Genomic DNA, 269,755 nt, shown 5'->3' on the forward strand with positions numbered 1-269,755 from the left:
GCCGCTTCCTGTGTGAGGCAGGGTCGTACTCTGCGGATGTTGTAGAGCATGAACCTACAGGAACGGGCCACCGCCTTGATGTTAGTTGAGAACGACAGGGTGTTGTCCAGGATCACGCCAAGGTTCTTAGCGCTCTGGGAGGAGGACACAATGGAGTTGTCAACCGTGATGGCGAGATCATGGAACGGGCAGTCCTTCCCCGGGAGGAAGAGCAGCTCCGTCTTGCCGAGGTTCAGCTTGAGGTGGTGATCCGTCATCCACACTGATATGTCTGCCAGACATGCAGAGATGCGATTCGCCACCTGGTCATCAGAAGGGGGAAAGGAGAAGATTAATTGTGTGTCGTCTGCATAGCAGTGATAGGAGAGACCATGTGAGGTTATGACAGAGCCAAGTGACTTGGTGTATAGCGAGAATAGGAGAGGGCCTAGAACAGAGCCCTGGGGGACACCAGTGGTGAGAGCGCGTGGTGAGGAGACAGATTCTCGCCACGCCACCTGGTAGGAGCGACCTGTCAGGTAGGACGCAATCCAAGCGTGGGCCGCGCCGGAGATGCCCAACTCGGAGAGGGTGGAGAGGAGGATCTGATGGTTCACAGTATCGAAGGCAGCCGATAGGTCTAGAAGGATGAGAGCAGAGGAGAGAGAGTTAGCTTTAGCAGTGCGGAGCGCCTCCGTGATACAGAGAAGAGCAGTCTCAGTTGAGTGACTAGTCTTGAAACCTGACTGATTTGGATCAAGAAGGTCATTCTGAGAGAGATAGCAGGAGAGCTGGCCAAGGACGGCACGTTCAAGAGTTTTGGAGAGAAAAGAAAGAAGGGATACTGGTCTGTAGTTGTTGACATCGGAGGGATCGAGTGTAGGTTTTTTCAGAAGGGGTGCAACTCTCGCTCTCTTGAAGACGGAAGGGACGTAGCCAGCGGTCAAGGATGAGTTGATGAGCGAGGTGAGGTAAGGGAGAAGGTCTCCGGAAATGGTCTGGAGAAGAGAGGAGGGGATAGGGTCAAGCGGGCAGGTTGTTGGGCGGCCGGCCGTCACAAGACGGGAGATTTCATCTGGAGAGAGAGGGGAGAAAGAGGTCAAAGCACAGGGTAGGGCAGTGTGAGCAGAACCAGCGGTGTCGTTTGACTTAGCAAACGAGGATCGGATGTCGTCGACCTTCTTTTCAAAATGGTTGACGAAGTCGTCTGCAGAGAGGGAGGAGGGGGGGGGAGGGGGAGGAGGATTCAGGAGGGAGGAGAAGGTGGCAAAGAGCTTCCTAGGGTTAGAGGCAGATGCTTGGAATTTAGAGTGGTAGAAAGTGGCTTTAGCAGCAGAGACAGAAGAGGAAAATGTAGAGAGGAGGGAGTGGAAGGATGCCAGGTCCGCAGGGAGGCGAGTTTTCCTTCATTTCCGCTCGGCTGCCCGGAGCCCTGTTCTGTGAGCTCGCAATGAGTCGTCGAGCCACGGAGCGGGAGGGGAGGACCGAGCCGGCCTGGAGGATAGGGGACATAGAGAGTCAAAGGATGCAGAAAGGGAGGAGAGGAGGGTTGAGGAGGCAGAATCAGGAGATAGGTTGGAGAAGGTTTGGGCAGAGGGAAGATATGATAGGATGGAAGAGGAGAGAGTAGCGGGGGAGAGAGAGCGAAGGTTGGGACGGCGCGATACCATCCGAGTAGGGGCAGTGTGGGAAGTGTTGGATGAGAGCGAGAGGGAAAAGGATACAAGGTAGTGGTCGGAGACTTGGAGGGGAGTTGCAATGAGGTTAGTGGAAGAACAGCATCTAGTAAAGATGAGGTCAAGCGTATTGCCTGCCTTGTGAGTAGGGGGGAAGGTGAGAGGGTGAGGTCAAAAGAGGAGAGGAGTGGAAAGAAGGAGGCAGAGAGGAATGAGTCAAAGGTAGACATGGGGAGGTTAAAGTCACCCAGAACTGTGAGAGGTGAGCCGTCCTCAGGAAAGGAGCTTATCAAGGCATCAAGCTCATTGATGAACTCTCCAAGGGAACCTGGAGGGCGATAAATGATAAGGATGTTAAGCTTGAAAGGGCTGGTAACTGTGACAGCATGGAATTCAAAGGAGGCGATAGACAGATGGGTAAGGGGAGAAAGAGAGAATGACCACTTGGGAGAGATGAGGATCCCGGTGCCACCACCCCGCTGACCAGAAGCTCTCGGGGTGTGCGAGAACACGTGGGCAGACGAAGAGAGAGCAGTAGGAGTAGCAGTGTTATCTGTGGTGAGCCATGTTTCCGTCAGTGCCAAGAAGTCGAGGGACTGGAGGGACGCATAGGCTGAGATGAGCTCTGCCTTGTTGGCCGCGGATCGGCAGTTCCAGAGGCTACCGGAGACCTGGAACTCCACGTGGGTCGTGCGGGCTGGGACCACCAGGACAGATGCACTGTCAACTTTAATAAAGACACACCACATATTTCTCTGATATTTGGTCTTTTATAACTCATATTCAGGTGGGTCAATGAGTCAGCCGTCTTCAAGGCCTCAATAAAGGAGCTCTTGAACATATCCAATGTTATGAGCATGTTACATACAAATATGTTAAAAAGCCATACATATTTCTGTTTTGAAAGTATTGTTGTAAAACTACACGCATCTTGGGAGGTAACATCTTATGTCCAGAACTGTCTGGTTCAACTTTTTGGTGTTTCCACTATGTAGTACCGTATCTTATCACTTACAATTCAATTGTCATTCTTAATTGACTATATGCTGCATTAAAATTGATGCCTCATCACAATTGCCATATTGAGGGGCTATATGTAACAAAGCAAGTCAATCAAACATGTATTTCACACAAAGTAAACGGTGAAAACAAAGCATTCAAGCAAATCAATTTCAAATCTGTTAAAGCACTTATTAGGTTGGACTGAACTGTCAATTAAATGAAGAGCTCAATTGGAGCAAAAACCTGCACATCCAGTTGTCCCCTGGGACGAGAACTGACAGATACCTCCTCACAAGTTCGAAAATGACAGATCGGGATAAATGGGCTTGTTCACGTACTATGAAATAGGGTAACACCACAGGCAACCATCAGATAATAGCAGGCCACACAAACAGTGGGTTATAATGTTGCTCAAAGATAATCCTTCTTGATGCCTTTTGATGGTTGAATGTTTGACAACAGGACAGGACCACTTCTCAACCCAGAGTGGTGTATAGATCATGTTGTTAGCAGAGCCATTTGATCTTGTAAAGTGGAACCAGGCCATCTGAGCATCCTGCGTACTCATCTGGTGCTTTGGCTATGCATGTTTCAAGCAATGTCCATCACTAGATATTGTTAAATGAATGAGTGTTTTATCATGTTAAAACACACTCGTTTTGGTTATACTTCAATCCTTTCAAAGGACTCGACATACAGTATAATCACATTCTAGTGCCTAGCTATAACCCATGTTGTGGTATGTCTGGGACTGTAATGTTTGCCAAAGAAAATACAACAGTCAATTAGGATGGCATTACGCAGGTCTCAGGCGAGCCATTCTAGTGCTATGAAATGACCATTTCCAATTCTTTCAGCTCTTTGTAGCAACTCAGTCTCCTGAGGCCACTGGTCTTCAAATTGCAGGGCATTTATATGGTGGTAGGTTGTTACAGTGAGGATAGGGGGAGGGAGGAAGTGTGTGGGGGGGGGGGGTCAATCATCAGACAAGAGAAGAGTTTCTGGACTAATTAAACCCGTTGAGACAGAGAATCACAGTACAGTGATTTACAACTCTCTCTATACCAGTTAACCCAACTCATATTCATCTGTCACATTCACATTACATACACTGTACCGTATGTATTCCTTGAAGAGGAAATTACAATATATTTTATGGAACGTAATTGAAAAATAAGATTGAACACTATTTCTACTCTGTTATCAAACAGAAGCAAAATGCTTTTACAACCACCTCAAGACATAATTCAAATATCAACTTACTTCTGTTGACCGGAGTTGACCTGTTGATGTACTGCTTATGTATGGAATATATGAATGTGTTTTGAGTTTACTGTGAGGTCTAAGGCTGGGGCTAACCCTAGTAGTGGTTTCCAGTCCTGGTCATTGAGAACCACAGGGTATGCAGGCTTTTGTTCCAGCTCAGCTCACCTGATTGAAATAATCAACTAATTATTAGGACCTTGATTTGCAGAATCAATTCTGTTTGTGGTAGGCTGAAAGAAAAGCTGAAACCCTGTAGCTGTCAAAGACTAGGGTTGATGCCCACTGCTCTTCTACATAGAGGATATGCAGAGAAAGAAAACATATTTAGTGTGAAATATGTAGGAATAGTTAAGAAATGTGAATACGGTACGCTTTATGCATTTCGACAAAATGTGAACTAAGCTATTTACTTTTGTGAAAGATATCACTAAATATATCGATGCTCTTACAATGTCAATAATTGAAATAACATTGTAGTGATAGGCATATCAACAACAATACAGAGAAATACCGAAATAATACAAAACTGCTCAAATGATTACAGCCCAGAATGAACAGATAAAAGATCAGAGCATTTAATCTAATCAATCCAATGAAACAAAACATGGAGAATCTATCTGGAAGTTATAGCATAACAAAGTCTACCAGGCATAATTCATTTTGCTGGCTGCTGCAACAGCAGCAGCAGCAGAGGGTATGCTAAGATAGAAAGTATTATTTTCCTAAATGGAAGGTGTCAGATGGTCACGGAAATGTGATCGGCTGTTCAAGATCACTGCTTCCCATCTGCAATTTGTGACGTGTGAAAGATTCAGCCCAAATGTGCTCACAAACCGGAAATCCTCCGCACTTTCTCTTATCATGGAAAAGCAAGATAACCAGCTGTTTACAGATCACAGAACATATCATATTAATATCATGGAGAGGGTGATATCATCTTGTTTGTAAAAATATTTTGTTAACTAAGTGTGATGGTATGGCAACCTTGGATCAGAGGGAAAGTTCTCGATGTAAGTGTTCTTGGTTAAAGACTTTATATTCCTTTCTCCAAAAATCTTTGGAAAATGAATAAAATATGAAGATATTGCGATGCGAAGCACATTTCTAAAATCTCATTATGTGGCAAAATGTATGTACACCAATTTTTTTGTGTTTGATCACCAACGTTATCCATTTTAATGTGCATAAATTATACACATCAAATAGTAATTCCATACAGAATGTCTGTTGTACATAACATGTGTACAATTAATGTTTTATGATCAGTTACTATTGATTTAACAGCTTTCATTGACAATACGATAGCAACTGCAGTCTTTCCCAAGTGTAACCTCAAATGACCTCTGCATCTGATGTCTACTGTAAACTCAAACACTTTCCTCTTTATTTAATCACTGCAGGCTTTCATTGTATTTGATAAGAGTTTCACTACTGTTGAAGGGATATTATTAGTGTGAGTAAAGGAAATTAAAGATAAAGTGGGGGACAAATACAGTTCAGGGTAAGGAAGGCCAAACACATCCCCATTCACATCGACAGGGCTGTAGTGGAGCGGGTCGAGAGTTTCAAGTTCCTTGGTGTCCACATCACCAACAAACTATCATCGTCCAAACACACCAAGACAGTTGTGAAGAGGGCACGACAACGCCTTTTCCCCTCAGGAGACTGAAAAGATTTGGCATGGGTCGCCAGATCCTCAAAAAGTTCTACAGCTGCACCACCGAGAGCATCCTGATGGGTTGCATCACCGCCGGGTATAGCAACTGCTCGGCATCCGACCGTAAGGCGCTACAGAGGGTAGTGCGTACAGCACAGTACATCACTGGGGCCAAGCTTCCTGATGTCCAGGACCTATATACTAGGCAGTGTCAGAGGAAGGCCCCAAAAATTGTCAAAGACTCCAGTCACCCAAGTCATAGACTGTTCTCTCTGTTACCACACGGCAATCGGTACCAGAGTGCCAAGTCTAGGTCCAAAAGGCTCCTTAACAGCTTCTACCCCCAAGCCATAAGACTGCTGAACAATTAATAAAATGGCCACCCGGACTATTTACATTGACACCCCCTCTCCCTTTGTTTTTACACTGCTGCTACTCGCTGTTTATTATCTATGCAAAGTCACTTTACTCCTTACCCCTATGTACAAATGACCTCGACTAACCTGTACCCCCACACATTGACTCGGTACCAGTTACCCCCTGTATATAGCATCATTATTGTTATTTTATTGTGTTACTATTTATTACATTTTTTACTTCAGTTTATTTAGTAAATATGTTCTTAACTCTATTTCTTAAACTGCATTGTTGGTTAAGGGCTTGTAAGTAAGCATTTCACGGTAAGGTGTACACCTGTTGTATTTGGCGCATGTGACAAATACAATTTGATTTGATTTGATTCACTGCTCCAGAACCTTATGCATTGTTAACTGTCTCCGACGCCAGTTTTACCAGTTTAATCATCTCCACTCTGCACAGTCTAGTCACAAAAAGAGCAGATGGAATTTGCTGGAGACAAACTATTCCAGTTATAAAAAAGTAAGTTACTGGCCTGCTCCGTTACTGAAAATGATCCATAACCATAGGAAGGAGGTCCATCATTTACACAGTGAAAGGTGCTGTTGTCTGTACAGCACCAGCTGCTAATACGTCACTGTAAGGAGAAGTAAAGCTGTGATGTATATTAAATGATCAACTCCTCTAATATGTGTACAGCTACAGTACAGGTTTCATGTCAGCGCAAAGCTAGTGTTAGTACTCATCTAAAGTCTACCGTGTATTAATTCTACTGCTGTCGTTGGTAACTCTGGGACCATGGAGAGGGCCTGCTGCTGCTTTTTGAAACCCCCAGATCCTCACACATGGCGGAGTGTAGGCACCACAGACACAGACACGGCTCACAGAATCAGCCAGCAGCCGGGAGGTGAGCAGAGAGAAGAACAGGCGGTGTCCCCTCCAGAGTGAGCACAGGAGCGTACGTGTGTGTGTGTGTGAGGGAGAGAGAGAGAGCGAGGCATTCTCAAATGACAAAAGGAGAGTGGATGAGCGATAGAGGAGGGAAAGACGGAGGGGACCGGGAAGTGACAAGGAGGGAGGAAAGACTCACCTAGGGAGAGGCTACTGGGACAGGAAGAGGTGTGGTTGAGACTGGAGAGGACACCAAGGTGTGGAGGACAAAAGGGGCCAACCAAAGCCACTGTGGTGTAGACTAGAGTGGTGTGTGAGGGCTGGAGGCTGGGGGGAGTAAGGGGGTGCCAATGTGCAGTCTCCCCCGCGTGATGCATCTACCTTCAGGGTGGCAGCAGACGTGGAGTGGGGTGCGGTGGAGCAAGCACGGGCTCAGTGGCGCGGTCACCTAGGGACGCTGGAGCTGCTGTTGCACGACTGATAGTTATTCCTTGGGAGAATTGTAAGATGAGCCCCATTGTATTAGCAAACCCCTCACTACCCCACCCCAAATTGTATCAATGCTGTTGAGCCATGAAAGTATTTTTTTAAGGGATGCAAAGAAAATGTGGTATCTGCAAAACCAATGCTGTATTTCCAGTTTTGGTAAGATGTTTTTTTTAACCAAATTATAGAATCAATCATTTAAATGGAACATACAGTCCAGTCCCTATAGTATTGGTAGAAAAGTACTCAATTGTCATACTTCAGTAAAAGTAAAGATACCTTAATAGAAAATGACTCAAGTAAAAGTGAAAGTCACCCAGTAAAATACTGGTATTTGGTTTTAAATATACTTAAGGATCAAAAGTAAATGGAATTGCTAAAATGTACTTAAGTATCAAAAATAAAAGTAAAAGTATAAACCATTTCAAATTCCTTATATTAAGCAAACCAGACATCACAATTTTATTTTTACATTTTTATTGGCGGATAGCCAGGGGCACACTCAGACATTATTTACAATAATAGGATTTGTGTTTAGTGAGTCAACCAGATCAGAGGCAGTTGGGATGACTAGGGATGTTCTCTTGATAAGTGTGTGAGTTTGACCATTTTCCTGTCAAAATGTAACAAGCACTTTTGGGTGTCAGGGAAAATGTAAGGAGTAAAAAGTACATTATTTTCTTTAGGAATGTATAGTGAAGTAAAAGTAAAAGTTGGAAAAAAGAAATAGTAAAGTAATGTACAGATACCCAAAAAACGACTTAAGTAGTACTTTAAAGTATTTTTACTTAAGTACTTTACGACACTGATTAAAACCATAGTAGTATGAAAGGGGATGTATAGCATCATTTGCTATCATAAAGCAGAGTTTGGCTGTGATACAGGACAGAACTGATATATAATTATATAATATATTACAGACATAGTAAATGTTCTTGGCACCGAGGACCTTACACATGATGTCATATTGATTCGAAAAATTCTCAGACATGCCTTTTCATTTTTTTACTCTCGCAGTTGTATCTTTTAGAATATTCTTTGTGGCTAATATTGTCAGCACTCCCAATTATTCACTCCACTGACAAGTGAAACAAATGGGGACCAACCAGTGCATTCTGTATTATCTACACCCCTTGGATTCCCCAACAATGATTAATACAATGGCAAGCCGCTATGACCAACCCCGGGGACATAAACTAAACATAAGCTCTCCCATTTAGAAGAGCTCTTAATAGAGAGGAAAATACTACTTCCTGCTAAATGAGAGGTTATAGCTAATGATGTAGTCACCACACAGTCCGTGAGGTCATCATAGCTGATGATGTAGTCACCACAGTCCCCAGTATGGACGGACAGACATGCTCAGTCTGGTTTCCGACCTTAGAATGGATATAGGTCCCATTACAAGACCTTAGTAATATCATCAGGTTATTACCAGGTTATTACTCACACCATTACGTTGATAACGCTGTAGCTCTGGTGGATGGCAGGAACAATATGAATACAGCCTGACCGTAAATATACAGTACAGTACATACAGTGCCCTTTCATAGCACAGACTGTCCTGTCCTGTACATCATGGACATGCATCGATGTCCAGCAACTCAGGCAAGGTCACCACTGACCAGCACAGAGGCATGGTACTGTACATACAGGCGCATAGGTAGCACAATCCCACATAAAGAGCACAGCATAGACAGACACAAAACGAACACACATAACATAAATATAACACAGGCTCATGAAGTGATAACACTTCATGCAGATCAAGTTTTTCCTTTATAAAAGGAATACTTGTAATGTGTTGAATTCTTCGATCAACCAAAAAACGCAGTGACTCTCTTACACTGACTCTATGCACACTCACTGAACTCTACCCACACATTCACACATACTTACTCCATACATTTTCCCTAAGACCCAAAAGTACTTGTTACATTTTAAATGCTTAGCAGGACAGGAGAATAGTCCAATTCACACACTTATCAAGAGAACATCTCTGGTCATCCTACTGCCTTTGATCTGGTGTACTCACTAAACACAAATGCCTCGTTTGTGAATTATTTGTTGGAGTGTGCCCCTGGCTAAATAAAAATAACAAGAAAGTTCTGCCGTCTGGTTTTCTTAATTCAAGGAATGTGTAATAGTTTATACGTTTACTTTTGATCTTTTAGCAATTACATATACTTTTTGATACTTAAGTATATTTAAAAACAAATACTCTTAGACTTTTACTCAAGCAGTATTTGTTCCTGGGTAACTTTCACTTTTACTTGAGTCATTTTCTATCAAGGCATCTTTACTTTTACTGAAATATGACAATTAGGTACTTATTCCATCAGTGTCCAACACACACACACACATATCGATGTCACACACAGACACACACACATACACACACTTTCACACTCCACATATGCTGCTGCTACTGTGTTTATTATATATCCTGATTGCCTATTCACTTTTACCCCTACCTACAGTACCAGTCAAAAGTTTTTCTTTATTTTGACTATTTTCTATATTGTAGAATAATAGTGAAGACATCAAAACTATGAAATAACACATATGGAATCATGTAGTAACCAAAAACTTGTTAAACAAATCAAAATATATTTAATATTTTAGATTCTTCAAAGTAGCCACCCTTTGCCTTGATGACAGCTTTGCACACTCTTGGCATTCTCTCAACCAGCTTCATGAGGAATGCTTTTCCAACAGTCTTGAAGGAGTTACCACTTGTGCTGAGCACTTGTTGGCTGCTTTTCCTTCCCTCTGCGGTCCAACTCATCTAAAAACAATCTCAATTGGGTTGAGGTCCGGTGATTGTGAAGGCCAGGTCATCTGATGCAGCACTCCATCACTCTCCTTCTTGATCAAATAGCCCTTACACAGCCTGGAGGTGTGTTTGGGGTTATTGTGTGGTTGAAAAACAAATTATAGTTCCACTAAGCGCAAACCAGAATGGGATGGCGTATTGCTGCAGAATACTGTGGTAGCCATGCTGGTTAAGTGTGGCTTGAATTCTAAATGAATCAGACAGTTTCACCAGCAAAGCACCCACACACAATCACACCTCCTCCTCCATGCTTCACAGTGGGAACCACACATACGGAGATCATCCGTTATCCTACTCTGCGTCTCACAAAGACACAGCGGTTGGAACCATAAATCTCAAATTTGGACCTATCAGACCAAAGGACATATTTCCACCGGTCTAATGTCCATTGCTTGTATTTCTTGGCCCAAGCAAGTCTCTTCATCTTCTTGGTGTCCTTTAGTAGTGGTTTCTTTGCAGCAATTCTACCATGAAGGCCTGATTCACACAGTCTCCTCTAAACAGTTGATGTTGAGATGTGTTTGTAACTTGAACTCTGTGAAGCATTTATTTGGGCTGCAATCTGAGGTGCAGTTAACTCTAATGAACTTATCCTCTGCACCAGAGGTAACTTTGGGTCTTCCTTTCCTGTGGCGGTCCTCATGAGAGCCAGTTTCATCATAGCGCTTGATGGTTTTTGCGTCTGCACTTGAAGAAACGTTCAAAAAGTTCTTGAAATTTTCCAGATTGACTGACCTTCACATCTTGAAGTAATGATGGACTGTCATTTCTCCTTGCTTATTTGAGCTGTTCTTGCCATAATATGGACTTGGTCTTTTACAAAATAGGGCTATCTTCTGTATACCACCTCTACCTTGTCACAACACAACTGATTGGCTCAAACACAATAAGAAGGAAAACATTTTTTAACAAGGCACACCTGTTAATTGAAATGCATTCCAGGTGACTGCCTCATGAAGCTGGTTGAGAGAATGCCAAGAGTGTGCAAAGCTGTCATCAAGGCAAAGGGTAGCTACTTTGAAGAATCTCAAATATAAAATATATTTTAATTTCTTTGACACTTTGTTTTACTACATGATTCCATGTGTTATTTCATAGTTTTGATCTCTTCACTATTATTCTACAATGTAGAAAATAGTAAAAAATAAAGAAAAACCCTTGAATGAGGTGTGTCCAAACTTTTGACTGGTACTGTACATGTACTTATTACCTCAACTACGTCGTACCCCTGCACTTTGACTCTGTACTGGTACTCCTTGGATATAGCCTCATTATTGTTATTTATTGTGTTAGTATTTTCTACTTTAATTTGCAAATGTTTTTACTTTTTACCTCTGCATTTTTGAGAAAGTAAGCATTTCAAGGTAAAGTCTACACCTGTTGTATTCGGCGCATATGACAAATACATTTTGATTTGATGATTTGACAGTATTGGCATGCAGTTTTACCATGGGATATGAAAGGTTTTGAAATGATTGTGGATCACTTTCTCCCTCCCTTCTAACATTCATTAAAATAATGTCACACCATGTTTAAATCCTCACAGCAGGATTTGACATCAACAGAAAGAGGAGTGGATGCCTTTTTCTTTAACAGCTGTAATTTGTTGTTTTCCAATCACCATGTTGATTTCTGCTCATTATACTTTGGTTTCACACCGGTAAGTGAGCAAAGTTTGGATTGATTGACTCTAATTAACAACAACAAAATTGAGAGCCATGGATTTATTATCATGCTAGCTAGCCACAAATGTCACAGACTTTCACAAATGATTATCCTGTTAAGATAAATGTATTGGACATCAAGGGAGTGTGGAAACACAGGGAACATGGAGTATTATTTGCGTGATACATTTTGTTTGGCATGTTTTTTACGTGTTGTTGGTCACACGTTGCAAAAGTAGCCTGGAAACCTTATGTGCAGATTTCTAATTTCTTCTCAAAGTCTGACTGAGAATTAACAACATTAATATATTGGTAGGCATGCAAGATTGGTATTGTTATCAATGAATGGAAAGTTATGTACTATCCAAACTTCAGTTGTCTACTCTAAAAAACAACAAATGACAACTTATAAATGGTCTTCCACTGAGATGTTGGAAAGACAGAAAATAGAGGCGTATTAGTTACTTTATTGTCACACACAGCGGTTAGGTGTAGTTTTAATGGGTCAGCCACAGTAGTACGGCACCCCTGGAGCTAATTAGGGTTAAGTGCCTTGCTCAAGGGCACGTCGACAGATTTTTCACCTTGGGTATTTGAACCAGTGACCTTTCGGTTACTGGCCCTACGTTCCAACCACTAGTCTACATGCCACCCTTTTAGAAAACCTTCTTGGACATAGGGTTGCAGAGGAAAGGTATATTATTGGAAACTTTCGAAGTTTACCAGTAAACTACCAGAATTTTGCTATCTTTCAAGGATTTTATGTAATCTATCTCAAGACATCTAGTGGCCCTTTTGGGTACTTCAAATTGTCACAGGTGTCTGTAATAGTCTCTGGACCTCTGTGTGGCCTTGAACAAGATGATTTTAACATAAGGAATAGAATGACAAAGCTGTAAAATACCATTGGTGTTTAATATGAGGGTTTCAGCAAGAAATATCCTTTATTTATACATTTTTATTTAATTTGACTATGTATGTATGTATTTCTTGTCGATATTTTGCCGTCAAACTGGTTGAAGTAGTGAAAAAAGTCAATAGTTGGTAGAGTTGCAGAGTTAATTGAAAATAGTGGCATTGTTGATTAGCTGATTGTTTCATTAATTAAGCTATTTTCTATCTACTAGAAACTCATGGACAATATGAATAAAAGTATATATTCTTATCGTATTCATTTATTATATCTGTATTCATATTGTCCATGAGTTTCTAGTAGATAGAAAATAGCTTAATTAAGCATAAATTACCAAAGTTACGATAGATTGCCATAGATTTTCTGTTAATTACCAAAATTACCGGTAGCTTCGCAACCCTACTTGTATATCTCCTGAAAGCTTGAGAACTCTGCTTGGCTGCACTGTCTACACAATTAAAAGTCTGAAAAGGTTCATCTAGGAACCTACAGTAGCAAATGGACCTCTCTTTGTTAAGCACAGACCTTATTCCTGTTGTGTCTACTAAAACTTGGCAGCATCTCCCTCATTGATATGTTAGACACAGCTGCATCTCCACTCTATTATTTCCTTGCCTCCATGAGCTCTCTACTGCTCTCAACTCTAGCCATTTTGAAACTGGCTTGGTCTCATAGACTAGACATAACATAGTAAAGTAATTCCGGCACACTCAAATTAGTATGATATGTTACATTTGGTATGGTTACATAAGACAGAAGGTCACTTACAGTAAGTTAAGGCAAAATTGTACGAATTGCAATTCATAATATATCATACGAATTGTAATTCGTAACATATCAAAGGAAAATGGATGATGTACATCGACATATTAATACCATACTAAATGTAACATATTATACTAGTTAGAGTGGCCCGGATTTACATTTACTATGTTACGTCTACCCCTAAGTCCAGGTTGTTGAAAAATATAACCACTTTTTCTTCCTGTAAAACTTAGTAAATAGCCTAATGGCACGCACCGAAACAACTCTTTTTAAGTGCTGGTCTCTCATGAACAACCAGAGAGGAAGGCTTTACAGGGCAAAGGGGCAAACTGACACCCATTTTCCATGATCTCAAACAGGCAGACAGTATTAGACAACCTGTAAATCAGTTCCTCCCACCATATCTTTACAACCTGTCTGTTTGAAATAGTGAAAGACCCTTCACTGACTGTGACACGTCACAAATTATTACAACAATAAAAATGCTTGTGCTGTGTTATGTTATGTTTGCAAGACATGCTCTTAATTTTGTTTGCTCATCATAGACTTCACATAATAATACCAGTGTGTGTATATAACATGTAATAAATGTCAAATATTGTACAGTGGGCCTACATGTGTATATCTCAGTTGTCAAGCATTTTTTACATCAATATCTCCACACACTACAGTAGTGCAAACACATGCACACACAAGTCTACATCAGTACACCCACTAAAATGTAGCAACATTCAGGTGTGTGTACCTTGAGTCTAGCCTTCAGACAAATGTGATGACAGCCGGCGCTGGTTCAGTGTCATTTATTTTGGGGGATTGATTAGATGCGAGGAGAGGAGATGAATGTGTTGGGGCGGTGCCTTCCTTTGATATATTGCCATATAATATTTAAGAGATAGCAGACAGTCAGTGCATTTTTCAAAACACTCCCATGTCCTCAAGGTGCTTTTAGAGAGTGAACCGGTTCCCAGCTTAGTAAGACGCTGATCTGAAACACGGTCTTAGCACCATTAACCTATGTAAGCGTCTTAGACATGTCTGTTGAGGAATCGGATGATACAATACAACAATATAGCAAGGTTCCTCAACTGTCGGCCCCGTGCCGAATTTGTCCCGTGGGTGATTTTCTTTGACCAAAAAAATCTCTATTTTTTTGGGGGGGGGGGGGGGGCACATAAAACACCAAAAATACCAGCAAATCCGCTCCAAGTGATTTACAATTTCGAAATCTGTTCCAAAGTATTCCCATGCATAATAAAGAGATATAAGTGATCGTATACAAATGTAAGCAAGGTTTGAAATATCATTGTGCTCTTGGGTAAATTTTTTATTTTGGGGGCAATTTCAGCAGAAATGTTGAAGATCGGAAGGTTCAAGTCCTTAGTGAGACACCAATGGAGAATGGAGTATGGTGAGAGGAAATGGAAGAATGATGATTTATTGGGGAAGATGGGTTGATCTGTGGCTGTCTGAAGGGTGGAATTGATGTGTGTTGGAATAATTATATACACAAATGCACAGTGTAAGTGTTTGAGGTCCTCCAATCATGTTGAGGGTGGGGATGGGATTATTGTATGTTTTGCTTTTCGTTATTTATGTTTTGTGTTTTGGCTTCATGCTGTGAATGGTGTGTGTGCTGGTCCTGTTAGTTATGGGTGCGCTCGCTTCCTGCCCAGGCGTCGGGCTTGGTTTTTCCCGGCTGTGGAAAATCCCTTTCGGCCATGTGCGGAGCCTTGCCGGCGTCTCAGAAGGGTGGGGCGAGCGCACCCTCTGACCATTACACCCGCTGTGGGAGCGGCCATTTATATTGTCTGTATTTATTGTATTGTTTTTAATTAAAACATTTTTTTTGGGTCAAATACAGTATTATATCTGTTTGGGCTTCATGCGGTCAATTTGCAGTCTACAAATTATTTGTCATTATGTTTCCGGCCCCCTGACTATCCGCTCAAGAAAGAAAAAACGGCCCATGGCTGAATCTAGATGATGATCCCTGATCTATAGTACATTGAATTGTTACCCTTTACATGTGATGAGAATAACACAACTTAGTAGTACTGCACCTAGGGGGCCTCATTCCCCGAACAGGAACATCTTTAAAGGTCCAACACAGCTGTTTATAACTCAATATTAAATCATTTCTGGGTAACAATTCAAAATAAAATAGTATTTGTCACATGCGCTGAATACAACTGAATACCGTGAAATGCTTACTTACAAGCCCTTAACCAACAATGCAGTTTTAAGGGAAAAAAAGAGTTAACAAAATATTAACAAAATGAACCAAAGTAAAAAAAATAAAAGAGCAACAATAAAATAACAATAACGAGGCTATATACAGGGGGTACCGGTACTGAGTCAATGTGCGGGGGTACAGGTTAGTCGAGGTAATATGCACATGTAAGTAGGGGTAAAATGACTATGCATAGATAATAAACAGCGAGTAGCAGCAGTGTAAAAAGAAGCTGTTAAGAAGCCTTTTGGACCTAGACTTGGCGCTCTGGTACCGCTTGCCGTGCGATAGCAAAGAGAACAGTCTATGACTAGGGTGGCTAGAGTCTTTGGCAATTTTTAGGGCCTTCCTCTGACACCGCCTGGTATAGAGGTCCTGGATGGCAGGAAGCTTGGCCCCAGTGATGTACTTGGCCCCAGTGATGTACCGTACGCACTACGGCCCAGTAGAACCAGTCAGGATGCTCTCGATGGTGCAGCTGTAGAACTTTTTGAGGATCTGAGGACCCATGCCAAATCTTTTCAGTCTCCTGAAGGGGAATAGGTGTAATCGTGCCCTCTTCACGATTGTCTTTGTGTGTATGGACCATGTTAGTTTGTTTGTGATGTGGACACCAAGGAACTTGAAGCTCTCAACGTGCTCCACTACAGCCCCATCGATGATGCCCTCTTTTTCCTGTAGTTCACAATCATCTCCTTTCTCTTGATCACGATGAGGGAAAGGTTGTTGTCCTGGCACCAAACTGCCAGGTCTCTGACCTCCTCCCTATAGGCTGTTTCATCGTTGTTGGTGATCAGCCTATCACTGTTGGGTCTGCAAACTTAATGATGGTGCTGGAGTCATGGGTGAACAGGGAGTACAGGATGGGACTAAGCACACACCCCTGAGGGGCCCCCATGTTGACGATCAGTGTGGCAGATGTGTTGTTGCCTACCCTTACCAACTGGGGGTGGACCGTCAGGAAGTCCAGGATCCAATTGCAGAGGGAAATGTTTAGTCCCCGGGTCCTTAGCTTAGTGACAAGCTTTGAGGGCACTATGGTGTTGAACGCTGAGCTGTAGTCAATGAATAGCATAGGTGTTCCTTTTGTCCAGGTGAGAAAGGGCAGTGTGGAGTGCAATAGAGATTGCATCATCCGTGGATCTGTTGGGGCGGTATGCAAATTGGAGTGGGTCTACGGTTTTAGGGATGATGGTGTTGATGTGAATCATCACCAGCCTTTCAAAGCACGTCATGGCTACAGATGTGAGTGCTACTGGTCAGTAGTCATTTAGGCAGGTTTGCCTTGGTGTTCTTGGGCACAGGGACTATGGTGGTCTGCCTGAAACATGTAGGTATTACAGACTCGGTCAGGGACAGGTTGAAAATGTCAGTGAAGATACTTGCCAGTTGGTCAGCGCATGCTCGGAGTACACGTCCTGGTAATCCGTCTGGCCCTGCGGCCTTGGGAATGTTGACCTGTTTGAAGGTCTTTCTCACATTGGCTACGGAGAGCGTGATCACACAGTCGTCCGGAACAGCTGTTGCTCTCATCCATGCTTCAGTGTTCCTTGTCTCGAAGCACACATAGAAGTCATTTAGCTCGTCTGGTAGGCTTGTGTCATTGGGCAGCTCGCAACTGGGCTTCCCTTTGTAGTCCGTAATCGTTTGTAAGCCCTGCCACATCCGATGAGGAGCCAGTGTAGTATGATTCAATCTTTGTCCTGTATTGACACTTTGTCTGTTTAATGGTTCGTCGGTGACCATAGCGAGAGTTCTTAGAAGTGTCTGGGTTAGAATCCTGCTCCTTGAAAGTGGCAGCTCTACCCTTTAGCTCAGTGCGGATGTTGCCTGTAATCCATGGCTTCTGGTTCGGGTATGTACGTACAGTCACTGTGGGACGATGTCATCGATGCACTTATTGATAAAGATGGTGACTGATGTGGTATACTCCTCAATGCCATCAGATTAATCCCGGAACATATTCTAGTCTGTGCTAGCAGAACAGTCCTGTAGCTTAGCATCTGCGTCATCTGACCACTTCCATATTAAGCGAGTCACTGGTACTTCCTGCTTTCATTTTTGTTTGTAAGCATGAATCAGGAGGATAGAATTATGGTCAGATTGGCAAATGGAGGGCGAGGGAGAGCTTTGTACCCATCTCTGTGTGTGGAGTAAAGGTGGTCTAGTTTTTTTCCCTCTGGTTGCACATGTAACATGCTGGTAGAAATGAAGTATAACGGATTTAAGTTTCCCTGCATTAAAGTCCCCGGCCACTAGGAGCGCTGCCTCTGAATTAGCATTTTTGTTTGCTTATGGCCTTATACAGCTCATTGAGTGCGGTCTTAGTGCCAGCAGGAGTTTGTGGTGGTAAATAGACAGCTACGAAAAATATAGATGAAAACTCTCTTGGTAAATATTGTGGTCTACAGCTTATCATGAGATACTCTACCTCAGGCGAGCAAAACCTTGAGACTTCCTTAATATTAGATTTCGCACACCAGGTGTTATTGACAAATAGACACAGACCGCCACCCCTTGTCTTACCGGTGGCAACTGTTCTATCTTGCTGATGCACGGGAAACCCAGCCGGCTGTATATTATCCATGTCGTCGTTCAGCCACGACTCAGGGAAACATAAGATATTGCAGTTTTTAATGTCCCGTTGGATGGTCTTGAACGGAGCTAATCCAGTTTTTTCTCCAATGATTGCACGTTGGCCAATAGGACAGATGGTAGAGGCGGGTTACGCATTTGCCGACTAATTCTCACAAGGCACCCGGACCTGTGTCCCCTGTATCGGCGTCTCTTCTTCATGCGATGTAGGGGATTTGGGCCTGGTCCGGTGTCAGCAGTAAATCCTTTGCGTCCGACTCATTAAAGAAAAAATCTTTGTCCAGTTCGAGGTGAGTAATCGTTGTTCTGATATCCAGAAGCTCTTTTCGGTCATAAGAGACGGTGGCAGAAACAATATGTACAAAATAAGTTACAAACAACGTGAAGAAACACACAAAACAGCATAATTGGTTAGGAGCCCATAAAACTGTAGCCATTTCCTCCGGCGCCATTCTCATTACTTTGATTGTTTTTAATTAAAATTGTCAAAAGAAACAAAGGAGCAAAGAGCAATTTCTTAAGCAAGAATCTTGCCAGAGGTTTCTGGGAGTGGTCTGATTGGGGAGAGGAAACTGAAGACTAGCTGTTATTTGCAGAGCGGTTTGGAACTCCATTTCTTATTGGTCTATTAACTAATTTACCTTCTGGTGATGTCACCAGGCAGGTCAAAACTCCATCCCACCAAGACAGGCTGAAATTTCAGGCAGTCTTTTCAAACACCAAAAGGGCATTTTCACAATTTCACAGTATTATTCCAAATATATATAAAATATATAAATATGGAAATATATAAATCACAGGAAAATCACATTTGCACTGTACTGGGCCTTTAACTTTAACTGTATCTGTCTTTAGATTTAAAAAGACCAAATGATCAAATTGAACACACACTTTAAGATGCTATTCTATGACATAGCATGGCCATGGACATGCTAAGGAGGAAATGGAGCTTGTCTTGCTAAAGTCAATGGTGATGTCAATGTCTCCCTCCCTCTCTTGTTGTTTCATGCTCCCCACCCTCTGTCCTGGCTGGCAGGCAAGGAGGGGAGAGAGGCCTCAGTGCCATCAACAAACAAACAACGTCTCTATCTACCACACAGCGAACCAGAAGACAGCAGACCTGAATGGACCAACAGTATCTATCACCTGGCTGAGTGACCTAATAGGAAATCACACTGTCACTAGTTCAAGTTGAGTTGAGTTGAGTTGAGTTCATGAACATCTTGGTGAGAAAATATCATACATAAATCCAATGGCCATCTCCATAGCCGAATAGCTAATTTCAGCCATAGTTTGAAATTGTGTCATCACAATAATCTAATATAAACAATGTTGTCGTACAATATTTGTATCACAAATTTTTATCAAACAGAAAAATTTAAATGTAATAAATATTAATGTGCCACGTCATTAGTAGGCCTATAAAGCAATGGGAACATGCTTGATGAAATAATACATTTTCTCCTCCAAATAAATACTATGTGGGATTCCTAAATTGAAAGCAGCGTTACCTGGGGGTTCTTCAGTTAGAAAGCCAGTAGGATACTGCACTCGCTACACAACATTATTTTATAATGTGCACACTATTTACCCCTAGATTGCTCCAGGCTAATGTCTCAATAATTTTTACTCCTTTCTCAGGTCCTTCACACAAAGGACTTAACTAATGATCCATGGACAAAATGAAGCATTTAAATTTATTCATTAATCATTCATATCCAGCTCATTGAAAATGTTAAACTTCCACAAAATGAAGATTGAACATTGAAAAGTGATTGAGGGAGACAGCTTTCTAGGAGAGCACAGAGTGAGAGAGAAAAAGTGAGAGAGGGAGAGAAAAAGAGAGAGGGAGAAAAAATGAAACAACAAAAACGGCTTAATGTCTACCGAGAGGAAGTTTTTTTGCTTCGGCATTGGTCAGGGTGGTCGAGGTGATGTACTAAGTGCTAGTTAAGGTCACGGAGGGTTTTAGTAGTCATAATTAGATCTCGAAATCTGGAGAAGCGTAGAGTTTCTGTCAACACTGCCTGTAATTATTCTCTTTTCCAATTAATGGTGACATAGATTAATTATCTGATGAGGCAAAGCCAATTGCAATCATTCACCCAGCTAAAATTAGATCAGTCCTGACAGCAGCATGAAAGTCACCTGTTTCATTGTTATGGATCTGCTGCTGGTAAGAGAGAGAGAGGGAGCATAGTGAATTAGTGAAGCGTACAGGGGTAAGTAAGTTGTCTGGGACCAGGTGAATGTCCAATTACACTGTTATCTGAACTGTAGGCATCTTCTTCTTGTTCAATCCAATGGCATCCGGACCTGCTTGTTTGTTCTCTGCTGCTGTCTCTATTGTCGCAGCATGATCACTGTTACTGTAGTTGAGTCATCTGCCACTGACTGCAGGAAAGCAGAGATGCGCTGGATTGCTTCTGACAACTCCTCCTGTTTGAATGAGGGAGCAAACAGAGTCAATGAATACCAGCTAATTAAGAAAACAGAGTGACGACAGTCGATGGATGACGTTGAGTCGAGGAGGCTAGAGAGGAGAGAAGCAGCCGTTTGGCGACAGACACAGACATACAGATAACTCTAGTGTTGATTTGATACTCTTTCGGTTCTCGGTCTATCTGTTTCACTACTTGCTGTTCGCTCATCAGGGTGTCTAGAGATAGTGAGAGTAGGTTACACACAGCGTCTTGAAGGAGAGAGCAATAATGAGAACAAGAGAGAGAGGTTCCTGGTTGAATCGTGGTAAAGGTTCAGTGCGCCTCTGTTTTAAAAACCTCAGAATCCAGTTTGTCTATTAAACTGCCTGGCACTGTCAACCAGCTTGGGAATCTGAACCGGCCTAGCCATGCAGACATTCTCTGACTAACAATTATATCAGAAACAGGATTTTTGGATTACTGTCTCTGGAGACCGGGGCTAGTGCTCGTCTGCTGCTATCATTACTGGCCATTCAACAAGCACTCTGCACTGTGAGCCTTGCCGCTGTTAACCATTGTCAATTATGCCATCCCTGGTGAAAACTGGCAGAACACAAAAATTCAACTGCCAGTTCTGCCAGCAGTGTTACAGGATGACAGCGCCTCCACCACCCCACCACCACACACAAACGCACCCACACGCCCACCATCCCACACTCCCTGGGTTCCCCAACCCACCGCCCACTGCCTCCTTGTCTGTGAGGCCATCATAATCAGTATTTACAGTATGCAGAATGCAGTTTTCAATAATATTTCTTAAGGCCGGCCTGCGATTAAAATATACAGTATATACAAAATATACAAACATTTTGTGAAAAATAATAATTTTAGGAATATCGCTAGCTGCAACAGAATATCACAGTGGATACCATTATTATGTCTCTGTGCCCAGTATGAAGGAAGTTAGAGGTAGTTTCATGAGCCAATGCTAACAAGCGTTGCTAACAAGCGCAATTACTGGAAGTCTAGAGGAACAGTTCGCATGCTAGCTGTTCGTGTTCATTCAACTCTTGGGAAGTAGATAAATGGCTTCATTACCAAAATCTCGAACTATCCCTTTAATATGGAGGACATTACAGTCATTGGAGGTTTTTTTTCTGGTAACAAAATTCTTAGGCGGGACACCTAAGTGGTAATTTTTGGGATTGAAATACAGTTTAGAATCAAAATAAAATCAAAGTTTATTGGTTGCATACACAGATTTGCAGATGTTATCACAGGTGCAGCGAAATACTTGTGTTTTTATCTCCAACAGTGCACTAATAAAACATAGCAATACTAAACAAAACTCACATAATCCAAAAAGTTCAAATAAAAATTAAGGACTATCAGAACGAGCAATGTCAGAGTCCGGAATATATATATATATATATATATATATATATATATATATATATATATGTGTGTGTGTGTGTGTGTACAATACAAGTCAAAAGTTTGGACACACCTACATCCTTTAAGTCGGAAGTTTACATACACTTAGGATGGAGTCATTAAAACTAGTTTTTCAACCACTTCACAAATTTCTTGTTAACAAACTATAGTTTTGGCAAGTTGGTTAGGACATCTACTTTGTGCATGACACAATAATTTTTCCAACAATTGTTTACAGACAGATTATTTCACTTATAATTCACTGTATCACAAATCCAGTGGGTCAGAAGATTACATACACTAAGTTGACTGTGTCTTTAAACAGCTTGGAAAATTTCAGAAAATGATGTCATGGCTTTAGAAGCTTCTGATAGGCTAATTGACATAATTTTAGTTAATTGGGGGGTGTATCTGTGGATGTATTTCAAGGCCTACCTTCAAACTCAGTTCCTTTTTGCTTGACATCATGGGAAAATCAAAAGAAATTAGCCAAGACCTCAGAAAAAAATTGTAGACCTCCACAAGTCTGGTTCATCATTGGGAGCAATTTTCAAATGCCTGAAGGTACCACGTTCATCTGTACAAACAATAGTACGCAAGTATAAACACCATGGGACCACGCAGCTGTCATACCGCTCAGGAAGGAGACGCATTCTGTCTCCTAGAGATGAATGTACTTTGGTGTGAAAAGTGCAAATCAATCCCAGAACAACAGCAAAGGACCTTGTGAAGATGCTGGAGAAAACAGGTACAAAAGTATCTATATCTACAGTAAAACCAGTCCTATATCGACATAACCTGAAAGGCCGCTCAGCAAGGAAGAAGCCACTGCTCCAAAACCACCATAAAAAAGCCAGACTACGGTTTGCAACTGCATATGGGGACAAAGATCGTACTTTTTGGATGTCCTCTGGTCTGATGAAACACAAATAGAACTGTTTGGCCATAATGACCATCGTTATGTTTGGAGGAAAAAGGGGGATGCTTGCAAGCTGAAGAACACTATCCCAACCGTGAATCACAGGGGTGGCAGTATCATGTTGTGGGGGTGCTTTGCTGCAGGAGGGACTGGTGCACTTCACAAAATAGATGGCATCATGAGGCAGGAAAAATTATGTGGATATATTGAAGCAACATCTCAAGACATCAGTCAGGAAGTTAAAGCTTGGTCGCAAATGGGTCTTCCAAATGGACAATGACCCCAAGCATACTTCCAAAGTTGTGGCAAAATGGCTTAAGGACAACAAAGTCAAGGTATTGGAGTGGCCATCAAAAAGCCCTGACCTCAATCCGATAGTACATTTGTGGGCAGAACTGAAAAAGCGTGTGCGAGCAAGGAGGCCTACAAACCTGACTCAGTTACATCAGCTCTGTCAGGAGGAATGGGCCAAAATTCACCCAACTTATTGTGGGAAGCTTGTGGAAGGCTAACCGAAATGTTTGACCCAAGTTAAACAATTTAAAGGCAATGCTACCAAATACTAATTGAGTGTATGTAAACTTCTGACCCACTGGGAATGTGATGGAAGAAATAAAAGCTGAAATAAATCATTCTCTCTACTATTATTCTGACATTTCACATTCTTAAAATAAAGTGGTGATCATAACTGACCTAAGACAGGGATTTTTTTGTTGTTGAAATGTTTTAAAGGTAAGGTTTATGTAAACTTTCGACTTCAACTGTACCTATTCATTCAGGAGTTTTTCTTTATTTTTACTATTTTCTACATTGTAGAATAATAGTGAAGACATCAAAACTATGAAATTACACAAATGGAATCATGTAGTAACCAAAAAAGTGTTAAACAAATCTAAATATATTTTATATAATACATTCTTCATGGTAGTCACCCTTTGTCTTGTGACAGCTTTGCACACACTTGGCACTCTCTCAACCAGCATCACCTGGAAAGCTTTTCCAACAGTCTTGAAAAAGTTCCCACATATGCTGAGCACTTGTTGGCTTCTTTTCCTTTACTCATCCCAAACCATCTCAATTGGTTTGAGGTCTGGTGATTGTGGGGGCCAGGTCATCAGCACTCCATCACTCTCCTTCTTGGTCAAATAGCCCTTACACACCCTGGAGGTGTGTTTTGGGGCATTGTCCTGTTGAAAAACAAATGATAGTCCCACGAAGCGCAAACCAGATGGGATGGTGTATCGCTGCAGAATGCTGTGGTAGCCATGCTGGTTAAGTGTGCCTTGAATTCTAAATAAATCAAAGACAGTGTCACCAGCCAAGCACCCCCACAGCATCACACCTCCTTCTCCATGCTTCATGGTGGGAACCACACATGCGGACATCATCCCTTCACCTACTCTGCATCTCACAAAGACACGGCGGATGGAATCAAAAATCTCAAATTTGGACTCATCAGACCAAAGGACAGATTTACACCAGTTTAATGTCCATTGCTTGTGTTTCTTGGCCCAAGCAAGTCTTTTCTTCTTATTGGTGTCCTTTAGTAGTGGTTTCTTTGCAGAAATTTGACCTTGAAGGCCTGATTCACGCAGTCTCCTCTGCAGTTGATGTTGAGATGTGTCTGTTACTTGAAGTCTGTGAAGCATTTATTTGGGCTGCAATCTGAGGTGCAGTTAACGCTAATGAACTTATCCTCTGCAGCAGAGGTAACTCTGGGTCTTTCTTTCCTGTGGCGGTCCTCATGAGAGCCAGTTTCATCATAGTGCTTGATGGTTTTTGCGCCTGCAACTTTCCGGATTGACTGACCTTCATGTCTTGAAGTAATGATGGACTGTCGTTTCTCTTTACTTATTTGAACTGTTCTTGCCATAATATGGACTTGGTCTTTTAACCTACCTTGTCACAACACAACTGATTGGCTCAAACGCATTAAGAAGGAAAGAAATTCCACAAATGAACTTTTAACAAGGCACACCTGTTAATTGAAATGCATTCCAGGTGGCTACTGCATGAAGCTAGTTGAGAGAATGCCAAGCATGTGCAAAGCTGTAATCAAGGCAATGGGTTGCTACTTTGAAAAATATATAAAATATAAAATATATTTAGATTTTTTTTTGGTTACTACATGAGTCCATATCTGTTACTTTGTTGAAAAGTGTTGTTCTGATTAAAGAAGCAATAAAACTGGCCTTCTTTAGACTAGTTGAGTATCTGGAGCATCAGCATTTGTGAGTTCGATTACAGGCTCAAAATGGCCAGAAACAAAGAACTTTCTTATGAAACTCGTCAGTCTATTCTTGTTCTGAGAAATGAAGGCTATTCCATGCGAGAAATTGCCAAGAAACTGAAGATCTTGTACAACGCTATGTACTACTCCCTTCACAGAACAGCGCAAACTGTCTCTAACCAGAATAGAAAGAGGAGTGGGAGGCCCCGGTGCACAACTGAGCAAGAAGACAAGTACATTAGAGTGTCTAGTTGTGCTAACATAATTGCAAAAGGGTTTTCTAATGATCAATTAGCCTTTTAAAATGATCAACTTGGATTAGCTAACACAACATGCCATTGGAACACAGGAGTGATGGTTGCTGATAATGGGCCTCTGTACGCCTATGTAGATATTTCATTGAAAATCAGCCATTTCCAGCTATAATAGTCATTTACAACATTAACAATGTCTACACTGTATTTCTGATCAATTTGATGTTATTTTAATGGACAAAAAAATGTGTTTTTCTTTCAAAAACAAGGACATTTCTAAGTGACCCCAAACTTTTGAACGGTAGTGTATATTTAATCCATTTTAGTATACGGCTGTAACGTAACAAAATGTGGAAAAAGTCAAGGGGTGTGAATACTTTCCGAAGACACTGTATATTTTTAAATAATACCATCTTTGAGAACTAACAATCAAATAAAAGCTTGACAGTCAGGGAGAATCGAGAGAGAAAAAAACGGCATACAGGGCACATGCCCATTGACTTTGTTCTAAAGTTTGAGCAGAGGAACACAGCATTAGCGATAGCACAATGCATAGAATTGCAGGAAATTGCCAAACTGTGTAGAATTGCCGGAAATTTGCTTCAAAACGGCTAAATGTTCTCTCAGTTCAATTGAATCATTTGTAGAACAGCAACATTTTCTCTACCACCAAGATACCTTTCTATATTAGTTTACACTCCTCTTCCGATTGACTGTGGGGAGGTCAGAATAATGAAACTGTCTACCAAATCTATTAATTTACTTGCCATTATTATTCACCTGATGATAAGACAAGACATTATTTATTTATTGTTAGCTAACATACGATGTAGGTCCCTGGGTCGCTGATTTGCATGGGCGGGGGTCCCTGTGAAGAAAAGTTTGAAAACTCCTGTGGAAGGGTGCTTGGGTATAAAGCATGTGTTTCTCTGAGGGGATTTGGTTTTAAAGTGTACACTTCTCAGAGGGTCTTTGTGTTACAAGTATGCATTGCTTATGGTCTTTATTTTTAAGTGTACACTACGCATGCACAACTCGGCATGTCTTTTTGTTAAAGTGTGGACTATTCTAAGGGGACTCTGTTAAATTGTGCATTACTCTTAGTAAGGACCCTGAGTCTAAGCTGTGCGTAGTGCGTAGTAAAGTCTGTTCTAGTCTGGAGGAGCCGGGTTGGGGGTTTAAAGTGAGTAGCTGCTCTGCTCTGAGGGACCCTGTGCTGGGCTGTGACGGGTGACGGTGCGCTGCGCTTCAATACACCAGCTCTTTTGTCCTTCACACTCTGCAGCTCCCTGATAGCTCCTCCCTCCTCCCCCTCCTCCTTTTCCTCATCCTCCATGCTCCACTCCTCCCTGCTCTGCTCTCCCCTCTGCTCTGCGTTCAGCTGCCTTGGGCCTCCCCTCTGCTCCTCGGGGCTAGGCCTGGGAGACATGACTGCACCCTTCCTCTCTGAATGACTGACTAGCTGTAATGTCTGGCTGGACAAGACCCATCAAAAAGCATGTTGGCAATAAAAATGGGGAAGGAATGGATGGAGAGGAAAATCATCACTAAACGTGTTATTGCTCACTGTGTAGAGAAGAATAGAAACAGAGGGTCTGAAATTATGTTGAATGAGATCAATTCTATCTGGGAATAAGTCTGATCGAATCAAATCATTGAATTATATTTGAATCGCAATACTTGTATTGTTTAGGTCTGTGGGACTGTGACCTAGGTAATAGTAGTGCTAGATTGGGAATAGCCGATCGACATGGCTGGTTGTCACACCGGGAGAGCAAGGGGAAGGAAACAATGCTAACTGTAAACACCTCTGTATAAAATATATAATGGCTATAAGAAAATGTGAATGGTTCCATGGTTGAATGGCACCTGCCTGCTACAGTATGACGGTCGTTGAGGGTGCTACAGGACAGGACATTTGATAAAGATTCATCACTCTCCTTCTGTCTGCTTTGACCTCCTCGCACGTCCCACCACATATTAGCCACCCATTATCCAGTAATTGAAGATCTCCACTTCTCCATGCAACCCTGCAGATTCAGAATACGTGCCTACTCCTTTTTCAGCGAAACATGAGAAAGGTAGCTTGGGGTATTTCAACCAACGAACACAGGAGGTGTTGTAGTTGTACCATAGATAGGTATCCAGCAGTAACACCCAACAGAGCCAAAGCCTGAATGAGAAATGAGGTAAACTCATAACGTAGCCTATACACAACAAAACAGAAGGTAGCTAGCTACACAGCCAAATGTAATGTAGTGAATAAATAGGTGACCTAACGGTGTGAATGTATAGATTTAGTTATCTGGAGAGAAGACAGAGTTAGCCTCAGACACCGGGTCACCGCATGCCAATGGCGCTCTCGCCGACACATCATCAATCACGTCACTGTGCTGGTGTTGTGACGACTGGGTGTATGGCGGCGGCGTCTTTAACTCTAGTGTGATGACACTACAGAGGGCCATGGTGACTGGTGAATGTTTTACTGTGGGTTAGTGCACTGGTTAGTTCCTTGCAAATGAAGGCATGACGCTCAGCTCGCCGTGTTTTAAATGTGGGATGCCACACATGCTCAGCATTACATTAAGTTTTTATACTGTTATAAATTATTATACTCCCATTCAATTAAAACATCTACTCAACCCATGGATCTTCCCAACCCTTTAAATATACTGTAGGACTAGGCAGGATTGAAGAAAAGAATTGAAGAAAAACCCATTAAACTGAATGGTTATAATGTTGTCTGGGTGTGGATCCACACGGGAAAGTCCTATGAAACACATACATACCTGGATGGTTTTTATTTTCTGGTTATTCTCGTTAGAGAGGTTCTGGAAGCGGGCCAGTTCAGCCAGGCTGTAGAGGCTGCGTTGTCTGAAGTATTTCACCACAGCTCTGTGCATCCTCTTGTGCAACAAAGAAAGCTAGGAGGGTGGGGGAGACAGGGAGAAAGAAGGAAAGAAGGAAGGGAAAGGAAAAGAGAGAAAAAGGAATTGGTAAGGCAGGAGAGGAAATTAATGGCAGTGTTCAAGAAGAATGATGGAGGGGAATAGAGAACGCAGTCAATAGCCCATTCTGCAGTACACGGGCCTGACAGGAATTTCACAGTCTCTTGGTTTCCCTGCTCACTCGTGTGCAGTCATCAGAATCCAGTCACATCTGGCTGCCAGGATGGGGGGTTAATTTTCTCTAAATGCTTCAGCAGTTTTGTTCTAGCCGAGGCAAACTCTGTGACTGCAAAGCTGATGAGTAAAATATTTCTACTTCACCCAGTTTAACTTTATACCAATCCCCTCAAGACATATTTTACACATACACACAGTCATGAACCCCCCACCGAAACTAGAAATTATTCCTAGTCTATTGGAAAGACATGCTGCTCGCTTTATTATTTGAACACAGTTTCAAGCAAAGGGGTTTCTTTCAATTCTGATAGATGCCATTGCTTTTTCTTCCTCCCTCCATTTCTCTTCTCTTCCTACAAAGCTTATCATTGCTTGGCAATGTGTTCCCCAGTGCATAGAGAAACTAAAGCAAATTAGCTCAGCCATCAACTGCTGAAGGAAAGACAATAACAGGAATGCTCTTTATGGCGTACCCTGTTAAAAACCTGTGCAGAGAACTCCATCCACATAAACAAAACAATACTTAAATGCAGTGATAAGAGGACACTTACATGAACCATAAAGTAACTGATCCTATTGGAGGAGAAATAACACAAACCATTTTTAGGTTAACACTTGAGGAAAGTGTTTGGTTGGAGTATTGAAGCATTTAGCTATTTGCAGGTGATTCAAAAATAAACCAAACGCTAACATGAACTTACTATTTATGTCAACTAATTACAAATGCTTACATTCAGAATGTGTAAGGTATCTTAACAATGTGTGAGGTATCTGTGTGAGAACAATGTCTTATTACCATGGTGCTACATATGTTTGTATTATAACAGGCCAAAGCCTGTAAACCATGGTTTGATGAGTCAGATAGACAGTAGAGAGCCTTAGCAGGAGCTTCCATTGGCTCCCTCTGCTGAATATCTAACATTTTACAGGCTCTTCAAACAACTGAGAACTTGTAACATGTTTGGAGGGAGTCATGTCATTCCTGTACACAGTATTGCTATGGGCTGTCAAACAATGTCTGCCATGATATGATCCCACCAGTGTGCTGTGTCCTTGGCAACTAGTCTTTCTTCTCTGTTAGCCAGCTAGCTACTATGGGGAAAAAACGTGTCACATTGTGTATTGAGAATGGCAACTAGATAGAAATGAGATTAGCAGAGGGATATGAAAATCAGCAAATCAATCAAAAACCAACAATTCACTACATTACCTTAATTCTGTTTTTTATTTTTAATGAGAAAATTTATGATTTTGGTTACCTAGGTGAACACATTAATAAGTCTAGATTAGATTTTTTAAAACAACACTGAGAATTCCTTCTATAATGATAGTCAATTTAAGTAAATTACAGGCATATTATCAAGCTTACTTTGGGTGGAGAACGTGATAGCTGGGACGGTGGTGCTATTCTAAATCTGTCTAGAGTTGAAACAAACAGAAATGGTTGAGGGAGGCTGAATCCAGAGTAAAAGAAAATCAGGCTTTGATCATGAGCGTGGAGAATCCTGTCCACAGGATTTTATTTCTGCATGCATTTCTCACTTGATAACATTCATGCAGTCAGATGAGGAATTGCTCAAGTAAAGGTATTAGTCATTTTGGGAAACAAATCATGTCTATTGCTTATTGCCAGTGCAGTGCCGGGCAGTGCATGTTTTATTTCCTGGTTAGGCTATAGAATATGGTTGTCATCTGCAATTCCTCTCAAGATCAAAGTTAAATTGCGTCCCGGACCATAAAGACCAAAACGATTCTGTAGTCTCACAACTATTCAATACCTTTGGGAGTATAAGTTGTTCTGTAGTTTCTCATTTAAGACCTTTGGGAGTATTAGCATTGCAAGTGCATTCTCTTTTTCTATTCTTTACCTGTGCTTGCTATGGTTCTCTCTCCCATTGACCACCTAGTGAACAGAAGCTAATGTGTAACATAAACATAATGAAACATGTCACCTTGGAACACCTTGAAAGATAATTCATGCAAACGCATAAAGACCAAGGATGCATCCGATGGGCCCTGGTGAAAAAGTAGTGCACTATAAAGGGAATAGGGTGCGATTTCGGATGCATCCTTATTCAGAGACCCATTCAAGACTGCATAGTGAACTTAGTCTTTATGCGTTTGCATGAATTCCATCCACCCATCGCCTCTCTCAACTCCCCCTTGGCAGAAATACTACTATATCACATCCATAATCCTCCTACACTAAAGTTATCGCATTGAGATCAGATTACTGCAGTAACCTCCTCATTGGTTGCCCAACTAAAACCATCCGACATTAACTGACCATGCAAAGAAACATTCCAATCAACTGGCAAACTGAATATAATATACACTCAATGGCCAGTTTATTAGGTATACCACCACAATCACAAAAATGGATCGCTCCTACAGACAGTGAGTCACTTGGCTTGCTATATAAAGCAGGCAGACAGGCATCGAGGCATTCAGTTACTGTTAGATTGAACGTTAGAATGGGCAAAACAAGTGACCTAAGCGACTTTGAGCGTGGTATGATCGTCGGTGCCAGGCACGCCGGATCCAGTATCTCATAAACGGCCGTCCTCCTGAGCTTTTCACGCATGACATTGTCTAGGGCTGCGAAAACAGCTCGTTGATGAGAGAGGTCGAAGGAGAATGGCAAGAATCGTGCAAGCTAACAAACAGACAAATGAAAACGCAGTACATCTGTGGTGTGCAATACGGCATCATGGAATGCACAACTCTTCGATCCTTGTCACAGATGGGCTATTGCAGCAGATGACCATACTAGGTTCCACTCCTATCAGCTAAAAACAACACGAAGCGGCTCCAGTGGACATTGAGGAGTGGAAAAACATTGCCTGGTACGACGAATCCCGGTTCCTGTTGCATCATGGACCCATCCTGCTTGGTGTCAAGCTTGGTGTCAACGGTACAGGTTTGCAGTAACTGTGTGATGCCATCGCGTCAGCATGGATAAAACATCCCTGTGGACTGTTTCCGACTTGTAGAATCCATGACCCGAAGAATTCAGGCTGTTCTGAAGGCAAAAGGGGGTCCGACCTTGTACTAGATGAGTGTACCTAATAAACTGGCCGGTGAGTGTAATTTCATATAATATCATATCATGATTTAAATGTCTGATTCAATGGTCATAAAAAAATGCCTCTGCTTGGTTCCTTTCGTCAAACACACATACAGCCTCCCGCTTGGCGATCATGAAGGCATTCTTAAGTTCTCTGTACTCATGGGCCAACTCAACCTTCTCTTTAAGGGCTACCTTTAGGTCAGCCTACAATACACACAGAGAAACTCAAGTTCAGTTATACTTTTTTTAAACCAGGTTTCACATATCTTGATAACAAGGTTTCCTGTCACATCAAGCAGTTGACAGGGCTCATGAGAATGGTCACAGAAATTATTGAGGAGACATGGCAGGTTGCAGTTTTCTAAGTGAGTACAGTATGCCTGAGGAGTTCCATCATGGTGGTTGGTTCCATCAAGCCCTAGTGGAGGAGAGCTGCTACAGTTCTACCAAAGAACAACACATGCTGAAGCAGCAGTTATACTGTACTTAATACTGTACACATAGGATGTCAGATACTATATGAGTGATCAAAGATATGGATCACTGTCCCAGGCTGGGCCTACAGAAAGGAGAGATACGCATTCTTATGATCCCATAGGCCTGGGAGTGAAGTCATAGATTTATGTATTTAGGAAATACTGTATACTCAGCATTATGACGAGCTTACAATTGATTTCCAATAACATATTTTGTCATAGGTTGTTTAGGAGGTGGAACGTGTACATGTCTGTGAGACTGTATCTGTATGTGCTTGTAAGTGTATACTGGTGTACGTGTGAGTATTACAAACTAGGGCACACAGGGACAAACACAGACAATTAAACTGGACACTATCCGGGGGAATCAAGCAAATAAATAACAATCTCTCTCTCTCTTTCCTCTTCTCTCCGCTCCTCCCCCCTGTATCCTGGTGCCTATCTCGACTGCACTGTACTATACTGTACCTGCAGAACGAAGGAACATAATGAAGTGTGTCTCTGCAGTAAAACACAACAGCAGCAGCAGTAAAGTGATGAGTTTAACCCAGCAGAAAGAGAGGGAGAGAGACGGGCCGTAAACATGACAAATGCCTGCTATTGATTTCAGGTTTAATTACAGCAGGCAAGGCATGCAGCACTACTGACAAAGCCCATCTGATGGGTGCTGTTGTCTGAAGTGTAAATTGAACAAATTACACTTCATTGCCCAGAAGAAACTGATGGCGTCTGCGGTTTGTTTGCATTGTTTACTTTATCCACAGTGACTACGTCGAACGTCAGCTAACCGCTTGATTAATTTAACGAAGGAAGACACCGTGTTGATGGGGGAAACGCTTCGGAAATGTTTGGGTTTGGGGACTGGAGATGTCAGCCAGTTTACCTGCAGGACAACAAGACAAGCTGATTCCATTTAATTTCATTTAAACTGACTCGGTGTTACTCTTTATTAATGTGTCTACAGTATATGCAGGCAACAGAGGTGAATTATGTTTGTTGATGCTGTGGAAACCCGATGAGCATGCCATCAAAAACACACACACATATACACATACACACACACACACACACACACACTCCTCCTCTGAGCTGATAGCCATGCTAATTGGCTCTACCTGACAGTTAACATCCCAACAGTCAACATCCATAGTGACCTCCAGGGCATTCCAATGATATGAGGTAAGCATCTTTCTCCTGTGTAATTCCATATCTCAAATGTGTCCAGCCATTACAGTGTGTGCGCCATTCTCTGAGTCACGCACGGCGGTTCCCAAATGCTTAGTGTGCTTATTATGTGATGCTAATGTGGATATTATGTGAGTGCTTTATATTGAACCTAATGATCAAAGTAACCCATTTCCTTATAACGTAACACTCTCTCTAACTCTTGATCTTTTCATTTGGTGAGAGAGGCTATAGGCCTATTGTTGTTTCCATTTTATTTTTTCAAGTGAAAAAGGCTAAAGCTCTTTTTGCATGACTGCCTTTTATCAGGCTAATGGGACTTGTATCTATAAGGAAGACTTCCTAATTCTTAAATTGTCTCACACCAACAACTTCTTTAAAGTTGCTGCGCTCGCGGATGCATGGCGGCCTAAGCTCCATTGCCTTTTCTTGTTTTGAACTAATGCATTCTTGATCACCGTTTAATGAAACTCTATACCACATGGCGATTTCACATTAGATAAGCCATGTGAGACTCCCATCAGCCACGAGGCCCTGGCTGGGCTGATCATCCTATCCTGCATGCTGTAGATGAAATCCTTACAATATATAAGGCTTTAAAACAAAGCATTTAAATATCCAATAATGTACAAGACAGGAAATCTAGTATTTTTTCCCCACTCATATTCTTTTTGAGGTGAATACCAAAAGATATTAGAATGATGAAAAGGTGTTTTATCACTGTGCTGTCAATGGTGTGAGGTTGAAAATAATAACCTTGTGTTGAAATGAATATGATGTTTTATTAACATACAGGTAACTGAATACGGCAAATGTCTAACCAAGAAAGATTCATCAATAGAGGAGAGACCTAAAACCTTTCATCAGTTATTTGTGACTCCTTTAAAAAAAACAAGATTGGCCTTGGCTTGTAATTTTAATTGCTGTTGTTGTCTTCTCACAACGGATTGTGGTGAGTAATTCTACTGACGCTAATCCACAAATAACTACACAATAAGCTGAAGACCCTTTCAGACTTTCTCTTGTGTTTGTTACCAATATACAGTACCACTCTGAAAACAAATGCCAACGGGCATGTTTGAAAAGGAAACATTGTTCGTTTCAAGCACTCAGCCTACCTGACGTTAAAACAAATGGCAAGTCAACATTTCAGGGGAATCGAAATTGTACATGGTCTCAAGAGATAAAATCCACAATTCCAGCTAAATGTTCTGTATTAGGAATAACAGTGATACTAAAGTCAAATACAGTGAGTACAACATAAACCAAACCACCTTGTATTCAACCAAATGACCCAGTGTTTTGTTACCTTGGTTTCCTCCATTTTCTGCTGTCTGGTTGTGAACAGAGTAGTATGAGTTTCCACTGTTGGCTCCATCCGTTGTTAACAGTTGGTGATATCACGTTCCAAGGTGTTCATGATCAACATAGCCGTTTGGTTTTGAAACTCAACGGCATCAAAGGCGAACCTGATAAATGTGAAATACAGGTGAAAGGCAATCAATTGATTTGGAATAATGCCAAGCTGATTCCTGTGGTGATATCAATGATGGAAAAGCAAAGTCTTCAAAGTTAATAGTGACGCTTCACGCTCTGAGCACAGCATGAATCAAACTAATACATTCAAGCTTTCCAGGGTCTCTGGTGCAACAGGCTTACAATGATAATAAATTCCAAATACTCTAGATAGGGTAGAAGGCCTATTATATTATATTGGCAGAACAGAGGGTGGTTGTGAAGAGAGGAGAGATTCTTACTGTAGTTCTTCAATGACATCTGGCATAGCGGCTGCTGTTTTCTCCATGTCAGACCCTGTTCTGTACTCTTTGGACTTAGCACTGAGGTCTGCGATCCTACTCAAGGCATGGTTAAACCCTTCGGTAACAGCTTGGTGTAATTCCTATCAATGATAAATGAGATTGAAATGAATGAACCATGAGCCACAAATAAAATTGGCAGCCTGATTCCAACATCAATAACTTTCAACAAGTCCCACCCACCTTCTGATTCAAAATACATGACCTTATAACTTGAAAATCATGCGTGTCTATTAGATGTAATACATGTTATGGAATGTGTTGTGCTAATATCCATTACATTTCTCACTATTTTGAAAATTAAACACAGTGGTAAGTGACTGTGTGTAAACCCTTGCTTTATCGTACCTTGACTGTATTTAGATGGGCAAGTTTTAGGTTCCGTTCCTTTTACAGACAAACTGAAGTGTTGTTGTGTTCCGTTAGAATATCACTGAGTTGCTCCCTTAAACTTCACATTTTCGGAAACAGAGAAATTAATAAGCAATTGAATGTAAAACACTCAACATATCTTACTAAAATAGAAATACAGTAAACTGAACATAAAACGTTAGATTACCTCAGATTTATCATTGTAAATGTTTCTCAGTTTTTCCGTTTCAATTTCCAGTTGTTTTGTAGCTGATAACGCCTCCTCAAATTCCTTATGAAGTTCCCATCTGGCATTTTCTGTGTTGGTTTGCTCCTGGAGTAATTCTGCTTCAATAGTTGTTCTTTTATCCTGAAATACAGTTTAAAACTGAAGAAACTGTTCTACACAATGAATCATATCAGTCTCTTGTCACACTGTTTTTTTAACACACCTGAGAGTAAAAAGATACTCGACAGAACCAACCGTGAAACTCAAAACTGTAAAGAAAACAGACAGAAGAGATTTACCTTCAGAATGGCTAGGGCTTTCATCTCGCTCGTCTTTCTTAGGATTCTCAGTCACTTTCTGAGGAGATACTGATGTTTTGCATCAGTAACACTAGTAAAGAAGCCCATTCCATCATTGTACATGGATCTACTAGTGCATATCTGAACGTCTATCTTCAAGTGCTCCTTTCCTTTCACAAACCCAACTTGGTAGTGAGTCTCCATGCATGGATGAATCTCTAAAAGTAGAGTGCTTATTTCACTGACAACTAGTGCAGATTATGTGATTGACAATATCTAATGGTCAAAGCGCTGAATCTAAACATTAGACGTGTCAATAAGGATATGCCACCTCTATATTTATGATGAATTTACTACAGGTTAGAGTGCATGGATGTCTAGCTAAGTGCATGGCTCTTTTCACACATACTCTCATCCTCTGCTCCACCATGAAGGTCTTCTGCTCCAGCTCCTCCAAGTTGACCTTGGCATTGGCGTGCAGCGTAGCCATCTGGGACAGCTCGTCCTTAGCCTCTGCTCTCCGGTCCTCGTTCACACTGAACTTCTGCTGCATGTGCTTCCTGTTCTTCTGAAGCTGATTCGCTGATGGACACACACAGAGACACACACTCGTACGCAGGTACACACACATACATACAGGTATGTACACACACACACACACACACACACACACACACACACACACACACACACACACACACACACACACACACACACACACACACACACACACACACACACACACACACACACACACACACACACGTCAGAGGGACCCACCATCAGAGTAACACTGACCAAGTACTTGATACTGCAATGTATAATGGTGTTACGAATTCCTTTCCTTAGTGATTAGTATTAGATAAATAGAAATATTGTGATATGAACGAAGTGATATACCTCTCATAGATCTTTTTGCTGTAGTCCTCAATCTCCAGTTCATACTCTTTGTTTTCCTCATGAAGATTCAAGGTATCCTGATGTTTCTTTTATGGAACACCTCCTCGGTGTGACAGACCGCCGCTTCACCTGCAAGTCTCTAGAATATGCCCGGACACAACATTAGGAGGATATCGTATGCAATAAATTAAATATTGTGAAAAATATGATATGTCAACATAACTATGACATAACTTACAGTTGCATGGACTTCTTTCTGCAGCTCTGAAATCAATTCCTTTAATTGTGAAAATGTTCTACCTTCTACCTCGATTCATATTTTCAACTCTACAACCTGCTGACAGTTCTTAGCAAACTATTGTAAAAAATGGTGTTTGACCAAATACAATGCTAATTCTCTGTAAACAAATTAACAACAGACTTTCAGCATGCTTATAGAGAAGGGCACTCAACATGTCCTGTACTGACACAAATGACTGATGATTGGTTGAAAGAAATTGATAATATGAGGATTGTGGGAGCTGCACTGTTAGATTTCAGTGCAGCCATTGACACTATTGGCTGTTGTTGAGAAAACTTGTGTTATGGCTTTTTGACCTCTGCCATATCATGGATTCAGTGCTATCTATCTAATAGAACTCAGGGTTTTCTTTAATAGAAGCTTTTTCTTTTCGAGAAGCTTTTCTAGGGCTACCGAGTGTCGCAGCGGTCTAAGGCACTACATCTCAGTGCTAGAGGCATCACTACAGATACCTTGGTTCAAATCCAGGCTGTATCACAACTGTTTGTGATTGGGAGTCCCATAGGGCGGTGCACAATTGGCCCAGCATCGTCCGGGTATGAACGGTGTAGGCTGGCACTGTAAATAAGAATTTGTTCTTAACTGACTTGCCTAGTTAAATGTAAAAAAATTAATGTCAATCATGTAAAGTGTGGTGTCTCCTATCCAAAGGTAACTAGAGAGGGAAACACCAAACCTATTGGTAATGCTGATAGTGACAGTTATTTTTCCGATAGAGAGGAACATGAAAATATTACTGAGGAACAAGATGTTTCTGAGCCCGTTCCTGCTCCACGCAGAAGTACCAGTGCAAATGCTTGGGTACAATCAAACCCGTATAACGCTCCTAAATCAGCTTGTAGTAATACAGTTTCACTCAGTCCCGAAGTGTTGTCCCAGGTTATAACCAGTCTGGGTACTGTGTTCTTCAGAGAAGCTGTAAGAGAAGTTAGAAACTTGTGCTAAGTCACCGAGGACTTTGACTTTGTAGCAGGGGAGAATGTAGCCAGGTGGTTAAAGCACATAGCTGTATTCCTTTATATCCACTAGATGGCATCAAATTGTATTTGTCACATCTGCCGAATACAACAGGTGTAGCCCTTACAGTGAAATACTTACTTCCAAGCCCTTAGCAAACAATGCAGTTTTAAGAAAAATACCTAAAAAAAAGAAATAAAATTAACTAATAATTAAAGAACAGCAGTAAAATAACAATAGCGAGGCTATATACCGAGGGTACCAGTACAGAGTCAATGTCCAGGGGAACCGGTTAGTCAAGGTAATTGAGGTAATATGTACATGTAGGTAGAGTTATTAAAGTGACTATGCATAGACAATAAACAGAGTGTAGCAGCAGTGTAAAAGGGGAGGGGGGGGCAATGCAAATAGTCTGGGTAGCCATTTGATTAGATGTTCAGAAGTCTTATGGCTTTGGGGTAGAAGCTGCTTAGAAGCCTCTTGGACCTAGACTTGGCGCTCCGGTAGCGCTTGCTGTGCGTTAGCAGAGAGAACAGCCTATGACTTGGGTGGATGGAGTCTTTGACTATTTTTAGGGCCCTCCTTTGACACTGCCTGTATAGAGGTCCTGGATGGCTTGGCCCCAGTGATGTACTGGCCCGTGCCAAATCTTTTCAGTCCCCTGAGTGACAATAGGTTTTGTCGTGCCCTCTTCTCGACTGTCTTGGTGTGCTTGGACCATGTTAGTTTGTTGGTGATGTGGACACCAAGGAACTTAAACCTCTCCACCTGCTCCACTACAGCCCCGTCGATGAGAATGGGGGCGTGCTTGATCCTCCTTTTCCTGTAGTCCACAATCATCTCCTTTGTCTTGATCACGTTGAGGGAGAGGTTGTTGTCCTGGCACCACACGGCCAGGTCTTTGACCTCCTCCCTATAGGCTGTCTCGTTGTTGTCGGTGATCAGGCCTACCACTGTTGTGTCATCGGCAAACTTAATGATGGTGTTGGAGTCATGCCTGGTCATGCAGTCATTAGTGAACAGGGAGTACAGGAGGGGACTGAGCACGCACCCCTGAGGGGCCCCCGTGTTGAGGATCAGCGTGGCAGATGTGTTGTTACCTACCCTTACCACCCGGGGGCGGCCCGTCAGGAAGTCCAGGATCCAGTTGCAGAGGGAGGTGGTTAATCCCAGGGTCCTTAGCTTAGTGATGAGCTTGAGGGCACTATGGTGTTGAACGCTGAGCTGTAGTCAATGAATAGCATTCTCACATAGGTGTTCCTTTTGTCCAGGTGTGAAAGGGCCGTGTGGAGTGCAATAGAGATTGCGTCATCTGTGGATCTGTTGGGGCGGTAGGCAAATTGGAGTGGGTCTACGGTTTCTGGGATAATGGTGTTGATGTGAGCCAATGACGAGCCTTTCAAAGCACTTCATGGCTACAGACGTGAGTGCTACGGGTAGGTAGTCATTTAGGCAGGTTACTTTAGTATTCTTGGGCACAGGGACTATTGTGGTCTGCTTGAAACATGTTGGTATTACAGACTCAAACAAGGAGAGGTTGAAAATATCAGTGAAGACACTTGCCAGTTGGTCAGCGCATGCTCGGAGTACACATCCTGGTAATCAGTCTGGCCCTGCGGCCTTGTGAATGTTGACCTGTTTAAAGGTCTTACTCACATTGGCTACGGAGAGCGTGATCACACAGTCATCCGGAACAGCTGATGATCATGCATGTTTCAGTGTTACTTGCCTCAAAGCGAGCATAGTAGTAATTTAGCTCGTCTGGTAGGCTCGTGTCACTGGGCAGCTCACGGCTGTGCTTCCCTTCGTACTCTGTAACAGCTTGCATGCCCTGCCACATCTGACGAGCGTTGGAGCCGGTATAGTACGATTCGATCTTAGTCTTGTATTGACGCTTTGCCTGTCTGATGGTTTGTCAGAGGGTATAGCGGGAGTTCTTATAAGCTTCCGGATTAGAGTCCCGCTCCTTGAAAGTGGCAGTTCTACCCTTTAGCTCAGTGTGGATGTTGCTTGTAATCCATGGCTTCTGGTTGGGGTATGTACGTACAGTCACTGTGGGGACGACGTCATCGATGCATTTTTTGATGAAGCCAGTGACTGATGTGGTGTACATACTCCTCAATGCCATCGGAAGAATCCCGGAACATATTCCAGTCTGTGCTAGCAAAACAGTCCTGTAGCTTAGCATCTGCTTCATCTGACCACTTTTTTATTGACCGAGTCACTGGTTCTTCCTGCTTTCATTTTTGCTTGTAACCAGGAATCAGGAGGATAGAATTATGGTCAGATTTTGGGCGAGGGAGAGCTTTGTACGCGTCTCTCTGTGTGGAGTAAAGGTGGTCTTGAGTTTTTTTCCCCTCTGTTCGCACATTTAGTAGGCTGATAGAAATTAGGTAAAACAGATTTAAGTTTGCCTGCATTAAAGTCCCCGGCCACTAAGAGAGCTGCCTCTGGATGAGCGTTTTCCTGTTTGCTTATGGCCATATACAGCTCATTGAGTGCGGTCTTAGTGCCAGCATCGGTTTGTGGTGGTAAATGGACAACTACGAAGAATATAGATGAACACTCTCTTGGTAGATAGTGTGGTCTACAGCTGATCATGAGATACTACACCTCAGGTGAGCAAAACTTTGAGACTTCCTTAGATATCATGCACCAGCTGTTGTTTACAAATATACATAGACCGCTACCCCTCGTCTTACCAGAGGCTGCTGTTCTATCCTGCCGATACATAAATAATGTGTGCAAGCCATTATGGGATTGCGCATACGCAGTGTGTAAGAGTGAACGCAAGCAATTACACTGGAGAGTTGTTGAAATCCATCGTTGGTCCAACCTTGCTTTATTTTTTATCCTACTCTTGTACCGGAATATATCATATTTTGCATCATCTGCAGTGTATAAGAGATTGTTTTGTAATATTTATGCCAGATGGTCATGTTGGCCTGTTAATACTTTCAGATTGAAATGAGGATGTTAGCTTCTTCCTAGCTGAATACCAGTGCTCTCAGAAACACTTTGTGGAGTTGATAACATTATTTGAAGCGTGAGTAATTATCAGAATGACGTTCGATTTCATGTAAAGCTTCAGGGTGTTGTATTTTGTTTCATTTTTAAATGTATATGGTGACATACTTTTGTATACTGTATATAGTGTATATAATTTCCCCCAGTGCTGTATGGGTGAGATGAGGATCTACTGTTCCATGTGGGGTTTGGGTATCAAGTGGACAGTGTGTTTGTAAGTACTCATATTGTTTTATTACTAAATGTATTTTTGTTTTTCATGCAAGATGTCATTGTGTTTCTGGACATCTTGTACTCAGACATTTGAAAAATGTTAGAAAGTCTATTCTAGTCTATTCTAACTGTGAACATTGTGGTCTGTGTATTTTCTTGTATTTTTTATAAAAAAGCAGAGCCATTACCATTTATGCATTTCTCTTTGTACTTATTGTACTCAGATTGTTTTTATGCACTTTACCAACACATTTACTTCACTTGATTGTGATTTAGACTGAACTTTACTTTATGGTGACCACCTTGCAGTGATTTCCGTCCTACATTGTCCTATTTTAAATGTACGCTTCGACAGAATAAACAACCCCAAATGAGTTTGTGCCCTGTGCTAGGTTTACTTTCGCCGGCTACATTTATGCCACTGACTGACCTTTCTGGACGGCTGCTTCCACAGTGAAACAGTATACATTTTTCTCCCAAAAGTTCACCTCCTCTTCTTCTCTGTTTGTAGAGCTTCCTCTGCATCCTGGCGATCAGCTTCTAGATGTTCAATCAGATACACCAACTTTACCAGGACATTCCTTACACAGCGGAGACAAACAGTCCACCTTCTGTATGAATGAAGAAAGATGTTTGTACAGTATACGTATACCAGTAGCCTTATCTATTGAAAAATATTGGTCATTATCAGTTAAACTAAGCTAAACGAAAATACACTACAAGTGGACTCATTGTATAGAAAGCATCTGCAAACAACAGGGGCTGTACTGCATATGGACGATTCAGAATAATGTGCACGTTATAGATGCCATTACACTGGACATTTTTGTTACTAGAAATATTCCATTGTGTTCATGGACATCATGTGACACGAGGCTGTGTACTGTATCCCTCTCATTTGAGAAAAATAATTCACTTCTTTCGGTTCTTGCACTTAGCCCAATGTCTTCAATGTATAACTCTGTAGACATAATTGAAGACTTGGATTCTCTGGAATGAAATCTGAAAAAGATGGAACACATTTCTTCACATACCTGAAGAAATAGGCGCATTAAAGGGATAGTTCACGCGAATTACAAAATTACATATTGGTTTCCTTACCCTGTAAGCAGTATATGGACAAGGTAAGAGGGCTATCCATGCTTTGATTTAGTTTCCCTGGCACTGATTCCGAATGCTAACGTTTAGCATTTGTTGGCAGCATGTTTAAATCATCTATAAATGGGTTAGCTGACAGCGTTATGAAAACGATGCGCACACTTCAATGAGGCAGAAGTCTTTGTGATGTGATTCTGGATGGCCAGGTAGCTAGCAACAATGACAAGAAACTGCCATGTGGGGAATCGTAGGTGGCTCGTTTCAGCTAGTTTTCTCTTGTTCTTCATACCATGTCTTGTTTTCAGGTGTTTTGACTGACGTCACGTCTATGCTAAAATGGCTACAATTCACTAGCTCGCTAATCAACAACTGTAACAATGTATTGGAGACAACAATTGATCATTATGCAAATGTACTTGTTTTCAATAAACATAGGAGACTAAATATAGTTTACATGTTGTCAACATTCTAAGCCAACCACATCTGTTTTGCCGCATAGTTGCGCACACGTAGGTTTTGTTGCTCAACAACTAACCCGTCTATAAGTGACTTTGTTGAGCTTCACAAGACATTTTAGATACTTTCAAATGATTTGAACATGATGTGCAAAAACTGCTAATTTTATTTTATTTTATTTTATTTTATTTCACCTTTATTTAACCAGGTAGGCCAGTTGACAACAAGTTCTCATTTACAACTGTGTCCTGGCCAAGATAAAGCAAAGGAGTGAGACAAAAACAAGAACACAGAGTTACACAAAAACAAAGGTTCAGTCAATAACACAAAAGAAAATAAAAATAGAAAAATCTATGTACAGTGTGTGCAAATGTAGAAGAGTAGGGAGGTAGGCAATAAATAGGCCCTAGAGGCGAAAATAATTACCATTTAGCATTAATACTGGAGTGATACATGTGCAGATGATGATGTGCAAGTAGAGATACTGGGGTGCAAAAGAGCAAGAGGGTAAGCAGTAATATGGGGATGAGGTAGTCGCTTGTGCCATTTACAGATTGGCTGTGTACAGGTACAGTGATCGGTAAGCTTCTCTGACAGCTGATGCTTAAAGTTAGAGAGGGAGATATAAGACTCCAGCTTCAGAGATTTTTGCAATTCGTTCCAGTCATTGGCAGCAGAGAACTGGAAGGAAAAGCTGCCAAAGGAAGTGTTGGCATTGGGGATGACCAGTGCAATATACCTGCTGGAGCGTGTGCTACAGGTGGGTGTTGCTATGGTGACCAGTGAGCTAAAATAAGGCGGGACTTCACCTAGCAAAGACATAGATAACCTGGAGCGAGTGGGTTTGGCGACGGATATGTAGTGAGGGCCAGCCAACGAGAGCATACAGGTCGCAGTGGTGGATAGTATATGGGTCGTTGATGATAAAACGGATGGCACTGTGATAGACTACATCCAGTTTGCTGAGTAGAGTGTTGGGGGCTATTTTGTAAATTACATTGCCGAAGTCAAGGATCGGTAGGATAGTCAATTTTACGAGGGTATGTTTGGCGGCATGAGTGAAGGAGGCTTAAGGAGGCTTTGTTGCGAAATAGGAAGCCGATTCTAGATTTAATTTTGGATTGGAGATGCTTAATGTGAGTCTGGAAGGAGAGTTTACAGTCTAACTAGACACCTAGGTATTTGTAGCTGTCCACATATTCTAGGTCAGAACCGTCCAGAGTAGTGATGTTAGTCGGGCGGGAGGGTGCGGGCAGAAATCGGTTGAAGAGCATGCACTTAGTTTTACTAGTATTTAAAAGCAGTTGGAGGCTATGGAAGGAGTGTTGTTTGGCGTTGAAGCTCGTTTGGAGATTTGTTAGCACAGTGTCCAAAGAAGGGCCAGTATACAGAATGGTGTCTTCTGCATAGAGGTGGATCAGAGAATCACCAGCAGCAAGAGCAATCATTGATATTTACAGAGAAAAGAGTCTGCCTTAAAATGTAACCCTGTGGAACCCCCATAGAGACTGCCAGAGGTCCAGACAACATGCCCTCCGATTTGACACACTGAACTCCATCTGAGAAGTAGTTGGTGAACAAGGCGAGGTAGTCATTTGAGAAGCCAAGGCTATTGAGTCTGCAGATAAGAATGCAGTGATTGACAGAGTCGAAAGCCTTGGCCAGGTCGATGAAGACGGCTGCAAAGTACTGTCTTTTATCGATGGCGGTTATGATATCGTTTAGGACCTTGAGCGTGGCTGAGGTGCACCGATGACCAGCTCGGAAACCAGATTGCATAGTGGAGAAGGTACGGTGGGATTTGAAATGGTCAGTGATCGGTTTATTAACTTGGCTTTCGAAGATTTTAGAAAGGCAGGGCAGGATGGATATAGGTCTATAACAGTTTGGGTCTAGAGTGTCTCCCCCTTTGAAGAGGGGGATGACCGCGGCAGCTTTCCAATCTCTGGGGATCTCAGACGATACAAAAGAGAGGTTGAATAGGCTAGTAATAGGGGTTGCAACAATTTCGGCGGATAATTTTAGAAAGTGAGATTGTCTAGCCCAACTGATTTGTAGGGATCCAGATTTTGCAGTTCTTTCAGAACATCAGCTGTCTAGCTTTGGGTGAAGGAGAAGCGGAGGGGGTTTGGACAAGTTGCTGCAGGGGGTGCTGAGATGTTGGCCGGGGTAGGGGTAGCCAGGTGGAAAGCATGGCCAGCCGTTGAAAAATGCTTATTGAAATGATCGATTATCCTAGATTTATCGGTGGTGACAGTGTTTCCTATCCTCAGTGCATTGGACAGCTGGGAGGAGGTGCTCTTATTCTCCATGGACTTTACAGTGTCCCAAACCTTTTGGAATTAGTTCTACAGGAAGCATATTTATGTTTGAAAAAGCTAGCCTTAGCTTTCCTAATATCAATCCCATGACTTGAATGGGATTTATGCCACAAATGCTAAAATATGAGCATTTGGAAACATTACCAGGGAGCAAAGGACGGATTGGTGTCATATCTTGTACATAGACTGCTAACAGGGTAAGGAAACCAATATGGGTGAACTATCCCTTTAATTGCTGTAAATGTAAAGCTTTGAATGAAGACTAACATTGGATAAACAAGACACTACTTACCTAAAAGTTTTGCTATTTTGCTGTTTTTCATGAGACATCTGATGCTGAACATTTCCTGACTGATAGAGGGGACAGGACAAATTACAGAAATGCATCCAACCTTACAGTATTTCTAGATAGATTGGATATTTTTTTTATATCAGTGATATTTGCCCCATAGTTCTCTCTCTCTTGCATGATCACACTATGAAGTCAGCATCTTACCTGTTGACACCAGTTCTCCAGTTGCCTCTTCAGCTCCTGAATATGGCAAACAGCTTTGTTGGCACACAGTGAGGGGGTGTTAACCAGGGCACAACTGCGACGTCTGCTGGGGCACACTGCTTGAAGATCTGCCTGATCTTAAAAGATATCAGAAATTACCAGCCGTAAATCAAATTGAAGAGTTATGCCCCAAATCATGTTTACTTTTGGTTGGCATGATGAAAAGCCAAAAACACATAACTGATTTCCATAAATACTATACATACAAATAACAGTATGACAGTATAACATAAGCAATGAACATGAACTGTCTATCCCTTAAAATCAGACACAAAGGTACATATGGTATATCGGACATGTAATCCACTATGTATGAAAGAGACTTAGTACTATGAAAACCAGTGATTGACTTGGGCAGGAGGTCACCGTAACTGAGTACTGACACATCAAATGATCTACTTGTTGTGATGCACCGCAGAATATTAGCTCAGAAGTATTGTGGAGTTCCTGCACCTAAATATGAACAATAAGGGCATCCAAAATTAGTACAGGCACCTATTTCAATCCAAGTCAAGCACTTATTATGACAATAACATAATGAGCTTATGTCCTTCCAGTATCACCCATAACTGTTCATAACCAATCGCCGTATTGTAAGCATCAGTAAACAGGCCAGGGAAGCTTAATTTGAGCCTCATGTGGCAATATGGACTTGGTGGTTTAAGGGCGCCATCTGGCTGCAGTATAGTTCCTGGCCTAAATACAGAATATCGAAACAGATATCCTACCCAGTCTAACATGCACTTTAGGCCGGTGATTTCAAGGTACAACATAACTGCAGGTGGAGTGCTCATAGGAAATGTTATTAAGCAAGTGAGTGACTCACCTTTTGTCATGGTCTGTAATTTGATACAGTACATTACACCGGTGGTGTTGTGCCAACCTTTCTCATTGTCTGGGAGCAAGTCAACGTGTGATGACAGAGTATAACCATAGTAGAAAAATGCTACCACCTATCTCTGTTCTGTTTCAACTGCTTTTCAAGTGTTCAGGTATGTGTGCGTAGGGAGGGGTATTTCGTGCAAAATATAATTAAAACCTAATAAATTCGGCCCCCCTTCCCTGGATGGGAATCTAAGTGGTTCAATTTAAGGCAGTAGCAGTATGCAATCGCCACAAACCTGTGCAAAAACAAATTGTTAGTTGGATCATTGTTAGTGAAATGAAATCTATTATTTGGTACCTACTACATCTTGCCACTGTGTAAACTAATGGCAAAATGTAATCTTAGCTGGCTAGGTGTGTGTCGTGTGGCATGAAGGAAGGTAAAAGCGTGATTAATTTAGCCTGGACTGGAGAGAGTTGAGTTGGCTATAAATTTACTTGTTCCCAGAAGGGATATATCCTCTTTTTTTTTTTTTTTTTTTTTTTACATATTAACGTCCTGATTTAGGCGCTGCTGTAGCTACCACAGCTACTTTTACCGTCAACAATATATCCTGCGAAATGTTCAACAAAATAAATTTTCTGACTAGCTAGCTAGCAGCTACATAAAATACAATAATGCCCCATAAGATTCTATTCCGCCTTGAATGGTTGCGTAAACTACCGTGTCACATTGTTGCTAAGCAACACGCCGGTTCTCAACGGGGCTGCATCCAAGAGCAGTAGCAGCGGAGGTTTGTTCACTTTACAAAATGCCAAATGTTGTAGTTCTCGACTGCTCGAGGCCCTTTGCATGGTACATGCATAGCTCATCATCTGACATCAAAATTAGGGAACGTGATGCATTGTATTAATTCAGAGGGTTACACCAAGGTTAGACAAGAGTTTATACATTAAGAGCAAGGGTATCAAACTCAACGCTTTATCGACGTCCACGTCATCGTGGTCCTGGGAACAGATGTTTCGGGTTAATGCTTTGCTCAGGCGCGGAATTGCAGATTTTTCCACCAGCTACCTTTCGGTTATGGGCCCAACGCGCTTAACCGCTAGGCCAACTGGTTGAAGTTGAAGTTGCTGGAAGTTTTAGAGTGAAATTGTTTGGTTGACTAGGAGTCAAAGGGATAACAGATGCATCTGATTATATTAGGGTAATGCTTGTAGAAATATGAGTCACGAAGCAAGTTTTGATAGCATATTAATTAAAGGATAGAGACTCATCCTGATTTTCACGTTTTGTGCTAAAGATGCAATTACACATTAATTCATGTAATAAAGATGATCTGTTATGGATCATTAATTGATTAAATACTAACACCTAAATGTCAGCTATATCAAGGGTTGGGGTTAATTCCACTAATTCAATTCCCTCTGTGAATTCCTTATAATTCAATTCAAATTCCAGGTCAGCCTTTGAATTCAGAAATATTTCAATCCCTCTCAATTCCAAGGTAACTACATTTCAATAATTAGATTCACAATTAAATATTATCCAAAACAATTCCACAAATTAAATTCCCTCAGGCTTTCAGGCTGATCATGTCACTGTTCAGACAGCCGTACTATAATGGAAATATAAATGATTTAAAACAAATCCTTCAGTACATGTTTGATACTAAGTGCATTAATTCCATTAACTGGGAAATTTACAAATATTGACTTGAAATCCAATTCCAAAGATCAAATGTTTTTATAATTCCAATTCCATCAGTGCAAATAGTCTAAATCCAATTCCATAACTTGAAGATTGTTGGAATTCAAATTGAGTTCAATGTAAATTCTCCACTTTATGAGTGAATTCAATAATTAATTTGGAATTTCAAATTCAATTGGTATTGACCCCAACCCTGCTTATGTCCTTATGGCAATCAACTCCACTTGAAAGTCCAATGTGCGCTACAAGTAAAAGAGCAGATATAGGCCTACTATTGGTAGATTTATAACATGTTCTAGGATAGGCCTGGGTCATAAAGACCTCAACTGGATACTGGTATGGAAGCAACACAGGATTATCACAACATTTATAGATTTTATTACAACTTCAATTTGTACAGTTCTACAAAGGCCTGTAAAAAAAACACAGCAAATATTAAGTGTAATTTCAGCAAACTGATTTTCAGTGCAACACAGCAAACAACACAATATTCAATCAATATGAAAGGTCTTAACAGACTAAAGTGTTACGATCATAAAACTGTCCACGCTCTCTTAATAGACAAAATCACAGTATAAAACACAAGGACTCACTTCTGTCATCATGAAGTGCTTTGAGAGGTTAGTTATGGATCATATCACCTCCACCTTCTTCTGCCTTCAACACAATCCAGCCTTACATTCTGGCTCAGAGACTCATTCAGGACTTCTCCTTAGATGGACTTGTGGTTGTTGGACTTCCTGAGCCAGCGATCACAGCGGGTCAAAGTAGGTCCCCACGTGGCAGACATGCGCACCACCAACTCAGGCTCTTCTCAGGGATGTGTTTTGTCCCCACTCCTGTACATCTTTTACACTAATAGTTATACTAGTTCCCATCCTGACAGACACCTCGTTAAGTTTGCTGATGACACTGCCTTGATCAGCGTGTTGCATGATGACGAGGAACACCATGGCCTGGTCCTAAATGACTTTGTAGAGTGGTGTGACGAATCACACTTGGTCCTTAATACCAACAAGACCAAAGAGATAGACTTCAGGAAGCGTACAACACCTACCTCTGCAACATCTATCAGAGATCAGAACATAGAGATTGTAGCGGAATACAAATATCTGGGTGTCCCCTTGGACAAGTTTCAGTGGAGTAAATGTACAGATCTGATCTACGAAAAGAGTCAACAGAGACTGTACTTTCTCAAAAAGCTAGGATCTTTTACTGTTGACTGTACTATACTGACTGTTGTACAAATCTTTCATTTAGAGTTTTATAAAAAAAAAAATATTGTTTGTTGGTTTGGCAATACCACTGTCAACCAGAGAAATATGCTGAGAAGGATTATCACCACAGCAAGCAAGGTACTTGGAGTCAAACAGACAGGCCTGGATGAGATCTTTAAGGTCAGGGCCCTCCGCAAAGCTCATAAAATAATTTTAGACCCAAGCCACCCTCTGTACCCGGACTGTGAACTACTCCCATCTGGGCGCAGGTATAGGGCAACCCTCAGCAGGAAAAACAGAACTAGACAATCATTTGTGCCAGGTGTGATATCCCTCCTAAATAGCTCAGGTTAATGTTCCTACCGACCCAGTAAGACCAGCAGGCTAGTCTCTTTTTATTGGTATGTAACTGTTATGAAAGTTGCATTGTCAATTTGTTTTGTATTTAAACGCCACTTTAAATGTGTACATGACACTGCAACAAAATTTCCCCATGGGGACAATAAAGTCATTAAGTAAGTACCTGACACCCTAGACCCACTACAACTTCGGTAACACTTTACTTGACACCCAGCATCATAACACTTTATGACATGGTCATAACCATTACATAATATGTCATAACAGCTGACATAACTTGTCATAACATGTCATTATATGGTCATAACACATATATTTACACCTGTTGTGATATATATTGTGTTATTTTATGGCTGGTTATGACACCTACATAAGAGTGCCAAAACCCACATTTATTTAAATGTTTTTTCTCTGCCAAGAAGTTTCCTTTTGTTTGAAAGTCTGTTTCTTAAGTCCTTTCTTGTTGTTGTAAGGAATTATTTAAGGTCATCTTTTTTTCCATCATAATTTAAATAACATGTAGAAAATACCCTTTATGACACTGTCAAGAATCATTATGACCATCATAATCATATAAGCCAGATAGGGCTATCACATACAAGCCCTTATGTCAGTCATCAGTCAAAAAGAAGGTGTTCTGACGGGCAGACCCCAGGTGGTGAATGTAGGCAACAGCACTTCTGCCATGCTAATCCTCAACATGGGGGCCCCACAAGGATGCATCCTCAGCTCTCTCCTGAACTAACTTTTCACCCATCTCCAACTCAATCATCAAGTTTGCTGACGACACATCAGTGGTAGGCCTGATTAGCAAAAACGACGAGTCAGCCTACAGGGAGGAGTTGAGGGCCCTGGCGGAGTGGTGCCAGGAAAATAACCTCTCCCTCAACGTCATCAAAACAAAGGAGCTGATAGTGGACTTCAGGGGGTTAGGTCAGCCCAACGCATCACCGGGAGCATACTGCCTGACCTCAGGACATCTACAGCACCCAGTGTCACTGGAAGGCCAAGAAGCTCATCAAGAACCTCAGCCACCTGAGCCACGGCCTGTTCACCCCGCTATCATCTAGAAGGCAGAGACAGTACAGGTGCAGGGGGAGGGTGGCACATACATTTTTTTGTCACCCGGGAACTACATCTGCTGGCTGTCTCCAAGTCCACTCCAAACACCCACCAAGTAGGTTGTACTGAGAATACTTACAATTACTACTTTACAAGCACACAGAAACTGGAAAAGGATTATTCAATGTGACTGAAGGGCTGCATTTACACAGGCAGCCTAATTATTATATATATTTTTTTGCCAATAATTGTTTCTTTGACCAATCAGTGTAGATATTTTGCGAATAATTAGGCAGGCAAAAAAATCAGGGGTGTGTTCAGTTTGATTAATCGCTTTCTACGTTGCATGACGTTTTTGCTGAAAGACACATTTTACAAAAACGTTCTTCAACGTTCTTGAACAGACTTTGAGGTACGTTTGCTCCGTTTTGTGGTTGTGGTGGGGTGTGGCTTGAAGCAATGAGTGATGGTATTTAGAGGGCAGCAGAGCGTTCCCAACCCACCACCCAACCCCTTTCTGTTCTGAACGCAGCCCATAATTGGGCTGCCAGTGAAGGAGTTTGATTAATCTCGCACCGGCGCCCGTGTAGATGTGTTTTGCACTGGCTGAAAGTTAATTGCATTCGATTTGGAACCGGACTGCCTCCTGGGGGTGAGTCAGGTGCCCCACTCTGTCCGACTGCAAAGTCGGTTCAAAACAGAAGTGACGTAATTAAGCACGTGTAGTAATGAGTATGATTCTGTGTTTTCAAAAGTGATTGCTTTTGATGAAAACGCTTTATCTGCCTTCCCAATGGAAACTATTTTGAAAAGTCTAACATTTCGTTTTTGGAAAAGATGATGCCCCATGTTGCCTTGTCGGCAATTTGACCAAGCTGCATAGATTACGTTAGATTTGAGAAGGGCGCTCCTCCCTCCCCGCTTTCTCCCGATGATGTGACAGGCCAGAGCGTGACAAAGTAGCGTAAACTATATTTTTATCTTTATTTAACTAGGCAAGTCAGTTAAGAACAAATTCTTATTCTTATTTACAATGACAGCCTACACCGGGCCAAACCCAGACGACGCTGGGCCAATTGTGCGCCGCCCTATGGGACTCCCAATCACGGCCAGTTGTGATTTAGCCTGGATTCAAACCAGGGTGTCTGTAGTGAGGAAAGTGTTATTTTGTTGTCCTCTGCATCCTCTCTATCTGTGTGAGGTAGCCTGTGCAGCCTAGTGTGGGCTATGGATCTCGACTATTGTCTGGGTTTAATGTGCCCAGCCTAGAACAATCCAGATGTTTCACCGGATGCATAAATCTGAAGCATCCGGTTGGCGTTTCCTCTCTTTACCAAATATGGTGGTTGTAGGAAGCCCAGTGGCCGGCAGTGGGAGAAAATAGAGCGAGATGGATTTTGGACGATCGGTTCGTACGTAAAGCATTTTCTATTCCGGCTGCAAATACATCGGTTTCCTCCTTAACTTGCTTTAATGGTGTGCCGCGTGATTGCTTTTTGAATGTGCGTACTGTATTAATAAAACATACTTTCCCACCACCATTTTCCGATTTTTGGACAACTTCAGAATGTTTCATACCGCGTTCAGCCAATCAGGTTGCAGCAGTCGGTTGTTTACCCTTAGTTGACAAGGTGGCCAACATCATGAAGTAGCATTAGCCACTCTAGCATGGTGGTGGAAAATTGTGTTTTCTTAAGACATTATGCACATTTTTTCAGTTTTTTTCCCAACAGCGGCACGCAATTAAAGCTAGTTAAGGAGGAAACCGATGCCTTTGCATTCTGAATGGAGGATGTTTTCTGTACGAACCGGTCGACGGGGGCCACCAGCGTACTACCTGCTGGTCACATAGCGCAGATGATAGTGAAGATCAATAGCTCCCACTAACGGCTTCCCAGGCTATGCATGAGGAGAATGTTTTGTCTTATTTGTTCATTTCTAAACTGTGCCTATCTGACTCCGATGTGATGCAAATTTCTCTCATCAGTTTCTCACCATTAAAAAAATGTATATATCAGATGGGGATTGTTTCTACAGACCCCACAAGCAGTCAGCACTGACTAGTACAACTCAGAGACAGGGCAGTCCAGTGTAATACACTCCCAGACAGACAACACCAAATTGTTGAGACTTCTTATTTACTGGCCATATAGGTTACTATAAAGACTTTGATGTGATGCAGATTTCTCTCATCAGTTTCTCACCATTTTTTTTATTTTAGATGTGGTTTGGTTTCACAGACTGCACTTATCCTTCCTGTGCATTGTATTCATGGGTTTATACAGTACGTATATGGCTGAATCAATATGTATTTGTATGTTTATTTTGTCAACTTCAACATTTGTAAAGAATACACTGACGCAAGTGAAGAGATTCCGCATTACGTCATCGGCAGAAGCCACACGTACTCGAGGCAAATGCTGGGTTGCGCTACTCGAAAATTTCCATCACATCACCACTGCAAAAGGCGTTCGTAATAACAGGAATAGACCGTTCTAGGGGTAATGTACAATTGACCTAAATTAATCGTAATCACATCTATGGACACGGCTGACACGTCTATCCTGGATGTAAACAATGCAGTTTTATTCCTCGAAATCCTGGTAAGTATAGACAGCACAAGTGCACTGGAACGACCTTATTATCACTCGTGTAAAATCCAAGTTACTGCATAGGAACTAGTGAGATCGAGATTTGTTTTAATCCCGAGGCAAATTGCATGTCAACTGTTAGAATTGAAGGATTGACAATTTGGGGGTTACGGTTATTATGCCTCATTTGTAGTGCCTCTGTCATAACGGGATACAGGTTATCGCAATGGATGTGCATATAAATCTGTCATATACAGCCTGTTGTTGCCTTTCTTCACTCATCATGTGTGTTTGACAAGAAATGTTGACAAATGATGCTCTTGGTATTTCACACTGTCAATCATAGTGTTTCTCAGTTCTTTCTGAAATACACCAGAGCTGAGCAGGATCCATTGTAATTAAAGTAACCAAGTCATTGACATGGCTATCATGGCTCGTTTGTAAAACTGTTATGGCATCATCAACCAACAGTTTGGTACACTACATGACCAGAAATATGTGGACACCTGCTTGTCAAACATCTCATTCCAAAATCATGGACATTAATATGGAGTTGGGTCCCCCCTTTGCCGCTATAACAGCCTCCACTTTTCTGGGAAGGCTTTCCATTGGATGTTCCACAAGATGTTCTACAAGAGCATTGGTGAGGTCGGGCACTGATGTTTGGTGATAAGTTCTGGCTCGCAGTCAGCATTCCAATTCATCCCAAAGGTGTTCGATGGGGTTGAGGCCAGAGCTCTGTGCAGGCCAGTCAAGTTCTTCCACACCGATCTCGACAAACAATTTCTGTATGGCCCTTGCTTTGTGCACAGGGGCATTGTCATGCTGAAACAGGAAAGGGCCTTCCCCAAACTGTTGCCACAAAGTTGGAAGCACAGAATCGTCTAGAATGACATTGTATGCTGTAGCGTTAAGATGTCCCTTCACTGGAACTAAGGGTCCTAGCCCGAACCATGAAAAACAGCCCCAGACCATTATTCCTCCTCTACCAAACTTTACAGTTGGTACTATGCATTCGGGCAGGTAGTGTTATCCTAGCATCCGCTAAACCCAGATTCGTCCGTCGGACTGCCAGATGGTTAAGTGTGATTCATCACTCCAGAGAACGCGCTCCAGAGTCCAATGGCGGCTAGCTTTACACCACTCCTGCCGATGCTTGACATTGCGCATGGTGATCTTAGGCTTGTGTGCAGCTGCTCGGCCATGGAAAACCATTTCATGAAGCTCCAGACGAACAGTTCTTGTGCTGACATTGCTTCCAGAGGAAGTTTGGAACTTGGTAGTGAGTGTTGCAACCGAGGACAGATCATTTTTACGTGCAACACGCTTCAGCACTCGCCGGTCCCATTCTGTGAGCTTTTGTGGCCTACCATTCCTTGGCTGAGCCGTTGTTGTTCCTAGACATTTTTCACTTCACAATAAAAGCACTTACAGCTGACCGGGGCAGCTCTAGCAGGGCAGAAATTTGACGAACTGACTTGTTAGAAAGGTGGCATCCTATGACGGTGCTACGTTGAAAGTCACTGAGCTCTTCACTAAGACCATGTTACTGCCAGTGTTTGTCTATGGAGATTGCATGGCAGTGTGCTCGATTTTATACGCCTGTCAGCAACGGGTGTGGCTGAAATAACCGAATCCACTAATTTGAATGGGTGTCCACATACTTTTGTATATATTGTGTATATATCAGCATATTCCCACCGATCCAGTTTTTCTGTTGTTGCAGCAATTTCCTGAAGCAGTTTCACTAATCACCTTTGTAGTGCAGCCAGTATCAGAGTTTTTTTCCTTCCAGTAAGGAGCTCACATTGGGACACAGGGTCAGTTCAGGAACAACAACCACAAACTTGTTAAAAAACGTATAGAATGCTTTCTGTCTTATGGAGAAAAGAACCATGGTGATCAGAGGCCCCACAGGCAGACAGCACTGACTAGTACAACTCAGAGGGAGGCAGTGGTGAAAAAAGTACCCAATTGTCATACTTGAGTAAAAGATACCTTATTAAAAAATTACTCAAGTAAAAGTCACCCAGTAAAATTCTACTTGAGTAAAAGTCAAAGTATTTGGTTTAAAAAAAAAAAATACTTAAGTATCAAAAGTAAATGTAATTGCTAAAATATACTTAAGTATCAAAAGTACAAATTATTTTAAAAAATCCTTATATTAAGCAAACCAGATGGCACAGTTTTCTTGTTTTTTCAAATGTATGTATAGCCAGGGCCATACTCCAACACTCAGACATCAATTACAAACAAAGCATTTGTGTTTAGTGAGTCCGCCAGATCAGAGGCATTAGCGATGACCAGGGATGTTCGCTTGATAAGTGTGTGAATTGGACCATTTTCTGTCCTGCTAAGCATTTAAAATGTGATGAGTACTTTTGGGTGTAAGGGAAAATGTATGGAGTAAAAAGTACATTATTTTCTTTAGGAATGTAGTGGAGTAAAAGTACAAGTTTAAAAAATATATAAATAGTAAAGTAATGTGCAGATACCCCAAAAAACTACATAAGTAGTACTTTAAAGTATTTTTACTTAAGTACTTTACACCACTGGAGACAGGGCAGCCCAGTGTAATACACTCCCCGACAAACAACACAAGATTGTTGAGACTTCTTATTAACTGGCTATATAGGCTGCTATAAATACATACAGTACCAGTCAAAAGTTTGGACACACCTACTCATTCAAGGGTTTATCTTTATTTTTACTTTTTTCTACATTGTAGAATAATAGTGATGACATCTAAACTATGAAATAGCACATATGGAATCATGTAGTAACCAAAAAAGTGTTAAACAAATCAAAATATATTTTATATTTGAGATTCTTCAAAGTAGCCACCCTTTGCCTTAATGACAGCTTTGCACACTCTTGACATTTGCTCAACCAGTTTAACCTGGAATGCTTTTCCAACACTCTTGAAGGAGTTCCCACATATGCAACTACCTACTGTATTTATTTATTTTGCTCCTTTGCACCCCATTATTTATATCTCTCCTTTGCACATTCTTCCACTGCAAATCAACCATTCCAGTGTTTTACTTGCTATATTGTATTTACTTCGCCACCATGGCCTTTTTTTGCCTAAATACAATATACTAAGTAAAACACTGGAATGGTTGATTTGCAGTGGAAGAATGTGCAAAGTAGAGATATAAATAATGGGGTGCAAAGGAGCAAAATAAATAAATACAGTAGGTAGTTGCATATGTGGGAACTCCTTCAAGAGTGTTGGAAAAGCATTCCAGGTTAAACTGGTTGAGCAAATGCCAAGAGTGTGCAAAGCTGTCATTAAGGCAAAGGGTGGCTACTTTGAAGAATCTCAAATATAAAATATATTTTGATTTGTTTAACACTTTTTTGGTTACTACATGATTCCATATGTGCTATTTCATAGTTTGCTCACATTGTATATAGACTTATTTTTCTACTGTATTATTGACTGTATGTTTGTTTTACTCCATGTGTAACTCTGTGTTGTTGTATGTGTCGAACTGCTTTGCTTTATCTTGGCCAGGTCACAATTGGAAATGAGAACTTGATCTCAACTTGCCTACCTGGTTAAATAAAGGTTAAATAAAAAATAAAATAAAAAAATGGGGAAATACAGGGCCATAACTCAAACAACTGCTCATGTCTCAGAAATACTGTACCCCTTTGCTTTTCTTTCTTTGACTGTGGTAAAAAAAAGAGCCATAATATACACAATAGACTTCTAAGGGAAGGGTTCAGCATGCCTGAAATTAAGTTAAGAGAGCAAGAGAGTTTATCTATCCACTGCAGGAAGAAATGTGATAGTTTTAATATTGCTAAGAGAAACTGACTTTATAGCCTTAGTTTGATTCTGGCAGGGGTGGAGCGTTACAAGTTATCTGCAATGTTTATGGTATACGATGATTTGCTCATTTCAGGGCAGTTATTTTTAATACTGCAAGTGTATGTGACACTAGCACAGAGCAAGAGTAATGCTCGCTGGGTGGGCGCCAAGTGAGAGGTTGGAAGGGGCTGCAACTGGAGAGCCAGTAAAGCTGTACAAGAATGTCGAGCCTGCTCATTTGAAGTTAAAGATAGAGGCAGCAGCACAACCTGTGTCCTGATAGTTTCTAATTTCAGATATCTGACTGTAGCTAAGCTAACCCCCTTCCAACTGGGGCTGGCTGCTTTTTGTTGTCATGTTTGCCTGGTAGAGAGGGCTTTATATACTCTGCACAGTTGTTATTAAGAATGACAAGCCTTTGGAGTAGCACACAGACAGACAAGGAAACAGAGCACCATGGTACATTCTGAAGGGTATGTTCAACATTGACAAGTTTGTTATCTCCTGAGTTGTGTTGCTTGTGGTTGTTTTCAATCTTCAACAGGGGAATAGTAGTTTGTGTCAATCTTAGCTATTTATTTCACAGATTTAGAATAGCATTCGTAAGGTCAAATACTTGGCACAAGAGCTTGGCTCTGTTCCTTTATGATATGAATTGGCAGTTTGAGTATGTTACAATGTTATTATTAGTTAGTTAGTTGCTATGTGTTTGTTGTACTATATGAGACTCAAGTAGATTGTGCTTGGATGATTAATGAATGATGAACTCAAAAGTGTTTAACATTGTTGTAACTTACTTAAACTAAAACTTGACATTACAGACAGATAATGTTTGTTTGCAGTCATCTTTATTGTGTGAATACAGTGTCTAGGAGTGAATGCGCTACTTGCTACCAATTTGATCCAGTGTTACCATAGAGGGCGTTACTCTGCAGAGAAGGGTCTTTGTGCAGAAATTGTTTTAATTTTTGTGTATGTGTACAGTACCTTAAATTAGCATTTGGCATGAAGCATTTGGAAGTTTCTGCATGTAACCTGAGGCCACTGCATAATATTTGCATATTTATCTAATTATTCGATTAACTTCTACTTCATTGGTGAAAAGTGGCCAGTCATAGTAGAAAGAGTATATTGAATCGTTTATAATTTTGTTGTCATTGATGTTTTGCTCCACAAAATCTGGTCCCTTTTAAAGTGAGAGGGGGGGGGGGGGGGGGCATTGCACCATGTTTTTTAGGAATGGAGTGACTGGGTTCTTTGCTACCATGGCAACTTACCACATGACTAGGTGTATTAGATTTCCTTGGACAGTGTGCAGCGAGGCATAGTGTGAGCATTCGCTAGCTCTGCCACTCTGCTGCTGTGAAACGTTCGTCCTTATCTCGCTCAAGTTTTTCAATGCCCTGTAGGGACTGTCCGCAAGCTACAGTTTTTAAATATTCATTATTTAATATGTCCTGACGGTCACCAGGTAAGAAATGATGTGTCATGTTGCCATTTATTCAAGTGAAAATGGGCAGTGTGAGGTGGTCAAAAGTTATTAGCGTTGATGGAAAAAAAGTTGTGTCAGTCATATCACAGATTATTTTTAGTGAAGAACTCTTGGTACGAATGATACAGTATCTTGTGGTGATTCAGGCTATGAAGTGAATTGAGATAATAGAGCGTGGATGGTGACGTCAAGTGGATGGTGATACAGTACGTAGAGGGTATTGGTGGTGATAACCAAGAGGATAGTAGTGTTGCTGTTGTAGAAGGGGTGTCAGATACTTAGTACTGTAGTGTTTGACTGAAGGCTTACTAAATGCATGAGACTGTAGCATGTACACTACCGTTCAAAAATGTGGGGTCACTTAGAAATGTCCTTGTTTTCCATGAAAACATACATGAAATGAGTTGCAAAATGAATAGAAAATATAGTCAAGACGTTGACAAGGTTATAAATAATGATTTTTAATTGAAATAATCGTTGTGACCTTCAAATTTTGCTTTCGTCAAAGAATCCTCCATTTGCAGCAAGTACAGCCTTGCAGACCTTTGGCATTCTAGTTGTCAATTTGTTGAGGTAATCTGAAGAGATTTCACCCCATGCTTCCTGAAGCACCTCCCACAAGTTGGATTGGCTTGATGGGCACTTCTTACGTACCATACGGTCAAGCTGCTCCCACAACAGATCAATAGGGTTGAGATCCGGTGACTGTGCTGGCCACCCCATTATAGACAGAATACCAGCTGACTGCTTCTTCCCTAAATAGTTATTGCATAGTTTGGAGCTGTGCTTTGGATCATTCTCTTGTTGTAGGAGGAAATTGGCTCCAATTAATCGCCGTCCACAGGGTATATAGCATGGCGTTCCAAAATGGAGTGATAGCCTCCCTTCGTCAAGATCCCTTTTATTCTGTACAAATCTCCCACTTTACCATCCCCAAAGCACCCCCAGACCATCACATTGCCTCCACCATGCTTGACAGATGGCGTCAAGCACTCCTCCAGCATCTTTTCATTTTTTCTGCATCTCACAAATGTTCTTCTTTGTGATCCGAACACCTCAAACTTAGATTTGTCTGTCCATAACACTTTTTTCCAATCTTCCTCTGTCCAGTGTCTGTGTTCTTTTGCCCATCTTAATCTTTTATTTTTATTGGTCGGTCTGAGATATGGCTTTTTCTTTGCAACTCTGCATAGAAGGCCAGCATCCCAGAGTCGCCTCTTCACTGTTGACGTTGAGACTAGAGGTTGACCGATTATGATTTTTCAACGCCGATACCGATACCGATTATTGGAGGACCAAAAGGGTCCGATACCGATTAATCGTCCGATTTTTTAAAATGTATTTGTAATAATGACAATTACAACAATACTGAATGAACACTTATTTTAACTTAATATAATACATCAATAAAATCAATTTAGCCTCAAATAAATAATGAAACATGTTCAATTTGGTTTAAATAATGCAAAAACAAAGTGTTGGAGAAGAAAGTAAAAGTGCAATATGTGCCATGTAAGAAAGCTAAATTTTAAGTTCCTTCCTCAGAACATGAGAACATATGAAAGCTGGTGGTTCCTTTTAACATGAGTCTTCAATATTCCCAGGTAAGAAGTTTTAGGTTGTAGTTATTATAAGAATTATAGGACTATTTCTCTCTATACGATTTGTATTTCATATACCTTTGACTATTGGATGTTCTTATAGGCACTTTAGTATTGCCAGTGTAACAGTATAGCTTCCATCCCTCTCCTCGCCGCTACCTGGGCTCGAACCAGGAACACATCGACAACAGCCACCCTCGAAGCAGTGTTACCCATGCAGAGCAAGGGGAACTACTCCAAGTCTCAGAGCGAGTGACGTTTGAAACGCTATTAGTGCACACCCCGCTAACTAGCTAGCCATTTCACATCGGTTACACCAGCCTAATCTCGGGAGTTGATAGGCCTGAATTCATAAACAGCAGAGCTGCTGGCAAAACGCACGAAAGTGCTGTTTGAATGAATGCTTACGAGCCTGCTGGTGCCCACCATCGCTCAGTCAGACTGCTCTATCAAATCATAGACTTAATTATAACATAATAACACACAGAAATACGAGCCTTAGGTCATTAATATGGTCGAATCCGGAAACTATCATCTCGAAAACAAAACATTTATTCTTTCAGTGAAATACGGAACTGTTCCGTATTTTATCTAACGGGTGGCATCCATCAGTCTAAATATTCCTGTTACATTGCACAACCTTCAATGTTATGTCATAATTACGTAGAATTCTGGCAAATTAGTTCGCAATGAGCCAGGTGGCCCAAACTGTTGCATATACCCTGACTCTGCGTGAAATGAACGTAAGAGAAGTGACACAATTTCACCTGGTTAATATTGCCTGCTAACCTGGATTTCTTTTAGCCTAATATGCAGGTTTAAAAATATATACTTCTGTGTATTGATTTTAAGAAAGGCATTGATGTTTATGGTTAGGTACACGTTGGAGCAACGACAGTCCTTTTTCGCGAATGCGCACTGCGTCGATTATATGCAACGCAGGACACGCTAGATAAACTAGTAATATCATTACATTTACATTTAAGTCATTTAGCAGACGCTCTTATCCAGAGCGACTTACAAATTGGTGCATTCACCTTATGATATCCAGTGGAACAACCACTTTACAATAGTGCATCTAACTCTTTTAAGGGGGGGGGGGGTTAGAAGGATTACTTTATCCTATCCTAGGTATTCCTTAAAGAGGTGGGGTTTCAGGTGTCTCCGGAAGGTGGTGATTGACTCCGCTGACCTGGCGTCGTGAGGGAGTTTGTTCCACCATTGGGGTGCCAGAGCAGCGAACAGTTTTGACTGGGCTGAGCGGGAACTGTACTTCCTCAGAGGTAGGGAGGCGAGCAGGCCAGAGGTGGATGAACGCAGTGCCCTTGTTTGGGTGTAGGGCCTGATCAGAGCCTGAAGGTACGGAGGTGCCGTTCCCCTCACAGCTCCGTAGGCAAGCACCATGGTCTTGTAGCGGATGCGAGCTTCAACTGGAAGCCAGTGGAGAGAGCGGAGGAGCGGGGTAACGTGAGAGAACTTGGGAAAGTTGAACACCAGACGGGCTGCGGCGTTCTGGATGAGTTGTAGGGGTTTAATGGCACAGGCAGGGAGCCCAGCCAACAGCGAGTTGCAGTAATCCAGACGGGAGATGACAAGTGCCTGGATTAGGACCTGCGCCGCTTCCTGCGTGAGGCAGGGTCGTACTCTGCGAATGTTGTAGAGCATGAACCTACAGGAACGGGTCACCGCCTTGATGTTAGTTGAGAACGACAGGGTGTTGTCCAGGATCACGCCAAGGTTCTTAGCACTCTGGGAGGAGGACACAATGGAGTTGTCAACCGTGATGGCGAGATCATGGAACGGGCAGTCCTTCCCCGGGAGGAAGAGCAGCTCCGTCTTGCCGAGGTTCAGCTTGAGGTGGTGATCCGTCATCCACACTGATATGTCTGCCAGACATGCAGAGATGCGATTCACCACCTGGTTATCAGAGGGGGGAAAGGAGAAGATTAATTGTGTGTCGTCTGCATAGCAATGATAGGAGAGACCATGTGAGGATATGACAAAGCCAAGTGACTTGGTGTATAGCGAGAATAGGAGAGGGCCTAGAACAGAGCCCTGGGGGACACCAGTGGTGAGAGCACGTGGTGCGGAGACAGATTCTCGCCACGCCACCTGGTAAGAGCGACCTGTCAGGTAGGACGCAATCCAAGCGTGGGCCGCGCCGGAGATGCCCAGCTCGGAGAGGGTGGAGAGGAGGATCTGATGGTTCACAGTATCAAAGGCAGCCGATAGGTCTAGAAGGATGAGAGCAGAGGAGAGAGAGTTAGCTTTAGCAGTGCGGAGCGCCTCCGTGACACAGAGAAGAGCAGTCTCAGTTGAATGACTAGTCTTGAAACCTGACTGATTTGGATCAAGAAGGTCATTCTGAGAGAGATAGCAGGAGAGCTGGCCAAGGACGGCACGTTCAAGAGTTTTGGAGAGAAAAGAAAGAAGGGATACTGGTCTGTAGTTGTTGACATCGGAGGGATCGAGTGTAGGTTTTTTCAGAAGGGGTGCAACTCTCGCTCTCTTGAAGACGGAAGGGACGTAGCCAGCGGTCAAGGATGAGTTGATGAGCGAGGTGAGGTAAGGGAGAAGGTCTCCGGAAATGGTCTGGAGAAGAGAGGAGGGGATAGGGTCAAGCGGGCAGGTTGTTGGGCGGCCGGCCGTCACAAGACGCGAGATTTCATCTGGAGAGAGAGGGGAGAAAGAGGTCAAAGCACAGGGTAGGGCAGTGTGAGCAGAACCAGCGGTGTCGTTTGACTTAGCAAACGAGGATCGGATGTCGTCGACCTTCTTTTCAAAATGGTTGACGAAGTCATCAGCAGAGAGGGAGGAGGGGGGAGGAGGGGGAGGAGGATTCAGGAGGGAGGAGAAGGTGGCAAAGAGCTTCCTAGGGTTAGAGGCAGATGCTTGGAATTTAGAGTGGTAGAAATTGGCTTTAGCAGCAGAGACAGAAGAGGAGAATGTAGAGAGGAGGGAGTGAAAGGATGCCAGGTCCGCAGGGAGGCGAGTTTTCCTCCATTTCCGCTCGGCTGCCCGGAGCCCTGTTCTGTGAGCTCGCAATGAGTCGTCGAGCCACGGAGCAGGAGGGGAGGACCGAGCCGGCCTGGAGGATAGGGGACATAGAGAGTCAAAGGATGCAGAAAGGGAGGAGAGGAGGGTTGAGGAGGCAGAATCAGGAGATAGGTTGGAGAAGGTTTGAGCAGAGGGAAGAGATGATAGGATGGAAGAGGAGAGAGTAGCGGGGGAGAGAGAGCGAAGGTTGGGACGGCGCGATACCATCCGAGTAGGGGCAGTGTGGGAAGTGTTAGATGAGAGCGAGAGGGAAAAGGATACAAGGTAGTGGTCGGAGACTTGGAGGGGAGTTGCAATGAGATTAGTGGAAGAACAGCATCTAGTAAAGATGAGGTCAAGCGTATTGCCTGCCTTGTGAGTAGGGGGGGAAGGTGAGAGGGTGAGGTCAAAAGAGGAGAGGAGTGGAAAGAAGGAGGCAGAGAGGAATGAGTCAAAGGTAGACGTGGGGAGGTTAAAGTCACCCAGAACTGTGAGAGGTGAGCCATCCTCAGGAAAGGAACTTATCAGGGCGTCAAGCTCATTGATGAACTCTCCAAGGGAACCTGGAGGGCGATAAATGATAAGGATGTTAAGCTTCATCAACCATGTGTAGTTATAACTAGTGATTATGATTGATTGATTGATTGTTTTTTATAAGATAAGTTTAATGCTAGCTAGCAACTTACCTTGGCTTCTTACTGCATTTGCGTAACAGGCGGGCTCCTCGTGAGGCAGGTGGTTAGAGCGTTGGACTAGTTAACCGTAAGGTTGCAAGATTGAATCCCTGAGCTGACAAGGTAAAAATCTGTCGTTCTGCCCCTGAACAAGGCAGTTAACCCATCGTTCCTAGGCCGTCATTGAAAATAAGAATGTGTTCTTAACTGACTTGCCTAGTTAAATAAAGGTGTTAAAAAAAATAAAAAAACAGCATCCAAAAATACCGATTTCCGATTGTTATGAAAACTTGAAATCGGCCCTAATTAATCGGCCATTCCGATTAATCGGTCGACCTCTAGTTGAGATTGGTGTTTTGTGGGTACTATTTAATGAAGCTGTCAGTTGAGGACTTGTGAGGCGTCTGTTTCTCAAACTAGACACTCGAATGTACTTGTCCTCTTGTTCAGTTGTGCACCGGGGCCTCCCACTCCTCTTTCTATTCTGGTTAGAGCCGGTTTGCCTTGTTCTGTGAAGGGAGTAGTACACAGCATTGTACGAGATCTTCAGTTTCTTGGCAATTTCTCGCATGGAATGGCCTTCATTTCTCAGAACAAGAATAGACTGATGAGTTTCAGAAGAAAGTTCTTTGTTTCTGGCCATTTTGAGCCTGTAATCAAACCCACAAATGGTGATGCTCCAGATACTCAACTAGTCTAAAGAAGGCCAGTTTTATTGCTTCTTTAATCAACACAACAGTTTTCAGCTGTGCTAACATAATTGCAAAAGGGTTTTCTAACGATCAATTAGCCTTTTAAAATGATAAACTTGGATTAGCTAACACAACGTGCCATTGGAACACAGGAGTGATGGTTACTGATAATGAGCCTCTGTACGCCTATGCAGATATTCCAGCAACAATAGTCATTTACAACATTAACAATGTCTAAACTCTTTTTCTGATCAATTTGATGTTATTTTAATGGACAAAAAATTTGCTTTTCTTTCAAAAACAAGGACATTTCTAAGTGACCCCAAACTTTTGAACGGTAGTGTACATTACATGATAGTAGTTGCGGCTGAACAGTAGCACTACTATGAGTAATACTACAACTACTAAAGCTGTTGAGTTAGTAGTGTTACGTTCATGTATTGTTTTTGTAAAATGACCCCCTGGGAAGCAATATTGTATTGTCTGCACACAACAATGACCTAATCATTGATCCATTACAAAAGTGTCACTATTAGGACTCAAGTACTGAAAGAATAAAAAAAAATGTATTCTTTTCATTCAAACTGTCATGGCCCAGTGAGTGTAATCATGCTAAGTCATTACTCATGAATAGTTTTAAGAAACCAATAACTAGCCTACTGAATTTGCTGCACTCGTTATGTCTAGGGGTATTAGGCCTAGCTACATGGTCTGTTACCTGAATGAATGGCTGCTTGAATGTGAGAAATCAGTGTTTGAGGACCGTGTTGGATGCACATGTGCCCAGGGAGACAGCAACCTTACCTTGGTCCAAGGCTAGCTCTGTCTCTCTTGACCTCTTGGTTGGCCAGTCCAAGCAGATTATTATTTGCTCAGATGATGACAAAACGGAAATATGTACAAAAAGGAAAAACACCAAAGGCATGCCCAAACTAAAGACTCAAAAACAAACGGAAAGCCTGATGGCCACCAAGCAAAAGCAGCAGCTTCGTGGCTTGCAAGCTGGGACATTGACTGACAATCCTAATTGACAGTACCTGATATGCTTATCGAGCTTTGGCTCAGCACTTAGACACTGCCACCTGGGGGATGGAGTGTGGAAGTGTGTCCTGGATAGTGTGTTTGTCTATGTCCTAACACTAACCTTCCCTCATATCATCTGTTTTCCTCTCCTGATCAGAATGATTGAAGATCGTGGGAGGAGTGGTGACATAATGGCGGAGAGACGACAACTTTTCGCAGAGATGCGTAAGTGTACAGGGCGATCTCTGAAAAGTAGTGAACCACACTCAAAGTATTATAACTGTTGTATACATAATAATAACATTCACCAGGTTATTAATGACATTTACCAAGTCATTTACCATGCTACTTCAAAGAAAGATTCCAGTATAGGATCCAATATAGGCCAACACAGCTTATTTTCATTAGCAATAATAGACAGGAATCTATTGTTAATGACCACATGAATGCACTCTGCATGGACAGTGTGTGAAGCAACACTCTTCCCCCAGTAGCTCCACAAAGTCTATCATCACCAGCATTCCTGTGTTACTGTCTGTCATATTACCTTGCATACCTATGTATTTTTTTCCTACAGGGGCACAAGAGTTGGATTCCATAAGATTGTCCACGTATAGAACAGCTTGCAAACTCAGATTCGTTCAGAAGAAATGCAATCGTGAGTATGGTGTGATGTCCTCTGTCTGAGGTTTGATTGGGATTGTCTTGTGTCTCTAAAAACACGTGGCTAAAAGGGAAACGTGTCCGTGCATTTCTATTCTGTCTTTCCACAGTCCATTTGGTGGACATCTGGAATGTGATTGAGGCGTTCAGAGAGAACGGCCTGAACACCATGGACCTCAACACAGAGTTCACTGTGGCTCGCCTGGAAGCAATACTCTCCACCATCTTCTACCAGCTCAACAAGCGCATGCCCACCACCCACCAGATCAATGTGGAACAGTCCATCAGTATGCTGCTCAACTTTCTGCTGGCTGCCTATGACCCGTGAGTATCCACCATGACCCCGCCACTGTGTGACGGTCACTGAGCATGATGATGGAACAATTGTGTTGCATGTGTTTGTGTGTGGTGTGTGCCCCACTTCGTTGTTGATGTGTGATTATTCTGTTCACACACAGTCTTTCATGGGAGAACGAAATCCAGACTGACTGTTGTTTTAACAATGTAATGGTCTCACAATAGTCTTGTGTCAAGTGATACATCTTTAGTTCTGACGAAAGACAAGAGAAAGTAAACAGTGAAAATGACATAGTGATGATGATAAATGCAGAACCATTTTTGCTTGTTTTTACTGCTGTAATTAAAGTGTATAAGAGCAACTTAAAGATGCTACACATAGGATTTTTGGTAATGTTTGCGTTGTAATTTCAGAAAATGTCCATAATATATTTGGCACTAATAGTGGAATAATACTGTTTCACAGTATTACTTACCCGCCAGTGTTGTGATTGGCTGTGATATTCATCTATTTATTTCTCCCGCCAGAGTGTCATCTGTCAAACCGGGAAAGCTGTTCTGACCTTATTTTCTCACATAAACTGAAATTGGGCGAACAGTGTAGAATTGTAGCAACCAGGAAATGACAGAGCGATTTCCACTAGATAACACAGCCACAAAGTCAGAACAGCTTTCCCAGTTTGACAACAGATGCTGCGCCGGTGGGAGAAATCAATAGGCGAGTATCACAACCATTCACAAGACTGTAAGTCATACTGTGAAACACTATCATTCCACTATTAGCGCCAGATATATTAATAGACATTTTCAGAAATTATAATACAAAAATCCAAAAGAATCCTAGGAGTAGCACCTTGAATGTGAAAGTGTTTAGATTATTGCAGGTATTATTCTTGTACTGCATATTCTTGACTTTTTCTGAAAATCTGAAAAAATACTAAATACATTTATTCTTTTAGGGAAAGCCTCGGAAAAATCTCTGTCTTTGTTGTGAAGATGGCCCTGGCAACTATCTGCGGAGGGAAGATTTTGGATAAATTAAGATGTAAGATACTTGGTTAATCTTTTTTAAGATAATAGATTAAGATGAAGATGAATTAATCATTTACAGAGAATGATTTGCCCAACATTACTGTCCAGTGTTTACAGATTTCTATTAAATATTACCTATAATTAATAACAATATTAGTGAAATAGTTTTCCTTCCAAGAAATGCTAATTAAGTATGCTTAAAAGCAGCTTTTCTGTGTTGGAATGATGTGGGCATTAGTGGTGCGTGGGTTAGCTGTTTGTGCACCTGCACCCGCCCGCAAATGCTAATAACACATCTGCAACCGCCGGACTATATGTGATAAAGTGAAAATCTGAGGCCTGCACCCGACCCTAACCTGCTAAGACAGAAAATGCCCTGTAGGCTACAGTCAGAGACAGCGGAGGAATTTTTTGACAGGGGTGTAGGATATTTTTGCCTGATTTAGATATGTTTGTGCATATCATTTCAGACATTTTGGTAGGCTATTTGTTTGTCAAATTGTCTATAATTAGATACATGTAGCTTATCATCTCTTATTATACACTGAGTGTACAAAACATTAAGAACACCTTCCTATTATTGAGTTGCACCCACACCTTTTGGCCTCAGAACAGGCTAAATTCGTCGGTGCATGGACTCTACAAGGTGTCGAAAGCGTTCCACAGGGATGCTGGCCGATGTTGACTCCAATGCTTCCTACGGTTGTGTCAAGTTGGCTGGATGTCCTTTAGGTGGTGGACCATTATTGAAACACCTAGCAGTGTTGCAGTTCTTGACACAAGCCAGTGTGCCTGGTGCCTACTACCATACCCCGTTCAAAGCACTGGTGGCACTTTTTAATTGGATAGGACGGGCTCGTGATAATGGCTGGAGCGGAATCAGTGGAACGGTATCAAACCAACACATGGTTTAATGCCATTCCATTTGCAATGTTCCAGCCATTATTATGAGCCGTCCTCCCTCCTCAGCAGTCTCCACTGGTTCAAAGGCACTTAAATATTTTGTTTTTCCCGCTGAATGGAACACATACACAATCCATGTCTCAATTGTCTCAAGGCTTAAAAAGCCTTCTTTAACCGGTCGCTTTCCCTTCATCTACAGTGATTGAAGTGGATTTAACAAGTGACATCAATAAGGGATCATAGCTTTCACCTGGATTCACCTGGTCGGTCTGTCATGGAAAGATTTCTTAATGTTTTGTATACTCAATGTATGTTGCCCTAGAAGACAAAATAAACCCTTGCTCACCAGAATAATGTAATGGATCGATAGAATGAAAGCTTCAATCTAGTTGAGATTGGTAAAGTTTGCTCTGTTATCTCTGCTTCTTTCATAGAGCAAAGATGTTTAGGGACCAGGGATAAAATGCAATAACCCTAAAGAAACGGGAAATATTTTCTTAGAAACATTTCCAAATGACATCAGCTTGACCGGTTGTAAGGAAATAGAAAGCTGTGAAAACGACCCAACATGTTTCTGATTAGATTTCAGTTCGGCTTGGATGCATATTTTATGTGGTTGAAATATTATCAGCTTTTATGATGCTGATAAAGATAGCACCTCCACAGACAATATCTAACTGCACATTCGCATTCTCTCAAGATGCCAAAATAAATACATTTCTCCACGCCTGTTCCCAAGTTAAAATGTTGCCCACATTTGGTGTATCATTTTACTGCAAGAAATGTTTAATTCTGAGGGAGTTAATATTAAGGCTATGTGAGAGGTTGTAGACCTACAGTCAGTATCTAAATTTCAGTTTCCATTTAACCCATCTGAACAGTAGGCTACAGTTCCTTTGACGTATCATAGGCCTACAGTCCCGTGAAAAAGTATTTGCCCCCTTTCTGATTTTCAAAATTGTAGCATATTTTTGATACTGAATGTCATCAGATCTTCAACCAAAACCTAATATTAGATAAATGGAACCTGAGTTTACAAATAACAAAAAAATATATACTACTTATATTTATTTAATTAACAAAGTTATGCAACACCCAATGCCCCTGTGTGAAAAAGTAATTTCCCCCTTACACTCAAAAACGAGTTGCGTCACCTTTAGCTGCAATGACTGCAACCAAATGCTTCCTATAGTTGTTAATCAATCTCTCACATCGCTGTGAAGGAATTTTGGCCCACTTGCATGCAGAACTGCTTTAACTCAGCGACATTTTGGGGTTTTCAAGCATGAACTGCTCGTTTTATGTCCTTCCACAACATCTCAATTGGTTTGGATTAGGTTTGGACTATATCAACAATGGACAAATAATGAAACAAATACCAAATAACTATTCATGGCTGGGAGAAGTAATTATTTATAATAAAAAGGATAGGGCTTATTACATAATCCACTAATGTATTGCAGCAGAGCAGCCACAGCTACTCATAGGGAAAATAAATGAAGGGTTAGGGCATTTTAGCTTATGTTTTGTGGTAATTACTATGGATTGCTACCCAGCTCTCATTTGTTTTAGTTTTTGTTTCAGTGATTGCACTGCCTATTGCTGCAATTAGCTAACAATGGTGACAGCTGACAATTAATTTGATCAATTAATTATATATTTTGGAGTAATGCCCCCCCCATTTTCTGCCCAGATATTTTTTCACAGATATCAGACCCTGGTGGCATAATGGTGTACTCCCAATTTGACCAGTTTCTGAGGGAGGTTCTCAAATTACCAATGACTGTTTTTGAGGCACCTTCCTTTGGCTATACTGAGCAAGCCACAAGAACTTGCTTTGCACAGCAGGTGAGAGTCCCATCTACACAAAACATGAACATAAATTTTCAAGTAAATTGTTGATTGAATGTACAGTGCATTTGGAAGGTATTCAGACCCCTTGACTTTTTCCACATTTTGTTATGTTACAGCCTTATTCTAAAATTGATTATTTTTGTTTTTTTCCTCATCAGTCTACACACAATACCCCATAATGACAAAGCAAACTGGTTTTTAGACATTTTTGCAAATGTATAAAAAGAATAATGAAATATCACATTTACATAAGTATTCAAACCCTTTACTCAGTACTTTGTTGAAACACCTTTGGAAGCGATTACAGCCTCGAGTTTTTTGGGGTATGACACTACAAGCTTGGTCTGAACTCTGGATCTCTGTCAGAGTGACCATCGGGTTCTTGGTCACCTCCCTGACCAAGGCCCCTTTCCCCCGATCCCTCAGCTCTAGGAAGAGTCTTGGTGGTTCCAAACTTCTTCCATTTAAGAATGATGGAGGCCACTGTGTTATTGGGGACCTTCAAATGCTGCAGACATTTTTTGGTACCCTTCTCCAGATCTGTGCCTCGACACAATCCTGTCTCGGAGCTCTACGGATAATCCCTTCGACCTCATGGCTTGGTTTTTGCTCTGACATGACACTGTCAACTGTGGGACCTTACATAGACAGGTGTGTGCCTTTCCAAATCATGTCCAATCAATTGAATTTACCACAGGTGGACTCCAATCAAGTTGTAGAAACATCTCGAGGAGAATCAATAGAAACAGGATGCACCTGAGTTCAATTTTGAGTCTCATAGCAAAGGGTCTGAATACTTGTAAATAATGTATTTGAGTTTTTTTCTAAAAAACAGTTTTCACTTTGTCGTTATGGGGTATTGTGTGTACATTGATGAATAAGGCTGTAACTTAACAAAATGTTGAAAAAGGGAAGGGGTCTGAATAGTTTCTGAATGCACTGTATACAACACACTATTGGTATAGATACTGTATAGTGGATGGATGTTGTAATTGTGTATAAAACATCCATCATATTACTGTATTTTCTTTCTAGTACTACCCCATATGCCAAACCTGTATGTGATGTGTAACCCCGTTCTCTCCTGTATGTTGACAGAAAAAGGTCTCCCTCAACACATTCCTGGACACGCTGATGTCAGACCCTCCTCCTCAGTGTCTGGTGTGGTTACCACTCATGCATCGCTTGGCTAATGTGGAGAATGGTGAGCCACCACCGCCACCACAGCATATTTAACACATTCATGGGTTGGCGGCGGGTAGGAATGATGGGTCATTTTGTCTCATATCATCGCATTGAGTCACTACACAGTAGATATACAGGACATGCTCAGGAACACACATACCCATGCCCGAGCGCGAGCACACACACACAGCCTTCCACCATCGCCCACCTCCCAACCCCTCATGAATGACAAGGAACTGACAACAGAATTAAAGTCCTACACACACTGATGATCACAGAACACCCTCCCTTATTTGATGTAAATCAAAAGAATGCTGTCTAATAGACCTGCAAAACATCCCAGTGCTATTGTTTTTATAAAGATATTGGTTGCACCAAATATGTATTTGTATCAACAACCTTTGGTGTGTGTGTGTCTGTGTGTGTGGTATATATATGCACGTGTGTGTGTGTTTGTGTGTGTACGTGCATCCCCATGCACATGTTTGTGTGTGTGCCATGCCCCCCCCCTCCAACCCTTTCCCTCCATCCCTGCAGTGTTCCACCCGGTCGAGTGCTCTTACTGCCACAGTGAGAGTATGATGGGCTTCCGCTACCGCTGCCAGCAATGTCATAATTACCAGCTGTGTCAGGACTGCTTCTGGAGGGGTCATGCCAGCGGTTCCCATAGCAACCAGCACCAAATGAAGGAGTACACTTCATGGGTAAGGGAGGTGGGGAGAGGGGGTGGGGGGGCGTGACAGCATCAGGACAGCCAGCCAGTGCAGCAGCCATTCTGCTTTGCTTCACCCAATGCAGTGCTATGAGGATGATGATGAGACTGTGATTTGATTCTCTTACATTTTTGTCAAATTTTTGAAAGTCATTACTCTGTTTTTAAGTGCCTCTCCTTGCCCTCCGAAATCAGACATAGCATCTTTTTGGGTTTCTCCCAGAAATCGCCTGCTAAGAAGTTATCTAATGCTCTCAGCAAGTCTCTGAGCTGTGCATCCAGCAGAGAACCTTTACACCCTATGTTTCCCGACATGCCAGAGAAACCTCTGAACCTAGCCCACATTGTGTAAGTATGGTGCAAGTTGTGTAAGTATTCTATTATATTCCTACAGTAACATAGTAAAACATGTATTCAATACCACAATCATCCTTTTCAATTTCAATACATTTCATATCCATCCCATCATCCCTTACTAGCCACTTATCCCCAAAGTAAATGTTGAAATGTTATGAATTGTACATACTGTATATCTACATGTTTTGTAATTGCCTTATATACATTACACTACATGCTTCTAACACTCAAGTAATAACAATCAGTCAGTTGTCGGATGCACATGATCAATTCATGTTAGCTGTAGGAATAACCACAAATGGTAAAACAGATGTTTTATCTTTGCTCAGTTTTTTTGCTGGAAAATCAACAAAGACAATATGAAGACAAGGTCTTCTAGAACTACAGTATGTCTTTGATACATTCTTATTCAAACCCTTAACAGCTAAGCTGAGCCCAATCTGTAGTGTGGGAAACGAGTGGCAATTCATTCTAATGGCTGACAGACAAATATTGATTTGGTCATCTAGACCCTTTTCATGTGGAAGTGAATTCAGTTGTACCACTCACTGTGGCCTTGTAGTGCATGCATGGGTGATCGTAACAAATGTCTTTGTTCTTTTCTTGCTGCAAAATAGAGACACTTGGTAAGTTTGCTTTGAATATTTGCCTAGAATATGTAGAATATGCCTGTAGTACATTTAATTAGATCAACTCAAGTAATATAGAAGGTAGTGTAATATATTACTAGTAGCTAGTGCAATATTATTTTGCCCTTATACAGTATACTATGCCCTGTAGCTCCTGAAAGGCACTTCAATTTTAGCACAACCTACTTGTGTGCAGTTTACTACTGATTTCTGCATCAGTTATCCCAACTGTCCTTTGTGTCACATGTGAATACCTTTTTAGGTCATGTAAACAATAAGATTATGAGGAGTTAATGACCTTTGGATGAGTGAGGAGGGAATCCACACCCACGCATTGTTTACATAACAATATTGTCACAATCAGAAACTGCCCTGACTCCCCAGACCCATTCAATGCTCCTTCAGCCTTCTGAGACCTAGATCAGAAAGACACAGACACACACACACACACACACACACACACACACACACACACACACACACACACACACACACACACACACACACACACACACACACACACACACACACACACACACACACACACACACACACACACACACACAGACTCTCTGTCATGTTGGCTGTTTGAACATGATAAAGTTTGTCTCCTGCACAGGCCTCCCAGACCAATGAACAGCACCAATGACTTCATGCTCTCCCACTCCATGCCCACGTCAGGGAACCCTTACTCCACTAAGAAGTAAGTATCTGAGATCAGAAAGTCTGCAACGAGGCCCTATGCAGAATCTTCAAAAAGAGAATCAGGTTACCTGACTGTACATATTCGTCATGATTAAAGATTACTACATCCACTTAAGTCCCCTGAAAGTCCACATATACCAGTATGAATTCTACTAACCAGTCCTTATTTTTGTAAACCTATATGGATGTATCTGGCTGGTTGGTAGAGGGTAGAGTGTTGGTGGAGGTGTGTGTGAGTGTTGTGTTTGTGTGTGTCTGGGTCAATTGTTTCGCGGTCTCACTCTTTTGTCTGGTGTAAATAGCTTGCCTTATAATACCAAGAATAATGAAGCTGAGCAGAGAAAACAGTTGGCTAGGGCTGCTCCAGATCTGTTGAAAGGAAGGGGGTAAGTAACCCAGTGACCCAAGGGTGCCTACTGCCTGTGAGAATGGTTTGGTGACTCAAATGCATGCACAAACTAATTTAGATAGATATAGGCTTTAATTGAAATGGAACAATATTCCTTATATAGCGCATTACTTTTGACCATGCTCAGGCCTGTGGGGCTCTATTATAGGGAATATGGTGCCATGTCAGACGTAGATATAGTCATTATAGAGCGTACACTGTAGTGCTCATTGTCCCAGTGGAGCCGTTCACTCTTCTGGTTTCCTACAGTATAGATGGGTTTACACAGTGATACTCAAGGGGCTATTTGAAAGATGCTAGATAGTGCATGCATGATAAAGACCATTGACCATTCATTAGGATAGAGTATCTATTACAGTCATTTTCATACGTGTCCCACGTTACCTGGGAGAGTGAAACTAACTGCTGCAAGTCACTAATATTAGCTTGGAGTCTCTCTCTAAAGTTTATTTTACAATGATTAACATACAACTACACTCCTTTTGACTTACTTTTTATATCCTTTTATTTTCTGTTTCGCTGGCTTGTAATGTCAGCCTTGGACTCAGGAATAATATAAGTGCACGGTAGATACACACACACACACTGAGCGAGGCAGGGAAAGTTACAGGAGAAGTTACATGCATAGTTATCTGGCGTCAGTGAGTCCTCATCTCTATGTATCGGAGCTGCACCTGTACTTGATGCTAGTCTAAGGAAAGAGACAAAGGCTCCGTTGGTTTAAACACTGACCCCTTTCATAGAGCCAGGTTTATAAAGATATGTACCTTCAGTGGATGTGATGATTAGTAGAGGTTGTATGGGGTCATTTGTTGACGATGTGGTTAAGGTGGGGTTTTGGTCTTGTGAGTCAGTAGTAAGCAAACAGTACTTAGCAAAAAATCACTCATTCTTGTCTTGACAATCTTATTGAAATCATTAGCTTTATCAGACAGAGCGGCAGTTAGTGCATGACTACGCTTTGCATCTTGGAGCTATAGGTTATTTAGCACATTTTTCAAAATGTCAAATGAACGACATATCAATGTTTTGACATTCATTTACTTATAGTACTTTCACAGTTGAAAACCTAAACACTGTCTATTCAGATAAAATTCCCATAAAGGGATTAGGATACAGGATTAGAGATATAAATGCATGTTTTTTCTCTCTGTGTACTGTAAATTATTTGAAAATGCAGTACAGGTACAGCATCACATTCCTATCCATAGTATTAGTATCAAAAGAGAATACAACAGGGATAGCATAAAACAGTTTAGTGTTTTCTTCTATTGATCATTCAATGACTGAGAAGACATTCTGTCTCTCTCCAGACCTGTTCTTGTCCGGTACTCCTTTCTCCTTGTTCTCATCATGTGTGTCGTTTGTGTTTGTGTTCTGAAACCCTACACTGTTCCAGGTTAAACTACAGTCTCGATGTGGCCGATAGACTGGCTGATGAACATGTTCTCATTGGGCTGTATGTGAATCTCCTACAACACAACCCTACGTCATGGTTAGTCTGGATTCCTCTGTCTGTAAAGTAACAGTGGAAACTACTAGCTAGAGTGCCTTCAGAAAATATTCTTACCCCTTCACTTATTCCACATTTTGTTGTGTTATAGCCTGAATTCAACATGGATCAAATATTTTTTCTCTCTCGCCCATTTACACACAATATACCATAATGACAAAGTGAGAAAAAAATGTAAGAAATTTTAGCAAATCTATTGAAAATTAACAGAAATATCGAATTTACATAAGTATTCACACCGCTGAGTCAATACATGTTAGAATCACCTTTGGCAGCGATTACAGCTGTGAATCTTTCTGGGTAAGTCTCTAAGAGCTTTGCACAGCTTGATTTTACAATATTTGCACGTTCTTTTTAGAATTCTTCAAGCTCTGTCAAGTTGTTTTTTGATCATTGCTAGATAGCCATTTTCAAGTTTTGCCATAGAATTTCAAGCCAATTTAAGACAAAACTACATTTGAAGTCGGAAGTTTACATACACTTAGGTTGGAGTCATTAAAACTCGTTTTTCAACCACTCCACAAATTTCTTGTTAACAAACTATAGTTTTGGCAAGTCGGTTAGGACATCTACTGTATGCATATCATAAGTAATTTTTCCAACAATTGTTTACAGACAGATTATTTCACTTATAATTCACTATCACAATTGCAGTGGGTCAGAAGTGTACATACACTAAGTTGACTGTGTCTTTAAACAGCTTGGAAAATTCCAGAAAATTATGTCATGGCTTTAGAAGCTTCTGATAGGCTAATTGACATCATTTCAGTCAATTGAAGGTGTACCTGTGGATGTATTTCAAGACCTACCTTCAAATTGGTTCATCCTTGGGAGCAATTTCCAAACGCCTGAAGGTACCAAGTTCATCTGTACAAACAATAGTACGCAAGTATAAACACCATGGGACCACGCAGCTGTCATACTCCTCAGGAAGGAGACGCGTTCTGTCTCCTAGAGAACGTATTTTGGTGCGAAAAGTGCAAATCAATCCCAGAACAACAGCAAAGGACCTTGTGAAGATGCTGGAAGAAACAGGTACAAAGTATCTATATCCACAGTGAAACGAGTCCTATATCGACATAACCTGAAAGGCCGTTCAGCAAGGAAAAAGCCACTGCTCCAAAACCGCCATAAAAAGCCAGACTACGGTTTGCAACTGCACATGGGGACAAAGATTGTACTTTTTGGAGAAATGTTCTCTGGTCTGATGAAACAAAAATAGAACTGTTTGGCCATAATGACCATCGTTATGTTTGGAGGAAAAAGGGGGAGGCTTGCAAGCCGAAGAACATCATCCCAACTGTGAAGCACGGGGGTGGCAGCATCATGTTGGGGGGTGCTTTGCTGCAGGAGGGACTGGTGCACTTCACAAAATAGATGGCATCATGAGGCAGGAAAATTATGTGGATAGATTGAAGTAACATCTCAAGACATCAGTCAGGAAGTTAAAGCTTGGTCGCAAATGGGTCTTCCAAATGGACAGTGACCCCAAGCATACTTCCAAAGTTGTGGCAAAATGGTTTAAGGACAACAAAGTCAAGGTATTGGAGTGGCCATCACAAAGCCCTGACTTCAATCCTAAAGAAAAATTGTGGGCAGAACTGAAAAAGCATGTGCGAGCAAGGAAGCCTACAAGCCTGACTCAGTTACACCAGCTCTGTCAGGAGGAATGGGCCAAAATTCACCCAACTTATTGTGGGAAGCTTGTGGAAGGCTACCTGAAACGTTTGACCCAAGTTAAACTATTTAAAGGCAATGCTACCGAATACTAATTGAGTGTATGTAAACTTCTGACCCACTGGGAATGTGATGTAAGAAATAAAAGCTGAAATAAATCATTCTCTCTACTATTATTATGACATTTCACATTCTTAAAATAAAGTGGTGATCCTAACTGACCTAAGACAGGGAATGTTTACTAGGATTAAATGTAAGGAATTGTGAAAAACTGAGTTTAAATGTATTTGGCTGAGGTGTATGTAAACTTCCGACTTCAACTGTATAACTAGGCCACTCAGGAACATTCAATGTCATCTTGGTAAGAAACTCCAGTGTATATTTGGCCTTGTGTTTTAGGTCATTGTCTTGCTGAAAGGTGAATTTGTCTCCCGGTGTCTATTGGAAAGCAGACTGAACCAGGTTTTCCTTGCACCTCTATTCTGTTTATTTTTATCTTTAAAAAAACTCCCTGGTCCTTGCTGATGACAAGCATACCCATTACATGATGCAGCCACGACCATGCTTGAAAATATGAAGAGTGGTACTAAGTGATGTGTTGTGTTGGATTTGCTCCAAACGTAACAGTTTGTATTATTGCAAACAGAACACATGTTTTGGAATAGTTTTACACAGCCATTTGCACAGCCATTAAACTCTGTAACTGTTTTAAAGTCACCATTAGTCTCATGCTGAAATACTGAAGGGGTTTCCTTCCTCTCCGGCAACTGAGTTAGAAATGACGCCTGTAACTTTGTAGCGTATTGATACACTATTCAAAGTGTAATTAATATTTTCACCTTGCTCAAAGGGATGTATGCAATGCCTGCATTTTTTACCCATATACCAATAGGTGCCTTTGGAAAAATTCCCTCGTCTTTGTGGTTGAATCTGTGTTTGAAATTCACTGCTCAACTGAGGGGGTACAGAGATGAGGTAGTCAATCAAAAATCATGTTAAGGGCCTTCCGTGTGGCGCAACGGTCAACCTGGTTTGATCCCAGGTTGTGTCACCGCCGGCTGTGACCGGGAGACCCATGAGGCGGTGCGCAATTGGCCCAGCATCGTCTGGGTTAGGGGAGGGTTTGGCTGGCTGGGATTTCCTTGTCCCATTGCGGTCTAGTGACTCCTTGTGGCGGGCCGGGCGCCTGCAAGCTGACTCCGGCTGCTAGCGATGGGACAAGACTGTAAATACCAATTGTATATCACGAAAAAGGGGTAAAAGTAAACCCCCCAAAAATATATAGCAATTTGAAACACTATTATTGCACACAAAGTCTATGCAACTTATTATGTGACTTGTTAAGCAAAGTTTTACTCCTGGACTTATTTAGGAATGCTATAATAAAGGGGTTGAATACTTATTGACTGAAAACAGCTTTTCATTTTTAATTAATTCGTAAAAAATTATAAAAACATAATTCCACTTTGACATTATGGGGTATTGTGTATTGGCCAGAGACACAACGTCTAATTGTAATCAATTTTAAATTCAGGCTGCAACGACAAAATGTGGAAAAAGTCAAGGGGTTTGAATACTTTCTGAAGCCACTGTATTCACATTGTATTTACACCACCCCTGGCACGGCTCTCCCTTTATTAATTGGAGCTACAAGCCTTAATACTGCATACACTACTCACGTCAAGCAGAATAAATGAAGAATGTCTATTCACAAACCATTGACTTGTCTTTTAACAGCTGACATACAGTAATGTAGCTAAGCCATTAGAAAATGTAACACTTTTTTCATACACCATAATGCTTTTGCCAGCTGTTGTGCTACTTAGCAATCATTTTTGAAGGCTAAATCAACATTGTCTTGCTCATTAAGATGTTACAGGGCTGTAGAAAGTTGCATTTGTTTTGCTCTTCACATAGTAAAAATCTAGTTTACTGCCCTAGAATTGTCATTTTAATGTGCTTTTGATGACAGCTTAGAATTTGCTGCTTTTCCTTTAATTTGATAAGTGGCAGTAGTCAGTTATTTTCAGAGAACATCTGTGTGTTTATGTTGGTCCTCTATTAGAACAACTTGGACCGTTACATTAAATAGTTTGATTGGATTTCGATTCTTGGACTTTAGTGCGTTCATGAGTTGCAATAAATGCTGTACAATACATCTCAAAGTTTTCTACAGTATTGGAATTGTTCCTTTTCTCTGAAAGGAAACTCAGACCTTAACAAAATTATCCAGTGGAAGCTACTGACCGTTTACTGAAGTATCCATCCAAATGGACTATTTTGTAAGGGTGCTAAGATTGTAGGAATCATCTGCTTTAGTCCTTGCTGTTCCTCTCTCCTGCTGCCTCCGCGTCTCTTGACTCTGTGCAGTAGTATCATCTTAGAGATCTTTCTGCAGATGAAAAATACTTACAGTTTCAACTGCATGTTACCTTCCTTAGCATTTGTATAAGCTTAATGTTGTTCTTTAGTGCGTATAGTGTGTGTGTGTGTGTGTGTGTGTGTGTGTGTGTGTTTGTGTGCGCGCGCGTTGGTATCTAGCTGCTTTAAGGCTTTGGCAAAATGGCTATGATTTGTCCCTAAATAGCATCACCAATTGACAAACAAACTACCAGTGTTTGCATGTAAATACTGTGCATTATACTTAACTAAACAATCATAAAGATACACTGTTCCAATTATCATTTCCATGAGGAAATTCCCATGAAATATTCTTTCCCAATGTATATACAGTAATGTAAGTAAGTACAGAACTACTTTTTATATTTGGCTGCGGTAAATATGTAGGTGGAAGTGTGACTCTGTCTCCTCTCCTCTTTCCACCTGTAAACAGTTTGCTGGAGAGCAGTAACCACCAGGATGAAGAGCACAGTCTCATCGCCCGCTATGCTGCTAGACTGGCCTCTGACTCAGCCGCCGCGGTGAGACACATGCTATCTGAGGGCATAGAGGGAGAAAACACCATGAAAACACCATGAAAACACCTGACATCTTTATGTGCACAACACAAATACACATTTTGTTCCAATTGCCTGTCTCTGAAGATAAAAGTTGAGCGTGGGCCCTGAGTCAGGTCACCCAGTCAGGAAAAACTTGTGCCCCTAAGCATATGTGGTGGTTTATGAGTAGCATTGAATAAGGAAATAACATCAGCAGGATTAACCTCAGTACAGTAGATAATGTCATGTGTCCCTGTGTGTTATGGTAATGTCATGATAATGTCATGTGTCTCTGTGTGTTATGGTAATGTCATGATAATGTCACGTGTCTCTGTGTTTTACAGCAACAAGCCCAGCAGCAGAGGGTCCCCAACGACATCTCTTTCTCTCTGGACGCCAACAAGCAGCAGAGGCAGCTTATTGCCGAGCTGGAGAGCAAAAACAGGTCAGGGATGGATTCCCTCTTAATTCGCTTTTCTCTCTCTGTTCGCCTCTTTTTTCCAACCCTGCCAATCGTGCCAAATTACAAGAATGGTGATAACTTACATAATGTTCTACCCCATGTGCTTCTCACACAAGCTGTGATCGCAAGTTATTCTAATAGGCTGTAGTAGGGCTGTGACGATTACGGAATTTTGGGTAACAGTCAATTGTCATGCAAATAGCCACGGTTATTATCATAATTGTCATCATAATTGTTTTGAACTTGTAATGCATCTTTCAAAATTAGCTACGCCACTAATAAATGCAACAACACAGCTTTGATGAATGGTTTTGACCGCTTGGAACTTTTGGAAATTAAGCTTATCCTCCCGACCGTGCCGTTCTGCTCGTAAAATGAGCAGAATGGCACCAAACTTTACCCACTTGTACAAATTAAACTGCTATTGGGTAAACTATATCTACTTGAATATAAAGTTGAACTCCCCTTCTTTTAAAATGAATGTATTATTACGATTGTGACGTTTTTTCAGTTATTGTCCATAATTGTCGGTTACACGATTATACATGTTCATACCGGTGATGCAACATGGGGTGTTATTTTTTTCTCTCTCAATGTTAAAAAAAACAAACAATGGGCCTCCCGAATGGCGCAGCGGTCTAAGGCACTGCATCACCACAGATCCTGGTTCGATACCGTGCTGTGTTGCAGGCGGCCATGACTGGGAGACCCATGTTGCGACGCACAATTGGCCAAGCGTCGTCCGGGTTAGGGGTGGGTTTGGCCGGCCGGGATCTCCTTGTCCCATCTACTCTAGCGACTCCTGTGGCGGGCCGGGCGCATAGGAAAAAAGCCCCCAAGAATTCAGTTACCAAAAAGCTAACCAGATGCTAACAAATACTAAGTATATAGTGGATGCTAGGTAAATGCTAACGAGCTCATAAAGTTATTCAAGATTCTCGAAAGGCTACTTACTCACAGTTTGCTGCACACACAAAACAAATATAAGATGGCAGGGATGTCAAGCTAGGAGTGGATTGTCTCTACTATTACCAAGATTTAAGAAGCTTGATCTTGCAAGGTAACATTAGCCCCTTGGCTAGCAAGTTAGAAAACCAAATACGCAGCTGGAGAGAATTTATTTGGTACATCTTAAATAGTTATTTGGTAACTTAATAGCGATAAGATATATAGCTGACAAACAGTCAATTTCATACAAGTTTAACTTGATCACCTCACTAACTTGCGCTGCAGAGGAATATGACTCTGTTTTGCTTCTTTGTTAACAACCACACGTGACTGGCTCAACAGCTGTTTTGGTGAACTACCGGTAAGCTTCATGATAAAACATTATCTAACAGGTGAAATGAAAAATGCGATTTGCTTCATCTATTAATGCACAAGTTGACTGCAGGTATTTATTTAAAAAGTACAAATTTCAAAATGTATTCAAAAACAAACCACACATTTTTTCTACGGTATTGAAAATCATACCGTGAGCATTTCAAAATACTGAGGAATACGGTATATATGGTATACTTCCCAACCCTAGTGACAGCCCTTGGCTGTAGCCCTGTTTTCATGGTAGTACCAGAAATATTTGACAGCAAGTCAAATTACTTGATGTGGTTGTGGTAGACTTAATGTAGTCAAGCTAGCTGTTAATAATAATAATAATAATTTGGTGCTTAGGAAATGTCCTATTTCACACATGTACAAGTTTGTATATTATATGCATGTGTGAACTGGAAATCTGTTTTTTGCATATCCCAACTCCCCCTAAGACTGGTTCACGGCCAGGGTCAGCCATTATCAACAGCGACCCTGGAACAATTAGGTTGAAGTCCCTTGCTCAAGGGCACATCAACAGATTTTTCACCTTGTCAGCTAGAGGATTCAAACAAGCAACCTTTTGGTGACTGGCCCAACACTCTAACCGCTAGGTTACCTGCCGTCCCTAGACCCCCCACCTGTAAGCCAAAACACACCATCTGAATTGCACAAAACAAAACCATACTGAACAAAAATATAAATGCAACATTCAACAATTTCAACGATTTTCCTGAGTCACAGTTCATTGAAGGAAATCATTCAATTTAAATATATAAATAATTCTATGGATTTCTATGGATTATTCTATGCACTATTCTATGGATTTCATATGACTTGGCAGGGGCGCAGCTATGGGTGGGCTTGGGAGAGCATAGGCCCATCCACTTAGGAGCCAAGCCCACCCCCTGGGGAGCCAGCCGCAGACTATCAGAATTTTCGCTCACAAAGGGGCTTTATTACAGACAGAAATACTCCTCCTCAGTTTCGGCGGCTTATGGTAAATTATCTGGCAACAGTTCTGGTGGACATTCTTGCAGTCAGCATGCCAATTGCACGCTCCCTCAAAACCTGAGACATCTGTGGCATTGTGTTGTGTGACAAAACTGCACATTTTAGAGTGTCCTTTTATTGTCCCCACCACAAGGTGCACCTGTGTAATGATCATTTTAAACAGCTTCTTGATATGCCACGCCTGTCAGGTGGATGGATTATATTGGCAAACGAGAATTGTTCACTAACAGGGATGTAAACAAATGTGTGCATAACATTTGAGTGAATTAAGCTTTTTGTGCGTATGGAACATTTTGGGATCTTTTATTTCAGCTCATGAAACATGGGACCAACACTTTACATGTTGCGTTTATATTTTTGTTCAGTTATACTTCAGAAAGTTTACATATGTGATATACTAGCTTCAACTGGCATGTGTGTACGTGTGTATCACAGAGAGATCTTGCAAGAGATCCAGCGCCTGCGAGTGCAGCACGAGCAGGCCTCCCAGCCGCCAACGGGCACCGCCCAACAGAACCCCACTCTGCTGGCCGAGCTACGTCTTCTCAGGTAGACCCATATCAAGTTTCTTTAAAAAAAAAAAATCTTACCATGTAAATGGACATTTAAATGTGTGCATATAAACTCAACAAAAAAAGAAATGTCCTCACTGTCAACTGCGTTTATTTTCAGCAAACTTAACATGTGTCCATATTTGTATGAACATAACAAGATTCAACAACTGAGACATAAAGTGAACAAGTTCCACAGACATGTGACGAACAGAAATTGGGTCAAAATCAAAAGTAACAGTCTGTATCTGGTGTGGCCACCAGCTGCATTAAGTACTGCAGTGCATCTCCTCCTCGTGGACTGCACCAGATTTGAGAGTTCTTGCTGTGAGATGTTACCCCAGTCTTCCACAAAGGCACCTGCAAGTTCCCTAACATTTCTGGGGGGAATGGCCCTAGCCCTCACCCTCCGATCCAACAGGCCCCAGACGTGCTCAATGGGATTGAGATCCGGGCTCTTCGCTGGCCATGGCAGAACACTGACATTCCTGTCTTGCAGGAAATCACGCACAGAACGAGCAGTATGGCTGGTGGCATTGTCATGCTGGAGGGTCATGTATGGATGAGCGTGCAGGAAGGGTACCACATGAGGGAGGAGGATGTCTTCCCTGTAACGCACAGTGTTGAGATTGCCTGCAATGACAACAAGCTCAGTCCGATGATGCTGTGACACACCGCCCCAGACCATGACGGACCCTCCACCTCCAAATCGACCCCGCTCCAGAGTACAGGCCTCGGTGTAAAGCTCATTCCTTCGACGATAAACGCAACTTCGACCATCACCCCTGGTGAGACAAAACTGCGAATCTTCAGTGAAGAGCACTTTTTGGTCTTGGGCTCTTTTTCATGGTTCGGGCTAGGCCTCTTAGTTCCAGTGAAGGGAAATCTTAAAGCTAAAGCATACAATGACATTCTAGACGATTCTGTGCTTCCAACTTTGTGCCAATAGTTTGGGGAAGGCCCTTTCCTGTTTCTGCATGACAATGCCCCCGTGCACAAAACGAGGTCCATTTAGAAAGGGTTTGTTGAGATCGGTGTGGAAGAACTTGACTGGCCTGCAGAGAGCCCTGACCTCAACCCCATCGAACAGCTTTCGGATGAATTGGAACACTGACTGCGAGCCAGAACCAATCACCCAACATCAGTGCCAGGCCTCATTAATGAATGGCTGAATGGAAGCAACTCCCCGCAGCAATGTTCCAACATCTAGTGGAAAGCCTTCCCAGAAGAGTGGAGACTGTTATAGCAGCAAAGGGGGGACCAACTCCATATTAATGCCCATGATTTTGGAATGAGATGTTCGATGAGCAGGTGTCAACATATTTTGGTCATGTAGTGGGTACATATATATATTATTGTTGTTTTTCCTCAACCAGGCAACGCAAAGATGAGCTGGAGCAGAGGATGTCTGCTCTGCAGGAGAGTCGCAGGGAACTCATGGTACAGCTGGAGCAGCTGATGCTGCTGCTGAAGGTGCGTAAGAAACGCACTGTGCATGCAATACAGTTTCATTTCTACTATAATGTAGGCCTACTCAGTCCCCTCCAGAAATCGCGATTCTGTGATCGCAACATTTTTGCAAATGTATTTGCGAGGGCTTGAAAATTTGACCAATCACCGCACTATTTCTGCATAAAACTGGCCCTGCAGCGCAGTACAAAAAGAGGGCTCGCAATTTCAACCATTCAGCGCACATTTACCACATTTTTTTATTTTTATTTAACCTTTATTTAACTAGGCAAGTCAGTTAAGAACAAATTCTTATTTACAATGACGGCCTACCCCGGCCAAACCCTAACGACGCTGGGCCAATATGGTTCAATCAAGTCAAACGTCAACAAACGTTCCCTCGTCAGCGCATTTTTTGCGATTAATTGGACAAAATCATTGCATATTACCATGCTAAATATCAGAATAGCCGCTGCAAAATCAAGCATTTCTGCCCACAAATATCCCTCCAGCTAAATCCTGGAGGGACTGGGGAGGAGAGAAAATAGAATGCACGTTTCATTATTTGCCCACTAGAGGGCGCACTTGTTCAACTTTCACTAAGGAACTTCCCTGGTGTTAGTAAATCCTGAGGCGTTACTCTGGTCTTGACAGGTCTTCCCTTCTCATCCTCTGACCATAGCCCATAACTCTGTCTTTATCAAAAATGACTTTGTGTTCCCCAGTTTCTTCCATGTTAAGATATCGAGATATATGATTTAACAGACCTTCTTCTGGTCTGTCTACCCAAGGACAGTGGATTATGACCACTGACAATATACAATCAACATCACTTTCACATAATAAAACAGTATATAGGATAATATTCAGCCGGAGAGTCAGTCACAACAATAATGGATAGAGAAAGGGGTTTAAGAATTCTGACATAAACTGCTTACTCTACTGGCTTAAGTGGTAAGGCTATCAATCGAATTACTCAACTGAAAGGATCAATGCAAATCCAGTTAGCCCTACCTAGCATTAGCATGCTAGCATCAGACTTGCTTTAGGCCTAGGCAGAAAATCCCAATAGGTTTTTACATGTGAAAGAAATTGTCTTCATTGAATGATTATGCTATTGTGTGTTTTTTGGGACGGTAAATGAATAACATTTTTTCTTAACAGGAGGAGGAAAGGAAGCAAGCTGTAAGTCTGTCTGTAAAACCTAAAAATAACTAATGCTTCTTTCAAAGAGATGTGAAGAGACTTGGGGACAAATGAATGTGAATATATTCTGTTTGTTTGTGGTTTTGCTGACAATATGTGATCAGCTCTCATTGGAAATGAAAATGCAGCAGTCAGTTGAACTAACAGCATGTTAAATATTTAGATAATTTTGATTTAATGAAAAGTGCTATTAAATGAACTTACAATTCATTATGGCATGTGTGCAATGTTTGTTGCTCACCAATTATGGATGTATTTTTTTGAATATTTTTTTTATATGCATAACCTAACAGCTTTTTCAGCACAGCTGGTCTGAACTTGAGGATTTTTTGCTCCATTACTGAGTCTTATAACATTGTAATTGACATATGGGAATGATAACATACATTTCTTGGAGGTTTTAAGCAGTGATGATGATTAGGACCTTGAAACTACAATCCCCACTTTACTTTCCCCATACAGACCTATAGAGATTCATAACGGAATCATTCAGTATAAAAATAGCTCCACCAACATTAGATAGATCAATGTTGATCAAGATAATCACTGGTTGTTACTGCACTGGTGTACTACTACTACTACTAATACTACTACTACTACTACTACTACAAATACTACCACTGAAACAGTGACAGGAAGGGACACCTAGAGTCACACTAAAACCCCTACTTCCTGTTTCAGACTCAGGGGCCTGGCTCCCCCCGCTCATCCCCCAGCCACGCAGTCAGCCGGCCCATCCCCATGCCAACCCAGTCAGAGTCTGCTGGCACCACACCCACTCACACCCCTCAGGACTCACTCATGGGTGTGGGAGGAGACGTGCAGGAGGCCTTCGCTCAGGGTAATACACACGTGCATGTATTCACTCACACACACACACACACACACACACACACACACACACACACACACACACACACACACACACACACACACACACACACATACACAACTTTACAGATGAGAGTGGATTGGCCTACTCTGGTTCTGGAGAGCCGCAGTCTTCACAGAGGCTCTGTTCTATCTCCAGGCCCCAGGAGAAACTTGAGAAATGACCTTCTTGTTGCTGCTGACTCCATCACCAACACCATGTCTTCATTGGTTAAAGAGCTCAATTCAGGTGATACTATAGTCTCACTGTTTCTATCTGACTTTTGAAAGTATACTTTGCTCATCCTTGCAACATTTTAACGCTGTGTTGTCTCCCTCAGAGGCTGGAAGTGAGACAGAGAGCAACATGGAACTGGTCTCCTCTCCCACTTCCGATCTTCTAGCACAGATGACCACTAAACCACGGTAAATACAGTATGCCATTGTATAGATGGCGCCAAAGAGGATGGCTGACGTTTTACATGCTCCTAACCAATTGTGCTATTTTGTTAGTTTTTTTTGCATTGTTTACAACTTATTTTTTTACTTATTTTGTACATAATGTTGCTGCTACCATCTCTTATGACCAACAATAACTTCTGGACATCAGAACTGGGATTACTCACCACGAACTGGAAGAAGCTTTTTCCTTTAACGAGTCCGACGCGAAGGATATACTGCTCTCCCGGGAACAGGCCCAGATCCCGGTCATTTGCGTGAAGAAAAGACAGAGTAAAAGAGGACGCAGATCGGGCTGCCTTCTGAGAATCCATAGGCAAGCGAGTAAACTCCCACTGCCATCCATTCTACTTGCTAACATGCTATCATTGGAAAATAAAATTGATGACCTACGATTGTGATTATCCTACCAACGGGACATTAAGAACTGTAATGTCTTATGTTTCACCGAGTCGTGGCAGAACAATGACACAAATAATATAGAGCTGGCGGGATTTTCCATGCACCGGCAGAACAGAGAACCTACGTCTGGTAAGACGAGGGGTGGGGGTGTGTGTCTTTTTGTCTAATATTAAAGAAGACTCGAGGTATTGCTCGCCTGAGGTAGAGTACCTTATGATAAGCTGTAGACCACACTATCTACCTAGAGAGTTCTCATCTATATTATTCATAGCCGTCTATTTACCACCACAGACCGATGCTGGCACTAAGACCACACTCAACCAAATCTATAAGTCCATAAGCAAACAAGAAAATGCTCACCTAGAAGGGGCGCTCCTAGTGACCGGAGACTTTAATGCAGGCAAACTTAAATCCGTTTTACCACATTTTTACCAGCATGTCACATGTGCAACCAGAGGAAAACAAACTCTAGACCACTTTTACTCCACACACAGAGATGCATACAAAGCTCTCCCCTGCCCTCCATTTGGCAAATCTGACCATAATTATATCCTCCTGATTCCTGCTTACAAGCAAAAACTAAAGCAGGAAGTACTAGTGACTCAATACGGAAGTGGTCAGATGACGCTGATGCTACGCTACAGGACTGTTTTGCTAGCACAGACAGGAATATGTTCCGGGATTCATCCAATGGCATTGAGGAGTACACCACCTCAGTCATCGGCTTCATCAATAAGTGCATCGACAACGTCGTCCCCACAGTGACCGTACGTACATATCCCAACCAGAAGCCATGGATTACAGGCAACATCCGCATCCGCAACATTCACAAAGCTGAGGGGCCAGATGGATTACCAGGACGTGTACTCAAAGCATGCGCGGACCAACTGTCAAGTGTCTTCACTGACATTTTCAACCTCTCCCTGACTGAGTCTATAATACCTACATGTTTCAAGCAGACCACCATAGTCTCTGTGCCCAAGGAAGTGAAGGTAACCTGCCCAAATGATTACCGCCCCGTAGTACTCACTTCGGTAGCCATGAAGTGCTTTGAAAGGCTGGTCATGGCTCACATCAACAGCATCCTCCCGCATACCCTAGACCCACTAAAATCTGAATAACGCCCCAACAGATCCACAGATGACGCAATCTCAATCGCACTCCACACTGTCCTTTCCCACCTGGACAAAAGAAACACCTATGTGAGAATGCTGTTCATTGACTACAGCTCAGCATTCAACACCACAGTGCCCACGAAGCTCATCACTAAGCTAAGGACCCTGGGACTAAACACCTCCCTCTGCAACTGGATCCTGGACTTGCTGCCGTGCCGCCCCCAGTTGGTATGGTTAGGCAACGAAAGTGTCTGCCATGCTGACCCTCAACACGGGGGCCCCTAAGGGGTGTGTACTTAGTCCCCTCCTGTACTCCCTGTTCACCCACGACTGCGTGGCCAAACACGACTCCAACACCATCATTAAGTTTTCTGACGACACAACAGTGGTAGGCCTGAACACCAACAATGATGAGACAGCCTATAGGGAGGAGGTCAGAGAGCTGGCAGTGTGGTGCCAGGACAACAATCTCTCCCTCAATGTGAGCAAGACAAAGTAGCTGATCGTGGACTACAGGAAAAGGCAGGCCAAACAGGCCTCCATTAACATCGACGGGGCTGTAGTGGAGTGGGTCGAAAATTCAAGTTCCTTGGTGTCCACATCACCCACAAACTATCATGGTCCAAACACACCAAGACAGTCGTGAAGAGGGCATGACAAAGCCTTTTCCTCCTATGGAGACTGAAAAGATTTGGCATGGGTCCTCAGATCCTCAAAATGTTCTACAGGTGCACCATCGAGAGCATCTTGACCGATTGCATCACCGTCTGGTATGGCAACTGCTCGGCGTCTGACCGTAAGGCGCTTCAGAGCCCAAACTTCCTGCAATCCAGGATCTATATAATAGGCGGTGTCAGAGGAAAGTCCATAAAATTGTCAGAGACTCCAGTCGCTTCTACCCCGAAGCCATAAGACTGCTGAACAATTTCTCAAATGTCCACCGGACTATTACATTGACCCCCACACCCCTCCATTTGTTTTGTACACTGGTGCTACTCGCTGTTTATTATCTATGCATAGTCACTTCACCCCTGCCTACATGTACAAATTACCTAAACTAAACTGTACGTACCCTCGCACACTTACTCAGTACCAGTACCCCCTGTATATAGCCTCGTTATTGTTATGTTATTGTGTTACTTTTTATTATTTTACATTTTTTACTTTAGTTTATTTGGTAAATATTTTCTTAACTCTTCTTGAACTGCAGTGATGGTTAAGGGCTTGTAAGTAAGCATTTCACGGTAAGGTCTACACTTGTTGTATATCAGCGCATGTGACAAATAAAGTATGATTTGATGCAGTATGCAGTATGCAGTATGCAGATCAGTACTTGACTTGGGCAGAAGCTCACCGGAACTGAGTTCTTGCACCTCAAATAGAATATTAGCTCAAAAGTATTGAGGGGTTCCTGCACCTGAATATAAATGGTACCGGCACCCAAAATGAGTACTGGCACCTATTTCAGTCCACGTCAAGCACTGGTGCAGATCTAGGAATCTAGGAATCTATAAAGGCTGCGCAATCATATACAGTAGATTTTAGTATGGTAATGTTGGATGTACCTCCATAGTGTTGGTGGCAGGAACACTGGTGGAGTTGAGGAGGAGTGCTATGAGAACGACCTGGTTCAGGTGCTGGAGGATGAGCTGAAGATGGAGGAACTACTAAAACACAGACAGGAGCAAGAGAAAACCCGTATGGTGAGCTATGGTTAAATATATTTAAAATGAGGGGAAGTAGTGCATTACAAAACATATTTCTTATATTATTCTTTGAAATCTTCTCTCTTTGTCTTGGCTATGTTCCTGGTGTCATACAGGTGACATTGCAGCAATGACCATGTTGAACCAGTTTTGTGGTAAGTAGCCTAATTCATTTCTCTGTCGTCTTCTACCTCTTCTCACAATTTGAAATATATTGTTTCTCACTACACTATATGCCAACTCAGATGGGCAGAGTATTTAACTCCCTATCCTCTGAACAGGTAAACAATATGCAAAGCAACAAAAGTAGAAAAACACTGGAAGATGGATGAGAAGAGAAGGCACAGAGAGGCTTATGAGGAGATGATGGTCCACGCGCATGCATGATCTCCAAGTCAAGCTGAAGAAGAAGTGACAGGAAGGAAGGATCAAAGTTATGACACTGCTAAATCCAACAATAGAATACATAGTTATATTATGTAAAGATCTATTTTTAAAACCAACAGCATATTTAAGTGAATACTGTGAACTGATATGGAGAGATCATATAACAGCAGAGCTGTCTATTATACCACCGGTGCCATAAAATCAAGTAACTTTATTGGGAATTATTTGTTGATTTTGAATCATATTATGTTTAGGTAAGAGCTGTTGAAGAATTGTGCAAGTATATGTTGTAGGTGTATGGTGGACAAACCAGGCCGTTGTGTTTCAGTGAGATTGCTTTTGAATCCAAATATTAACCTGGTTGATGTGTAAACTGAGGCACAACTGTCTATAACCTAGAGGTTAGCTATAGTATGTCTGACCCCTATGACCAGGTTGGCCTACCAGTCCAAGGATTTTTAACTACTGGTGTTGTTTGGCTTTTGTATGTGTTGTTTGACCTTTTATCTTTGCTTTTAACCAATTGAAAGAGTGGCTTGTCAGAGAATGTATTTCTTTTGACATATCTCATATTGTGTGCACTGCCTTAGCTGATTAGCCTAGCTCACCTTTGGATGGGGTACAGACAAACCTTCAATGCAACATATCGCTAACATTGTTTCTGCCACTGTTAAAATGTAAATGTTCATCACTGTCAAAATCACATTGTTTAATTCACCCATAAATATTGCCTAGTAGTTAATAGTACTAGCTATTAGTAAGAACTTTGTGGCAGAAGGACAATGTTATTTATATCTTCTGTATTTTGTGTTTGCCACGTTGCATATTTAATTGAATTCCACCTGGTGTATTGAGCCTGTAGGTGATACTAAGCGAATGAGACCGTATAGGAAGAACAAGCTGAACCTATGATAATTCTGATGCTGGAAAGTGTTATTGTCTACTGAGGGATTTAGTTAACTAATAGCTATATGTTGATGAAGAGTTATAGTTGAGTTTATTTTATTAATACCTGCTTGAGATTTAAAGATGTGATGACAGACATGAAATTGGAGTAGGAAGTACAATACCTTAAAGAAGAATAGAATGGAAAACATTGTTCATAGCACTTCAGATTCAAAGGTTTACACTTGCAAGAACGGAGAACATTGTTTGTTTACCATGTTTCAGAATCAATATCTACTGTCTTACCATAGATTTTGAAGTTGCTTTGTCATTTAAATGTTCTGACCAAATTATTAGCGTTTTTCTGCTCACTCACACACAAATCTCTCTCAAACATACACTCAAAGACGCTCACAGTCACACTCTTGATACCTGAGCTCAGTGTGTGTAAAATGTTACCCAGTCACTTTAAAAGAAGTGGTGCAAGCCAATTTTAAATCATAAATGTGTGAAATATATGTAGTATGATTTTTGAGCTAGTTCATATCAGTGATTTTGCATGTTGGTGATGATGCATAATAAAGAATTGACACAACATGAGAATGTTGTCTCTATGAGCTCTTTCTTGCTTATTTTTTCCATCACTTATGAAAGGCACCTGGCACTGCATAGCCTGGAATGAACTGAAACAATGGTGAAATGGAGCACATCAGTTTGGATTCTGGGCTAGCACTATGAATTCCCATAGGCTTGGTTCACTGCTCCACATTTATTATCTGACACTAGTTTACTGCTGACAGCTCACTAATTCATCACATACCATCCCAGCTAGAACAAAAAAAAGCAGACAACCATTGCTAGATGAGATCATTGCACTCATACTTTTGTAAAACTGCCCACTTACAGTAGGTGTATCTCTTGGCTATTGTCAGTAAGATAGGATCCCTGTCAAATAGGGAATTATGTCAACTTGAATACTAAGAATTAAAAACAGTAGGGGAAAAATGCAGGCATCAGCTGGTATTGAACATCTGAAATTCTGTCAAATAATCCCTTGGGCCAAAGAAAAGGCCTTTGACTAATCACTTCAGCCAAGGTAATCTTAAATGCTAATGTTTTTCATGCTTTCTTGCTCCTGATTTATGAAGCGGAAACCATCGTCTCATTGATTTGCCAGCTCTGTCCTCTGTGTCTGCTCCCCTGCTCTTGCTTGACATGCCACTCCATCATCTGTCTTCCTCCTCTCTACGAAGGACTTGATTGCCTGCCCCCTGCAGAGGAAGAAGTATCTCAGCACCCAGAACCAAATAATGTTTGCAACACGACAATTAGCTGTGTTTCTTTCCTACAAGCGGTGGTCCTACCAGTCGTTGGGTCCAACACAAATTATTACTCGTCATTCACTTTCATTGTTTGTTTTCTTGAGTGCCTGCACAGACATTGCTACACACGCTATGATGATATGTACCTGAGTACCTCAATGGCCCGTTTCCTAGACATATATTAAGCCTAAAGGGTTGAAAAGGACTAAAAGCATTCTTAATGGAGATTACCCATTGAGCTTAATCTGTGTCTGGGAAACAGGCACCAAGAGCAGGGGCGCAACTTCTTTTTTTTATTCCCCCCCTTCTAAAACCAAAGTTGCACCCCTGACCAAGAGTATACACTTTTGCAAATGGCACACTATGATTGACCAATATCTGAGAGATTTTCTGTGACACTTTATATAATTGCTGTGTGCTAAGAGAAATGCCAAGGGAAATATTTTTGGGATGATTAGAAAAGTCTATATGGTATTCCTAGCCTCACAAGATACATTTAAACAAACACATGACATTTGTTTGGATTTAGAGCTTAATTTAGCAAATGTGGAAACTATATATACTTATCATATCCAATTTGGAATAGGAATCTTGAAGGTTAAACCCTTCATTTGAAGTACAAGATGCATAGTTGCGTAATTTAAAATAAATATAAAATATAAAACATGAAGCATTAAGAAATTAAATAACATATTGCATTATCTGTAAACATTGTGTTATTGTATGATAATAAAATAAATGCGCACATGCATTATTTATCATGTACAAAACAAGGAGAGAGGGAGAGGCACTTTAGCGCTTAGGTTACTTCGATGCCCACATACAGCTGTCCTCAATGAGCAACGCATCAAGTTATGACAGGTCGAAATCACTCCAGATCAAGCCCATTAGCTTCTGCAACGCCTGTCGAAGAAAATATGTGTCCGTTGTCGGCGTCATCAGCTTCTACAATCGGTGGATTCGATTATGCTGAGCCGCGTGACACCGGTCTATGGCCCATGACGTATTCGGGCAAAAGCGGTGAGGGAGGAGCACTATTCTCAAATCGAACAGTAATCTGTGAGGCTGTGATGCTGGGTCATGTTGTATACAAGGCAGCTTGGTGCATTGTCCAGAAACATATAGCATCTCTTTTTCATAAAATATAGACCTAGGCTATGTTTGTATTTTCGAACTAGTTTTCATTGAGAAGGCAGATAAAGTATTTTTATCAAAAGCAATCACTTTTGCACGTGAATCCTACTCATTACTCCCAATGCTTAATTAAATTGCTTTGTTTTGAGCCGATTTCACCCTGGCCATTTTTTGTTCAGAACAACTGGAAACGCGGAAATCTAAGACTTCCGACTTCAGTGCGTTCAAGACAACTAGGAACTCGAGAAAAAATTCTGACGGGGAAAATCGTTTTAAAACGGTCATCCAACTTGGAATTTCAAGTCGGAAAATCTAGCATCTTTTTTTTCTAGAGCTCCCACTTTCTGGCCTGAAGATCACTGACATCATGATTTTACCTAATTCCGATTTCCGATCAATTTTCACCCGTTGCAAAACACTCCTGCACGGGAACCCGGGACAGATTAATCGAATCCCTTCAATGAATGGAAAGAGGTGGTGACTCAGAAATATAGCAGTTTTTTTTTAACACGGAGTAACCTGGGATCTGAGTTCACTGGTGAGTCAAAGATCTACGGTTGCAATGTGTGATAAAAAAAAATATTCATAATAATAAACGTGTGGAATATGTTTCAGGACATGTATGGGCCGCACACAGTGTTATGTTTTTGAATTATACTCGATGTAATGTGGTAAATATCTTGGCCACCAGTTTCTGTCAAAGTGGGTTTGTAATTATTGCTAACTGGTTAGCTAGTCCAGTGTACAGTACACTAGCAAAGATGGTGGATAAATGAAGATGTCCCACTCTGGCCGTTTACCGTAGAAAAACGTGGTCAGTTCCGGTCATCTTAACGGGGCACCAATGCATTAAAGCAGCCACGGTCTGGTCTGCTAGTTAATTGACAGTATATGAACCAGAAAGAATTAGGCAGTGTGATGTCTCGCTTCCTCTTCCGTCTCTGGTGCTAACTACCGGAGCCGATGTTGACTAGTTATGCCTTGATTAGCTAGCTAACATGCTAACTGTTTGGTTTGACAGCTGGCCAACTAGCTAGCAAGTTTTAGTCACTACTCCACTTTCACTTTGGTCTGTGTGTCGTTTTCACAATTGACACTTATGCACATTTAAACCACTGTGCGCGGGACAGGGGACTGCACTTTTGTAGCCAAAACTCTCTTGCTAAAGGTGCTAGAATGTCAAACTTGGATATCGAAAACCAAGCAAAAGCTTGTAAAAAATGACTTTCAACTATTAAGTTCATTGCAAGTCTCAGCCACCAGTCATATCCTAATTGTACTGTTGCTCGGGTTTAACACATTCAACAGCATGACACCACAATGGTACAGTGCTAATCAATGCTGCAATTCAGTTGCAGCCAGCAAGGTGGCCCAGACAGCTGATGCCGCAAAGCAGCTGCTAAAAAATGCATGTTGAGATCTGAAATTCTCAGTTCAACTTGGCATTTTTGCCTTATGGCATGATTTCTGCAGTCATTATGTTTGCATGGAGAACACTTATGTGTTAAATCATAATAATTCCATGCAATCTCTTTGGACATTTTTGTTTTAATCATGTGTGCGTGCACTGACTGTGTTGTAGTTTACCCAAAATAAACAGTGTGTGCACTGTCAGAAGATTACAATTTAGGCTGGCTTCTATTTCATTCCAATTGTATATATAAAAACAAAACAAGTTTAAAATCATTGTTCAGAGATGATCAAAAGATCCATTCTATATTCACACACTAAGGTATGTCAATTATGCATAGGGTTGCAAAACGGAGGGTATATTACTGGAAACTTTAGAAGTTTAGCAGTAAACTAAAGTACACTACATGACCAAAAGTATGTGGACACCAGCTCATCGAACATCTCATTCCAAAATCATGGGCATTAATATGGAGTTGGTCCCCTCTTTTCTGCTATAACAGCCCATTGCTGCGGGGACTTGCTTTCATTCAGCCACGAGCATTAGTGAGGTCGGGCACTGATGTTGGGCGATTATGCCTGGCTCGCAGTCGGCGTTCCAATTCATCCCAAAGGCGTTCGATAGGGTTGAGGTCAGGGCTCTGTGCAGGCCAGTCAAGTTCTTCCACACCAATCTCGTCAAACCATTCTGTATGGACCTCGCTTTGTGCATGGGGGCATTGTCATGCTGAAATAGGAAAAGGCCTTTACCAAACTGTTGCCACAAAGTTGGAAGCACAGCATCGTCTAGAATGTCATTGTATGCTGTAGTGTTAAGATGTCCCTTCACTGGAACTAAGGGGCCTAGCCCGAACCATGAAAAACAGCCCCAGACCATTATTCCTCCTCCACCAAACTTTACAGTTTTCACTATGCATTCAGGCAGGTAGTGTTCTACTGGCATCCTCCAAACCCAGATTAGTCCGTCGGAATGCCAGATGTTGAAGCGTGATTCATCACTGTAAAGAACGCTTTTCCACTGCTCCAGAGTTCAATGGTGATGAGCTTTACACCACTCCAGCCGACGCTTGGCATTGCGCATGGTGATCTTAGGCTTGTGTGCGGCTGCTCGGCCATGTAAACTCATTTCATGAAGCTTCCGACAAACATTTATTGTGCTGACGTTGCTTCCAGAGGCAGTTTGGAACTCTGTAGTGAGTGTTGCAACTAGAGGTCGACCGATTATGATTTTTCAACGCCGATACCGATTATTGGAGGACCAAAAAAAGCCGATACCAATGAATCTGCCGATTTTTTAAAATGTATTTGTAATAATGACAATTACAACAATACTGAATGAACACTTATTTTTACTTAATATAATACATCAATAAAATCAATTTAGCCTCAAATAAATAATGAAACATGTTCAATTTGGTTTAAATAATGCAAAAACAAAGTGTTGGAGAAGAAAGTAAAAGTGCAATATGTGCCATGTAAGAAAGCTAAGTTTAAGTTCCTTGCTCAGAACATGAGAACATATGAAAGCTGGTGGTTCCTTTTAACATGAGTCTTCAATATTCCCAGGTAAGAAGTTTTAGGTTGTAGTTATTATAGGAATTATAGGACTATTTCTCTCTATACGATTTGTATTTCATATACCTTTGACTATTGGATGTTCTTATAGGCACTTTAGTATTGCCAGTGTAACAGTATAGCTTCCATCCCTCTCCTCGCTGCTACCTGGGCTCGAACCAGGAACACATTGACAACAGCCACCCTCGAAGCAGCGTTACCCATGCAAAGCAAGGGGAACAACTACTCCAAGTCTCAGAGCGAGTGATGTTTGAGACGCTATTAGCGCGCACCCCGCTAACTAGCTAGCCATTTCACATCGGTTACACCAGCCTAATCTCGGGAGTTGATAGGCTTGAATTCATAAACAGCAGAGCTGCTGGCAAAACGCACGAAAGTGCTGTTTGAATGAATGCTTACGAGCCTGCTGGTGCCCACCATCGCTCAGTCAGACTGCTCTATCAAATCATAGACTTAATTATAACATAATAACACACAGAAATATGAGCCTTAGGTCATTAATATGGTCGAATCCGGAAACTATCATCTCGAAAACAAAACATTTATTCTTTCTGTGAAATACGGAACTGTTCCGTATTTTATCTAACGGGTGGCATCCATCAGTCTAAATATTCCTGTTACATTGCACAACCTTCAATGTTATGTCATAATTACGTAGAATTCTGGCAAATTAGTTCGCAATGAGCCAGGTGGCCCAAACTGTTGCATATACCCTGACTCTGCGTGAAATGAACGTAAGAGAAGTGACACAATTTCACCTGGTTAATATTGCCTGCTAACCTGGATTTCTTTTAGCTAAATATGCAGGTTTAAAAATATATACTTCTGTGTATTGATTTTAAGAAAGGCATTGATGTTTATGGTTAGGTACACGTTGGAGCAACGACAGTCCTTTTTCGCAAATGCGCACTGCATCGATTATATGCAACGCAGGACACGCTAGATAAACTAGTAATATCATCAACCATGTGTAGTTATAACTAGTGATTATGATTGATTGATTGATTGTTTTTTACAAGATAAGTTTAATGCTAGCTAGCAACTTACCTTGGCTTCTTACTGCATTTGCGTAACAGGCGGGCTCCTCGTGAGGCAGGTGGTTAGAGCGTTGGATTAGTTAACCGTAAGGTTGCAAGATTGAATCCCTGAGCTGACAAGGTAAAAATCTGTCATTCTGCCCCTGAACAAGGCAGTTAACCCACCGTTCCTAGGCCGTCATTGAATATAAGAATGTGTTCTTAACTGACTTGCCTAGTTAAATAAAGGTGTAAAAAAATACATTTAATAAAATCGTCCAAAATTACCGATATCCAATTGTTATGAAAACTTGAAATCGGCCCTAATTAATCGGCCATTCCGATTAATCGGTCGACCTCTAGTTAGAACAGACCAAAAATGACTACAATTGCAATAGATTGCCATATATTACCTGTTAATGACCTAAATTACTATAGATTCCGGTAATTTTAGTAAATTGCTGGTAGCTTTGCAACCCTAACTCTATATGACAATAATCGTTGGAATGGTTGGAATGTCTGACCCTGGGAGAATCTGGCAGGATTCACAGGAATCAGTCAACTGGCAACCAGAGGTTACTGGCATCACTTTCTCAGGTGCAACCTACAACTATTGTGTCCTTGAGCAAGGCAGGTCTTTACCCGCCCGGCCTAACCAGGTGCTGCCCTACAGCTGACCCTTTACTGCTCCCAGCAGTGTGGCGTGTCAGTGGGGCCAGTGCGGTCCGCTATGTACAGTGCATTCAGAAACTATTCAGACCCCTTTAAATAGTTTTTTCACCTCATCAATCTACACACAATACCCCATAATGACAAAGCAAAAACAGTTTTTTAGACATTTTTGCTAATTTATTACAAATAAAAGACTGAAATATTACATTTACATAAATATTCAGACACTTTACTCAGTACTTTGCTGAAGCATCTTTGGCAGCGATTACAGCCTCGAGTCATCTTGGGTATGACGTTACAAGCTTGGCACACCTGTATTTGGGGAGTTTCTCCCATTCTTCTCTGCAGATCCTCTCAAGCTCTGTCAGGTTGGATGGTGAGCGTCGCTGCACAGCTATTTTCAGGTCTCACGAGAGATGTTAGATCGGGTTCAAGTTCGGGCTCTGGCTGGGCCACTCAAGGACGTTCAGAGACTTGTCCCGAAGCCACTCCTGCGTTGTCTTGGCTGTGTACTTACGGTTGTTGTCCTGTTAGAAGGTGAATCTTCACCCCAGTCTGAGATCCTGAGTGCTCTGGAGCAGGTTTTCATGAAGGATCTCTCTGTACTTTGCTCCGTTCATATTTGCCTCAATCCTGACTAGTCTCCCAGTCCCTGCAGCTGAAAGAAATCCCCACAGCATGATGCTGCCACCACCATGCTTCACCGTAGGGATGGTGACAGGTTTCCTCCAGAAGTGGCCAAAGAGTTCAATCTTGGTTTCATCAGACCAGAGAATCCTGTTTCTCATGGTCTGAGAGGCCTTAAAGTGCCTTTTGGCAAACTCCAAGTGGGCTGTCATATGCCTTTTAATGAGGAGTGGCTTCTGTCTGGCCACTCTACCACAAAGACCTGATTGGTGGAGTGCTGCAGAGATGGTTGTCCTTCTGGAGGGTTCTCCCATCTCCACAGAGGAACTCTGGCGCTCTGTCAGAGTGACCATCGGGTTCTTGGTCACCTTTAAACTAGGAAAAGAGATTCTTAATCTTAGACTTGGGACCACACAGCCACTCCACTGAATAGCAGGCTAATGATTGCTTTGCAATGCTTGCAGGTAACCACTGAATCCTTCCAAACCACTCATTGTTGAATTTGTGATTTCCTACTTGTTGTGTAATGTTTATGTCCAATAGCCCAGGAGCACCGATACATTTTATCTATAATTTCTCTTCATTATTTCTCTTCATATGACAAGGATTAAAAAGGATTTGCCAGTAGATTGTCGACTTGATTCATGATGATGTCTGCTAGCTAAGATTTTGAAAGTGTGATGTTAACATGATCAGTCCAATCAAAGCTACTGTAGATATAACGTGATTTGATGTAATTCTATCTGTGGCCAATGACCTTGAGCCTTCTTGGATGGGCACTTCTAATGCAACTCTATGGTAGCACTCAAGGGGGTTGAATTTTCGAGCTCTACCCATAGTGTCCCCATTAGTGACAGAACACTGAGCCAATCAAGGCGCAACGCTCCGTATTTTACGCTGGCTTGCCCCACCACCACACAAAGCACTGAGGTAGGCTGAAACACCTGCATTTTGGAGCCTCCTTACGCTTCGAACACACCAACAGCGTCATTGCACAAAATAGTACACAGCATCATCTGAATATGTATGCAACAAAAGTTCAACATTCACCTTCTGCTACCATTTCTGTCAAGCCGTCTACGCATACAGTTTGACACATACATTCGATAAATCCAACGTTTGCACCACTAGGCAAGCGCAGCGTTTCATTGGAAATTAATGTCATTCTGGTGTACCAAAATGCAATGACGCTGTTGGTGTGATCGAAGCGTTACTCAGGAAAACAAAAAAGAGACCATGTTTGTATGCGGCTTTATTAACTTAATGATATATATTTTTTACATTGTTTGCAAACTGATATGTGACATGTATTAATGCCAAAATAACATGCAAAACAGGCAAGCCTAAAAAAAAAAGATTTTGTATTTCTTTTATGTGGGGCTCAAAACAGGTGAATGACGAGTCGCCACTAAGCACAATAGATGCATAATCTTATAATTTAGTCCTGTCATTTAAATGTCTACAAGTAGACCAGCTATTGAAGCAGAGACACAAAATAAAGAAAGCATTTTTAGCGTATGAGTGAGAAAGTGGCCATATGCCCCACGCTCCTCTCAATTTACATCAACAACATAGCTCTGGCAGTAGGAAGCTCTCTCATCCATTTAAATGCAGATGATACAGTATTATACTCAACTGGCCCCTTCCTGGATTTTGTGTTAAACACTACAACAAAGCTTTCTCTGCCCTAAACCTTGTCCTGAACACCACCAAAACAAAGGTCATGTGGTTTGGTAAGAAGAATGCCCCTCACCCCACAGGAGTGATTACTACCTCTGATGGTTTAGAGCTTGAGGTAGTCAAGCTCTAAAGTTTGAGTGTTTGGCGAGATGGTACACTGTCCTTCTCTCAGCACATATCAAAGCTGAAGACGAAATATTTTTTTAAGATGTTTTAAATGTAAGCTTTATTTAACTAGGCAAGTCATTTAAGAACAAATTCTTATTTACAATGACATCCTACTGGGGAACAGTGGATTAACTGCCTTGTTCAGAACAACAGATTACCTTGTCAGCTCGGGGATTCAACCCAGCAACCTTTCGGTTATTGGCCCAGCTCTAACCAATAGGCTACCTGCCACCCCTTAAGTTAAATCTAGAATTGGTTTCCTCTATTTTAATCGCTCCTCTTTCACCCCAGCTGCCAAACTAACCGTGATTCAGAAGACCATCCTACCCATGCTAGATTACGGAGACGTCATTTATAGATCGGCAGGTAAGAGTGCTTTCGAGCGGCTAGATGTTCTTTACCATTCGGACATCAGATTTGCCACCATTGCTCCTCAAAGGACACATCACTGCACTCTACTTCTCTGTAAACTGGTTATCTCTGTATACCCTTCGCAAGACCCACTGGTTGATGCTCATTTATAAAACCCTCTTAGGCCTCACTCCCCCCTATCTGAGATATCTACTTCAGCCCTCATCCTCCACATATAACACCCATTCTGCCAGTCACATTCTGTTAAAAGTCCCCAAAGCACACACATCCCTGGGTCGCTCCTCTTTTCAGTTCACTGCAGCTAGCAACTGGAATGAGCTGCAACAAACACTCAAACACCAAAACACTCAAATTCAAAGACTCATTTAAGGACACTCTTACTGACAGTTGTGGCTGCTTTGCGTGATGTATTGTTGTCTACCTTCTTGCCCTTTGTGCTGCTGTCTGTGCCCAATAATGTTTGTACCATGTTTTGTTCTGCTGCCATATTGTGTTGCTACCATGTTGTTGTCATGTTGTGTTACTACCATGCTGTGTTGTCATGTGTTGCTACCATGCTATGTTGTCATCTTAGGCCTCTCTTTATGTAGTGTTGTGTCTCTTGTGTGATGTATTGTTTTGTCCTATATTTTTATTTAATTTATTTATATATTTAATCCCAGCCCCCTTCCCGCATGAGGCCTTTTGGTAGGCCGTCATTGTAAATAAGAATTTGTTCTTAACTGACTTGCTTAGTTAAATAAAGGTTTATATACACTGCTCAAAAAAATAAAGGGAACACTTAAACAACACAATGTAACTCCAAGTCAATCACACTTCTGTGAAATCAAACTGTCCACTTAGGAAGCAACACTGATTGACAATACATTTCACATGCTGTTGTGCAAATGGAATAGACAAAAGGTGGAAATTATAGGCAATTAGCAAGACACCCCCAATAAAGGAGTGATTCTGCAGGTGGTGACCACAGACCACTTCTCAGTTCCTATGCTTCCTGGCTGATGTTTTGGTCACTTTTGAATGCTGGCGGTGCTCTCACTCTAGTGGTAGCATGAGACGGAGTCTACAACCCACACAAGTGGCTCAGGTAGTGCAGCTCATCCAGGATGGCACATCAATGCGAGCTGTGGCAAGAAGGTTTGCTGTGTCTGTCAGCGTAGTGTCCAGAGCATGGAGGCGCTACCAGGAGACAGGCCAGTACATCAGGAGACGTGGAGGAGGCCGTAGGAGGGCAACAACCCAGCAGCAGGACCGCTACCTCCGCCTTTGTGCAAGGAGGAGCACTGCCAGAGCCCTGCAAAATGACCTCCAGCACTCCTTTATTGAGGGTGTCTTGCTAATTGCCTATAATTTCCACCTTTTGTCTATTCCATTTGCACAACAGCATGTGAAATTTATTGTCAATCAGTGTTGCTTCCTAAGTGGACAGTTTGATTTCACAGAAGTGTGATTGACTTGGAGTTACATTGTGTTGTTTAAGTGTTCCCTTTATTTTTTTGAGCAGTGTATATATGTGTGTATGAATGTATGCTATGTCCCTTCGGTTTCTATTCGTGGAATTCTCCGTCCACTGTCCAAGAAGCGCGCCCCCATCACCAGTCACGTGGTTGGTTAGGGTGCACCTACGTCACCAGAGTCAGATTTGTGAAGAATAAGCAGACAGGAGAACGAGCCCGAGGTGCGGCACTTTATATCGCATCGTCCTTTCATAAAAAGAGAACAGATAATCTGTTCAATATTTTAGAGACCCAATGCCAGGTCCCACCCAAGCACTGTCCCCAAATGGAGAGAATAACAACGACATCATCCCAACGGACGGATCCAACTGCATTCCTTACAGAAAAAATACAGTGCGAGGAGAGCGCGCCTACAGGTAAATCTGTGCAAATGCCGCATTTGCTGTGGCTTCATAGCAAGGCTTTGAGCAATAATAAGGTTGCTGCAAAACTCTGAACATTTGTTTCACGAGCATTGGATTTTTCCACGCCATCGGCTCGCTCCTTTTCAATTCTGTTACAATGTATCAGCTCGTGCATAACGTTGGATGTATTTCCTTCTTGGTGACTGTTTCTTGACCATGGCGTAAATTGTCTTGAGGAGGCCCCTGCAAGTTCACAATAATGCCAAAGCGAAATCGGTGACATTTAAACATAAATAACACACATTGTCTGGCCAGTTGGAAATGGGAACGCTGTGGAAAAAAACTAGCAAGTTAGCTTGCTTCATTGTCAAATACAGTCACTGTCTTGACTGTAATGATAGCAATAGCTGCTAGAATATTCTTGTTGGCCCTACGCTACCTAATCATGTGTTCTGGGAAAAGGGGCACCGTTACTGTTTTAGCTATTCCGTTTATTTTATGACATGGTTTTAAACCCAGGCTGTTCAAATGATAAACTCGTTTGTGTGGGTCAAGTAGAGCCAATGAGCGAACAAAGCTAGCAGTACATCCGCTTTGTTGACACGAGAACGGCTGTCCGATTGTCTGTCTCAGTGCGCAATCAATGAAAGAGGATAGTTGGAAACCGAAATCTTGTCAGTTTTTGCCATTCATGTTTAGGGTTTAGCTGTTAGGATGTTGACTATGCGCTTGATGTAATTGTAGACTAACGTTAGCTGTTACCATATTTCTATCAAATGGGAATGCATTGTCCGTCGCATTATAGCCAGCCCTCCGTATCAGTGACAAACGATTTAAACTCATTAGCTGAATGTTTGCACTTAGAATGGTGGAGCGATAGATAGTGGTAGACATTTGGCTCATGTGTCCTAAGCACCAGGCCCGTTATTTTTTCGGATACCCATTTGAGAATATAATATGTTGCAACAGCAATTCAGGTCTTACATTTTGACATTATATGCTCCAGCCTGCCTCATCATTAGAATGAAAATATTAAAAATACCAAAGCTGTGAAAAACGTATTTTTTTTGCTGCACTTTACAAGGCTTTTGCATAATGTAGGCTACACATAAAGACCATTTTTGCATTTACTGTGAAGGGTGATCAACAGTTTCAAACATTTGTTGGCAGTCATCACTTTCATGTCACTTTGCTCTGTTGATGTTTCTGAAGATAACATCTCAACTCTTCATTATGAAAATGGATGAGAAAAAAACAAAAACTCAATCTGCTCCTCCTCATCCCATATAGATGTTGTGCTACACCCATTCTCAAACTCCTGTTATGAGTGTGTTTACAAGAGTCGATAGTCTGCATACATTTCAGCTAAATTGGGCATCCCGGTCTTATAACCGCATTACTAACATGTTATTACATTACTGAACCTAACATGGGATATGCATGGAGATAAATTGTAATAGATGTTGTTAAGCAATTTGACAGTGGAAATTGGTTGGAATGAAAATCAGCATACACACTGATCTCACATAATTTGATTTGAGACCAGTGTGCTTTTATTTCGTTACTAGTAGCTCTGTTTATAGGCGTAGGTTTACTGGCTTGCTGTCGAGTTTCTCCTTGATGGTTTGTATTGTTGTTATCTGCCTTGCGTCATCTTTGCTACTGCATCACTTTACATTTAATGTTAGTAGTTGAAAATTATATGGTGGCTTTTATCTGTTGGTCAACAATTGTGTGTACAGAACATGTTGGCTAACCATTCTGTAAAAGAGATTACAAAAAAATCCTTATTTTGAGATTGTTTTGGAGAAAGTGAATTGTAACTGACTGCTTAGTGCCTTTTCTGTCTTTTGCAGTTGGGGAATGGCGGTCAACGTATATTCTACCTCAATAACCCAGGAGACTATGAGCAGGCATGACATCACTGCCTGGGTTAACGATCTTCTCGGTCTGAACTACACTAAAGTGGAGCAGCTCTCCTCAGGTAAGAATAATTACCCTGTTAACCTTGCCGCAAACTGTTCTTCCTTCCAGACCCAAGGACCTCATTATGGGCTCAGGATATAGGCCTAGCATAGAAAGGGAGATGCAGGATGAAAGGAAGAGAGATGCAGTATTGGAAGGGAGAGATATGTCCATGCTTTTCCTCTGTTCCACACTAAGCTTCTGCTAATGACCTGGTAATAGGTATAGTAATGTGTATTGTCAAAGAAACCTGGTGTAAACCTAACCCTGCTCCTAACCTATCCGTGCTCTGACAGAGAAAACGGACAGTGCTATTAATACAACTAGTTTGCGCACTTGCTGTGGCTACCATGCCATGCTGCCCCAAGTAATCCAATCTCTGCTGAACCACACACAGTCCTGTAGCAAGGTGTGCTAATGGTACTATTTTGATGTTATAGCTGCTTGTCACTTCCAGCGCTCTCAAGCCTGTTGTGTCTGGTCTGCCGTATGTAGTGTTGTGCACAGGTTGGCTAATGTCAGTGCTGTGAAACATTTCGATCAAGCGTATGCCTGAAAAATATAATTTGTTCATTATCATTAGTTTCGAACCTGTATCAGAAGAGAAACAAATTGTAGTTTTGTGTCACATCTTCTGACGTGGTTTTGTTTTCATTCACTTGTAGGAGCGGCCTACTGCCAGTTCATGGATTTGCTCTTCCCTGGCTGCGTCAGTCTTAAGAAGGTTAAGTTCCAAGCTAAATTTGAGCATGAGTACATTCACAACTTCAAGCTGCTGCAGGCCTCCTTCAAGAGAATGAATGTGGACAAGGTGAGAGAATGAGGCTGAGTGAGTAGTGTCTTGACGGGACCTACTGTAGCTACTTATAACAGTTTACCATTAGATATGGCTTTTCTTTAGTTACTATGGCTAGCCCAGGCTATATTTGATTGAACAAACACACACACACACACTCACTTTGCTCCTAAAAAATATTTTTAAATGAATGTGTCATATCACGTGAAGTGCAGATTATAAAACGAGTACCCCAATTTTTGGTTCTTGATCATTTCTTTCCACTTCTCTATGAAGATTATTCCTGTGGAAAAGCTGGTGAAAGCTAGATTTCAGGACAACCTTGACTTCATCCAGTGGTTCAAGAGGTTCTTTGACGCCAACTACGACGGTAAAGATTACGACCCACTTCAGGCCAGACAGGGTCAGGATGCCATCCCCCCACCTGACCCCGGTGAGCAGATCTTCAACCTGCCAAAGAAGTCTCAACACCACGCAGCCAGCTCCCCCACTGCAGGTAAGAAGACCAGCCGCCTGAGGGGTATAATAGAAAGCAGGATCAATGAGTTAGCCAGTTTACTTGCCTAAATACTCTGAAATAACAGTTTATTTTTGAGAAAGATCAACTTGAAATGGGTATGGTCTAATTGACTTGACAACCAAAAAGAAAGTGTAGCTTTCTTATTAAACCAGAACATTTGTAGTTCATTCTGGTAAGTTAGCTCTCCAGGAGTTTTGAAATAGGTGGTAGTGATGAGTAAGGTGGGGGGATGCCTGTAAGGAGGCTCTGTCCCCCTTTGGACTCAGGTGTTCAAAAATGCAAAAATCTCTAATTGCCATTTTTTGCAATCTCGAGCCTTAAATGATAACAAATAAAGTAAAAAAAGAGTTTACATAGTGGCGCAGCAAGTCCACAAGGTAGTGCAGCGCCCATCTTATATTATTTTGGAAGAACTCTGCATTGATTGTAGTATACCCCTCTGTAAAGCAGACATTGTTTACGTAGATTAGGAAACTGACTGACTAACCTATATTTGTGTTCAGGAGCCACCAAGGCGAGCGCAACAACGCCGAAACAAAACCCTTGCAGCCCCCATCCATCCTCCAGACCCTCTTCAGCCAAAAGAATCCCAGTTGCAACGACAACTCCGGCCAAAGGAGAGCGGGAACTGGAAGCACAGGTCACATTGCTCAATGACCAGGTAAAAAGCCACTACTACTGCATCATAACAATTTCATATATACAAGTTACTACAACAACGTCATTATAACTTAATATATCTAAGTTGGTAAGATTTGTAAGAAAGATGTGTATTGTTTTTGGCAGAACCAAAATGATAAGTAATTACAAACTGCCTTGAATGATAATTCCATAATCCTGATTTTACAAGGTTTAGATTACCAGAAACATGAAAAGGATCCGAGAAACAAGAAGTTGGGGATCAGAGGAGCAGCAGTGTATAACAGCAATAGTTTTATGATGGCGCACATGACCATTTGGATTTGATTGACAATAGAAAAATCATTAATACTGCAAAAACAGTTTACACACAGACAAATTTGTTGTTTAAAGTCAAATAACAAGATATGAAAGGAATATCAATTTGTCTGTCGCGTTGTGTGCAGGTGAACACATTAAAACTTGCACTGGAGGGGGTGGAGAAGGAGAGGGATTTTTACTTTGGAAAGCTGCGGGAGGTGGAAGTGCTGGCACAGGAGCAAGGTCAGGAGAGCGCACAGTTCGTGGAGAGGCTAATGGAGATCCTGTACTCTGCAGACGAACAGGTCAATCGGCTGTTATTGGCTCTTCAGTGATTATTCATAGGAGTTTCCCAAAGGGGATTGGGTGTGGGTTGTTGTTGTGCAACATTTGTTTTAGATTCTAGAATGTTCGTACTGGATTGGACAGTAAATATTTTGATTCTTGTTCTTTTCTAGGGAGATATTTTCTTTGTAATCACAGGCCTTTGTTTGATTATTTGATAAATTGATTTAGGTTACCTAATGCTGTTAATTACTTGAAAAGATCTATGGCGGCTGTTGCCCTAACATTTTGCTATGACCGCTTGTGTCCCCTTAGGAAGGCGCAGGAGAGGGAGAGGACGTGGACCCAGGGGTCCATGAAGAGGAGGTTCCTGATGATCAGCAGGATGAGTACTGACTGCCATCCCTCCGTGTCCCCACCACCATGCCCTTTTATTTTGTGAGAACTTTGTTACAGGTTTTATTTTTTTGTTTCTTTTTATTACAATTTTTTCCTAATGGTTTGTTTCTTTTTTGTTCTCTTGAAGACTCAGCACATGAAGCAAACTCGTGAAAAGAAGCACGACTCTTTTTTAAATTTTATATATCCCTCAGTCGTTCTGCATTCTGTGTTTTGTTGACTGTCGGTGAAATGCAGAAAAGCTCAGACCATCACAGAAGTTTCCAAGGCCATTGAAAAAGGGTGAAAAAAATACGTAATTCAAAATTCTCTATTTGATGAAATTGTAATATGGAGTAGACAGTGTTTTTATCTGACAGCATGTGTTATGTTGCCAGCCTCGGTCGGTCCCATGATCCATCCATTATGTACGTTGTTTCAAAGTTGTTTATTTTAAGACTTGTACATATCAACCATATTAATCAGGAGAACGCAATAAGCAAAAGCCCTGAAGGGCTGGTAGTAGCTCCTATTTAACCTTCCTCCATATGTTGCACTGTCATTGGACTGGAATGGACAATCTATCCATAGATTCTCACAATTCACACAATTACAAATTGAAATGCAAAAACAATATTTATTAAAAACTAAGGAGACTTGATATTGCCTCTACGCGATGGGAGGCAGTTCAGTCCATGGGAATCATTAATGAAAAGTAGTAGTAAGTTAGTTAGACAAATTATGACTAGTATGTGACTGTCTTCAGCAATTCAAAGAATTTTGATAATCAGTGCGTACTCAAAAATGCCTTATTTGGTGCTACAGTGACAGAAACAAGGTTGATTCATCAGTATGGCTTAATCATAAGGGAAAGGGAGCACATTTTAGTGTAGACTAGTATGATCACAAACATTTTTTTTTAAACTTCAAGAGCAACTAGCCACCGTCGTATTCAATGGAAGTCGGGTATATTTCCAATGTTTTCATATGACTTTTGAACCACAGGTCTTAGGGAAAGTTGTGAGTCAGTTCACTGAGTAATTTGACATACTATATTCCAAGTACGTATATTGTATACCCTTTCTTAATGTTGCATTTATTCTTATTGAACTCGGCAGTGCACCATAATACTTTAGTCGTATGTTGTGTAAATGAAAAGGAATGTAAACATGTACTGTTAATAATTATAAATAGATCATGTTTTTCTTCTGATGTCCCACTCATTATGCATTCCCCAAAATGTGTTGCATGTTTGCATTTTATTTGTGAATAACTTGACCTGCTTTTTACATATTTAATAAAAAACAACTATGTTAAGTGAGCTGTGTTTTGTATGTTTAACTTGCTATTTAAAACTGTTGAGATTTGGATGGATTTGCTGTAATAAAACCTTTCACCTTTTCAGTCAAAGGGAGTGTTTCATTACGTTGTCTTATCCATCAAATAACCAACCTTTACTCCCGCTCCCCCTCGCCGGCGCCAGTCTACTAACCACTGGTCTTGGCAACCCATCTATACACACTCCTGCTTCTCATCAGTCACACCTGGACTTCATTACTCCCTAATTACTTACCCTTTATATAGCACTCTTTTGTTATCAGTTACCAGGCAGCATTGGTTGTTTCCTTGTCAGACATTTCTCTACCACAAGTCGAGCCAGCATCCCAGCCCATCCAACAGTCTGCCCAAGTCAGCGATGCCTGTTTGTCCCTCCCGGACAAATATGACGGGTCTCCCTCCAAATGCTGTGACTTCCTACTCCAGTGCTCCCTCTATTTCACTCATCATCAGATGGGAGCCCCCACCACGGAGAGGTCTGAGGTTGCCACGGTTATTTCCCTGTTGACCGGACAGGCGTTGGAGTGGGCTACGGCCATCTGAGAGAGAGGAGAGGAGGAGCTGGATTCCTATGAGGGGTTCATGGCTCTGTTCAGGGGGGTCTTTGACCATCCACCGGAGGGCAGAGAGGGGGGTGAGCTCCTACTCCAACTACGGCAGGATGGCCAGACCATGGCGGAGTATGCACTCACCTTTCGGACAGTGGCAGCATCCAGCGGATGGAATGAGCCGGTGCTCTGCACCCTATTCAGAAGAGGATTGTGCGAAGAGGTCCAGACGGAGTTGAGATGCTAATCTAACCTTGGACACACTCATCGCGATGGCCATTCGTCTGGGTAACCTTTTTCGGGAGCGTCGGCAACTCCATCGCCTCTCTCCCTCCTTCGTTGACAGTCAGAGCCTGAACCCATGAAGGTAGGGGCCACACATCTCCCCGCGGCTGAGCGTCGCTGTCAGAGACAGTTAAGGCTCTGTCCCTATTACGACCGGGAGGGGAGAGCCATCAGCTTCAACGGTGTCCGGTATGTCCCAAATCCACGAGAGCAAAGGGACGGCCCCGTGATCATCCGTCTCTATGTTAGGCATGAGCTTTCCATCACCTTTTTTAGTATTGATTTCACTCTTCTATTGTTTCTATAGCTCTAGTGGATTCCGGTGCCGCAGGGAATTTTATTGACCAGGCCCTTGTCTCCTCCCTGCACTTCACCTCATACCCGTTCTCCACTCCGTTTCCGGTCCAAGTGTTGGATATGCGACCATTGGGATCCAGCACTATTACGCACGTCACAGCTCCACTCACCCTCACCGTGAGAACCAAGCACCAGGAAAGCCTTTCCTTCCTCATCACTTCAGCACCCGTGCACAAAGTCATCCTTGGCCTCCCGTGGCTCCAACTCCATAATCCCACCATCTCCTGGTCAGAGAGGAGGATTACTGCCTGGGGACCAGGATGTCAGAGGACCAGCTATCCCGCACCCTGTGGTTCCACGTCAGTGGAGGGACCTGTGAGTGTACGCCAGCCCATCAATCGGTCCTCCCGTATTGTTGACCCCGTGTTTTGGGACATAGATGTGGACACCTGCCAGGCTCTGGAGAGGGATCCCGCTCCTGCCACCTGCCCTACGGAGTGCATCTACGTTCCCATGGGGGTCAGAGATCGGTTGCTGACCTGGGCACACACGTCCCTCACCACTGGACACCCAGGTATCACCCGCACCAGTCAATCCCTTTCTGAGAAATACTGGTTGTCCACTTTGGCGCAGGACGTTGCACACCATGTCTAGTCATGCTCAGTATGTAGTCGATCTAAATCTCCCTGGCACGCTCCAGCAGGAAGACACCTTCCCCTTCCCGTGCCTCAGTGTCCCTGGTCTCATCTGCCCATTGATTTCGTCATTGATCTCCCCTCCTCTGATGGTTTCACCACCATTTTGGTGGTTGTGGACAGTTTCATCCCTCTCTCTGGTCTCCCTACCACTGAGGCATTGATCCAGCAAGTCTTCCAGCACTATGGCCTTCCGGAGGATATGGTCTCCGATCGTGGTCCCCAATTCACATCACGTGTATGGAAGGCTTTCATGGAGAAGCTGGGGATCACGGTCAGCCTCACTTCTGGGTACCGGCCTCAATCTAACGCGTCTGGCTCTCCACCAGGAACCTCCCGCTCCGCCTGCCCTGTAAGAAGCTGAGTTCCTGGTTTGTGGGGCCGTTCAAGGTCCTCCCGAGGGTCAACGAGCTAATTTACAGATTACAACTCCCCACTAACTACCGGATCTCACCATCTTTTGATGTTTCCCTCTTCAGGCCGGTGGTTCCTGGTCCCCTGGCTGATGCCGTCCCCCACGACACCCCTCCGCCTCCCTTGGACATCGAGAGGAGCCCCGCCTATGCCGTCAGATCAGTCCTGGACTCCCAACATCATGGGGGTCGGCTCTAGTAGCTGGTGGATTGGGAGGGGTACGGTCCAGAGAAGTGGTGCTGGGTTCCGGTGGACGACCTAGATCTCAACCTCACCTGAGAATTCCACCTTCGCGGTCTGGACTGGCCCGCTACTCGTGCTCGACGTCAGTGGTCTACTAACCATCGGTCCTGGCAACCCATCTTTACACACTCCTGCATCTCATCAGTCACACCTGGACTTCATTACTCCCTGATTACTTACCCTTTATATAGCACTTTTGTTATCGGTTATTAGCCATTATTGGTTATCGTTCCTTGTCAGACGTTTCTCTTGTTTTGTATCATTGTATGTTCATTAATATTAAACTCACTAACAGCAACTGCCTACTGACTCCCTGTGTCGACGTTACACCTGATCTTTGATGTAGGAATTAATCAAGAGGTATTGATGACCAAAACATGCTCTGCCTACCTGTGTGTTTACTGAAGGAACTGACTCCATTTGGGTTGAAAGAGTATAATCTTTCTCGTGCTCCTGTTCCTGTCTATTGCATTTAAATAAAGTAGGGCACTGTAGAGTATACTGAAGTCATTAAAATGACCCAATGAATCCTCTAACATTTGTCAGTTTAGAACCAAGTTATCAGCCGCAGACTCAGAGGTCAGACGGTGGTAGATAAATAGCCTCTTGCTATTCACTTGCTAAGTAATTAAACATCAATAAATCATCAAATATACTAAAGAAAAATAAACGCAACATGCAACAATTTCAACGATTTTACAGAGTCAGTTCATATAAGGAAATCAGTCAATTGAAATGAAATCATTAGGACCTAATCTATGGATTTACATGACTGGGAATACAGATATGCATCTGTTGATCACAAATACCTTAAAGGTAGGGGCGTGGATCAGAAAACCAGTCAATATTTGGGGAAAACTATTTGCGTCATGCAGCGTGACACATCTCCTTCGCATAGAGTTGATCAGGCTGTTGATTGTGGCCTGTGGAATGTTGTCTCACTCCTTTTCAATGGTAAAGCGAAGTTGCAAGAAATTGGCGGAAATTGGAACACGCTGTTGTACACGTAGATTCAGAGCATCCCAAACATGCTCAATCTGTGACATGTCTGGTGTGTATGCAGGCCGTGGAACAACTGGAACAATTTTAGCTTCCAGGAATTGTGTAAAGATCCTTGCAATATGGGGCAGTGTATTATCATGCTGAAGGCAGCCTAGTGGTTAGAGCGTTGGACTAGTAACCGAAAGGTTGCAAGATCGAATCCCCGAGCTGACAAGGTAAAAATCTGTTGTTCTGCCCCTGAACAGGGCCGTTAACCCAGTGTTCCTAGGCCGCCATTGAAAATAATAATTTGTTCTTAGCTGACTTGCCTAGTTAAATAAAGGTAAAAAAACATGAGTTGATGGCAGTGGATGAATAGCACGACAATGGGCTTCAGGATCTCGTCACGGTATCTCTGTACATTCAAATTGCCATCGATAAAATGCAATTGTGTTCGTTGTCTATAGTTTATGCCTGCCCATACCATAACCCCACCACGGGACACGCTGTTCACAACTTTGACATCAACAAACCGCTCGCCAGGCACAACGCCATACACGTGGTCTGAGGCTGTGAGGCCGGTTGGACGTACTGCAGTGTTTCCTCTGGAAAATGTGTTAGCTGTGGGGGAAAAGTTAGCTGGGGGGGTTTAAAATATGTATAAGTACTGAAAAGTTTGGTTCTGGTGATTTTTTTAAAGAAAAAAAAATCTAATAAACCATCTGAAATATAATTTCCACCCCCAGAAATGAGCTTAATAACGTATTGGTAAAATGATTATAGTATACAAGATGCAATTTAAGGTTGAGTGCTGCAGCTATCTAAAGAAACACAAAGGAGACCTTCTTTCTTAAATAAAAAAGTTTATCATCTTGACAAAATGAACAGAGGAACATTTGATTGAACATGAATTAGAGCCCACTAATTAATGTTCATACCAAAAGGAGGGAGTTGGAAATCTCTTTCCAGGTTCTGACAAAAACCTAGTTCTGACATAGTTTACAGTCTTTGTCAGAGCACTTTATTATTCTGGGCTTGTGGAAAAATATTTCCAACGCCCTCCTGTAATTGAGCTCCTTGATGGGAGGGCCGTTGATGGAGAGGCGCATGCAGGCGGCTAGATGCTCTCCCTGCACTCTGTTCCTTAAGTCTGTTTTGATCTGCAATAACAGAAAGAATAATAAGAGAAGGGAGAGGGACAGAGAGGATCTAATTTCACATTTAAATGTTCTTACTCATTCCATTGCAGAGAAGTCCCTCTCACAATTAACTGAAGACATTTGTAGTCGTGGCCAAAAGTTGAGAATGACACAAATATTAATTTTCACAAAGTCTGCTGCCTCAGTGTCTTTAGATATTTTTGTCAGATGTTACTATGGAATACTGAAGTATAATTACAAGCATTTCATAAGTCTCAAAGGCTTTTATTGACAATTACATGAAGTTGATGCAAAGAGTCAATATTTGCAGTGTTGACCGTTCTTTTCCAATGGGCGCCCTGAAGCCTTCTTCACAACAATTGAACTGCTCTCCTTTAAGGTCTTGATGATCCGATAAATGGTTGATTTAGGTGCAATCTTACCGGTAGCAATATCCTTGCCTGTGAAGCCCTTTTTGTGCAAAGCAATGATGACGGCACGTGTTTCCTTGCAGGTAACCATGGATGACAGAGGAAGAACAATGATTCCAAGCACCACCCTCCTTTTGAGGCTTCCAGTCTGTTATTCGAACTCAATCAGCATGACAGAGTGATCTCCAGCCTTGTCCTCGTCAACACTCACACCTGTGATAACGAGAGAGGGGTAGAGCTGCCCCCACTCATCAAACTGCGAGGCCAGCTTTGTCATTGTCGTCAGCTGGTCCAACCCCTGAAATACATGAAAAACTAAAAGACGTACAACATTATAGAAGAGCCAACAGAGTGGTAGTTCAACAGGAAAAAGGGTTGGCCAACACTGGCCTAAAATGTTCTCTTCAAAAGATTGTCACACTCATGCCACACCTTTAATGCTCCAACTAGCACATGTTGCTTGTGAGAGTGCCACTCTTGCAGGACAGCAGCCTCTGGCGCTTGCAAGAACTGCCTGGAAAGGAGGGCCAGGTTAAAGTTGTTTATTCTCTCACTAGAGAACACAGCCTAAGGTCCCAACACACTGAAGGCCTCCAGAATCTCCAGGTGTTGGAACCTCCGGTCTAGGCTGTCCATGACCTAATTACAGCACAAAACAGAAAATAAATGATTAATAGCTGTTTGTTTTAGTTTATCCAACACACATGATGTAACATTGGTTTCATCACAGCATTTGAAAACAAATGTTTTTACCTCGTCTCTGAACCGAGCCCAGAACTGCTCCCTGGTCTTGGTCTTCTCCACCTGGCCTCTCCCTCTCCTCTCCTCTCCTCCTCCTTGATGTTGAATGCCCCCAGACCCATTGGGTCATCGAGGTCCTGGTGGAGTTGGCTCAGAAATGACCGCGGGGGCTGGGAATCATCAGAATTTTTTTATGGCAAGGAGTGATGCCATTGTCACAGGGACCTACAACACAATAAGTATTTTGCTTGAAGTTATTATAATGAAGTGTCAGTAGTTCTTAAATATTTAATTGAGTCGTGCTGTTAAACTGAGACATTTGCACACATTTGAACATGAAGATAGAAAATAATGTACCTGCTCTTTTATGGCCAGGAAGTTTACATCCTCCTTTTGGAATACTTTTGAAAGCCACGTCAGGTGAGGCAGCACGTCCGCCTGCAGGTAAAGTGCTGCCACAAATCTGTAGAGTTAAAAAAGTGTTTCACACCACAATGATACATCAATTGACAGTACAAAACAGGTTTTAAAATCCACATTGTGGACCATTCAAATAAGAGTTTTGAGACACTGAAAGCAATAATAGCAACATAGTACATTTATTTAATTTGGAGTCCACTATAATCTATAATACATGTAGGCCTACCTGTACGTGGCACAGAAAGCATAGAGGCCCTAAGCAGTTGGGCACCGGTTCACCTCCACCTCCTCAGACTATGCAGCCAACACTGCGCTGAGGTTTCGCTGAAGATTAGCCACGGCCAGGTGCTGGGAAAGCCAGCGAACATTCTTTACTCCCTACAAAATACATTTATTTTGAGTGTAGATGCAGTAGGTAAACAAGATGAGACCAGAGTAGCCAAGTGAAGAAATGTGATGCATAATCTTACCTTCAGTTTTAAGTACTGAAGGCCCAGGGCAGCTTTTAGCAGCTTTTAAGACTTCTGTCTTGTTACTGCTTTTGGCAAATGAACTATGCAGCACCTCCTTGATGAAAGCAACGATGGTGTCTGCCTTTCCATCAGGGACTGACACCAGGTCCAGGAACTGGTTGTAAAGTTGAACCTCTTGGTCCGTGTATCTGGAAAACATTCAAAAATCCACACACATTATTAGTCATGTGACAGTAGAATATCACGATTAAAAATAATTTTGTAACCCTTATTGAAATAATACCTGACATGTAAATCCAGCTGCTTATTAGTTGCCATATCTGTAGTTTCATCAGCGTCCAGGCCAATGGCTACAGATGTCTGGATGTCATGACATGGAGGATAGGCTCCTCCACAAGTTGAGCCAGAATCTTCAACATTTCGTCCACTATTATGTAAGACCTGTAGTTTGTGTTCTTGTCAATCTTTAAGTAAATGAGAACAATGTGAAATAAGTCTGGTGACATTTAAATATCAAGTGAAGAAAACATGAGCAAAAACAGAATTGTGGAGCACTCACTCACCTTGAGCTTTGTGAAATAGTCACAAGCAACCCAGCAATTCAGCAAGGTCCAGCAGTTCTGGGAAGTTTGTGTGATGGGCCTGCTCCCGCTTTGTTAGATGGTGCAGACATTTAAAACCCCCAATGACTGCCTCGTGCTCAAGCACTGTGGTTGGCTTGATGCAACCATGACTGAGGAACCTGCGAACAGCAACAGGCATAATGCGTTATTATTGAGCCACGATTAGTGCACAACCTGAGACATCTTTTACATTAGAAGACATTTTGAGAAATGGAAGGATCCAATAGAACAATCTTCACCGTTTGCCAGCATTGCATGAGCCCTCCTACATTCCATGTGGTGCTCTGTCTGTAATATTCATATGTGTAAACATACTGAATTATAATTGGATGCATTTTACCGCCATATCATACAGTGCTATGATTGGTTAAGACCACCCAAATGGTTAGGTCATGGTCAGTTTGATCCTGGTTGGCGATATGTGAACATGCCAGTTATAGCTAGCTAATAAAGAACTACGTTAAGAAATATCATGTAGTACTGCATTTTATTATTTTGTACAAAGTGTGCAAAACAAGACACTGTCCCTGGGTGCCGTTTAATATAGTCCAGCTGTAGTTATGTAGAGTGTAGTTTAGTGGAATTACTGGTGGCTGGAGCAATACCTATTACAGATAGCAAGCATTACAACACTACACATAATGCTATAGACTAGTACAGACTAAATATGCAGAAACATTTTTAGCACTTAGCCTAATTAAAGGAAATATGACTAACAATGTGTTGCATTATATAGCCACGGCTTCAGTCTGTCAATTTTAAGCCACTTTGGGTCCCATCCGGATTGCCGGTGGTGCGCACTTGGCCTTACTACTCGCTCCTCTCCTTTTATCTACTCCTTCCCTCTGCTCTCCTCTCTCCTTTTCTCCTTCCATCTCCCCTCCTGGCTCTCGCCTTTCCTCTGTTCCACTCTGCTCTCCTCTCTCCTTCTCTCGTTCCATCTCCCCTCTTGGCTTTCTCCTCTGCTCCATTCTGTCCCTCATACATCCCTACCTCAATCCCCAGATTCTGCCTCTTCTCTGTCTAGTAAAGTAAGCCATACACTTGTTATAAAAACGATAGCTAACTAAAGAAAGTTTAATTTAATTCAGGCTGATTTCACATTAGCTAGCTAAGTTAACATTAGCTGATGCTCTTGTCCCTGCTCCCTCTTTCTCTTTCTCTTTCACTGCTGTGGCTGGAAATATTTCAATAAACTCATCCGAGAAAGAAAAAAATCTAACCTAAACTCACCCCATTCCGTACAAATGTGCGCAACCGCAACATTCAAACGAGGCTACAAAGAAAACTAATGGGACTGTAGCGACTGTGTTGACTTCAAAATCAGGGGTGTGAACTAGGTTTCTATTCAAGCATTGATCGACATGGTAATGGCTCTATAGTATTGGAGAAAAGTTGAAAAAACGGACCCTCCGTTACATCGTGACGTGACATGTCGTAACGTACAGCACGCATAAAGCAACTATTTCTGTCTTACAATCTCTCTCCACCAGGTGTAGCACTTCTCTCATCGTTTAAAAACAAGAAATGGACAGTGACGGGGGTAAGAGGGGATACCTAGTCATTTTTTGCGTCATCATTGCATGCGATCATCATTCTCAAAGGCGCTGTTTACTTCTAAGATCACTTTAGCACCGCCCTAAAAACCCGATTCAAATTCGACACAAACCTTGAAATAGGTATGTAATGACACATTATATAAACTCTTTATAGTGTTTTATTTACATTTTAGAGGCGATAAGTTGGACAGATCGAGTGAAAAAAAGCTATTTTCCCACACAACATCTCTCTTTCTCAATATCAGGCATTAGTTTCGCTTCCCTACCCGCCATTTTTAAAAAGACCTGACGGAGCTCATTGCCTGCTTGAATTATGCAGAAACGGGCAGCGTTTAGGTCATGTAATTGATTCTGTTGGAAAGGGGAGAAATTGTGCTTTACAATGGTATTGACATTACAGTTGATCTGGAAGTATTACGTAAAATAAGGGCAATTGTACGGACCAAGGCGATGTAGGAGTTTACGTTAATCGAAGACAGATACATGTAACTATCTTGCTTGCACTTGATACAGTTCCAAATTAATTAGCTAGCTAACTTGCTAAACTAGTAACGTTAGTTAACCATGTTTCTGTCATCAACATACTTGTGGACATTGGGTAGCTAATTGCCGTTACAATTGTGGCAGCAATATTATAGATCTAAATTATGTTAGTAGAGTTTTTAGGTTATAGCTAGCTTATGTAGTTAACTAGTTGGCTAGGTAACGTTAGTCAAACAAACAAACTAACGTACCTTTCTTGCAGTTTCTCGCGCAGTTGCACTCTAAGTGATTAAAGTGAATTTTATTTCATTCCACAGAGCTTCTGTATTACGCACTGGTCACTCCCACACTGGTCCCTGGCGTTCCGTTTCTCTGCAGGTGTATGGGGGGTGATAAGTGCATGAATTAAGCATTGGGAACCTACTGATGCCTCTCATCAAGTCACCGAATGTCTTCCTATCACCATAAAATACCGCCATGAATTAACATGGACTGTCAATGGAGAAAGGTTTTTTGGTAAGGCGTCAAACTGCTGATGGGTTCACGTCACGTTCATGTCACGTGACACGTACATGTCACGTGACACGTACACGTCATGTAGACGTAGTAAGGCGTTGGTATGACGACATGTTAGTTACATGTAGGCGTCACACAGACATTAGTAAGGTGTTGGTATCATGTCATATTAGTCAGATGTTCAATGGTAGGCGACAGCCACGCGGTGGTACGGTTGCCTAGGCTTAATTCTGGCACGTATCACCCCCCATACAAGTGCATTCTGAAGTGATTCAAATGCAGTCTTTATCAAGCACTGGTCACTCGCACACTGGTCACTGGCGCACTGTGTTTCTTGAGTTGCAGGCTGCCTGCCACCACTCACAGAGCTAAATAACCTTCAGAACTGTGTTGAACCCAGACAGATTATCTATTTACCAAGAAAAGCAAATGTGCTTTACATAACTTTATTGAAACTATGGTTGGTAGAAATAGGATGTTTATTTTGGTGCGGCGGCAATGATTCTGCTGTGGCGCAGCGCCACACTTAAATGAATGCAGAGGAAACACTGCGTTGTACGGGCAAATTCTATAAAACGACGTTGGAGGCAGCATATGGTAGAGAAATTAACATTCAATTTTCTGGCAACAGCTCTGGTGGCCATTCATGCAGTCAGCATGCCAACTGCACACTCCCTCAAAACTTGAGACATCTGCACATTTTTAGAGTGGCCAATTATTGTCCCCAAATTGCAACGGTGCACTGATTGTGCTGTTTGATCAGCTTCTTGATATGCCACACCAGTCAGGTGGATGGATTATCTTGCCAAATGAGAAATGCTCACTAATAGGGATGCAAACAAATTTGTGGACAAAATTTGAGAGAAATATGATTTTGTGCGTATGGAACATTTCTGGGATCTTTACATGTTGCGTTTATATTTTTTTGCTTCCAGCATCTTCTCCTGGATGAATCTAAGGACCGTGCTACAAGCAAATTACTGGAGTACAGATGCGTAACAAACCTTTAGTACTGCATTTCCCAGGAGCCAAAGAAGATTTGACCACTTCCGGAAAGCTTCACGTGAACAAACGTCGCCAGTGGCGCGCCAAGAAGAAAAGTTGTAGAGAAGGCAGCTACCGTCAGTGGTCATTTCATATACTGGCTAAAATACTGTATATCACAATATTTTAATATGTTTGGACATTTTATGTCATACCCACTCATACAAAACGACATGTAACCATTTGCCAACATGCCTTTTCAAGGAAAGGTACGTTTCTCTAAGTCTATTCTGCTTGGTAGCTAACGTTAGCAAGCTAACTTAGAATGCTTTGAGTCTGTTTCAATTGCGCGACGACAACAACGTTCTATTGATTCTTTCATAGAGGGTTTTTCCCACGATTCATGTTTAGTGACTGGCTTCATTATACTTTAGTAACTCACCAAAGTGAATGATGATAGAGTGCAGAGCAATTTTCTCTGTATGTGCAGGTTGTCGTTTCTCCAAAATACGAAATAAAATAATTTTGAGCACGCCAGAATAACTTCGGTCCACGCGTTTTCTGTGATGCGGATGCATCTGGTAGTGCAGATCCGACGCTTGCACATGGACCAGAGTTATCTATCTAACTAGCCAGCTAACTAGACAGTTTAATTAAATATCAACTTTGCAGTATTTTACATATGAAGTAATTTATTTTTCAGCGCAAAAGATATTCCAAGGACACAAAGTGTATGTTCTTTCCTGATGTCAAAGCTGGTGTCAGAATTGTGGGACGAGGGCCTTCAATCACTGACAGTTCTGCTACCAAGTCCTGGGAGAGTTGTGGAGACAGCTTTTTGGACACTCCTGTGATAAAGGTGGGTAATGTACACAGACTATATGATCTAGAAGCAGTCTGAACTACTGTACCTCATGTTGTCATTCCAATTAATCTCCATGACTCTGAGTTGCTCATATTGTTTCAAACATATCATTGTGGATTTATTTTAGAACCTAAGTTCATCTGGGAACAAATGGCGCGCTGTACGACGACTGGCACAGTCACCGGCACAAGGTATTGTAAACAATAGTTGAATAGTCAACAATACGGTTGGGAGATATTATTATTCTTGGTCTATCGCCGATTGACAGCCATCTTCGATGGTGACGACATCGGGATGTGACAGACGATCGTTTAGCCTATTTTAAGTTGACTGGCGTCCCTATCTGCTATAGCCTATTTCAATAAATATGTACAGAATGACACAGGAATGGATGCTCAAAGGTTTTTCTTTATTTTTACTATTTTCTACATTGCAGAATAATAGTGAAGACATCAAAACTATGAAATAACACATATGGAATCTTGTAGTAACCATTTTTTTTTTTTTACAAATCAAAATGTTTTATATTTGAAATTCTTCAAAGTAGCCACCCTGCCTTGATGACAGCTTTGCACACTCTTGGCATTCTCTGAACCTGCTTCATGAGGAATGCTTTTCCAATAGTGTTGAAGAGTTCCCAAATATGCTGAGCACTTGTTGGCTGATTTTCCTTCACTCCAACTCATCCCAAACCACCTTAATTGGGTTGAGTTTGGGTGATGGTGGAGGCCAGGTCATCTGATGCTGCACTCCATCACTCTCTATAAACTGCGTGTACAAAACATTTCCATGTCATAGACTGACCAGGTGAATTTTGGTGATCGCTATGATCCCTTATTGATGTCACTTGTTAAATCCACTTCAATCAGTGTAGCTGAAGTGGTGGAGACAGGTTAAAGAAGGATTTTTAGGCCTTGAGACAATTGAGACATGGATTGTGTCTATGTGCCATTTAGAGGGTGAATGGGCAAGACAAAATATTCAAGTGCCTTTGAACGGGGTATGGTAGTAGGTGCAGGGGCACCGGTTTGTGTCAAGAACTACAACGCTGCTGGGTTTTTCACGGTCAACAGTTTCCCGTGTATCATAAATGATCCACCACCCGAAGGACATCCAGGCAACTTGACACAACTGTGAGAAGCATTGGAGTCAACATCTCAAAGTTTGAATATCCTAAAAACACAAGGTAGCCAAACTAATGATTAGCAAGAACAAACAATATCAATAGCCTATTGAAAAATCAAATGACAAGTTTAATCAATTTAAGTTTATTAAGAAGGAAATGATCCGTGCAGGGCGGAAAAATTCCTCCATGCCAGGTTGAAAACCAAATGGCCAAATCCTCCTACAAAACCTATCATAAAAGCTTTAAGACAAGGTAAAGTAATGAACAATAGCTTATTTCCCAAATATTGTAATAGCCTAAGGTGTCCAAAAGTTGCCACTTTCAAAAAGAACAAGAATGAAAGTTTGAGTCTATAGGCATAGGCTTTTCTCAATCACAGTTTTATGAGAGATCCAGAGATTAAACAATGTTAAGAGAGGCGGATTACTCAAATAAAGCCAATATTATCCGGTTCTGAAGACGGTAGACTTTTAGCTTTTATCCAGCCCATGATTTGTAACCTTGCCTAACTCACTACGGCAAGGCAATGCGTTCCTCATCGGAGACGGACACGCACAAACTTGTTTCATGCTGAAGCTCCACCAGAAAGGAATATTAGAAAAGATTTCCCTGCCTCACCAGAAGGGAATATTAGAAAAAATTTGCCTGCACTTAGCCTCTGTCCAGGGTTTCAACAACATTCTCTTTTGTCATGATTTGTCTAGTTGTAGAATGCAATTTCACACTACAGCCCAACAGTGGTTAAGCTGAGTTTAAAATAACACAAATATTTGGTTGGCCAATAGGGGGCGATACCATTGCATATCAATGTTTTATGAGTACCTAATCACAATAGAACAACAATGCTTCATGATGTTTACTTGTCATTTGTGTCTGTGTCTACTGATAACTAACATGTCAAATACGTTCTACTATACTGATTTAAAATACCTATTGGAAGGTTCTATAAGTGCCTGATGCAAAACTATACGAATGCATCTTCATCCGTCATTGACAATCCATTATTACTGAAAATGCTTTGTTATTATCTATGAACATCCATTAAAACTTTGTATCTCATGAGACTGACTGTCTTTGTCCTTGTCCACCCATGTGTCCAGTGCAGTGCAGTGGTCTGCGGTTTGATGAGGACCCAGTGCACATCGCCTGGAGCTCCAGTGAGAGTGAGCTGTCTGACAGTGAGCCCCAAGGCCAGCAGCCTCCTCCAACTCCCCCCAGCAACATTGTAGCTCAGGTGCACCGCGGGCCGCGGAGACCAGGAACCCCCATCCAGTCCTACAGCCTAGCCCAGCGCATGCTCAGCACTGAAACAGGTACTTGAGACGGGTGCAATGTTTAGTGCTCTGTTTGCATTCAGCTTGCATTGTATGACACAATCTGTGGTTGGTATTTTGATTTCAATATGTATTGGTCTTTAAATGGCATTCAGAGAATATTCATCAATGCCTCATCAGTGCAAAAACTGCAGTCGAAAAGGTTTAATTACGAATTGAATATACTGTAGGGATGGGGGAAAAATCGATTTAGTAGAGTATTGCAATATTATTTTAGCAGATTTTATATCGATACTGTGATACTTTTTTCCCTGGGTAGTTAATGTTAGCTAACACTAGTCGGCTGTACCTGCACCAAAAATGTTTTTTTTTGTGACCAACTTTTATTTAGTTTGTAATCTTTTCAGAAGGGGGGTACAGGTATAACATCCAAAGTAATATTCATTCAGATATATTCATATATTTTTGCGTTTTGATATTTTCTTATACCTGTGGGCTGCCACAAAAACAAAACAGAAATATGAGAAATGCAAATAAAGAACAGTATCAACAGTTTTGTATTATTTTGTATGCAAGGAAAATAAACAAAGCCTCCCCCCAACCCATTACTCCCCTCAGTCCCCATCCACCTGTCTGCATTGTCCCTCCCCACCCGGTAACCGGGTTTCCCACCCCGCCTAGCCCCCATCCTCCCGCATCTTCATCGAACTCCACAAACTGAAGAAAGCATGCATCCCACCTCTTTCCGTCCCACCCAGTAACCAAGGTTGCTTCCCCTTACCCCCCCATCCCCCCAATAATGACCAGAGAACCCTCAAAAAGCATTTAACTGCAGGGCACTCCCGCATCATGTGAAGGAATGTGCCTACCTGATTTAGCGAACGGTTAGCTCAGATGAAGAATTTTTACAGTAGTTGTTTAAGTATTACAGAGATTATGTATTTCGGGAGACCAGATAATCTGTTTACAAATTACGTAATTGGATGGTTCGACAGCTGGGTTTACCATGGGACTCCATAGGCCAGCATAGCTGACCTAAATTGGAGATAAAGAAAAAAAGAGTAACCTTGTAATATAAATGCTTCTTTCAGATCTTGGAATGTCTTCAAACCATTACTATCCATGATATCAGCAAGGGTACGGATACCTCATTTGGCCATTGGGGCGATATGAAAGGCCGTCCTTCTGATTGCAATGTGTTATTGTTAAATATAGAAGTCATGGCATGCCATTTTGTTTCCTAGTTGCATAGTTTTTCAATTTTGCGCCTAATAGAAATTGTGTGAGAAATTATAGGGCCAAAGCACAAAGATTTTAAATGCAACCACATGTTAAACTTTGGAGACCACGATTTAGAAAGGAGCTATTTTTTTTCTCAATCTCAACTTGTAAAGCGTGCCTCCCTTTCGCCATTCGGATGCATAGGCTATAGCCAGCCTCCCGTTGACAATCAACGCGTCACCCACCACTTTACAACTTGAGTTTGAGGCAGCATAATTGTTTGAAACCTGAACATTTTACTTTAAATCCAATAATGAGGCATTTCTTACCTTGTTTCAAAGTAGCCTTTTGAAAATCCATCCATAGAAACGTGGAGGCAATTTTTTATAGAGACTTCCTCATGCCATTAAACAGCATTTCTCTCCTGTTTATATTAGTTTTCCAATCAACTTTAGTTCGTTGTCCAGAAGCCAAAGGCACAATCCTAGTCCTATTAGCAACCCATGCTAGTTGTTGCTATTAGATTCCCACTCTTTCTAAGTTTATCACTCTTTCTAAGTTTCTAACGGAGATTTTCATCTGTCACATATGGAACCGCTTGCATTAGGTGCGCAGTTTAGAACTGTTTTCTGCGAATTGCATTTTGGCAAATGTTTAAAAATTACGTTTTATTAGCGGCTTCAATACAGGAGTTACATGTTCAATAATGGGCGATAGCCTTTATTGTGGAGCAGCGGTCTAAGGCACTGCATCTCCGTACAAGAGGCGTTACTACAGTCCCTGGTTCGTTTCCAGGCTGTATCACATCCGGCTGTTATTGCGAGTTCCAAAGGGCAGCGCACAATTGGCCCAGCGTCGTCCGGGTTTGGCCTGGGTAGGCCGTCATTGTAAATAATACATTTTTCTTAACTGCTTGCCTAGTTAAATAAAGGTTATATAAAAAAAAATGTATTTTCTGTTGGTCACGTCATTTTACTGGTATGATTTTTTTTTTTAACCTTTTGTTGACCAGTTAACGAGGGTCAGTTAGTCGGCAGCAAATTTGACCGAAATGTGCATCCCTATCTCTTACCTTTCCATATACATTTTGAAAACGCACTGTGGATTTTATCCCAAGATCCGGAAGGGTGAGACATGGGAAGCACTGAGCTCACAAAATTAAACCGAGGCAATATATTCATTTTCACAATAGAAATTCTTCTGGTTAGAGCGACTGGGATGTTATTCCATCTACTGAGGTCTGATTGAATTTTTTTGAGTAGGTTACGGTAATTTCTGTTAATGTTAATGCATTCAATATATTATTACAGTATTAGTATACGTTTTTTTTGCGGAGCGCATAACCTAGGCTACACATTTGAGAAAAGTTTTGGTTTATTTCATTCCATTTACTAGTTTTCAATTTATTTATTGTCTATTTGTTTGGAGCGCTTCTGTCAATCTTGAGTAAGGACACACACCTGATTACGCATAGAAGTAGGTCTAGGCTACCTGGCCTGTGTGCAAATGTAGGCCTATAAATGTGCTGATTTGGGGATCTGATACTATTTCTGAATGTCTTAACTCACAATCACTGTTAAGCTTCTCAGATAAAACATTTCTTTGCCTCAAACAGCAAGTGAAAGTCTGTTTTTACATCCTTGAGAACGACAAGTTCCTAAACGTAGCTTATTTGAAAAATCTTTCCAATTTTCTCAGTTTCGATAACTACTCAGCATGAAAGGGGAAAAAATGTCATGCTCTGATCCGGTGGAAACGTAATAAAATAGGCCTACCTGATTACTTCTTATCCCTTGCGCAAATAGCCTACAACTCTGTCTGTCCGGAGATCACTGGCTGATGAAACTGAGGGTCCAAAATATTTTATACAATGTTGCAAGTTTGCTAGCACAGCCTTTGGGTTGGACCAAGTTAATAGTTGATACAATGTTTCAAGTTCCTTGTATATACAGTGGGGCAAAAAAGTATTTAGTCAGCCACCAATTGTGCAAGTTCTCCCACTTAAAAATATGAGAGAGGCCTGTAATTTTCATCATAGGTACACTTCAAATATGACAGACAAAATGAGGGAAAAAAATCCAGTAAATCACATTGTAGGATTTTTAATGAATTTATTTGCAAATTATGGTGGAAAATAAGTATTTGGTCAATAACAAAAGTTTATCTCAATACTTTGTTATATACCCTTTGTTGGCAATGACAGAGGTCAAACGTTTAAACAGTATTGAAAAACCAATCTGTGGCTTTTTCCCAAATACCACGGTATACGGTATACCACCCAAGTCTACCAGTTTGTACAAATGGTTCTCTGTTCTATGTGCGTCGTTTTGGAGCGGATGGGTTTCTTGGAGCATTGCTATGTCAATATGGGTTCTTGCTAGAATATCAAGACAGCTGGAACATTTGATAGGACTATTAAGGCCTTTCTAATATCACTAGAGAATAGCTAGTATTGCCATTGTGTTCCTAATGTTTGCTATATTATTATTATAATAATAATAATAATAATAATAAAACATTAAATAATTAACCAATTCAGACCTTTACAGTTGTTGTCAGAAAATGGAAACAAAAAGATGAGCGATATGCAAGTCTAATGAATAAACAGACAAAAATATGATAGCTGTAGAAGCAATAGCACATTATCCATTATCTGCATTTATTATTAGCAATATGATTTGAATGACCTTTAAACATAAATGTGGCCTCCCTTTAAAAAAAAAAAAATGAACAAAGAAAGAAGGTATGTGTGAAAAGAAGTATATCCTCAAGATTGTATATAATAGTTCACCATTGCCTGTAGGGCACGTCCTCCCTGGAAGATACATTCAGTATCCTATATTGGACTGGCCATCTCTCCTTGTCAGTAGCAAAAAATCAATCTAAAACAATTTTGTAGGGGAATAGCTACCAACTTATATTGCCATATTTAGTCAGCCCAAATGGATTCAATGCGCTGTAGCCACACTCCATCACTGTCTAAATGGCCTGGATCATAGGCAATATCATTTTAACTAGTTCAATGGTAAGTAATAATTCTAATATTGTTCCTTGTACCCTAACATGAGGGGGTGTCCTCATTGTCTTATACTGTGGGCAACATCAGGGCAGCGGTCCGCAATGTTAATCAGTGGCATGGGACCCAACTTCTGACCGAACAGTTCATAGAAATGACTGCTCATGAAGCAAAACTCTAGTATTTCTCATCCTATAGCTTGTTCTCCATCTTCTTCTTTAATGTTTTAAATGGTGAGCCAACATGTTTTGGGCACTTATCTCAAACTCGTTTCTCATGGCTCTCTTTTCACTCTTCAGCAGACAGTGATAAATATGTTTGGAACATTAAATCTCAGTAAATTCGCAGTATCGAATCACAATACATATAGAGTCGTGATGCATACAATTGCAATACATATTGAATCGGTATCTAAGTATCGTGATATCATATTGTGATGTCCCCATCAATTAACAACCCTAATATTCTGTGTATGTTCATTATGTTATCAGCCGCATATGATACAACTAACTGTCCAGTGTTTCCAGATCTCTTTCCAATTTTTTAAAATTATTTATGTTTCAAAGCAGCTTTTCTGTGTTTGAATGGTGTGGGCCCAACCCAACAACAGAATGTTGTCGGCGTATACCGGTAATTACAAATATTAATGTGAGAAGACCGCTGATTAGCCAGCTAAGCCTCCTCAGGAGGATGACATGTTCTATGAGGAAATGGCAAGCATTTTTGAAGCGGCCTGTTTGAAGCGGCCTGTTTGTTTGAAGCGGCCTGTTTGCTTAGACCACGTACGAACGAGTATAGGAAAGAGTCAACTACATCATTTGGGTATGAGTTAACAGAAAATGAACTTTTAAAAGTGAGATTTTCACTGGACACTTGTAAAAATATATATATTTTTTTTAGATGAGCTTCCGACGATAGACACGGATAGCGATGTGGATGTGGATGAGGCTGAAGATGATCAGGGAAAGAAGGAGGACGGTGTGGGGGAGATCTCTGACTGTGAGTCGGAGCCCTGCGCTCGGGAACCGAAAGAATCATCACCTAAACCTACAACTGTGAGTAAACTAGAGGATTACTCACACTTTACCAATACTACAAAAAACAAGATAAAATACTGTATGTATAATCACATCTAGAAATATTAAACAAAAATTATAATCTTTATTGAAATAAATAAAAACTCAGACATTTCACATTGCTTAAGACAAATATACTATTGCTAAAATACTGGACACAAACAATACTTTACGATCTACAAAAATGTACAGAGGCAAATTAACAGCTATGGCATTATAAGAGTTTCAGCCATGTTGAATGACACTAGGTGGTGCTATGCACCTTACAGTGCATTGTTTTGTTCCCTCTGCCTTTATATGACAGTGCTGTGTTTACGATTGTCTACCCCCAGTTTAATCTAACCTCCCTTCACTCAGTATGAGCGTAAAGGTAAATATATGCACGTGTATAGCAACATGTCAATAGCGTCATGGTGGTTTCCCATAACACCTGTCAGTCAGTATGTCCGCAGGGCCACATGGTTTGCCCATTAGGCTACACCTGATACAAATCTGGAATATGCCCTTCCCACTCATCTCATGACGCATGTCAACACAACACTATGTAATATACATTTAAGGAAACATGACTTCACATATATACATTTGAATGCAACATTACTATTTTATAGCACTATCTGAACATCAACAAGGTCTAGTTAGTTATATTTTTATGATATACCTTTTTAGATATTCTACCACTAGGTGGAGTATTCAAAAACAAACTGACAGAATAGGTCTTGCAGGCCAATACCAACACAGTACAATGCAGTGCACTTTCCTCTGTAGCTCAGTTGGTAGAGCATGGCGCTTACTATGCCAGGATAGTGGGTTCGATTTCCAGGACCATCTGTACGTAAAATGTATGCATGCACTACTAAGTTGCTTTGAATAACATTATGAACATCTGCTCTTTCCATGACATAGACTGACAAGGTTAAAGCTATGATCTCTTATTTATGTCACTGGTTAAATCCAGGATTTTTAAGCCTTGAGACAATTGAGATATGGATTGTGTATGTGTGCCATTCAGAGGTTGAATGGACAAGACAAAATATTTAAGAGCCTTTGAACGGGGTATGATATCAGGTGCCAGGCGCACCGGTTTAAGTGTGTCAAGAACCACAACGCTGCTGGGTTTTTCATGCTCCACAATTTCCCGTGTGTATCAAGACTGGTCCACCACCCTAAGGACTTCCAGCCAACTTGACTCATGTGGGAACTGTGGGAAGCATTGGAGCATCCCTGTGGAAAGCTTTCTTTCGACACCTTGTAGAGTCCCTGCCCTTACGAATTGAGGCTGTTCTGAGGGCAAAAGGGGGTGCGATTCAATATACGGAACATGTTTCTAATGTTTTGTACACTCAGTGGTGTATATTATAAGTTCAGGTCATGTTCTAAATTGTTACAGTTCATAAGTTGACCCCAAGTGGTGTTGCTGAATGGAGCACTGTCTATGTGGGGAGAGAGTAGGGCACGTTCCAAAACGTGCAGCCACTTAACCAATGTCCATGTATCAATAAACTCAAATCTATTTCAGGTAATATACACATGTTTAACCAAATGTTTATGGAAGGTAGAATTTTTTGGGCCTCTAAAGTTGTCTATATTTAATTGTGGCAAGGGGGCTTTTTTTTTGTGCTGCCTGACCTAGGTTATGTTATTTACATCATGAGATACAAACAGCCTATTAGATGACACATTATATTTTACATTCAACATTGTTAATGTTTGACATAAGTCAATCTATTATATTTTATGGTGGAAATATGTTTATCTTTAGCCTACCTGCTCACATGTAGTGATTGAACAGGGGAAGAAGGGTGCCTTTATGTCATGTGTTGTACAGTGGAGGCTTGCATTATGTCAGTCTTCGGAAGTCATTCAGCGGTGTTTGTTAAAGGTTGGCCAGGCACCTTGAGAATGTACAAGGAGTGGTGTTCTGTTCACTCTGATGTTTTCCAAAGTTCTAGAATATTCTACTATGTGGCTTTGGGATTGTTCAACTAGCGGCCAACCTGTGGTCTGTACTGGTCCCCGCCCACCATGACATTTGATTGATCAATTAAGTCATTGTTTGGTTAAAGCTTAGAAGGTAAGGATGGAAATAATAGACTCTGACCCTCTTGACGACTAGAGTTGTATTAAAACTTCTTCTTAATAGGGGGCGCTATTTTCACTTTGGGAAAAAATCGTGCCCAAATTAAACGGCCTCGTACTCTGTTCTAGATCATACAATATGCATATTATTATTACCTTTGGATAGAAAACACTCTGAAGTTTCTAAAACTGTTTGAATTATATCTGTGAGTAAAACAGAACTCATTTGGCAGCAAACTTCCAAACAGGAAGTGAAAATTCTGAAAATGGGGCTCTGTGTCAGGGCCTGCCTATTCAACTGGCTAATATTTATGGATCTGTATGCACTTCATACGCCTTCCACTAGATGTCAACAGGCAGTAGAATGTTGAATGGGGTGTCTAGCTTGATGTGAGACCGAATGAGAGCTTTTGGAGTGACAGGTCCGCTCTATTGGCAGTGTTCAACTGCGCACCAGGGAACTTCACATTGTCTTCTGAAATGCGTTAGGTATACACGACGAAATGCTCCGGCTCGGATTTTATTGGATACATATGAGAAAAACATCAAAGTTTGATTTTCAACCGCGTTTGACCAGTTTATTCAATGTTTATTGGGACTTTTGGAATTTTTCGTTCCATGCGCTAAGAGTTCTTGGACATGTGCCCTCCACATGGCTAGCCAAAGTTGCTAATTCGACAGAAGAAATGGACATTCTAAAACAAAACAACGATTTATTCTGGAACTAGGACTCCTTGCACAACATTCTGATGGAAGATCATCAAAAGTAAGAGAATATTTATGATGTTATTTCGTATTTTTGTGGTTTATGTTGGCTCCAACAAGGCGGAGAATTGTTGGGCGCTGTCTCACAATATTGCATGCTGTACGTTGTACTAAAGTTATTTTTTAAAATCTAACACAGCGGTTGCATTAAGAACCAGTGTATCTTTCATTTGGTGTACAACATGTATTTTTTAGTAAAGTTTATGATGAGTTTTTTGGTTAGATTACGTGACTGTCCAAAATTTCTCCGGACAATTTGGTGCATTATGGCTACGTATTCACAATGTAAAACCACGATTTGTACCTCTAAATATGCACATTTTCGAACAAAACATAAATGTATTGTATAACATGATGTTATAAGACTGTCATCTGATGAAGTTGTTCAAGGTTAGTGATTAATTTTATCTCTATTTGTGGGTTTTGTGAAAGCTACCTTTGCGATGGAAACATGGTGAAAACATGGCGTTGTGTGTTTGGCTATTGTGGTGAGCTAATATAAATATATATTGTGTTTTCGCTGTTAAACATTTTAAAAATCGGAAATGATGGCTGGATTCACAAGATGTTTATCTTTCATTTGCTGTATTGGACTTGTGATTTCATGAAATTATATTATATGATATCCCTGTCGCGTAAGGCTATGCTAGTCAGCTTTTTTGATGAGGATGATCCCGGATCCGGGATGGGTAGTCCAGAAAGGTTAAAAGGAATACTGTTGCTTGAGATTGTTTGCTGTATGCACACTGGGTTGGAGTTGCATTGTATGTATGTGTTGTCTTGACAAGTTAGAATGTGCCTCTGAAGGAGTTCTCTGTTAGTTGTAATGCAGTCGAGGCTATGTTCTTGAGGAAGCCTCACGCATGTAGTCAGATAATCATCACCCCCACAGACCGTGCAGCCATTTCCCTCTTTCACAGCTGCTATCAGCATTCTGGGAGTTAAAGGTTACCTATCTAACCACCCTGAACTGGAGGCTTGTGGTCGGAGGCCTCACAGAAACCAAGAGATTATCTCATAAAGCTGAATCCACCTAACATGTGAAACATTAAAAGTTGAATGTTTTTCTTAAGATCGGGTGTCGATGTTAATGGGAGATTTGCTTGAAGGTTTGAGTTATCGAGTTATAGCACAGGTTATTCTCAGGTTTGTCCTAAATTCAGTATAGCTTTTTCTATTCTTTGAAGCCCTGGTTTAATTTGGATTTACTTATATTTTACATTTATGCTTATTACTCAGGCTTTACACAGATTTGTTAGTGTGAATAAATCAAATATAATCTTAAGTTTATTTGTCACGTGCGCGGGAATACAACAGGTGTAGGTATAGTAGACCTTACAGTGAAATGCTTACTTACAGGCTCTAACCAATAGTGCAAAACAGGTATTAGGTGAACAATAGGTAAGTAAAGAAATAAAACAACTGTAAAAAGACAGGCTATATACAGTAGCGAGGCTATAAAAGTAGCGAGGCTACATACAGACACCGGTTAGTCAGGCTGATTGAGGTAGTATGTACATGTAGATGTGGTTAAAGTGACTATGCATATATGATGAACAGAGAGTAGCAGCAGCGTAAAAAGAGGGGTTTGAGGGGGCCACACAATGCAAATAGTCCAGGTAGCCATTTGATTACCTGTTCAGGAGTCTTATGGCTTGGGGCTGAAAACTGTTGAGAAGCCTTTTTGTCCTAGACTTGGCACTCCGGTACCGCTTGCCATGCGGTAGTAGAGAGAACAGTCTATGACTGGGGTGGCTGGGGTCTTTGACAATTTTTAGGGCCTTCCTCTGACACCGCCTTGTGTAGAGGTCCTGGATGGCAGGCAGCTTAGCCCCAGTGATGTACTGGGCCGTACACACTACCCTCTGTAGTGCCTTGCGGTCAGAGGCCGAGCAATTGCCGTACCAGGCAGTGATGCAACCAGTCAGGATGCTCTCGATGTTGCAGCTGTAGAACCTTTTGAGGATCTCAGGACCCATGCCAAATCTTTTTAATTTCCTGAGGGGGAATGGGCTTTGTCGTGCCCTCTTCACGATTGTCTTGATGTGTTTGGACCATTGTAGTTTGTTGTTGATGTGGACACCAAGGAACTTGAAGCTCTCAACCTGCTCCACTACAGCCCCGTCGATGAGAATGGGGGCGTGCTCGGTCCTCCTTTTCCTGTAGTCCACAATCATCTCCTTACTCTTGGTTACGTTGAGGGATAGGTTGTTATTCTGGCACCACCCGGCCAGGTCTCTGACCTCCTCCCTATAGGCTGTCTCGTTGTTGTCGGTGATCCGGCCTACCAATGTTGTGTCGTCTGCAAACTTAATGATGGTGTTGGACTCGTGCCTGGCCATGCAGTCGTGGGTGAACAGGGAGTACAGGAGGGGACTGACCACGCACCCCTGGGGAGCTCCAGTGTTGAGGATCAGTGTGGCAGATGTGTTGCTACCTACCCTCACCACCTGGGGGCGGCCCGTCAGGAAGTCCAGGATCCAGTTGTAGAGGTAGGTGTTTAGTCCCAGGACCCTTAGCTTAGTGATGAGCTTTTGAGGGTACTATGGTGTTGAACGCTGAGCTGTAGTCAATGAATAGCATTCTCACATACGTGTTCCTTTTGTCCAGGTGGGAAAGGGCAGTGTGGAGTGCAATAGAGACTGCATCATCTGTGGATCTGTTTGGGCGGTATGCAAATTGGAGTGGGTCTAGGGTTTCTGGGATAATGGTGTTGATGTGAGCCATTGCCAACCTTTCAAAGCTCTTCATGGCTACGGACGTGAGTGCTACGTGTCTGTATTCATTTAGGCAGGTTGCCTTTGTGTTCTTGGGAACATGGACTATGTTGGTCTGCTTGAAACATGTTGGTATTACAGACTCGGACAGGGACATGTTGAAAATGTCAGTGAAGACACCTGCCAGTTGGTCAGCACATGCCCGGATCACACGTCCTGGTAATCCGTCTGGCCCTGCAGCCTTGTGTATGTTGACCTGTTTAAAGGTCTTGCTCACGTCGGCTACAGAGAGCGTGATCACAAAGTTTTCCGGAACAGCTGATGCTCTCATGCATGCCTCAGTGTTGCTTGCCTCGAAGCCTGGTAGGCTCGTGTCACTGGGCAGCTCGTGACTGTGCTTCCCTTTGTAGTCTGTATTAGCTTGCAAGCCCTGACACATAAGATGATTGTCGGAGCCGGTGTAGTATGATTCAATCTTAGCCCTGTATTGACGCTTTGCCTGTTTGATGGTTCGTCGCAGGGCATAGCAGGATTTCTTGTAAGCTTCCGGGTTAGAGTCCCGCACCTTGAAAGCGGCAGCTCTACCCTTTAGCTCAGTGCGAATGTTGCCTGTAATCCATGGCTTCTGGTTGGGGTATGTACAGTCGTGGCCAAAAGTTTTGAGAATGACAAAAATATTAATTTCCACAAAGTTTGCTGCTTCAGTGTCTTTCAATATTTTTGTCAGATGTTACTATGGAATACTGAAGTATAATTACAAGCATTTCATAAGTGTCAAAGGGTTTTATTGACAATTACATGAAGTTCATGCAAAGAGTCAATATTTGCAGTGTTCACCCTTCTTTTTCAAGACCTCTGCAATCCGCCCTGGCTTGCTGTCAATTAACTTCTGGGTCACATCTGACTGATGGCAGCCCATTCATGCATAATCAATGCTTGGAGTTTGTCAGAATTGGTGGGGTTTTGTTTGTCCACCCGCCTCTTGTGGATTGACCACAAGTTCTCAATGGGATTAAGTTTTGGGGAGTTTCCTGGCCATGGACCCAACATATCGTTGTTTTGTTCCCCGAGCCACTTAGTTATCACTTTTGCCTTATGGCAAGGTGCTCCATAATGCTGGAAAAGGCATTGTTCGTCACCAAACTGTTCCTGGATGGTTGGGAGAAGTTGCTCTCGGAGGATATGTTGGTACCATTCTTTATTCATGGCTGTGTTCTTAGGCAAAATTGTGAGTGAGCCCACTCCCTTGGCTGAGAAGCAACCCCACACATGAATGGTCTCAGGATGCTTTACTGTTGGCATGACACAGGACTGACGGTAGCGCTCACCTTGTCTTCGCTGGACAAGCTTTTTTCTGGATGCCCCAAACAATCAGAAAGGGGATTCATCAGAGAAAATGACTTTACCCCAGTCCTCAGCAGTCCAATCCCTGTACCTTTTGCAAAATATCAGTCGGTCAATGATGTTTTTCCTGGAGAGAAGTGGCTTCTTTGCTGCCCTTCTTGACAACAGGCCATCCTCAAAGTCTTCGCCTCACTGTTCGTGCAGATGCACTCACCTGCCTGCTGCCATTCCTGAGCAAGCTCTGTACTGGTGGTGCCCCGATCCCGCAGCTGAATCAACTTTAGGAGACGGTCCTGGCACTTGAGGGACTTTCTTGGGCGCCCTGAAGCCTTCTTCACAACAGTTGAACCGCTCTCCTTGAAGTTCTTGATGATCTAATAAATGGTTGATTTAGGTGCAATCTTTCCGGCAGAAATATCCTTGCCTGTGAAACCCTTTTTGTGCAAAGTAATGATGATGGCACGTGTTTCATTGCAGGTAACCATGATTGACAGAGGAAGAAAAATGATTCCAAGCATCACCCTCCTTTTGACGCTTCCAGTCTGTTATTTGAACTCAACCAGCATGACAGAGTGATCTCCAGCCTTGTCCTCGTCAACACTCACACCTGTGTTAACGAGACAATCACTGACATGATGTCAGCTGGTCGTTTTGTGGCAGGGCTGAAATGCAGTGGAAATGTTTTTTGGGGGATTCAGTTAATTTGCATGGCAAAGAGGGATTTTGCAATTAATTTCAATTCATCCGATCACTCTTCATAACATTCTGAAGTATATGCAAATTGCCATCATACAAACTGAGGCAGCAGACTTTGTGAAAATGTATATTTGTGTCATTCTTAAAACATTTGACCATGACTGTACGTACAGTCACTGTGGGGACGACGTCCTCGATGCACTTATTGATGAAGCCAGTGACTGATGTGGTGTACTCCTCAATGCCATCGGAAGAATCCCAGAACATGTTCCAGTCTGTGATAGCAAAACAGTCCTGTAGTTTAGCATCTGCTTCATCTGACCACTTTTTTTATAGGCCGAGTCACTGGTGCTTCCTGCTTTAATTTTTGCTTGTAAGCAGGAATCAGGAGGATAGAGTTGTGGTCGGATTTACCAAATGGAGGGCGAGGGAGAGCTTTGTACGCGTCTCTGTGTGTGGAGTACAGGTGATCTAGATTTTTTTTCTCCCTCTGGTTGCACATTTAACATGTTGATAGAAATTTGGTAGAACTGATTTAAGTTTCCCTGCATTGAAGTCTCCGGCCGCTAGGAGCGCCGCCTCTGGGTGAGTTTTTCCTGTTTGCTTATTTCCTTATACAGCTGACTGAGTGCGGTCTTAGTGCCAGCGTCTGTCTATGGTGGTAAATAAACAGCCAGAATAATAACTACTCTTGACATGAATGGATGCAGATTTAACGAAGGCAATCATTTAGAAACTACACTGAACAAAAATATTAACACTACATTTTCAAGGATTTGACTGAGTTACAGTTTATATAAGGAAATTGTTATTTTTTTTATTTTAATTTTACCTTTATTTAACCAGGCAAGTCAGTTAAGAACCAATTCTTATTTTCAATGACGGCCTAGGAACAGTGGGTTAACCTGTCTAGGACTGCCCACATTCCACTGAAAAGGCAGCGCGCGAAATTCAAAAAATATTTTTTAGAAATATTTAACTTTCACACATTAACAAGTCCAATACAGCAAATGAAAGAAACATCTTGTGAATCCAGCCAACATGTCCGATTTTTTAAAATGTTTTACAGCGAAAACACCACGTATATTTATGTTAGCTCACCACCAAATACAAAAAAGCACAGACATTTCTTTCACAGCACAGGTAGCTTGTACAAAACCGACCAAATAGAGATAGAATTAGTCACTAACCAAGAAACAACTTCATCAGATGACAGTCTTATAACATGTTATACAATAAATCTATGTTTTGTTTGAAAAATTTGCATATTTCAGGTATAAATCATAGTTTTACATTGCAGCTATAATCACAAATAGCACCGAAGCAGCTAGAAAAATTACAGAGACCAACGTGAAATACCTAAATACTCATCATAAAACATTTATGAAAAATACATGGTGTACAGCAAATGAAAGATAAACATCTTGTGAATCCAGCCAATATTTCAGATTTTTTAAGTGTTTTACAGCGAAAACACAATATAGCATTATATTAGCTTACCACAATAGCCAAAAACACAACCCATTTATCAGCAGCAAAAGTTAGCGATCGCAAAAAAACAGCAAAAGATATATAAATTTTCACTAACCTTGACAAGCTTCATCAGATGACAGTCCTATAACATCAGGTTATACAATACACTTATGTTTTGTTCGAAAATGTGCATATTTAGAGCTGAAATCCGTGGTTATACATTGTGAAAACGTAGCAACTTTTTCCCAGAATCTCCGGATATATTTCTGACACTCACCTATTCTGACCAAATAACTCATCATAAACTTTACTAAAAAATACATGTTGTACAGCAAATGAAAGATACACTAGTTCTTAATGCAATCGCCGTGTTAGAATTCTAAAAATAACTTTAGTACGACATACAGCTTACGTTATAGCGAGACAGCGCCCAAAATCAGGGCGGAAAATAATACTAAACATTTGACAGAAATACGAAATAACATCATAAATGGTTCCTACTTTTGCTGAGCTTCCATCAGAATCTTGTACAAGGGGTCCTTTGTCCAGAACAATCGTTGTTTGGTTGTAGAATGTCCTTTTTTCCTGTCGAATTAGCAACCAAAGCTAGCCAAGTGGCGCGAAGCTGTCCATCTCCACCAAAAGCAGAGAACGGAACACGCCAAAACTCCCGATTAAACTTTCAATAATCTGATAAAACTATATTGAAAAAACATACTTTACGATGATATTATCACATTTATCAAATAAAATCAAAGCCGGAGATATTAGCCGTCTATAACGAAAGCTTTTCAGAAGGCAATCCAGAGTTCCTTCCCGCGCCTTGCTGAACAAAGGAAATTTGGGGTCATGTCATTCCAAGAGCTCTCTTTTGACCTCAGATCAAGCTATACACCCCATTTCACCTCTCACTGCCTGTTGACATCTAGTGGAAGGCATATGAAGTGCATGTATATCCATAGATTTCAAGCAAATGAATAGGAAGGCCCTGGAACAGAGCCTCGATTTCAGATTTTTCACTTCCTGACAGGAAGTTTGCTGCAAAATGAGTTCTGTTTTACTCACAGATATAATTCAAACGGTTTTAGAAACTTGAGTGTTTTCTATCCAATAGTAATAATAATATGCATATTGTACGAGCAAGAATTGAGTACGAGACAGTATAATTTGGGAACGATTTTTTACAAAGTGAAAACAGCGCCCCCCTATCCCAAAGAAGTTAACTGCCTTGTTCAGGGGCAGAACAACATATTTTTACCTTGTCTGCTCGGGGATTTGATCTTGCCTTCGCCGAAGGCGACTGGGGATGCTGTCCTTATATTTATTTTAAATTGACTGATAGGTACACTAGTGGTTAGAGCGCTGGACTAGTAACCGAAAGGTTGCAAGATCAAATCCCCGAGCAGACAAGGTAAAAATATGTTGTTCTGCCCCTGAACAAGGCAGTTAACCCACTGTTCCTAGGCCGTCATTGAAAAAAGCAAATTAATTACTTAAAAATCATACAATGTGATTTTCTGGATTTTAGATTCCGTCTCTCACAGTTGAAGTGTACCTATGATAAAAATTACAGACCCCTACATGCTTTGTAAGTAGGAAAACCTGCAAAATCGGCAGTGTATCAAATACTCCCCACTGTATATAGATATTCCATCAAAAATCAACCGTTTCCAGCTACAATAGTCATTTACAACATTAACAATGTCTACACTGTATTTCTGATCAATTTGATGTCATTTTAATGTACAAAAAATGTGCTTTTCTTTCAAAAACAAGACATTTCTAAGTGACCCCAAACTTTTGAATGGTAGTGTACATTGGAGGCAGCTTATGGTAGAGAAATTAATTTTAAATTCTCTGGTAACAGCTCTGATGGACATTCCTGCAGTCAGCATGCCAATTGCACACTCCCTCAACTTGAGACACCAGTGGCATTGTGTTGTGACAATTGTGGCATTTTATTGTCCTCAGCATAAGGTGCAACTGTGTAATGATCCACATTTGAGAGAAATAAGGTTTTTGTGCGTATGGATTATTTCTGGGATGTCAGCACATGAAACATGGGACAAACACTTCACATGTTGCGTTTATATTTTTGTTCAGTGTAAAAGCTAGTGTTTCCCTATCCTATTCTGATCAGTGGCTATCCATTTCCCTTTCCTTTGACTACAGTTTGGGTCAGAAGGGAAAGAGTTAGTACTTCCCACTTGCAAAGGATGAGGTGGTTACTATCAATAGTAAATCAAACTGGATCTGACAGGAAATGGACTTTGAGGTCTCAATCCAAAAGGAGGGATTTATTGTTCCGTATAAAGCTGAAACAAAACACATGGCTCGGCTGACTCACTTTATCTGTGTTTTCCAGCGTAGTACTCATTTCATTTTTATTATTGATCTAGAACTGTGTGGTGGGTAGCGAGGAAGAGGAGCATGCGTACTGATGCTTTATTTCAAGAGTACATGAGGATAGCCAGCTAGCCACTTCCCAGATGAAGGCAGATCCAAGCTCAAGCTAAACCTCCAAAGCCAAGACCTGGGTTTAATATTATTTGAAGTATTTTTCAAATAGGTGTGATTGATTGAGTGGAATAGAAAAGTCTCCAAAAGTACAAACTCCGCCCACCTGTGTTGACAGTCCAGGCACTGGCAGGCTAAAGTGATCACTCAAACTATTTGAATGAGTTCCAATAGTATTTGAACCCAGGTTTGCCTCGGATGTCAGCAGCCAACAGGGTTAATAACCTGCACCCCATCTGCGCCGTGCCATCATGGTTGTAAACTAGCCTTTTACTACTGTTGGTTCAGCAACAACATGTCAGCTAGGAGGCAGGACCTCGCCCTCATAGGCTGAGAGAGAGCTGTGTGAGCTCTGTATTTACTTACAATGCATCCAGTGCCGTGCAGGCAGGGTGAGTGAACACATTTTTGAGCACGGGCCAGGAACATCGTGTTCCTGCTCTCTAGCTAGTTAGTGTGACATCTGCTGGCACTCCGCCTAGCAGGGTCAAGTTGAATCAAATAAGAGAGCACGCTGCTCGGCTGCTGCGTAGGCTGGGGTGGTGTGGGTGGCTAACAGGGAAAGGGGGCTGGTATGCTGGTCTTGTCTGCACATGACAGGGTGGAGAGTGTTTTGGATTTCTCTACATGGGAACTGATATCCTCAGGTGTGCTGTGTGTGTGCCCAATGAGACAGAGCGTTCTGTTATTGTTAGTGTAACGGCTTGTTCCTTTGTGCCCACTCTTAATGGTTCCACATGTGTACCTTAATCCTCATTGATGACAGTTTTTAAGAAGGGTTTTTGATCATATTGTACAGAACACATGACACGTGCTGATATGCCACATATTAGCACCCAAGTGTTGGAACTAAGATGAAAACATACTCCTTTGAATGAAGGAAAATACTTCTGCCAAAGTATGACCTTTTGGAATTAACATATTGCACTGATATCATGTTATGTGTAAAGCTCATAATAATAGACTAATCATCCCCAGGTGACAGACACGGACATCTCAGACTACCTGTCTGATGGAGAGGGAGAGAGCCATGACACCCTAAGCCAGAACAGACTGGAGGCTGGGGTTGTGGCTGAGTGTCCTCTGCATACTGGGGCTGGGGAAGGGGAGGGCAGCAGAAGGTCAGTCAGTGACTGGGTCAGGTCCGCTCAAGCAGCGCTGCAGACGCCCCAGAAACAGACCGACAGGAACTCCAAGACCCCAGAAGACTCCAGCAAAAAGAAAAGGACGTTTCAAAGGTTCGACTACTAAAGAAAAAATATTTTTAAGAAGCATTTATGATCTCATAATAGGTTCGATCAGGGGTAGGCAACCCTGTTCCTGGAGTGTACTGCAGGATTGTGTTCCAACTAGGCACCACACACGACCAACTGAGCTAATTGATCAGTTCTGTGATTGCCTAAATTCAACACACCTGGTCTTCCAGGTCGGGTAAATCAAAAACATTAAGTCTCTGCTACATTCCAGGACCAGGGTTGCTTACCCCTGGGTTAGCTCTTGGATAATGAGAAGCAATGCGAGGGAAATAATCATCATGATCATCGCGAGTCACATACACACACACACACACCGTCTGCGGATGTTTCCAGGGCGATGCTGCTGATCAAAGGGCCACCTGGGTGACGACATGTGGGTGCCAAATGTCACTGTCATAGTTAAGACCCTCGGATAAGACAATCTTTCTCCACAGAGTACCATAACAAACTACTGCTTTGTGATTCCTTTGTATTTCTACAGTTGATCAAATAGAATTGTATTTGTCAAATGCGCCGAGTACAACTGGCGTAGACTTTACCGTGAAAGGCTTGCTTACGAGCCCTTCCCAACAATGCAGAGTTTAAAGATAAGAATAAAGTGGTAACACGGAGAATAAAATAAAATACACAAGAATGGAGGTATACACAGAGAGTACCAGTACCAGATCAATGTGTATGAGGTTCGAGGTAGATAAGTACATGAAGGCAGGGTAAAGTGACTATGCGTCAGGATAGATATTATTACTATTATTATTAAGAGTAAAATAAAGAACAGAGCAGCAGAAGCAAAGTATGAGTATTAGCGTGTGTGTGTGTATGTAGTGTGTGTGGGAGTGTCAATGTATTGTGTGGTTTGTACTCTGAACAAAAATATAAACGCAAAAATGTCAAAGATTTTACTGAGTTACAGTTCATATAAGGAAATCAGTCAATTGAAATAAATATATTAGGCCCTGATCTATGGATTTCATATGGCTGGGAATATAGAAATGGATCTGTTGGTCACAGATACCGTTTTTAAAAAGGTAGGTGTGGATCAGAAAACCAGTCAGTATCTGGTGTGACCACCATTTGCCTCATGCAGCGCGACACATCTTCTTCGCATAGAGTTGATCGGGCTGTAGATTGCGGCCTTGTGGAATGTTGTCCCATTGTGGCCTGGTGGAATGTTGTCCTACTTCTCTTCAATGGCAGTGTGAAGTTGCTGGATATTGGCGGGAACTGGAACACTGTTGTACACGTCGATCCATAGTGTCCCAAACACGGAGGAACTGAGACGTTTTCAGCTTCCTGGAATTGTGTACAGATCCTTGAGACATGGGGCTGTGCATTATCATGCTACAACATGATGTGATGGCGGCTGATGAAGTGCTCGACAATGTGCCTCAGGATCTCATCACAGTATCTCTGTGCATTCAAATTGCCATCGATAAAATGCAATTGTGTTCGTTGTATGTAGCTTATACCTGTCCATACCATAACCCCACCGCCACAATGGGGCACTCTTAACAACGTTGGCATCAGAAAAAAACGCTTGCCCGTACGTCTGCCGTATGCCCGGTACAGTTGAAACCGGGATTCATCCGTGAAGAGCTCACTTCTCCAGTGTGCCAGTGGCCATCGAAGGTGAGCATTTGCCCACTGAAGTCGGTTACGACACCGAACTGTGGTCAGGTCAAGACCCTGGTGAGGACGACGAGCACGCAGTTGAGTTTCCCTGAGATGGTTTCTAACAGTTTGTGCAGAAATTATTCAGTTGTACACAGTGGTGTAAAGTACTTAAGTAAAAATACTTTAAAGTACTACTAAGTACTATGTTTTTTGGGAATCTGTACTTCACTATTTATATTTTGGACAACTTTTACTTCACTACATTTCTAAATAAAATGATGCACTTTTTACTCCATACATTTTCCCTCACACCCAAAAGTACTTGTTACATTTTGAATGCTTAGCAGGACAGGAAAATTGTGAAATTCTCACACTTATCAATATCCCTGGTCATCTCTACTGCCTCTGATCTGGCTGACTCACTATACACACATGCTTCGTTTGTAAGTTATGTCTGAGTGTTCCCCTGGCTTTGTGTAAATAAAATCGGGGTTACTTAATATAAGGAATTTGAAATTATTTCTACTTTTAATTTTGATCCATAGGTATGTTTAAAACCAAATAATTTTAGACTTTCACTCACGTAGTATTTTGCTGAGTGAGATAATTTTTGTTCTCTCTGTGTGTGTGTGTGTGTACAGTGCATTCAGAAAGTATTCAGACCCCTTGTTTTTTCCCACATTTTGTTACGTTACAGCCTTATTTTAAAATTGATCGATTTTTTCCCCCCCTCATCAATCGACACACAATATCCAATAATGACAAAGCAAAAACAGTTTAGAAATGTTTGCAAATGTATTAAAAATAAATAAAAAAGTATCACATTTACAGTTTTCAGACCCTTTACTCAGTACTTTACTTTGTTGAAGCACCTTTGGCAGTGATTACAGCCTCGGGGTCTTATTAGGTAGCTCTGGAGCAGGTTTTCATCTAGGATCTCTCTGTACTTTTCTCTGTTTATTTTCCCCTCGATCCTGACTAGTTTCCCAGTCCCTGCCGCTGAAAAACATCCCCACAGCCAGATGCTGCCACCATGCTTCACCGTATAGATGTTGCCAGGTTTCCTCCAGATGTGACTCTTGGCATTCAGGCCAGAGTTCAATCTTGGTTTCATCAGACCAGAGAATCTTGTTTCTCATGGTCTGAGAGTCTTTTAGGAGCATTTTGGCAAACTCCAAGCAGGCTATCAAGGGCCTTTTGCTGAGGAGTGGCTTCTATCTGGCCACTCTACCATAAAGGCCTGATTGGTAGAGTGCTGCAGAGATGGTTGTCCTTCTGAAGGTTCTCCCATCTCCGCAGAGGATCTCTGTCAGAATGACCATCGGTTATTGGTCACCTCCCTGATCAAGGCCCTTCTCCCCCGATTACTCAGTTTGGCCGGGCGGCCAGCTCGAGGAAGGATCTTGTTGATTTCAAACTTCTTCCCTTTAAGAATGATGAAGGCCACTGTGTTCTTGGGGACCTTCAATGCTATAGAAATGTTTAGGTAACCTTCCCCAGATTTGTGCCTTGACACAATCCTGTCTCGTAGCTCTACGGACAATTCCTTCGACCTCATGGCTTAGTTTTTGCTCTGACATGCACTGTCAACTGTGGGACCTTTATATTGATAGGTGTGTGCCTTTCCAAATCATATCCAATCAATTGAATTTACCACGGGTGGACTCAAATCAAGTCGTAGAAACATCTCAAGGATGATCAATGTAAACAGGATCCACCTGAGCTCAATTTCAAGTCTCATAGCAAAGGGTCTGAATACTTATCTAAATAAGGTATTTCTGTTCTATTTTTTATTCCCAAAAATTATTTTAGTCGTTTTAGAATAAGCCTGTAAAGTAACAAAATGTGGAAAAAGTCAAGGGGTCTGAAAACTTTCCAAATGCACTGTATACTGAACAAAAATATGAACGCTACACGTAAAGTGTTAGCCTCATGTTTCATGAGCTGAAATAAAAGATCCCAGTAATGTTCCATACGCACAAATGTTTTCTCTCATTGTGGATAGATTTGTTTACATCCCTGTTTAGTAAGCATTTCTCTTTTGCCAATGTAATCCATCCATCTGCCAGGTGTGGCATATCAAGAAGCTGATTTAAACAGCATAGTCATTACACAGGGGCACCTTGTGCTCGGGACTCTAAAATGTGCAGTTTTGTCACACAACACAATGCCACAGATGTCTCAAGGGAGTGTGCAATTGGCATGCTGACTGCAGAAATGTTGCCAGAGATTTGCATGCAAATAACTCTACCATAAGCCGCTCCAAAGTGGTTTTAGAGAATTTGGCAGTACGTTCATCCGGATTCGAGAATTTGGCAGTACCTTCAACTGCAGACCACGTGTAACCACTCCAGCCCAGGACTTACACATCCGGCTTCTTCACCTACGGGACTGTCTCAGACCAGCCACCCGGACAGTTGATGATACTGAGTATTTCTGTCTGTAATAAAGCCCTTTTGGGGGGAAAAACTCATTCTGATTGTCTGCGCTCTTGCCCAGTCATGAAATCCATAGATTAGGGCCTAATTTTTTCCTATTACTGAGTATTTCTGTCTGTAATAAAGCCCTTTTGGGGGGAAAAACTCATTCTGATTGTCTGCGCTCTTGCCCAGTCGTGAAATCCATAGATTAGGGCCTAATTTTTTCCTATTGACTGTTTTATCTTATATGAACTGTAAAATCGTTGAAATTGTTCCATGTTGCGTTTTTATGTTTTTGTTCAGTGTATATATATGGTCTAGTGAGTGTGCGAAATTTCAGTGGAAGATAGTCAGTGCAGGTCGTTTGGGTGACATTTAATTGACTCTTTAGCAGTCTGGCTAATTAGCAGTCTTATGGCTTGGGGGTAGAAGCTGTCTCAGAGGCTGTTGGTCTGAGAACCAATGCTCTGGTACCATTTGCCTGATGGTAGCAATATATGGCTTGGGTGCACTGCACAGTTGGATGCACAGCACAGAATAATGTTCACTTCTTATAAATCGATTTAAAGTAGCTTAGCCTGTATTGAGCGCTATTTATACAGTATTCTTGAGGATATTGACGTTGTGTGTGTGTGTTTGCTACAGTGGCGGCATGGCGGAGCGACTGAACCGACTCCAGTGCAGACAGAGGTCAGCCATCAGCTTCTGGAGGCACCAGTCCATCTCTCACACTACTACTACAGCCACAGGTAATACAGACAACAAAAAAACGCACAAGTCCGTGTTTGACACCACTGTAGTAGGGCTGGCAGTTGCCAGGGACCTCACGATACAATAGATGTGATATTATCACGATACTTTGGTGCCGGTACGATATATATTGCGATTCTCACGATCCGATATGTATTCCGTTTCGACACTGCAAATGTTGCTCACCGTATGTCTGCTGCAGAGGGACAAGAGAGAGCCATGAGAACTAGTTTTGATCGCAAAACAAAATTGTCTGTATTTAAAAAGATGGAGAAGAAGCTATGAAGGAAAAATACTGGACCTTTGGTAAAGATACAACTAACTAGCGCAAAAATAGTAATGCGATGGTCAAAACGATACGATATCAAAATGTCAAAAATAATATCCTGATTTGTTACTGTATTGATTGTTTTCTCTCCCCATCACTACACTATAGGCACAGGTATTAGGCTACAGAGTTTTTTATTTGACATGTAAAACTGAGAAACAGCAACAGACATGCAGAAGTAACCATGTGCTCTGTGAATATAGAAACCCAGCAGGGCTTATGAAAGGATCCCTAGTCACCGTTACCACACATTCTTACGTACGCTAAGTATTCTCCGTTAATGGTTCAACATTAACTTTGATTTGATGCGTTCTCTGAGATAGAAGTCAATCTCTCAGGCAGGCGTGATTTTTCTGCTCAGATCTGTGGTCACGTGAAGACTGGAGCTGGAGCGTGTGGAGGAAATGCTGGTTGCTCGTTGATAATTGTGACAGCAGTGAATTTGTTTGGTCGGGGCCAGTATGTAGGTGACAGGAAGCACTCTGCTTACTGACTTATGTTTTCTTTCCATGGTACTACCAAAGCACGAGTCTACCCTCATTGTCATTGGCTCCTAGATAATTAGGTTAAACCACTATTTTAATGTGACAGTTGATCGTGGAAAAAACAACCAAAAAAACGTCTACCTTTTCCAACTCCCGTTCAGTCAGTAGGTCAGTTAGATGGCTTGATTGTCTTTCATCAGAGTGCGAGAAGAACTTGTAGAAGATAGTGTTAAGGAGAAGAAATTTGCTCTAACTTGGCCTCATTTGACATCTAGTGTGAGTATTTGGCCCTCGTCCTGGATTATAACAATGTTCTGTGTGCTATACTGCATACCTGTGTTGGCACTTTTGTTTGTTGACTTTCTCACCTTGATTTACGAGCACCTGCACTTAAACAATAACACCGGCAGTTATTACAACACAACTAGCTTCACCTATTATTAGTGCTGAGCGATTAACAACTAAAACTTAACTTTAATTATTTGAATTCCATTAATTAAAAAATATATATATATATATTGTGTGCTCATTACGCAGTTTCTTTAGATGAAGCACAAACTGTGTGATTTAGTAGGGACTCGTAGTTTTTAACTGGCCAATATTCAACATAGTTCATAGCAGAAAACATGTTAATTAACTACAATGATTATAATCCGTTGCGCGCCTACTTATCCGATCTGTGTTTTTGTTTTGCCCGATACATAAGAGACAAGAATGTGCAATCAAGAGGGATCGAGAGCAGTTGCTTTGCACGGTGCAGTATCTCTACCTGAAAGTACAGAATCTAAGTGACTGATAATTGGTATTCGGCAGTCATTAAAGTTTGCCTTATTTACTTTGAAGAACTAGTAAGATGGATTTTGTCTGATAGCAGCTCTATAGAAATGAGATGATGACTTGGAATGAAATAAAGTCATCAAATTAAACAAAGTGATGAGCAGTCATTACTATCATGGGACTTTTATTAATAGTTTTATTCTGTGTTACAGCAGTCAACCCACGTAATAGTGCATTTAATGTTTTTTTAATTGAAATTATTTTTAAATAATTGAAATGAAACTGAACCAACCTCAAAAACCAATAATCGCTCAGCACCAGCTATAACAAACATGTTCATCCTCACGAGAATAAGCTGTGTGTGTGTTTGGCAAAAGTGTGTGCGTCAGTCATTGATGTTATTTCTTCACACACTATTCGACTAGATTGATTAGTTTATTGCAGGTCAGAAGGAGGACTCCATTCAGTCTTTCCTGTATTCACCTGCCCACTAATAAAGGGTTCACTATCATTGTTATATACTGAACACAAATATAAACGCAACACGTAAAGTCATCTTTCATGAGCTGAAATAAAAGATCCCAGGAATGTTACATGCATACAAAAAGCTTATTTCTCACAGTCCTGTTTACAGTCCTGTTAGTAAGCATTTCTCCTTTGCCAAGATAATCCATCAATCTCACAGGTGTAGCATATCAAGAAACTGATTAAACAGCAGGTTCATTACACAGGTGCACCTTGTGCGGGGGACAGTAAAATGCCACAGTTTTGTCAGAACACAATGCCACAGATGTCAAGTTTTTGTGGGAGTGTGCATTTGGCATGCTGACTGCAGGAATGTTCCAGAGCTGTTGCCAGATACTTTAATGTTCCTTTCTCTACCATAAGCCACCTTCAACTTCGTTTTAGAGAATTTGGCAGTATTTCCAACCGGCTTCACAACCGCAGACTACGGGTAACCACGCTAGCCCAGGACCTCCACATCCGGCATCTTCACCTGCAGGATCATCTGAGACCAGCCCACCCGGACATCTGTTGAAACTGGGGGTTACCTAGACTAAGATTTTATGCACACTGTTAGAAACCATCTCAAGGAAGCTCATCTGCGTGCTCATCGTCCTCACCAGGGTCTTGACCTGACTACAGTTTGGCGTTGTAACCGACTTCAGTAGGCAAATGCTCACCTTCAATGGCCGCTGGCATGCTGGAGAAATGTGGGGGAGTATTTCTGTCTGTAATAAAGCCCCTTTGTGGGTAAAAATGAATTCTGATTGGCTGGGACCTGGCTCCCCTGTGGGTGGCCTATGCCCACCCATGGCTGCACCCCTGCCCAGTCATGTAAAATCCATAGATTAGGGCCTAATGAATTTATTTATATATCCTTATATACATATCCTTATATGAACTGTATATAGTTGAAATTGTTTCATTTATATTTTTGTTCAGTTTAGTATTATAGTATGTCTTGTGTGTCAAATGGAGGAACATATCTCTGGATATGATACATGTTCTAACAATTCCTTCCACTTAGTGCTGACTTTGATTTACTCTCCTGTTGACTATCCCCTCAGGCAAACATCAGTGATAGTCACATACTCCAACGTAGAGCTGCTTTGTCTTGCATTGAATTGGAGTGCACTGATATGGTCTTGATTCACATCACAAAATGGCATGATAGATGGTCAGTGTTACACACACACATTACATTGAGCTAAGTCACACTCTGCTTATTTGTCTATGGCAGGTTTGTTTGATTTGGGACGTTGGACATGTTTTGTTCTTTAGAGCCACTCTCAGCTTGCTGGATGCGGCAGGCACACAAGATTGACCCAATAGCATTTGCAAGAACCTCATTGAATGTATGAGCTTTCCAGTTTCTGCATTTCATAATAGTTATAGCCTACTTTATTCATTCACATAATCACTGTCATAAGAGATATTACATTATGAGTGACACTGAGTGAAACTGTTCTGAATACTTTTTTCCGATCCAGGAAGTGAATTTCTATTTAACTTCCTTAATTGAAAACTGAATTGACCCCAACCCTGTGAGGCGAGTGACCCACATAGACACTCACATCACACACCATCTGTGTTGTTCTTGTCTCTCCTCCAGTCGATAAGCCTGGGGTGCTGGTGCTGGAGGTCCTGTCAGTCCAGGAGGAGAGCTGCATGCAGCTGGCCCTGTGTGAGCAACACCACCCCCATGCTACAGGCCACCACAGGCCTCCATCCAACACCACCACCACTATGACAAGACCTGAACAGCACAATCCCTCTGCTACAGACCACACCCCTCTTCTCTCCACCACAAACAGAGCTCGGGTCCTGGTACTGTTCAGTAAGGAGACGACTGCTCAGCTCATGCCTGCGCCTCGAGACCTCATCCATATATACCCACCATGGTGAGAGAGCATTAGTCTGCAATAGTTAATAATGCAAAGTTATGGTGTCAAGTAATCAATTTAATATTGAAAGGGGAAATGCCCAAGTCATTGTTATTTACACATCTTCCTCATGCAGCAAAACTATAGTCATTGTTTCCTGCACTTGTCTTTTCCTACTATCACTGACTTTGCTGATAATTACTTTGAGGGAGAATGTACTTCGACTGTGATATGTGGTTGTCTCACCTAGCTATCTTAGAGGGATAGTTACCCAAATTACAAAGTTATACTGATCATAATCGGCGTGAGGTCAAAATCAAAGTAAGCATATGGCGTTTTAAAACACCTGATTTTCTGAGCAATAAAAGTTGTTCGTTCCAGTGTATTTGAACTGTGCCTGTGTTAGCACCAGCCAAGCGAGTCTCCCTCTTCAGCGCAAGTGAAGAGTTCAGAACTACTGAATGTATGCATCTTAGAAGTAGTTTTCACATACAAACTTTACGTCCAAACTCACAATCAAATATGCTTCCCAAAAATAACACGGTTGCTGTGGTATAACGCTTATTTCGATTTTCTGCATTTATCAGAGTGCCATCAGGTAGCCTGATTTCAGATGTGTTCATGTAAACAGGATTATTTGGGAAATCGTTCTTCTTCCAAAGCATGTAAACGTTTTAATCAAATTATTATATTAATCTGACTATCCGCAATATTCGCATTGTGTAAAAGTACTCACTGTAAGCAGTCTATTGACAAGGTATGACAGCAATTCATGCTTTGGTTTAGTTTCCCTGGCACTGTTTCCACATGCTACAGTTTTAGCATTTGTGGCACAAATCCCATTCAAGTCATGGGACCGATATTAGCATTTTTCACGCACCATGTCCAAATCATCCAAAAGTATCTAAAATTGATTGTGAAGCTCAACAAAGTCACTTATACAGTGCATTTGGAAAGTATTCAAACCCCTTCCCTTTTTCCACATGTTACGTTACAGCCCTGTTCTAAAATGGATTAAATAAATCATTTCCCTCATCCATTCCATAATACCCCATAATGACAAAGCGAAAACAGGTTTTTAGAAATGTTTGCAAATGTACCCTGAGAGGATCTGCGGAGAAGAATGGGAGAAACTCCCCAAATACAGGTGTGCCACGCTTGTAGCGTCCCCAAGAAGACTCAATGCTGTAATCTTTGCCAACAAATTACTGAGTAAAGGGTCTGAAAACTTATGTAAATGTGATATTTAAGTTTTTATTTAAAAAAAAAAAAATCTCCCCAATTTCATGGTATCCAATTGGTAGTTAGTCTTGTCCCATCGCTGCAACTTCCGTACGGACACAGGAGAGGCGAAGGTCGAGAGCCGTGCGTCCCCCGAAACACAACCCAGCCAAGCCGCACTGCTTCTTGACACAACGCCCGCTTAACCCGGAAGCCAGCCGCACCAATGTGTCGGAGGAAACACCGTACACCTGACGACCGTGTCAGCGTGCATTGCGCCTGGCCCGCCACAGGAGTCACTAGTACGCGATGGGATAGGAACATCCATGCCGGCCGAACCCTCCCCTAACCCGGACGACGCTGGGCCAATTGTGCGCCGCCCATGGGTCTCCCGGTTGCGGCCAGCTGCAACAGAGCCTGGACTCAAACCAGAATATCTAGTGGCACAGCTAACATTGCGATGCAGTGCCTTAGACCACTGTGCCACTCAGAAGGCCCCAGTCTTATTTTTAATGTTTAAAAATGTCTACCTGTTTTTGCTTTGTTATTATGGGGTATTGTGTGTAGATTGATGACGTGAAAAAAACTATTTATTCAATTTTAGAATAAGGCTGTAATGTAACAAAATGTGGAAATAGTCAAGGGGTCTGAATACTTTCTGAATGCACTGTAGATGATTTGAATATGCCTGAAAAATGCTAATAACAGTCACATGACTTGAATGCTAAAACATTTGCATGTGAAAACCGTGCCAGGGAAACTAAACCAAACCATGCATTGCTGTCATACCTTGTACATTGACTGCTTACAGGGTAAGGAAACCAATGCCATTTTGTAATGTTAATTTGGGTGAACTATCCCTTTAAGATGAATACACTAATTGTAAGTCACTCTGGATAAGAGCATTTGCTATGACTAAAATGACTTAAATGTTAAATGTAAATCTCAATTATATTTTCTAATATAGGCCTACCTGTACTTTCTGTTTCAAAATGTGTTATAATGCGTTACTGGAACTTATGCAATGGTGTAGTGTATACACAGAGTAGTTGGGGTGTGTGAAGTTGTTTTGGAGCAAGGCAGAGGCTGGTTCCAGCTGTTGGGGGTTTAGTTTGGGAGTCCAGCATGCAGCTCTGGAATATCCAGGCTCTGAGCTGGCCTGGCGGAAGTCCAAGGGCCTACTCGGTGCTCTGACGTCAAAAGCTGCTCAAGGGAATGCTGCTTCGGATACCTCTTCCTGGCAGTGGAGTAGTTAGGTCATTTCCAGCAATCCGGCCCGGGAAAAAACACTGGGCTTTTTTTCTGTAGCATTTGGGAACAGAGTGGAAGAAGTCAAGAGGACAGGATTGAAAACACATGCGGCTCTTATTGCGCACACACACAGTGTAGTGTATCAGTGGTTTAGCAATATCATAGCAGTTCTCTTTTCTCTGTATTGTTTTTCACCAGCAGTGGAGAAGAGTAGGCTCCCACTGACTTATTGAAAGCAAAATAATTTATACTGAACAAAAATATAAACGCAACATGTAAAGTGCTGGTCCTGTATTTTTTTTAGCTGAAATACAAGTTCTCAGAAATGTTCCATATGCACAAAAAGCGTATTTCTCTCAAATTTTGGGCACAAGATAATCCATCCACCTGACAGGTGTGGCATATCAAGAAGCTGATTAAACAGCATAATCATTACATAGGGGAACCTTGTGCTGTGGACAATAAAAGGCTACTCTAAAATGTGCGATGTCACAGATGTCTCAAGTTTTGAGGGAGTGTGCAATTGGCATGCTGATTGCAGGAATGTCCACCAGAGCTATTGCCAGAGAATTGAATGCTAATTTCTCTACAATAAGCCGCCTCCAATGTCGTAGAGAATTTGGCAGTATCTCCAACCGACCTTATATGAACTGTAACTCATTTAAATTGTTGAATGTTGCGTTTATATATTTTTTCCAGTGTATAACCCACAGAATCTGCTCTTTATACCCAATTTCATATTTTGGTAATGAGATGTAGACCAACTATTAATCTAGCTTATTTGCCTATTGCTGAACCTCGTAGCCATTCATTCTCTTACATTTCAAATCAAAGTTTATTTGTTACGTGCGCCGAATACAACAGGTAGACCTTACAGTGAAATGCTTACTTACAGGCTCTAATCAACAGTGCAAAAAATGTATTAGGTGAACAATAGGTAAGTAAATAAATAAAAACAACAGTAAAAAAGACAGTGAAAAATCACAGTAGCGAGGCTATAACAGTAGCCAAAAAGAACAGCCAAAAGTGGAAAAACCCAGGAATTCATCAAATTAGCGATGCTGGTAAAATTGATCTTTTGTCTATCAGCTTCCTGTGTGACACGTGAATTGTTCCCTCCCCATACTCCTTCACTGAGTGGGCCGGGCCCCTCCCTCCTTCCGCCTCCCACTCCTTGTGAGTGGGCAGAGAGCACAGACAGCCAGCAGCAGAGCGGAAATACCTGCAGACATTATTCACCTCACTGACTCGGCCTCTGACGACAGCAGCCGCTCCTTAACCTAACTACCTGTCTGATGACACGTAGTGAACGTGTACTAGTTCCCAACAGTCACCTGCACTGTGCAGGGTCACACTTCCTGTTGCTCCTTTAGGATAGCCTTGACACTGATAGATTAAATGTAGAAAACAGGTTTTTCAAAACCTTGATACTGACACTAATTGAGTGTGCTGAAGCACCCTATTTATATTCAGAGGCTTTATTAACATTGATAAGTCTTAGGCTAAATGATAACTAAAACATTGCACCTGTGGAACTAGAGTGTGTGCACTTGTTCACTTCTGGACAACATTTAAAACAAGCTATTATTTATAATTTCCTGATGATTGACACTACCAGAAATGTGCACCTACTGAATATTAGATAACATATTTTTTTTAAGTTGACTCAATTACCTCAAATATTAAATCTGTTATATTGAAAGCAACTGTAGTCTACATTGTATGAAGTGTGATTTTATTACCCTGGCTCCTCCATCATATCACCAGTCAGAGGCAGGCTGGGACATGTAAGCTGAAGCCACAGAGACTGCGGTTGACCCTGAGTCAACTATAAGCCATGTTATTACCTATGTCACATCAAAAATAAATATTGAGTCAGACCTTTGTATCATCCACATAATAAACACTTAGAGAAATAATGCGATCTGAATTAGATGGATTGTTTTCAAAGGATGGACATTGTTTGGTAAATTATTGTTCAGATGGGCATGAAGTGAATATTCTTAACAAGCTGAAATGCTTGACTGTTGATAAAACAATTTTTTTTTTTTTTAAGTATTTTTTCTCTAACTACTTGATTAATGTGAGTATGGTTTCTCCTGATATAAAAGGGAAACAAAAAATGGACATTGATCAGCCTCTTTACATGCAAAGGATCATCAAATGACATGCAATGCACACATTTCCTTTCTAGTTTTATTAAGCCCCAACTGAAATGAAATGTTGAAACGTAGGCTGCTATTCTGAATTTGAATTGAGGGTGTTTATAAAAAATAACAGGAAGAAAGAAAGTGTTAACAACCATATAAAAAACAGAGCTCCACTTTCTCTGAGGGATTTGGAGCGTACTGTGAAGCATGTTTGGTCAGGCTTGTCGCTTTTCACAGTATCCTGAACAGCCTGTCTGAATTCACTGTTGTGGAAAATGCAGCTTTCTATACAGCGAAAGATTCCAAACTTATCAGTTCAATTGTATTTTTCCATGGAGCATGGGGGCAGGCTAACCCACCTGAATCTGCTACGTGCCTGGGGGTAGGGTGTTTAGAGAGTGAGGAGACCGATGGAGGTGGAGGCGGCTGCCTGCTTATCAATCGATCTACATTTGACATTCATCATACGTCTTCTTCAGCCTTCCTGCTACTGCAGTCTTATGCAAGAACAGAGCCCCCCTAAATCTATACTTTTAGTTTACTCAATCTTTCCACTCCTTTTAACCTGAATGTTGCGTGTGTGACAGATGACCGAGTCAAATACCATCTATAGTATTCTGTCAATTTACTAAACGAGATTTGGTACAACACAACTTCTACTCTATATTTCAAAATTAACCCTTTTTTTCTCTACAGGCAAAGTCTCATGATTGAGGGCCAACATAATAGCATTATTCTCAACACACACTTCAGCCAGAAGGTCTACTCTGACACCAAACAAACCAGCATGTCCCTCCCCAGAGCCCTGGTCCCAGTAGAGAGATGCAGCCCATACTCTCTGACCAGGTCATTTGGCCAGCTTGAGATCAACAAGACTTCACCAGAGGGAGATGGCACGGTCAAACAGGTGGGTTGGGTTTCACTATATTTACTGGCAGATATTCCACCTAGAATGGACAATAAAGTTATATTCTATTGATGTTAACCCAGGTTTGATTAGCCCTATTATTTTGGGGTCTGCACTCTACACAGTCACAATCAGTACCAGTGGGGTAAAGTACAGTGTGGGCTAACCTGCTATGTCGTCAGTGTCTCAAATCTTAATTCAGTAACACAAATTTTCTCCCATGTTTGTCCAGGTACAATATGATGTCCATGTCCAATAAGTGTGTTTTTTTCCCTCCATCCAAATCTCTGCCCTCCAGTCTTTATGCAGCCAGGGAGGCCCAGGTGCAGCCAGCAGCGGAGGGTGTCACTCCCTCCTAGAGGCCATTGAGGGCCTGGGCCAGGCTGGGTCAGTGGGGCAGGATGTGGAGGTGGTGGTCCAGAGGGTCTACTGTACCCCTATCAGGGAGCGCTCCACTGGGACTTCACTCAAGTCCAGAGCTCCTGGCAGACCCCCTAGAGTGCCGACTCCTCTCCAGAAGGGCAAGAGCAGGTAGAGTTCAGCAACATGTCTTGTCTTTTGTCTGATATCTTGTTTCATCTACCATGAAGTCCCCATGAGGTTGAATATGATGGCCTGTTGTGAGTGTTTACATGGTAAACTAACTGTAAAGCCTGGCGTACACTACAAGATTTTGGCCCCGATTTAGTTGTCCCAGACAAGTTTATGAGATCCGAGACAAAATTCCCCTACTCGGGTCGTGCGGTCGTATCTACTCTCGTTTAATGTGAGCAGGTCAGAGACACAATCTGAGGGCTACTGATCCCGTCTTTGAGTTGTCCCAGACGTGCCGTAGTTTGAGATGTGCAACAAGTTTTGAGAACGGTGATCAGCAATAGCCAATGAGGGCTTTCAGAGAAGAAGCCAGTGAGGTGACGACGTTGTATCTCATCACCCAGAATGTGGAGATACTTGAGCAGGGGCGATGACTACTACTAGTATGTGTTTGTAGCCTACTTGCCTTTAACCAAAGCCAAAGTGTCTCGTTGCTTGTGAACTTCAGAGCTGTAATGTTATTTAATTAAAAATGTATTGGCTAGATATTTCTGACTGGAAACATTTGAGGCTGCTTTGAGTCAGGCTCGTTTTAGCTATGTTAACAATCTAATCACATTGTTTTCACGAGACAACGGGGTATGTAGAATCCTCACGAAGGGAAGAATCTTGTAGCGTGTGACGCCCTGTCTGTGCCATATTTTTTAGTGTGCGCACCACCAGGTTGTCAAGACAAAAAACTACAGGAAAGACGCTTGAGAGGCTCAGCGATGTTAGGGTTTAGTTTACTGCTCTACGGCAAGATATGAGTTGCCACAATGTTTGTTCTTCAAATTATGTATTTTATTAAAACAGAAACATTTAGTAAATAGCTCACATTGTCTTGAGAAATAAATTAAAGGTTTTGTTTTCAGTTTTTTTCAGGTTTTCGATCTTAATCACTTTTTTATAGAAAACAACTAAATTGGATGTTCTAAGTTCACAACAATGCTTAAACCACAACAGGAGACCACTTTTGAGGTATGGGAAAGATCTGAGAAATTATGATTCTAGTGCACACCTACTAGCAAGAGGCTGTTGAGGCTGTTTTTGTAGCACATGCAATGGTAGAGTTTGCAAAACAAATACCCACTGGATTGAAAATAATTATCATTTAGCCAGGTAAGCATAGTTTACTTTGTAGTTAACATTTAGTTGAAAAGGTTTTTGGGAAAGCCTTTCCATCTCCAAGAAGACTGTTTTCATTAGCATCATCGCTAACAGCTACACAAATTGGAAGATCTGCACAACGCACACACACAGACGGGCATTCTCATTGCCTTTTCAGAAAGTTGCAGGAAATATGAATCTCAGATGCATTCTGTTAATGTCTTATGATAAACTTGGGCTTATTTAATTCATTTTCAATGCATATAGTTGATTCCCTACTAAGGTCAATATATTTTTTAGTATTGTTGATTTCCGTTTTTATGCCTGGATTCTGTGAGGACACAAAATTTCCCAAATTTGGACCAGAATGAGGCTCTCCATATACCTATTGCTCCTGCAGTGATGATTTTAAAAATAAATAATAATAATAATATTTAACCTTTATTTTACTAGGAAATTCTTATTTACGATGACGGCCTACGTCGGCCAAACCCAGACAACGCTGGACCAATTGTGCATTGCCTTATGGGACACCCAATCACGGCCGGTTGTGATACAGGCTGGAATCGAATATTCCCTACTACTTTAATGATTTTTCTATTGGCAAGATTAGCAAATGTAGGCATGACAACAAGTTCTGAATCTACACATCCATACATAACTGACCAAATTATGCAAGGCAAACATTGTAATTTTGAATTCTGTAAATTGAGTATGGAAAATGTGAAATAATTATCAACAATGACATGCTGCCTGGGTCTGACGACTTGGATGGAGAATTACTAAGGATAATAGCGGACTATATTGCCACTCCTATTTCCCCTCTCTTTTATCTAAGCCTACAGGAAATCGTGTGCCCTCAGGCCTGGAGGAAAGCAAAAGTCTTTCCGCACCCTTTACTGGCTCAAACAGCCAACCAATCAACCTGTTACTAACCCTAAGTAAACTTTTGGAAAAATGGTGTTTGACCGGATACAATGCTATTTCACAAACAAATTAACAACAGACTTTCAGCATGCTTATAGGGAAGGGCATTCAACATGTGTATGGTACCTTACACAAATGACTGATTTTTGGATGAGAGAAATTGATAATAAGAAGATTGTGGGAGCTGTTTTGTTAGACTTGTTAGGAATACATGTGTGTTATGGCTTTATATCCCCTGCTATATTGTGGATCGAGATACCTGTCTAACAGGAGTTACAGGAGTTACTTGTCTAACAGGACACAGAGGGTGTTCTTTAATGTAAGCCCCCAACATAATCTAGGTAGAATCAGGCATTCTCCAGGGCAGCTGTTAAGGCCCCTTCATTTTTTCAGTCTTTACTAATGACCTGCCACTGCCACTGACACTGTGTGTCTATATATGCAGAGGACTCAAGACAATACACGTCAGCAAACACAGCAAGTGAAATCACTGCAGCAGTTAACAAAGAGCTGCAGTCAGTTTCAGAATGGGTGGCAAGAAATAAGCTGGTCCTAAATATTAAACAAACTAAAAGCATTGTATTTGGGACAAATCATCCACTAAACCCTAAACCTCAACTAAATATTGTAATGAATAATGTGGAAATTGAGCAAGTTGAGGTGACTAAACTGCTTGGAGTAACCCTGGATTGTAAACTGTCATGGTCAAAAGGTATTAACATGTTGAAATCTCCGAGCTGTCTAAGCAACTAGCGCACAGCTCAGACACCCACACATACCCCACAAGACATGCCACCAGAGATCTCTTAACTTCTTGAGGGCAGGGGGCAGCATTTTCACTTTTGGATAAATAGCATGCCAAAATTCAACTGCCTGCTACTCATCCCCAGAATATACGATATGCATATTATTAGTAGATTTGGATAGAAAACACTCTGAAGTTTCTAAAACTGTTTGAATCATGTCTGTGAGAATAACAGAACTTATGTAGCAGGCAAAACCCCGAGGACAAACCATTCAGAATTTTTATTTTTTTGATGTCACTAAGGGACTTGCTTGCAGTTCCTACCGCTTCCACTGGATGTCACCAGTCCTTGGAAATCGGTTGAGGTTATTCCTTTGTGTAATGAAGAAGTAGGGCTATTGTAAATGAGGGTCACATGAAGTACATTTTTTGAGAGAGGCATGTTACGAAAAAAGTTGCGTCAGTTTGTTTTCTTTTTGTATTGAACACAGATCATCCCGTCTTCAAATTGATCGATTATTAACGTTTAAAAATACCTAACGTTGTATTACAAAAGTAGTTTGAAAGGTTTTGGTAAAGTTTACATGTAACTTTTGATATATTTTGTAGTGACGTAGCGAAAGTTGGAAGCTGTGTTTTTCTGGATGAAACGGTCCAAATAAATTGACATTTTGGATATATATCGACGGAATTAATCGAACAAAAGGACCATTTGTGATGTTTATGGGACATATTGGAGTGCCAACAAAATAATTTCGTCAAAGGTAAGGCATGATTTATATTTTATTTCTGCGTTTTGTGTCGTGCCTGCAGTGTTGAAGTATGCTACTCTCTTTGTTTACTGTTGTGCTATCATTAGATAGTAGCATCTTATGCTTTCGCCGAAAAGCCTTTTTGAAATCTGACATGTTGACTGGATTCACAACGAGTGTAGCTTTAATTTGGTATCTAACATGTGTGATTTAATGAAAGTTTGATTTTTATATCATTTTATTTGAATATGGTGCGCTGTATTTCCCTGGCTATTGGCCGGTGGGACGATTGCGTCCCACCTGCCCCAGAGAGGTTAACAGTCCCCAAGTCCAGAACATACTACGTGAAATGCACAGTACTACATAGAGCCATGACTACATGGAACTGTGTTCCACATCATGTAGCTCAGTCAATCAGTGAAATCTGATTTGATAAAACTACACCTTATGGAAAAGTGTGGACTGTGACGAGAAAAACACACACCCACACACACAGCATTCGCAAACATGCGAACAGACACACTACTCACACACGCATTTTAATATTGTTATTTTGCTGTATTGATTTTATTGATTTTGGATTGTATATATGTTATGGTGGAGTAGTGCGTAATATTGTGGTGTAATGTATTGTTTTATTATATGTACTTTTGCTGGACCCCAGGAAGAGTGGCAGCAGCTAATGTTGATCCAGAATAAAAAATATAAAAAATACCATGACATGGACGTATAACCTCGTTGCATGATTTATGAATGGCAAATGGAATAGGAGATCATCTTTATTTAGTCAGTTCGACAGTTTTATTTTTTTAATAAACTATAGTCAACACTTGCTGTTCATTTGTCAATCAACGCACAGTAAATATGCGTCGTGGCTGGCTATGTGAAACGCGCAAAATAAAATATATGAATGTGTGAAAACAATTAAGCTGAGTCGTGGATTTTGATTAATTGTTACCACCTGCAAAGTCACGAACATCATGCTCTCTCACCTCCATGTAGGCCTAAAGAAATTTGACTGCAAGCAGAGATCTGTATATAATGACGAGATGCTCATGTCTCTGCCCTAACAATGGCAGTCGTTGTCCCAAAGACGGGAAGGAAGGCGACAAGCTCAGTTTTGGGAAGAATGAATACTCTTGCTTCGCCTCTTTCTCTCTGCTGCGTTTCCGTGTCATTGCGCAATTTGTGTCTGACAGGCAGGTGCCTCTCCTATCAATAGATCCCTAGAAAATGCAGATTGTTCATTCTAGTGGGTTTCGACGGAGTAGCGAATTGAAACCTTTAAATGAAAAGTAGCCTACTTACTATGAATGGGAAAATGTAGCCGGCTGAAAATGAGTCAACCGACTGATTTAGCCGACAACCGGCGCTAATGGAAAACACTGTAAGAGCGTCTGCTAAATTACAAAATGTAAATGTAAAAATGTAATGGTAGAGAACTTCAGAGAAAGATGTGAATCGCTTTCCATTTTCTTATGCTTACTGAAGCCCAAACTGTGTGTTGGCTATATAGAGTGGGGAGAACAAGTATTTGATACACTGCCGATTTTGCAGGTTTTCCTACTTACAAAGCATGTAGAGGTCTGTAATTTTTATCAAAAATCCAGAAAATCACATTGTATGATTTTTAAGTAATTCATTTTCATTTTATTGCATGACATAAGTATTTGATACATCAGAAAAGCAGAACTTAATATTTGGTACAGAAACCTTTGTTTGCAATTACAGAGATCATATGTTTCCTGTAGTTCTTGACCAGGTTTGCACACACTGCAGCAGGGATTTTGGCCCACTCCTCCATACAGACCTTCTCCATATCCTTCAGGTTTCGGGGCTGTCGCTGGGCAATACGGACTTTCAGCTCCCTCCAAAGATATTCTATTGGGTTCAGGTCTGGAGACTGGCTAGGCCACTCCAGGACCTTGAGATGCTTCTTACGGAGCCACTCCTTAGTTGCCCTGGCTGTGTGTTTCGGATCGTTGTCATGCTGGAAGACCCAGCCACGACCCATGTTCAATGCTCTTACGGAAGGAGGTTGTTGGCCAAGATCTTGCGATACATGGCCCCATCCATCCTCCCCTCAATACGGTGCAGTCGTCCTGTCCCCTTTGCAGAAAACCATCCCCAGAGAATGATGTTTCCACCTCCATGCTTCACGGTTGGAATGGTGTTCTTGGGGTTGTACTCATCCTTCTTCTTCCTCCAAACACGGCGAGTGGCGTTTAGACAAAAAAGCTGTATTTTTGTCTCATCAGACCACATGACCTTCTCCCGTTCCTCCTCTGGATCATCCAGATGGTCATTGGCAAACTTCAGACGGGCCTGGACATGCGCTGGCTTGAGCAGGGGGACCTTGCGCGCGCTGCAGGATTTGAATCCATGACGGCGTAGTGTGTTACTAATGGTTTTCTTTGAGACTGTGGTCCCAGCTCTCTTCAGGTCATTGACCAGGTTCTGCCGTGTAGTTCTGGGCTGATCCCTCACCTTCCTCATGATCATTGATGCCCCACGAGGTGAGATCTTGCCTGGAGCCCCAGACCGTGGGTGATTGACCGTCATCTTGAACTTCTTCCATTTTCTAATAATTGCGCCAACAGTTGTTGCCTTCTCACCAAGCTGCTTGCCTATTGTCCTGTAGCCCATCCCAGCCTTGTGCAGGTCTACAATTTTATCCCTGATGTCCTTACACAGCTCTCTGGTCTTGGCCATTGTGGAGAGGTTGGAGTCTGTTTGATTGAGTGTGTGGACAGGTGTCTTTTATACAGGTAACGAGTTCAAACAGGTGCAGTTAACTTCTCTGCGCTACGGATCCCTTCTACGGGATCATTTTCCTAAACAACCGCTGAATTGCAGGGCGCAAAATATTACTAAAAATATTTATAATCATGCAATCACAAGTGAAATATACCAAAACACAGCTTAGCTTGTTGTTAATCCACCTATCATGTCAGATTTTGAAAATATGCTTTACAGAGAAAGAAATCCAAGCTTTTGTGAGTGTATCAATCCATGCTAGAACAGCTAGCCCCAAATTAGCATGGTCACGAAAGTCAGAAAGCAATAAAATTAGTCGCTTACCTTTGATAATCTTCGGATGTTTGCACTCATGAGACTCCCAGTTACACAACAAATGTTCTTTTTGTTCAATAAATATTACTTTTATAACAAAAAAACGCCATTTGGGTTGCGCGTTATGTTCAGAAAACCAAAGCCTCGTTCCGTTCGACGAAAATTCCAAAAAGTATCCTTAATGGTCGTAGAAACATGTCAAATGTTTTTTATAATCAATCCTCAGGTTGTTTTTAACAAACATAATCGATAATATTTCAACCGGACCGTAACCTATTCAATAAGAGAGAAAAAGAAAATGGAGAGCTACCCTCTCGCGCGCAGGAACTAGTCAGAGGACACCTGACTACTTTTGAAAAATCTCACTAATTTTTCAAAATAAAAGCCTGAAACTATGTCTAAAGCCATTGGAAAAGGAATCTGGTTGATACCCCTTTAAATGGAAGAAAGACAGGCCAGGAAACCCAGATAATAAAAAATAAAAAAAATCACTTCCGGGTTAGATTATCTCAGGTTTTCGCCTGCAGAATCAGTTTTGTTATACTCACAGACAATATTTTGACAGTTTTGGAAACTTTGGAGTGTTTTCTATCCTAATCTGTAAATTATATGCATATTCTACGATCTGGACCTGAGAAATAGTCCTTTTACCTTGGAAGCGTTATTTAACAAAAATTACAACAACAAAAAATATATATAATCTGACCCCTAGCGTCAAGAGGTTAATACAGGTAATGAGTGGAGAACAGGAGGGCCTCTTAAAGAAAAACTAACAGGTCTGTGAGAGCCGGAATTCTTACTGGTTGGTAGGTGATCAAATACTTATGTCATGCAATAAAATGCAAATTAATTACTTAAAAATCATACAATGTGATTTTCTAGATTTTTGTTTTAGATTCCGTCTCACAGTTGAAGTGTACCTATGATAAAAATTACAGACCTCTACATGCTTTGTAAGTAGGAAAACCTGCAAAATCATCAGTGTATCAAATACTTGTTCTCCCCCACTGTAGGCTGATACTTCCCTCTTTTGATTATGTCACTTTCTAATGCCATTTTGGTTCTTGATCATATGCAATGTTTATGCCATTGTTTATTCTTTCCTGCAGCAAGTTCCTCTCCTTGGACATTTGCCTCTCCTTGGTGGCATCATGTGCCCCAGCTTAGTTCTTAGCTATTGTTAAAGTAATTGTCCAGTATAAATCTGTAATATTCTGTTAACTCATACTCAAATAATGTTGTTGACTCATCCTATACTTGCCTTTGTAGCCAACTCATAAATATGAGAAGAAGAAAAAAACTAACATCAACAGACCATTTCAAAAATGCTTGCTATTTCCTCATAGGATGATGTCATCCTCCCGAGAAAGGATGAGCTGGCCAATCGGCGGACTATTCGCACAAATATTTTTATTGACTGTATACACCCACAGTGTTCTTTTGTTGTGGTATGCCCACACCATTCCAACACCGATAAGCTACTTTTTAAAGTACTTAATTACAATTTCTTGGAAGGAAAACTATTTTACGCATATTGTTATTAATTATAAGTCATATTTCATAGAAATCTGGAAACACTGGACAGTTAGCTGAACAGACCCCCTCCACAGAGGGCTGTCTCTTTACTCTCCAGCCATATGGCATTGCTTGACAAAGGAAACAAACATTTATAATTGAAGCCAGACCTGCTGTGCTGTCGTGATCCACCAGGCCAATTCTCTGGAACAAAAGACGACATGTTGTTGAGCTCCAGGGAGGGTCCTGCTGGGTCCTGGCTGCAGCAGTAGGCCATAGATGAGGAATGAGGGGATGCCCACTGGCCACAGGGTGGCACAACGCTGCCTAACCTATAGCTTCCAGGAGGGCCAGCAATAACCTTTGATTGACTAGCAGACTACATAAAACCAATTTCTATTTAATTACCTTGTTCAGAGAGCGAATGGCTATTTGCTTGAGGGGAAAGCTTGTTTTTTTTGTTTTTATTTTGTTTTTATGTTAGGCAGACTTGACAGTTGCCTGAACATGGACCCTGGACTGGAGCTCTTGATAGAATGGATGGTCGTTGAGAGTACTAGTAGTAGTTCCCTTTATTATCCCACAATGGGAAATTGGTTTGCGGCAGTTTAAGAGACAAACATGAAAATCATAACATCAAATATATATCACTAAAATACATCTATACTGAACAAAAATATAAAGGCAACATGTGAAGTGTTGGTTTCATAAGGTGAAATAAAATATCCCAGAAATTTGCCATAAGGACAAAAAGCTTTTCTCCCCAAAAAATGGTGCACAAATTTGTTTACATCCCTGTTAATGAGCATTTCTCTTTTGCCATGATAATTCATCCAACTGTCAGATGTGGCATATCAGAAGCTGATTTAAACAGCATCATCATTACACAGCTGCACCTTGTGCTGGGGACAATAACAGGCCACTCTAAAATGTGCAGTTTTGTCACACAACACAATGCCACAGATGTCTCAAATTTTGAGGGAGCGTGCAATTGGCATGCTGACTGCAGGTATGTCCACCAGAGCTGTTGCCAGAGCATTGAATATCCATTTCGCAACCATAAGCCGCCTTCAACGTCATTTTAGAGAATTTGGTAGTACGTCCAACCGGCCTCACAACCGTAGACCACGTGTAAACCATGCCAGCCCAGGACCTCCACATCCGGCTTGTTCACCAGCGGAATTTTCTGAGACCAGCCACCCGGACAGCTGATGAAATTGTGGGTTTGTCAACCAAAGAATTTCTGCACATATTGTCAGAAACTGTCTCAGGGAAGCTTATCTGCATGCTCGTCGTCCTCACCAGAGTCGTGACCTTACTGCAGTATGGTCACTGCAGTCACTGTGTATGGCGTCATGTGGGCAAGCGGTTTGCTGATGTGGGGTTATAGCATACAGCATACACAATTGCATTTTAGCGATAGCAATTCGAATGCACAGAGATACCGTGATCCCTGTCATCCGCCGCCATCACCTCATGTTTCAGCATGCTAATGCACGGCTCCATGTTGCAAAGCAAAGTACACAATTCCTGGAAGCTTAAAATGTCCCAGTTTTTCCATGGCTTGCATACTCACCGGACATGTCACCCATTGAGCATGTTTGGGATGCTCTGGATCAACATGTACGACAGCGTATTCTAGTTCCCGCTAATATCCAGCGACTTCGCACAGCTATTGAAGAGGATTGCAGGCCACAATCTACAGCCTGATCAACTCCATGTCGAAGGCGATGTGTTGCGCTGCATGAGGCAAAAGGTGGTCACACCAGATACTGACTGGTTTTCTGATCTACACCCCTACCTTTTTTTTAAGGTGTCTGTGACCAACAGATGCATATCTGTTTTCCCAGTCATGTAAAATCCGTAAATTAGGGCCTAATTAATTTATTTCAATTGAATGATTTCCTTATTTGAACTGTAACTGAATTTGTTCGGTGTGTATATATACAAATTGCACTGGATGGACTGGAATAAAGTGCTGGGATGTGCAAGCATGGCTTCTGCCATTTGAAGTATTATGTTTCTTTAGGAGCCATATTGTTGAATTGCTGCCATGCTTTATTACTTTTAATCAGCCATTAGTCATATAATTGAACCCAAGATATCATTGACAATTATTACACTCAAACTGTAGGTGACTTTTTAAAATTACTTTTATTGAGGGATGGGATCCGAGGCAGGGTGTGGAGGGGGATCACTGTGAGCTGCACGTGGGGACTGGAGTGGTATTTTAGGGTGGTACTGGAGTGGTATATTAGGGTAGAAGGGGAGTCCCGGTCAGCTGACTAGGCTGTCACTAATTGACTGACCGGCAGGAGTAATTTGACACCTCAGCTCCTGTCCCCTTTGCTCCTGCCATGCTGCTACAGCTGGTAAGCAAACACCACCTCTCACAGGAAACACATGCACGCACACTTTGTAACACAGTGCACAGCCTTCAGCCGACTGCCTCACTAGTCAACAACCAGATTGAGCTGGCTCAGGTGGGGGGGTGTCCTGGATGTGGCCATGAGGTCTGGAATTTCAGAATGAACGCATGCCTGCCTCTGCTTGAGTCTGTTAGTCAATGTCCGTATTGCACACTTTGTTGAGGAATTAGAATTTGCCCAATTGTAACATTTTTCTTCCCATTTAGTCAATTTAAATGATAATGTAGTAATGTGTACTTTGGGTGTAGTAATCCAACATTTGAAATCTTTGTTCTGTTATTTTAATTTAGTGTTCATTTTAGGCAGTCATTATTGAGGGATTGGGAGCGGAGTTTTTTTTATTTTTTAGAAATATAGGTTAGTGCAATGTAGGCTTAGTCCATAATCCACTGGCCCAACGTCCCCATTAAGTGATCAAAGGAAGTAGGATGAGTGACCTATGGACCTCTGTTTCCCTCTCCCCAATTTATATTTCAGTATTCTGGGTAGCCACTTTTCTCTAGTCCTTTTTGTTGTTCGATTTTATAGCCTGTTCCTTTCACATACACAGGGGAGAGAGGAAACCAGGATTATATTTATGCTAGAAGATGTTTAGTTCCAGTAAATTCAGAATTTAATAAACAAGAAGATTAACTGTTTGCAGGGAGGGAGTGGGGAAAAGAGAAGGTGGGGTAGGAGAAGAGGCAGAAAAGAAGACAAGATGAGGGGGAAAGGAGAGGGAGGGAGTGAGGAGGAGGAGAGCATGGGGAAGGAGAGGAGGAGGAGGCTGGCTATTTTCACAGAGCTTGGAACACAATGTGCTGCAGGGATCCTGTTACAAGCATGTTTATCACTCTGCGACGTGATTGGTGGACGGTGCAGAGGAAGGAATCCCTCAATGCCCCCTGTCAATGAGGCCTCTCGGCTGTGTTAATGTGTGGGTCTCTTACTTACTGTGAGGCCGTGTGTGTGTGTGTGTGTGTGTGTGTGTGTGTGTGTGTGTGTGTGTGTGTGTGTGTGTGTGTGTGTGTGTGTGTGTGTGTGTGTGTGTGTGTGTATTTGGACAAGCTCAATGGATCGTAATTCCTGGAAGAACCACCGAGTTGCTGAGAGTTCTTGTGATTGCTCACAATAACAAATGCTGAAATCAGCCCGTGACTGAAACTGAGTGGTACTGGAAAAGGCTAAAAAGAGAGGCTGAATGGGGTATAGTTTTAGTTTAGGGGCTGGATAGATGGGTGGTTATGTCAAGATGGTAATACCACAAGACTCCCTCTCTCCTTTCTCCCAACTCTATCTCTATCTCTTCACCGATCAGCTTTCACTTTAGGATTTCAGGTTTGAACAGGCTCTGCTGTCAAAAAAAAAAGAGAAACCTGTGTAGGCTAAGTTTTGTGCCGCAGTTGACTTTAAAACAGCGACTGTTTACGCTGGACAAAATTAGCTATTCCAGTTAAGACTATTTTATGCATGCTCTTATTTTAGATCTCTGTGGTTGTTTTTCAACATTTGGAAGATAGAAGTTTAGTCAGAAAAATGATAAATGATCTCCCAAATTAATGTAGCTATTAATGTGTATTTGGTGGAAAATATGCACTAAGATAAACAAATGCACAAATGTCTTGACCGGAGCACAGAGATACTAGCTGACATATGTCAACACTATATTTAGTGTCACTGTAAACAATTTAATATTAAACTGCTTCTCTGTCCCTCCCTGTGTTGTTTTATTAATCATATTAGACTTAATACAGATAGGACTACACTCTTATAACTGAATGCAGCATAACTACGCATGGAGGATGATTTTCTGATTACAGTGCAGTCGGAAAGTATTCAGACCCCTTGACTTTTTCCACGTTTTGTTACTTTACAGCCTTATTCTAAAATTGATGAGATTATTTTTGTTTTAATCCATCTACACACAATTGAAAAAGCAAAAATAGTTTTTTAGACTTTTTTTGCAAATGTATTAATAATAAAAAAGCAGGTAACTAAGTATTCAGACCCTTTGCTATGAGACTCGAAATTGAGCTCAGGTGCATCCTGTTTCCATTGATCATCGTTGAGATGTTTCTACAACTTGATTGGAGTCCACCTGTGGTAAATTCAATTGATTAGACATGATTTGGAAAGGCACACAACTGTCTATATAAGGTCCCACATTTGACAGTGCATGTCAGAGCAAATACCAAGCCATGAGGTCGAAGGAATTGTCCGTAGAGCTATGAGACAGGATTGTGTCGAGGCACAGATCTGGGGAAGGGTGCCAAAAAATGGCTGCAGCATGGAAGGATCCTAAGAACATAGTGGCCTCCATCATTCTGAAATGGAAGAAGTTTGGAACCGCCAAGACTCCTCCTAGAGCTGGCCGCCCTGCCAAACTGAGCAATCGGGGGAGAAGGGCTTTGGTCAGGGAGGTGACCAAGAACCCGATGGTCACTGACAGAGCTCCAGAGATCCTCTGTGGGGATGGGAGAACCTTCTAGAAGGAAAACCATCTCTGCAGCACTCCACCAATCAGGCCTTTATGGTAGAGTGATCAGACGGAAGCCACTCCTCAGTAAAACGCACACGACGGCCTACTTGAAGTTTGCCAAAAGGCACCTGAAGGACTCTCGGACCATGAGAAACAAGATTCTCTGGTCTGATGAAACCTAAGATTGAAGTATTTTGCCTGAATTCCAAGTGTCACGTCTGGTGGAAATATGGCACCATCCCTACTGTGAAGCATGGTGGTGGCAGCATCATGCTGTGGGGATGTTTTTCAGCGGCAGGGACTGGAAGACTGGTCAGGATCGAGGGAAAGATGAACGGAGCAAAGTACAGAGATCCTTGATGAAAACCTGCTCCAGAGTGCTCAAGACCTCCGACTGGGGTGAAGGTTCACCTTCCAACAGGACAACGACCATAAGCACACAGCCAAGACAACGCAGGAGTGTCTCTGAATGTCCTTGAGCGGCCCAGCCAGAGCCTGGAGTTGAACAGGATTGAAAATCTCAGGCTTGATCTGAATAAAGCTGTGCAGAGATACATTTTTTATAATTTATTTGCTATTTTTTTTTATTGTGTGTAGATTGATGAGGGGGGGAAAAACTATTTAATACATTTTAGAATAAAGCTGTAACCTAACAAAATGTGGAAAAAGTCTAGGTCTGAATACTTTCCAAATGCACTGATTGATAGATGCCCGTGTCTTAAACGGTGTTTAGTCACGATCAGTATTCTGATTAGGATAACTTTAGATTGCTTCACCCAAGAGCAGTGTTTTGGCTTGATCTGATTGATAGCAGATGATAATATTTACCACGCAAAAGTTCAATTACTCCCCTTAGGTCATCGTTAGATGAATTACCTGACAAATTGTTTTCCCTAAAATCTGTATGTTGTTAATGGAGATACACTGAGTATATCAAACCTTTGGAACAATTTCCTAATAATGAGTCACACCTCCCCTTTGCCATGAGAACAGCCTCAATTCGTCGGGACATGGACTCTACAAGGTGTCGAAAGCGTTCCACAGGGATGCTGGCTCATGTTGACTCCAATGCTTTCCACAGTTGTCAAGTTTGCCTGATGTCCTTTGGGTGGTGGACCATTCTTGATACACACGGGAAACGGTTGAGCGTGAGAAACCAGCAGCATTGCAGTTCTTGACACAAACCGGTGCGCCTGGCACCTACGACCATACCCCGTTCAAAGTCACTTTTGTCTTGCCAATTCACCCTCTGAATAGCACACACAATGCATGTCTCAATACTTAAAAATCCTTATTTAACTTGTCTCCTCCCCTTCATCTACACTGATTTTGGAGTTGATTTAATTAACAAGTGACATAAATAAGGGATCATAGCATTCACCGTAATTCACATGATCAGTTCTAAATGTTTTGTATGCTCTCTGTATATTGCCATGAAATACATCATGATCCACATATTCAGACTTTTTCAGACATTCCCCATGGACCTCCCATGTATGCAGTTCCATAATTTAACTGAAAACAAAACTTTGCCTTATTGAGTGATTAAAACTTTGCCTTATAGTCTAGAAGAATGTTTCTTCTTTGATAACCTGTAAGTAGGTTATGGATTGGTAATTGTCAACAATAAAACACTGTACTGTTCCCTAGCAACGTGGTATGATGTAGATGAGAAATAAACACAGACCAATGTTTACCAACACAGTTTATATAGCCAAGCAGGTGGCTGGAATGGAAACTAACAGACTCAAAACGTTCCTAGTGTCTGGGAAATGCAAATGCATGGTTAGCCTTGAACTTTCATCTGTTACACACCTCTCCTTCCTACTCCTCCCACTGTTTTTCCTCCCCCTCTCCTGACGGAGGGTATAGAGCACTAAGAGTCCACTCCCCCCTCTGGTATCTTTTAACTTGGATTTATGAACAGCACTGTTTACCCTCTAAGGACTGGTACAGTACAGAGGCTGTGTCTGGACTTGAAGGGCTGACTTGAACTCCTGTCTTTTTCTGCTATCTCCTTCTGCCAAAGTCTCCTGCTAACTCATATTAACTCCTCCTGTTGACTCCCTCTGATATCCCTCTGTTAGTCCTAGTAACTCCTTCTGACTACTTCTAGTAACTCCTTCTGACACCTTCTAGTAACTCCTTATGATACCGGTTTTACAGCTGCACCACCGAGAGCATCCTGACGGGTTGCATCACTGCCTGGTATGGCAACTGCTCGGCCTCCGACCGCAAGGCACTACAGCCACCCTCTTCTACGCTGCTGCTACTCTCAGTTATTATCTATGTATAGTCACTGTAATAACTCTACCTACGTGTACATATTACCTCAATTACCTCGACACCAGTGCCCCCGCACATTGACTCTGTTCCGGTACCCCCTGTATATAGCCCCGCTATTGTTATTTACTGCTGCTCTTTAATTATTTGTTATTCTTATCTCTTTTTTCTTTTTTTGTGGTATTTTCTTAAATCTGCATCGTTGGTTAGGGGCTTGTAAGTAAGCGTTTCACTGTTAGGTCTACACCTGTTGTATTCGGCGCATGTGACAAATACAATTTCATTTGAACTCCTTCTGCTATCTCCTAGTAATTCCTTCTGCTATCTCCTTCTCTTCCTTGGTTGCTGAGAGCAGCAGAGTTCTGTGGCAGAACAGCACATCTTGTTTACTAGGCCAACGGCTCTCAATCTCAGCAGCCAGCCTGTCAAACCAACCTCCAACACCTCAACTTTAAAATGTCAATACAAGCCCAAATCACAAAGCTTTGGGTTTGGTTCATAATGTTTGTTCAGTTAATGTTATATTCTTACACCCTCACCAACACACATTAATATACCAATACAGATTTTAAATAATAGTCAATGGACTGGCAAATGACTAACTTGTCTTGCAACCTTCAGTTTATTTCACAAAATTGTACCTGTTTCTATGAGGCCCAGGCTGTGTGTTACGTTCTCCCTGTGTTTGTGTGTTCCAGGCTGTGTGCACTGGTCCAGGACGGCTATGGGATGTTCAGCATGGTCCAGCTCCACCCTCTGCCGTCTGAGGACCCTCTCCACCTCTACACCAGGAAGTGGGAGGGCCGGACCTGCGTCCTGCGAGCCATCAAAGTGGTGCAGCGGGTCACTCGGGAAAGGTGAGAGAGTCACGCACACACTGAGGCCTTTCGTTTGAACTTCAACCCAGGGCTACAGACTATTGTTAGCCAGAGGTATGTATTTTCCTGTATTAAGATTAAAATTAAAATATGTATTAAGATTTTGATGATTATTCGTGAGGTTATCTGTTCTAGGTCCTGAACAAGGCCAACGTAGTCCTGGGCTTAGGCCTGAGGCTAAAGCTACAAAAAAAGGTGTGAACTGTGAACGTTAGATAGCTACCATTCTTGTCCCTGATATGAAATCCATGGCCAGTTTCCACTGCCATCATTTGACCTACAGTGCATTCGTAAAGTTTTCAGGCCCCTTCACTTTTTCCACATTTTGTTACGTTACAGCCTTATTGGATGAAATTTATTATTTCCCCCCCATCAATCTACACACAATACCCCATAATGACAAAGCGAAAACCGGTTTTTAGAAATGTTAGCAAATGTATCAAAAAAATCTAAACGGAAATAACTTATTTACATAAGTATTCAGACTCTTTGCTATGAGACTCGAAATTGAGCTCAGGTACATCCTGTTTCAATTGATAGTCCTTGAGATGTTTCTACAACTTGATTGGAGTCCACCTGTGGTGAATTCAATTGATTGGACACAATTTAGAAAGGCACACACCTGTCTATGTAACAGGGATGCAAACTATACACCTTTTGGCGAAATTCGCCGTTTTTAATCCAAAATAGGTTAACTACGTGATTTCTGTAGATCCGATGAGTAAATGTCAATATTTTGGGGGGCGGGTTCGGGTCACTAATGGCTGTAAGCAGAACCAGTGATGCGCGTTTGGAGCAATACTGTATGTATCCAAGGCTCCAGCCTGGGCTCAGCCAGTCGTTCACATAACAGAATGCAGGACGCGACTCCATTGCTCGTTAAACAAGTGCATTCAGTGATCAAGTGTAGCTGGAGCTGGGCCTGGCTTAAGCTGGATGCCAATAGAGGTGAAAGGAACACCACACACTTTCCCTTTTTTTCAGTAAGGTGTAAAAAGGGGTATGCCAGGTGTACTCTACCTGAGAGATCAATTATGCCATCAAAGGGTCTCATGCTCTGCTGCTGGCACATTGTAGAACAGATGTTCACAGGCACAAAGAGTACAATGTAATAACATGCAGTGTAGCCCAAAGATATTACTTTTGTTGTGTTGAACTTGACATACTGTAACACTTTTGTGCGGGTGAGGGGGAATTATTTTATTTTTTACCCAGTGAGCTTTATTTTTGCACACATGTAGCCTTGTGCACTTAATCAATGTCTACTATACTGTCTACTAGAATAGAGCAAAAATAGAATGCCTGTTTGTTTCATTCTATTTCTACATTAAGATTTCCCCCCCCCCAAGTGCAATATTTAGATCTGTGTGGTAACAAGCGTTCAATTATTAAGGCTGTCATGACTAACTGCAATATTAGTGTATTGTTTTTTTCTCTGGACTTGTAATTTGCAGTAAAGTCTGGGCAACAAGTAACATTGGATTGCTTTTCCTTAATTTTTAGCTATGAGTTTGGTTAACATTAACCACTTTTTATTTAACACACAGAGACCAATTATGTAGATCATATTCTTTGTTGTTTAATTAGTACAGTTCACCTGCATTTCAAGAAGGGATCCAGCCTGAAAGTCACTAGAAATGTGCATTTTAAAGCTCAAAATAAAATTTAAAAGTATCCCCCTGGCAGGGATTTTTTTGCGTGTTTCAGTGCAAAAGAAATGTCACCTTTTTGGGCCCTCACCAGTTTGCATCCCTGATATAAGGTCCCACAATTGACAGTGTATGTCAGAGAAAAAACCAAGCCATGAGGTTGAAGGAATTATTCGTAGAGCCCCGAGACAGGATTGTGTTGAGGCACAGATCTGGGGAAGGGTCCCAAAAAATGTCTGCAGAATTTAAGGTCCCCAAGAACACAGTGGCCTCCATCATTCTTAAATGGAAGAAGTTTGGAACCACCAAGACTCTTCCTAGAGCTGGCTGCCCGGCCAAGCTGAGAAATTGGGGGAGAAGGGCCTTGGTCAGGAAGGTTACCAAAAACCCGATGGTCACTGACAGAGCTCCAGAGTTCCTCTGTGGAGATGGGAGAACCTTCCAGAAGGACAACCATCTATGCAGCACTCCACCAATCAGGCCTTTATGGTAGAGTGGCCAGACGGAAGCCACTCCTCAGTAAAAGGCACATGACAGCCCGTTTAGAGTTTGCCAAAAAGGAACCTAAAAGACTCAGACCATGAGAAACAAGATTCTCTGGTCTGATGAAACCAAGAATGAACTCTTTGGCCTGAATGCCAAGTGTCACGTCTGGAGGAAACCTAACACCATCCCTAAGGTGAAGCATGGTGGTGGCAGCATCATGCTGTGGGGATGTTTTTCAGCTGCAAGGACTGGGAGACTAGTAAGGATCAAGAGAAAGATGAAGGGAGCAAAGTACAGAGCGATCCTTGATGGAAACCTGCTACAGAGAGCTTAGGATCTCTGACTGGGATGAAGGTTCACCTTCCGACAGGACAACGACCTTAAGCACACAGCCAATACAACGCAGGAGTGGCTTCGGGACAAGTCTTTGAATGTCCTTGAGCGACTCAGCCAGAGCCCGGCCTTGAACCCGAAAATCTCTGGAGAGACCTTAAAAAAGCTGTGCAGCGACGCTCCCAATCCAACCTGACAGAGCTTGAGAGGATCTGCAGAGAAGAATGAGAGAATCTCCCCAAGTACAGGTGTGCCAAGCTTCTAGCATCATACCCAAGAAGACTCGAGGCTATCATTTCTGCTCAAGCTGCTTCCACAAAGTACATAGTAAAGCGTCTGAATACTTATGTAAATGTGATATTTCAGTTTTTGTATTTTTTTGGTTTGTCATTATGGGGTGTTGTGTGTAGATTTGAGGGGGGGGAAACAATGTCTGTAACATAACAAAATGTGGTAAAAGTGGAGGGGTCTGAATACCTTCCGAATACACTCTAACTCTCTTAACTTTCGTTCAAGAACACAACCTGCGTTCAAGATGGCCACACGCTGATCATCCTGCCATGTCACTGTCCCATGTTTACATGTAAAGTGATACATCATTGGTGCTCGCACTGGACCTATGATTTACTTTCCACAGTCAGGAGCTCAGATTAGAAACAGTTTGGAGAACTGGTGTGGGGACATTTAGAGGAGGGGTTAGTGTGTTTACAGCTTCATTTATTTCTAAGGAATAGTCTCTGTGTGCCAGTAAGCATCCCATAATGTGGTGGTGGTGGGGGGTTGTTGTCTACAGTCCGCCATGATGGATATATCCCCTTCAGGAGCAAGCACAAAGACCTAACCTCTATGCCCTATGCACTTGAGGTCAAGGTGGTGCGATAACTGATATCGTCACCGTAAATGGTCGCCGTGTCTAAACACATATGGGACACAATTTGAGGTATTTTAAATGATATTATTAGTAACCAATCAGATTAGTAACCAATCAGATCAATAGGACTAGATGTTTTCAAAGTGAGCAGAAAAAGACAGGAAATGTTGATATTTTGAGAGGAAACAAAACAAACCTTTTACACCTGTAAAATCCTCTCCGATTTCCTGAAGTGCGTAGTTTAGGTGTCAATTTGGGATTGGTCCAAATGCATGTAGCCACCATCTTATACTCTGCAAAACGAAACATTCCTGCCATATTAGGGCTCTACGCTGACTTTAAAAAAAATATTTTTTTACAAGGAACACTTATGCGTCTAAGTTGAAAAATGTATGCGCACACAAAGAAATGTAGGAGCACAATGAAAAATATTTGAGGTATTAAAGCTAGAATCCTTAATTTTTCTTGGAGGACTGGTGCTCCTAAATTAAAATTCCAGGTTAGCACTGTAGAACCCTGCATATACAGTAGCTGGGGCTTGATCTTTTAATAAGGCTTTATCAAAGCTTAAACAAGTGTTTTTGATGTGTTGGCACTTAAAAACCTCAATTTTAATCATCATTAAATCGACAATTAGATCATGTTACTGTAATCATGTCAAATCAGTTTTTGATAAATGTTAGTGTTGTCACTGAGTCCTTGACTCCCTCTTGTCAGTACTCACATACTACCAGTGGCGTGCCGTGGGCCTGGGGCCTGGGCCTTCAGTGAGGTCCTACACAGTCCCACCCGAATTAATCCACCTCTTATTACCATCATTATGATGCCATAGCTCTAGACACTATACATTTAGACAGAAACGCAGTATAACCAGGCGTTGCGTCACCTTGAAATTGACAAAAATTGAAATTTTTTGGGTAAACAGTGTTTACCCAAAAACATGACTCAATCAATGAGTCTTCAATATTTCCCTATTTTTCTTCACCTTTTCATTGTGCAGCTCCGTTGCCCTGCACGATTGTTCGTTGAGCTGTAGATCCACTCGGGTGTCCCCAAAAGTTTTCAAAAGCACCATTGCTTGTAAGTGCCCAGCCGTACTTTGGTGTCTCGTTGCTGCCTTGGTTAGACAACTCAAGTTTGCAAAGCCAGTGTGGCTCCAAACACCAAATCGATCACTTGCAAATAATAGGCATTCCCAGCAGTACAGTTTGCAGTGCTTCTCGGAGCCTGTGAGCCATTGATAGCGCTCGTAGTTGGAACTTTGAAAGTGGCGAACGAACCCCTTTCCCGCCTGTGACAGACTTTGTAGCGTCGGCGTCGGGCGACCTCTCCTTACAATGTCTAACTTTTCTTGAAAAGTTCGTCTTGAGAATGGCGTTATAATTATATCCTCGACCAAATCGATATCTTCTCCTCCTTCCGCCATTGTGGGTTGAAAAAACAGCTTAGTAGTACGCAAATTAATTTGTTTATCAAATTCAGTTTCCTAGTTCTGAGGTTCTGCATAGACCTGCCCATAGGACCTGCCTCTCAATATTGGTAATCCAATCAAAAGACGTGCACGCACTACGCCTGCTAGCTGGCTCCTGTGTAACACTGGAGCCAGCCAGCAGGCGTACAATAGCCAACTCTAAAGCTGATTGGTTGACACTAAATTTTCATTTCCATTCACTTTAAGCTACAAGCGCCCGCACTGTTGATTCTGAAGGCCTGAGGGCAGATTTTAGACCCCTGGCAACACATGATGGCTGAATATGATTGGATAAAAGATCTAACATAAAGACCAGCCCTCCAAATCTCAACCTGGGGCTGGAAGCAGTGCAACCAAGAGGAAAGCTGTGAAATTAAGAGTATAACTCTTACTCTGGGGAATAATTTAATACATATTTGTGGGGAAATATATTTTAAAAATATATATATTCTGATGATGTTTAGGCCAGCAGAGAAGGCCTTGCTGGTCCTGACGGCCCACCACTGCATACTACTGTACTTAAATAGTATTCTTCAGTAGGCAAATCAGCCCACTTGTACAATGTTACAATAAAGCTACAGAAAGGTCTCGGTAACAAAGTCAGTGTTGTGTGAGGTGAGCTCATTCTTCATCCTGACCTGTTGGACCAGCCCGGGGTGCAGAGCCAGTTCTGTACACAGACACCCTGTGGAACCGGTTTTTAACAACCAATGAGACAGACTGAGTAACAGCACCAAAGAGGAGGAATAGTAATAACATCAACCCAACCTCTCACTCTCTCTCTCACACACACACACACACTGACTAACTGGTGGCCCTGAACTCAAGGACAGGTTTAATTTATTTTGTTTCTGGGCATTTAGGTTGGGGTTGAAGCATCGCTATTTTCGGTCTTCCTCTGTTGGTCCCCAAGTTTGATTTTCTAGACGGGGCACCTCAAAGCAACACCCAGGCCCTCAGGTGTCAAAATTGTCAGTTGAAACCAGCAATTGAAACCAATAGAAGCCAGACTTGTTTTTGTGTGTGATTTACGTAGAGCGGGTGAAAATGTGCTTTGGTGATGGAATTTCACTTCATTATGTTATAAAATACATTTTACCAAGACAAATATGATTCTTCATGTTCTGAATCGTTCAGTGGGGTCTTTCTCTAACATGTCATTAACATTATATCCAAGAAGTCAGATTTCGTAACATAATACATCCGATAATAAGTACTGGGCTCTGTTGCCCCGAACTGAATGAATTGTTAAAGGCTTTGACAATAAAAAGTGCTCCGTTGACATTTCAGAGAGACGCTTGTTTTTGTGAGAAATCTTTTAAAACTGTTGCATTAATATGAAAAGCTTATGAAAATGTTTAGTGTCACGTCTCACAATCGATATCTATCTCACCTCTATGTAGTTTTATGTCCTCCGGATTTGAGAAGAAAGACAAGTTCAACGGTGAGCCTGTCAGTTAGTCTAAATTCTCGCACAGCATCTGTGCTAGCTGATGCAATGCTATTTTCCAGATTTATTACCACTTTTTTTTCTCTGGCCTCCATTGATTTAGTCACCCTAATTTTGGCCAGGGTAGTAACTACAATAATTTTTGAATGGATTATGATCGAGACAAGGTTGGGACCATTCATTTTCTTAGAGGAGTATCTACACAATTAACATGATTTTACTCATTGGTCTAAATATGTGTTTTTGATTGGACACCCTACATAAGGTGTTTGCTCGGTTAAATGTTTTGGTGTGTGTAAGAATCAAATGTTTTCTTCACATACACAGTTTACAGCGGGTGAAAAAGGTGCAGTGAAATGCTTATGTGATAGCTCCCTCAACAATGCAGTACATTAATCAATAATAGCGATGAAAAGAGTCAAAATAACAAGTAGTAGAAGTAATAGACAAATTGGTATGCATAGTAATAATGGGCTGTATTTACAAATATAAAGTGGGTAGTGGAATCAATAGTATATAAAATAACAGCAGCAGTGTGAGTTCTGAGTGGGGGTGTGTTTTGTTTATGGGTGTTTGTGTGTAAGGGTTGGATGTGTGAGTAGTCGGTGCAAATCATCTCTAAGGTGCATATAGGCTGTCTGCAAAAAGTGTCTACGCTGCAGGTCTATGCAGGGAGACGGCTTGTCTTTTCAGCAGTCAGATTGCTAGTGATAAAGAGGTGTGAGCGAGAGCGCGAGAGTGTGTCTGTCGCACCAGTCTCGGCATGCTTTCTGTTGATTCTGTGAAAGCTAAAAAGTGCCCTGTCTTAACAGATCTGTCATTCCGTAAAAGGGAAACCAACTGATATTGTTGCACCTCCCTCTCTGTATACCCTGTCGTTCACTGTCTTTTCCCTTTCCAACCCCTCTCTCACTTTCTTCTGCTCTCGCTCTCACAGGTGGACCAGACTCTTCAGCCTGATAGACAGCCTCTGGCCACCAGTGATGCCCTTCAAAGTACTTGGAGAAAACCAGAGCTGTCAAGGTGTAGGTTATTCAATATTCCGTTGTGAATCATACCCTGCCTTTTCCCGCATTTGAAACTCAATTACGTGAACAATGTATATACAATATTTCCATTTGATATTGAGAACCCATGTTATTATGGTTAATTTATGTTAGAATAAGAAACTGGCTATGATTACTGTCTGCACGTAGTGGATTATAATCTTGATTCTGTGTGTTTTGTTTGTAGGACAGCATACACAAAGGCCCAGCCCCAAGCTTCTGTTACCTGCTGTCATGCCAAGAGGGCTCTGTGGAGCCTGTAGAGGGACAGCCTTTATCCTCTCTATACCTGCCTCCTACAGAACAAACCCTCAGAGACATACTGCAGGTAACTAGTGACACACAGAGAGAGAGAGCGAGAACTGAATTCTAACTCTCTGTTTACCTCCCCAACTATTCCTCCCCATAATTCGAGTTGTTGAGACCAGATGACACATTTTTCCTTCACTCAGCCAGTGGCAATTGATCAAATATGAATTGTTGTAACGGCCTGTCATATCTATTTCAGTGTGACCTCAACAGCCATCGTTGTAGCTTTGCCGCCACTGTCATCTACAAGAGAACGCAGGTACTTTCAAATGCTTCCTTGGATTTCAATGAGAATGTATAGTGTGACTGAGAAACTGTTATCTGTGATATCTATCTTATTAGAGACGGGTAGATGTAACACAACATAGTTAAAGAGTTGACAGGAACATGATCACATCCTGCTGTGGTGGACAGTGTGGAATCAAGTTGAACTTGCTGTGTTGACAAGACGAGGCAAACTGCCTTCACCATCTGTATGCATACTAACCTACATTATCTACCAGGTGTTGATTTACTGTTGATTTTTACTGTTGAACAGTGAAACCTTTACACTTTGACCACCGGGAGGGAGATAACAGGCCCGGAACAAAGCGAGTGGTGAAGTCCAACGCTTTCTGTCTATACCACTCTGTTTGTCATGTCAGTCATCAAATGGATGATTCTGAGCAACCAGACTGAGCCAGCAGAGACTCATGCTTTTTATTTGATGCACATACAGATACAGACAGAAAGGTGTTTATTCACTAAGACACTTAGAATTGTACTTTCCAAGTAAGCTCATAGTCTCTGACGCCATTTCTCTCTCTCGTTCTGTCACTCTCTCTCGCGTTGTCTCTCTCGCATTGTCTCTCTCGCCTTGTCTCTCTAATAATCTACACTAACGACTGATCCCCTCTTTCTCTTCCTCTTTTTATTATCATCTTGGTTGATATGAATGATAGCACCCACCATCTTTGTCTGTCCCCCCATCTCTCTCCCCTCCAGTCTCAGAGTAGTGATCGGAGCCCAGGGGAGGTTTGGCTGGTGGTGACTGATCCCAGTTTGCAGGAGGAGCAGCAGTCCGGTGGGACACCATGCAGACGAACGCTGGCAGTGTGTGTGACCACTTCCTGTGTGCTCACTTCCTCTGTCGCCAAGGCAATAACCACCCCCAGCGCCTGCCGCTTGTCATTCAGGGACGCAGTCAGAGAGCATGGTACTGTTTTATTGCAATATCATGGTCTGCTCCCCAAATGGCACCCTATTCCCTATGTAGTGCACTTCATATGGAATAGGGTTCCATTTGGGATGCAGACCTGGTGTTTTTCATCTAGTCTGTCACTATATAGTGTATATTGCATTAGCCACTATGTATTGTATACTGTAGGACATCTGAAGTCACGTGGCTACTGCTTCCCCAAAACTATTAATAATGGAAGCACCTCCAATGTCAGGTCAAACTACTGTTTTATGACGCTATGCCATGATTTCTCTCCAGGTGGGATCCTGTGTGTGGAGCAGTCAGTTGTGCTGCTGCTGCCTCTGGTATCAGTGTGCTGCCCACATACCGAGAGCACGCTGGGCCCAGGGTCACTGTCATTGTCCCAGGCAAAGTCCTTACCTCAGCCCCTACCTCAAGCCCAGCCCCATGTCCTTCCTCAGGCCTTACCACAACCTGTGACGCTGGATCCCCTGGGTCCGGAAACACCACCCAACTCCCTCTGCACGTTCTCGGGTCAGTCACGCTCTCCTCCTTGATCAATTGTTTTTCAGGGTTAGCCCGGATAATTGTTTTATTAGACAGACGGACAAACGGTTTTGAGTGTTTTGTGGCTGTTGCCTGTTTGTATTTGTTACTTTGTGCGAGACAGAGAGGCCTTTTTGTGTTTAGTCAAAGGCATTGTGTTCTTCCACTCGCATTCACAGTTTCCCTCAAGCGGTTGAGCCACTGGTTGTGACAACCTTTCAAGGCCCACCAATGTAACTAGCTGTGGACTATCTATCTGTAATTAAGAGATGATACTGTTATCCTAACCTCAGTGACAATGGTATGAATCTGATTAAGGGATCCAATCAAACTACAGAGTATCCTTAAGATACTGGCACAAAATGCATTCACTGTCTGTCTACAGTCTATTTTATATGCATCGCAGGGAAAGTTGAGTAAGTCACGATAAGTTGCATCTGTTAGCACCCTGTGTCACAGGAGAGATCAAAGGTGAAACTGTGAACCCTTTGGATTAGTTCAGGTCTCTCCCACTCGTCTTCCATGTTGGATCAGCTGGCTGAATAAAACAACAAACACCAATGCCTGATTCACACTATTCACGCCAACCCGAATGCTGTGCTGAACCCGTGCTTTGCTGGCTCAGATAGTTTATTTTCAAATGGTCATTTCCAGCATGGCTCCAGACGCTATGGTAGATGCATAACCAGGCCAGCATGGTACAGTTGTGCTTGGCTCTGTAGTGTAGAATAGGGTATTTCTTCTCAATTTCTATTCTTATTTTCAATGACTGCCTTGTTCAGGGGCAGAACAACAGAGTTGTACCTTGTCGGCTCGGGGATTTGATCTTGCAACCTTTCGGTTACTCGTCCAACGCTCTAACCACTAGGCTACCTGCCATATAATGTGTCTTTATCTGCACTCGTAAGCAAGTTCTAACTTATGGCAGTTTGCCTGGCTCTGTGTGAAGGCAGAATTTTCTTTTTATTGGTTGGTAATTATGTATATATTTTACATGAGCTGTGAGTTGGACATATCTCTGGTTGTTAACTATGATTGCGTCAGTTCTTTAAGGGAGTAAACAATTGCTATCCATTTTAACTCACAGATAAGAATATATGGGGCTGCAAACTTTTTTTCTCCCTTCTTTTGACCCTAAAATGTAATTCTTATCTTCTTACTGAGCTTGTTTTATCTTTCCTTTTTTAATCCTTACTACAGTGGCCTCAAGAATATTGATACAATTGTTACACTGCTCAGTCCCAGTTTCCACCCATGTTGCTTACCAGTTTAGTCAATGTGGTGCCCTATAAGGTTTGTTTCTCTGGCTAGTGCTGATGGTTGTGTTGGTGATGGCAGGTGTGATAGTTGGTGTGGATGAGGACACGGCCTACTCCTGGCCAGTCTGCAGCCTGTGTGGGAGCGACCTCTTGGAGATGACACCCCAAAAGCCGTAAGTCTTCAATTCACCTGCTGATGACCTATAGGGGATACGCCGAATTAACTGATTGAATCTTATTGGTTTACCAATAGAATAACTAAAACATTTCGCAAAGGGAACTTCTTTATTATGGTTGAAATGTGATGTCAATATCTGCATTATGTCTGTTGTCCCCAGTCAAGCATTCCTTTGTGTTGCTTGTGATTCACTGGTTGACCAACCAACCATGAACATGCAGCTTGAAGTGTTCATGAATTGTTCTACACTAAGAGACTTCACTGTGAAAGTAAAGGTGAGACAAGATTTTGAGTTTAGGTTGTGTGTTGGCAAATGTCTGTATTTTCAATGTGTAACATAGCAGTGCATAAGCATAAAGTAATATTAAAGGAAGGTTGATCTAATGTTAATCAAGATGTGGTCTCAACTTTTCGTGTCACTGTCAAATATAGTCTTAGATTGTATCATTAATGGTAACATGAAACTGTTGAAAACGCTATGACAGCTTATTATGTTATTATAAGGTATGTGCTGTAATGTAATATGGTATAATTTAATAAAACCGCTAATATGAAGAAGTCTAGTTTGACAGTCCAGTCCAGACCATTTATTCAACTAGTATGGTGACTATTCTCTCTACTGTTTTCTAGCTCCAGCAGAGTACCATCATGTCTGTGTTGAACTGTGCAGCCTCTGGCCATGAGGTGAGCTCTCTCTCTCTCTCACATGTTATGTAATACGCTGTACCTGCCTTTTTATGCAGACAGCACTTACCTCTCAGTTTAGTGCACTGATATAGCATTTTGATCCTCCTGTGTGTCAGACTGTCAGTATGTTTGCTGAAAGTGACATCATTGTCATCTGTCTAATAGCCCATAGTTAGACTGTGTTAAGAGATCTGTTTAGAACAATGGCTGGACTTACTCACACAGATCAATACTGTAAGAGAAGCCAGATGATACTAGTATCGCTAGAGTTGGATCTATATTTCCTTCTAATCTACAAACACTGGTATCACCCACATACCACCATCAGAGCCAAATATTTAAATATATGGCTCTGACCACCATATACAGTGCATTAGGAAAGTATTCAGACCCCTTCCCTTTTTCCACATTTTGTAACGTTACAGCCTTATTCTAAAACTGATTCGATAAATAAAAATCCTCATCAATCTACACAAAATACCCCATAATGACAAAGTGAAAATGGGTTTTTAGAAATGTTTGCAAATGTATTAAAAACTATAAACAGAAATACCTTATTTGCATACAGTACCAGTCCAAAGTTTAGACACACCCACTCAAGGGTTTTTCTTTATTTTTAACATTTTCTACGTTGTAGAATAATAGTGAGACATCAACTAAGACATATGGAATCATGTAGTAACCAAATAAGTGTTAAACAAATCAAAATATATGTAATATTTGAGATTCTTCAAAATAGCCACCCTTTGCCTTGATGACAGCTTTGCACACTCTCGGCATTCTCTCAACCAGCTTCATGAGGTAGTCATCTGGAATGCATTTCAATTAACAGGTGTGCCTGGTTAAAAGTTAATTTGTGCAATTTATTTCCTTCTTAATGCGTGAGCCAATCAGTTGTGTTGTGACAAGGTAGGGTTGGTATACAGAAGATAGCCCTATATGGTAAAGGACCAAGTCCATATTATGGCAATAACAGCTCAAATAAGCAAAGAGAAACGACAGCCCATTACTTTAAGACATGAAGGTCAGTAAATCCGGAACCTTTCAAGAACTTTGAAAGTTTCTTCAAGTACAGTCGCAAAAACCATCGAGCTATGATGAAACTGGCTCTCATGACGACCGCCACAGGAAAGGAAGACCTAGAGTTACCTCTGCTGCAGAGGATAAGTTCATTAGAGTTAACTGCACCTCAGACTTCATCCCAAATAAATACTTCAGAGTTCAAGTAACAGACACGTCTCAACATCAACTGTTCAGAGGAGACTGTGTGAATTAGGCCTTCATGGCCGAATTGCTTCAAAGAAACCACTACTAAGGACACCAATAAGAAGAAGAGACTTGCTTGGGCCAAGAAACCCGAGCAATGGTCATTAAACCGGTGGAAATCTGTATTTTGGTCTGATGAGTCCAAATATCACCCCTACCTTGTCACAACACAACTGCTTGGCTCACGCATTAAGAAGGAAAGAAATTCCACAAATTAACTTAACCTCTCTAGGGTACGTGAGACGGTAGCGTCCCACCTCTTCAACAGCCAGTGAAACTGCAGGGCGCCAAATTCAAAACAACAGAAATCCCATAATTAAAATTCCTCAAACATACATGTATTTTACACCATTTTAAAGATACACTTGTTGTAAATCCAGCCACAGTGTCCGATTTCAAAAAGGCTTTACGTCGAAAGCAAACCAAACGATTATGTTAGGTGAGTGCCTATTCACAGAATAACACAGCCATTTTTCCAGCCAAAGAGAGGATTCACAAAAAGCAGAAATATAGATAAAATCAATCACTAACCTTTGATGATCTTCATCAGATGACACTCATAGGACTTCATGTTACACAATACATGTATGTTTTGTTCGGTAAAGTTCATATTTATATCCAAAAATCTGAGTTTACATTGGCGCCTTACGTTCAGAAGTTCCAAAACATCCTTTGATTTTGCAGAGAGCCACATCAATTTACAGGAATACTCATAATAAACATTGCTAAAAGATACAACTGTTATGCATGGAATTTTAGATGCACTTCTCCTTAATGCAACCGCTGTGTCAGATTTCAAAAAAGCTTTATGAAAAAAGCAAACCATGCAATAATCTGAGTCGGCGCTCAGAGCCCAATCAAGACACAAATATATCCCCCATATTATGCAGTAAACAGAAGCCAGAAGTAACATTATAAACATTCACTTACCTTTGATGATCTTCATCAGAATGCACTCCCAGAAATCCCAGTTCCACAATAAATGTTTGTTTGTTCGATAATGTCCATCATTTATGTCCAAATTCCTCCTTGTTGTTCTAGCGTTCAGTACACTTTCCAAACTCACGACGCGCGGGCAGGTCCAGCGGAAAGTACGGACGAAAAGTTTTAAAAATTATATTACAGTCCGTAAAAACATGACAAACGAAGTATTGAATCAATCTTTAGGATGTTTTTAACATAATTCTTCAATAATGTTCCAACCGGAGTATTCCATTGTCTTCAGAAGTGCGATGGAACAGAGCTCACTCTCACGTGAACGCGCATGGTCAGGGCATGTTTAGGTCATGATAGACCTGACTCATTTCTCTCTCCTTCGGCCCCACTTCACAGTAGAAGCATCAGACCAGGTTCTAACGGCTGTTGACATCTAGTGGAAGCCTTAGAAAGTGCAACCGTACCAATATCTCACTGTATCTTCAATAGGAGCTGAGTTGAAAATCAACCAACCTCAGATTTCCCACTTCCTGGTTGGATTTTTTCTCAGGTTTTTGCCTGCCATATGAGTTCTGTTATACTCACATACATCATTCAAACAGTTTTAGAAACTTCAGAGTGTTTTATATCCAAATATACGAATAATATGCATTTTCTAGCTTTTATGGCTTTGTAGCAGGCCGTTTACTCTGGGCATGCTTTTCATCCGGACGTGAAAATACTGCCCCCTACCCCAAAGAAGTTAATTAACTTTTTGTTAAGCTGATTGAGAGAATGCCAAGAGTGTGCAAAGCTGTCATCAAGGCAAAGGGTGGCAACTTTGAAGAATCTCAAATATAAAATATATTTTGATTTGTTTAACACTTTTTTGGTTACTACATGATTCCATATGTGTTGTTTCATAGTTTTGATGTCTTCATGATTCCATATGTGTTACTTTATAATTGTGATGTCTTCACTACTATTCTACTATGTAGAAAATAGTAAAAATAAATCAACTAAATGAGTAGGTGTGTCTAAACCTTTGACTGGTACTGTAGAATTCAGACCCTTCGCTATATGACTTGAAATTGAGCTTAGTGTATCTTGTTTCCATTGATCATCCTTGATGTTTCTACAACTTGATTGGAGTCCACCTGTGTTAAATTAAATTGATTGGTCATGATTTGGAAAGGCACACACTTGTCTACATAAGGTCCCATAGTTGACAGTGCATGTCAGAGCAAAAACCAAGCCATGAGGTTGAAGGAATTGTCCATAGAACTCTGAGACAGGATTGTGTCAAGGCACAGATCTGGGGAAGGGTACCAAAACATTTCTGCAGCATTGAAGGTCCCAAGAACACAGTGGCCTCCATCATTCTTAAACGGAAGAAGTTCGGAACCACCAAGTCTCTTCCTAGAGCTGGCTGCCTGGCCAAACTGAGCAATCGGGAGAGAAGGGCCTTGGTCAGGGAGTTGACCAATAACCCGATGTTCACTCTGACAGAGCTCCAGAGTTCCTCTGTGGAGATGGTTGTACCTTCCAGAAGGAAAACCATCTCTGCAGCACTCCACCAATCAGGCCTTTATGGTAGAGTGGCCAGACGGAAGCCACTCCTCAGTAAAAGGCACATGACAGCCCGCTTGGAGTTTGCCAAAAGGCATCTAAAGGACTCTGACCATGCAAAACAAGATTCTCTGGTCTGATGAAACCAAGATTTAGCTCTTTGGCCTGAATGCCAAGCGTCACGTCTGGAGGAAACCTGGCGCCATCCCTACGGTGAAGCATGGTGGTGGCAGCATCATGCTGTGGGGATGTTTTTCAGTGGCAGGGACTGGAAGACTAGTCTGGATTGAGGGAAAGATAAATGGAGCAAAGTACAGAGCGATCCTTGATGAAAACCTGCTCCGGAGCGCTCAGGACCTCAGACTGGGGTGAAGGTTTGCCTTCCAACAAGACAACGACCCTTGGCACACAGTCAAGACAACACAGGACTGGCTTCGGGACAAGTTTCTGGATGTCCTTGAGTGGCCCAGCCAGAGCCCGGACATGAACCCGATCGAACATCTCTGAAGTGACCTCAAAATAGCTGTGTAACGGCGCTCCCCATCCAGCCTGACAGAGCTTGAGAGAATCTGCAGAGAAGAATGGGAGAAACTCCCCAAATACTGGTGTGTCAAGCTTGTAGCGTCATACCCAAGAAGACTCAAGGCTGTGATCTCTGCCAAAGGTGCCTTAAGAAAGTACTCAGTAAAGAGTCTGAACACTTATGTGATATTAGTTTATTTTTATTTTTTATAAATTAGCAAAAATGTCAACCTTTTAATTGTTTGTCATTATGGGATGGGGTATTGTGTGTAGATTGAGGGGGGGAAACGATTTAATCTATTTTAGAAAAAGGCTGTAACGTAACAAAATATGGAAAAAGTCTAGGGACCTGAATACTTTCTGAATGCACTGTATCATCCAGCATTCTAGAATGGATATTGTTGACAACCTGGCTTACATCCATTGTTGAGAATCAGGGCAAACCAACAATCCAGGTTAATTGAGGTGGATCAGCACCACATACCCAATTCAAATATTTTCTATTGAGTTTTTGCACTGGATGTGTTCCCCCCCAATCTAATAACAATACTTTGTCATTATAAATTATATTATAGAGTGTAACCAACTTTTGTTCTCATTGAGCATGTCTAACTTGTATATACAGTTGAAGTCGGAAGTTTACATACACATAGGTTACGCTCTTCTTGACATTTATGTTGCCTATTTGTATAGCTTCACAGTGTTTATTGGATGTTATTTGGTAACATGTTTATTGTTAGCATGAGTGCTAGTTGTGACTCGGGTTACTGCAGTTGAAGTCGGAAGTTTACATACACTTAGGTTGGAGTCATTAAAACTAGTTGTTTTTCAAACACTCCACAAATGTCTTGTTAACAAACTATAGTTTTGGCCAGTCAGTTAGGACATTTACTTTGTGCATGACACAAGTAATTTTCCCAACAATTGTTAACAGACTATTTACAGATTATTTCACTTACAATTCACTGTATCACAATTCCAGTGGGTCAGAAGTACATACACGAAGTTGACTGTGCCTTTATACAGCTTGGAAAAATCAAGAAAATTATGTCATGGCTTTAGAAGCTTATGATAGGCTAATTGACATAATTTGAGTTAATTGGAGTTGTAGATGTATTTCAAGGCCTACCTTCAAACTCAGTGCCTCTTTGCTTGACATCATGGGAAAATCAAAAGAAATCAGTCAAGTCAAAAATTGTAAACCTTCACAAGTCTGGTTCATCCTTGGGAGCAATTTCCAAACGCCTGAAGGTACCACTTTCATCTGTACAAACAATAGTACGCAAGTATAAACACCATGGGACCACGCAGCCGTCATACCGCTCAGGAAGGCGTTCTGTCTCCTAAAGATGAATGTACTTTGGTGCGAAAAGTGAAAATCAATCCCAGAACAACAGCAAGGGACCTTGTGAAGATTCTGGAGGAAACGGGTACAAAAGTATCTATATCCACAGTTAAACGAGTCCTACATCAACAAAACCTGAAAGGCTGCTCAGCAAGGAAGAAGCCACTGCTCCAAAACCGACATTAAAAAAGCCAGACTACAGTTTTCAACTGCACATGGGGACGAAGATCGTACTTTTTGGAGAAATGTCCTCTGGTCTGACGAAACAAAAATTTAATTGTTTGGCCATAATGACCATCTTTATGTTTGGAGCCAAAGAACACCATCCCAACCGTGAAGCATGGGGGTGGCAGCATCATGTTGTGGGGGTGCTTTGCTGCAGGAGAGACTGGTGCTCTTCACAAAATAGATGGCATCATGAGGCAGGAAAATGATGTAGATATATTGAAGCAACATCTCAAGACATCAGTCAGGAGGTTAAAGCTTGGTCGCAAATGGGTCTTCCAAATGGACAATGACCCCAAGCATACTTCCAAAGTTGTGGCAAAATGGCTTAAGGACAACAAAGTCAAGGTATTGGAGTGGCCATCACAAAGCCCTGACCTCAATCCCATAGAAAATGTGTGGGCAGAACTGAAAAGGCGTGTGCGAGCATGGAGGCCTACAAACCTGGCTCAGTTACACCATCTCTGTCAGGAGGAATGGGCCAAAATTCACCAAACTTATTGTGGGAAGCTTGTGGAAGGCTACCTGAAACGTTTGACCCAAGTTAAACAATTTAAAGGTAATGCTACCAAATACTAATTGAGTGTATGTAAACCTCTGACCCACTAGGAATGTGATGAAAGAAATAAAAGCTGAAATAAATCATTCTCTCTATTATTCTGACATTTCACATTCTTAAAATAAAGTGGTGATCCTAACTGACCTACGACAGGGAATTTTTCTAGGATTAAATGTCAGGAATTGTGAAAAACTGAGTTTACATACACCTTAGCCAAATACATTTAAACTTCCTACTTAAACTGTAAGTCTTACTCGTAGACTAACCTATGCCTATAGATCCATGGTTAAGTTGATTGTTCATGTGCTGCAGTTCCCAGGTTACGAGGTGGAAAATGTGTTGGGGAAGGAGGTGGGCCCCCTCAGCGCTTATGTCCGCGTGGTCACCAGGAAACCTGCACCGTCGATCGGCCTGGAAGAGATCTGCCTCTGAGATCCCGTGAAATCAATCTGTAGGACTAGGAGGCCTCCTCAGCCCAGCCAGGCCCAGGCTCTGTACAGAGCATGAATAGTTAGGGTGGAAAAAATAGATCTGTTTGTGCGTTACTGATATGTTAGGACCCTGGAGCTGACAGCCCAAGGTTAGAACTGAAGGACCAGAGAGGAGTAACATATGTCAGACTATGTCACGTGGGTCCAAATGGTGACTGTAAAATATGCCTGTATGCTGTATATAGCCGCACGTTTCTTTCAAAGTGTTCCCTTGAATATCTACCTCCTAATCTCTCTCTGAAGATGAATGGTGCTTATACTGTGTCAATAAACCTTGTATTATATGTTAGTGTATTTGTTTACCTTTTTCTGTACTTTCTTCCACTAGCTGTGAAAATGTTATTCTCGAGAAGTGGCCCAACTCCAACTGAGGTAGATTCTTGGCCCCAGCAAATCCATATAAAACATACTTTAACCATGCCAAGTAATTTATAATCACATATGTACTAATATGTTCATCCCAAACACACTCATAGACAATGTTGATTTGTATGACTTTTCAGCACTTTTATTAGAGATTCCATAAGACAAATATTTAACGTTTTTTTAATATAAACTATATAAAATTCAAACATGCTCTTGTTCTTACAAAGTTTGGAATTATAAAACATGTACCATATCTGGTATAACAACAACTAAATGAAGTAGTAAAATAATTTAATATAGAAAAACAAATCCCCCAAAAAGATTATGGCAACAATATGGGAGGAAGCCTACGTTTCCAGTACATTTCCAGTGCCATAAATGTAAGCTTGTTTATAATGCATCTGTTACAGATGGTAAGTCTGTGTTGAGGTATGTATTTCAAAAGTTCAGTTAATTAGAAAGTAAGATTAATTGGTCACCGTCTAGCCCCACCCGTGGTCCCCAAAAACGAGGAGTTGTGATTGGGAAGCTGCTTGAAGAAATCTCTCAGGCCAGTGAGCTCACTGGTTAGTTGATCGATTGTTTTGTGTAATCTGTCATTCTCTGAACCCAGTTCAAGCATTTTTTGCTGCATTTCCACGTTGCGTTGCTTTGCTTTGTCCCTACTTTTCCTCACTGCAACGTTATTCCTCTCACGTCTCTGGCGGTACTCTTGGCTGTACCTGTCAAAATTCTTTTTCCCTTTCTCCTTGCCGACCTTCCGAGGAGAGGAGTGGGCTGATTGGCTTGAGAGAGGCTCTGGGGTTGATGGTGGCGTTGGTTGTCCCATGGGAAGGCTCACGGAGGTCTGCGCGCAGTTTTTGATCTGGGAAGGTAACGACGAGGACATGTCATTGTCGCTCCAGTCCGATTCCTGTTTGATCGGTGCACTGAAGACCCCCTTGTCAAATCCACCCTTGAGCTTCCTCTCGAACTCTTTTTGGCTTCCAACTGCGTATGCGTTGGTTGAACAGTTTGACAGCTGCTGCATATTGCTGGACGACGTAGTCGAGCTTGGCATGTAGAAGTCTGTCTTCTCTTGCTTCACAGTGTTGAATAAGTCAAGGAAAAGTTCATCGTTGCAGAGTTCCAGGTGTGGTACTGCTGTCATCGACTCTATGTAGGAGCTGAAGTCGATGGCACTCTCGTCGTCGTACATTGCAGGGGCTGTGTTCAGCTCGGCCATGGTTGTGTCCTCGCCCGTGCCATGATCACTTCTCCCGGGTTTGCAGACCCCCTGAAGACCCCTGCTCAGCTTATTGTCGTAGAAGTTTGTAGGCTCCATCGCCCAACTCATGTTGCATTGTGGAGACACGCACTGAGAATCCAGGCTGTATATATCACACATGAACTCTGCTTTCTGCCCTCGTGGGATCGGACGTCAATAGATTTCGTTACTTAGTAGCCAGGTAGTTGGAACAAGCTTGATACAATGTATCACGCTCACTGTATTACTGGAGCTTCTTCTTCCCTTTCCCCAACGTTGCTTCTTTTAAGTGGTGTTTAGGTTTATTCTAAAATAGTGGCGGTATATTAAGGTCTGTAACTTCTCTGAAGTCTCTGTATTTCGCGGAGTGTATTTTGTATCTTTCCTCTGCTTACGTCAAAGGTTTACCTCCCCCTTTGACAAGCCAGTAGAGTCTAGTTTGAATCACGTGGTCTCCCTAGCTCCCATTTGAGGAGAGAAGGGTGTGCGCACATGACACCCTCTTTCTATACTACGAGTGTATTGGGGGGATTCGATTATGCTGAACCGCGGGGCACCGGTGTATGACCTGTGAGGTCAACGGGCAAAAGCGATGAGGTAGCAGCGTCCTCTCAAATCGAACAGTAATCTGCGCCGCTCTGCCATGTCAACGATGCAGCATGGTGCATTGTCCAGAAACACCACTTTTCCATAAATATGTTTGAATTTTCAATCTAGTTTTCATTGGAAAGGTAGTTAGTGTTTTTCTCAAAGCGGTCACTTGCATGTGAAAACATAGAATCCTACTCATTATGCCACATGCTTAATTACTTAACTTTAGTTTTGAGGCGACTACGCCGTGGGCTTTAAACGGCGAACCTGGCTCACGCCCGGGAGGAAGCCCGGTTCCAAAACGAATGCAATCAACTTTCACCCAGGGCAAAACACGCCAAGGCGCCCGGGCCAGGTGAATCGAATTCCCTAACTGACAAGCGCACAAGTTCATGCTGCGTATGTGGAGCCAGAGTAGGCATCATCGTGTAAACCAGTGGTTCCCAACCGTTGGTACCCCTAAAGTACCCCCTCATGTAGTTTTTACCAGTAGGCCTATGGTCTCATGAGTCTTCTCAAGTACCCACTGTGGGTAGGCCAAGTACCCTTGGTTGGGAACCATTGATGTAAACTGTCAAGTGCACGTCTCTGGTCATATGACATTGTGGGCAGTGGAAATGTTACATAATGAGCAATATTTTATATTCACAGATTTGTGTACAGTATGTGCCGTTGTCTATAAAATAAATGAAATGTCCATGATGGCCCTGGAAAGTAGGTTATCATGGTTATTAATTTGATATAAAGGCATTGTTACTATATAGAAGAATGCAGAGTAATTACTTATGATAAGAGCAATTCTGATGTGTTCCCGGAATTTGTTTCATCCCATTCCCATAAATTCTATGAAAACCTAAAGATATGCATTCTGTATTTTGAGTGATAGTCGAAAAATGTTGACACATTTCTCATGACGCCACCTTGTGGTAAAGGTTTACACTAGCGCCCCTGAGTGGAATTTTTATTTATTTTTATTTCACCTTTATTTAACCAGGGGCCTGTTGCACAAAACTAGGATAAGGGATTAAGCCAGGATATCTTGGTGATCCTGGCTCAATTGATCCGTAATCCGGTTGCACTAAAGATGGATAGGGGGCAGGAGGATATGTTATGGTATAAATTACCATGGAGATTTATTCTGTGGAGCTAGCCTGCTCCAGACCAGGCTAAATTCCAGGATCTATTTAATCTCATCCCTAATGTCAGTCAGCAGTCACCACAAATGGAAACCAATAGTTATTTCACTGCTCACTATACATTGTTATCACATATAACTAGACCCACTGTTATTATTTAAACGTTTGTGATCATTCATTTCAATGATTTTGGATAAAAAATGATTTTTAGATGATGTTGCTATCATTAGATAATTTACAGTTTCCCATAGACTATAAGGCTATATATAAAATGATAGAATATTAGGGCCACAGAGGGGAAAAAAACACAAGTCATAATATTGTAACCAGTTGTTTTAAAGGAGGACAGTTGTTAAAATGACAGATGTGGGGCATTTCGTGAAATTGTACTTCAGTATGGTTTCATAAACAAAGACATGCTGATGTGCCAGAATATTAAGTATCACATTGTCATAAGTATCAAAACTGTAAAAACAATATGTAGCTTTTCTGCAGAAAGAACCAGCCTCATAAATTTATGACTTTATCCTTTTTCTTCAGTGTGGCCCTAGTACTCTGTCATATAAACAAATACACATTCCATATGAATATAAAAACACAATGTGTAACATTATGTTCCTTTATTGAATAAGGACAAAACAAAGCAGGTAAACCATCAGCTCCTTTCGAAACTGAAGTCACAGTGACTCTACAAGATGGAAAGCACAGAATCCAAGCATATTATACAAAATGATACATACACATTCAAAGGTCTGTATATAACACACCCTGCATGTCTGCACACTAAAATAAATGCAGGACAAATCCATACACATCAACTGAACAGACAAATGAATGGATGCAGTAGCCTCCCTGCAGCCTTGTATTACACACAGTATACCGCACAAACATCATAAGAGGCCAAATTCGTCAAACGAACCCAAAAAAAACCAAATTCCTCTGCCACCGCAGGACATATTTAACCAAAATTGAAAGCACACATACTAACTAAAATAATTCAACACATATTGGTCCCTCAGCAGCCGACCACTGTCGTCATCAGGGAAGATTGCCGGATTGTCCCAGTCCATGGCTGGTGGCACTCTGGGGGCCCTCTCCTTCCTCAGGCAGGCCACATTGTGGAGGACAGCACAAGCCACAGTAATATCACATGCCCTAACAGGGCTGACCCTTAATTTGTGAAGGCAGTGAAAGCGTGCCTTCAGGAGGCCAAAGGTCATTTCAACTCTGGCCCTGGTCCTGGCATGGGCATGGTTGTAGGCCTGCTGTGCTTCCTGGGGGTCTGTGAAAGGTGTCAGGAGAAAAGGCTGGCAGCCATACCCCCTGTCTCCCAGCAACACACCAGAGAATTCACCTGTCAACACAAAATCTCATCATTACTACCTCATAAACACAGTGATATTCTTGACACAGCCATGATGGTTATAAATAGGGGTTGTGTGGCTTACCTTGTGATAGGCACTGATAGATTTCAGAGGCCCGAAAGATTCTGGAGTCATGGACTGAGCCAGGCCATTTTGCCACAACATTGCTGATCACACAGTCAGCATTGCAGACCATCTGAAATCATAAGATGAGGAATATTACACCAATCAATGCACATCACTGGCAATGCAGAGTGTTCGTCAATGGACAATATCAAAAAGTTATGTTCACCTGAACATTAATGCTGTGAAAGGATTTCCTATTCACAAAATCGGCCTCATGGGCACCTGAGGGGGCTTTTATCCTTGTGTGTGCAGTCCACTGCACCAATGACATTGGGGAAACCTGTCACACAAAGTAATGAGTATCCTACTATGTGTTAACAGTTGTCCTGTAATTTGTAGATCCTCTTACCTGCAATCCTATAGAACTCCTCTTTGATGTCACAGAGTCTTCTGTGGCCAGGGAAGGAGATGAAGACATCTGCTAATGCTTTGATAGCCAGACACACACTCCTTATTGTGCGGCAAATTGTGGCCTTGTTCAGCTGTTCTGCATCCCCCACTGAGTACAGGAAGGCTCCACTAGCAAAAAAGCGCAAGGCCACACAAACCATTTGCTCCACACTCAGTGCATGGCTCCGTGCAGTGCGGTGCTTAATCCTGGGACCCAGTAGTCTGCATAGATACCTGATGCCATCTGCAGAAAACCTGTATCTTTCATATAGATGGTCATCAGGGAAGGCCAGTGGGTCCAACCGGTCCCTGAAGACCCTTTCTCGCCTGAAGGCTCTCCTCAGCACAAGTGCTTCTTCATCCACCACATCTCGCACGAATGGGCATGCCATTGTCAGAGCAGAAAGGAACACACAATTTTGGGCCTTCATATAGGCTAGTGGCCACACCTGGTGCTGGGGGGGTGGGCAAAAGAGGGCGATGCCTTATAACGATGACTTGGTTGTACTGATTGCTGGGAAAATAAAAAAAACCTTAGAAAGATGCCACCGTCCTGTGTGCTCACAATAAGAGCTCATATGTCATGGCTCACTTGACTTTACGAGAATATACCTAATTTTTATTTTGAGCTGTGTCATCTTCTTGGAGCTGGGGGAGGAAAGAAAAATAATGATTAATACATTTGTGTTACAGTTAGCATACAGTGTACATTGAAGGCATATCTCACCTCCCTCTCAAGTTTTTTTATTTCAAGGTCCAGTTTCCTAATTGTCCTCTTTTTTATTTCGGACTCCAGTGCAAGATTTTCCATCTTTTTCTTCTTGTACTGAATGTCTATGTCTGCCAGTTCTATTTGGCGCCGGAGGTGGTTGCCATACAACTTTCTGATAGCTTGTGAGCTCTGTGAACACAATACAATTAGCGCAGCTGGAATTTGGCAGGATGTGGTGTCCTTTTATTAATACGCACTATGTTGCCAGGCTGGTTTTCCCACTGTATAGCATCTGGGTCCTGTAAAAGAAATTAGATTTTTTGATTTTGATGAGGACTCCTCACCATTGTAGAGTAAATAGTACTTTCACAGTCTTAACATGATACCTCATGCCTTCTGGAATCCAGAGAGATGGTCTCCTCCTCATCATCGTCTCCATCATGTGCTGTTGCTGCTGCACTGGGGCCTTCACCCTATCACATTTAATCGGATTCATATTGAAGCTAGTAGACAAGACATGCCAGGCCTACAGTATGCCTTTGATGGAGTACTCACTGGATCAGCATCGTCTGGTGCTTGTGCTGGTGGCTCTAACAGGAACACAGTGCTGCCAGACACTGCAAGGCAATAGGTAAACCAAAGTCAGACAGTCCAAATTGATTCAATATGAATGTGGTTGTATCCCATGTAGAGATGGAAGGACATACCTTGAATGAAGCGGGTGGCATCTTGGGAGGAACCTATGCTCGTCTCTTTCCCCCCAGGGATCCCCTCTAAGACGGGCCTGCCTTTATTTAGCTCCAAGGCCATGTCCTCTGCTGGGGTAAGGTCAGCCTTTGGTGACCCACCACCCGTGCCTTGTCTGTGGGTATTCTTTTTCACTGCTAAAACAGTACAGACAATGTGTGAGCAGGCACCTTCTGGGTACAATATATGCTTGTGCTTTGTTAAATATTAGTCAGGGACCATACCATTCTGCAGAATGTTCTTGTATTTGATTTTGACCTGCTGCCATGTCCGTTTTGGCCCGTTCATGTTTAATCTACACACACACACACACACACACACACACACACACACATTTAATGGAGTCACACTGCAAAAAATTACTTGGTATTTTTGTCTTGTTTTCAGTAAAAATATCAAAAAATTTATCATAGCTTTATACAGTGTGATGGAGTTACTTTACACAATTTCACTCATATCTGCAGTGCATTTCAATTAAAAATTTAACCGTTTCATAATTACAGTACAACTGCATTTTTGGAGATGTGAATTAAATATTTGAATTGTAATTGTGATGTTTCAGCGGAGCGGTGAGTGTGTAATTGTGCACTACTTACGCATTCAAGCGGTCTGCAATACTTTGCCACGCTTTTTCTCTTTGCTTTATCACTGTGGCGGTGTTGCCTTTCTTCTTAATTATATCTTTTACCTCCTCGTATGCCTCCATGAGGATTTGTGCTTCCGACGGGGAAAAGTACGCGGCTCTAGTTGCCATGGTAAATCAGTTAATCTGTGATCTGTGGCGGGGTCTATTTGAGTGAGCCGTGAGCGCGCACCTATCCAGGATTGGTTTCACCTGGCTTAATGAATCCGTGTCTGCTCATCCTGGCTTGGTCTTTGTGCAACCAATTAAGCCTGGACGCACATGTTTTGGCTTCATTGAGCTCAGCTGAGTCATTTATCCCGGATGTCTTAATTCTACTTTTGTGCAACAGGCCCCAGGTCGCAATTGTAAATGAGAACGTGTTCTCAATTTGCCTACCTGGGGCCTGTTGCACAAAAGTAGAATCCGATTAAATGTGATAGGGTGAAGGCCCCAGTGCAGCAGCAACAGCACATGATGGAGACGATGATGAGGAGGAGACCATCTCTCTGGATTCCAGAAGGCATGAGGTATCATGTTAAGACTGTGAAAGTACTATTTACTCTACAATGGTGAGGAGTCCTCATCAAAATCAAAAAATCTAATTTCTTTTACAGGACCCAGATGCTATACAGTGGGAAAACCAGCCTGGCAACATAGTGCGTATTAATAAAAGGACACCACATCCTGCCAAATTCCAGCTGCGCTAATTGTATTGTGTTCACAGAGCTCACAAGCTATCAGAAAGTTGTATGGCAACCACCTCCGGCGCCAAATAGAACTGGCAGACATAGACATTCAGTACAAGAAGAAAAAGATGGAAAATCTTGCACTGGAGTCCGAAATAAAAAAGAGGACAATTAGGAAACTGGACCTTGAAATAAAAAAACTTGAGAGGGAGGTGAGATATGCCTTCAATGTACACTGTATGCTAACTGTAACACAAATGTATTAATCATTATTTTTCTTTCCTCCCCCAGCTCCAAGAAGATGACACAGCTCAAAATAAAAATTAGGTATATTCTCGTAAAGTCAAGTGAGCCATGACATATGAGCTCTTATTGTGAGCACACAGGACGGTGGCATCTTTCTAAGGTTTTTTTTATTTTCCCAGCAATCAGTACAACCAAGTCATCGTTATAAGGCATCGCCCTCTTTTGCCCACCCCCCCAGCACCAGGTGTGGCCACTAGCCTATATGAAGGCCCAAAATTGTGTGTTCCTTTCTGCTCTGACAATGGCATGCCCATTCGTGCGAGATGTGGTGGATGAAGAAGCACTTGTGCTGAGGAGAGCCTTCAGGCGAGAAAGGGTCTTCAGGGACCGGTTGGACCCACTGGCCTTCCCTGATGACCATCTATATGAAAGATACAGGTTTTCTGCAGATGGCATCAGGTATCTATGCAGACTACTGGGTCCCAGGATTAAGCACCGCACTGCACGGAGCCATGCACTGAGTGTGGAGCAAATGGTTTGTGTGGCCTTGCGCTTTTTTGCTAGTGGAGCCTTCCTGTACTCAGTGGGGGATGCAGAACAGCTGAACAAGGCCACAATTTGCCGCACAATAAGGAGTGTGTGTCTGGCTATCAAAGCATTAGCAGATGTCTTCATCTCCTTCCCTGGCCACAGAAGACTCTGTGACATCAAAGAGGAGTTCTATAGGATTGCAGGTAAGAGGATCTACAAATTACAGGACAACTGTTAACACATAGTAGGATACTCATTACTTTGTGTGACAGGTTTCCCCAATGTCATTGGTGCAGTGGACTGCACACACAAGGATAAAAGCCCCCTCAGGTGCCCATGAGGCCGATTTTGTGAATAGGAAATCCTTTCACAGCATTAATGTTCAGGTGAACATAACTTTTTGATATTGTCCATTGACGAACACTCTGCATTGCCAGTGATGTGCATTGATTGGTGTAATATTCCTCATCTTATGATTTCAGATGGTCTGCAATGCTGACTGTGTGATCAGCAATGTTGTGGCAAAATGGCCTGGCTCAGTCCATGACTCCAGAATCTTTCGGGCCTCTGAAATCTATCAGTGCCTATCACAAGGTAAGCCACACAACCCCTATTTATAACCATCATGGCTGTGTCAAGAATATCACTGTGTTTATGAGGTAGTAATGATGAGATTTTGTGTTGACAGGTGAATTCTCTGGTGTGTTGCTGGGAGACAGGGGGTATGGCTGCCAGCCTTTTCTCCTGACACCTTTCACAGACCCCCAGGAAGCACAGCAGGCCTACAACCATGCCCATGCCAGGACCAGGGCCAGAGTTGAAATGACCTTTGGCCTCCTGAAGGCACGCTTTCACTGCCTTCACAAATTAAGGGTCAGCCCTGTTAGGGCATGTGATATTACTGTGGCTTGTGCTGTCCTCCACAATGTGGCCTGCCTGAGGAAGGAGAGGGCCCCCAGAGTGCCACCAGCCATGGACTGGGACAATCCGGCAATCTTCCCTGATGACGACAGTGGCCGGCTGCTGAGGGACCAATATGTGTTGAATTATTTTAGTTAGTATGTGTGCTTTCAATTTTGGTTAAATATGTCCTGCGGTGGCAGAGGAATTTGGGTTTTTTTGGGTTCGTTTTTTGACGAATTTGGCCTCTTATGATGTTTGTGCGGTATACTGTGTGTAATACAAGGCTGCAGGGAGGCTACTGCATCCATTCATTTGTCTGTTCAGTTGATGTGTATGGATTTGTCCTGCATTTATTTTAGTGTGCAGACATGCAGGGTGTGTTATATACAGACCTTTGAATGTGTATGTATCATTTTGTATAATATGCTTGGATTCTGTGCTTTCCATCTTGTAGAGTCACTGTGACTTCAGTTTCGAAAGGAGCTGATGGTTTACCTGCTTTGTTTTGTCCTTATTCAATAAAGGAACATAATGTTACACATTGTGTTTTTATATTCATATGGAATGTGTATTTGTTTATATGACAGAGTACTAGGGCCACACTGAAGAAAAAGGATAAAGTCATAAATTTATGAGGCTGGTTCTTTCTGCAGAAAAGCTACATATTGTTTTTACAGTTTTGATACTTATGACAATGTGATACTTAATATTCTGGCACATCAGCATGTCTTTGTTTATGAAACCATACTGAAGTACAATTTCACGAAATGCCCCACATCTGTCATTTTAACAACTGTCCTCCTTTAAAACAACTGGTTACAATATTATGACTTGTGTTTTTTTCCCCTCTGTGGCCCTAATATTCTATCATTTTATATATAGCCTTATAGTCTATGGGAAACTGTAAATTATCTAATGATAGCAACATCTAAAAATCATTTTTTATCCAAAATCATTGAAATTAATGATCACAAACGTTTAAATAATAACAGTGGGTCTAGTTATATGTGATAACAATGTATAGTGAGCAGTGAAATAACTATTGGTTTCCATTTGTGGTGACTGCTGACTGACATTAGGGATGAGATTAAATAGATCCTGGAATTTAGCCTGGTCTGGAGCAGGCTAGCTCCACAGAATAAATCTCCATGGTAATTTATACCATAACATATCCTCCTGCCCCCTATCCATCTTTAGTGCAACCGGATTACGGATCAATTGAGCCAGGATCACCAAGATATCCTGGCTTAATCCCTTATCCTAGTTTTGTGCAACAGGCCCCTGGCCAAGATAAAGCAAAGCAGTTCGATACATACAACAACACATAGTTACACATGGAGTAAAACAAACATACAGTCAATAATACAGTGAAAAATAAGTCTATATACAATGTGAGCAAGTGAGGTGAGATAAGGGAGGTGAAGGCAAACAAAATATATATAAAAATAAATAAAAATATAAAAAGGCCATGGTGGCGAAGTAAATACAATATAGCAAGTAAAAAAATAATAAAAAATAAAAAATAAAAAAAATGTCGGGAGAAACGATATCAGATGATGGGCGGATTACCCAGACCTTCAGTAGAACACAATTATTACAATGGAAATAATAATGAAATACTTACAAAAATAAGAATATTAATGTATTCCATTTAAAATGTTAACCGTACTGATTGTAAGACACTCCGGAATCCCCTTGATGTGCAAATGCTAATGTAGAGCGCACACGTAGTTTAGCTTCGCTATTGGTGCAAAGTTTCCCGGGACTAAAACGTCACACCCACAATTTCGCGCCAAATTCATTGCAGTAGCACTACGTAGTAGGTAAGAAAAGTAATTTTAAGATACTGTAGCTAGCTATTTCTAAGGTTATTAAAGGCTAAATTAACTAGGTCGTTGTTTATTAAATGTTTTATGTTAGATCAAATTCAGATTACCTAATTTATGTGTTTGGGAGTGTTCACCGGATTTTTTAAATTGTTAACTTGCACTAGCTAGCTACTGTTTAACAATTGTCTTGAACATGCCAGCCATCAAAGTATTTGATAAAAAATGATTAGAAATATATAATTAGAGAATGTACCTAGTTAAGGATTTACAATAAATATTTTATTTTTAGTTGACAAGCTCTTTCGGGAAGTTTAGTTGACTTCCCAGCTAGCTAACTGGCTAGGATGCATTGTTTCATTACACGTCGAAAAGAATGCAAGTAGCTACCAACAATTTACTAGTTAGCTATTGACATAACTAACTACAGGCTTTGTTATTAGCTAATTCAAGCTCAACTCAGCTATGTGTTACTTACTGGTTGCATTGTTATTTTACGAGTCAAAGGCGAATACATTTAACGTTATTTAACCAGATTTCTTTTCTAGGACCTGTGATCATTCAGAATGTCTTCACCAACATCAACTCCCGGAAGACGCAAGCGCAACAGGGATGACATTCCAGCCACTCGTAAGTTGACAGCAAAAGGTTCTGAGTACCATAAACTATATTTACAGTTTGATTTTGTACAGTGATATTCTGTTTTTAATTTAATATAACACTTAAGGACATATAAAATCACATGAAAGGAAGCAGTCTAACCAACTATGTATTTTTCTGTCTCTGTAGCTGGCAGTGATGGCCTGGTCTCCCCTCCTTCCCAGCGGCGGAGACGTCAGGACTCCTCCAACGGGGATCTGCCGGCCATGCCCACATCTCCAGCCACAGACATTGCCAGCCCTGCTGTCCATGACACCTCTCTGTTCTCCAGCCCACGCCGCTCAGGTAACTGCCTCTCCAGCATTGACACACAGAATGATGCTGTTTAAGTTAGTCTTTTTTTTGCAGTCGCATATATATACAGTACCAGTCAAAAGTTTGGACACATACTCATTCAAGGGTTTTTCTTTATTTTACACACTGTAGAATAGTAGTGAAGACATCAACACTATTAAATAACACACATGGAATCATGTAGTAACCAAAAAGTTAAACAAATCAAAATAGATGTTATATTCTTCAAAGTAGCCACACTTTGCTTTGACAGCTTTGCACACTTGGCATTCTCTCAACCAGCTTCATGAGGAATGCTTTTCCAACAGTCTTGAAGGAGTCCACACATATGCTGAGCACTTGTTGGGTCCTTTTCTTCACTCTGCTGTCCAACTCATCCCAAACCATCTCAATTGGGTTGAGGTTGGGTGATTGTGGAGGCCAGATCATCTGATGCAGCACTCCATCACTCTCCTAGGTCAAATAGCCCTTACACAGCCTGGAGGTTTGTTTTGGGTCATTGTCCTGTTGAAAAACCAATGATAGTCCCACTAAGCGCAAACCAGATGGGGTGGCGTATCGCTGCAGAATGCTGTGGTAGCCATGCTGGTTAAGTGTGCCTTGAATTCTAAATAAATCACAGACAGTGTCCCCAGCAAAGCACCATCACCCCACCTCCATGCTTCACAGTGGGAACCACACATGCATAGATCATCCGTTCACTTACTCTGCATATCACAAAGACACGGCGGTTGGAACCAAGAATCTCCAATTTGGACTCATCAGACCAAAGGACAGATTTCCACCGGTCTAATGTCCTTTGCTTGTGTTTCTTGGCCCAAGCAAGTCTCTTCTTATTGGTGTCCTTTAGTAGTGGTTTCTATGCAGCAATTCGACCATGAAGGCCTGATTTCCCACAGTCTCCTCTGAACAGTTGATGTTCAGATGTGTCTGTTACTTGAACTCTGTGAAGCATTTATTTGGGCTGAAATCTTAGGTGCAGTTAATTGCCCAATGCTGAGGCTGGTAACTCTTAATGAACTCATCCTCTGCAGCAGAGGCAACTGCGTCTTCTTTTCCTGTGGCGGTCCTCATAAGAGCCAGTTTGATGTTTTTTGTGACTGCACTTGAAGGAACTTTGAAAGTTCTTGATGTGATACAGCCTGGATTAAAACCAAGGACTGTAGTGACACTGCTTGCACTGAGATGCAGTGCCTTAGTTCACACACACGCGGACGCAGCAGTCTATTTAACTGTACTAGAATGCTTAATAGGCCGCAGTAATTAATTAATTTGTCAAGGAAAATATCTGATATTGGTATCAGCCAAAAATGTAATATCGGTGCATCACTAATTATTATTGTCCCTGTGCCCAAGGCAGCGAAGGTAACCTGCCTAAATGATTACCGCCCTGTAGCATTCACGTCGGTAGCCATGAAGTGCTTTGAAAGGCTGGTCATGGCTCACATCAACAGCATCCTCCCGGATACCCTAGACCCACTCCAATTCACATACCTCCCCAACAGATCCACAGATGATGCAATCTCTTTTGCACTCTACACTGCCCTTTCCCACCTGGACAAAAGGAAAACCTATGTGAGAATGATATTCATTGACTACAGCTCAGCTGTCAACATCATAGTGCCTTCCAATCTCATCACTAAGCTAAAGACCCTGGGACTAAACACCTCCCTCTGCAACTGGATCCTGAATTTTCTGACAGGCTGCTCCAGGTGGTAAGGGTAGGCAATAACATGTCTGCCATGCTGATCCTCAACACTGTGGCCCCTCAAGGGTGTGTACTCAGTCCCCTCCTGTACTCCCTGTTCACTCATGACTGCACGGCCAGGCACGACTTCAACACCATCATTAAGTTTGCTGACGACACAACAGTGGTAGGCCTGATCACCGACAATGATGAGACAGCCTATAGGGAGGACAACAACCCCTCCCTCAATGTGATCAAGACAAAGGAGCAGGTCGTGGACTACAGGAAAAGGCAGGCTGAACAGGCCCCCATTAACATCAACGGGGCTGTAGTGGAGCGGGTCAAGAGTTTCAAGTTCCTTGGTGTCCACATCACCAACAAACTATCATGGTCCAAACACCAAGACAGTCGTGAAGAGGGCACGACAAAACCTTTTCCCCCTCAGGAGATGGGGAAAGGAGCTCGGCATCTGACCATAAGGCGCTACAGAGGGTAGTGCGTACGGCCCAGTACATCACTGGGGCCAAGCTTCGTGCCATCCAGGACTTATATAATAGGGGGTGTCAGAGGAAATCCCATAAAATTGTCAGCGACTCCAGTCACCCAAGTCATAGACTGTTTTCTCTGCTACCGCACAGCAAGTGGTACCGGAGCGCCAAGTCTAGGTCCAAAAGGCTCCGTAACAGCTTCTACCCCCAAGCCAATAGACTGCTGAACAATTAATCAAATGGCCACCGAACTATTTACATTGACCCACATGCATAGTCACTTCACCCTTACCTACATGTACAATTACCTCAACTAACCTGTACCCCCGCACACTGACTTGGTACCGGTACCCCCTGTATATAACTTCGTTATTGTGTTACTTTTTATTTCTTTTTTTACTTTTTAGTTTATTTGGTAAATATTTTCTTAACTCTTCTTGAACTGCACTGTTGGTTAAGGGCTTGTAAGTAAGCATTTCACGGTAAGGTCAACACTTGTTGTATTCGGCGCATGTGACAAATAAAGTTTGATATGATTTATATGGACAGATCCAAGATCAGCACTCCTACTCTGAGATGCTTTGTGGCGATGGGCCCAGATCATTTGTGCAGCACAACTGCAAAAAATAAACTGGACCTAAAAGAACTGAGATTTTGACCCTGTGATGTCACTCGGAATGTTAAGTCAATGTCTTCTCCTCAGTTCTCCCCAGTGAGGTGGACATGAGCTCCCCTCTGATGTACGGGACTCCTAGCTCCAGGGTGGAGGGCACCCCCCGTAGTGGTGTGCGTGGCACCCCAGCCAGACAGCGCCCTGACCTGGGCTCCATCAGGAAGGCCCCCCAGGTGGACCTTCACTCTGAGCCGGTGAGTAGAGGAACTCCTATATGGAGAAAGATAGAGAATGATAATCAGGAAATGTATAACCGCTAATGCTATATAGATATAGAATGATATTGTTAGCAAATCTGTAACAGCTAATGCTATTTATTATAGAAAGATGGCGTTAGAGATTTGCTAACGGCTTATGCTATATAGAATGACATTGTTAGGAAATCTATAACAGCTAATGCCATTTTTGTCCTCTACCAGCCAAGTGCAGATGGTGCAGTAGCCAGTGAGCAGGCAGTGGGTCAGAAGCTTGTTATCTGGGGCACTGATGTCAACGTGGGCACGTGCAAGGAGAAGTTCCAGGTATGGAAATTAACCTTAGGGCTTTGCTTTCATTGGTGTAGAAAAATAAATAATACAAATCTAATTGATAAGAAAAAATGTGAGTTCAATCTGTTAGATCATTTTATCTGAATGCTATTATTGTTCGTTTTCACCATAGAGATTCCTGCAGAGGTTCATTGACCCGACTTCCAACGAGGATGAGAATGCTGGTTTGGACCTGAACGAGCCTCTCTACATGCAGAAGCTGGAGGAGGTAGGGTCCCCCTCCCCCTAGCACCATGTGACACCAATAACATCAACCATTTACATCTTGTCTTGAGACTAGTATTGCACTTATTCTTTTGCAGTGATAATTTTCTATTTGTGTTGTCCCTCTAGATCAGTGTGGTTGGTGAGCCTGTGCTGAACGTCAACTGCGGCCATGTGCAGTCCTTTGACGCAGACCTGTACAGGCAGCTCATCTCCTACCCCCAGGTAAACACGCACGCACCAGACGGTCTCACATATGAACCCTCTCGAGTCTAAGTGTAAGTTCTACTAAGCTAACATATGGAATTGTTTTAAGATGGACATACCAAGGGTCATTTAGATATTTGATTTCTAGCTTTAGGACCTCTCTAATATTAATGGGAGATAATGGGCTATGAATGCTAACTTAAAATGTTTCCCGTATGACAGCTAGCAAAGGTGGGTTGGTGTAATATTTGTCTGCTAAATATTTTTTGACCATTTATTACCATGGGCATAGAGATACAATATTTAATTATGTGTAGCATACCAATAAGAATGGTGATTCATAATGTTGTTTTTCCTATATCTCTTTCACAGGAAGTCATCCCCACATTTGACATGGCTGTCAATGAGCTGTTCTTTGAGCGTTTCCCAGACTCCATCTTGGAGCACCAGATCCAGGTGCGGCCGTACAACGCCCTGAAGACTAGGAACATGAGGAGCCTGAACCCTGAAGGTAATAGGACTGTGGCGGTAATTACATTTTGTCAGCCGGTAACTGTCATGCAAATAACTGCCGGTCTCACTGTTATTCACCGTTAATTAACATAAATGCGTTTAACATCTCCGGACTTCCACACATAGCCTACAAGGCACTGATGTGGACCTCTGGAACATACACTTTTTAAAATAGGCTAATAAATCAATTTAATATAGCCTACACCAACACAATAAATCCATTATTTATTTTAGTAATTTCTAAAGAAACATCATATGGAGAAAATAACCGAATAGCATATTCTGAGTCATGTTAGGCCCTGATCTGGCTATGTCATGTGGCTGTTCGATACACTAGTTCATTTAGCAGACAAGATTTGCTTATAATTCCTGTGGCATTTTATGTTATAGTAAGAAGAATACAATTGAACATAGCTGAATAAAATAGAAAGACAGTATCCCCACCAAAGCACCATCACCCCACCTCCATGCTTCAAGGTGGGAACCACACATGCAGAGATCATCCGTTCATCTACTCTGCGTCTCAAAGACACAACGGTTGGAACCAAAAACCTCACATTTGTACTCATCAGACCAAAGGACAGATTTGCACCGGTCTAATGTCCTTTGTTTGTGTTTCTTTCCCCAAGCAAGTCTCTTCTTCTTATTGGTGTCCTTAAGTTGAAGGCCTGATTCGCGCAGTCTCCTCTGAACAGTTGAGGTTGATGTGTCTTTTACATTTATTTTGGCTGCAATTTCTGAGGCTGGTAACTCTTAATGAACTTATCCTCTGCAGCAGAGGTAACTCTCGGTCTTCCTTTCCTGTGGCGGTCCTCATGAGAGCCAGTTTCATCATAGTGCTTGATGGTTTTTGCTACTGCACTTGAAAAAACGTTCAAGTTCTTGAAATTGTACGGAGTGACTGACCTTCATGTCTTGAAATAATGGACTGTCGTTTCTTTGCATATTTGAGCTGTTTTTGCCATAATATGGACTTGGTCTTTTACCAAATTGGGCTATCTTCTGTGTACCACCCCTACCTTGTCACAACACAACTGATTGGCTCAAATGCATTAAGGACATTAATTCCACAAATTAACTTTTAACAAGGCACACCTGTTAATTGAAATGCATTCCAGGTGACTACCTCATGAAGCTGGTTGAGAGAATGCCAAGCGTGTGCAAAGCTGTCATTAAGGCAAAGGGTGCCTACTTTGAAGAATCTCAAATCTAAAACTTTTTTGGTTACTACGTGATTCCATAGTTTAGATGTCTTCACTATTATTCTACAATGTACAAAATAGTAAAAAAACTAAGAAAACCCCTGAAATGAGGTGTGTCCAAACTTTTGACTGGTACTGTATGTGTGAAATTAGTTTTTATCATGCACCTGTCGGAACAGGGTCGGGGAAAAAAGGTCATCCTTATGCATTTAAATAGCGAATGGAGGACATTTTCACACGGTTCTTTTTTCATGCCAGCCAGGTAGACTGTGCTTAATATGAGGAATTTTAAGGTAAATATAGTAGACCTAGCCTATAGAAAAAGTATAGTATCCCTCTTTTTAATAGAGGCCATCAACTCAGTTCTCACGCAATTGCATAGCCTATAGAAATGTTGCGCAACATTGGCTAATAGGAAAACTTACTTCATTCCATGCATCAACCAGCTATTTACATTTTAGTCATTTAGCAGACACTCTTATCCAGAGTGACTTACAGTTAGTGCATTCATCTTAAGATAGCTAGGTGGGACAACCACATATCACAGGCATAGAAAGTAAAAATTTTCTTTAAAGTAGCTGTCAGTAGAGTCAGAGCTAGAAGAGGGGGTCAAGTGCAAGTGCTGGTTAAGTGTTTATTTAAAAAATTTAAAATTAATGGGAGGGGGGGGGTCGAGGTGAGTAGGATTAATTCAAATACTGTTTGAAGAAGTAGGGTTTTAGATGTTTTTGGAAGATCGGCAGAGACTCTGCTGTTCTAGCTTCAGGGGGAAGCTGGTTCCACCAATGGGGTGCCAGGACAGAGACGAGCTGTCCTCCCGTAGGGGTGGGAGGGCCAAGAGGCCTGCGGTGGCAGAACGGAGTGCTCGGATTGGGGTGTAGGGTTTGAGCATAGCCATAGGTAAGCACCATGGTCTTGTAGCTATGAGGAGCTGGCTCTCACTGTGCAACAGGTGATCCTATTCCACTCAAACTCTGAATGCCAGGGCTCTCATGAAGTGTTTGACAGGGACAAGTGATTAGAGGGACAATAGAGCGCTTAGTACCAGGGTATTAGCGACTGGCCATTAGTAAGTTTGCGGCATCAGAGCGCCGTTTGGGGGAAGTCTAGTAACCGTGACTCATCGGTCATGTCATTTGACTGCAGTCATGACTCGTGACTTCCGGTGTGGTGGCAATACGGTAAACGTGACTGTCCTAGTAATAGTACAAAAGCTGAAGAACATACGCACATCCAGCTACATCAGTCTAATGAAGACCTACGGGTCAAAACGTTGTTAAAAATAAATATCACCTGGGAGCATGAGCAGCATTGTGCGGCGTTTTCCTTTCTGTTCTAGTAATAGACCATATCATCTGATGGATGTCTAGCTTCCCTGAACAATGGATGAACATCTATTGCACTATAAACCATATGAAGAGTGAATTATACTCAATTAAACATTGATTTTCTTTCAAAATTGAGCGTTGGAATGAGCCTGCGGCCTAGAGTGCCAGATGATTTGTACTTTTGGGGCTTACATTGATTCCATTTGCCCCGGGCAAGCTCAGTCAAGCATATCTAAAATGTATGAAGCCATATCTGGTGCTATAGTGCTCAGTACTTAATACAATCTTCCTCTGTCCCTCTCCTTCCAGACATTGACCAAATGATCACCATCAGCGGCATGGTGATCAGGACCTCCCAGCTGATCCCAGAGATGCAGGAGGCCTTCTTCCAGTGCCAGGTTTGTGCCTTTTCTACCCGTGTGGAGGTGGACCGCGGCCGCATCGCAGAGCCCGCCGTGTGCCGCAACTGCAACACCACCCACAGTCTGGCCCTCATCCACAACCGCTCAGCCTTCTCCGACAAACAGATGGTGAGATATGGGGTGAAAGCGTTTTTTTAAGTAGGTCAAGATCATGCAGGGGCTGTTATACTTTAAGACAGTCTGCTTACTTTAAATGGAAGATACCATTTGTTTGGATGTTGCTGAACAGAAAACTGAGGGTAGTGGTTTAGTTCAGATACCCGTTAGTCCATAAAAGCTTGTCTTCCTGGGTTAGAACACAAATCCAATAGTAGTGTATTTCCAGACACAGCTCTGAAGAAGCAGAACTCCAGTTCTCACTCTGATTCCTTTTTTTTCTCCTTTTCAGATCAAAGTGCAGGAGTCTCCTGATGACATGCCTGCTGGGCAGACCCCTCACACCACCATAGTGTATGCTCACAACGACCTGGTCGACAAAGTACAGCCAGGAGACCGCATCAACATCACTGGTGAGCTGTTTTCCCCGTAGAAGAACTGGTTGTGAAGCGATAATGTATAGCTTTGCTGTTGGATATGGTATGTGGAAGAGAGCAACCCGGCTCTACGTATTTTACTGGTTTGTGACCCACTGACGCCGCCCCCGGTTAGAGGGAATTAAAGCAGCCCAAGAGTTAACACACAGGAACTTTATTTAAACACCCAGAGGAAGATGAACATGGGGATGGACCTGTAAAGGCACAGAGAGAAAATGTATATGCTATACAGGATATAAATACACTGCATAGATATGTGTAGAGTGCAATAGAATGGGAGAAGCTATGTATGAAGGAATGATGATGAATACAACTGGAGCAAAGGACTATCTAATAACCATATATATTACAGAGTTGAGTTGAAGTCGGAAGTTTACATACACCTTAGCCAAATACATTTAAATGCAGTTTCACAATTCCTGACATTTAATCTTAGTAAAAATTACCTGTTTCAGGTCAGTTAGATCACCACTTTATTTTAAGAATGTGAAATGCATATAGTATAGTATCTTTCATCACATTCGCAGTGGGTCAGAAGTTTACAAACACTCAATTAGTATTTGGTAGCATTGCCTTTTAAATTGTTTAACTTGGGTCAAATGTTTCAGGTAGCCTTCCACAAGCTTCCCACAATAAGTTGGGTGAATTTTGGCCCATTCCTGCTGACAGAGCTGGTGTAACTGAGTCAGGTTTGTAGGCCTCCTTGCTCACACACGCTTTTTCATTTCTGCCCACAAATTTTTAATGGGATTGAGGTCAGGGCTTTGTGATGGCCACTTCAATACCTTGACTTTGTTGTTCTTAAGCCATTTTGCCACAACTTTGGAAGTATGCTTGGGGTCATTGTCCATTTGGAAGACCCATTTGCGACCAAGCTTTAACTTCCTGACTGATGTCTTGAGATGTTGCTTCAATATATCCACATATTTTTCCTGCCTCATGATGCCGTCTATTTTGTGAAGTGCACCAGTCCCTCCTGCAGCAAAGCACCCCCACAACATGGTACTGCCACCCCCGTGCTTCACGGTTGGGATGGTGTTCTTCGGCTTGCAAGCCTCCCCCTTTTTCCTCCAAACATAACGATGGTCATTATGGCTAAACAGTTCTATTTTTGTTTCATCAGACCAGAGGACATTTCTCCAAAAAGTACGATCTTTGTCCCCATGTGCAGTTGCAAACCGTAGTCTGGCTTTTTTATGGCTGTTTTGGAGCAGTGGCTTCATCCTTGCTGAGCGGCCTTTCAGGTTATGTCGAAATAGGACTCGTTTTACGGTGGATATAGATACTTTTGTACCTGTTTCCTCCAGCATCTTCACAAGGTCCTTTTCTGATGTTCTGGGATTGATTTGCACTTTTCGCACCAAAGTACGTTCATCTCTAGGAGACAGAACGCGTCTCCTTCCTGAGCAATATGACGGCTGTGTGGTTCCATGGCGTTTGTACTTGCCTACTATTGTTTGTACAGATGAACGTGGTACCTTCAAGCGTTTGGAAATTGCTCCCAAGGGTGAACCAGACTTGTGGAGGTCTCAAAAATACATTCTGAGGTCTTGGCTGATTTCTTTTGATTTTCCCATGATGTCAAGCAAAGAGGCACAGAGTTTGAAGGTAGGCCTTGAAATATATCCACAGGTACACCTCCAATTGACTCAAATGATGTCAATTAGCTTATCAGAAGCTTCTAATTCCATGACAGTTTTCTGGAAATTTCCAAGCTGTTTAAAAGCACAGTCAATTTAGTGTATGTAAACGTCTGACCCACTGGAATTGTGATACAGTGAAATAATCTGTCTGTAAACAATTGTTGAAAAAATTTGTGTCAAGTCGGTTAGATGTTCTAACCGACTTGCCAAAACTATAGTTTGTTATCAAGAAATTTGTGGAGTGGTTGAAAAACAAGTTAAGGACTCCAACCTAAGTGTATGTAAACTTCTGACCTTAACTGTAGTAACCCGAGTCACAACTAGCACTCATGCTAACAATAAACATGTTACCTAATAACATTCAATGAACACTGAAGCTATACAAATAGGCAACATAAATGTCAAGAAGAGTTCATCTCTGCTTGGAGCACATGTGGTAAACGCATCCAACAGGCATAACACGCATCCCCATATACACCAGTCCACCCATGCTCAGACTGGGAAACTGGGGAAAACACCGTTCGGGTACGGGCCATATTTACTCCCTTGGGGAGTATGGGTCAGGCTGGTCAGCCAATCAGGGCTCGGAGAGACTGCATGGCTAGAGCGTGCACGGCTATTGTCTAGTTGGCTGAAGCCACGAGCTGGAGATGTTCAATCTCTCATGCGAGGGGGAGAAAAGGTGAGGATGAGTGAGAGCCAGACAGCACGGCTCCAGAAAGCAAATAAACAAATGCGCACACAATGATGTAGCGCCCTCGGCAAGGGGATTCTGTAACAGGCTATAAAGTGCTTTCAAAAAAGTGTGCTCTAGTTAAGGGGCAATCCGAAGTTGCCACATCTGTTTTTGGACTAATAAAGAAATGATATTCAGTGATTTCTTGTAGAATATTGTAGCGGTATTTATTAGAGAGGGGTAAAGATAACGATTTTGTTCGGGCGCCAGGCAGGTATTAACCATGCCGAAAGGAAAAGAGTAGAATAGAGAGAGTACCACTACCAGACCCACACACATCAGCAGAAGAGACTGCCTAGAGTGTAGCCTGTTTACCAGATAGCCAGTGGAGAGAAAAGAGAATACACACCCTATAAAACCCATATCACAGCACAGGGGTAACCCCACCAAGAATACCTCATACAATAATGGCAGAGCAATTGAACAGCAACTTCATACAAGAAAGAACCCAGTCATCAACAGAGGATTTGCAGTAATATGTATTATCTTCCAGTGGAGGAGTGCAGAGGGTATGAATGTGGGGGGGTGGTCATAGACACAACAAAGGCCTTAAAAATGTCCACAATCTTCTCGGCCACATGTCATTAGTACACCCCACCTCAATACAGTTCAAATAACACACAACTTGCAAGCAACCTCCCTTTTAACTAAAATGTCCACCCAAATACTTCTGGCAGGGCAATAATAGTCCAGCTCTAATGAACTTCAATGGGAAGTGCATTTGAAAAATAGAAAGTCTGTTGCATGGTAAAGCACTGGAATGATAGAGGGAAGAGAAAGAGAGAAAGCAAACAAGAGATCTTAGCTGTGGTCTTCAGGCGTGCCGGTGTACTGTTTGACCGTCCGATGGTTTGTATGCCAAAGCTTCGCACCAATGTTGCTACTAATCCATGCGATCCATAACCGGTGCGGTCCCAAACGAAAACAACCACGACCGGTCACACCGATGATTGAGTTAAATACTTTATAAACTACACACGCTGAAAATAAAACTTCTGCAGCATAGCACACACAATCAAACTGTCGCGCCACCCAAGAGCTCCTCCCCAAAGAGCTGAAGGAGCTGTCTTTATTTCCTCCTTCCTTACTGCTGATGCGCTCTTAAAGTGGCAGCGCACGGTGAAGGCTCCGTGCAGGATTTCGCCACATTATAACTTGTAAGTGCCTCATGTACTTAGTTCAACTACGGTATCCCATGTTAGTAACAAACACTGTATAGACTTAAAATATGCTTAATTATAATTGTGATATTTTGGTGGTCAATAATGCTTTGTTTGTTTCAACTGCTGTTTGACCCTCTTTTTTTTCTTTTTTTTGCCTATAACCATGGGCTTAGTTTTTCTGGTCAGGTCACGTGGTAAGGAAAAACAATTAGCCGTAGTCATGCATACTGCTGCTGTGCCTTACTAGAGTTTGAATAAGACGACATGGTTCTATGGACTCATTTCCCAGCTGCGTCATGAGAAGTTGAGTGTGCAACTTCAAATGCAGCTCGTGCAAGTAAAAAAAACAAACACGTAATCAGATGGTTATCGTCAACAACGCAGATGTCAGAGGATTGATAACCTAGCAAGCCAACAAGGCAAGGGAAAATATCACAAATAAAGCTAGATTAAAGCCATAAGAATAATATACTTGTTGAACATTAGAAACAAGTTGGAACCTGTTCAGGGAACCGAAAACCGGGTAAGACCGAACATTTTTTAAGAAACAGAACCGAGAATAAAAGTGATCTGGAGCAGTAAAGATAACAGGTTAAATAAAATGAGTCATGATCCAGGGCTAGCTCTGGTCCAATGTTAAGTCAACTCTCTGAAGTTCAGTTCCTTCATAGAAGTCACTCCTCCGTAGGTATAATTATGTATGTCATATCAACAAGTTGCCCAGCGCTTCATGCCCAGTGCTCTCCTCACACACAGAATTTCACTCACATGTCGCACCCTACATTTGTCTGTAGCTTGCCTGCTCCATAGCAAGCTCCCGTATCCATTGGTGAAGTAATTTAATGTTGAGTTGAATGTAAAAAGGTTTAAAATGGAACAGAAATTAACAATATAAACGTTATATTGTTTTGGTTCAAAACGGTTCAGAACTTTATTTTGCTGGTTGGAACAGTGTAACGGAACTAAAAAAATTATGGTTCTGTTCAGAACTAAACAATTGGAGGAAAATGTTGGTTCCATCCCTGCATAGCAATAGCCATCAGTCTTGTGTGTTCATGGTCATCACTCACTCACTGTTAAATTTCTCACGGTCCCGAGACTCCCGACATCAGTGTTAGCTATCCTGCTACAGAGCTTTTTGATGTTGGGATGCAAGTGCATCACTGGAATGTTGACGTTTGATGGTAAACAGAAAATTGTCCTATTGTCGTGACGAAACTCCTCAACTCTCCCACAGGTATCTATAGAGCGGTTCCTATGCGTGAAAACCCTCGCCAGAGCAACGTGAAGTCTGTGTACAAGACCCACATCGATGTCATCCATTTCCGCAAGACTGATGAGAAGCGCCTTCACGGACTGGATGAGGATTCAGACCAGAAGCTTTTCACTGAAGAGCGCGTCCAGACACTGAAGGAGCTGGCCTCCAAACCAGATGTATACGATCGTCTCTCCTCCGCCCTGGCCCCCAGCATCTATGAACACGAGGACATCAAGAAGGTCAGTGAAAGCAAAGTTGTTGTAGCACAAAGATATTTTCTATATTGCCTGCTGTGTAATTAAGATGTTTGTGCTACAACGCTTTTGGGAAACTCACCACGGGATCGTTTTCTCATCAAATTAATGTGGGGTCCTCTGCTGCCAGGGATGTGGAACTGCTGTCTGTCAGATTACAGTGGATTTTGCTTTCATTCAACATCCATGAACAGTACTATAAAGTTTGTCATTCTTTTCCCAGGGCATTTTGCTGCAGCAGTTGTTTGATTTTTGACTGAGTTTAGATTTCACTTCCATTCAAAATGCACAGTACTCTAAACTTTCTTCTTTTCCCAAGGGTATTCTTCTCCAGCTATTCGGGGGCACCCGTAAAGACTTCAGCCAGACAGGCCGCGGTAACTTCCGTGCCGAGGTAAACATCCTGCTCTGTGGAGACCCCGGCACCTCCAAGTCCCAGCTGCTGCAGTACGTGTTCAATCTGGTGCCCCGCGGTCAGTACACGTCTGGGAAGGGCTCCAGCGCCGTGGGCCTCACAGCCTATGTGATGAAGGACCCAGAGACCAAGCAGCTAGTGCTGCAGACGGGGGCCCTGGTGCTCAGTGATAACGGGATATGTTGTATTGATGAGTTTGACAAGATGAGCGACAGCACGCGCTCTGTGCTGCATGAGGTCATGGAGCAGCAGACTCTCTCCATTGCCAAGGTGGGTTTAAAAAAAAAAAGAACAAAACAAGATCAGGGGATAAACTTTCCTAGTTAAAGGTTAAATAAATAGGGCCTCCCGGGTGGCGCAGTGGTCTAGGGCACTGCATCGCAGTGCTAGCTGCGCCACCAGAGTCTCTGGGTTCGCGCCCAGGCTCTGTCGCAGCCGGCCGCAACCGGGAGGTCCGTGGGGCGATGCACAATTGGCCTAGCGTCGTCCGGGTTAGGGAGTGTTTGGCCGGTAGGGATATCCTTGTCTCATCGCGCTCCAGCGACTCCTGTGGCGGGCCGGGCGCAGTGCGCGCTAACCAAGGGGGCCAGGTGCACGGTGTTTCCTCCGACACATTGGTGCGGCTGGCTTCCGGGTTGGAGGCGCGCTGTGTTAAGAAGCAGTGCGGCTTGGTTGGGTTGTGCTTTGGAGGACGCGTTTCGACCTTCGTCTCTCCCGAGCCCGTACGGGAGTTGTAGCGATGAGACAAGATAGTAATTACTAGCTATTGGATACCACGAAAAATTGGGGAGAAAGGGGGATAAAATTTAAAAATAATTAAAAAAAGGTTAAATAAATAAAGTTTACTGATGTTTAAGTTTCAGCACTAGGTTCAAGACTATTCACAGAAACGATGCACTTCACAGAAACGTATAGGCTTATCTTGAATTTTAATGTTAAATGTGGTGTTGGTAACATCGAATGATTAAATAGTTTCACTACTGTAGAAGCATTATAATTTTGTTTTCTGTTTTTAAGTAGTCTGTTAGTAACGGTGAACTACAGGGTAGTTTCTTACAAAGCTCGCTCTCTCTATTTATTTTTGTCCAGGCAGGAATCATTTGCCAGCTCAATGCACGCACCTCCGTCCTGGCAGCAGCCAATCCTGTGGAGTCTCAGTGGAACCCCAAGAAGACGACCATTGAGAACATCCAGCTCCCTCACACACTGCTCTCAAGGTAAATATTACCCAATAGGTCAACTGCCCTGGACACTCTTATTGATTGTCAATAATATCCTTAGGATCACTGAACCCCAAACAATGACTTCTCCACTGTAACTAAATGCACCTTGTTGCCAAAAAATATATAAAATAACTCACTACATGCATATGACCTGCTATAAATAAAAAGAGTATGTGAGGCATTAAACATAATATATATAAAAAAGGAAATTAAATGCTATTTTTCCCCTACAGATTTGATCTGATCTTCCTGATGCTGGATCCTCAAGACGAGGCTTATGACCGTCGCCTGGCTCACCACCTGGTAGCGCTCTACTACCAGAGCGAGGAGCAGATTGAAGAAGAGTTCCTGGACATGGCTGTGCTGAAGGACTACATTGCATACGCTCGCACTTACATCAACCCCAGACTGAACGAAGAAGCCAGCCAGGCACTCATTGAGGTACGATATAGACATATAATAATAACAAATGCTCTAAGTTGAAAGGGGTTGTGATGTAGATGTAACTTCAGGACCTGACAGCACCAAATGCTGGTAAAAAAAAGTATTAAGTGGCTGGCTAGGTTTGTTTCAGGCCCTGAATGTAACAAGTTCTGTGCTGGTTCCAGGTTTAGGCTATATTAAGCCAGCCGAAGTCCTGGTCGACACAATGCACAAAAATATCCTGCAGTAGCATTCAACAGTGTAAAGATTTTATAAATAAATTGGATTGATTGTATGGGTATCTTTCTTCCAGGCCTACGTGGACATGAGGAAGATTGGCAGCGGGCGGGGGATGGTGTCTGCCTACCCCAGGCAGCTGGAGTCTCTGATCCGCCTGGCTGAGGCCCATGCCAAGGTGCGCTTCTCTGACAAGGTGGAGACCATCGACGTGGAGGAGGCCAAGAGACTGCATCGCGAAGCCCTCAAGCAGTCCGCTACAGACCCCAGGACTGGCTTTGTCGACATCTCCATCCTCACAACCGGTATGGAGGATTTAGTCTATTTGTAGTTACTTACTATGACAGCTCTTCCGATGTCTGCCATGTTAAATATTTCAAATATGTTTTTTGATTGGTTGGATGTGCGAACCCAACCATGTTATGAATTTGTATATGTCAGTATCTTTGATAATGTGCAATATGGTGCAAGTATTATCTTTTAGTTTTTTACTCAACCCAGGAATGAGTGCCACGGCCCGTAAGCGTAAGGAGGAATTGACCCAGGCCTTGAAGAAAGTGATCCAGTCCAAGGGAAAGTCCCCTGCCATGAAGTACCAGCAGCTGTTTGATGACCTCCGAGGACAGTCTGAAGCTGTAAGTAGTACCTCCCAGCTCTGCTTTTCTTTTCCTGGTGATGAGAACTATCAAGGAAAACAGTCATCACAATTACCTTAAAACATTTTAATTGGATGGTAAGCATATCAATCTTCTGAATAGTGTTTCTGTCCCCTAATGTGTTTCTTACAATTTGTTAACTTTCAGGCAATAACAAAGGACATGTTTGAAGAGGCTCTGCGAGCCCTGGCAGATGAAGACTATCTGACTGTCACTGGAAAGACTGTTCGCCTGCTGTAAAGAAACTTGCGTCTCCCCTTACCTTGTACAGTCATTGAATTTGCACTTATTTCCCTGAACCAGCAGCTTTCTCTCTACAGAATACTGATCTGTGAAGAATGTTTGACCACATTAATGTTAATGACTCAGTCAGGACTAACATTGTATGCTTCATCATTACTGATAGTGCTTGGTGGCTTTGATGTTTTGGTGAGCAATAAAGAAATGCTTTAGTATGTCATTTGGGATGTTTCAGGTTTGGAAGAATGCTGATGCCAGGGCTACAATGCAACACTATAACAAGGTGTGCCATGATTATAGGCAGTGTGCACTTAAGACTGTGTGTTACCCAGCCTAGACCAAAAAGAGCACGCATAGCAAAAGCATAGTAGCCAGGAAAAACTCCCTAGAAGGTAGAAACCTAAAGAGGAACAGGGGAGGAGATCTGGCTGTACCAGTTTGAGGTACTGTATGTTCATAGCATTCTCAAGCTTATTTAGTAGCTATGCAGTTGGTGTAATGTGCCCCTCCTGATTGTCCCAATGCAAGACCACCTTGTCAGCCACATTATTGGTATGACTGTTGGCTTTAATTGACTCTTGTCCAACCCCCACCCTTAACCCCCTAATTAGTAGTATACTCGAATACATGCAAAGAACCAGCAGGTGGGAGCGGTTTCTGCAAACATGCCTGAGGCCCAACACACCCCTATTTCATAGACTGCGGTCAAATAATCGTGATGTCACTGTGCTTCTGGATTTGGCTGAAGAAGATGGCGGCGGCCTCAGGTTTGTCTGCTACACTGGGAAATATGTAAAGATTCTAAATATTAGTTGTACCTGTGAGTCATAGTATGTATTTACTTGAACACAATCTGAAAGCGATGCCGGGGGTCTGAAATGCTTGCAGCAAGCTAGCTATCGGCAATTATTGGCGAAGGTTAGCTAGTAACAAACTGTTGCTAACAGCCACCAGATTTATCTGATAAGATGTGTATTTTCATTATTAAGTTGGTCACAAACTAGCATAATGATTTGATAGGTCAACCTAGCCTACTACCAAGTAACATAGCGTCTCTTTGATACAGTTAGCATAGTTAGCTATATAACTAACGTTACTAACTTGGATCATGGATGTTACAATTAGCTTGCTAGTTAAAAGCAAACAAAATTTGCCCTATTTCAGAATAGACCACTGGTTTTCATAATTTGCTAGCTAACGTTTCTCCACACGCGCGTGCATCTACTAGCTACATAATGATAGATGTGATTGAACAAAATATTGTTGGTATCCATTATTACTGGTTAGCTGAGGAACGTTCAATCGATACTTGTAAACATAAATTCTGAAACCGCGTACCTCTACCTATGTTTGTCCTGTACAACCGTGGTCCTTTTGCTGAAATTCATACCTTTTAATAACATTTATCGAATATAACCATTGACTTTTTAATAATTTGTGTTGCTCAACTGTAGACATAGCGGCCTTCAGTATGTAAGTTGAGCAACACAAATGAGGAAAAAGTCAGTGGTTGTATTCAATCAGTTTTAATTTAGTATGGATTAAAGCACTCCTCAGACGGACCGCGGTTGTACAGGACAAACAGGCGTAGCCATGGTATATTGGTCCGTTAATACAGGACTAAAGGCCCCACTGCATTACTTTTGTTTAGATATATGCAATTTTTATTCAGATTTTTCAGAGGTTGCTGCAGCACCTCTACTTCCCGCGGCTATAATCATATTGTAGGTACAGTTTTCAGAATTGACATTTTTACAAGTAACGTTATTGACTGATGGTGACTCAATGTTGTTGATGGTGACTCAAATCGCACGACCGGCTATAAAAACTCAACTCCGCCTCAATATAAGAGAACGGAATTGAGCATTCCACTAACGGTTTGGTGTAGCACCGACAATTCTAGACCAACCTTAACTTGGCAACATTATCTTCATTCTCGAGCTGCCAAACATGTGTCTTCTAAAATGGCCGTGTGCAGTTGCATGTGGTAGGTTTGTATTTAGAAAATGTTCCGTTATTAAAATAAATATATTTTTCTTCAGGAAGTAATCCAGCAGTGTGTACTCCATCTTGTCAATTTCAAATCTTCTCTCATTGATTGAGACAGGTGGATCTAATACAAAATTGATTCAAATTCACATACACCAAATACAACATACACATTCCCGTGACTTATGTACAAGCCCTTAACCAACAATGCAGTTTTTTTTTAAAGCACGAAAAATGTGTTAAATAAACAAATGGAAAAATAGTAACAATAAAATTGAGGCTATATGCAAGGGGTATCGGTACGGGTTAGTCAAGCTAATTGTGGTAATATATATAAAAAATAAACATCCTCTCACTGTCAACTGTGTCAACTTTATTTTCAGGAAACTTAACGTGTAAATATTTGTATGAACATAAGATGCAGCAACTGAGACATAAACTGAACAAGTTCCACAGACACGTGACTAACAGAAATGGAATCATATGTCCTTGAACAAAAGTAAGTCAGTATCTGGTGTGGCCATCAGCTGCATTAAGTACTGCAGTGCACCTCTCATGGACTGCACCAAATTTGCCAGTTCTTGCTGTGAGATGTTACCCTAGTCTTTAGATATCAGCTGATGTAAGAAGGGCTATATAAATACATTTGATTCCACCAAGGCACCTGCAAGTTCCCGAACATTTGAGGGGAATGGCCCTAGACTTCACCCTCCGATCCAACAGGTCCCAGACATGCTCAATGAGATTGAGATCTGGGCTCTTCGCTAGCCATGGCAGAACACTGACATTCCTGTCTTGCAGGAAATCACGCACAGAACGAGCAGTATGGCTGGTGGCATTGTCATGCTGGAGGGTCATGTATGGATGAGCGTGCAGGAAGGGTACCACATGAGGGAGGAGGATGTCTTCCTGTAACGCACAGCGTTGAGATTGCCTGCAATGACAACAAGCTCAGTCCGATGATGCTGTGACACACCGCCCCAGACCATGATGGACCCTCCACCTCCAAATCGATCCCGCTCCAGAGTACAGGCCTCGGTGTATCGCTCATTCCTTTTGACGATAAGCGGGATTCCGACCATCACCCCTGGTGAGACAAAACCGCGACTCGTCAGTGAAGAGCACTTCTTGCCAGTCCTGTCTGGTCCAGCGACAGTGGGTTTGTGCCCATAGGCGACGTTGTTGCCGGGGATGTCTGGTGAGGACCTGCCTTACATCAGGCCTACAAGCCCTCAGTCCAGCCTCTCTCAGCCTATTGCGGACAGTCTGAGCACTGATGGATTTTGCGTTCCTGGTGTAACTCGGGCAGTTGTTGTCATCCTGTACCTGTCCCGCAAGTGTGATGTTCGGATGTACCGATCCTGTGCAGGTGTTAAGTGGTCTGCCACTGCAAGGACGATCAGCTGTCTGTCCTGTCTCCCTTTAGCGCTCTTAGGCTTCTCACAGTACGAACATTGCAATTTATTGCCCTGGCCACATCGGCAATTCTCATGCCTCCTTGCAGCATGCCTTAGGCACGTTCACGCAGATAAGCAGGGACCCTGGGCATCTTTCTTTTGGTGTTTTTCAGAGTCTGTAGAAAGGCCTCTTTAGTGTCCTACGTTTTCATAACTGTGACCTTAATTGCCTACCGTCTGTAAGCTGTTAGTGTCTTAACAACCGTTCCACGTTAAACCTTTTACAATGAAGATCTGTGAAGTTATTTTTTTATTTTTTTTATTTTTTCTAATTATCTTTGAAAGACAGGGTCCTGAAAAAGGGCAGTTTCTTTTTTTGCTGAGTTTGTGTGTGGGGCGTCAGTGTAGTATGTGCGGTTAGAGTCCAGTGAGAGTCCATTGAGCCTGTGCAAGAGTCGGTGCAAAAAATAAGAATACAATAAGGGGGCAATGGAAATAGTCAGCGTAGCCATTTCGTTAACTGTTCTGCAGTCTTATGGCTTGGGGGTAAAAGCTGTTAACCTCTTGGCGCACAGATCCCTTTAACAGGCTCGTTTTAGAGCGCCAAATTTAAAATAAAAAATACAAAAAATATTTATTTTCATGAAATCATAAGTGCAATATACCAAAACACAGCTTAGCTTGTTGTTAATCCACCTATCGTGTCAGATTTTGAAAATATGCTTTACAGCGAAAGCAATCCAAGCGTTTGTGAGTTTATCGATCACTAGACAAAATATTACGAACAGATCGCAGCAATGTAGATTGGTCACTAAAGTCAGAAAAGCAATCAAATGAATCGCTTACCTTTGATCTTCGGATGTTTGCACTCACGAGACTCCCAGTTACACAATAAATGTTCCTTTTGTTCGATAAAGATTATTTTTATATAAAAAAAACTCAATTTGTTTGGCGCATTATGTTCAGAAATCAACAGGCTCGAGCGGTCATGAAGGGCAGACAAATTCCAAATAGTATCCGTAAAGTTCGTAGAAACATGTCAAACGCTTTTTATAATCAATCCTCAGGTTGTTTGTAACATAAATAATCGATAATATTTCAACCGGACAGTAAACTATTCAATAAAAGAGAAAGAAAATGTCGAGCTACAAGTTTCGCGTGCATGAACTAATCGAAGGACATTCAGCTATCCACTGACGCGTTTTGATAAATCTCGCTCATTTTTCAGAATAAAGCTTGAAACTATGTCTACAGACTGTTCACACCCTGTGGAAGCCATTGGAAAAGGAATCTGGTTGATATCCCTTTTAAGATGGAGGAAGTGCAGGCAATGGAACAGGGATTTTTCAAAATAAGAGGCACTTCCGGGTTGGATTTCCTCAGGTTTTCGCCTGCAAAATCAGTTCTGTTCTACTCAAAGACAATATTTTGACAGTTTTGGAAACTTTAGAGTGTTTTCTATCCTCATCTGTCAATTATATTCTAGCATCTGGGCCTGAGACATAGGCAGCTTACATTGGGAACGTTATTTTTTCCAAACATAAAAATTCTGCCCCCTAGCTTCAAGAGGTTTTAAGAAGCCTTTTGGTCCCAGACTTGCCGCTCCGATACCCCTTGACGTATGGTAGCAGAGAGAACAGTCTATGACTTGGGTGGAAGGAGTCTTTGACAACTTTTACGGCCTTCCTCTCACACACCTGGTATAGAGGTCCTGGATGGCAGGACGCACAGCCCCAGTGATGTACTGGGCCGTACGCACTACCCTCTAGCGCCTTGCGGTCAGATGTTGAGCAGTTGCCATACCAAGCGGGGATGCAACCAGTCAGGATGCTCTCGATGGTGCAGTTGTATAAATCCTTTTGAGGATCTGCGGTCCCATGCCAAATCTTTTCAGCCTCCTGAGGGGGAATGGGTGTTGTGTCCTCTTCACGACTGTGTTGGTGTGTTTGGACCATGATAGGTCCTTAGTGATCTGGACACCAAGGAACTTGAAGCTCTCGACCCGCTCCACTAAAGCCCCTTTGGTGTGAATGGGGGCATGCTCTGCCCTCCTTTTCCTGCAGTCCACGATCAGCTCCTTATGTATTGCTCACGTTGAGGGTGAGGTTGTTGTCCTGGCACCACACTGCCAGGTCTGTGAGCCCCCCCTCAATGCTGTCTCATCGGCGATCTGGCCTACCACTGCCGTGTCGCCTGCAAACTAAATGATGGTGTTGGAGTCGTGCGTTAAAGGGATTGCAGCCATAAGAAGTTAACGGGATGATATGACAACAGCCAGTGAAAGTGCAGGGCGCCAAATTCTAACAACAGATCTCATAATTAAAATTCCTCAAACACACATGTGTCTTATACCATTTTAAAGGTAATCTTGTTGTTAATCCCACCAAAGTGTCCGATTTCAAAAAGGCTTTACAGCGAAAGCACCACAAACGATTATTAGGTCACCGCAAAATCACAGAAAATGTCATTTTTCCAGCCAAAGACAGGAGTCACAAAAAGCAGAAAGAGATAAAATCACTAACCTTTGATGATCTTCATCAGATGACACTCATAGGACTTCATGTTACACAATAGATATGTTTTGTTATATAATGTGCATATTTATATCCAAAAACCTCAGTTTACATTGGTGCCATGTTCATAAATGCCTCCAATATCCGAAGAAATTGCAGAGAGCCACGTCAAATAACATAAATACTCATCATAAACTTTGATGAAAGATACATGTTTTACATAGAATTAAAGATACACTTGTTCTTAATGCAACCGCTGTGTCATATTTCAAAAAGCTTTACGGCAAAAGCACAATATTCAATAATCTGAGAACAGCATTCAGCCACAAAAGGAAGCAATACAGTTACCCGCCAAATTATGCAGTCAACAAAACTCATAAAAAGCATTATAAATCTTCACTTACCTTTGCTGATCTTCGTCTGAATGCACTCCCAGGACTCCCACAAGAAATGTTTGTTTGGTAATGACCATCATTTATGTCCAAATAACTATTTTTGTTAGCGTGTTTGGTAAACAAATCCAAAGTCAGGGAGCGCGTTCACTAAAATCAGACGAAATGTCAAAAAGTTCCGTAACAGTCAGTAGAAACATGTCAAACGATGTATTGAATCAATCTTTAGAATGTTTTTAACATAAATCTTCAGTAACGTTTCAACCGGAGAATTACATTGACTTCAGATGTGCGATGGAACAGAGCTCCCTCATGTGAACCCGCATGGTCAGAGCATGGTCAGGTCATGATAGACCTGACTAATTCCTGTCTCCTTCGGCCCCACTTCACAGTAGAGGCATCAGACAAGGTTCTACAGACTGTTGACATCTAGTGAAAGCCGTAGGAAGTGCAAACTCATCCATATCCCACTGTGTATTCAATAGGGGCTTGGTTGAAAATCGACCAACCTCAGATTTCCCACTTCCTGTTTGAATTTTTTCTCAGGTTTTTGCCTGCCATATGAGTTCTGTTATACTCACAGACATCATTCAAACAGTTTTAGAAACTTCAGAGTGTTTTCTATCCAATACTAATAATATGCATATATTAGCAACTGGGACTGAGGAGCAGGCAGTTTACTATGGGCACCTCTGGGCACCTTTCATCCAAGCTACTCAATACTGCCCCTGCAGCCATAAGAAGTTAACAGGGAGTAAAGGAGGGGACTAAGCACGCACCGCTGAGGGGGGCCCTGTGTTGAGGGTCAGCGTGGCGAATGTGTTGCAGAGGGAATTGTTCAGTTCCAGGGTCCTTAACTTAGTGATGAGATTGGAAGGCACTAGGGTGATGAATGCTGAACTGTAGTGAATGAACAGCATTCTCACGTAGGTCTTCCTTTTGTCCAGGTGGGAAAGGGCAGTGTGGGGTACAATAGAGATTGTGTCATCTGTTGGGGCGGTATGTGAATTGGAGTGGGTTCTGGGATGATGGTGTTGATGTGAGCCATGACCAGGCTTTCAAAGCATTTAATGGCTACATATGTGAGTGCTACAGGGTGGTAATCATTTAGGCAGGTTACCTTGGTGTTCTTGGGCAAAGGGACTACAGTGGTCTGCTTGAAACATGTAGGTATTACAGACTGGGTCAGGGAGAGGTTGAACATTTCAGTGAAGACACTTGCTCTCCGCATGCTCTGAGTAATCCTTCTGGTAATATGTCTGGCCCTGCAGGATTGTGAATGTTAACCTGTTTAAAGGTCTTATTCACATTGGCTACGAGTAGCGTGATCATGCAGTCATCCGGAACAGCTGGTGCTCTCATGCATAGTTTAGTGTTGCGAGCATAGAAAGCATTTAGCTCAAAGTTTTAGACTGATCCAATGAACCAGTGCATATCTGTTCAACATTTTGTATCAAGTCTGTAAGTGAAATAATCTGTCTGTAAACAATTGTTGGAAAAATGACTTGTCATGCACAAAGTAGATGTCCTAACCAACTTGCCAAAACTATAGTTTGTTAACAAGAAATTTGTGGAGTGGTTGAAAAACGAGTTTTAATGACTCCATCCTAAGTGTATATAAACTTCCGACTTCAACTGTAACTGTCCACAATAATCACATTATTGTGTGCATGTAATCGTACTCATTGTTTGATTACTTCATGGACCACAAAAAAGTATTTATTTTAAAAACTGAGCATTTTCTGAATTCAAACGCACCACCAGCAACTGGACGCAGAACATTTAGAAGATACAGTATGTTTTGCCGAAAAGAGTACAAAGATAGTATCGCCAAGTTAAGATTGGTCGAAAATTCTCTGTGCTACACCAAACTGTACCTAACCTGAAACTCCCAGTAATGGATACCAAAACTGTTTGGTTCAAATCACATTATCTGGTGTAACAATCAGTGCCTTCAGAAAGTATTCACACCTCTTGACTTTTTCCACATTTTGTTGTTACATCCTGAATTAAAAATGTATTCATTTAATTTTGTCACTGGTCTACACACAATATCCCATAATGTCAAAGTGGAATGTTTTTGGAAATTATAAAAATATTAAAAAAGAATACTTTTGTTATGACAAGTCAAAATATAAGTTCAGAAGTAAAAATGTGCTTAACGAGTCACATAATACGTTGCAAGGACTCTGTGTGCAATAACAGTGTTTAACAATAGTGTTTAACATTTTTTTTTTTCTCTTCCGACTGTCCATCAACTCCTGTCTGAACCCTACGTCACAAACAATAACACATCGTAACGCAGCAGGAGGTGGTTGTCGCTGTAGCACATTAGATTGATTTATAGCCAGTAATCTAAAATAATTAATAGATTTTAAACAAACACAATTTTCTGTTTGTCGTAGACAAACCGTACTCATTATTACATCCAGAATGTATCACATCCGGCCGTGATTGGGAGTCCCATAGGACGGTGCACAATTGGCCCAGCATCGTCCAGGTTTAGCCGGGGTAGGCCGTCATTGTAAATAAGAATTTGTTCTTAACTGACTTGCCTAGTTAAACAAAGGTTCAGTATTTTCTTAATAATAAAATGGACAGAATATTAATGAGATGAAAGGTGAGTTCCTAACGAGTTCAGGAAGCCAAGCTAGAGCTCAGTGAGATGTTCACAGCAATGAAAAGATGCACATTTTCTCTAACACTAAATACACATGTATTTTACAGTTGTAAGGAAGTTGAAATCTTATAGTTAGTCATTTTATAAATTGATTATACTATATTTAGAACAAATATAAGTAATTTCAACCCTTATACAGTTTTGTTGAATAAGAAATACATCATAAAATTTCATATTTTAACAATTGTAATGTGTACATGAGCTTTTGTCTTCAAAAATTACCACACCTCAGCAATTTATAACTATTTTTACCAGAAAGGTTAGATTTGAACCTTTCTTGGATTATGCAGCATTACTAGTTATTGTTTATGGCCCTTTCATGATAAATAATACATTTTGGGGATTATGCAATTACATTTAAGAGGTTTAATGGCTGTGATAAGAGAACTGAGGATGGATCAACAGCATTGTAGTTACTCCACAATACTAACCTAATTGACATAATGAAAACGAAGCCTGTACAGAATTAAAACATATTCCACTAACATACAACTGCAAAAAAATCTGACAAAGCAATTCACTTTTTGTCCAGAATACAAAGTGTTAGGTTTGGGCAAATCCAATACAACACATTACTGAGTACCACACTCCATATTTTCAAGCATAGTGACTGCATCATGTTCTGGGTATGCTTGTAATCGTTAAGGACTGGGGAGTTTTTCAGGATGAAAAAGAAACGGTATGAGCTAAGCGCAGGCAAAATCCTAGAGGAAAACCTGGTTCAGTCTGCTTTCCATATTTTATCCAAAACACTCGTATCCCCCATTTGTTTTAAAGAATTTGGCAGTACGTCCAACCGGCCTCACAACCGCAGACCACATGTAACTACGCCAACCCAGGACCTCCACATCCGGCTTCTTCCCCTGCGGGATAGTCTGAGACGAGGCATCCGAGATGAAACTGAAGAGTATGTCTGACTGTAATATAGCCCTTTAGTTGGGGAAAACTCATTCTGAATGGCTGGGCCTGGCTCCCCAGTGCGTGGGACTGGCTCCGAAGTGAGTGGGCCTATGCCAACCCATGGCTGTGCCCCTGCCCAGTCTTGTGAAATCCATTGATTAGGGCCTAATTAAATTATTTCAATTGACTGATTTCCTTATATGAATTGCAACTCAGTAACATTTTTGATACTGTTGTATGTTGCGTTTATATTTTTGTTCAGTATAAGCAGTGATTAGGACTGCCCAAGGAGACCAATTTATCTTGCTTTTTAGACAGTACATTATAAAATATGTGCTTTGCCTAATGTCTCTTATGTCACATTACCATTTCAAGTGACTATACTTCGAAAATTTACTCAGACATCTTATGAGCATTTTGCATGCATTTCATTGCGAGACTCTTTCATAGGAGTAGATTTCCGTTTTTATTAGCTGGTGAGATCAGCCGTTCACAGGTGTAATTTGATGGTGCAATTACAAAGATTGGACCCCCCCCCTTCCAGAACAGCCTGAATTCTTCAGCGCATGGAAACGTTATTCAACCCGAGATGACATTCTCTGTCATTCTGCCCCTGAGCAAGGCAGTTAGGCAGCGATGACGTGGATGTTGATTAATGCAGCCCCCCGCACCTCTCTGATTCAGAGGGGTTGGGTTAAATGCGGAAGACACGTTTCAGTTGTACAACTGACTAAGTATCCCCCTTTCCAATTTGAATGAAGGGACATAACGTGTGCCAGGAAAACATTCCCCACACCATTACATCACCAGCCTATACCGTTGACACCAGGCAGGATGTGGCTGTGGACTCATGCTGCTTACACCAAATCTTGACTCTGCCATCAGCCTGACGCAACAGGTACCGGGATTCATCAGGCCATGTTTTTCCACCCTTCAATTGTCCAGTGCTTGTGACTGTGCGCCAACTGGAGACACTTCTTGTTTTTAGCTGATAGGAGTGAAACCATGTGTGGTTGTCTGCTGCAATAGCCCATCCGTGACAAGGATCGACGAGTTGTGAGTTTCGAGATGCCGTTATGCACACCACTGTTGTACTGCGCCGTTATTTGTCTGTTTGTAGCCCGCCTGTTCGCTTGCATGATTTCTGCCAAGACGACCGCTCTCATCAACAAGCTGTTTTCGCCACAGGATTGCCGCTGACAGGATGTTTTTTGTTTGTTGCACCATTCTCGGTAAACCGTAGACACTGTCGTGCGTGAAGCCCAGGGGGGTGTTTGTTTCTGAGATACTAGATCTGGTACTCCTGGTACCGAACGATCATACCATACCCAAAGTCGCTTAGGTTACTCATTTTGCCCATTCTTCTAAAGTTCAATCGATCAGTAACTGAATGCCTCAATGCCTGTCTAACTGCTTTACATAGCAAGCCACGGCCACGTGACTCACTGTCTGTAGGAGCGATCCATTTCCGTGATAGTGTACCTAATAAACTGTCCGGTGAGTGGGGGATTTAAAAGTTAAGGTGCAATATGCAGAAATCGCTCCGCCATTTCTTGGTTGCTAAAATTCTAATAGTTTGTCTAATTTCAATAACAGTTTGTGACAAAACAAGCAGTGTAGAGAATCATTGTACCATGTAAACCACTGAAATATATTTTCAGTAACCAGAAATAATGTATTTTTTGCTGTTTGAAGCTAGTTACAAAACTGAAAGTAAAAGACACAAAAGTGAAACTTATGCACGGGAAGCATAGAAATAGTGCACAAAGAACAGATCTACCGCTTCTTAGACTTGCTTTCAATGAGTGACAGATTTTGGTCGGGTCGCTCAAAAAGTTACATATTGCAGCTTTAAAATTGGCAGAATTTGAATCAGATTTTTTGGGAGTGGCAGCAACGATTGAATATAGGGGAAACACTGCTTTCACCGTTGGCTGTTTGGTTTGCGCCTGTTTTCACCATAAGCAGGTCAGAATTTGATACTTTGCCATCAGTGTACAGTTAAAATGGTAACCTACACTGACATCGCATTTACCCATTAGAAGGAAGTGTTCATTCCAGTGACTTACAGCACAAGGGATGATGACAGTGATAGTTGGTTGCCTGTTTTCAGCCATTAGCAAATACTAAGTTCAAGAAGTAGTTGCAGATAACTTGTTGAGTCAGCAGTTTTATATGGTTTTGTTGTGCAGTGTTGCGGCCTGAGCAGTTGGTAGCATGGACAAACCCGCCCCAGGATAACCTGTCTTCTAGTTTATCTTGTATTGTTTTTATTTCAGGAGTTAAAGTTCCACGTAATTTTCGCTTGTTGGAAGAGCTTGAAGAGGGTCAGAAAGGTGTTGGAGATGGGACAGTCAGCTGGGGCCTTGAAGACGATGAAGATATAATGCTAACGCGGTGGACGGGCATGATCATCGGACCGGCACGAGTAAGTGTGACTGCAGCAGGAGTAAGTAAAAGTTGCCTACGCGCCACATTACTGTGTAAGTCAGCTGAGCTAAAGTAACAAAAGTCTCAGGCAAGGTTACACAGCATTTAATGTTTGATCAGATGGTGGATAAATGAAGATGTCCACTCAGACTGTTTACCTTTTGGGGAAAAAAATCCCATCTGCTTAAAGAATGACTGCCCCTAAAAATACAACTAAACCCTTTGAAAACAGCCTGTGGCATTGAGTCAGAAATATTTATTGTAGTTTTAAAATTGACTACAAAATGTAAATATAATTTTGGGCATGAAGTCAGTTTCGTCTAAAACAGATTTTGGAACCTGATTTTACGAGTAAATGAATGTTAGGTTTGGATTAACATTATGTCAACAATTCATGCCCCCTTTTCCCAAAGTGTTCTTTGGGAAAAGAACGGGCAAGTATGCTTTGCATGGTCCGGTGCCCCGGGTGGGCGGAGACCTTTCCTTAGCAGGACCATGAGCAAACCCCGCCCACCCGGGGCACCGAGTCACGCAAAACAAACTCGCCCACTGGAACGTCTTCCCCAGACAGTGGTTAGTACTTGCCCATGGTCAGGAAATACCTACTCTAGGGAAAACGGGCTTCCATAAAGTTGTTCAACAATCTTGGCCGAATGCCAAGGATATGGATTAAGTCCGATGAGCTTCTGCTTGGGCTGTCAACCGTCAAACCTCAGACAGGTGTGTTGTTGGTTAGTATGTAGCTACATTTTGTTAGCTAATAGCATTATGTCATTATTTGATAGCCTATTATCATAGCGGCATAGCCTAAATACATAGCCTCTCCCTTACATGTAATGTGAGAGGAAGATTTGCATAGCTAATGTTGCACCTGAAGACAGGTTTGATCCCTGCTAACTAATGTTAGCAAGCTAGTTCTCATAATCAAGCTAACCCGACGACATGTTTGATGCAGCTTTCTTTCATTAATGTTTAAACTCGAACTGGCTAGCTACTGTCTTTGTTTGTTGTGATTGAATGGATAAGACACAACCAAGAAACGCCTACATCAAATCACACCCCCAAGACAACTCTCATTTGCCTTCTGTCATGGTGTTTGTTAATGAGCATTGATGAAAAACGAGGCCAAATCAGGAAGTGCAGTTGACCTTTAACTTCTTTGGGGTAGGGGGCAGTATTTTCACGTCCGGATGAAAAGCATGCCCAGAGTAAACGGCCTGCTACAAAGCCATAAAAGCTATAATATGCATATTATTAGTAGATTTGGATAGAAAACACTCTGAGGTTTCTAAAACTGTTTGAATGATGTCTGTGAGTATAACATAACTCATCAGGCAGGCAAAGACCTGAGAAAGAAATCCAACCAGGAAGTGGGAAATCTGAGGTTGGTTGATTTTCAACTCAGCTCCTATTGAAGATACAGTGGGATATTGGTAATGTTGCACTTCCTAAGGCTTCCACTAGATGTCAATAGTCGTTAGAACCTTGTCTGATGCCTCTACTGTTTAGTGGGGCCGAAGGAGAGAGGAATTAGTCAGGTCTGCCATGAGGTGACCATGCTCTGACCATGCGCGTTCACGTGACAGCGAGCTCTGTTCCATCGCAATTCTGAAGACACAGGAATACTCCGGTTGGAACATTATTGATGAATTATGTTAAAAACGTCGTAAAGATTGATTCAATACTTCGTTTGTCATGTTTTTACGGACTGTAATAACTTTTTTAACTTTTCGTCCGTACTTTCCGCTGGACCTGCCCGCGCGTCGTGTGTTTGGAAAGTGTACTGAACACTAGAACAACAAGGAGGAATTTGGACATAAATGACGGAGATTATCGAACAAAACAAACATTTATTGTGGAACTGGGATTCCATTCTGATGAAGATCATCAAAGGTAAGTGAATGTTTATAATGTTACTTCTGACTTCTGTTGACTGCATAATATGGCGGCTATATTTGTGTTTTGATTGGGCTCTGAGTGCCGACTCAGATTATTGCATGGTTTGCTTTTTTCGTAAAGCTTTTTGGAAATCTGACACAGCGGTTGCATTAAGGAGAAGTGCATCTAAAATTCCATGCATAACAGTTGTATCTTTTAGCAATGTTTATTATTATGTTCCTGTAAATTGATGTGGCTCTCTGCAAAATCAAAGGATGTTTTGTGACTTCTGAACGTAAGGCGCCAATGTAAACTCAGATTTTTGGATATAAATATGAACTTTACCGAACAAAACATACATGTATTGTGTAACATGAAGTCCTATGAGTGTCATCTGATGAAGATCATCAAAGGTTAGTGATTCATTTTATCTATATTTCTGCTTTTTGTGAATCCTCTCTTTGGCTGGAAAAATGGCTGTGCTATTCTGTGAATAGGCACTCACCTAACATAATCGTTTGGTTTGCTTTCGTCGTAAAACATTTACAGCTGGATTTACACTGTGTCGGACACTGTGGCTGGATTTACAACAAGTGTATCTTTAAAATGGTGTAAAATACATGTATGTTTGAGGAATTTGAATTATGAGTTTTCTGTTTTGAATTTGGTGCCCTGCAGTTTCACTGGCTGTTGAAGAGGTGGGACGCTACCGTCTCACCTACCCTAGAGAGGTTAATGGGTGACTGCACTTCCTTTTTTTTCCTCATTTCTTTTTACCCCCTTTTCTCCCCAATTTCGTGATTACAAACTTGTCTCATCGCTGCAACTCCCCAAAGGGCTCGGGAGAGGCGAAGGTCGAGTCATGCGTCCTCCGAAACATGACCCGCCAAACCGCGCTTCACCCACACACTAAACCCGGAAGCCAGCTGCATCAATGTGTCTGAGGAAACACTGTTCAACTGAAGATCAAAGTCAGCCTGCAGGCACCTGGCCTGCCACAAGGAGTCGCTAGAGTGCGATGAGCCAAGTAAAGCCCCCCCGGGCAAACCCTCCCCTAACCCGGACGACGCTGGGTGCCTGCAGGCTGATCACGGCCGGTAGTGACACAGCCTGAGATCGAACCCCAGGCTGTAGTGATGCCGCAACACTGCGATGCAGTGCTTTAGTATGCTTCTCCACTCAGGAGGCTCTGTACTTCCTGTTTTGCCCTAATTTTAGATTTGGTTAATTAAGAAATGCTAGGGGCCAAGACTGAATTCAAACATGAGTTGGTTTCGTGGTGTGGTTTGATGTGGGTGTCTCTTGTGTATGTTTGCAGGTAGAAGAGTTATCCAAATTATTTCGCGAATTAGCTTCAGCCGGCTGGTGTCTGACCGTGGCAGTTGGTTTGACTAGTTTGGCTATTTAAAGGACCGTCAATAAATTACACAATGTAAATGGGACAATATTTTAATGTAGAACATCTTTAGGTTTTCTCATAATACTTTGAATATATGTATATATATATTTCTACAATTTTATAGTTGGTTGGAGGTTTTTAAATAATTAAAATTGGAGCTTTTGGAATTTAAATATTGTCCCATGTACATTGTGTAATTTACCAAAGATCCCTAACTAGCCCCATAGGGATATCCAAAGTCAATTCAAATTTACCACGGGCATTACTATTGGGTTGCGTGCAACTGCACTCCAAATTGATGATTACTTGTGTGCTGCCAGTTGTGGGCAGGATTGAAACAAACCCAACATTTATTTAGTGATGTCACGACCACAAATCTCACAAAACTCTGTTTTGGACAAGACTGACTTCATGACCAAAAGTATCCTATTTACACTTTGTAGTCAATTTTTACAGTAGAATAAATGTTTGACTCATATTGATTTTCTAAATGAGAAGTTGTTTTTTAGGGGCAGTTGCTTTTTAAGGGGGTGGCACTCCCATAGGCACCATTGCATTAGCAGCTGGGTCTGGTCTGCTTAGTTTGACTGTATATGAAACAGAAATAGCGAGTGGGATGTCTTGCTTCCTCTTTTGTCTCTGGTTTGATTACCGAATCACCTCTGTAACATAAGCACCTCTAAAAGTGTTTCCACCAGGGAAGTGTAATATGTGTGTGTAAGACCACACTGTGGCTGAATTGTGTTACATTCTTGAAAAATAACCAGTAAGTCAAAACAGGCATTGTAATGTACATAACTGATCACCTTTACCCTGACCAAGCAATGTTTGTTTCTTTGTTTTGTTTTCCAGACTAATTATGAAAACAGGATATACAGTCTGAAAGTGGAATGTGGTCCAAAATATCCTGAATCACCACCGATCGTTAGATTTGTAACAAAAATTTGCATGAATGGGATAAATAATTCCAATGGGATGGTAAGTTACATTACATTCAAATTTTTGCTCGTACAAATGATATTGACCTAAATCTGTTAAATTATTAGTGTATATATGTTCTGGTAAATGTAGTGCTCTTCAAAGGATGTTCACTGATTTGCCACTCTCTCTCTATCAGGTGGATACACGAAGCATACCAATTCTATCTAAATGGCAAAATTCTTATAGCATTAAAGTTGTTCTTCAAGAGTTAAGGCGTCTAATGATGTCCAAGGAGAATATGAAGCTTCCACAACCACCAGAAGGACAAACCTACAGCAATTAATTGTTCACTGATTATTTACTTTTGACACCTATTGTCTTAAACCTTATTCTCTTATAAAATATTCCCTCCACCATTCCAAGAATTTAGACTTGAGAGCAAGGTTGGATATTCCTAAAATTGGACATTCCTTCTAGTTAGCTCATTCTAGAATGTTCCCACAGTGAAATTATGTTTTTAAGAACACAGGTGAACAGTTATTTCTCTTCTATTGAAGTTAGTGTTACCATTCACTTTCTGATCAAGAGATGTATCAAGTTGGCTTCCCAAGAGAAGCATGGCACCAAGTGGATACCCAAGTCAAACAATTTATCTTTCGAATGGCAGGTCACTGAAATGAAGAATTGAGATGTGTGTATGATGGCATGCTCCAACTAAGAAAGACACAAGTTGTAATTTGTAGGTACATTGAAATATTATGAAGATTAACATGTGGCTGTAGGCCAGAAGTAGTGTCACCGGGTGTGAAGGATTTGTTTTATATTTTTTATTTTACACAATGCCAATGTTTCTGTTCTGCAGCTTTTTGACTTGTAACAGGACCTTAAAGCCTGTTTGGTTCTGAAAAAATACCCCTTGCATTTAACTTTTAGTGAAAATGACAAGTGTATGACATTGATTTTTCTGACATTAAAATCGCTATATGAAAAATGTTGCAAACTGGATACATTTTTACTCAATCTATTATGAAATATCTGTTGAATATTATACTGTAACAGTTATTTAAGCAATAAGGACTGAGGTGGTGTGATAAATGGCCAATATACCACGGCTAAGGGCAGTTCTTAACACAACGAAGCGCGGAGTGCCTGTATACAGCCCTTATTCGTGGTATATTAGCCATATACGGCAAGCGGTACCGGAGCGCCAAGTCTAGGTCCAAAAGGCTTCATAGCAGCTTCTACCCTCAAGCCATAACACTCCTGAACAGCTAATCAAATGGCTACCCAGACTATTTGCATTGTCCCCCCCCACCCTCTTTTTTTATGCTGATGCTACTCTCTGGTTATCTATGCGTAGTCACTTTAACTATACCTACATGTACATATTTCCTCGACTAACCTGTGCCCCCGCACATTGACTCTGTCCCGGTACCCCCTGAATATAGCCTCGCTACTGTTATTTTACTGCTGCTCTAACTATTATTTGTATTTTTTACTTAACTTATTTTTCTTAACTGCATTGTTGGTTAAGCATTTCCCTGTAATACCTGTTGTATTCGGTGCATGTGACAAATAAAAATTGATTTGATATACCACAAACACCCTTATTACTATTATAAACTGGTTTCCAACGTAATTAGAGCATTCCAAATACTTTTTTGGGTCATACCCGTGGTATCAGCATTCAGGGCTCGAACCACCCAGTTTATAAAATGAAATAAATTCTGAATGTCTTGTACTGACCTGTCTAACAGCCAGATTATCAACACTATCAACGATTCTCATAAATAAAATATTTTCTAGCTTATGTCCATCTATGATGCAATATATACACTACTGTTCAAAAGTTTGGGGTCACTTAGAAATGTTTTTGAAAGAAAAACACATTTTTTGTCCATTTAACATAACATCAAATTGATCAGAAATAGTGTAGACATTGTTAATGTTGTAATTGGCTATTGTAGTTGGAAACGGCAGATCTTTTAATGGAATATATATCTACATAGATGTAATCGATCCCACAAATGCTGATGCTCCAGATACTCAACTAGTCTAAAGAAGGCCAGTTGTATTGCTTCTTTCATCAGAACAGTTTTCAGCTGTGCTAACATAATTGCAAAAGGGTTTTCTAATGATCAATTATTAGCCTTTCAAAATGATAAACTTGGATTAGCTAACACAACGTGCCATTGGAACACAGGAGTGATGGTTGCTGATAATGGGTCTCTGTACGCCTATGTAGATATTCCATAAATCTGCCGTTTCCAGCAACAATAGTCATTTACAACATTAACAATGTCTACACTGTATTTCTGATCAATTTGATGTTATTTTATTGGACCAAAAAATGTGGCTTTTCTGTCAAAAACAAGAATTTCTAAGTGACCCCAAACTTTTGAACGGTAGTTTATATATAATATTTCATAGATATTGTTAGCCTTGATATACAATTGCTTTCATGCTTTAAATGGGGTTCAGGGATTAACCACTAGCAATTGGCACCAAAACAATTACAGTGGTGATATCAGGCCATTTGGACAGTGTTTAATAGCCATTTGCCAAGCCATAGCAGATAATTAGAAAATGATCCGTTCGCTTGTTTTCAGTCCCTTTTTCTTCATACAGTTGAGTTATGTGCAAAAGGCCATTAACTTTGATTAATAATACTGATAAATCATGATTTTGGACAGTAATTATACACTTTTTTTCCATATACTGTCTGTCAGAACTCTGGATTGCAGGAGTCAATATCCTAGAACAGTACAGTACTGCTTTCATGTTACAGAGGATTGTGTGATGTGACACTCAGGGTGATAGACTAATGGTAAGTGACTGTAAGGCCACCATGCCAGTCCTCGGCATGGCCTGACCACCATATATCTCTCCCACTGCAGTGGCCTGACACAGAGCAGCTTGACTGTCTTGGGGCTGAGCATCACATTCACTGCAGACTAGTAGACCACACACGTCGCTGTGGACTGGACACCACATCTCACACACACTATATAACCTCAGTATGGGAGAGCTCATTGTCAGCATAGCCACAGAAACATTTCCTTTGTTAGATGTGTTCATTCATTCTCTCTGCTGTATTTGTGTATAGATCTCATCTCAAGCTGATAGGTTTACATAAACAAAGGGTATATTCTCAACAGAAAAACACAGGATAAATGGTATCCCAAAAGACGAAAAGGACAACAAAGCCATATCCCATATCCAAATATTTTCTGTATTGTAAATAACACTGGCGTTGACCTATGCACCAGCATGGCCATCTTAGTAACAGCAGAATAACTCATTAAAACAACCTAAATATACAAAGGAAGCATCTACTCGAAAAGCACACAGTAAAAATGTGCTTATTCATATGTACAGATGCTGGGAGGAAACCATCTTTGAAGAGAGTGGTTGTGGGAAGAGTTGGTGGAGGATATCTTCCCTGGTGGACTAAATCAAAACAGTGGTGGAAAAGTACCCAGTTTTCATACTTGAGGAAAAGTAAAGACACCTTAATAGAAAATGTCTAAAGTTAAAGAGAGTCACCCAGTAAAATACTACTTGAGTAAAAGTCTAAAAGTATTTTGTTTTAAATATACTTAAGTATAAAAAGTAAATATAAATGCTAAAATATACTTATGTATCAAAAGTAAAAGTATATTATTTCAAATTCCTTATATTAAGCAAACCAGATGGCACAGTTCTTGTGTTTTTTGTTTTAATTTACAGATAGCCAGGGGCACACTCCAACACCCAGACATGATTTAGGGAGTACTTTTGGGTGCCAGGGAAAATGTATGGAGTAAAAAGTGATTTATTTTATTTTGGAATGTAATGAAGTAAAAGTTGTCCAAAATATAAATAGTAGAGTACAGATACTTTAAATTACTACTTAAGTAGTTTTTTGGGGTATGTTTACTTAACTTTACACCACTGAATCTAAATAGTATTTCCTTGATTCCTTGTGTCCTCTCCATCCTGGACCTCCAATGTGATTTGAGAAGGAGCTCAATGAGGAATCAACTAAATACAATTGATATTCTCCATGAGGAATCAAGGAAATAGGATTGAGATTCACCCTGTCTTGTTATCGAGCTTCAGCCATTCTATAATTAATCAGCTCTGAAATCATCCCCTAGAGGGAGCTATATGCCTGTGAGTTCACACTACTGGGTGTTCTCAGCGCTTTCTATTCTAGCTAGGGTTTCTACTCTAGGGGTCATAACTGTTCTGAAAGGCAGGGGCAGCAGTATGATGCTGCTTAGGTTTGTCTCCAGTGCCTCCATTGCCGCATGTTTACATTACTCTTTAGAGAGAGATGCTTTAGACAGAGCTGCTCACCAAAGGGAAGAATGATATGTATGATCTTGTTCCAAGATGGCAGAGCAGTAGGACGTGTATATCTGTCTTTGTCTTATCCCGTGTCCTATCCCTTGTAAATAGCCAGTCTTTTTCGGATATATCTTAATCTCACTTTCTATCTACGAATGAAATATACTATCCTGCAACCCGCCTCACCCAATGTCGTACGGATAATTGCTAAATTGTCATTATTTCGCCACTATGGCTTATTTATTGCCTTACCTCCCTAATCTTACTTCATTTGCACACACTGTATATAGTATTTTCTATTGTGTTATTGGCTGTACGTTTGTTTATTCCATGTGTAACTCTGTGTTGTTGTTTGTGTCGCACTGCTTTGCTTTATCTTGGCCAGGTCGCAGTTGTAAATGAGAACTTGTTCTCAACTGGCCTTCCTGGTTAAATAATGGTAAAAATAAAGATATTTGCACTAGCTACTCGTGCTGTGCAGTGCTGCCTGTTAGCCGGCGTTCACCATGTGTCTTCATTGTGCTTTTGAATTGGTGTCCAAAGCAAAGCACCAACTATGAATGATTAATTTATGTAATTAAGGCGTCATTCTGGACACCCGCAAGTGATTATTTCTCTCACAAGATGTCCTCTCTTGGAGACTTAAAAGCAACCAGATAGAGAACACAATTATTCCATCATTTGTCAGGAGTCTTTGAATGTAGTTATTGTCTGAGTGCTGATATATTTGACCAGGGTTTTGTATAAATAGATGGTTTCACCTGAAAACGAGAGAAGTACAGTATGTTACAATATATTAGAAGTATTATAACATACTGGAAGTATTGCTAGTATAACTTCTGACTTGATGTGATATGGAGTTCCCTACGTGCAAAGCCCCAAGCCAGTAGCCCTATGGGTTGGCTATTATATGCTATTGGGTGGTGTATGGGTTAATTATCACAAGAACGTGGAGTAAGGTCATTGTGCATTTTTACTAGTCAATACAACACAATCTTCTCGATAAGTTCTTGAGTCTGTTCTCAGAACATGCAATAAAGTACCTGCTGCAGAGGTTGGATGACGAGGATTCTGTTTTTTCTAAATAGGAGTGAGAGACATCCAACATACGTTTTCTTTTGACCACAAAAACCATGCATTTACTGCAAGTAATCCATTTGAAGTCTTTAGTAGAGCTCTGATTTACTTTACCCAAATTTGATGAACCTTCCCAATTCCCAGTTACACACAGAGGAAATACACTGAGTGTGCAAAACATTAGGAACACCCGCTCTCTCTATGACAGACTGAACAGGTAAATCCAGATGAATACTATGATTCCTTATTCATGTCACCTGTTAAATCCACTTCAATCAGTGTAGATGAACGGGAGGAGACAGGTGGTTAAAGAAGGATTTTTAAGCCATTCAGAGGGTGAATTGGCAAGCCAAAAAATGTAAGTGCCCTTGAACGGGGTATGGTAGTAGGTGCACCGGTTTAAGTGTGACAAGAACTCAGTGTATGTCTGGAGATAATGTAGGGGCTGTTGTAAAAGGTCCAATGTAGCGGTTTTCATTTAAAATGGTTAAAAATAAACTAAAATCGCTTCTTAGCAAAGAGTAATTTCTCAAGCAAGAATGGACTGTTGGGGTGGTTTGAGTGTGGAGGGGAAAACGGAAAATTTGCTGTTATTGGCAGAGAGGTTTGGAACTCTCTTAAATAGGCCGAAATTTCAGGCGGCCTTTTCAAACAGCTCTTACACTAAAAGGGCATTATCATCCGTTTCACAATTTCAGAAGTGTCAAGAATGGTCCGCCACCCAAAGGGCATCCAGCCAACTTGACACAACTGTGGAAAGAATTGGAGTCAACATGGACCAGCATCCCTGTGGAACGCTTTCAACACCCTGTAGTCCATGTCCCGACAAATTGAGGCTGTTCCGAGGGAAAAAGGGGGTGCAAATCAATATTAGGAAGGTGTTTGTAATGTTTTGTACACTCAGTGTATATTATTGCATTCTAACAGAATGTGTTTACTAAAAAGGCTGTCTTATATAGACTTCTCTCCACATAATAAAGTATTTAACCTGAGAGAGATTCATCTTAACAATAGGAGCAGCAAATCCACACCTGACTGTTTAACCTCCAGCACCGTCACGCTAATCTGAATTTCAACTCTGAACACCTCAATAAAGACTTCAATTTAATCCTTTTTCTTATTTTCTCAAGGCTCTCTCCCTCTGCAGGAAGCTCAAATGGAGGCTTATACTGACATTGTTTCACTTTTTACATCCTCTGTCCTCTCACGCTCAGCTCTCTACCCATGCAGTCAGGCAACCAGTCTCCCACCTTTCGAAAACATGTGAAATTAGTAAATGTTGCTTTGGGTTTGAGTGACTGAGCTGAATGTAGCCTGCGAGCGTTTCAGTGATCTAAGTTGGGAAGGAATGTGGTGAGGAGGACATGATGCTAGTCTACAGACTGGCTGCTGGAGCCAGCCCTCCTTAGTGGATTCCCAGAGTTCTCACCTTCTGCCCCCCGGGGCCAAAAGGTCACGTCTTCTGTCTGTCCGTACTGTAAAAAGCTTTGTCTCTTTTTACAGCCCACAGGACAGGAGGAATGAGTGGAGATGGAGAATGTGTCTATCGCAAAAACATTTTCGCATACATTTCACAGGATTTACCCCAGTGATTGTCTGAGCTTGTGCAAATTGAGAGTGAACATATACAGTGCCTAGAAAGTCTACATCCCCCTTGGATTTCTTCATATTTTATTGTGTTAAAAAGTGGGATTAAAATTGATTTAATTGTCTTTTTTTTGTCAACGATCTACAAAAAAAAATACTCTTCTGTCAAGGTGGAATCAATGTACAGTTGAAGTCGGAAGTTTACACACACTTAGGTTGGAGTCATTAAAACTCGTTTTTCAACCACTCCACAAATTTCTTGTTAACAAACTATAGTTTTGGCAAGTCGGTTAGGACGTCTACTTTGTACATGACACAAGTAATTTTCCCAACAATTGTTTACAGACAGATTATTTCACTGTATCACAATTCCGGTGGGTCAGAAGTTTACATACGCTAAGTTGACTGTGCCTTTAAACAGCTTGGAAAAATCCAGAAAATGATGTCATGGCTTTAGAAGCTTCTGATAGGCTAATTGACATCATTTGAGTCAATTGGAGTTGTACCTGTGGATGTATTTCAAGGCCTACCTTCAAACTCAGTGCCTCTATGCTTGACATCATGGGAAAATCAAAAGAAATCAGACCTCAAGACCTCAGAAAAATAATTGTAGACCTCCACAAGTCTGGTTCATCCTTGGGAGCAATTTCCAAATGTCTGAAGGTACCACTTTCATCTGTACAAACAATAGTACGCAAGTATAAACACCATGTGTCACGTTCGTTGTAATAATGATCGGACCAAGGCACAGCGTGCGTAGAGTTCCACATGTTTAACAAATGAAACTCACCAAAACAATACAGAACAAAACAAATAAAGAAATAAACAACGAACCGTGACTAACGAGGTGCTACGTGCACTAACTCCAAACAATATCCCATAAAACACAGGTGGAAAAAATGCTACTTAAGTATGATCCCCAATTAGAGACAACGATAGCTAGCTGCCTTTAATTGGGAATCATACTAAAACACCAACATAGAAAAACTAAACTAGAACCCCACATAGCAAATATAAACTAGACTAAACCCCTAGTCACGCCCTGACCTACTCTACCATAGAAAAGCTATGGGCGTGGGACCACACAGGACGTGACACCATGGGACCACACAGCCGTCATACCGCTCAGGAAGGAGACGTGTTCTGTCTCCTAGAGATGAACGTACTTTGGTGTCGAAAAGTGCAAATCAATCCCAGAACAACAGCAAAGTACTTGTGAAGATGCTGGAGGAAACAGGTACAAAAGTAACTACATCCACAATAAAACGAGTCCTATATCCTAGATCATACTTTTTGGAGAAATGTCCTCTGGTCTGATGAAACAAAAATAGAACTGTTTGGCCATAATGACCATCGTTATGTTTGGAGGAAAAAGGGGGAGGCTTGCAAGCCGAAGAACACCATCCCAACCGTGAAGCATGGGGGATGCACCATCCCAACCGTGAAGCATCATGTTGTGGGGGTGCTTTGCGACAGGAGGGACTGATGCACTTCACAAAATAGAAGGCATCATGAAGCAGGAAAATTATGTGGAACTATTGAAGCAACATCTCAAGACATCAATCCTATAGAAAATGTGTGGGCAGAACTGAAAAAGCGTGTGCGAGCAAGGAGACTTTCAAACCTGACTGAGTTACACCAGCTCTGTCAGGAGGAATGGGCCAAAATTCACCCAACTTATTGTGGGAAGCTTGTGGAAGGCTACCCGAAACGTTTTAGCCAAGTTAAACAATTTAAAGGCAATGCTACCAAATACTAATTGAGTGTTTGTCAACTTCTGACCCACTGGGAATGTGATGAAAGAAATAAAAGCTGAAATAATCATTCTCTCTACTATTATTCTGACATTTCACATTCTTAAAATAAAGTGGTGATCCTAACTGACCTTAAGACAGGGAATTGTTACTAGGATTTAATGTCAGGAATTGTGAAAAACTGAGTTTAAACGTATTTGGCTAAGGTGTATGTAAACTTCTGACTTCAACTGTATATATATATTTATTTTTTTAGATTAATGTTAAATAATGTTAGAAACTCTTTTGGCAGCAATTTCAGCTGTGAGTCTTCTTAGGGAAGTCTCATAAGAGCTTTTGCACACCTATACTATGCAATATTTTACCCATTCTTATTTTCAGGCTCTGTCTTCAAGCTCTGTCAAGGTGTTGGAGATCATGGCTAGACAGACATTTTCAAGTCTGGCCATAGATTTTCAAACAGATTTAACTCAAAACTGTAGCTTGGTCACTCAGGAACATTCACTATCTTGGTTAGCAACTCCAGTGTAGATTAGTCTTTGTATTGTAGGTCATTGTCCTGCTGAAAGATGAATTTTTCTCCCAGTGTCTGGTGTAAAGCAGACTGAAGCAGGTTTTCCTCTAGGATTTTACCTGTGCTTAGCTTCATCCTGTTTCTTGTCATCCTGTAAAACTCCACAGTCTTTGCAGATGTCAAGCATACTCATAGCATGATGCAGCCACCACCATGCTTGAAAATAAGGAGGCAGTTACTCAGTGATATGTTGTATAGGATTTGCCACAAACATATTTTTTTATTTTTTTATTTAACCTTTATTTAACTAGGCAAGTCAGTTAATAACAAATTCTTATTTACAATGACGGTCTACACCGGCCAAACCGGAATGATGCTGGGCCAATTGTGAGCTGCCCTAAGGCACTGCATCTCAGTGCAAGAGGTGTCACTGCAGTCCCTGGTTTGAATCCAGGCTGGATCACATCCGGCTGTGATTGGGAGTCCCATAGGGCGGCGCACAATTGGCCCAGCATCATTCGGGTTTGGCCGGTGTAGACCATCATTGTAAATAAGAATTTGTTCTTGCCTAGTTAAATAAAGGTTAAATAAAATATATATTATTGTGGAGTCACTACAATATTGTTGATCCATCTTCAGTTTTCTATCACAGCCATAGAACTCTTGTAGTTGCTTTAAAATCACCAATGGCCTCGTGGTGACATCCCTAAGCAGTTTCCTTCCTGTCCTCCAGCTCAGTTCAGAAGGACGACTGCATCTTTGATGTGTCTGGGTGGTTTAATACATCATCCACAGCATAATTATTAACTTGACCATGCTTAAGGATACCGTAAATTCAATGTCTGATGTTTGTTATTGTTATTATTCAATAATGTTTGTTATTGTTACCCATCTACCAATCACTGCCCTTCTTTATGAGGCTTTCGAAAAGCTCCCTGGTCTTTGTAGTTGAATCTGTGCTTGAAATTCAATACTTGACTGAGGGACCTTACTGATGTTATCATGACACAAGGTGAGACCCAGATGCACACACAAGATGCAGATGGTTGGAGTCTTATAATGTTTATTAATCCAAAAGGAGTAGGCAAGAGAATGGTCGTGGACAGGCAAAAGTTCAAAACCAGATCAGAGTCCATGAGGTACAGAGTGGCAGACAGGCTCGTGGTCAAGGCAGGCAGAATGGTCAGGCAGGCAGGTACAAAGTCCAGAAACAGGCAAGGGTCAAAACCAGGAGGACTAGAAAAAGGAGAATAGCAAAAAGCAGGAGAACGGAAAACCACTGGTTGACTTGGAAAAACATACAAGACAAACTGGCACAGAGAGACAGGGATAAATACAGTGGGGAAAATCAGTGACACCTGGAGGGGGTGGAGACAATCGCAAGGACAGGTGAAACAGATCAGGGCGTGACAAGATGTTGTATGTATGGGGGACAGAAGAAGGGGTAGTCATTCAAAAATCCATATAACTTATTACGATTTGTTAAGCCAAATTTTACTTCTGAACTAATTTAGGCATGCCTAAACAAAGGGGTTGAATACTTATGCAATGACTATATTTTAGTTATTTACATTGTATTAATTTGTAGAAATGGGTAGAATTTTCTTTTCACTTTGACATTATGACGTATTTTGTGTAGATCAATGACAAATTTTTTAAATTAAATATATTTCAATCCCTATTTCAATCCCAATTTGTAACGCAAAAGAAAATGAACTTTCTGTAGGCACTGTAATAGGCCTAGTTGAAGTCGATAAACAAAACAAAAAGATAAAGATAATTTACTTGTTCTGAGATTGAAGCAATTTGAGGCCCATTTTCAAAGAAAGGATGCACACACTGTATTACAACAATGGTAACCTGGAACTACAGAGAACAAGATATTTCTCACTATTAGGCTTGTTACTTATCTATAGATGAGAATTTGTTGATGTTGATGATAACAGAAAAAGGCATTGCTTTCTCCTGAAGGGGGGATTTGCTCACACATTCAAGTGCTGTATTTACAGTGGTGAGCTAGTACATGAATGGCCTCTTCTCATTGTGAGAAAAGGGACATATTGAAACCACATGTCTGCTTGCACTCTTGTTTCCCAGGGATATTGACAGGCACTTCACAGACAAAGTGCAATATTCATGCAGATAGCTAGGCTTCAGTCAGCCTGTTTATACTTATGGCCCGTTGTGCTCACGGCTATTGGAATACAAGATCCATAGAATGATATATCAGTTAGTCAAGGGGAAGTTCGCTGATATCTTATGGCTGATGTTGTATGATGATAATAAACATACTATCTGAAACATCAATTCAAATAGCCTATTTATTGCCACTTAATATGTGGCCAGTGTGATATTAAAGAGGGCCTCACATCAACTGACTGAATGTTAAGAAAGGAGGTAAAGAAAAAAATATGAACAAATAAGCTGTGTACTTATTGCATTCCAAGTTATTTATACAGAGGAGAGAAACGTTAGTAGACTTCATGTCTCTACTCTGCGGGAACTATTAAATTACGTCTGGATGTTTCTAATTACCTCACTATAAATGTTGGAACACAACACTTCTCCAGTGTTAGAGGGCCCTTATAATGCCTCTTCGCGTGTTTAGGGAAGCACTGGCCCATGGTGGTCCTTGTATATGTGTTTCTGGCATTTGGAATGTGGCTTTTAGTGAAAGAAAAGTGAGCATTCCTGCTGCTGGCGCAAGGGGAAAGGAAATGGGTAATAAACCCCCCCTCCCCCCCAAAAAAACCTCCCTCGCGCCGCAGCACGCTGGAGCCAGTGATTCTGACTGGGATCCACTTAATTGCTCTTAAATGAAAAAGATTGTTGCCTTCCCATTTTTCTGATGTTTAAGAAAGTCAAGTCAAATCCCATGTGTATGGCAGCCAAAGCAGGGACCGCTGTGGCCGGCCGGCGACTCTCATCCAGCAGTTTAATCACTAATCCTGCTCTCAGTACGATGCCATCAGTAACATTATTATTAATATTGAGCAGAGGACTGTGTGCAACAGCAACCAAACTCTGGAGGAGTCAGAATGTCCAGCCTGCTTTGCTCTTAGCCCTACGGCCATATGGAATGTGCAACATGTTGAGGTGTTTCAGTCCATCACGTCATTTCCCCCAGTGTTATATAAGGCAGTCTATGTATAATATAACATTTGGATGATATTCTGTGTCCGTATTGACCTGTGAGGAGCGCATTCTGTTCATATTCAGAACCTAAATACACTCTATATACAAAAGCATGTGGACACCCCTTCAAATTAGTGGATTCGGCTATTTCAGCCACACCCGTTGCTGACAGCTGTATAAATACGAGCACACAGCCATGCAATCTCCATAGACAGACATTGGCAGTAGAATGGCCTTACTGAAGAGCTCAGTGACTTTCAACGTGGCACCGTCATAGGATGCCACCTTTCCAACAAGTAAGTTAATCAAATTTCTGCCCTGCTAGAGTAGCCCCGGTCAACTGTAGGTGCTGTTATTGTGAAGTGGAAACGTCTAGGAGCAACAACAGCTCAGCCACAAAGTGTTAGGCCACACAAGCTCACAGAACGAGACCCTCCAAGTGCTGAAGTGCGTAGCGCGTAAAAATCGCCTGTCCTCGGTTGCAACATTCACCAAACTGCCTCTGGAAGCAACGTCAGCACAATAACTGTTCGTTGGGAGCTTCATGAAATGGGTTTCCATGGCAGAGCAGCCGCACACAAGCCTAAGATCACCATGCACAATCCCAAGTGTCGGCTGGAGTGGTGTCAAGCTTCCCGCCATTGAGAGCAGTGGAAATACGTTCTCTGGAGTGATGAATCACGCTTCAAGATCTGGCATTCCGACAGACGAATCTGGGTTTTCGGGGGATGTCAGGAGAACGCTACCTGCCCGAATGCATAGTGCCAACTGTAAAGTTTGGTGGAGGAGGAATAATAGTCTGGGGCTGTTTTTCATGGTTTGGGATAGGCCCCTTAGTTCCAGTGAAGGGAAATCTTAACACTACCTCATACAATGACATTCTAGACGATTCTGTGCTTCCAACTTTGTGGCAACAGTTTGGGGAAGCCCTTTCCTGTTTCAGCATAACAATGCCCCCGTGCACAAAGCGAGGTCCATACAGAAATGGTTTATCGAGATCGGTGTGGAAGAACTTGACTGGCCTGCATAGCGCCCTGACCTCAACTCCATCGAAAAGCTTTGGGATGAATTGGAACATTGGAACATCAGTGCCCGACCTCACTATTGCTCTTGTGGCTGAATGGAAGCAAGTCCCAGCAGCACTGATCCAACATCTAGTGGAAAGCCTTCTCAGAAGAGTGGAGGCTGTTATAGCAGCAGAGGGGGACCTCCATAACTCCATATTAATGCCCATGATTTTGCAATGAGATGTTTGACGAGCAGGTGTCCACATACTTTTGGTCATGTAGTGCATCTAACCGTATAAGTTCACTTTTACATACTGCGTGATAGATAGTAAAATAGGCCTATCACGACAAACTATCTGTCAGACAGAGTCCATCATGACTTTAATGTCACGTTAGACTTTCATGTCGTGTCAGGCGTTTTGCTTTGTAATGTAGTTAATTGTTGAGGAAAATAAGTGTGTCACATCCCCAGCAGTCATTGGTCACATCCCATAAAGCTGAGCTGACTGCTGCTGTCTGTCCCCGTTGTCACACTTCCATGCCCAGGGCCTAGGGCATTGGCTGGTTAGTTGGTTGGTGCTATTGTGGCAGGCAGCGGCTACAGGACCACAGAGAGCTGGGACCCTGGCCTTGCAGGATGTCAAACAATGCTGGGAAGGAAGAGGAGGGAATCCTAGGCTTTGTGTTAGATGGAGCCTGGTGGTCATCATCAGCCCTGGTTGTCTTGAAGAGAGGAGCCTCCCCCCCATAATGACTCCTCACCAGTGGTGGCTGGTGGGAGGAGCTATGGGAGAACAGGCTCATTGTAATGGCTGGTATGGAATGAATGGAACGGTATCAAACACATCAAACATATGTAAACCAGATGTTTGACTTAGTTCCATTTATTATATTACAGCCATTACAATAAGCCCATCCTCCTATAGCTCCACCTACCAGCCTCCTCTGCTCCTCACTCACTGTCCCCCGGGTCCTCTTGAAGAGAATAAGAAAATAGAAGAGTGAACAGAGGATAGGAGGAGAAGGGAAAGAAGAGAAGAGCTTTTTATTATATGAATGACTCCTCACTGTCCCCGGGGCTTGGCTTGAGTGAGCTTGGTCAGCATTCATCAGTCTCTTGTTGTATGCTCTGTGAATGATAATGAAGTCTTCTGTCTCTGGTTCGTGCCAACGTCTTTGATTAATATTTCAGCGTTTGGTTTGCTTTATTCTTTTCAAAACAGTATTTTCCAAAGCATTGACACAGAGCTGACATCATCGCATTGTTGTTGTTCTCTTCAATGGAATTCACCTGTCATTCAACAGGCCCATATCTGTCAAATCTGCAGCATTACCCGGCTTGTCACAGTACTAAGGAGATGAAACCTACACGGAGGCCTGATTTTCATGGTACTCTCATGTGCTCAGAGGAGTGGCGTGCCCGGTCAGACCAGACCCCATCTGCCACAGAAGGGGGCAAAGTGGATTACGTCAAAATAATTCTCATGCGTTGATAACCAATTATAGCTGGAGTCTCTAACCTCTAGAGCACATCAAACAAGATCAAACAGTGACCTTATACAGCTAGCTGCCAAACGGAAATCATGTTTACAATTTATAGCTCTTTACTGTTATTTCATTGTGGAACATTGTGGTATATGATGAATCAATGTTCATATTCACAGTTAAGAAAGGACATGGCATCATGATTTGGATGACATATGCGTCAGCCTTATGGGACAAACTGGGATGCTTGGTCACATTTTTCTCATGTTGAGCGGTTCAAATGCAAGAAAAACAAGAGAGGCCCCAAAAATTTCTGAACGCTCTGCCTCCCTCAAACCACATGAAAACGTGCCTCTCAACCACAAAAAAATGATGCAGTTGGTTACATCGCAGACGAGCAGAGGGAGCAAAAAAAGATTTCCAAATATTTCCATGGCTCCTGTGGCCTTCTGCTAGCATACTTCGGGCATGAGCCCATGTGTGCTGTGGCTAGTTTGTGCTCTCTCAGCACTGTTCCCTTCCTATAACTATCAGTGTCTTAGCTCAACTAGCCATCTACATTATCATCCAAGATGCTTTTCTTCCCTAGTCACTCACTCACTCACTCTCACTCACTCCCCCTGAAACACCCTTGGGAGTGTTGTTCCACTGAGAGCCCAGGGTGGGGATTGTTTTGTGAGAGGACATCATAGCCTACATAGTTATTCCATACGCTGAAACTGAACATGTGCAGCCAGAGTATAAGCTTTATCAAGATATTTATTCAAAATTAGGTTTTTAACATTGGTCCTCAGATGACAGTGGTACTCAAGGGCTTGGGAGTCCTTATGATTACTTATAAAACTCAGGAGTCAACTGTTTCAATAAACTGTCTCTACTTTTACTGCCTGTAATTGTGACTATAATTAGGGCTTATGAAACACTTATTCTTTGAATTCTTCCTGCAGTTATTTTTGTGAGCCCTGCATGATCCAAATGGGGGAAAACGTTTAGAAAATGTGGCAGAAACCTTGTTTTCAGGGGGTTGGGGGTTGAGCTTTTGCTTTTCAACTGGATCGAGAGCAAATCTCAATAACAAAGAGTCTCTCTGTGGTATTAACCAACCATAAATTGACATGAAATGTATTCCTGATAATGCAACCATTGGGAACAGAGGAGCCAGAAATAACTCTCTCATGCAAGATGTGGAAGAGATTAGGACTGAACCAAGCAGCAAGTGGAGGCGGGGGTTGAAAAGAACGGTGGAGGGAGTTAGGGGTGGAGGTGGAGAGTGGCGGAGTGTCACTCTACTACTCTGTGGAGGGTTAGAGAGAGAGAGAGTGAGGGGAAGAGAGGGGGGTGGCCCTGTGAAAAAGAACTCATAAAAGTCCCATTTGTTGGTGATGCATGAGGAAGTGAAGCCAGCTTTTACACATGTGTCTGTGGTGCTAAATTAACTGTTAACACAAATAATCAAAGTGCAGGGCCCATTGAGAGCTGGCGCCAGTGAAATGAGGGGGAGAGGCTGGCTTTGGAGGCGCCTCCATCCCTCCTTCCCTCTTTCTCCCTCCCTCCCTGGGCTAACTAGCAGGTGGAGGTCTACCAGGGGCTTTCACAGGATGGAAGTGCTTACAAAACAGGCTGGCGGCCCACTGACAGAGGAAAGCACCGCAGCACTCCTGCTTTCCAGCTATTGTGTAGAAGTGTGCTTCTCTTTTTAGAACCTCACCTTTGTACAGTTAAGCACCGACACAGCTCTGAGAGCCGGAAGAGACATGGCACTGATAACTACCTCACCTACTGTAGCTACATGCCTGCCTTAAGTTAATTACCATGTCACTATTAGACCTTGACTTTATTATTTTTAACGTGGTACAGGACAATTACTGCCCTAGCTCACTGGAGCAGAACACTTTTCTGTAATATCACAGTGAGAATTAGGTAACACTTTATTTGAAGGGTACCTACATGAAGACCTAACCTATACATAACACATCCATAAGCTGTATATAAGCATTTCATAAACGCTTATGTCGACAACCTCAATGTAGGTGAAAGGGGGAGGACTGTTGTCTGATGGAGATAGTAGGGGGGCAAACTGTGGCCACAGAGCTGCTTCCTGTGTCGAAATGCTTCTCCAGACTCCTGTTGCCAATGGGCTGGAGAGAGGCTCCATAAACACAGATAAAAAAATAAAAAAAAATCCTACTGAAGCCTTCAGGGTCTGTTAATATCTCAAAGTTTGTTGCCCATGATCCTAGAAAATATATAGCTGCTAGTATAATTATATTACTTAATATTATTATGCACATTTTTTTAAAGAATATACACAAAATTAGTATTGAAATAGGTGATGGTATGTTGGCAAAAATGGAGTTTAAACTGTAAAACAAAAGTAATCTTAGTTAATGGTTTTATTAGAATTTCGACCCTATGACACCATTGCCGTTTTTTCACATACTGTCTGGATTTGGGTTGGAAAATAAACAGATAAAGGGAAGATGTGTCATCAGATAAGCTGTGATACTTATGCTATGTATTACAGCTTTAGAAAGCTTTTCTATCAGATTGAATAAACAAAAGTATTATGCTGCTGCTACAAGACCATTTCAGTTGTGCTGAGCTCTGTACTCTTCCAAAAACAATCCAAGTCGCGAGGGGAAAATAAATATAACAATTTGGAAAAAGTAATACCCTGCAGTCTTGTAGCCTCGATGCTATGTGACATCAGCATAAAGGAAGCACGGCCCTGGTCGATGATCCCCACTTCCCATGCAGCCCAGGCAGCAGCCCACAACTTCTGGCTGCAACCTGGACTCAAGGGTAGACGTAACATAGTAAAAGTGAATCCGGAACACCTCAATTAGTATGATATGTTACGTATCGTATGGGTATGGATTAATTTGTGGATGTCCATCATTCATTTCGTATGATATGTTACACATTTCAATTCGTATGATATGTTATGAATTGCAATTCTTACAATATGTTACGAATTTGCAAAACGTATGAATACTCCGAATTCCAATTTGTTGTGGCTAACATTAGCTAGATGGCTAATGCTAACGTTAGCTGGGTTAGAAGTTAGGCTAAAGGGTTTAGGGTTAGGGGAAGGGTTAGCTAACATGTTAAGTAGTTGCAAAGTTGCTAAAATTATACAGTTTTCCGCGATGAGATTCGAACATGCAACCTTTGTGCTGCTAGATGTTCGCATTAACTGCCCACCCATCCACCCTTTTGCCTTAAGTAACCTTCTGTCTTATGTAACCATATCAAATGTAACATATCACACTCATTTGAGTATCTCGGATTTACTTTTATTATGTTACGTCTAGTCTATGAGACCAGGCTGCACAACTGGGCCCTAGACCTAGGTTCCCTGGCGCCACAGTCATCATGTGTGTCAGTCACTTGCAAAATGCTCTGTTTTCCTTAGAGGATGAGCTAAGCTCCTCCTTTAGCCCTAACGATTTATTTTAGATTCAGAGTCCAGAGACCCACTTTCTTGAAAATCTTTCGTTTATCTTGGCCATGTTGTTTCAATATGAACCAATCAGCTTAGCTTTCACTGGAATGTCCCGTGAGACCCGCCTTTGGTTTCCCAATAGGCCCATTCATTTTGAGGACACAAGTTTAACATCTGGTTCATATTAGCAGCTCTTACAATAGCTCTCATCTAGGGGCTCCCTCCTCCGGCGTTGCTCACTGGGACAAGAGGGCAATCAGTCCCTCAAGAAACATTTTTTGATAGTAAATCTTAAAGCAGAAATGATTGACTATTCCCTTTTCATGCTGAGTCTGTGTTTTTGTTTTACTTGTTAACTGTTGCAGCTTATCAAGGTATGAATTTTGAGAACTTTGTAAAGTGGACTAATTTGACATCTATATAGATATTTGCAATTTGCTACAGTATGTGTTGAAATACTTAGATAAGGTGGACAGAAGATAGATCATGGCAATTTTGTGATGAAGCTGTCACATAGGGGAAATAAACCAATGAATAGATACACAAACAGTAAAATGTTCAACATGTTCAAATACCATTGAACCGCAGTGACAGCATTTGAGTCAATATCTTTGAAAAGTCCTATAACATGAGCATTTAAGTACCCGAATGATCGCCATTTAATATTAATGAAAAGGAGGTATCAAATCCCTGGTATGATGTGACCTAAATCCAACTTCTCTGTGTATTTATGATGTATTTACATGGTGAGTGCTTTGTAATCACTCTTTTCACTCCTAGTGTTATTGTCATTCAAGATGCCTTGTTGGGTTGCACTTGTGTTTCAGGTAATCTCTGCTCCCAGCCACTGATATGAGCTGTGTTCATCCTCCCCTTCTCTATCTTTTGCTCCCGGCCCCCCCCCCCCCCCCCCTCTCTCCTCTCTCTCTTTCCCTCTCTCTCTCCTCTCTCTTCCTTGCTCCCTCTTTCTGTCTCTCTCGCCCTCTCTCTGTCTCTCTCTCCCTCTCCATCTCGTCATCTCTCCCCACGTCACTCTGGCAGCCAAAGTCTGGGCTTGATGTTCATTTACTCTGTTGCTAGATCATTATATTCCCTTTCTTATCCTCCGGACAACACTGGAGAGAGAGGTACACTGAGGTGCTTGCCAGAGTACGTTGCTCGCCAAATGATTCAAAAGAAAGTTCAGAGGAAAAGGTTGTTAAGTTCCTTATCGATGCCTTTGTCTGGAATGTATTTTTTAAATGAATATAGGGAACGTCAGATGAATGTATTGATTTCATTTGGGCATTGATCAGAAAATGTGTTTGAAAAACCATTGTGATAATGGTCTACTGACTTTTTCAAACACATTTTCAAAAGCGCTTTCTCTTATCAAGTATGAATCTCAGACACACAGAGTGGCTATTGTGCTTTTCATTATTTGAAATTGGCCTTTCAACCTCTCTCTGTCTGCTGTAGTTCCTGTTGAAGTCTTAGATTTTTTTTTGGGGGGGGCTGGACATTTCTGGAAATTGTTATTGGCCTAATTTTAGAACAAATCGAGACTGTGATTGCTACAATACAGTAAGCCTACAGGCTCTAGAATACAGCATCTCGTTTTACCATTAGCTACGTTCAACACCTACCGTGGATGGGCCTGCAGCCTCCCTTAACTGGCTCTACAGGGTTCTACCTGAGTTATCCTCCACCTATCTCACATCACCAGACTCACTAATCTACCATCTGCTTTGGGGAATACTTATAGATCAAATCGGATGTATTACCTTTTTCTCACAGCAATTTCACAAGTTCTGGACTTAATATACGTGGTCCCAACCAAGCAAGCACATGACGAAATGGACAACCATTAACTAAGTTGAGTTCACATACAGTATGTGAAACACAATGCGATGAGGTGTGGCAAAAGGGTATTGATTGGAATTAAATTGATACCCCAGGTTTTTATAAATAAAGAATGTCAACACAAACATCACAGATTACATACATTCAAACATCACTACTGTGCTGTTACATAACATTTAATCACATAGCTAACTAACCTAGCTAGCAACTAGTATTCTTTTGCAGCCCTTTCAGTGGTCATGGTTTTACATTTCATGACTAAATGAGCTTGTTATTATCATTACATAAGTTTGATTTAGTCTGCCAACAACAATCCACATCTGTGTGTGTGTGTGTGTGTGTGTGTGTGTGTGTGTGTGTGTGTGTGTGTGTGTGTGTGTGTGTGTGTGTGTGTGTGTGTGTGTGTGTGTGTGTGTGTGTGTGTGTGTGTGTGTGTGTGTGTGTGTGTGTGTGTGTGTGTGTGTGTGTGCGCTCCCTGAGAATGGAGCTCCCTGATGGCCAAAGTTGGGGCTGGGGAGAGGTCATTGATTCAAGGGCTGTAACTGTGTGACAGACTTCATTGTAAATCCTTGCCATGCTTCACCCATTGGCGTCTCTCTGAAGCCCAAACATTTCAACCTTCGACCCCCAGGGAGGTTTGGTTTACAGCCGGCGTTAACAACCTTGATAGCCTGCTGAGAACCTGCCCATTTGATCCGAGGGACAGAGCCCCTATTTACAATGAATATCATTGGACACGGGGACCATTTTGTCGACGAAATTGTTGATCTCGTGCAATTATTTTCTTAACATTAATGACTTGACTGATGTTTTTAGATGCATTTAGGCTGTATTGTTTTGGTAAATGCACCTTTTAGCAGTAAAACAGAACACACGTCTACACAATTACCTGCTTTACTATAGTGACAGGTCACAATAATGCACAATAATGGTGTTGAACAACCTTTGCGTTGTGTAGTGTTTAATTAGTAACATTTCAAAAAAAGGGCAAAAACATTGTCTATGGCTATCCTGAAAAAACAAAATACCTTTTTCTACCGAACAATGACTCTGTGAAAAACACAATGAACAGTAAGTGGCCATTTAAGGGCCCCACATTAAAACCACCTACTCCCCGACTATTTATCACACACATTTATTTCCCAATTAGCAGCACCTACTCCTCTGAATGGCTGGCAGAGAGAGAAAGAACGAGCTGGCCACTTGGAGTTATAGCTACGATTAGGTTAGCATTGTGAAGTCTTTAGGGCCAGCCAGCTCCTGTGGGGGATAGTGTTTTATTTGTCACCTGGGACCACTGCTCGGAGGGCCAGGTCACAGTTCCACACAGCAGGGACCTTGTAAAATGCCTGTTGCTGCCGCCTAGGCTGACATGCAACAGGGCTGCCATTCAACCGCCCTGCTGTAGGAATATCTCCCGCACCAGTGGGGGTGTCGGGGGAGAGTAAGGGAGGGTCGGACGGAAGTCAGATCTGGTTTAAAGAGAAGAGAGAGAAGGATGGGATGAGCTTTGTGTGCAGACAGTGGTTGCTTTGAAAGAGCACTCAAAGCATCCATTGACAGGATCCCTCCCTGTGTTGGTCAGCTGATTGCTGAAGTCTTTTAAGTAACACTTTCATCTGATGGTTAGCTGAAATACGTTTATCTGGAAAAGTCCCAAGCGCCCACCATGCAAGATCATCTGTGTTGTTAATTTAGTCAACCTCATTCTGTTGTGGATTATCTGCAAAAGGAGACAAATGCTGAATACACACAGTATCAGTCAAAAGTTTGGACACAGCTGCTCATTCAAGGGTTTTTCTTTATTTTTTACTATTTTCTACATTCTACATCAAAACTATGAAATAGCACATATGGAATCATGTAGTAACCTAAAAAGTGTTAAACAAATTAAAATATATTTTATATTTGAGATTCTTCAAAGGAGCCTCCCTTTGCCTTGATGACAGCTTTGCACACTCTTGGCATTCTCTCAACCAGCTTCATGAGGAATTATTTTCCAACAGTTGAAGGAGTTCCTACATATGCTGAGCACTTGTTGGCTGCTTTTCCTTCACTCTGCGGTCCAACTCATCCCAAACCATCTCATTTGGATGGGGTCCGGGTGATTATGGAGACCAGGTCATCTGATACAGCACCCTCACTCTCCTTCTTGGTCAAATAGCCCTTACACAGCCTGGAGATGTGTTTTGGGTCATTGTCCTGTTGAAAAACAAACGATAGTCCCACTAAGCGCAAACCAGATGGGATGGCGTATCGCTGCAGAATGCTGTGGTAGCCATGCTGGTTAAGTGTGCCTTGAATTCTAAATAAATCACAGACACAAATCACAGACACCATCACACCTCCTCCTCCATGCTTCATGGTAGGAACCACACAAGCGGGGATCATCCGTTCACCTACTCTGCGTCTCACAAAATCACGGCGGTTGGAATCAAAAATCTCAAATTTGAACTCATCAGACCAAAGGACAGATTTACAACGGTCTAATGTCCATTGCTCGTGTTTCTTGGCTCAAGCAAGTCTCTTCTTCTTATTGGTGTCCTTTAGTAATGGTTTCTTTGCAGCAATTCTACCATGAAGGCCTGATTCATGCCGTCTCTTCTGAACAGTTGATGTTGAGATGTGTCTGTTACTTGAACTATGTGAAGCATTTATTTGGGATGCAATCTGAGGTGCAGTTACTCTAATGAACTTATCCTCTGCAGCAGAGATAATTCTGGCTCTTCCTTTCCTGTGGCGGTCCTCATGACAGCCAGTTTCATCATAGCGCTTTATGGTTTTTGTGACTGGACTTGAAGAAACTTTAAAAGTTCTTGAAATTTTCCAAAATGACTGACCTTCATGTCTTAAAGTAATGATGGACTGTCGTTTCTCTTTGCTTATTTGAGCTGTTCTTGCCATAATATGGACTTGGTCTTTTACCAAATAGAGCTATCTTCTGTATATCACTCCAACCTTGTCACAACACAACTGATTGGCTCAAACGCATTAAGAAGGAAAGAAATTCAAGACACACCTGTTAATTGAATTGCATTCCAGGTGACTACCTCATGAAGCTAGTTGAGAGAATGCCAAGAGTGTGCAAAGCTGTCATCAAGGCAAAGGGTGGCTACTTTGAAGAATCTCAAATATAGAATATATTTTGATTTGTTTACCACTTTTTTGGTTACTACATGATTCCATATGTGTTGTTTCATAGTTTTGATGTCTTCATTATTATTCTACAGTGTAGAAAATAGTAAAAAATAGAGAAAAACCCTTGAATGAGTAGTTGTGTCCATACTTTTGACTGGGACTGTAAATAGGCAACTGTTACATTTCTGCTTTGATTTCTTGCTATTGAAATCGTGCACAATCAAAGCTAGTGCAAAAAATAGCACCAACAATATACATGTAACTGCCAAAATAAAGTAAACACTTGAGTAAATGAGGGATACAAAGTATATTGAAAGCAGGTGCTTCCACACAGGTGTGATTCCGGAGTTAATTAAGCAATTAACATCCCATCATGCTTAGGGTGATGTATAAAAAATGCCCAGTTGCATATTACTTTGTCTATCATGGCTAGAACAAGAGATCCCAGTAACTTTGAAAGAGAGGTCTCAAAGGACCATAGTGGGTTTAAAGGGTGTGTGTCTCTGATTCACCAGATCCAAACCCAATTGTACACTTATGGGAGATTCTGGAGCGGTGCCTGAAACAGCGTTTTCCTCCACCATTAGCAACCAACCAAATTATGGAATTAGGGAGCACATCCCTCCAATAGAGTTCCAGACACTTATAGAATCTATGCCAAGGCACATTGAAGCTGTTCTGGTGGCTCATGGTGGCCCAACACCCTTTTAGGACACTATATGTTGGTGTTTCCTTTATTTGGGCAGTTACCTGTACATGCATATGTAGTTAGCTAATACACAAAATCATGTTGACTAGATGTTTGTGGGATGAATTGCCCCCAAGGAATAATAAAGACTACACCTACTCTATACTGCTACTAGAAATGTCCCATAAATGCTCATGGTTCTCAATAAGGCATATGAAATTTGTGCTGAGGGAATGTCTCTGAGAGTTAGAAGCTGCGGGTCACTCCAGAGTAGACTCTTGGCTGATCATATCCATGGAAAAGGGGTGAGACACACACAGCCCAACTCCTGCCAACAGCACCAAGATTTGTGCGTCATTAAATTACCAAAAAAGTGTTGCCAATCGCAATTGCTGGGTAACATAATGACTGTGCTTTCACTGTAATAGGGAATGATTACATTTCTAATGGTGTGGCATGTTTTTCTGAACTGTACAGCATCTCGTTAATTTATCTTTGGTTTCACCACTGACACACAACACTTGAAAATACTGTCTAGCTTGTTTTTCTTATTGGGGTGGAGCCTTCATAAACCGTGCAGATTTATGAGGAATGTATTGCCATGCAACATTGATGCTGAGTGAAATGGTTACCTTCAGGTGGCCTCTATAGAATTTTTATAACATGAATGCTATTTAAAATGTTCAATAATCCAGCAAAAAACATACAATTAAAAGTATTACAATTACAAAGTCTATATACTGTATCAATGATCTAATAACAGTGTTGTTGCCTACCCTTACCATCAGCCCGTCAAGAAGTCTAGGATCCAGTTGCAGAGAGAGGTATTTGTCACAGGGTCCTTAGTTTAGTGATGAGCTTTGTGGGCAATATGGTGTTGAATGCTGAGCTGTAGTCAATGAACAGCATTCTCACATAGGTGTTCCTTTTGTCCTGGTGGGAAAGGGCAGTGTGGAGTGCGATTGAGATTGCGTCATCTATAGATCTGTTGGGGCGGTATGCTAATTGGAGTGGGTCTAGGGTTTCCGGGATGATGGCGTTGATGTGAGCCATGACCAGCCTTTCAAAGCACTTCACGGCTACCGACGTGAGGAGTGCTACAAGGCGGTAGTCATTTAGGTAGGTTACATTCGCTTTCTTGGCCACAGGGACTATGGTGGTCTGCTTGAAACATGTACAGTTGAAGTCTGAAGTTTACATACACCTTAGCCAAATACGTTTAAACTCAGTTTTTCACAATTCCTGACATTTAATCCCAGTAAAAATGCCCTGTTTTAGGTCAGTTAGGATCACCACTTTATTTTAAGAAGGTGAAATGTCAGAATAATAGTAGAGAGAATGATTTATTTCAGCTTTTATTTCCTTTGATCATATTCCCAGTGGGTCAGAAGTTGACATACACTCAATTAGTATTTGGTAGCAATGCCTTTAATTGTTTAACTTGGGTCAAACGTTTCGGGTAGCCTTCCACAAGCTTTCCACAATAAGTTGGGTGAATTTTGGCCCATTCCTCCTGACAGAGCTGGTTTAACTGAGTCAGGGTTGTAGGCCTCCTTGCTCGCACACGCTTTTTCAGTTCTGCCCACACATTTTCTATAGGATTGAGTCAGGCCTTTGTGACGGGCACTCCAATACCTTGACTTTGTTGTCCTTAAGCCATTTTGGAAGTATTGGGGTCATTGTCCATTTGGAAGACCCATTTGCGACCAAGCTTTAACTTCCTGGCTGATGTCTTGATGTTGCTTCAATCTATCTACATAATTTTCCTACCTCATGATGCCTTCTATTTTGTGAAGTGCACCAGTCCCTCCTGAAGCAAAACACCCCCACAACATGATGCTGCCACCCCCGTGTCTCATGGTTGGGATGGTGTTCTTCGGCTTGCAAGCCTCCCCCTTTTTTCTCCAAACATAACAATGGTCATTATGGCCAAACAATTGTATTTTTGTTTCATCAGACCAGAGGACATTTCTCCAAAAAGTACAATCTTTGTCCCCATGTGCAGTAGTCTGGCTTTTTATGGCGGTTTTGGAGCAGTGGCTTCTTCCTTGCTGAGCGGCCTTTCAGGTTATGTCGATATAGGACTCGTTTTACTGTGGATATAGATACTTTTGTACCTGTTTCCTCCAGCATCTTCACAAGGTCCTTTGCTGTTGTTCTGGGATTGATTTGCACTTTTCGCACCAAAGTACGTTCATCTCTAGGAGACAGAACGCGTCTCCTTTTTGAGCGGTATGACGGCTGCGTGGTTCCATGGTGTTTATACTTGCGTACTATTGTTTGTATAGATGAAAGTGGTACCTTCAGGCATTTGGAAATTGCTCCCAAGGATGAACCAGACTTGTGGAGGTCTACACATTTGTTTTCTGAGGTCTTGACTGATTTCTTTTGATTTTCCCATGATGTCAAGCAAAGAGGCACAGAGTTTGAAGGTAGGCCTTGAAACACATCCACAGGTACACCTCCAATTGACTCAAATTATGTCAATTAGCCTATCAGAAGCTTCTAAAGCCATGACATAATTTTCTGGAATTTTCCAAGCTGTTTAAAGGCACAGTCAACTTAGTGTATGTAAACTTCTGACCAACTGGAATTGTGATACAGTGAATTGTAAGTGAAATAATCTGTCTGTAAACAATTGTTGGAAAAATTACTTGTGTCATGCACAAAGTAGATGTCCTAATCGACTTGCCAAAACTATAGTTTGTTAACTAGAAATTTGTGGAGTGGTTGAAAAACGAGTTTTAAGGACTCCAACCTAAGTGTATGTAAACTTCCAACTTCAACTGTAGGTATTACAGACTCAGTCAGAGAGAGTTTAAAAATGTCAGTGAAGACACTTGCCAGTTGGTCCGCGCATGCTCAGAGTACACACCCTGGCAATCCGTCTGGCCCAGCGGCCTTGTGAATGTTGACCTGTTTAAAGGTCTTGCTCACATCGGCTGCGGAGAGTCTGATCACACAGTCATCCGGAACAGCTGATACTCTCATGGTGTTTTAGTGTTGCTCGCCTCAAAGCCAGCATAAAAGGCATTTAGCTCGTCTGGTAGGCTCGCGCCACTGGGCAACTCGCGGCTGGATTTCTTTGTAGTCCGTAATCGTTTGCAAGCCCTGCCACATCCGACGAGCGTCAGAGCCGGTGTAGCAGGATTCAATCTTAGTCCTGTATTGATGCTTTGCCTGTTTGATGGTTCGTCTGAGGGTGTAGGGGGATTTATTTTAAGCGTCCAGATTAGTGTCCCATTCCTAGAAAGCGGAAGCTCTAGCCTTTAGCTCGGTGCGGATGAGGCCTGTAAAGCATGGGTTCTGGTTGGGATATGTACATACGGTCACTGTGAGGACAATGTTGTCGATGCACTTATTGATGAAGCCGGTGACTGATATACTCCTCAATTCCATTGGATGAACCCCGGAACATATTCCAGTCTGTGCTAGCAAAACAGTCCTCTAGCTTAGCATCCGTGTCATCTTACCACTTCCATATTGAGCGAGTCAGCAGGAATCAGGAGGATAGACTTATGGTCAGATTTGCCAAATGGAGGATAAGGGAGAGCTTTGTACACGTCTCTGTGTGTGGAGTAAAGGTGGTCCAGAGTTTTTTTTCCTCAGGTTGCACATGTGACATGCTGGTAGAAATTAGGTTAAACGGATTTAAGTTTGGCTGCATTAAAGTCCCCGACCACTTGTAGAGTTGCTTCTGGCTGAGCATTTTCTTGTTTGCCTAAGGCCTTATACAGCTCCTTGAGTACGGTCTTAGTGCCAGCGTCGGTTTGTGGTGGTAAATACATGGCTACGAAAAATGTGGATGAAATCTCTCTCAGTATATAGTGAGGTCTACAGCTTATCATGAGGTACTCTACATCAGGTGCACAATACCTCGAGACTACTACGCACCAGCTATTATTGACAAATAGACACACACCACCACCCCTCATCCTACCGGACGTAGCTGTTCTGTCCTGCCAGTTGACGGAAAACTCAGCCAACTGTATATTATTCGTGTCGTCGTTCAGCCACGACTCGGTTAAACATGGGACATTGTTGGCAGGATTGTCTCGAACGGAGCTCATCCAGTTTATTCTCCAGTGATTGCACTTTGGCCAATAGAACGGATGATACAGGCAGGTTACCCACTCACCGACAACTTCTCACAAGGCACCCTGATCTGCGCCCCCTGTATTTTCATATTTTCTTGCTGCGAATGATGGGGATTTGGCCCTTGTCTGGGAGCAACATTATATCCTTCACGTCACTCATTAAATAAAATCTTTGTCCAGTTCGAGGTGAGTAATCGCTGTTCTGATATCCAGAAGCTCTTTTGGTCATAAGAGACGGTAGCATCAACAATATATACAAAATAAGTTACAAACAATGTGAAAAAACACGTGAAATAGCACAATTGGTTAGGAGCCCGTAAAATGGCAGCCATCCCCTCCGGCACCACTGTACAGTCTCTTTTCTTTATTTTTTTTAACCTCTTTTTCTCAGTATCCAATTGGTAGTTACAGTCTTGTCCCATTGCTGCAACTCCCGTACAGACTCAGGAGAGGCAAAAGTCAAGAGCCGTGCATCCTCCGAAACACAACCCAGCCAAGCCGCACTGCTTCTTGACACAATGCCCGCTTAACCTGGAAGCCAGCCGCACCAATGTGTCAGAGGAAACACCATACACCTGGCGACTGTGTCAGCGTGCACTGTGCCTGGCCCGCCACAGGAGTCGCTAGTGCGCAATGGGACAAGAACATCCCTTCCGGCCAAGCCCTCCCCTAACCCGGATGACGCTGGACCAATTGGCTGCGACAGAGCCTGGACTCTAACCAGGATCTCTAGTGGCGCAGCTATCACTGTGATGCAGTGCCTTAGACTAGTGCGCCACTCGGGAGGCCCGTACACTGTCTATTTAAAAGCATCAAGTTTGTGATGATGACATGCAAGAAATCTGTCATTCATTCATTGCTATGATCACTGATCTCTCTTATGAATGTAAAATGTGCCTTCCCAATCCGCAATAGGATGACAAAAATGTTGCGCCGGTAATATGGGTCAGATATTTATTACGGACATATTCAATCTCTCTCTATCCCAGTCTGCTGTTCCCACTTACTTCAAGAAGTCCACCATTGTTCCTGTACCCAAGAAAGCAAAGTTAACTGAACTCAATGACTGTAGCATTCACTTCTGTCATCATAAAGTACTTTGAGAGGCTAGTTAAGGATCATATCACCTCTACCTTACCTGATACCCTAGAACCACGTCACTTTGCATATCGCCCCAATAGATCCACAGATGATGTAATCGCAGTTGCACTTCACACTGCCCTATCCTATCTGGACAAGAGGAATATCTATGTGAGAATTCCTTCAACACCATAGTACCCTCCAAGCTCATCATTAAGCTTGGGGTCCTGGGTCTGAACCCCGCCCTGTGCAACTGGGTCCTGGACTTCTTTATGGGCTGCCCCCAGGTGGTGAAGGTTGGAAACAATACCTCCACTTCGCTGATCCGCAAAACAGGGGCCCCACAAAAATGTGTGCTCAGCCCCCTCATGTACTCCATGACTGCGTGGCAACATAGGCCTCCAACTCAATCATCAAGTTTGCAGATGACACAAAAGTAGTAAGCCTGATTACCAACAATGACGAGACAGCCTACAGGGAGGAGGTGAGGGCCCTGGCAGAGTGGTGCCAGGAAAATAACCTCTCCGTCAACATCAACAAAATGAAGGCGCTGGTCGTGGACTTCAGGAAACAGCAGAGGGAGTACACCCCTATCCACATTGACAGAACCGCAGTGGAGAAGGTGAAAAGCTTCAAGTACACATCACCGACAATCTGAAATGGTACACCCACACAGACAGTGTGGTGAAGAAGGCGCAATAGCTAATGAATCTGCACTCTGCAAACAACGGTACAGCGAAATCTTATCATGACAACAATTATTATCTGGGTGATTTCTTTTCTAGGTGCCCTGGTGCTCCCATATTTGTATTTGTATTTGTATTTATTAAAGATCCCCATTAGCTGGTGCCATTCAAAATCCAGTTGGCACAACAAAATATTTAGGAGCATATGTGACCAAAATGGTAGCACTTTAGAGTCCTTTTCACAAAGTATGTCATCACTATTGTGTTGATTGATTAATTCCAGTCAATAATTTTGGATTGAAAAGTTCTGGGTCGCCTAGCTAAACCAAAATTGTCTCGTGGTTGTTAGCTGTGGTTGTTATCAGTAGACAGAAGTACAGATTAATTGTGAGTTGACAAATCATGAGTTAAATTAGTCTAAACAACAGTACTTTGTCCCTCTTTTCAAAGCTTTGTGTCAATTTTTTTAATTAAATAGACGTGTGGCAAATGCCAGCTTGCCACACGTCTGCCGGGGGAACCGTGCTGTGCTGATCTCTGGATAGATGGAAATCGCCACACAATGCTACAAATGAAGAAACACATGCTATGTGTATGATCTACAATCTCAAATATTTTAGATAGTATCTAAAAATGGTGAGATAATATCTAAAAAAATATATAAAATGGTATCGGGAATGGGGGGGCCTCCCGGGTGGCGCAGTGGTCTAGGGCACTGCATCGCAGTGCTAGCTGCGCCACCAGAGTCTCTGGGTTCGCGCCCAGGCTCTGTCGCAACCGGCCGCGACCGGAAGGTCCGTGGGGCAACGCACAATTGGGCTAGCGTCGTCCGGGTTAGGGAGGGTTTGGCCGGTAGGGATATCCTTGTCTCATCGCGCTCCAGCGACTCCTGTGGCGGGCCGGGCGCAGTGCGCGCTAACCAAGGGGGCCAGGTGCACGGTGTTTCCTCCGACACATTGGTGCGGCTGACTTCCGGGTTGGAGGCGCGCTGTGTTAAGAAGCAGTGCGGCTTGGTTGGGTTGTGCTTCGGAGGACGCATGGCTTTCGACCTTCGTCTCTCCCGAGTCCGTACGGGAGTTGTAGCGATGAGACAAGATAGTAATTACTAGCGATTGGATACCACGAAAATTGGGGAGAAAAGGGGATACATTTATTTTTAAAAAAATGGCGCCGACAGAGATGGTCGCCTCGCTTCGCGTTCTTAGGAAACTATGCAGTATTTTGTTTTTTTATGTATTATTTCTTACATTGTTACCCCAGGAAATCTTAAGTCTTATTACATACAACTGGGAAGAACTATTGGATATAAGAGCAACGTCAATTTACCAACATTACGACCAGAAATACGACTTTCCCGAAGCGGATCCTCTGTTTGGACATCCACCCAGGACAATGGATCGGATCCCAGTTGGCGACCCAAAACAACGGCGCCGCAGAAGGGGCAGACGGAGCGGTCTTCTGGTCAGGCTCCGTAGACGGGCACATCGCTCACCGCTCCCGAGTATACTATGCGCCAATGTCCAGTCTCTTGACAACAAGGTAGACGAAATTCGAGCAAGGGTTGCCTTCCAGAGAGACATCAGAGATTGTAACATTCTCTGTTTCACGGAAACATGGCTCACTCGGGATACGTTATCAGAGTCGATACAGCCACCCGGTTTCTTTATGCATCGCGCCGACAGAAACAAACATCTCTCTGGTAAGAAAAAGGGCGGGGGTGTATGCCTTATTATTAACAAGTCGTGGTGTGATCATAACAACATACAGGAACTCAAGTCCTTCTGTTCATGTCACGCCCTGACCGTAGAGAGCTTTTTATGTCTCTATTTTGGTTTGGTCAGGGTGTGATTTGGGTGGGCATTCTATGTTCTTTTTTCTATGTTTTTGTATTTCTTTGTTTTGGACTGGTATGGTTCTCAATCAGGGACAGCTGTCTATCGTTGTCTCTGATTGGGAACCATACTTAGGTAGCTTTTCCCCACATGGTTTTTGTGGGTAGTTATTTTCTGTTTTGTGTGTCTGCACCAGACAGAACTGTTTCGTTTGTTCCTCTTTGTTATTTTTTGTTCTAGTGTTCAGCTGTATTAAAAATCGTGAACACGTACCATGCTGCACCTTGGTCCTCTTCTTCAAACAGCCGTTACAGTTCACCTGACCTAGAATTACTTACAATCTAATGCCAACAACATTATCTACCAAGAGAATTCTCTTCGATTAGAATCACAGCCGTGTATATCCCCCCCACAAGCAGACACCTCGACGGCCATGAAAGAACTTCATTGGACTCTATGTAAACTGGAAACAACATATACTGAGGGTGCATTTATTGTAGCTGGGGAGTTTAACAAAGCTAATCTGAAAACAAGGCTCCCTAAATTTTATCAGCATATCGAATCCGCGACCCGGGCTGGCAGCATTCTGGATCATTGCTACT

General features: G+C 41.9%; 8 protein-coding genes and 1 long non-coding RNA gene across 33 annotated transcripts; 6 read left to right on the plus strand and 3 right to left on the minus strand.

Moving 5' to 3' along the window:
* The first annotated feature begins 53,523 nt into the window (after positions 1-53,523).
* On the plus strand, positions 53,524-93,369 carry LOC139560628 (dystrobrevin alpha-like). Of its 12 annotated transcripts, none has more exons than XM_071377565.1 (23): positions 53,524-53,736; positions 66,220-66,287; positions 66,640-66,720; positions 66,836-67,049; positions 67,982-68,067; positions 70,651-70,805; positions 71,910-72,015; positions 72,534-72,700; positions 72,932-73,056; positions 74,314-74,397; positions 74,702-74,785; positions 76,208-76,303; positions 80,832-80,919; positions 81,282-81,382; positions 84,158-84,271; positions 85,650-85,746; positions 86,887-86,907; positions 87,610-87,769; positions 87,959-88,048; positions 88,140-88,224; positions 91,348-91,477; positions 91,597-91,635; positions 91,762-93,369. In XM_071377565.1, the coding sequence occupies exons 2-22, from the start codon at positions 66,221-66,223 to the stop codon at positions 91,612-91,614; spliced, it is 2,169 nt and encodes a 722-aa protein (XP_071233666.1). In that variant the 5' UTR covers positions 53,524-53,736; position 66,220; the 3' UTR covers positions 91,615-91,635; positions 91,762-93,369. The 12 variants fall into 12 exon arrangements, 10 of the variants coding, with proteins under 10 accessions (XP_071233666.1, XP_071233665.1, XP_071233670.1 ...); XM_071377564.1 differs by lacking the exon at positions 53,524-53,736 and adding an exon at positions 57,807-58,017; XM_071377566.1 differs by lacking the exon at positions 53,524-53,736 and adding an exon at positions 58,884-59,015.
* Positions 93,370-95,645: 2,276 nt separating this feature from the next.
* Positions 95,646-110,789, plus strand: LOC139559637 (microtubule-associated protein RP/EB family member 2-like). Of its 4 annotated transcripts, none has more exons than XM_071375801.1 (8): positions 95,705-95,746; positions 102,648-102,722; positions 106,446-106,573; positions 107,220-107,365; positions 107,627-107,846; positions 108,374-108,531; positions 108,956-109,114; positions 109,410-110,789. In XM_071375801.1, the coding sequence occupies exons 3-8, from the start codon at positions 106,453-106,455 to the stop codon at positions 109,488-109,490; spliced, it is 885 nt and encodes a 294-aa protein (XP_071231902.1). In that variant the 5' UTR covers positions 95,705-95,746; positions 102,648-102,722; positions 106,446-106,452; the 3' UTR covers positions 109,491-110,789. The 4 variants fall into 4 exon arrangements, with proteins under 4 accessions (XP_071231903.1, XP_071231902.1, XP_071231901.1 ...); XM_071375800.1 differs by lacking the exons at positions 95,705-95,746; positions 102,648-102,722 and adding an exon at positions 104,354-104,601 and having other exon boundaries at positions 109,410-109,532; positions 109,621-110,789; XM_071375802.1 differs by lacking the exon at positions 102,648-102,722 and having other exon boundaries at positions 95,646-95,746.
* A 4,339-nt stretch (positions 110,790-115,128) lies between these two features.
* On the minus strand, positions 115,129-122,200 carry LOC139560459 (uncharacterized). Of its 2 annotated transcripts, XR_011671943.1 has the most exons (9): positions 122,085-122,200; positions 120,394-120,514; positions 118,041-118,219; positions 117,761-117,941; positions 117,475-117,665; positions 117,231-117,382; positions 116,942-117,047; positions 116,597-116,809; positions 115,129-116,482 (listed from the first exon to the last, which is right to left on the minus strand). It is a non-coding gene; the product is annotated as an uncharacterized lncRNA (long non-coding RNA). The 2 variants fall into 2 exon arrangements; XR_011671944.1 differs by lacking the exon at positions 120,394-120,514.
* Positions 121,714-192,742, plus strand: LOC139560457 (DNA repair-scaffolding protein-like). The gene is made up of 20 exons (XM_071377259.1): positions 121,714-121,911; positions 122,346-122,501; positions 122,635-122,698; positions 124,734-124,946; positions 130,045-130,199; positions 142,790-143,049; positions 147,744-147,847; positions 151,555-151,843; positions 157,144-157,354; positions 157,653-157,885; positions 173,917-174,075; positions 181,294-181,381; positions 181,590-181,730; positions 181,911-181,970; positions 182,696-182,906; positions 183,189-183,425; positions 184,776-184,869; positions 185,035-185,149; positions 185,505-185,558; positions 192,275-192,742. The coding sequence occupies exons 1-20, from the start codon at positions 121,894-121,896 to the stop codon at positions 192,392-192,394; spliced, it is 2,982 nt and encodes a 993-aa protein (XP_071233360.1). The 5' UTR covers positions 121,714-121,893; the 3' UTR covers positions 192,395-192,742.
* A 193-nt stretch (positions 192,743-192,935) lies between these two features.
* Positions 192,936-194,462, minus strand: LOC139560458 (CCAAT/enhancer-binding protein delta-like). The gene has a single exon (XM_071377260.1). It carries the CDS (start codon positions 194,204-194,206, stop codon positions 193,295-193,297), a length of 912 nt encoding a protein of 303 aa, XP_071233361.1. The 5' UTR covers positions 194,207-194,462; the 3' UTR covers positions 192,936-193,294.
* Positions 194,463-196,376: 1,914 nt separating this feature from the next.
* On the minus strand, positions 196,377-200,106 carry LOC139560133 (putative nuclease HARBI1). 6 transcript variants are annotated; one of them, XR_011671871.1, is made up of 9 exons: positions 199,356-200,106; positions 199,092-199,268; positions 198,940-199,001; positions 198,771-198,857; positions 198,400-198,683; positions 197,632-198,320; positions 197,449-197,562; positions 197,241-197,352; positions 196,377-197,146 (listed from the first exon to the last, which is right to left on the minus strand). XR_011671871.1 is itself a non-coding variant. In XM_071376667.1 (8 exons), the coding sequence occupies exons 5-8, from the start codon at positions 197,698-197,700 to the stop codon at positions 196,776-196,778; spliced, it is 666 nt and encodes a 221-aa protein (XP_071232768.1). In that variant the 5' UTR covers positions 197,701-198,320; positions 198,400-198,683; positions 198,771-198,857; positions 198,940-199,001; positions 199,092-200,106; the 3' UTR covers positions 196,377-196,775. The 6 variants fall into 6 exon arrangements, 3 of the variants coding, with proteins under 3 accessions (XP_071232768.1, XP_071232769.1, XP_071232770.1); XR_011671870.1 differs by having other exon boundaries at positions 197,632-198,186; positions 198,285-198,320; positions 199,092-200,106; XR_011671869.1 differs by having other exon boundaries at positions 197,632-198,573; positions 198,642-198,683; positions 199,092-200,106.
* An 88-nt stretch (positions 200,107-200,194) lies between these two features.
* LOC139560490 (putative nuclease HARBI1) lies at positions 200,195-203,300 on the plus strand. Of its 3 annotated transcripts, XM_071377320.1 has the most exons (8): positions 200,195-200,283; positions 200,371-200,412; positions 200,481-200,654; positions 200,734-200,769; positions 200,868-201,422; positions 201,492-201,605; positions 201,702-201,813; positions 201,908-203,300. In XM_071377320.1, exons 5-8 carry the CDS (start codon positions 201,354-201,356, stop codon positions 202,276-202,278), a joined length of 666 nt encoding a protein of 221 aa, XP_071233421.1. In that variant the 5' UTR covers positions 200,195-200,283; positions 200,371-200,412; positions 200,481-200,654; positions 200,734-200,769; positions 200,868-201,353; the 3' UTR covers positions 202,279-203,300. The 3 variants fall into 3 exon arrangements, with proteins under 3 accessions (XP_071233421.1, XP_071233422.1, XP_071233420.1); XM_071377321.1 differs by lacking the exon at positions 201,492-201,605 and having other exon boundaries at positions 200,371-200,654; XM_071377319.1 differs by having other exon boundaries at positions 200,201-200,654.
* A 500-nt stretch (positions 203,301-203,800) lies between these two features.
* LOC139560489 (DNA replication licensing factor mcm4) lies at positions 203,801-221,175 on the plus strand. 2 transcript variants are annotated; one of them, XM_071377316.1, is made up of 17 exons: positions 203,801-203,945; positions 204,497-204,578; positions 204,738-204,893; positions 207,781-207,944; positions 208,170-208,271; positions 208,411-208,506; positions 208,632-208,727; positions 209,082-209,220; positions 212,062-212,282; positions 212,563-212,683; positions 217,487-217,746; positions 218,081-218,446; positions 219,266-219,393; positions 219,633-219,840; positions 220,136-220,364; positions 220,561-220,694; positions 220,863-221,175. In XM_071377316.1, exons 2-17 carry the CDS (start codon positions 204,515-204,517, stop codon positions 220,953-220,955), a joined length of 2,577 nt encoding a protein of 858 aa, XP_071233417.1. In that variant the 5' UTR covers positions 203,801-203,945; positions 204,497-204,514; the 3' UTR covers positions 220,956-221,175. The 2 variants fall into 2 exon arrangements, with proteins under 2 accessions (XP_071233417.1, XP_071233418.1); XM_071377317.1 differs by having other exon boundaries at positions 203,944-203,989.
* Positions 221,176-221,581: 406 nt separating this feature from the next.
* On the plus strand, positions 221,582-238,445 carry LOC139560491 (ubiquitin-conjugating enzyme E2 variant 2-like). 2 transcript variants are annotated; one of them, XM_071377323.1, is made up of 4 exons: positions 221,582-221,722; positions 233,106-233,254; positions 237,386-237,511; positions 237,651-238,445. In XM_071377323.1, exons 1-4 carry the CDS (start codon positions 221,674-221,676, stop codon positions 237,795-237,797), a joined length of 471 nt encoding a protein of 156 aa, XP_071233424.1. In that variant the 5' UTR covers positions 221,582-221,673; the 3' UTR covers positions 237,798-238,445. The 2 variants fall into 2 exon arrangements, with proteins under 2 accessions (XP_071233424.1, XP_071233423.1); XM_071377322.1 differs by having other exon boundaries at positions 221,583-221,722; positions 233,106-233,275.
* Positions 238,446-269,755: the final 31,310 nt, after the last annotated feature.

The sequence above is a fragment of the Salvelinus alpinus genome, chromosome 30 (genome assembly GCF_045679555.1).
Source record: "Salvelinus alpinus chromosome 30, SLU_Salpinus.1, whole genome shotgun sequence".
NCBI classification, from domain to species: domain Eukaryota; kingdom Metazoa; phylum Chordata; class Actinopteri; order Salmoniformes; family Salmonidae; genus Salvelinus; species Salvelinus alpinus.

Coding starts and splice junctions, on each gene's coding strand:
- LOC139559637 (XM_071375800.1), top strand. CDS start 104,480: ATGCCAGGTCCCACCCAAGCACTGTCCCCAAATGGAGAGAATAACAAC. Junction 107,847..108,373: donor AGCCAGCTCCCCCACTGCAG/GTAAGAAGACCA, acceptor ATTTGTGTTCAG/GAGCCACCAAGGCGAGCGCA. Junction 108,532..108,955: donor TCACATTGCTCAATGACCAG/GTAAAAAGCCAC, acceptor CGTTGTGTGCAG/GTGAACACATTAAAACTTGC.
- LOC139560457 (XM_071377259.1), top strand. Junction 143,050..147,743: donor AAGAAAAGGACGTTTCAAAG/GTTCGACTACTA, acceptor TGTTTGCTACAG/TGGCGGCATGGCGGAGCGAC. Junction 157,886..173,916: donor CTCCAGAAGGGCAAGAGCAG/GTAGAGTTCAGC, acceptor TGTGTGTTCCAG/GCTGTGTGCACTGGTCCAGG.
- LOC139560489 (XM_071377316.1), top strand. CDS start 204,515: ATGTCTTCACCAACATCAACTCCCGGAAGACGCAAGCGCAACAGGGAT. Junction 204,579..204,737: donor GGATGACATTCCAGCCACTC/GTAAGTTGACAG, acceptor CTGTCTCTGTAG/CTGGCAGTGATGGCCTGGTC. Junction 204,894..207,780: donor CTCCAGCCCACGCCGCTCAG/GTAACTGCCTCT, acceptor TCTTCTCCTCAG/TTCTCCCCAGTGAGGTGGAC.
- LOC139560490 (XM_071377320.1), top strand. CDS start 201,354: ATGTCTTCATCTCCTTCCCTGGCCACAGAAGACTCTGTGACATCAAAG. Junction 201,423..201,491: donor GGAGTTCTATAGGATTGCAG/GTAAGAGGATCT, acceptor TTTGTGTGACAG/GTTTCCCCAATGTCATTGGT. Junction 201,814..201,907: donor CTATCAGTGCCTATCACAAG/GTAAGCCACACA, acceptor TTGTGTTGACAG/GTGAATTCTCTGGTGTGTTG.
- LOC139560628 (XM_071377564.1), top strand. Junction 74,786..76,207: donor GATCTGTTGAAAGGAAGGGG/GTAAGTAACCCA, acceptor ACACTGTTCCAG/GTTAAACTACAGTCTCGATG. Junction 87,770..87,958: donor GCAGGAGGCCTTCGCTCAGG/GTAATACACACG, acceptor TTCTATCTCCAG/GCCCCAGGAGAAACTTGAGA.
- LOC139560133 (XM_071376667.1), bottom strand. CDS start 197,700: ATGTCTTCATCTCCTTCCCTGGCCACAGAAGACTCTGTGACATCAAAG. Junction 197,353..197,448: donor TTCACAGCATTAATGTTCAG/GTGAACATAACT, acceptor TTATGATTTCAG/ATGGTCTGCAATGCTGACTG. Junction 197,147..197,240: donor CTATCAGTGCCTATCACAAG/GTAAGCCACACA, acceptor TTGTGTTGACAG/GTGAATTCTCTGGTGTGTTG.
- LOC139560491 (XM_071377322.1), top strand. CDS start 221,674: ATGTCACTGTGCTTCTGGATTTGGCTGAAGAAGATGGCGGCGGCCTCA. Junction 233,276..237,385: donor TAAGTGTGACTGCAGCAGGA/GTAAGTAAAAGT, acceptor TTTGTTTTCCAG/ACTAATTATGAAAACAGGAT. Junction 237,512..237,650: donor TAAATAATTCCAATGGGATG/GTAAGTTACATT, acceptor TCTCTCTATCAG/GTGGATACACGAAGCATACC.
- LOC139560458 (XM_071377260.1), bottom strand. CDS start 194,206: ATGTGTGATATATACAGCCTGGATTCTCAGTGCGTGTCTCCACAATGC.